The following is a 288,358-nucleotide window of genomic DNA, read 5'->3' as shown; positions in this document are numbered from 1 at the left end:
GGATTACTGTTTCCTATTTGACCACAGATAAAGATCAGAGACTAGAGAGCAGATTTACTCATCCAGGGAGGGAAAGCCTGCCTCTCCAAACACCATATCACCACCATCCCCCCGAAGGTAACTGTTTAGTCTTAAAGATGTCTGAAGCCTGAAACATCAAGGAAGAATTTGGAGAGATTAGGAACAAGCCCTCCCGCCCCCACCCCACCATGGCCCAAGACTAGAGCAGCTGCAAGAGCCAACCTGTACTTTGTCCTTCTCTAATGAGGAAAGGAAAAAAAAAACATTAAGCCCTTACTAATATCTCATTTAATCCTTACAACAAATCCTGGGAGATGGATGCTAATATTGTCCCCATTTTAAAATTAAGGAAATTTAGCTAGAGATTTAGTGACTTGCAAGGTCACATATACAGTAAGTGTCTGAGGTTGGATTCGAATTCAGGTCTTCCTGCCTCCTAGACTAGCATTCCATCAGCCACACCACTTAGTCATTATAAGTAAGTTGCTAAGGTCTTTGATTAATTTGTGATACAGTAAATGAAATTGTTGACACATGATAGTCATTCTCTTTTTACTTTTACTTCTGTCTCATAGAATCTCTAATTTCCTTCAAAGCTCAAACTTCCTCCAGGAAGAATACCAAACTCAAATAGAAATGGATCCCTGATGAATCACATTGACTTAAAAAAAAAAAAAAAAAAAAGGCATTATTTGTGTTGGTTTGTATTTTTATTTATTTTGGTAAACATTTCCCAATGAAATTTTAAACTAATTCAGCTCCATGTGGGAATTTGGAAATTTGATACCTTTGTCCTGCATTGGAAGCCTTTCTTAAACCTTCCCCAACTGTTAGTATTCTCTTACTTTTGACATTACTTTTTATTTGCTTCTCTGAGCATGTTGCATTTTTTCCCCCAATAGAACCTAATCTTCTCAAAGTTAACTGTAATGAGGAGTCTAGTGCAAATACCTGGGTTGGTGTCTTGCCCCATGAAGAGGCTGGAGAAGCTTGCTTCTAAGATCTTCATTATGATCAATCAAGTAATCAATTAATAAACATTTATTAAGCACCTACTATGTGCCAGGTACTGGTGATAAAAATACAGGGAGAAAAAAGTACTTGCCCTCAAGAAACTTACAACTTAATAGGAAAGACAAGATATAATTGGACACTAAAAATGGGATAAGAGAAGACAAGGTCCATAACAGGGGATATGGTGGAAAAGTCAGAGAAGACCCAAAGTAGTACAGCCAGATAAGAAGTGAAATGTTCTGAGATGAGTTCACTCTTTAAATGGATGTTTGTGGCTCATAGTCAAAGAGGCAGAAGATGGAATGATCAGGTAGAGTCTTAAGGCTAATCTTAATGGAATCTTGCAAGATGATGACATTATCCCAACAATGAACTACCTGGGGCTGGGTGAAGAAATTAGAGAAGAACACAGGCTTATGAGAAATGATATGTATTGGAAGTACTTTGAAGAAATATGGTGCTTATGTAGTAGACCTTCTGTGACTGGTTCACTCAACTATGTGGTAGATAGGAGGGTCTTTGACTGGTCTGTCAACTTCAGCCACTTCCTCTGTGATTTTTTAGATGGACTCACCTTAAAGGGAGCACTTAGGGCCTTCTCTCCTCTCAAACCATGTAACCCTAAGAAGTAGTCCTCATTGTTTAGCTTCATTTTGTTCTTTTCCTTTCCAGGAGAAGGAAGTAGAATCTTTACTCTTGATAATTAGAAAGATCAAGAAAATAAACAAGAACAAGGGAATCAAGAATCCTGGCCATGTTTTTGGTAGCCAGCTCAGATGGCCTGAGGAACAATATTTGGTAGAGAACTTGAGCAGTTTAGTGTAAGCTAAGATAAGGAGTGATTTATCTGTCATGCTTTTTCTGGATGAGGACTAGTTGGGACCCATGCTATGAAGGAATTGAGCTAAACTGAGCCTACTCTTTCATTCCAAGCCGAGACTGGGAAAGTATTAAGCAGAATATCTCTTTGAGGTGTGTATGCCCAAGAGATGATGCCCAAGTATGAGGGATGTGGAGTCATTGTACCTTTGTAAAGATCTAATTAGTAAGCTAGATGGCACAGTGGATAGTGCTAGATTTGGGGTCAAATATGGTCTCAGATACTTAGTAGATGTGTGATCCTGGACAACTCACTTCACACTGTTTGCCTCAGTTTTCTCATCTGCAAAATGAACTGGAGAAGGAAATGGCTAATGACTCCAGTATCTCTTCCAAGCAAACCCCAAATGAGGATCATGAAGAGTCAGACACAAATGAAAACAACTGAACAACAAACTCTGTCCTCCAATGTTCAATTACTGTTACAAAATCAAGGCACAGGAACCACAAATCACAGGAAAGAAGAGTGCTATCACGCAGAAGTAGTAGGCTAAAAAAGAGAAAAAATATTCATTCCAGTTTTTAAGAAATAATGATCATTGTATAAAGTAACAGCAATGTTGATCATGAGTAACTGTGAAGTACTTAGCTACTCTGATCAGTCCCATAATGATCCAAGACAATTTGAAATGATTTATGATGAAAAATGCTATCCACCTCCAGAGAGAGAACTGATGAACAGAGTACACATTAAAGTATAGTATTTTTACTTTTTTTTTTTTTAAGTTTTCTTCCTTTTTTTTTTTTTTGTGAAATGGCTACCATGGAAATACGTTTTGCATGATTTTACATGTATAATTTGCATATTGCTTGCTTTCTCAATGAGTGAAAGATGGGTGGGGAAGAGGGAGAAAATTTGGAGTTCAGAATTTTTTTTAAAGAATTCTTAAAAATAAATAATAAATGTAAACTTTAAAAAAAGAATAATGATCTTCAGTTACAAACTTCTGAGAAGTAAAAAACTCCTAAAGAATAATGATAATTGATGACCAAAGAAAGGATATAAAGCTGCATATTCTTTGACTCAGCAATATCACTACAATATCTGTATACCAAAGAGATTTAAAAAAAAAAAAGGGGGGGGAAGAGGAAAAAGATCTATATGTATAAAAGTATTTATAGCAGCTCTTTTAGTGGTGGTAGAGAACTGGAAATTCTAGGATTGCCCATAAATTGGGGAATAGCTGAAAAAATTGTGGTATATGATTGTGAGGAAATACTACTGTGCAATAAGAAATGATGAGCAGGATGATTTCAGGAAGCCCTAGAAAGACTTGCAGGAATTGATGCAAAGTAAAGTGAGCAGAACCAAGAGAACAATGTATACAGTTACAGCAACATTGTAGGATGATCAATTGTGAATGACTTAACTATTCTCAGCCAAACAATGATTCAAGACAATTCTAAAGGAATTACATAAAAAATTCTAAACACCTCCAGAGAAACAACTGATGGAATATGAATGCAAATTGAACTAATTTTTTTTTATTTTTCTTAGTTTTTTTAATCTTGTTATGAGTTTTCTTTCACAACATGACTAATATGGAAATATATCTTGCATGACTATATGCATATAACCTATATCAAATTTCTTAACTTCTCAATAAGGAGAAAGAATGCTGAAGAGGAAGAGAGAATTTGGAACTCAAAAAAAAGTGAACATTAAAAATTGTTATACATATAATTAGAAAAATATTTTTTAAAAAGAATGACGCTAGTTTAAAACCCTGCAAATGTGAAATACTACACTAGAATAGTTTAGCAAATAATAGCTACTTGATGAGAGAATTATTATTTACTTTGAAAATATTTATTAAACGTGCAAAATAACTGCATTAGATGTTGTGGATAAAAAGATATGACAGACCCTGCTTCCAAAGATTTTACAATTTAATAGAATAGAAAAGCTTACATATAAGAAATTGTGCTGCATTTAATAAGTACAAAAGAGAGTTTTTAGGAGAGTTTGAGGAAAATTTTAATAGGGAAAGTAATCTTTATCTATAAGGTGGTACTTGAGTTGAGTTTTAGGAGAAAGAAAGGACTTCAACAGATGTTGGGATAGTCCATTGGAGGGACAGAATGAAAAATTGAAGAAATAGGCAAAAGGAATTAAGAATGGATTAGAGAGTAGAACAAGATTTTTTTCCCAAGTGGCCTTTCTATCTAAGAAAGTATTTTTAGTGATGGTAACCTATTTGCATTTATGTTTGAGTGATGGTGAATGTTGTAGTCAATTTTAAAGTCTATATTCATAACTTGGTTCATTTCTAAATTCACAAATTGATAGTTTTAACCTCCCCAAGAAAAGCTTGATTTAGTACTTATAAAAATTAATTTTCAAAAATATTCCTACTGAATTAAGTAATGTCAAGTGGTTCAAAAAAACAAAACATTACTAGTGTTTAAAATTAAAGTTTTTTAAATCGATTTCATTTCATCAATCAATCCAAAAGCATTTATTAAGTGCTTACTATTGGCTAGGAATTATAGACACAGATCTAAAAAATGAAGCAATTTCTATGTTCAGGGAATTTTATCTGGGAAGACTGAATTTACATAGAAAAATATATACAGAATAAATACAAAAGAAATAAAAGGAGAGAAGGAAATTAGCATTCATATGGTACCTATTATGTGCCAGGCACTAAGTACTCTTTACTGATATGATCTCATTTAACACAGGGCACTTAGGGAGAAAGGGAGGACACTAATATTTGGGGAGGAGGGGATCAGAAGAGGCTTCATGTAGAAGATGGTACTTAAGAAGGTAGTTAAATGAAAGATTTGGCATCTAACTAGATGTAGGGGGGTGAGGGAGAGAAAAGGTAATCCACTAAGCATACAAATCTTGGAGCTTGGAAAAATGACAATGCCTTTAACAGAAAAAGGGAAGTTTGGAAAAGGGATAGGCTTGAGGAAAGGAGAGGGGGTAAAGATAATGAAGTCTGTTTTGAATATGTTGCATTTGATATTTCCTTGATTTAAGCTGTTTTGTTAATTATGCAAAGTATTTTTCTTTTAAAGGCCTAAAACTTTTCTCTGAATCCAGGCAGTCTCCATATATGATTTTCTTTGGGGGGGGGGGGGCGGGGACAAGCTGATCCATCTTTAAACTGGCCATTTTCTGCAAACAAGCCTTAACAAAGAAACAACCATAATTTATAGAAATCTAGGTAATTAAAGTCTTGCATGACTAAAGTCTTTCATCACATAGGAAAAGAACAAATGGAAGAGGGTGATCCTTAAGTATTTCATGAGCGTCATAAACTTCCCTATGTCTGAAAGGTTAGAAACTCCCATAATTATATAGAAATAAAGAAAGATTATTTCTTGTGTCCAACTCTTTCTTGAATTTTAATGTCACTATTCCAATTTAGATCCTAATCATCTCTTACCTGAATAGCCTTTTGCCATATCTATTCCACTCTCCCTCAACTACTCTCATCCATTCTACCAGATTCTACACAATTCTGAATATATCAAAGCTTAAAGACTTTTGACTCATAATGAAAAGAAATATAAATTCATTAGTCCATTACTAGTGCTGGACTTGATCAGTAAAACCTAGCTTCAAATTCTACCTCTGAGACTATGTGGTCTTCAACAAGTCATTCAATATCTCTGAACCTCAATTTCTTTATCAGTAAAATAAAAATGTTATTATCTACAGATAACTAACTGAGAGAAGATGTTCTTAAATACTCCTAAAATTCTCTCTAGAAATAATTAAAGGTAGAACAAAAGGCAAGGTTCACCTCCCTATCTATATTCCTGTCTTTCTTTTGTATATCAGTCAGTTTGGGTGCTTTGGTGGTGTACTTTGTCCAACAACAACAACAAAAAAAAATTCAGTCATCTTCCTCATAGTACCTACATTATGCATTTATTTTGAAGATCAGGTAAAACAATACCAATAATAATAACTAATATTTATATCATACTTGCCATGTGCCAGATACTGTGCTAAGTGCTTTACAGTTATTTCATTTGATCATAACAATCACAAGAGGTAGTATCAATTTTTGTTCTTCAGCTATTTTGGCCATGTCCTTCTCTTCATGACCCCATTTGGGGTTTTCTTGACAAAGATATTGAAGGGTTTGCCATTTTCTTTACCTGTTCATTTTACAGATGAGAAAACTGAGGCAAACTGGGTGAAGTGACTTGCCCAGGATCACCTAGCCATTAAGTGTCTGAGACTGGATTTGAACCCATCTTCCTGACTCCTGATCCATTGTTCTATCCATCTAGTATACCACTAAATGCTATTATTATTCTCATTTTACAGATAAGAAAACTGAAGCAAACAGATGTTGCATAACTTGCCCAGGATCATCTAATTAGTAAATGATATGAGTGATATGAGATGATATAAATATTGCAATATGATACAAGGAATATGAGATAATAAAAGTAAAGTTCTTTGTAAAATTTAGAGTTTTATGCAAATTTTTGTAACAGCTCTTCATATTCTGGCTCTAACCTATTTTTACAACCTTTCCCCACAAACAATCTTTATTCAAAACAAACTGGACTACTTGGAGTCTCCCAAACATGTCTTATGGTTGGCCATCTCTATATCATTGTGCCATTCCTGTTCCTAGAGTGCCTTACCATATCTCTATTTCTTAACATCCTACCTTTAAGGCTAAATTCAAAACCATGTTCTTCCAAGAAATTTTTTCTAAGTCCTTAAGCTAGAAGTGAGCTCTCCATTGTCTGGGTAAAAACAGTGAGACAGATGATATTGTGAATAAAACAATCAACTAAATGTCTATTCAAATGGATTCAAATTCTGTTTCAGATAGTTGTTTGGCTCTGTGTGGGTCATTGCACTTTTTTCATTTGTTAATGAGAAGTTGGATTCAATGTTCTCTAAGGTACATTTCAACTATTTATCTAAAATCTGATTTTATTGCAATTAGTGTTTCTCTCCTGTACTTACAATATTCAGAACCCTGGAAACTGTTCTATGTCTGTTTCTAACCAACCCCATTTGCTGTCTCTGTACTGAAGGATGCAGGTGCTTTAAGATGATAAAGCAATCCTATTATTGATCCCTTAATCCCATGACAACAGTAAGAGGAACAGCTTCATCAGTATAGTCTTATTATCATATTTTATAAAAAGAGAGAGCGCTTCTGTCTTATAATTTTCATTTCTGTCTCTAGAATATGTGACAAATAGTTCTTTTCCTTCTGGATTTTCTGTAAGAGTCAAAGAGGACACCAAATCTGCCAATCTGGCTGACTGGCTGAGCGGCAATGCCTTGATGCAAAGAAGTAAATTTAGAAGAGGGAAGGGTTTATGAGGAAAGAGAAATGGCTCTGTTTTGGTTGCACTAGCTATGAAATACCATTGGGAATGCAGTTTTAAAATACCCAATAGATAGTTGATGATTTAGGACTGAAGCTTCTGAAAGATGCTAGGGCTAGATTTAGAGAGCTGACAGTCATCTACATGGAGATAATAAATAAAAGCATGGGATCTGAAGAGGCCATCAAAATGTGAGAATATAACCTAGGACAGAGCCTTGGGGTATGAAATGTTTGTTGCAGTTGCTGAAGAATGAATAATATAATTATTATGTGAGTCCCAGATTGGAGATTTGTGCCTGACATATTCATGTGAATACTCACCTGGAAATTGGGAAACTTGGGTTCTAATCTTGACTCTGGTGCTGTGTTGGGCAAATCAAGTCAATAACTCAAATCAATAACATTTATTTGGCACTTATTAGTAACAGAAACTGGGACAAAAAGAAAAGCAAGTAATAGGCCTGATCTCAAGAAGTTTCAGTATAAATCATTCCTCTTTCTAGGCCTCTGCTTCTTCATCTGTAAAAAAGATTGGATTGGGCCAGATCTCTATGATCCCTCCCAGCTTTAGTATTTTTTGAATCTGTATACCAGCTAGACAAAGGTGATTTCTTGATTTTTCAGACAGGATATAGATGATTGAATTAATGACATTTATCTTCTTGATATAAAATTAATAATAAGATTTTATTCTTTAGAGACAAAAGAACACCATATAATCAGTGAGAATGAGATTGAAAGTCAAGGTTAACAGTCAAGAATAATGTCCAGCTTTCAAAGCACTACCATTCAGAAGAACGGGACTTTGAAGGTGACATAAATTAAGCCAGTTTTTCAAATAAGAAAAGACTAATTCTGTAATTTGAAATGTATATGTGCCTTTTTAAAAAATGGCATACCATGTCTAAGAAGTTCACTTAATTTTTTCCAACTGAGAAGTCTAATAATTTGATAAAACACATTGCTAGCATATGACATGAGTATACTACCATTTCAGAAGGCATTGGATTCCAAAAGAAATGCCAGACATTTCAAAGTGATTCAGAATTCCCTCAAAAGAAGATTGCTTTGTAAAGGCAAAAAAACCCAAAACAAACCAAACAAACAAACAAAAACAAAAAAACAAAAAAAAAAAAAAAACAGTATTTTGTTCCCAGATAATGCAGCTTTTGAAATTCAAGTATAATTCTGACATAATTCCTTTAGTCTACAATTCAAAGCTTCTTCTATCAGTCCCACCCCCAAGAATTATGAGATATATTTTTATGTCCAAAATGAAGAGTACTATATTACATTATTAGATTAGCTTTGTTTTTATCTTTAAATAAAACCATAAAGATTGAAAAAAGCTAGAACAAGAAAAACATTATAGTCAATGACTATAATTACAAATAAAATTATAACAATGAATAAAAAAGATACTTAATGAAAGCCATACACATTAATGATAATGACCCCAAAAAAATCCAAAACATCAAAAACCCAGGAAAGATAATGAACCATACACCTCCTTTCAGTGGAGAGGTGGGAGAATATGAGTGCAAAAATTGCATATGGTATCAGATGTAGGTACAAAGTTACTTGGTTACAGGGAAGATTAAAATTTGTTTATAGGGAAACTATATGAGAGTGATATCACATGAAAAAGGCATCAATAAAAAATTAAAATATTGAACATAAAATACATTTTCATGGATCATTCAATCTATTCTAGAGTTAAGAGTAATGTTAAAATATCTAGATTATCTGACTTCACTGGTTCATAGTCAATAAATACTGCAGAATGTATTCTCTTAATAGTAAATGCCTTCAGATAATATCTAGCACTGGAACTAGAGTCAAGATTCAGTTCAAATTCAGCTTCAGATTTTTAATAGATGTATGACCTTGAGCAATTTATTTAGTTTCCATTTGCCTCAGTTTCCTCATTTTTAAAATGAAGATAATAATAGTACCTACCTCCTTGGGTTAGGGGGACCATCAAATGAGATAATAATTATTAAATGTTTAGCACGGTGCTTCATACATAGTAAGCACTATCTAAATGCTAGTTATAATGATTATCATTGTCATCATTATTATTTCCCCTTAAAATTATTTGACAGGGAAGAGTAGACTGACTCAAAGAAAAATTCTGGCATAGATACGGCTTGTTCCACAGTAACTCTCTCATCTCTCATTTCCTATCTCCCCAGATATGGAAGATTCCCATTTCTAGGTGCCTAAGGTCTTAATGATGGATGCATTATCGCTCTCAGAGAAAGTACCTGCTAAACTAAGCCATTACAAAACATCAGTGCCAATATGTAACATTTCCTATGGATATCTGTCTTTTGAAAGGGGGGAAGAGAAAGGAATGATTATGCACTAATGGAATTCCAGGCATTTCCACTTGGATGGAGGGAATGTTTTTGAGCAAGAAAGTCTCACAGACTTTCAAAGCATACTACATAGATGACTAGCTATTCCATTCTACATAAATAAGACTGATACTTGGAGGAAGTAAAAAAGAACAGATAGATTTGAGTATGAAAATTATAAGGGGTATAGAGATGAAATGAACAAAACTATTTGTCATTGTCATTGTCTGTGACAATGGCCACAGAACCTCAAAATTCATCCAAACTTTACCTGAACAAGAATCTCAATGTACTCATTGAGTGACCATCGAATCTCTGCCTAAAAACCTCAAGGGAACCCAATAACACTCAAAGCAATCAATCACCATTAATTGATTAACTGATCATCATTAATTCTGAATCTGCCTCTTTGCAAATTCAGCCCATTTGCTCCTATTTCTGCCTTCTGGGTCCAGGTAGATGTCTTATCTCTTCCTCAAATAATATTTTTTTCAAATACTCAAAATCACCTCTTATGTTCCACCAAGTCTTTCCTTCTCCAAATTAAACATTCCCAGACCCTCCTTTGTATGATGATATTGTTACCTCATTATCCTCATTGTTCTCCTCTGTCTATTCTCCCATATGTTCATATCATTTGCAAAGTGTGGTGCCCAGAAATAAATGAAATTCTCTAAATATGATTTAGGAAGAATACCAGATCTGCATAGGAAAGAAAAAACCTTTTCCCTTCCTCCCTTCTATGCCTCTTGTTCCTTCCCTTCCTTCCTCCCTTCTCCCTCTTTCTCTCTTCTTTTATTCTTTCTCACTTTTCTTTCTTCCTTCTTTCCTTCTTCTTACAAATAAATAAAAATAAAAAAATTTTGTGGTAGCAAAGAACTAGAAACTAAGGAGCCCATCAATTAGGGAATAGTTGAACACATTATTGAATCTTAATATAATTGAATAGTATTGTGCTCTAAAAAATAATGAAAGAAATAGTCTCAGAGAAATCTAGGAACACTTATATGAACTGATACATAGTGAAATGAATAGAACCACTAAAACAATTTATACTATAAAGGTGCAAAAATTAACAATTTGGAAAGAAATGCTGTAATCAGCCATGATCCCAGAGTAGTAATGATGAAGAATGCTACTCAACTCCTGAGAAAGGAATGATAGATTAATGTGGAATAGGATGTAAATTTTTGGATTTTGATAATTCAGGTAGTTATTGTGTTTGACTATGCTTATTTGTTATAAGGGTTGTGGTTTGTTTGTTTGTGATCAGTAAAAGGAGTGGGGGGAGAGAGAAAAATAAATAAATATCTGACAATTGAAAAAATTTAAACACATTAAATAATTCTTGTAGAAGTTATTGAAAATCCTTTAGGATAATTTACCAGGTCAAAAGAACCAAGATTTCATCCAAAAAGATGAAAAGAATACCATGAAAAAAATGTATCAGGGAAACATGTACAAACACAAGTATATACAATAAATATACAAAATAAATGCATGATAAAAATAAGGAGATACTAGTAGCTAATGGGAAAGGAGATAGAATAAGGAAAAGTTTTGTGTAGAAGATGACCTCCATACAGGAACCATAAATTAAATAACAAAATATTTAATCTGTGTAGAATTGTAAAATGAATAGCAGGACCTTATATTACAGTTTGAAAACTTCTGTCTTTAGACAGCTTTATTTTGTCTTTTAGAAACCTTTCTCAAGGTCTCCTGAATGCTTTCTTATTCATGCATTTATCTTGCTTTGCTCTATGGCATCCTCTAAAGGCTCCTGAGATTCTTGATTTGATTAGTACTATGAGTCTTACTTAGTCACACTGCCCATTGTCCTCGCTCATCTCTCTTTCCCATTCAGATTCCTGTCATCTAAAAAAAAAAAAAAAAAAAAAAAAAAAAAAAAAAAAAAAAAAAAAGTCTTCACCTTATGGTGTATTTACCCTGCATCCACATATATAACTTCATAGTGAAAGTAGTTCTGAGAATTTTGTCCAATAAATGATGCTCTTTAGATCTAAGTATCTTGAAAAATTAAAATCTGAGCACTTCTCCCTTGACTATTACTAATACATCTTTAACCCATTGTTACTTCTCTGAAGAATCTGGGTTAAAGACTGATGGGATATGGGGAAGTGGAGAAAGAAGAAATTGGAAAAACAGAACACTGAAGTTTGAAACAGCAGGGAAAGACAGAAAAGGTAGGAACAGATGTGAAGTGGCTGGTAATTCGATTGAATTTTGCTTGAAAATCTCAGAAACAACAGCTTTTGTTTGTCTTAAGGCTTTGGTATAAATCTGCTAATTGCCAGTCAAAAGCAGCTTTTGACAAGGAAAAAAGCTAACAAGGTAAGCTAACAAGGAAAAAGCTGAGAAGACCTCTACAAATAAATAAAGCTTTAGTCAAGAACCTTAGCAATTGATTGTCCTTCTTGTCCTCTAACTCCTACAATTTGGTGAATAGGCACACTTAGAATGGTAATTTGTTATAACAGTTCACCATAGGAGTTAGTCACAAGTCAAATCAACAAGCATTTATTAAATGCCAACTATGTGCCAAGCACTGTGGTAAGCACTAGAACTAGAAATCAGAACAATGGGACTGGGTAGGTTGCTTCCAGGAGTAGGCATAAAATCTACAGGGAATTTTGAAAAGACATATGAGTGTACTGTATTTGTATTACAGTTATCAACAAGTAATAGCTATGTATAATAAAAGTGTAGGTTGGCCTCCTTAGTCGAAAAGAAAATAAAAGTTTTAGAAGAGTGTTATCTGGGAAAATGGGATATTCCTTGAAATAAAGGGGGGGAGTACTTCAAAGAAAAAATAAAGAAGAATCTGAAGAGGTAAGTAAAAATCCTAACTGAGTCAAGAGATTGGAGAATGAAAAAAATATATCAGAAACGGAAGGAAAGAAGGATTACTAAACATTTGGAGCTATTTAAGATGAACATCTTCCTACAGATGCTGGAACTGGACCTTCTGAAGATATAAAGACACAATGCTCCAAAAAAAAATTCATACTCCAAAACAATTCCAATGCACCTATGATGAAAAGTGTCATTTACATCTAGAGAAAGAACTATGGAGACTGAAGTGGATTTTCACTTTTATCGTTTGTTATGTTTGTTTGCTTTTTTATTTCTCATATTTTTTTCCTTTTGATCTGATTATTCTTGTGCAGTATGACAACTATGAAAATATGTTTGGAAGAACTGTATATATTTAAACCTATATGAGATTGCTTGCTCTCTTGGGGAGTGGAGAGGGAAGGAAAGAGGGAGAAAAATTCAGAACACAAAGTTTTACAAACTTGAATGTTGAAAACTATATTTGCATGTATTTGGAAAAATAAAATACTATTTTAAAAAGTAAAAACAAGAAAACAAAGAAAAAGTCATGTTATGGACCCACAGGTGCACTGAGAGATCATCCAATAATAGTAGGATAACCCCAAAATCTCTTAAATAGGCACACTTTCAGTAGTCAGCCTCTGTTCTTGAAATCAAATATATTCCCCATTTTTGCCCAATGCCCTCTTTTACTGGATATTTTCTAGAAACTTTAATACCCCATGATGCTTGGTCAATACCTAATATCTCTCTGATTGTGATGTCAGAAAGGACAACAAAAGGAATTTTTAAAAAGCTTTGTTGAACTGTAAATACCATTAAAAAAGGAAAAGGACCCGCATGTGTGAATTGTGAATACCCTTTGATTTAGCAGTTTCTCTATTGGGCCTGTACCCAAAGAGATCATTAAAAAAGGAAAAGGACCCACAAATGAAAAAATTATTTGTAGCAGCCCTTTTTGTAGTGGCAAGGAACCGGAAACTGAGTGGATGCCCATCAGTTGGAGAATGGCTAAAAAGATTATGAAATATGAATGTTATAGAATATTATTGTTCTAAAAGGAATGATTAGCAAGATGATTTCAGAAAGGCCTGGAAAGACTTGCATGAATTGATGCTGAGTGAAGTGAGTAGAACCAAGAGAACATTTTGCACAGCAACAAAATTATATAATGATCAACTGTGATGAACATTGCTCTTTTCATCAATGAGATGATTCAAGCCAATTCCAATAGACTTGTGATGGAGAGAACCATCTGCACCCAGAGAGAGGGCTGTGGGGACTGAATATGGATTACAACATAGTATTTTCACCTTTCTTGTTTGCTTATTTTTTATTTTCTTTATCTTTTTTTCCTTTTTGATCTGATTTTTTCTTGTGCAGCATGATAATTGTGGAAATATGTACAGAAGAATTGTACACATTTAATGTATATTGGATTACTTGCTGTCTTGGGGAAAGGGTAGGGGAAGGGGGGGAGGGAAAATTTGGAACACAGGGTTTTCCAAGGGTGAAGGTTAAAAACTATCTTTATATATATTTTCAAAATAAAAAGCTATTATTAAAAAGAAATAAAAATTTTTTTCTGGAGAAAAAATGTAGGGCAAAAAGGATATCAAACTGCTATTCAAGAGGGATAAGACAGTGGTTACAAATGTTGGAAAAATGGTAAAATTACTTAATTCTTATGTTTCTTCTGTTTTTCCTCCAAGAAGAATCATCTTTGGATGGTTAGAAAATAGGGGTGGAAATTGGTACCACAAAGATGAAGTCCCAAAACATAAAGAAACTATAAGAAAATTTCAATTTGTTCTTTATGAATTCAAGTGTCTAGACTCAGAGCAATTGCTTCCTGGGATAATAAAAAAGCTGATAAACAATATTGTTGCACTGCTTTTTTGGAATTAAAAAAAAATAAAGAAAGAATTAAAGAAGATGGGAGACAAATTTTGTCCAGATTTTCAAAAAAGAGAAGAGAGCAAAATCTTCCAGTTATAGGCTAGGGAGCTTGACTTTGATTCCTCGCAAATTTCTACAACATATTATTAAAGGGATGGTTTATGAGCATTTAGAAAATTAAGCAGTGATCACAAAGATCCAGTATGGCTCCATGCAGAACAGGTCAAACCAGACTAGCTTCATTCCATTTTTGAAAGCACTACTAGACGGGTAGATCAAACCAGACTGGTCAATAGACATAGTATAACTGGATTTCAACAAAGTGATCTCTTTCTAGTAGATTAGATAGAGAAAACTATTCAGGACATTAAGATGGATTCAAACATTGTTCAGTGAATGGACCCAAAGAGTAAGATTGTTGATGTCGATGTAAAAGGTGGTTTCTAGTAGAGTGGTATCTGCGATTGGTTCTGTATTATTCAACATTTCCAGTGGTAAATTGTATAGAGCACTTGAGATGAGTTAAGAAAATCTGAGTTCAAAATCACGTCAGACAGTTACTAGCTATATGAACCTTTGGGAGTCGCTTCATTTCCCCAGACCCCAGATTATTCATCTTTATCAGCAGAGTTGGACTCTGACCTCTGGGTTCCCCTAACAGAATGTAAACTTGACAACAGAGCATGTTTCACATTTCTCTTTATATCTCCAGTGCCTATCACATAGTAGGCATTTAATAAGTAATTAGTGATTGTTTGGTATCATTCTTATCAAATATATAAATGATAAAAAAACTACAAAAGATAGTTAAAGCTTTGGATAACAGAGTCAGGATCTAAAATGATCTGGACTGATAAGAATGATGAACCAAATCTTATCATATGAAATATAAACTTCTCCATTTGAATTAAAAGAATAAATGTCACAAGTATAAGGGAACAAACCAAGATATTGGTTTGGTATAAAAACAAACAAAAAAGTTAGAATGAGTTAGCAATATGACATATCAACCAAAAAAAAAAAAAAAAGAAAAAAGAAAAAGAAAAGAAAGAAAAAGAAAAAAAAAAAGGAAAAGAGAAAAGGAAAAAGGAAAAAAAGATAAACGTTTTCTTTAGGTTATTATCCAGATAGTTCTACTGTACTCTGCTATGGCCAAACAACATCTCTTAATATTGTGTTTAGTTCTGTAAGTCAGGAGGGATATTGACAAAGCAGAGCATATCCAGCAGAGGATAAGGAAGATGTTGAAGGACAGAGCCATAGTTAACAATTCTGTTTTTTGTTAATTTATTTAGTATTATATTTTCCCCCAGTCAATGTGTAAAAACAATTTTTAATATTTGTTTTAAAAATTTTTAGTTCCAAATGCTCTCTTCCTCTGTCTCTATCACCACCACCCCAATAAAGCAATTTGATATAGGTTATACATGTGTAATCATTTTCATATTATTCCCATTGTGAAAGAAAAAAAGACAAAAAAATTAAAAAAATAAAAAAAGTAAAAGAAGTATGCTTCAATCTGTATTCAGGCACCATCAGTTTTTTCTCTGGGAATGGACAGAATTTTTCATCGTAAGTCTTTCAGAGGGTGGAGGAGTCTGGGAAGGTGATGAAGTAGGTAAGAAAATTCCAAACTCTCCAGATTTTTTCCACAAACAAAAAACAAAAGTGCATCTCAGGGCAAACATAGACCAAGGAAAAATTAATAAGACCTGGGACAGAACAGGGGTCTTCCTAGGATAATCTTAAGAAGACCAGAAAACCTGAGGACTAGGGTTTAACCAGTGTGAAGTGTAAACATGTCCAAGCTAGCTCCACAGAAACAGCAAGTTTGGAGGGAACCTCAGCCAAACTATAGGAACTTTCACCTCCAGGATTATGCAGAAAATCTGGGGTCTAAATTCAGGAGGATTGAGAAAACCTCTACTGCTTAGGAATATCAGGCCCAGCTGTGCTGCAAAGATACAGCCCTAGATAAGAAGGAACCAGCATCCAGTGTGTGCAGAGACAGGAATGGGGGGTGGGCAGGGATGTTGCAATCTGTGGACATTGTAAATGGGTAGAGCTCTTGGTTTGGGATACAGGTCAGAGAGGAGAGCTGAAGTGAAACAAGAGGCATCATCCCCCCCCCACCAAACCAGACTTAGAGGAGCTTACATTAATAGTTCTCATTTTTAAAAATGAACAAAGAAGAAAGAACCCAACCATAAAAACATGCTGCTGGCATAGGGAAGACTGGGGTTCATGATCAGATGAGAACTGTGAAATAAAAAAAAAGCCTCTTCTACCCTGAAAGAGTAACATAAAATGGCTACCTGCCCAGAAAAAACTTATAAAAGAACTCAAAAAGGATTTTAAAAATCAAATGAAAGAGATTGAGGTAAAATGGGGGGGGGGGTTGAAACCATTCAAGAAAAACAAGATTATGAAAAAAATTTAACCAACATAAAAAGGAGATATAGAGTCTTAAAGAAAAAAAATAATTCTTTGAAAATTAAAATTGGACAAGAGGAAGCCAGTGAAGCTATAAGAGATCAAGAAATTACAAAATAAAACATAAAGAATGAAAAAATAAAACAGAATGTATTAACAACAGATCTGGAGAACACATCAAGAAGAGAAAATATACAAATAATTGGATTACCTGCAAGTTGTGACCAAAAAAAGAACTTGATACAATAATGCAATACATAATCAAGGAAAATTATCTTGGGGTAATAGAATATGAGGGGAAGAAATCCACTGATTACAAGGAGCAATATTATTGCTAAATTTCAAAAACTCCAGATCAAAGAGAAAATTCTACTAGAAAAAAATTCAAATATAATAGAGTCACAATTAGTAGTTATGATAAAAAAACTATAAGTGATGGAATAATATATCTCAACAATCTAAAGAACCGTGCCTGAAGCCAAACATATCATAGCCATCATATCCACTTAAAGTAATCATAATATTGAATGAAAAAATGAATATTCAATAAATTTGCAGATTTTCAGAACTTTGTATCAGCCAAACATGAGCTCAATAGAAAATTTAATGTTATAAAAAGCAATAAAAAAAGATTAATTTCAAGGTACTCAACAAAGAAAATTATTTATGTTTTTTACATGAAAATGCAAACCATATGTTTAAGATTGACATCAGAAATTGGGTAATTCAAAAGAAAGATTGGGGCAGAGCTGAGGATGCTAAAAAGCGAAAGCATCTAGAAAAAGGTAAAAATAATGATTATGCTTTACAAATGAGTTGCAAAGGAAGAACCAGCACAAAGACATTAGAGGGGGAAGAAGGCTGGTAGTTCCAAAAACCTACTCACATGAAGAATGGATTTAATAGGGAAAAATGTGTGTGTGTGTGTGTGTGTGTGTGTGTGTGTGTGTGTGTGTGTTTGTAGCACCTTCTAAAATCTATAAAGAAATAAGAGGAGAAAGAATAGGATAAGGTAAGGTATAGAAGGGTGAAAAGGATGTGTGTATTTATGGCAGTGGGACAAAGTGTGAAGATTAATAGCAAAGGGGAAAAAAGGGAAGGAAAAGGGTGGGGGACAATATAAGAGGGGTAATTCAACTGTGGGGGAAGGTTAAGTAATAGCAAGACAAGTTAAGGAGTAGAATTAAAGTAGAAGAGTTAGCAGGGATGAGAAATAAGAGATATACACAAACACTAGAAAAAGAATCAGGAATAGAATTTATTAGAAAAAAAGTAGGGTTAGTAATTATTGATATCAAAGTCAAAATTAGGAGAAAAATCCATATTATATGTCAACCATATTAATATTGTTTTATATGAATGTCTACTATGTATAAATGCATATGTATATGTGTATGTATGTCTGTAAGGATTTAAATGTGTATGTGTGTGTATATAGATATATGTATGTCTGTAGTTTGTGAATATAGATGATAGATAGATACATACATACATGTGTGTATGTAAATGTACCCATGCTAAACTGTAGTCTGATTGAGGGACATTTTGAGGAATAAAAGAGGGAAAAATAAATAAATAAAAAGTACACAGCAGAGAACAAAAGAATAACCTACAAGGAAGTAAAGAAGAGATAGGCAGTCATGAATGTAATTTCTTCTATTATTATATATGATTTCTTGAAATGGAAATTTATTGTTACATATTTTAATACTCCCTGTTATTCTGTTGGGTACATGACAATGTTTTGTTTTGTTTTAATTTTCCTTTTCTTTTTTCTTTTTTTCTTATTTTATAGTTCATTTTAAATAAATAAATATTTTAAAAGAACACATTTAAAAAAAAATAGGTCCTTCAGAGTTGTCTTGAATCACTGTATTGCTGAGAATCACTGTCTTTTTTTTTTTCTTTTGCTAAGGCAATTAGGATTAAGTGACTTATCCAGGATCACATAGCCAGGAAGTGTTAAGTGTCTGAGAATCATATTTGAACAGGTCCTCCTGACTTAAAGACTGGTGCTCTATCCATTGTACCACCTAGCTGCCCCTATAGCTAAGTCTTTTACAACTGATCATCTTACAAATATTGCTATTACTTTGTACAGAGTACATTTTACTTCACATCAGTTCATGTAAGTCTTTTCAGATTTTTCTGAGAGCATTCAACTCATCATTAATTATGATAATTAATAGTTATTAATAGTATTCCATAGTAATCACAAACCCACAATTTGTTCAGCCATTCCCCCGTTGATGGGCATTCTGTTGCTTTTTTATTCTTTGCCACCAGAAAAGAGCTGCTATATTTTCTTATGTTTTTATTTTCATTTAGTCCCTTTTTAAAATAGTATTTTATTCTTCCCAATTATATGGCAACACAATTTTTAGAATCCAGTTTCACAAAATTTTGCCTCTTCCTAAAAGGATAGACCTAAAAGGGTTGATACAGGCTATACATGTGCTATCATGTAAAACATATTTCCATAATAGTTACAGTTGTGAAAGAAGAAACATCAAAATTGGGGGGGGACAAAAAAAAAGAATAAAGTAAATGAAAAAAGTATGTTTTGATCTTCAATCAGAGTGATCAGTTCTTTATTTGAATGTGAATAGTATTTTCCTTCCTGAGTCCTTTGTACTTGTTTTTGATCATGATATTAGCTGAGTCATTTGTGGCTCTCTTCAACAATAAATTAATTCAAACCAGTTTTAATTGTTCAGTAATGAAAAGAGCCATCTACACCCAGGGAGAGAGGACTGTGGGAATTGAATGTGGACCACAACATAGCATTTTCACTCTTTTGTTTTCCTTTTCAGGTTTTTTTTTTTCTTTCTAGATCCTATTTTTCTTGTGCAGAAAGATAACTGTATGGATATGTATACATATATTGGATTTAACATATATTTTAACATGTATTAGAAAGCCTGCCATCTAGGGGAGGGGGGAAGGGGAAGGAGGGGAAAATTTGGAACAGAAGATTTTGCAAGGATCAGCGTTGAAAAATTACCCATGCATATGTTTTGTAAATAAAAAGCTATAATAAAAAATAATAAAATCAAAAAAATAAAAAAAATAAAAGATGAGTCATTCATAGTTGATCTTCACACAGTGTTGCTGAAAATGTGGACAATTTTTTTTCCTGCTTCTGATCATTTCACTTTGTATCAGTTCAAATAAGACTTTCCAGGTTTTTTCTGAAATCGGCCTGTCATCATTTCTTTTGTATATAAATATTTCAGGACATATATTTATTTTTCTTTTCAGTTTCTTATCTTTTTTGATATTTAGATACAAAGAAGATATTGCTAAAACAAAGGGTATGCGTGGTTTTATAGCACTTTGGACATACTTCCAAATTCCTCTCAAGAATGATTGAATAAGTTCACAACTCTATTAATAATGTTTTAATGTCACATTTCTCCCATATCCTCTCCAATATTAATCATTTTCCTTTTCTGTTCAATAATCTAATCTAATTAGATATGAGATAGTCCTTCAGAATGTTTTAATTTGTATTTCTCTTATTAAGAGTGAGTTAGAGCATTTTTTTCATATAACTACAAATAGCTTTGATAACAATCTAAACACTGTTCATATATTTTTATCATTTATCAGTTGGGGATTGACTCTTGTTTTTATAAATTTGACTCTATTTTCCATACGTTTGAGAAATAACACTTTTATCAGAACTTGCTTCAAAATTTTTTTTCCCCAGTTACTATTGCTAAATATATTTCCCTCTATCCTATTTCCTCTCCTATTTATCCTATTCTCTCTTCTTTCATCCTGTCCCTCCTCAAAAATGTTTTGGTTCTTGACAGTTATCAAAATCATTTGGGGCAGCTAGGTGGTGCAGTGGTTAGAGCACTGGCCCTGAATTTAGAAGAATCTGAGTTCAAATCTGGTCTCAGACACTTAACACTTCCTAGCTGTTGTGTGACCCTGGGCAAGTCACTTAACCCCATTGCCTCAGCAAAAAAAAAAAAAAAAAAATAGTGGTTCAGTAGATTAGGTTAAGTACACAAGACACAACAGTCAATGCCTTTGACTCTGACAAAAATTGCTGGGGGAATTTAGAAAATTATGGCAGAAACCAGGCAGAAACCAACATTTCACACCCTATACCAAGATAAGATCAAAAGGGGTTCATGCTTTAGATGTAAAGGTTGACACTCTAAGCAAATTAGGAAAGCAAAGGATAGTCTGTCAGATCTTTGGAGAAGAAAGGACAACTAGAGATTATAAAATGCAAAATAGATAATTGTGATTACAATAAATTAAAAAGGGTTTGCACAAATAAAATCAATGCAGCCAAAATAAGAAGAGAAGCTGAAAGTTGGGGGAAAATTTTATAATAAGTATTTGGAAGAAAGATCTTATTTTTAAAATATGTAGAGAACTGAGTCAAATGCATAAGAATACAAGTCATTCCTCAATTGATAATGGTCAAAGGATATGAATAGACAATTTTCAGATAAAGAAATTAAAGTCATTTATAGTCATGAAAAAATGCTCTTAATCACTATCAGAGAAATGTAGATGAAGACAACTCTGAGGTACCTCTTCACATCCATCTGATTGGCTAAAATGACAGGAAAAGATAATGATAAGTGTTGAAGGAAATGGGGGGAAACTAGGGCACTAATGCATTGTTGTGGAGTTGTGAAATGATACAACCACTCTGGAGAGCAATTTAGAAGTATGCCCAAAGGGCTTTCAAACTGTGCATACCCTTTGATCCAGCAGCATCCCTATTGGGTCTGTATCCCAAAAAGATCACAAAAGAGGGAAAGGACCCACATGTGCAAAAATGTATATAGTAGCTCTTGTGGTGGTGGCAAAGAATTGAAAATTGAATGGATACCCATCTATGGAGGAATGACTAAATAAATTATTGTATATGAAGTAAAGAAATATTATTGATCTCTAAAAAATGATGAGCAGACTGATTTGAGAAAATCCTGAAAAGATATGTATATGAACTGATGCTGAGTGAAGTGAGCAGAACCAGGAAAGCATGGTACACAGTAAGAGCAAGATTAAGTGATAATCAACTATGAAAGACTTAGCTCTTCTCAGCAATATAATGATTCAAGACAATTCTAATAGACTTGGGATGGAAAATGCCATCCACATCCAGAGAGAGAACTATAAAGAGTGAATGTGGATCAAAGCATGGTTGGTATTTTTGTGTTTTATTATTGTTGTTGCTGTTTGTCTGCTTTTTCTTTCCCATGGTTCTTCCCCCTTTTGGTCTGGTTTTTCTTCCACAACATAACAAATATGGAAACATGTTTAAAAGTATTACACACATATAATCTATGTCAGATTGCTTGTTGTCTTGAATAGGGGGAGATAAGAGAGGGAGGGAAAAAATTTGGAACACAAAACCTTATAAAATGAATGTTGAAAACTATATTTATTTAGGAAAAATAAAATACTATTGAGAAAAAATGAATATTGAAAACTATCTTTAAAAAGTTTTGCTTCTGACTACCCCCTCTCCTAATCTGCCCTTCTTTCTGTCACCACCACCACCCTTTCTCTTCTCGCCTTCTCCTCCTACTTTCCTGTTGGGTAAGACAGATTTCCATATCCAATTTAGCATGTATTTTATTTCTTCTTTGAGCCAATTCTGATGAGAATGAGGTTCACTCATTTCCCCTTATCTTTACCCCTTTACTGTAAAAGCTCTTGCCTCTTTTATGAAAGATAATCTATCCCCTTTTACTTTTCCCTTTTCCTTTGTCCTAGTACATTCTTTTCTTACCACTTAGTTTTGTTTTTGATTATCATTTCTTCATATTCAATGAAAACCTATGCCCTCTGTCTTTCTAATACTTTTTCTAATTCCCTTAATAATAAGAAAGTTCTTATGACTTACAAACATCATCTTCAAATGTAGAAGTGTAAACAGTTCAACCTTATTAAGAGTCTTATGAATTCCCTTTCCTGTTTACCTTTTCATGCTTTTCTTGAGTCTTGCATTTGAAAATTAAGTATTCTATTCAGCTCTGGTTTTCTCATCAAAAAAGGTTTGAAAGTCCTTTATTTCCTTGAATATTCTTTTTTTTACCCTGAAGGATTATACTCAGTTTTTCTTGATAGGTGATTCTTGGTTGTAATCCTAGCTTCTTTGCCTTCTGGAATATTATATTCCAAGCCCTCCTTTAATGTAGAAGTTGTTGAATCTTGTGTTATCCTAAGTATGATTCCATAATATTTGATAAGTTTCTTTCTAATTGCTTGCAATATTTTCTTCTTGGCCAAGGTGGCTGGAATTTGACTATAATATTCCTTGGAGTTTTCATTTTGAGATTTTAGAAGGTGACCAATGGATTCTTTAAATTTCTATTTTACCCTCTGGTTCTAGAATATCAGGGCAGTTTTCCTTGATAATTTCTTGAAAGATGATGTCTAAGCTCATTTTTTGACCATGGCCTTCAGACAGTTCAATAATTTTAAAATTATGTCTCATGTATCTGTTTTCCGTGTCAGTTGTTTTTCCAATGAGAGAGTTGACACTGTATTCTAATTTTTAAAAATTATTTTGGTTTTGTTTCATTGTTTCTTGATTTTTCATAAAGTCACTAGCTTCCATTTGCTCAATTCTAATTTTTTTTAAAATTTTTTCTTTAGTTAGGAAAATTGGCTATTTGGCCAAATCTACTTTTTTTCCTTCAGTGAATATTTGTGGTTCCTTTTTCATTTGGTCAATTATGCTTTTTAAAGCATTCTTCTCTTCATTGACTTTTTGCATCTCTTTTACCATTTGACCTGGTCTGTTTTCTTAAAGTTTTACTTTCTTCAATACTTTTAGTGTTTCCTTTACCAAGCTGGTTACTAGTTTTTCATGATTTTCTTGCATAGATTTCATTTCTCTTACCAATTTTTCCTTTACCTCCCATATTTGATTTTTAACATCCTTTTTTGAGCTCTTCAATGACCTGAGACCAATTTGTATCTTTCTTGGAAGCTTTGGCTATAGGGCCTTTGACTTTGTTATCTTCTTCTGAGTATGTATTTTGGTTTTCCTTGTCACATAGCAACTTTCTATAGTCAGAATGTTTTGCTGTTGTTTGCTCATTTTCCCAACCTATTTCTTGACTCCTAACATTTTGTTTAAAGTAGGACTCTACTTCTAGATTGGAGAGTTCACTGTCTCAAACTTCAGGGCATTTATGCAGCTATTTTCAGAGATAGTTCTAGGGACCTGTAAATTTTCAGGTCCTCCAAGGTGGTATGATTTAAGGAAAGATGTGTTTATTATTCTCTTGGCCTGTGCTCTGGTCTCTGAGCAACCACTAGCACTCTTTTCTGCCCTACAATGCAACAAGAGTCCTTGCTCCACTGCAGGTACAATCTCTGGTGATTAGTGCTCCTCCTAAACCTGGGACTGCTACCCAGGACTTTGAACCAGATATGAGATCTGCTTCATTGCTAGCAAAGTGACCCCTGCAATCTCCTTCTAACCAATTGTTCAACTTCCATGTTTTATGGTATTATTTAGGGGTTTCTGGAGGAACTTAGGTGAGTTTTATTGCCTTTTCTCAGCCATCTTGGTTCTGCCACACATATTTAAAATTCTGATGAGAGGACCATGGCATACTATATAAGGTTTAGTTGGAAAAAAATGTACATGTTACCTAAAGAAGCAATAATTGGGCAGCTAAGTGGTACAAAGGAAAGAGTGACAGGCCTGGAGTTAAAATCTGGTCTCATATACAAGCTGTGTGAACCTGGACAAGTCACCTAATTCCGTTGGCCTCAATAGCTTCATCTGTAAAATGAACTGGAAAAGGAATTGGCAACTCACTCTTGTGTCTTTGCCAAGAAAATCCTAAATAGGATCATGAAGAGTCAGAAACAACAAACTGACAACAATAGCAAACATACATGACAGCTACATTTGATAACTGCCTTTAAAAAAAGATTAGTTAATTTAGTTCTGCTGCGATCAATAGTTCTAGGGCCAATGGGTAGTAATTGGATCAATAGAAAAGAAAATATTCCTAACAATCAGAGCAGACCTAAAGTAGAGTATACTGACTACCTCATATAAGAATAGAGTTTTTTACTGGAAGTTTTCGATGTAGGTTGAATGACTATTTCTTTGGGTTAAAGTTCAGGGTGATTTCTGAGATCCTTTCTAAATCCAAACCTTATGATTCTGTGATTTTGAGATTTTGGAAAAAGAACTCTTTTACATAGTGAGTATAAGAGATATCCATGCAGGTGGATGGCTGAAGTTGTTGTTCATCCTTCATTCTTGAAGAGGTCCAAAGATATCAGGAGGGTGCTTTCTTAATTTTCAAATGAATTGGATTTAAGTGAGGCTGAGGTGAAGAAAGTCATAAGTCTTGCTCTCTCCCCCAGAATCATCAGACATAAGTCAAGATGACTCTGAATCATCACAGTGAGAGACATTGGCCTTCTTAAGCTAAGGTCTTTCCCAGGCCTCAGTTTGTCTGAAGCAAAGCCCATTCTTTAATTAAAGGTTAAGTAAGAATTGAGACTAAAGAGGAGTTAAGATGAAAGCTATTAAAATTAAATCTGCTGAGGAACTAGGAAGACAAGGTATCAGATGTGTCATTATTGTAAAAGTTGAAGTCACTAAGAAACATGACAGGAAATAGGTTGAAACCAAAAACATTGGACAGATATTCAGATTTATTAAGAAAGGTGGAATTATGTTGTGGAAGAAATAGTAGATAATGTCAAGAATTGATTGTGTGGACTTCAAAAAATAAAGTAGAATGCCATCTTGACATTTTTATTATAGCAATGTGGCTCAATAAAACCTTTGCTACTTATAAGTTCTAGAATTCCAGCTCTTTTATTAGAAAATTTCTCTTCATCTTAGAGCTCTTTCTCTCATGCTCCTCCCCTAATGGAGACCTATTTTCCTCTTGAAAATAAGATATCCCATGCCACCTTTTCCCATACTGAGTGAACCTTATTTCACACACCAGTTTTAAGGGGGAGGCAGTTTATAACTATTATTACTTCCAGCCCCTTCCTCTATTTCCATCAACTAGCAATGTCTCTTCTGAGCTTTATTCTATCTACATATATCATCCAAATTAGATCTTAGAGACAGGTATCTAATGTCTGTCCCTCACCCAAGTTACTCTTTCTTTCTTTTCAAAGACTTTAATATTTGTCTTACAATGAAGGCCATATTTTCACTTTCCACCCTTAACACTCATCTTTAACATATACATTGATATTCCCTCAAACACCCTGACTTCCCAGTTCTTCAATATCTTCAAATCTCATGATTTGTTTCATTACTCTTCATTCCACCTTAGTCACACACAAAAAGAGCCATATCCTTCATCCCATCATCATTCCCTCGTCTGATACTTTCATGATTAAGAATTATGAAATTCACTTAACTGACTGCAACTTCCTAAAAAGCCATCTCTCCTTATCATTCACCCTTAAAGACTTATTTTTCATGCTTATCTGGACCTCCAATCCCTCTACCACCCTGATCTCTACTCAGGCCTCTTCCTCACTCTAGCTTCATTCTTCTCCCTGTCCAATCTTTACCTTATGGGAGAAAAAAGGGAAAGGAATAAGAATTTATATACTATTAACAGTGCACTTTGCTATATGTGATTTTTTAAAAAATGCATCTCATTTGAGATTCACAACAATTCTGGGAGGTAAATGCTGTTATTAACACCACTTTACAGTTGAAGAAACTGGGACAAATATGGATAAAAATGATTTGCTCAGGGTCACATAGAGAGAAAGGGAATAAGAAAAGGAAGGACTGGCATTTATAGAAGAAAGGAAAGATTTATGGAATTAAAAGTCAGAAGCAAAATACTTTTGAGAATGAACAGGGTGAAAATAGAAAGATATTAGGATAAACAGAAGGGAAATAGGATGGAGAGAAATAAGTGATAATCATTACTGTGGGGAAAATTTTTTATAGTAAATTTCTCTGATAAAGACTTCATTTTTCAAATATGTGGAAAATGAAATCAAATTTATAAAAATAAGAGTCGTTTCTCAATTGATAAATGGTCAAAGGATATGAACAGTTTTTAGACAAAGTTATCAAAACTATCTATAGTCATATGAAAACATTCTCTAAAACACTACAGATTAAAGAAATGCACATTTAAACAACTCTGAACAACTACCACACAGCTATCAGATTGGTTAACATGACAAAAAATGAAAATAGCAAATGTTAGAAGGGATATGGGAAAATTAAAACACCAATGCTTTGTTGGTACAGTAGTATACAGATTCAACCTTCTGGAAAACAATTCATATCTCTACCCAATAGGCTATAAAACCACTTATGTCCTTTGACCAGAATCCTTAGACTTTATTCTTATCCTTAGACCACTAGCAGGTCTGTATTTCAAAGGGATTTTTTTTTAAAAGAAAAAGGACCTATATTTATATATTTATAGTTACTCTTTTAGCTGTGGCAAAGAATTTGATATTGAACAAATGTCCATAGATTGAGGAATGGCTGAACAAGTTGTATATAATTGTGATGGAATTCTTTTATATAAGAAATGATAAGCAAGATGATTCATTTCTCAGAAAAAAGCTGGAGAGACTTACATGAACTGATAAAAAGTGAAATGAGCAGAACCAGAACAGTGTACTCAATAAAAGTAAGGTTGCATGATGATCTACTACAAATGTCTTCATCATTCAATGGTCAATGACTTTGCATGACTGCACATGTTAACCTATATTGAATTGTTTGTCTTCTCAATGAGAGGAGAGGGAAGAAAAGAATTTGGAATTCAAAATTTTAAAAAAAGAATGTTGAAATTATTTTTGCATGTAACTGAGAATAATTAAAAGAAAAAGAGAAAAAAGAAAGAAAATAGAGGCCATATGTTATGAGCATTTTTGAGTGGTAAATCAGTGATTCAGTAGTGATATCTCAGGCTTAGATACTGAAGCAACAATTCCATAATGTAATCTTAATTCATCTATTAAATCCATCTGTTTCATCATCTTTAACTATGCAGTTGATTCAGTGACTGATTCACATTCAAACTTTTCCCTTTTGGTTCCCCCAAAAAGAGCCAAGACAAATAAGGTGCCTCCTCATGAAAAGATCATAGATTCAGAACTAGAAGACACCTTAAAAGTCATCAACTTTGACCTTATTATTTTATAGAAAGGAAACTCAGGCACAGAGCAGATTTGACCAGAGTCATATATCTTGAAAGTCTCTATAGCAGAATTTGAAATCAAGTTTTCTTGACTCTGCCTCTAGCATTCTATTCACTATTTAGCACTGCCTTGTGGCAATAGGAAAGAGAAAGAAAACTTATCTACTTTGGACACAGCTGACTAAGCTAGTGAGACATGGGATGGAAAGTTTTAATGGGATAAAATTGTTCCCTCCTCACCTTACAAGGATATCAGGGTCTTTGTATGGTCCCTATTGTGGCAAATAAAACAAACCCTTGCCCTTGAATCAGATATCTTTTTCTTGAGAGAGAGGAAGTAGACTACCCAAATAAAGTTCATATGTCTGGTTTAGAAGAATGTAAATACTGAGAAGAGCCAATATGTCAATGTCTTATTTAGAGACCAAAGCCAACCTACTCATCCAAGGAATAAAGAAAATTATCTTTAAAATGAGGATTCAAGCTAAAAAAAGTTAAAGAACATAGCAGACTATATCATTCTCTTTTCAAAACACTGAATTCCCTTATTCCCTCCCACCCCTCAAAGAATCTCATATCCTGTAATAATTGCCAATTTGGAGGAAAGGCAAACCATTTTGGAAGGAAAAAAATAGCAGCAGCGTTCAAAGCCTTTTGAGTGTTTGGCTAGGATTGTTAAGTTGTTTTTCATTTCATCTTGCTCTCTGCCAGCCTGCCAGGAGAGAGAAACGTTCATGGTTTCCGTTGGCTTAGCCACAGTTCAATAAAGACCATTCCTCAGTTGTTTTGTATTCCTAAAATTCCTGAAGTTCCTCATTCCTTAATTTGAGAAGTGAAGTTGAAAAATTTAATAATAATTTTTTTTTTCGAAGACCACAGATTGCCTTATTTTTTTTTTTTTGTCCCTATGGTCACATGACTTTCTTGCCTAGCAAGATTTGTCAATTCCTTAGAGCCAGAACAGAGAGAAGCAGTTCTGTTTTGGTGGGTAGGTGGTGGACTCTTTGGAGCAGCAGTAGAACTGTTTGTCTTTTGAAAAGATCCCAGCAGGCACAAAGGCTGTCTCAATTCTTTTTATAAAGGAGGGAAAATTAGACTATTGTGAACATTAACACCAGTAACCATGAGGCAAGCAATCTGTAAGCTCTACTCAGATCTCTTAGGGAGGGCATTCTTCACCCTTTTGGGGTCATGGACTCCTTTATCAGTCTGGTGAAACCCAGTGACTCTTATATGGAATATTTTTAAATGCATAAAATAAAATATGCAAGAGTACAGAGGAAACCAATTACATTAAAATGTAGTTTGCCCCCAAAATTTTTAATGGTCTTCAGGTTAAGAACCTCTGGCTTAAAGAAAGAGGTTAGAAAAGTTTGGGTTATCTAGCTTTTCCTCTACTTGATTATTGTGTAGTTCACTTCCTTTCTACTTTCCTATAGAATACTTTAGGCTTTTTCTTGCTCATTCTCCTCTTATTTTTTTCCAGACCTAAATTTCTTTCACCTTTCCCCCTTTTAATGGTTTGCTCATTTCTCCTTTGTAAACACCATCGGAAACTGAACAGGATGAGGGAGCTGGTGAAAAAGTGAAGAATGACTCATGGAAAGATTTTTTTTTTCTACTTTATATTTGCACAGCTCTCAGACTAATAGCATATAGGTGCTTTATGTTATGAAGCCAGACATTTCCTCTTTGTTAATTTTTTCCCTTTCTATGACCCTAGCTGTCATACTCAGCCCCTGATGATGCATATGCTGATTTGGATACATTTTAAATCCTAAACTGCTCTTTATTCCCCCTCTAGAATTCTTTCAAGTTGCCAGTTTCAACTGTTCTGCAGGGGTTGCCAATTCTTTTCTGTTCCTATGAGCTTGGAGTACAGACCAGCAAACTAAGGCCTTCAGACCAAATCCAGCCAGCAGCCTGTTTTTTGCATGACCTGGAGCTAAAAATGATTTTTACATTTAAAAATAAAGTTTTATCATGCATAAAAATGTGAAAATCATTCTTAATGTAAGAGCTCTACAAAAACAAGTTGTAAAGCAGGGTTTTATTCCTGGACCTAAAGTAAAACATGTTGTGTCCTGCTTTCTAGAGCTCCCAAGTTGGGGTGACAGAAAGCACCATTGCTTCCTAGCGCCCCCATGCCAGGGTGATGAAAATATATCTTCCCAGTGGAGAAGTGATGAGATAGGACTCCTGAGGATGGTGGGAAAATGGAGTCTGTTTATTTCAAAGGCTTTCCCCTTTATAAAAAAAAGTAACAAAAACAATGCACATGGGACCACATAAACAACTTGCTATGTAAGTAGCATGCCACCTGCTTCGACAGTCATGTGATGCTATACAAATTTCAGTAAATTTATTCCATTATATAATTATTTGTTGCTTTTCTTCCAATATCTTTTGTGACTGTTCCTGGGATGATCTGGATCATTTGGGTCTCACTGGAGGCTTTCTGTATGCTTATTTTCCCCTCTACCACTTTGGCCTATTTTGTTAAGCAGAACTATGTAGAGTGTCCTATTATCCTCTTCCATATTATTTTTTACATTGAAATTAAACTTTAAATCATTGTTGTCCCTGGATTCCATGTCTCTCTGCTTGAGTGAATTGAGTTTACTCAGAGGTTTTCTCTGTTAGTATTCTATGGATTCTAGGCATTCGGTCTCTATCCTCTGTTTCTAATTTAGCTTTCTTGCATTATTTCTTAAAACATGGCATTCCATCATCTAATTCTATTACTTCAGTTTAAAGTCTTGATTTTGGCTATGTGATACTATACAAGTCACTTAACCTCTATCTGCCTCAGTTTTCTCATCTATAAAGTGAAGACAATAATAGCACTTCACTCCAAGGGTTGTTGTGAATGTCAAATGAGATAAAATATCTCGAAAACCTTAAAGAACTTTATAAATGCTAATTATAGTTATTGACTTTTTTATATTTATTGATATCAATTGAGGAACAAAATAAAGATATATATGCTTATTTGAAATTATGCCCAATAGGCTATAAAACTGTGTACACTTTTTGTTCCAGCAGTGCCACTAATGGGTCAGTGTCTCAAAGAAATCATAAAAGAGAGGAGAGGATCCACACATGCAAAAATGTTTGCAGCAGTTCTTTTTGTGGTGTCAAAATGTTGGGAAATGAATAGATGGCCATTGATTGGAGAATGGCTGAATAAATTATGATTTATGAAAATAATAGAATATTATTGTTCTATTAAAAAATGATAAACAAGCTAATTTTAGAAAGGCCTGGATTTACATGAACTGATGCTGAATAAAGCAAGCAGAACCAAGAGAACACTGTACATAGAAACAACAGGATTGTACTGTGATCAACTATGATAGATTTGGTTCTCAGCAGTTTAGTGTTCCAGAGCAAATCCAATAAACTTTAGATATAAAACATCATCCACATCCAGAGAGACAAGTATGGAAACTGAATATAGATCAACACATACTATTTTCACCTTTTTTTTCCCCCCTTGTGGTTTTTCTCTTTTGTCTGATTTTTCTCTCTCAATATGATTCAAGTGGGAACACATAAAAAAATGAATGTACATGTATAAAAAAGTTTTAGATGTAATTGGGGAAAATAAAAATAATTTTTAAAATATATATCTGCTTGCCATTATCAGTGTCATGGAGGATATTTTGAGACACATTCAAATGGAAGAGGGATTTCCTATAGATAATGAGGTTCTTCAGCATATCAAACAAATCTTGGCCAAATAAAAAGTATTTAGCCAATTTTTTCATTCTCTTTTAATAGAAACTCCTCTCCCTTTTGTTACTGTTTTCTTCATCTCTTCTGTTTGTTGTTCTGAGAAGAGAGACATATACAAGATGAGTAGGAAATAATTTAAAGAGAGAAAGCACTGGAATGAAAAGACTTCCTATAGAAAGTTTAGATTTTAATTGGAACTTAAAGTCAGGGACTTAGTCTAACATAATAGTAAGACAAGAGGAGGGAGAATGTTCCAGATATGGGAGACAGCCAGAGAAAATGCCCAGAATCAAGAGACAAAGTGTATTATTCATGAAACAGCCAGAAAGGTAATATCACCGAATTGAAGAAGACATTTTGGGGAGTACTGAGTAAGAAGACTAGAAAAGAAATCAGAGTTTAGGTTATGAAGGGCTCTGAACACCAAAAAGATGATTTTTATTTGATCATGGAGGTAATAGGAAGTCATTGAAGTTTATTGATTTGGGAGTATGACATGTTTAGATCTTACTTCAGGAAAATTAATTTGACAACAAGGGTAGAATGGACTAGAATGAGGGAAAACCCAAGACAGGGAGACCAAAGAGCAGGTGATAGTAATGACACTGTTAGAGGAGCAACCAATAGACAAGGGGAGATTAAAGGTTAGTGAGAAATTTAGAATAAATTGGGGCCAATCTGCTGGATCAGTTTTGCAGGTATAAGAATTTGTATTGATATGGAAAAGGGTTACCTCTCATGTGAGAAAGGGGTGAAGAAAGTCATAAAGATGTGAGATGAGGAGAAAGAATACAGTAGAGGGAGTTCTCCATGAATGTCCTCAATTTTTTTAACTTTTGAGGCAAGATTCTCATCTGGGAAGTGAGGGAAGAGAAAGCCATTCATTTAAGGAATGAAAAAGTTGAGAAAAAACACTCTGGAGAATGGGATAGAGAGTTAATTAGAGAGATATAGAAGGATTACCTTGTCAGAGTAAGGACCCAGTTGAGATCATGTAAAATAAATTTGTAGTGAATTCAGTCAACTTGGTTTTGTGGTTTTCTCTGCAAGTAGAAGCAAAGGCACGAGATGGTGGGAATTATCCAAGGCAGAGGTTTGGCAAGGCAAAATCAATGGTAGAATAATAGAGGTAAGGAACTTGAGAAAAGAGGATCGTGTCAAGTTAAGCTGATTCACCAAGTGGGTCAAGATGAGAAGGGGAGAATGTAGTTAACTGCAAAAGTGATAGCATGGGAAAAAGCTTAAGGGTTGAGAGATTGAAAGTCATGTGGAAGAGGAAAAAAGAGGGAACCACTTCAATTTCAAGGAAAATGAAGAAGTGAGATGACAAGAGACCATGATCAGATAAGGAAATATCAGAGTTCATGAACATGGATGGATGTGGGATATGTGGGCCATGATAAGATCAAAGATGTGATTATTTTTGTGTACAGCAGAGATATGGTGGGGGAGGTTAGATTAAATGACTAAGTGAAAAGAGATCAGGTTTATAAGAACTGAGATTTTGAATTCTAATGTGGAACTTTACATATATTTTAAATACATTTTACCTTATTGGATTTAGTTATTCCACTGTTATTAATAGTCACTTTAAAGGAGAGGCATCTTTATGGATTGTAGTAAAATCAAGTTAAAAAATGAGAGAAAGGAGCTATAGGATACTCCATATCCAGTAGCAGCAGTGTTCAGGGGCCACTCTCTGGAGGGGAAAATAGGTTTGTTGTCGTCTTTTTCATAAAGATGACCAAATCTACAAGTATGAGAAAGTGTCTTCTTCTATTCTAAACCAGCCCTAGCTGGTCTGTACTAAATGGTAATGGTAGCAATGGCGACCAACCTGAGCCCCAAAGCAGAGAGATATAGAATTGAGCTATGTTGCCTGGTTACTTCATTTAAAAAATGAACTTCTCAACCAAATAAGGAAACATTCTAAAAACAAACAAACAAACAAACAAAAAAAAAGCTTTGCTTCAGTAATAACATGGAAACTGTGGCAACACTGGATTTCTTTTTACTAAGAAGCATCCTGGTTGAAACTGAATTCATTTATCCATTCATCTTTAAAGACCTTAAGTTTTGCTTACTGGTTTCAGAATCATGGCAACAACAAAAAAAAGAAGAAACCAGAAGCAGAAACCACAAATCACAGATTCCACCTTTTTCACAATCAATCAGAGGAAGCTTGCACCTGTGAAATTGAGCTATGCATTAAAATTCAGACTAGCAAGGCACACCAAAGCTGCATCTTCATTAAAATTTAGTCCAATTCGAAATTAGTTAGCAAGTCCTTCTGCAAATTAGATAATTAAAATTTGGGGAATAGATGATGAAATTTTTAAGAAAATATTATCTGAGCACAAATTTAAAATCTCAAATGGTGCCTGGTCATCATCGGATTTTAATCATCTTGTCTAAGAATAAAAATTTTAACATAGGGGGTATTAACCTGATGAAATGTCTAAAAAATCCTGAAGGCCCACTCATTACATCTTTTGCTACAATTTCAAGTCCTAATTAGACATCATTGTTTTAGATTTTTTTTTTTTGATGAAAGTTTAAAGACACAGGATATGAAAACAAAAAGTGCCTCAAGACTTTAACTACTCATTCTGACCCAGTTTCACCTGTTCATTTTAATCAAGATGGATCATTGATAATGACAAGTAGTTATGATGTTATCTGCTGAATCTGGGATACAGCATCAGGTCAATGTTTAAAAATACTTATTGATAATAATGCTTCTGGATCTTTTGTGAAACTCTCCAAATAGTAAATATATTTGTGCTGCAACTTTGCACAACATTTTTAGGCTATGGGACTACAATAAACAGAAGTGCCTAATGATATATACTGGCTATGAGAATGAAAAACTGCATTTTTGTTCATTTTTCAGTCATTGATGAAAGTAGACTGCATCTGAGTCAGAAGATAACCAGCCTGATTAGCATTTGAAATCTTCAGATGAAAGAGATTGTATAGAAATTACAAGGTCATACCAGTGTCATGATTTCAACAACCCGTCAAGCCACAGAAAACATGACTACATAAGCTGCATTAAAACAAGATAAAACAAATTTGGAGGAGGGACTGGCAAGCTTTTTGGATATCATGTTAGAGACCGTATCAAGAAGAATTAAATCTGTGAGACACAAACTAAAATCTTTGAGAATGCAATTTCTTGGTTTTTTTTCTTCCCTTTTCTTCCCCTAATGGGTAACCTGATGAAAAGAGACAGCATCTATTTTATTCTACCAATGAATACCTGTCTCCTCCCTTCCTTCCTTCCTTTCCCCTTCTTTCTTTTTTCCCTTTATTTCTTTCTTGTCCTTTCTCCCTTCCTTCCTCTCTCTCCCTTTTTCTCTCTCCCTCCCTCCCTTCCTTCCTTCCTTCCTTCCTTCCTTCCTTCCTTCCTTCCTTCCTTCCTTCCTTCCTTCCTTCCTTCCTTCCTTCCTTCCTCCCTTCCTCCTCCCTCCCTCCCTTCCTCCTTCCTTCCTTCCTTCCTTCCTTCCTTCCTTCCTTCCTTCCTTCCTTCCTTCCTTCCTTCCTTCCTTCCTTCCTTCCTTCCTTCCTTCCTTCCTTCCTTCCTTCCTTCCTTCTTCTTTCCTTCCTTCCTTCCTTCCTTCCTTCCTTCCTTCCTTCCTTCCTTCCTTCCTTCCTTCCTTCCTTCCTTCCTTCTTCTTTCCTTCCTTCTTTCCTCCCTCCCTCCCTCCTTTGTTCCCTTCCTCCCTCCCTCCTTCCTTCCTTCCTTCTTTCCTTCCTTCTTTTCTTTCTTTTTTGTTAAGAGGAAAATTTTGCTTATATTACTAGAAAATCCCAAAAGATTTAAATAATGTTCCCTACCAGTTCTTCTGATGTGATCAAAAAAAGTTTCAATTTATACTGTATATAATTTGAGTCAAGAAATGCATAAATTCTTGGTTTTTTATTATAAAAATTAGATTCCATCATATCATGAATTTTTCCTTAACTAAACACTCCAAATCTTTCTAAAAGATGCCACCTACACACCCACTTTTAAAATCACCTAAATTTCTGGCTTTCTATCCCCCAATTTCACTGGTCTTGTGGTAGAATATCTTCTAATCTTCTGTTTTGTTAATTACCTCTAGTTATATGTGTTTAATAGATACTGTTATATCACTAATTATCCACTTTTCCTCTCCATATCATTATTTCCTGCTTCTGGTAGTTTGCAGTACATTTTGAAGTCTTCCTGAAAGAGTGGGGGATGAGGAAATATCCCAGTATATTGGAAAGTTTTTCAATATAAATGCAACTTTGCAAGGAACTGTGAATGACATGGCTGTACACTTTAGTCTCCATAATTTCCTGTATGCCATTACTGTTTACAATTTGACAGTACTTAAAGCTTTTATTTTAAAGGTGGAATTTCATGCTTTTTTTTTTTTTTAAAGACCTGAGGGTCTTTTCTTAAACTTAAAACTCAAAGTGTGAAAATAACTTGAACAACTTAAAACTCAAAATGAAGTGAGAGAAGAATTTGACAGGCAAAGAAGTAAATGCTATCCTAAACTAAATTAAAAATCACAGAACCTCAGGGACCATCTAATCCAACCTATACTTGAAAAAAAAAATCTACTCTAAAACATAGCCAAATTGTCATCTAGAGTTTGCTTGAAGTCCTAATGAGAGGGAACTGAGTGTTTTCCCAGACAACCCATTCCATTTATGGAGACTTCTAATTATTAGGAAGTTTGCCCTAAGATCAAGTCTAAATTTGCCTCTTTGAAAATTCCAGTTATTATTTCTAAGTCTTCTCTCCTGGGCCAAGCAGAACAAATCTATTTTCTCTTAGCCATGGCAGTCCTTTCAATAATCAAATTGTTTTCTCCTAAATCTTCTCTTCTGGAGCAGTAATCTCCAAATTTTTTTTTGATTGCACATTCCTATCAATTAAAAAAATTAATCTGCATGCCTGTACATTTTTTATTGGCAGGAGAAAAGACGTAGGCCTCCAATACATTGACTTACCCTTTATGGGGAGCTTATGAGAGGGCATAAACAAGAATAAGTAAGAATAGCCAAGTATGAATGGCTTGTAATCTTCACTATTGATGGGAATTTACTAATTGATGAAATCTCAGATTCACTGGTGTATTTAAGTATATAAATACTACTGAATTCATATATTATATGCATTATAAAATAGAAAATAGACATCTAAAAATACAAAATAAACAATGTTTTTAAAGTAATTTATTTTATTTATTCATAGTATAATTTTTTTTTGTTTTGTTTTGCTCACTAAAAAATTACTTAGTAACATTTTTAGTGAGACAAATGTGATTCATCGTTTTTAAAATCTTGGTTTAACATTTTGTGATATAGTAAGTTCCATGCTTATTTTGATAGTTTGAATAACTATCAGAGCTGAAAAAGATACTTTTCAAAGATACATATATCCATAAGGAAAAAATGTATCATTTTTTATTCTTACTATACCATGCTATTCATTTCAACTCTGGACTGTTAATTATGCAAAGGATATTATTGAAATTTGACTAGTAAATTCTCATCTTTTCTGATCAGTTGTTCTTACAAACTGCTAGGAAGCTGTTGCAATTATCAGTCAATAAGCATTTAAATGTCTAAAAAGTACAAGGCACTGTATTAGTCATAGTGGTAGCCTTGTGGAGATAAATGTAGCCTATATAAACTCTGGGGACCTCTTTCCCAATTCCCACTCTCACAGCTAAGTCTTTTTGAGCTGTCTCAAATCCCAGGGCAAGACGACTCTTAGAGTTTTCTGGATATCCTTGAGGAGTCAAGTATGAATTTTCTAATGCCATCATTTCACCCCATCAGCATGCACATATTCAAGATTATCAGTTGAGAATCCTTTTAGTCAGCCCTAGACTTAAGAAATATTTTTAAAAGGATATTTACTAATATCCCCTTTTGATTAGAATTAATTTAATAATTATTATTCAATATTCACAAGAATATAAACATTTATGATTTTTTAATGTTGAGCATACATTAAATAATGTTACAATTTGAATAAATATTTATTAATACCCTTTTTACTTGTGTTATCTAATTTAATAATATTAATAGGAATACAAACATTCATTAGTATTCAATAATAAGTTTGTTAAATAATTTTATGTATTGAATATTTACTAATAATTTCTATTACTAATATTAACTAATTTAATGATTAGTATTAAATATAAATAAAATATCATTCACAATGATTAAATATCAATAGTTTATTGAATGAATATTACATACCTAATAAATACTAATACTAGTATATTATTATTAAATATATTAATAAAATGTCAAATTCATGATTATTAAATGTTTATAACATCAAGTAATTTAATTCAGTTAGTAATTATTTACTAACACTATTTTTATTTAGTATTAACTAATTTAATAAAGGGATAATTACATCATATTACATTACATAATTACACTAAGAATAGTTCATATAAAAAAGGCTCCTGAAAGTCTGTGACATATTCTTAAACAGATATATACAGACTTCAAGGGTAAATGGGTTCTCCTCTATTTCTCATCTGATTGTCATGCCATGTCATGGTGCCTCTATTGATTCTTTATCTTAGGTAAACCTGTAACTGGAAAAAAGTGACAAAATTATGACTTTGTGAACTTTGGTTGGATGAAGTATCTTATCACAGAACTACCATAAGTAAGGGAGACAGTAACAGAATTCACCAGAGGCAATAACAGTAGCTGACAATAGAAAAACAACCTGCAGATGGAGATGTAAAGCTAGTCACCCAAGAATTGTGGTAGCGTCAGGAGTTCTCTGCCAAAAAGAACTGACCTATGGACTCTAGAAAGTCACTAAGCCAAGAATTACACCTAAAGGTCCTCCTTATAAGAATTCCACAAAATTAGAAAAGCACTCTCAAAGTCAGGAGTCTCAGATTATCCCTTGGTTCCACATTTTTGCTGCATATATATCATTGGCTTTGTACTTTGTCTAAATCTACTTTTCTCAGGGATCTTGTACCTCTAATGTGAGATAATGACTTGTTTGTAACTACTGTTTCTGCTATTCCTTCTTAGTAACTGTCTTGCTAAAAACTAAGAGAGCTTTATTGGTTAACACATGGGATGGGGGCCTATAAATAGTCTCAGAACTCAGTGTTCTGAGTGAGCCCTCAGAGTTACCTGTAGAATGCTAGGAAGAAAAATAATATTCTCTCCTCTGACAACCCAACAAGCCAGTGCAATGTGAGTTGAGCTGGTAGACCTAGTGTGGGTGCTGCATACTCGTCAAATTTTTATATTTGATTTCAAGAGGCAACCTGAAACAACTTATCATAGTTGTAGTGGTCCAGCTGTTTTAGTCTTGTCCAACTCTTCATGATCCCATTTGAGATTTTCTTAACAAAGATACTAAAGTAGTTTGCTATTTCCTTCTCCAGTTCATTTTACAGATGAGTCAGACTGGGTTACATGAGTTCCCTAGGGTCATACAGATAGAAATCTGAAATCAGGAAGATGAGTCTGTCCAATTCCAAGCTGAACACTTTGTAAACTGAAACAGTGGATAGAGTTCTCTTTAAAGTACAGAAGATCTCCAGAGGTGGTGGTTTCAAGTCTGTTGCTGATGTATCTCAGTGACCATAAGTAAGTCTTAAATTCTGAACATTCCAAGCAATTCTAGGCAACTATGAGTTATATATAAGTGCCTAACTGTATCTGTGGAGAGTTTTCACACTTGGAGTTCTCTTGAACATATGAAATCCCACGTCTGGACAACCCCAACATCAGCTTATCTCAGAACATAATACTACCCTTGGATCTGATAAAGAGGAATATTTTTTATTTTAGCTTATTCATGGGGTCATTAGATTCAGAGCTAGTCAATCCTCAGGAACTATCTAGTATAGATAGTTCATTTTAAGATGAAGAATATTTATTTTGTTTTATTTAAAAGAAAACTAACAGGAGCAGTTAGGTGGCACAATAGGTAGAAAATGGGTCCTGGAGTTAGGAGGAGTTCAAATCCTGCCTCAGACCCTTATTAACTATGAGGTCCTAGGCAAGTCATTCATCCTCAATTGCCTAAAAACAAACAAACAAACAAAAAAACAAAAAAAAACAGAAGGAGAAAGAAAAGGAGCAAGAAGAAAGAACGGGGAAAAGCAAGAGAAGAAAAGTGGTAAGATATAAAAAAATTGAAAAGGTAAAAAGTGTACAAGTTGTATAAGGCTATAAAAGCCAAAAAGTTTTGCTAATTAAACTTGAAAGCAATAGGGAGCCTGTTTATTAAATAGAGGATGACATGGTCATGCCTATGCTTTCAGAATATCACTTTGATTTACATGAATTGATACTGAGTGAAGTGAGCAAAACCAGGAGAACTTTGTACATAGTGACAGAAAGATTATGTGATGATCAAATTAGTTCTTCTCATCAATTCAATGATCCAAGACAATTCCAAGGGACTCATGATGGAAAATGCCATCTATATCCAGAGATGAACTGTGGAGTCTGAATGCAGATCGAAGCATACTATTTTCACCTTTTGTTTTTGTTTTTTTTTCTTGTGGTTTTCCCCTTTTGTTTTGATTTTTTGTACAATATAACTAATATGGAAATATGTTTTAAATGATTGTGTGTATATATGTATATATACACATATATATATACATATATATAATAACCTCTATCAGATTGCTTGCTGTCTTATGAAGGGGGAAGAGAGAAAAGAAGGAAGGGAATTTTTTTTTTCTGAGGCTGGGGTTAAGTGACTTGCCCAGGGTCACACAGCTAGGAAGTGTTAAGTGTCTGAGGTAAGATTTGAACTCGGTTCCTCTTGAATTCAGGGCTGGTGCTCTATCCACTGTGCCACCTAGCTGCCCCCAGGAGAGAAAATTTTAAACTCAAAATCTTACAAAAATGAATGTTGAAAGCTATCTTTACATCTAATCAGAAAAAATAAAATTAAGTTGGAGGAGAATAAAATATATTGAACATTTTATTGAAAAAAAAAAGAATATTATTTTAGCAGCTAAGGATAGACTGTAGTAGTGAAATATTTAAAGCAGAAAGACCAAGAAGAGGGCAATCAAAATAGTCCAGGTGTGAGGTGAAAATAGCCTGCACTGTATAGGGGCTATTGCAGCAAAAGGGAGAGAAATTGTTACCCCTCTCCCTTTCCAATCTTTTTACATCTGTCTTACATCCATGAACTATGTAGTCCAATGATTGACCTCCTTGCTGATCCTTGCACAGACACTTTATCTCTTGGCTGAGCATTTTAATTCATCTCTGGAATTCTCTCCCTTCTTATCTATCTCCTCCTCCTCTTAACTTCCCTAGTTTTCTTCAAGTCTTGGCTTAAGTCCCTCTATTTGCAAGAAGCTTTTCTTGATCCTGCATAATGCCTTCTCTCTGAGATAATTTCCAGTTTTTTTTCGGCATAGAGCTTGGTTGTATATAATTATCTTCATGTTCTCTGCCCATGAAACCAGGAAGTCCTCAAGAGCAGATACCTTTTTTTGTTTGTTTTTTCTTTGTATCCCCACCTACCACACACAAAATAAGTGATAGTTGATTGACTAATTGTATGTGTTAACTTTAAGATGATCATGGTTACTAGATATTTATCCTCTAAATGATTTCCAAAGTAGAATATGCAAAATTATTTTTGGGAGAAACAATGACATATTAAAACAGTTACTTATTAAACTTAAAAATAAAAAAATTAATAAATTGATTAATATTAGCACTCTCATTTGGTCTACATATGAAGTAGTTAGTGCTTCCCATCCTCCTGGATAGAAAAACTAGGAGAAATGACATAATAAAATGGAATGTTTTGGGAACTTATACAGGGACTGAACATATTTCAAAGGTAGGGCAAGTTTATGCTGTAAGCAGAAAAGCTTTCATGCTAACAGACAGATTTCTTATGAAGGAGGACAAGCAACTAGCACACTACAGATAGTTCAGGTAAGTTAGCTCTATGAATGACCCTGCCCCCTTGGGGAAAAATGAGAGATGATTGTCTCTCCACAGTCCCAGCTGACCTCAGTCTTAGGCTTCGAGCTCAATATTCCTCTTTCTTCTGATTACTATTCTACCACTCCCCAGCACAGCACCCTGGGCCAGATAGTTGAGTCTACTGGAGTATTCTTAGCTGGTTTGGACTGGATGTGACCTAAATTAACTACAGTACACTAAGCAGCTACATGCATTTAGTTCCACAAAGCCCAGAGAGGAAGCCACAGTAAATACTTTGGCTAAAGAATTATCTTATTCAAGTGTGAAAAAGAGATACTTGTGAGAATTCTGGATGTAAACTAGAATGTGTATGTCTCCTTTGTATTTTCTGGTTTCATTTTCCAGTGATCATCAATCATTTCCTTCATTACCCTCCTTGCTTATCCTTCCTATCCCTCCATACTATCCACTCTAATAAGCAGTACAATTGTTCCTTTCACATACATCTCTGACCAATAAAGTCAGGAAGATGATGTCTTGATCTGCAAGTGAATTAGATCTGAGTGAGGTAGAGTTGTGCAAAGTCATCAGCCTCACTCTCTCCTCCACAGTCATCTGAGTCCAGTGGCAAAATATCCATCAAGACAACTGGTGAAGGCCCCAGTGGGCTTCATCAAATTTCATAAAAGAAGTAACATAAGTCAGATCCAAATGTATAAGTAATTATTCTATTTCTTGACTGAAAGTCAATAGCCTATTATAGAGGAAAGAGGAGAATCTGTTGCTTACTACCTGTGTGACTATGAACAACTCACTTTCCCAAACCTGGGTCTCAATTTCCTCATTTGTAAAAGGAACAGATTGGATAGGGTCAGAGATTTTCAAACTTTTTAGATTTGGGATCCCTTTCTATACATAAAAATTATTGAGAATTCCCCCAAGGAGCTTTTATTTATATGGGGTTATAGATATTAATATTTTCTGTATTAGACTTAAAATAGTATTATTATAAAAATAGTTTTGACCTTGAAAACCCTCTGAAAGAGTCTCAGGTCCCCAAGGGTTCCCAAATTACACTTTGAGATCAGTGAACTAAATGATCTGTATATAATCTCAGAGACCTTTAATTACAACTGTCTCATTTTCCTAGACTATAAAATCCATGAGGGCAATGAAGGTATCATAAGAATCCTTTTAATTCCTCCAGTATATAGCACAGAATTTTGTCATTAATAGTTACCAAGTAAATGAAAGAATCTTATAAATGAGACCAAGTGGGATACAGAATTGGTGAATGACTTATCCAAGGTCAAAGAGCTACTCATTGTCAGAAAGAGAAAGTGCTACCTGAAATACTCCATATTTCCTTTCCCAAGTTCCATTAAGAGTATTTTACACTGAGCAACTACATCACCAACTACTTCTCTCCTGATTTCTAAGTGGAACAATTTTCTATACTTTCACCTGAGCTACCATCCCCAACCATAGAAAGGAAACAATTGTTTATGTATATGTTAGTAGTATTCTGAAAAGGTAAACAATTTATTAAATTTATTTGCAATATTGTGAAAACAATTGCTATTGTTTTCTTAAGAAATGACCAACAGGATGATTTCAGAAAGGCTTGGAGAGACCTACATGACCTGATACTAAATGAAATGAGCAGATGCAGGAGATCATTATACACAGCAATAAGACTATACAACAATCAATTCTGATGGATGTGGTTCTCTTTAACAATGAGATGATTCAAACCAGTGACTTATTTAGTGAGGAACTGAGCCATCTACACCCAGAGAGAGGACTGTGGAACTGAGTGTGGAACACAACATAGCTCTTGCTTGCATTTTGTTTTCTTTCTTAGTTTTTCTTTTTCTTCCTTCTTGATCTGATTTTTCTTGTGCAACAAAATAACTGTATAAATATGTATACATATATTAGATCTAATATGTATTTCAACATATTTTTTAAATTAAAAAAAAAAAGAAAACATTGTATTGGTTATTAAGTATCTTCCCTCCTGCAGGGTCTTTAACACTTAATCATTCAGAGGCTGATTATCCAGTTTGTGAAATATCCAAACTCTTCATTTCTCCACTTTCCTTCTGCTGCCTGACTTTTGGTCATTTCACAGCTCATTACCATTCTCTCCCCAGGGAAATAAAAGCAAATGTAGCTCAAACCAGTAAATTTTTCAAATGGCTATAGTAGAAATAGATAAAGTTATAATTATTAACTAAACTAAAGCTTTAGTTAGACATCTGTTATTTTCTGCAAGGATATCGTGAGCTTGTACCAGGTGCTCTGGAAGTCTGAGAGATTCAAATTAATATAAGAAATAGTCCCTGCCCTTGAAGATCCTATCATCTAGACAAGCATGTACATAGGAAACAATACAATAACTACTCAAGACAGCACAAAATCAAGTTCTAAAAGGTTTTAATCTAAAGGAGAGATCTCTATGTCTTGATTATCTGAAAAGGCTTTATGGAAAAGGCAAAATGAGCTAACCTGTGAAGTATGGATAGAAATGAATAGGCAGAGAAAAGGAATATAGACATTTCAGGTGGGTAGAAAAGCATAGGTAGAGATGGGAAAATGAAAAGAAAAAAAAAAAAAAAGCAAAGCCAGTTCAAGGAGTAGATAGGCAAGAGTATATGAGCATTTATATACAAGCATGAATACCAAGTATAATAATAACAACAATAGCTAATATTTGTGGTTGAAGCTTTGCAAAGGTATATATATTTTATGGGTTTTTTGATAGCTTCTATTTTTTGTTGTTATTGAATTGTTTTTCAGTTGTGTTTGACTCTTTATGATTTGGGGTTTTCTTGGCAAGGGTACTAGAATAGTTGGCCATTTCTTTCTTCAGCTCATTTTTCAGATGAAGAAACTGAGGCAATCAAAGTTAAGTGACTTGCCCAAGGGTCATACAGTTAGTCTGAGGCCAGATTTATAAATATATATGTATATGTGTATTTATCTATATTACATATATATATGTATATATATAGTATGTATATGTATGTGTATGTAAATGTATATATTTGCAAACTTTCAACCACAAATGCTATTATTATTATTATTAAACAATCTAATAAAATCTGATTCTCATAACAACCATATAAGGTACTTGCTTTTATTATCACCATTTTACAGATGAAAAAGCTGAAGTAAATAGGGTTAGTTGACTTTCTCAGGGTCACACAGCTAGTAAGTGTTTGAGATCAGATATATAAATATACATGTATATGTACATATATATATGTATATATATATATGTACACACAAATCTTTGACCACAAATGCTAACTATTATTATTATTATTATACTTAGTAAAATTTGATCCTCATAATAACCATGTGAGATATTTGCTATTATTATCCCCATTTTATAGATGAGAATACTAAGGCTGAAAGAAGTATATGAAGTGGATTTCAAAGAAGGTCTTCCCAATTCCAAATCCATACTCTATTCATGCTTTATTCTATCGACACTGTCAAAAACATTTGGTTGGCCAAGTGCTCTTTATGTTTTTATTTTTTCTTTCTGACTGCTAAATGGGCCATACTAAGTTAAGTCCTAGGCAATCTGCTTTTCTTGCTCTATACTCTCTCTCAGATAAACATGTTCTAATGGCTTCAACTAGCACATCCCCATAAATGACTATCAGATCTTTAGCTCTTTAGCCTTTCCTTCCATTTTTTTGAGTTCTAGCCCTTTAACTCTACTAGACATTGTCATCTTAATGCCCTACCATCAATTCTGATTATCGCTGGATCAGGCAGCTTGGTATAGTAGAATAAGTGTTTGTTGGGATTGGGATTATAGGACCTTGGACACATAATCAATCAGAAGATAAATTTCATTGTGCCTCCCTCAACAGCCTCCTACATGTCTGTACCCTTATTCTAACTCTTACAGCTACAAATTTAGTTCAGACTCTCATTGCCTCTTGCTAAATTATTGCCACAGGAATTGGTTCTCTTGTTTCTAGACTGTTCCCTAATCCAATCTTCATACTGCTACCAAAGTAATTTTTCTTAAGCATGTTACACCCTTACTGTATTCAGTAGCTCTCAATTGCTTCTAATTTAAAATATAAATCCCCCCTTATTTTTTAAAATCCTTTACAATCTGGGTCCAGCCTATCTTTCTGGCTTCATTGAATATTAGCTCTCTTCTAGCAGTCTGTGATCTATGAAAACTTGCTTTTTCTTTGTCCTTTATACATGACACTATCTCTCTGTGTTTCTTTGAAAACCCCCCCCATGTCTAGAATGCACTGCTTTCTCTTTTCATCTCATAGAATTTCTCTTTGTTCAAAACATCATAAAGTCTACAAGATGTCTTCCATGAGCTTCCCAACTGTTCACACCTTTCCTCCAAAACTTTCTTGTGTTTCTTTATATTTATTCTCTCTCTCTCTCTCTCTCTCTCTCTCTCTCTCTCTATATATATATATATATATATATATATATATATATATATACACACACACACATATGTATATATAAAATACATATATATATATTATTCTCTTTATTTATTTATATATATATATATATATATATATATATATATATATATATATATAGTTGTAGTTACTTATCTCCACCATTAGAATGTAAGTAGAATTGTTTCATTCCTTGTATTTTATTTTAATCCTTAATTCACAATCCATTGCCTTATGAGTAGTAGGCACTTAAATGATTGTTGACCGATTAATTTGTAAATGATCGATTTGTAAAATGGAGAGGTGGTCTAGAGAGAGGCAGCATGACATAGTGGATAGAATACCAGGCTAGAGTAAGAAGATCTTAGTTTAAATATGTTCTTAGTTATTTGTAGGTTATGTAGCCCTGGACAAGTCAATGGGCCTCAATTTCCTCATTTGTAAAATGAGAGAATTGGACTGAATAGCCCATAAGATTTCTTATAGCTCTAAATCTATGATCCTATCCAAAGTATCTTCCAGAGTATTATGTTCTTGATTTAAAAGTTAAAAGGCATCTTAGATAGAGGCAACTAAGTGGCTCAGTAAGTAGAGCATTGGACTTGGAGTCAGAAAGACCTGAATTCAAACCAGACCTTAGATATTTATTAGCTGTGTTACACTAGACAAGTCATTTAACCTCTGTTTGCCTTAATCCACTACAGAAAGAAATGACAAACCTCTCCACTATCTTTCCCCAGAAAAACTCCATGGACTTTATGGGTATTTTATGGTCCATGGGGTTACAAAGCATCAGAAATGACTGAACAACAAGGCACTCTGGGTATAATTTTGTCCAAATTAAATTGAATGTAGATAAATGCAGCTCATTTTCTTCTTAATCTTTCTCCCTTTCTATATTTCAATTTTTTTGCCAATGATATTAATGAAATTGGTTTTTTTAGAAAGATGAATTTGTTTACTAAGTGTAAGATATAGTAATAAGGAAAGAAACTAGGAGCACAGACACTGAATAAGATGGTCTAAACAGTCATCTAGGTTTACTTTGAACTTAGGAGAGACTTAATAAATGTTTATTAAATTGAAATAAGAATTTTAAAAAGACATCAGAATAGTGTGAAGGCACTAAAAGAAATGGAAGAGAATAGATTACGAAGGAAGATTGGATGGGACTGGCTATAACTATACATCAATTGGGGAAGAATTAGGGTTGAAAAATGGTACCAAGGTTTCCAATATGGGTGAGAGATGGAGCTTACAAAAATAGTAAATTTAGCTAGGAAAAGTCAGTTTGGGATTAAAGTTTTGAACAGGTTGAATTTGAAGTATGTGAGAAATCCAAGTACTAGTCAATTTACATAGAAGTAATAATACCTGAAACAACAGGGAAACAATTCAGTAATCCACAGAGTTGAGACTCCTAGAATCTTGGAATTTGAAAGGATCTTGAAGATCACCTTGTCTAATCCATATTCAAAGTTAGAAGTAGGAATTTTTGTATTAAGGCAAGAACCTGTAAAGATGCCTTCTGTAAATTATTTGGTTGTTTTCAAATAAAAAAAAGAAAAGTTAAGTATCTCTTATTTGTAGTATACTATATATTTATGGAATAAAAAATAAAATGAACAATAGCTCCTGCTTTCAAGGAGCTAACATAGGGAGGATATACCATATAAGGAGATAAGCATATACATGATAATTTTAGGAGGAAGAAACCATGAGCAACTAGGAGATCAGGAAATGCTTCCTTTATGAAGTATCCTGTAAGCTGAGCCTTTAAAGGAAGAGGTGGAAGTAAGAACGGAGTGTATTCTTGGCATGGAAGACAACTTCTGCAAAGGAACAGAGGCAAGAAATAGAATGCCAAGATCATGAAAAAGCAAGGAGGCTGCTTTGGCTGGAGCATAAAATTCAGGAAGGGGCAATATGGCAACTAAATGGTACTGCAGAAGGAAACTAAAACTCATTGCCAATGATGACAAAATCTTGGGCAAGAAACTGAAGACCACAGGGGCATAGATTATATTTTCCTCATTGGCACCCATTGAAAACAAGGGATACAAAAGAGAAAAAAAATGGATCTGAGAAAAACAGCTGGCTATGAAAAGTGATGTTTGAGAATGAGAGCTGTTCTTATAGACTAGAGTTTAAAATATAAGGATGGCAAATTCCTGATCAGATATAGAATGCACCAAAAAGACTGGTTAAGTATGTATATGTTGGATATACTGCTCACTTCATCCTCAGTTCAACTCATACTCTGGATGGTTCCATGTCTCTACCAGCAGCCTTGCCTTCCCTATCTACTCACTAACCCACCTGTTTCCTCTTCTTTCCAGTTTCCCTTAATGTTTTATACTCTCTTATTAGAACATAAGCTCCTTGCAAGTAGGAATTATTTTGTATTCTTATATTTATAACCATCACTTCTAAGCATTGGGTCTGTTATATAAGTAAGTGTTTAATTGCAAATCTGGTCAAAAGGACTTTTTAAACTAAAAAGGATAGGGGAGGGAGACAATTGTCTTATGCATTAGCATGTCTGTGGACTTAGAGTTATGCTGACCATCTGGTAGTTGAGGATCAGCACGAACTCAGCCAGACTCTTCCCATGAAACATATTGTGAAGGAACAGGACATTATAGTGGGAAAAAATAGAGATAGAGAAAGTAGCCTGATTATACCTTGAATGAGATTATGAGAAACAGACTAAAGTCAGGAGCTATGGTCACATTGAAGTCCCTAAGATTTAAAGATGAAAGAAATAAAAGGAACAGTAAAACAATCTGATTCATTTTTTGTTGAGGGTGAATATAGAATGTGAATTTGAGTGGTTTTTTTGTTTTTTTGTTTGTTTGTTTTTGGTTGTTGTTGTTGTTTTGCTGAGGCAATTGGGATTAAGTGACTTAGCCAGGGTTATACAGGTTGTATAAGTGTCTGAGACCAGATTTGAACCTGGGTTCTTCAGGGCTGGTGCTCTATCCACTGTGCCATCTAGCTGCCCCTTGTTTTGTTTTTTAAATCACAAACGAGAGCTATCAGCAAAAGTTGAGTTCAAAGATACTAGAATCAATGAAAAAAAAAAATCAAGTTGCTAGAAACCAGATTATAACAACTGGCTGGGCTTCCCAAAAAGTACTTTGTTCTGCTTCTGTCAAGTGAACTTTAATCTGATTCCCACTTCCCAAACTTAGGGGAACCAATTGGAACTCAACTCCTCAATTCACTATTAGACATAGTACTTTATAATAATAGATACTAAACTTCAGCAGTTGGCCTCAATGCCTCATATAGAACATACTCTTAATGAGTTTCTGAACTTGAATTGAAAGAGGAAGCATGGAGCACCAGCCTTGAATTCAGGAGGACCTGAGTTCAAATCTGGTCTCAGACACTTAACACTTCTAGCTGTGTGACCCTGGGCAAGACACTTAACCCCAGCCTCAGGGGGGAAAAAAAAAAAGAAAGAGGAGGCATGTAGAGAGAAGAACATAGGATTTAGGACTGATTCTTGAGGAATGCCTACACACAGGGTCTTATTTTATTTTATTTTTTAAAAATAGCTTTTTATTTTCAAAGAAAATGTTTAAAGCAGAGAAAAGTAAAGAAATGATCAGAAAAATAGAAGCAGAATAGTATAAGATCAATGAAGGCCGAGAGATTTTCATGATTGAAAAAAAAAGTTAAAAAATTAAATTTATTCTATCCAATTTAAAAAAACCAAACAAGACTATGTTCTCTGTCCCACATTCCCACTTCTGTACTGAGAAGATAAATACTTGTAATAAATTTTCACATATAAGCAAAATAAATTCTTATATTGTCCACATCCAAAAAGATGTATGTTGCGATCTATATCCTGAATCTATCAGCTTCTATGTCAGATGATGGACAACATGTTTCATCACCAGTCCTTTGGAATCCTGTTTTGTTATTGTGTTGATCAGAGTTCTTTAAAAGTTGTTTTTCTTTATAATTTTTTTAAAAATAAATTGATTTCTTGGTTTGGCTCACTTCACTATCAATTCATAAAGTTTTCCCAGTTTTTTTTCTGAAGTTATTTCCTTCATCATTTCTGATAGTATAATAAAATTCTATCATATTCATATTCATATTCATATTTGTTTATGCATCCCCCAATTTGTGGGCATTCCCTTAGTTTCCAGTTCTTTGGTACCATTTTTTTAAAATGCTGTAAATACTTTTATTCATGTTAAGTACTTTCTCACTTTCTTTTATCTCTTCAGAAAAGAGGTATAGCAATGGTATTGCTGGATCAAAGATTATGTACAGTTTAGTAAAAAAAAATTTTAGCATAGTTACAAATTACTTTTCAGAACCCAAACCACAGTTCTACCAAGCGAGTATAATGTGCCTTTCTTTTCCCTGTCCCTCAAGTATTTGTTGTTTTTTTTTTTGGTCAACTTTGTCAATCTGATGGGTCTATGGAACCTCAGATTTGCTTTAATTTGCATTTCTCTAATTACTAATGATTTGGAATATTTTTGCTTTCTTTTTTTTTTTTTTTTTTGCATATGGTTTTTGCTACTTGGCAGGAAAGCTTTTGATAAAGTTAGCGTACTAGCTTTATGAATAAGACGGTAAAAAGTGATCTGGATTTCATTCTTTTACTGTATAGATGGAGATACAAAGGCAAAATCAACATAGATTCCGCCCTCAAAGAGCTCACATTCACCTGGGAGAAAAACACTGCACATTGATAACATCCAGATTGCAGAAGAAAGTTATTATTAAAATCAATTTGAAAGGTTTTCTAGTGGATTATTTTAGAACTTGGTTCTTGCCCTTGTCCTTTTCAACCTTTTTAAATCAGTGTCTCTGGGGAAGACAAAGAAAGTCATCAACACTGAAGAGGAAAGAAAGCTGAGAGAAAGAGTTATGATAGAATAAAATGTTTTTAAAAAGTAAAATTTTTGAAGGGCTGCTATGTAGTAGAGAATTTATTTTTGTTCATTATTATTCCAGCAGGAGGGCTAGGACAAATGGGTGGAAGTTTTCAGAATATGGAAGCAGTTTTTTTTCTTTTTTTTTTTATAATAGTTTTTATTTACCAGATATATGCATGGGTAATTTTACAACATTGACAAGTGCCAAACCTTTTGTTCTAATTTTTCCCCTTCTTTCCTCCCCCCAGATGGCAGGTTGACCAATATATGTTTTTTGTTTTTTCCTTGAGGCTAGGGTTAAGTGACTTGCCCAGGGTCACACAGCTAGGAAGTGTTAAGTGTCTGAGACCATATTTGAACTTAGGTACTCCTGAATTCAGGGCTAATGCTCTATCCACTGTGCCACCTAGCTGCCCCCCAATACATGTTAAATATGTTAAAGTATAAATTAAATACAATATATGTATACATGTCCAAAAAGTCGTTTTGCTGTACAAAAAGACTTGGACTTTGAAATAGTGTACAATTAGCCTGTGAAGGAAATCCAAAATGCAGGTGGACATAAATAGAAAGATTGGAAATTCTATGTAGTGGTTCATAGTCAACTCCCAGAATTCTTTCCCTGGGTGTAGCTGGTTCAGTTCATTACTGCTCTATTGGAATTGATTTGGTTCATCTCATTTTTGAAAATGGCCACATCCATCAGAATTGATCATCGTATAGTATTGTTGTTGAAGTATACAACGATCTCCTGGTCCTGCTCATTTCACTCAGCATCAGTTCATCTAAGTCCCTCCAGGCTTTTCTGAAATCATCCTTTTGGTCATTTCCTACAGAACAATAATATTCCATAATATTTATATACCATAATTTATTCAGCCATTCTCCAATTGATGGGCATCCACTCAGTTTCCAGTTTATGGCCACTAAAAAGAGGGCTGCCACGAACATTCTTGCACATACAGGTCCCTTTCCCATTTTTAAGATCTCTTTGGGATATAAGCCCAGTAGTAATACTGCTGGGTCAAAGGGCATGCACAGTTGAAAACTTTTTTAGCATAGTTCCAAATTGCTCCCCAGAATGGCTGGATATATTCACAATTCCACCAACAATGCATCAGTATCCCAGTTTTCCCACATCCCCTCCAGCATTCTTCATTATCTTTCCCTGTCTTTCTAACTAATCTGACAAGTGTATAGTGGTATCTCAGAGTTGTCTTAATTTGCATTTCTCTGATTAATAATGACTTGGAGCATTTTTTCATATGGCTAGAAATAGTTTCAATTTCTTCATCTGAGAATTGTCTGTTCATATCCTTTGACCATTTATCAATTGGAGAATGGCTTGATTTATTATAGAGTCAATTCTCTATATATTTTGGAAATTAGGTCTTTATCAGAACCTTTGACTGTAAAAATGTTTTCCCAGTTTATTGTTAACCTTCTAATCTTATCTGCATTAGTTTTGCTTGTACAAAAACTTTTCAATTTGATATAATCAAAGTTTTCTACTTTGTGATCAATAATGATCTCTAGTTCTTCTTTGGACATAAATTCATTCCTCTTCCACAGGTCTGAGAGGTAAACTATCCTATGTTCATCTAATTTATTTATAATCTCATTCTTTATGCCTAAGTCATGAACCCATTTTGACCTGATTTTGGTGTACGGTGTTAAGGATGGGTCATTGCCTAGTTTCTGCCATATTAATTTCCAATTTGGAAGCAGTTTTCAAAACAATTATTTGCCCCAAAATAGAAGAGAATATCTTTATGTTAGTGAGTTCCCCATTACTGGGAGCATTCAAGCTGAGGCTAGATGAACTTTTTTAGAGATGCTGAAGAAGAAATATCTGGATTGGATTGGAAGTTTGTATTAGGTGACCTCTAAAAGTCTTTTTCAATTCTGAGATTTATTATTCTAACTATGGAGTGGTGGTATGTGTATCTCCAGCACTGCCACTAAATTCCTTTGTGACCTTGGAATAATTTGTTTACTGTTCTTGACTTCAAGAAGGGTAATTTCAAGCATTGAGTGTGCATGTTTAATGAATTCACTCATATCAACTTCTCCCCAAAGAAGGAGTTTTCTGCTATCTTTGAATATGAGTTGTATGTTTTAGCTTATTAAAACAGTTTAAAAGTCGATTTAGATATTAAAAAGTTTGATGTTGAAAGATTCTAGAACTGAGTTCCAGAGGCAAAAGTATTGCTTAGGGGTAAAGTAGGAGAAGGCAGCTTGTGAATCAAAGCAACCAAAAAAAGTTCATTGGGAATTGAAAATTAATCTTACATTATCTATTAATTTTTTTAAATATCAAGTTATTAACAATAGTTGGATAATATATCACAACAATTTAGTTTTTGTAATAATTTCTACATAGGAAATTTATTCATAGCCTGAATTTAAGATAGAAAAAAAAAATCCTAGCTTAAACTTTTTTCCAGATCATAGATTTAGGGCTGGAAGAGAGAATTTAGGGATTCAATTGCCCTCGTTTTGTGCATGAAGAAACTGAGACCCAAAGAATATAATGGTGGAGTTGGAGTTAGGAAGAGTAGGGTTGGAAACTCTCTTCAGGAACTTTACTAGCTTATAAGTCATTTAACCTTTCTCAGTTTCTTCTTCTGTAAAATGGGGATAATGAGAAGGCCTCTCCAGGATTTCTGTGAGGAACAAATGAGATCACATATATGAATCATTTTAACATTTAAAACATGTAAGAGTGTTACATCATATTTTATTATTGATTTGCTCAAGGTAGTAAGTGGGAGACCCAAGACTGAAACCTAACTCTGAATGCAAATTCAAGATTTTTCCCTTATAGCTCATCAGCCTAATTGCATTATAAATAGCGGAATGGATCATTTCTATGCCTCAACTGCTGGATTTTCTTACCAACCCCTCCTTACATAGTTAAATGTGCCCTGCTTCCCTAGTCTCATCATTTCACATTATTTTAGAGCCAGAATAAGTCTCATAAATTATCTTGTAACCAACATTTAACTAGTAATCATCCTAGGACATTCAGGAATAATCATCAGCCTGCCTCAGTCCGTGAACAGGGTTTTGTTTTTGTTTTTTGTCAAATGAACCCAAATCTCTCTGCATCTTCTGTCTTGTGGGGCCAGAAAGAATAAATCTATCATTTCCTCTTCTTATGTGGCAGTCCTTTAAATAGAACACAATTCTATGAGGACCTGAAGAAAAATCAGGGTACAAGTTCTCTGTCTCCCCTGTCTTCTTTGGGAGAGGTAATCTGGGTGAGACAAGGTATTCCTATCTACGTTGGGCTTCTCTTCCGTGCCCTCAGTTCCTGGGCAGGATAGCAACAGGACATAAGGCTTATATTGAGGATGGAGCAGCTTTTACTTTGCTCTGTTCAAGCACACTGTGAAAGCCTTGCAAAAACATGCACAAGGCTGTATCCAATTTGTCCATCTGTAAATTCTCCTAAATTGTTTCTAACATGGTATTCGTGAACTTAAATTTTTAAAAAACTATTTCAATATAAATTTTACTTTGTAATCTTATATATGTTCTTCTATGCATTTACAAACTTTATTTTGAGGAGGGTTTCATGGGCACATCAGCCTGCCAAGAGGCTCTTTGTGCACGCCCTCTTAAACACTTAAATTCTCATAGGTTGAAAAGATTAAGAACCACCGCCCTAAATAAACAGGACTCCGGAGCTTGGCAAAGAAGGCTGTCATTGCTACTGTCTCACATGGCAAGTTACAGTAATATTGTTAAACCGGTGGTTGGGCCACCTGAGCCAGATGAGAAGATCCCGTGCACTTTGCTGGAGCCCGCTTGAGAGGCCATTGTGAAACTGGACTATTTCAATGTGTGTATTTACACCTCCGAAATCAGCAAATGCTATAAATCAGGTCTCGGTTGTTTTGAAAGTCTGGCAGAAAGAAGAAAATGTTAAAAATGCAAGCTTAATAACTTAAAAAAAGCAGGTCCGTCGCACATCGCCCCACCCACCCGAACGTTAAACATTTACCAGCATACCCTAGCCTCAAAGTGTATATTCCCTTCTCTCTCCACAGATCCGGTTAATATGCATTTATTTAGCGCTTGACTATGTTAGTTCAATAAGCATTTATCTAGTGCCTAGTACATGCCAGGCGCTAAAGCTCTGGAGATAAAAAGAAAGGCAAAAGACTGCGCGTGCTCTCAAGGAGCTCACAGACCCACTACAATTTCCTCAGCAAAATTAGGTAGCTCCAGTCTCCCTCCCCAGAGACACTAGGCTGATCCAGAGCCTAGGGAAGGGCAAGTGGTCCGGTGGGCCCCCCCAGCAGGCATGCGCGAGAAGAAAGAGGTTGGGGGGAAGGGAGAGGAGGCATCCAGAGCGCGCAGACGCGTGAACGAATCGGGCTCGCGGATCGGGCTCGCTCCCTTCCACAGCGGCGGCGGCTGCGCCGTGGCTCCAAGTTGGGAAAAGAGGGAGGAGGGAGGGAGGATGAGTCGGAGCCTAGGGAGGGGGGCGGGGGGAAGAGGAGGAGGAGGAGGAGGAGGAGGAGGGGAAGCGGAAGCCATGTTGGAGTTTCTGCCGGGGCTTGGGGTTGCGAGCGTCCTTCTCTCCCTGCGAGGGTACTGGGCTTGAGGCGGGGCGGGGCCGGGCGGGGAGGGGAGAGGAGGTCGCCGACGGTTGGCCGAGATCGGCGGTGGGGCGAGAGCGGACAGCGCGGCGGCGGCGGCGGCGGCGGGCCCCGCGTGGAGCTGGGGCGATTGTGACTGCCCGCCCCAGGAGCGGCGGAGGCAGAGGCGGCGGCGGCGGCCGCAGAGGCGCCGGGCACAGAGCGGCGTCCACTCTCCCTGTGTCCCCGGAGCGGCCCCCTCCTCCCCGGCCCCGGGAGGGAGGCGGGGGACCCCTCGGACCCGCCATGAATCCCGGCTTCGACTTGTCCCGCCGGAACCCGCAGGAAGACTTTGAGCTGATCCAGCGCATCGGCAGCGGCACCTACGGGGACGTGTACAAGGTAAACGGCGGCGGCCGCCCCCTCCCCTCCCCCGCCAGCCCCTCCCCATCTTGCGCCCAACCGGGTGTGCTCTTTCTGAGCCCCCAACCAGGGAAGTAGAGGGGTAGGCGCGGGCCCCCAGGCTCGTAGGAAACAAAGAACCCCCGGGAGGGACTGTCCAAAGTCCGTGACCTGGCCTTTTTCCGCCCGGGGCTGCTGCGGTGGCGGTTTGGGGGATATCCTTCCCCGCACTCCCCAGCTGGGATCCCCAAAGAAGAGCTGAACTTGGGGAGGGGGCGGGCCCTAGGCGTCTGCCAGCTGGCAGCGGCGTTTCCTGGGCATTTGTTGCAGTGGTGGGTGTCTGTTGTTCAAGTCCCCACTAGTGCGCCTTGTGTCAAACCTGCGCCGGAGACCGACCGGCGTGTGGTTATGTCCCTTGTGGGAAAAGGCGGCGGCGGCGGCGGCTGGGAGACTGCAGCCGGCCGGGCCTGGGATAGTTACACTCTGAAAACCTTCCGTGTACCGTAGTAACCACCCCCGCACCCGCTCTCCCCGTGCCCCTCCGCTCCTTGGAGCTCACGTTTTGTCTTCATTGTTTCTGGACACGATTCTCTCACGATGCCTTTCTTACCTACCTTAAAAGTGGCTGACCTGAGAAAACAGTAACTTCAGTGTTTTTCTTAGGTGGAATCAGATTAATGCCTTACAAAACTTGTCTTTGTTAATGACCCAGGAATCGGGTTTTCTTTCTTTTATTTTCTTCCCCACTCCCTTAAAAAAAAAAAAAAAAAACATTTATGAAAAATCCTGGTTTGACAAGGTTAGAACCCGGCGTGCATTGATTATGTAGCATTCCTGTTTAAGAGGGACCACTTCTAATAGGAGAGTATAAATCATCCTTCACGCAGCCAACTTCGCTCTTGGCCGATACTTAGACTGCCAAGAAGGAACAGAGAGAGTAGTGCCAAATGTGACAGCGGTTTTGATTTAGTTGTGTATCTTCTTACCAGTAACTCAAGCTGCTCTTCTCTTATTTCATGTAACACCTAAGGAAACGGTCAACAAAAACTTAAATCTTATGTTTGTCTGATTTCTTGTTTATTCTCAGTTTATTGTTTGAAATATTGGTTAAAAATGTGGGCATTAAATATTTACTATCACTTTATCATAGATTCATTTGAGAACTTAGGATGTCAGTGTGGCCAGTACATATCAAATGTGTTTTAAGTGTTACATATGAAGTGTTTATAAAGCATATAAATAAGTAGGTAAAATTGAGGAAAATTTAAAAATAAGTGTATGATTTTTCAATTAATTTTGCTCCTTCCCATCACTTTTAATTTGCTTATTGCCTTTTTCAATGCTTAGTTATATCAGTTCTTGCTGAAACTGGAAATATCTATAAATATACAGTGCTTACACTGGCAATAGTTGTCCTCTTTAAATGTTACACACACACACACAATTTTCAAATATATTAAGATTTTTGCAAAGAAATTCTGAGACCTTTAATGAAGTACAAATAGTCACACCTTAATGCATTTGTTTTTCAAGTTTATGTTAAGAGGATGGGAGGGAAAGAAAAGATTATTTGAAACACTGAAAATGGAAAGATGGGAAAGGAGAATCCTAGTTTGAATAGCAGAGTGAAGCAAATTTTTAATGAGTGTTTATCCAAAACACTATCAAGTACTTTGAAAGTTGTGCAAAGGTAAAAGTTACCAGCAAGAGTTGTTAGGATATACTACAAATCTTTAAAAATGATTTGCAATTTTTTGTCTTAAAATTTTCATTTAAAACACATAGTAATACTGTACTCAGAAACCAAAAGTGCTTTAAAGTTTCTTTTCCCTTCAAGACTGAAACAGATAGATATAATAATCTGATTTAAATTGGGGAAACAAAAGACGAGTTTTGAGTGACTTTGGCTTTCTTTGGCACCTTGCTGAGTTAATTCAGAGCTTTAAATAGAAATGGAGATACCTGACTCTTGCTGTACAGATAGATCACACTTTTTTTTTTTTTTTTTAAAAACAGACTTGCCAAACAACTATCTGGTTGTAGATTTTTTTAAATTTCATCTATATAAGCTAAGCTTGGACCAGAAATCAAAAGGAAAGAAATTCCTACCTGTTGTGTTAAACTTTTGAATCATTTAGTTTACCTCCTGCCTGCTAAAATAACCAGAAGTTATACTACTATATTTTTTCATCTTCAAGCAAATGCCTGCTAGTCATACACAATTCTGTTAGTTAAAAGTCTCTCTTTTAAGTTTTAAACTCTTGATTAAAAAAGTATCTTGCTCTGATTGAAGACAATCTTCCAAGAAGTTTATTTAAAAACAAAAAAACAAGCAATTAAATAGTTTCTCTGTTTCTTCATGTCAGCATATATTAAACATACAAAAGGTCATAAACTTAAGACATAACAGTCATGTCCTAGAAAGATGATGTGCCAAGGCATAGAACTTTCAGGAATAATATCCTATATTACATATGGTTATACTTAGTATCATGGTAGCCCTTTTTAGCTTGGTGTTCTATGAAGAACTCTTACTTTCTCACAAAGAAGCTTTTTTTTTTTCCTTTATAGTCCTTATAGAATATTTTTAGATTTAAGAAATTTTGCTTTATAACTGCTTGCCAGTAAATATATATTCAGTTCATAAGCTTCTTATGACTTACATAACTTTTGTAACAGCCCTGAAGTATCACACTTAATCCTAGAAAAGAATAAAGAGCAGCATTTGAGTTGAATAGTTCTCTAATAACTGACTTCATTTGGTAAGTAAAAGGACAGAAAATCAGTAGGTTCATAAGTTGTAAGGAACCCTAGATGTTTAGTCCAAACCTTTTTCCTCTACTATTTTTTACACATAGAAGAAAACTTGAGATCCTACTTCTAATAGTGTCACCAACTACAGTTTAAGAAGCTGGGAATTATATCACAGAAGGAACAGAAAAGTCCCCTCACTTAGAATAAGTAGCCCTGGGTTCAAATCCTGGCTTTTAACACTTAGATTATGTGATTCCTGTCAACCACTTTTACTGTATGACTCTCAGTTCTTTTCTGAACAATATACCCCTTTTGGCTACTTTTTTGGAATGAGACTTGTTAACTTTTAAGAGCTATATAACCTTAGTTGGTGACACTATATATCTTATAACATAACTGTGGGGATCCTGAAATTATAATTTATTATAAGTAAATGTTTTATGTGTATGCCTATAAACCCAGGATCACCCAAAGATTTCTTAGGGGAAAAGGGGCTGCAAGTGCAAAAAGTTTAAGAAGCCCTAATATAATATATTATCTGATTGGAATAGGAGCGAATGAAGTCCAAGAGTCTTTTTCTATATGAGGAAACTTAGGTGTAGAGGTATAGTAGCTTTTCCAAGGCAGCATAGACAGCAAATAACCAGACTAGTGTTTGAACATGAATCCTCTTGCTCTTATTATAATATACTGCATTGGTATCTTCAGAATGGTTTTCTTGCCATATCTGCCAGGATGAATTGTTCACACCTCAAACTCAATATATCCAAAATATTCCAGTTCAAGATGACATAATAATTTTCAAGTAATCCTTGGAATCTTCTCCACTTTTCTTTAGTTCCTTTGTGTCCCTTTTCCTTCATATAAGTAATTTGGAACATTTTTAGTAGTGATTATAAAATAATGTAGAAAAAGTCAAGAAATAACTTGTTAGAGGTAGCAGTCATATAATTTTAACTTAAAAATTGATTAGAGATAACAGTTAATGTACAAACTATATCAAAATTAAATGTGGATACTCTACAACCTCTTAAATGTGGATGTGGATAATCTACAACCTTTTTGAATTTCCTCTCTGTTTGTGATACTGTCATTTTCATAGTAACCCACACTTGAAGCCCTGGGATCATTTTAATTATCCTGTTACACCACAGACTCCTGTTGATTCTACTATCTTTCAAACTTATTCCGGCCTTTCTTTTTAATAGTTGAGTTCTTAATACTTTCTCCAAAATATTGTAATAATCTCTTTAGTAGTCTCGCTACTTCCAATCTATTTGCCCCTCCATTTCATCTGATAAACTACTGTCACATTAATTTTCCCAAGTCTAACTTTTCCAATACAGTCTATCTTATACCCTTCATGTATCCTGTGCTTCAGCCAAACAGCTATTTGCTGCTTCCAGAACAGTACTTTCCCCTCCCTCATGCTCTAATTTCTTTACCTGAAATGCTCCTGCATACCTTTGATCTTCAAATCTCTGCTTAAATGTCACTGTTTTGAAATCTTCTGAAAGAAACTTTTTCTCTTCCAGATTTCTGTGCACAACAGCATATGTGTGAATTATTGAAGTCAGATATTGATGTACATTTATGTGCCCTTTCCCTCCTCTTATAATTTTGTAGTTATGGCATTTACTCTTTGTCTTAAAATTATTTGTCTAATTTTTTCACTTGCTAAATTATAAATTTGTCATAGGTATTAGCCTAGTATGAAGAAAAAAGGAGACTTTTCCTTCTAATTAGTGAAGGAAGTGACAGTGACCGAAAAGAAAAGGAAATAGCATCTTTGACCAGCAGTGTCAGAGTTTTTGACTTGTGAGGCCAGAAATATTTTACAATGCTGGATAGGTAATAGGCAGATTTCTTGATGATTTTTTTAGCCAGTAATTGTCAGATCATTTCTTTGTTGGACTTCATTATTTAAGACATGAAGAACATAAAGAAGGTTAAAAAGACAAGAACAAAGACAAAATAAAAGTTTGCAGTCACAATAGATCATCAACTCTGCTGGGAGTGAGAAGATTGGCCTTCTGATTTCATGTCTTAGTTCTGTGACTTTAGGCAGGCCACTTAACTTTCTCTGAGTTTGTTTTCCCATGTCCAAAATGCCCCAGATGTTGTTGTCCTTCCTTCATTCCCAAAGAGGACCAAAATGCATCACTATATTAGTCTTGTTAGTGTGTCCATCTGTGGCTGATTAGACCAATATGAACTTAGACTGCTTTGCCACAGGTTGGACACAAATAGTTGCGTACTTTGGAATGGATTGCCTAACTGGATCTTTTGTTTCTTCTGAGCTAATTAAATTCTACTTTGCTCATAGAGCACAGCATCTTCTCTGATGAGGACACACTATGATGGTCATCATCTACCTTTAACACATAGCAATTTTTGTGCAGATGAGGCAAGGAGATAAGATTATTTCACTTGGGGAAAAAAGTGTTGAAGGATAAATGAACACATCTCAAGATTTATGAAGAGATTAGAGGCAGCATAGTGTAGTGCATCAGTGTAAAACCGAGAGCCAGAACCTTCCAAGTGTGATCTGAACCAGATTATTTATAACTGAATCTTCATATCCTTCTTTTCTGTTTGAGTTTGATGTGTAGTGGGCAGACACAGGAAGGATGGGAGTCCTGCATCAGACTCTTATTAGTTGTGCCACCATAGGAAAATCACCTGACCTCTCTGAGCTTCACTTTTTCCATCTGTCAAATGGGGATAAACACTGGTAGTAAATTCCTCATACCTGACAGGTTTATTGAGGTTCAAATGAGATGTTCATAAATTTGAGGATGCTAAATAAATGTCAGCAATTATTTAAAAAAAAAAAATGCCAGGGCTGGGGCAGCTAAGAGTAGCTCAATGGATAGATCACCATCCTTGGAGTCAGGAGGACCCGAGTGCAAATCCATCCTCAGACACTTAATTACTCACTAGCTGTATGACCTTGGACAAATCACTTAATCCTAATTGCCCCCTTTTCCCCCAAAAAATAATAATAAAAACAAAAATAAATGATGGGGGCAAAAGGATTGGTCACTAAGCTCATCTTGTGGAGAGCAGAACTTGAGAAAAAGAATCTAAGCTTCAGCAAGAGGGCTTTAAATAAAAATGTCTTATCAATTGCCATGTCCAAGCAATTATGGGATCTTTCTCTGGAAAGCTCATTGGAAAGGTCAGATTTCACACCATTTTTTAGTCTAATTATGATTCTATTGCAAGACAGAGAGATAGTCTTTTTGGTTATATAAGTGGTAATTATTTATCTTCTGTAAAAGCATGTCAAACGTTTTAATTTGGAGGATGATTTGTGGTTCTTTTGTGACATGTTTTTTCTAAATACTTTGATGAAATTGTAACATTACTAAATGTTTAACTATTTTTCTTCACTTTCTTTATGAATTATTTATTAATACATCATACTAATGAGAGGAAGATAGGAGAATAAGTGAAAAAGTTGTTGAAAAAAAAGTTATCTTAGAACAGAGATCTAAAAACTGCTCATTAAATGTTCAAGTTGATAATAACCCAAGCTTCCTTGATTTTTCTCTTTGAGCTTCTAATGTGAAAAAAAAAACAATTTTAAATTTTATTTATAGTAATAATATTCCAGGACTTGATAAAAAGGCTTGTGCATTTTTAAGTATTGATGCTATTTAATGGCAGCTTTTTGCAAATCTTGTATTTAATGTGCATGGATTTAATGCAAGTGATACTTTAATTTTGGTCAGCCTTCTCATTTTACAATTGAGGAAACTAAAGACCTGAAGGTTAAATGACTTGCTTGCCTGACGTCCCTACAGGTAATTAGGGTCAGTTTAGTTTTGATTTAGAAATTTAACAACTTAGCATGTATCTGTTAAAATATTGTTTACAAAATTGTGTTTCTAAGTTTTGAGTTGTTGTTTAGTTGGTTCAGTAGTCTTGGACTTTTCATGACCCCATTTCGAGTTTTTTTGGCAGATATTGGAGTGGTTTGCCTTTTCCTTCTCCAACTCAATTTACAGAAGAGCAAACTGAGGCAAATAAGTGGGTTGCACAGTATCACAGTAAATGTCAGAGAGTGGATTTGAGATTGGATCTTCCTGACTTCAAGCCTGGTCTGGATCCACTGTGACACCCTGAACTGAGGTGTCAGAAGCCCTGGGTTGAAATCTGATCTCTGATGCTATTCATACTTGTAGAAGATATGGATGGGGCCTTTAAACTTCTGTAAGCCCCACTGTCCTCTCTAAAATGAGGGAGTCAGACAAGGTCTTAAAAATAATATTTTATTCTAAAATATATGCTCTAGCAATTAAATTCATTGAGTTCATATATTCAGTAATTAAGTACCTACCATACAAAATGTTTTGTTGGGTACTGGGGATACAAAGGTGAACGGTGAAATTCTCTTTTCTCACAGAGCTTGTTATCCTTGGTAGAGATGTTGAAGGAAGAGGCCCTTTGGCCAGCCAGGACTGCATTCAAGGACCGCTTTGACACATTGGCTGTGTGATCAAGATGCTTGATTTCTCAGTGTCCTCAGAGCATAGCTCTCTAAAAGTATAAGGTGAAGAATAGTTACTCTCTCACCAAATAGATTTATTTAAGGCATGCTGCTAGGTGTTAAGAATACTAAAGTTTAAAAAAAAAAATGATAGTTCTTGTCCTCAAGAAAATTTTTTGTTTCCAGTAAGGATGTTGAGACTACTTGTATCAGGAAATTTCGTGTTTTGAGTTTAAATATTTTTGGTTTTGCATTAAATCAAAGATAACAGATTACCTTCTAATAGGTGACCAGTGATGCTAAGTCATGTTAAATATTGGTTCTGAAATCAAGGACATTTCAAATCCACAATAAAAATGTTCTATTTAGAACTCTTAAAATTCCTTTATTAGAGACCTAGAGAATAACACCTCAAGCACTGTATATAGAATACATAATAATTCTTCAATTATTTAGAGGCCACTTTCAAACAACTTCAATTGGCCTAGAATATTTTTTTAAAAAACAACCTTTTATAGGAAGCAAAATAATGCAGTCTGCAATTCTATCAAACCCATGCATCACTAAGCCTTATCTTGTCTTTAATGATTGCTGAGCTTCCAGATAGAACTGTTGCTGCTAGGCAACTAAATTACTCAGCAGGCTGCTGGCTAGAGTCTGGAAGATGTGTATTCAAATCCAGCTTCTGATCCTCTCACTAGTTATGTGACCCTAGGCAAGTCATCTAATCTCTGTTTGCCTTAATTCTCTGCTGAAGGATATGGCAAATCCCTTCTGTATCTTTGTCAAGAAAACCCTTTGGGCAGTATGTCCTAACTACCACAGGATTGAGAAGTTGGACATGACTAAATACCAAGAAAAAGAATAGAGCTGCCTGACACTTTTTCAGAATCTAGGTTTATTCTTATTTTACGTGAGCAGAAGCTGTTTTCAAGTCATATTTTATGCTTCACATCATTCATTGCATTTTTTATTTTTATAAATCATGTTAGTATTTGAAACTTTTTGAAAATTGCCTAATCTATTCTTATCCTTCTCCAGTTTTAGTTAGATAAAATATACATGATGTTTTAAACTACTTTAGTATTTTAGATTATCTTCAGTTTCCATTAGTATATAACATTTGATATTTGTCCATCCTTTAAAAAATATGGGCCAGTGGATTTGTTGGCAGAATGATGGGTTCAAATCCAGCTTTAGAATCTTACTATGTAACCCTAGGGAAGCTGTTTCCTTGTCTGTAAAATGAGGGTTGGACTCAAATACTTCTAAGGGCTTTTCAGTTCTGAATCCATGATCTTGTGAAGTTTCTGAACTTAAGCTGATCATTGATAGACCAGGTATTACCTGCCTGTAGTTAAAACATTACTGGCTTGATGGAAGACATGATCAAACTTGTTCTTTGCTGGTAAAACCAAGGGTTACCTTCCCAATCATGGCAGAGAGAAAATTAGATTGTAAATTAGACCATTTCTAATCCTTATAATTTAAAAATAAAATTTATTACTTTTGGAAGTGGTACAATTTAGTTCAAACTTTTTTCATCTTTTACTGATTTTTAACTCTTTAGCAAAAGGAAATCTGAAAATATTCTTATTTATATAACATTGATTTACAATCAAAATATCTTAAAAACTAAAAATAGTCATTATAACAGTCAAGTATTTGGTAACTGTAATAATGTATGTTTGTTGTTTGCTCTTCATTCTCAAAGAGGACCGTGACAGTAGGAAAATGATGCCATGACATGCAAGTGAATTGGATTTAAGTGAGGGAAGCCTGGGTAAGGTCACCTGTCTCACTTTTTCCTCCAGAGTCATCTAGGTTCTGTGGCCAAATACAATCAGCATGACTAGAGATGGCCCCTTGCTGTAGGAGATTTGGGCCTTTTTTAAGCTAAAGTTTTTAACAGGTTTCAGCTTGACTGAGGCCACACCCATTCAGTGATTAAGGCTAGGTATCTATTGAGGTAAAGAATGTCTTTTTTTCACCTAGTCAAAATAAAGTAAATCTGAAAGGGGAAGACCCTCAGAGTTTTTGGCCAAAACAGAAATGATTGCTATTTATAGTCACTCTGACTGCAGATGCTCTTTATTTTTATTTATTTTGGTCACTGAACCCTCCCAAGATATCTGGGGTTTACTGGCTAGATTTCTTTCTTAAGAACCATACCTTAAATTCAAACAAGCCGACTCCATTGATTGGCCAACAATAGGTCCCAGGCCAAGACCAAATAATGTAGGTAGGTAATGCTATATGTCTGTAAATAATAGTTTCCCATCTCAGCTGCCTCTCCCTCTCCTCAGCTTCCTTTTGATTTTTTTTCTCTCTTAAATTGTAATCTCTTTGAGGTCTTTATTTGTATCCCCATACTTAGTCCAGCATTTATTTGGTGCTTCATAAATGTTTATTGAGTTAAATGCCAAAAGAGGAACAAATGCTTGAGGGGCTCTGATGAGTAATGACATATAATAGGTTATAGTGATACTGGTCTGTGACATCAGTTTAGGTTATATTATTTTTGCTTTCTTCATGTAAGTTAATATTCAATGAAACAGGTCAAATAATACATTATAATTTAGAAGCTTACATACTGAATTTGAATGATTCAGATTTATTTTTGAAAATATTTCATTTAACTTGAATTTCAAATAATAATAGCTTATGTGTCTATGTATACACACACACACACACACACACACACACACACACACACACACACACACACACACACACTATGAGCCTCGCACTATGCTAAGTGCTTTACAATTATTATTTCATTTGAAGCTTACATAACCCTAGTGAGGTGAGTATTATCCTTATCCTCAGTTATAATTGAGGAAACCAAGACAAAGGGCAGTTAAATGACTTTTCCAGGGTTATACGACTCATAAGTATCTGAAGTTATATTTAAACAAAGGTTTTCCTGACTTCAGGCTTGGCACTCCATTCTTTTTATCACTTTGAAGCCTACCCCAAACATCTCCTTTTCTTTATCATTTAAATTCCTAAGATTTGAGAAATGAAAATCAATCATTTAACATGCCATCTGCCTTAGAACCTCCTACCTAGTGACATTTAAACTTTGAAACCATAGATTAAAAAAAAAAACAAAAACAAAACAAAACTGTTGAGGGAATTTGGTCTCTAAATGGTATTGTTTCCATAAAAAAACAAAAAACTGCTGCATTTAAGTACCAAATAAAATTTTGTACTTCTTAAATTCATATACCATTTCAACACAGTGATATGAGTATTATAGCTGTTCTCTGAATCCCATTATTTAAGAGAGAAGACCAAAAGCCCAGAAAGCTTACCTCTTATTTACATTGTATATAGCTTGAATATTTTCAATTAAACATTTATGAAGCATCTACTAAGTTCCAGTCACTGTTTTAAATACTAGAGATACCAATAAGAAAAAGACAAGCCTTACCCTCAAGTAGCTTAACAATCTAATGGAGGAGGATAAGATAAAAAAAAAATGAAAAGAAGGGAAAGGAGAGCACTAGAAGGTTACCCAGTTGGGGCATGATGTTTCATGGAATCAAAACTAGGCAGAGAGATAATGGAAAATGGAATTGCCTGGTAATTTCCCATCTAAGCCCTCTCTGAGGGAAGGCTTTGGGGAGTAATTTATGACTTCACATTCCAGCTCTCCTTTCAGAGAGGAGAGGCAATGAAAGAGTTGTAAAGGTATTGAACATTAGAATCTGAGTCATTCTCATGATGAGATTTTTGGTGATCAGCTGAGGCCTTGTGTTTTGGAGTCAAACCTAGTGGATAGAAAAAGAGTTGATTAAATCTTTTTGGGGGAAAGGGATTTCTTTGTATCATATTTGTATATTTTGCACAATGCCTGACTCACTGTAAACTCAACAAATGCTTATGATTAAATGACTTGTGCCTGAGATGCTATAAATAGCATTTGAAGTGAGATTTACATGCAGGCTTCCCTTGACTTTTGAGTCCAGCATTCTTTTCTGCGTACTGGACTGCCTCTGATAAAGTATGTACACAAATAATGATGATACAAATTAGAATGCAATTTAGTGCTTAGCTAACCATCAAACTGAAGCATGAGAATTTCTAGGAGGACAAGGCCACTTCTGATTGGGATGAGAAAATGCTTCCTGGAAGAAACCTGCAGTCTATCATTAAATATTAATTGAGAACCTGCAATGTTCTAAGCACTAGGGATAGAAAGAAAGGCAAAAGGCAGCAAACAACTGTGTACAAATAAGATACATAGAGGTTGAATGAAATAATCAAGAGGCAAGGCCAGTAGCATTAAGAGGTTCCAGAAAGGTTTCATGTAGAAGGGAAGATTTTAGTTGAGCTGAAGAAAAGCCGGCAAAGCTAAGAAGCAGAGAACAAGAGGAAGAAATTTCTAGGCATGGGAGACAGCGAAAAGTTGGGAAATGTGGTATCTTGTGGGAGGAACAAGGAAGTCAGTGTCACTGGATCTCAGATTCTAGGAGGGGGAGGTATAAGAAGTCAGAAAATGGGCAGGGGTGGGGAAGTGGAGGGTGGGTCTTAAAGGACTTTCAAAACTAAATACTATAGATTTTATATTTGATCCAAAGGTGAGAGGAAACCACTGACATTTGTAAAAAAGTTGACGAGGAGAATGGTCTGTGACAGGTTGAGACCTGAGCTTTAGGAAGACAAATCCAGTGGAAATAAACTAGAGTGGGGAGAGACTTGTGGCAGCATGATATTGTAGTAGTATTAGGATAATGATAAAGACCTGTCTCAGGGTAGTAGTGGTATCAGAGGAAAGCAGACTAGGGGTGGGAGAGTCTGTGTGAGAAATGTGATAGAGATAAAAGTAGCGCATTTGGACCAGAGATTGTATGGAAGAAGTGAGAGTGAGACATTGACAATGACATTTGGGTTGTGCCCTGAGCATGCATATGTTGTTAGCATTATAAAAACCCAGTGACAAGAACCAGAGAAAAAATTTGGTTTGGCTTTTCTAGAACCTAAGAATATGAGAAGTGAAATAATATGGAAAGGTAAGTTAGAGGCAGATCATGAAGAACCTTGAATTCCTTTATTTCTCCCCTGCATCCAAACATTTATCAAACTAGCAAGACATTGTACTAGTTTTGTAAGACACAAAGATATGGTTATATTTATGTATATGTTTATATATACATGTATACACTTGTGAGTATGTAACAGGTCTTGTTCTCAAGGAACTTACAGTTCAGCAGGGTAAGGGAATTAATTATAGATCCTAGTAAATATTACACAAAAGGAGGGAGAGAAATTAAAAAGGAAGCTTCAGTGCTTTGAGATGAGGGGGGAATCACTTGAAGGGTTGAAAGAAAGTAAAGGCTATCAAAGGTAGTTTCATGAAAGATTTCAATCACTGAGTTTTACCTTGAAGCAGGAAGATTTAAACAAATAGAGACTAGGGGATGGCATGGAGATGAGAAAGGATTAGACTAGAGCAGGAGATGGTGAGCAGTTCATTTTGGCTGGAATGTAGTATGAGATAAGGCTGATATAAGGGAGGTCAAAGCCATGCTGTGGTACATCTTAAATACTTTAACAAGAGTTTATGATTTCTATTTCTCACAAGAGATGTGTGTTTTTGTTTTTTAATCTGAAGGGAAGTAGGGAGGCTAACTCTTGACAGCTCTCCTTCCCTGCCAAAATAAAAGTTGGAAATAACTCGGATTACTCCCTAAATTTTCAAAATAATGGAGCATATTTTATTATAATGCCCTCACTAAAAATATTATTACTAATAACTCCAGAATGAAAGTTTTTGCCTAAGGTCACATAGTTAATAAAATGTCTGCAGCAGAATTTGAATTCTTCCCTGTAGGCCCTGTGCTCTAGCCACTATATCTAAACTCTGTGGTTTAGAAGTACAGTAGAAGTTCAAAGTAAGTGAGGTCAGGAGAGAGGAAAAGTTATTTGAAACGGAAGAATTGTATATTAAGAAATTTGTTCATTCCTGTTTGGCCATCACCAAACTCCTCTCTCAAGTCTATTCTAATTTTTATTTTCTCATCCTTCTCCTTTTCCCAGAAATTTAGCACCTTGTTTACTATTTTTTCCCTCTACCTTAATCCCTCATATTTCCTCTCAGATATGAGGTTTTCAACATACATATTTATATCACCTTGAAATTTCTAGTTTTCATTTTAGCAACCTCTTCAATTCCTATAAACTATCTTCATTACACTTTGCACGCAGTAATGATCAGCCTTTATTTGACCATCATCCTTAAGCATTCTACTTTTGTGATTTATAACCCTGAGATTCCTTTTTTCCAACTACAACATCCTGTCCTCCAGTCTTTCCTACATCATCCCTCCTAAATCTGTTCTCAGTCCTTACTGTGGCCTCCAGTCCCTCCATCTCTCCCTTTTCTAATCTATTACACTTGCTCTGGAACTTTCTTTTCTCTTTTCATAGCTTTATTTTTAATTCTTACAGTTGAGTTGTTTAGTGATGCACTGTCAAGCATTGTCAACTTTGGGTAGTATTCCTCTTTTTGCCAAAGGGACTGTAAGGTCAGTCCAGGGGCTCAGATTTGCAACTTAGACTTCTTCCTCAATTTCTCAATTCCTGCCCATAATTCCAAGAGAAGCTGCAAAAGAATATAGGGAGAGAAATAAGATAGAAAAGAGTTTTTTGGTATTTATATCCTGGTATCCAGTTAAACTGTGCTTAACTCTGATTCTTTAAGAACCATGGAAAGTACTTTTCAGTACTGTAAAGTTAGATACCAGGAAAAATTAACCTTCCCTGTAATTGACTGAGGAATAATAGTATTAATATTAGCAATTACTAAGGTTTGCATAGTTATTTTCTTTTTTGAGCCTCACAATAAGTTTGTAAGTTAGGTACTGTTATTCTTATTCTATGGATGAGGAAACAGGAATTGTCTGGATGAATCTGATGTTAAACATTTTAAACTCACCATATCCAAAACATTCTCTTTCCTCCAAACCCGGCTTTGTTCCTAACTTCCCTATCTCTCAGTACCCCAGATTCACAACTTGGCCTCGGCACCTCACTTTCTTACTCCCCACATCCAATTAATTTTCAAGTTCTGTTGCATCTGCTTTAGTAACATGGAAGACCAGAATTAAAATCTGACCTTAGACGAATCACTAGATGAATCACTGTGGACAAATCCTGTATCCTCTGTTTGCCTCGGTTTCCTTATCTTTAAAAAAAGAATAATAGCACCTTCCTTTCAGGTAAGTTACTTTGAAAAGTGATTTGTAAACCTAAAAGAAGATATATATAAAAACTTATTATCAAGTTAGATGATAATAGAATACCTGGCACTTAGTAGGCAATATGTAAATGCTTAATCCCTTTTCTTTCCCTTTCTGGCTTTCAAGTCTTTTGAATCTCTACCTTCTATACTAGTAACAGCATTAAGCTTTGCCATTTTGGAAATTAAAAAAAAATTTAAAAATATGTTTTTATAAATCTGTAGCTAATAATTAATAATGTCTTAAAAAATTAAACAATGAGAAAGAGAAAGGAATAATTAAGGGAAAAGTATTCTATTTGGCCAGTCCTGAGTACATCATAACCAGACTTCTTGTTTATAACATTGTGGCAATTAATCTTTACTGCCTCAAGAAACATTGTAACATGGTATTTCATAGACCCAATTAAAGATGTTATGTCTATTGCAGGTACAGAGAAAATGCAGACCCAGATTTGTTGGCTTAAACTAGCCTTCAAGGCTTTTTTATTCATTTTAAATCTTTGTGCACATAACAACTGTTGTCCTCTAACAATTTTAAGGGACTTTTCAGGAAGAAGATAGCCTGGTGCTGGGCTAGAGAGTTGGCCTCTGAACCAGAGTCACCTGTGTTCAAGTTCTGTCTTTGTCACCTTCTGGCTACAAGATGAGCAAGTCACTTCACATTTGAATGTTCTGAAGTTGCAGGAAAGACACTTGGCAGAGGAAGCTTCTTATTGGGAAGTTCCCCTCCACAACTCCAGGTTGAGCCCTTTCTCCCTCTTCTGTTCCTGTACTTCTGAATAGTATCATATAAGCACATTATATTGCATTTAGAGTAGAGGGGCTAAAATATTTTAGCCATATTGGAAGAAGAGCAGTAATGGTTCAGAGGGTATGGGCATATTGACATAGATCCAGAAGAGGAAAGTACCTTTTCTCACCCTTAACCGTTTCATTTTATGGCTAAAAAAATTCAGTCTCAGAGGGATATAAAGGGCAGAAACGAGATCTGGACCTGGTTCCTCTGATAATTAAATCCAGCATTTTTTCCACTCACTCACTACAAGTGAGTTTTAAACTTTATTTGATTTAATCTTTTTTTCCCCAAAAAAACTGAATATAATTCTATTAAAACAAATTTGGGGACTGAAAGAAAAATGAATGGTTTAAGAAAATCAGTTTGAAACTCTTGCTTTAGAAGCCCGCCTTAAATATATAGTTAGGATAGTGAAGCATCTTACTGAGTTTTACCTTAATTGATTGCGTCAAGAAATTGCACAGTGCAGATGAGTGTATTTCAGTAATTCACTGATGATTTATTAAATGTCTGTACCCAACACTCAACTAGGAATATAGGGAATGTAAAAAGAGAAGAATACAGTCTGTATTTTATATAATCTGGATAAATAAGTTTGTCTTTGTGATTGCAAGATACTTATATATGCACACATCTTTAATTCTCATAATCTTACATTACAAGTATTACAAATATTTTTCCAGGTTAAGAAATTGTGCAGTAAGTTAGTTGACTTAGTCATAGACTGCACATAATTATCATACATTGTAGAAGGATATTTGGGAAAAGTCATTGGACCTCTCTTCCTTCATTTTCTCATTTCTTCAACAATTGAGTTGGAATGACTGATTGCCAGACTCTGATAGTCTTCTTATATATGAGAATTTACTAGGGGTTAAAGAAGTTTAGAGAAAGGAAAAAAATTTCTTTTTTTTCAGGGAGAATCAGTTCCTTTGGTTAGTATAATAGAAAAGTTGTCTTTAAGCTGTATCTTAAAATCAATTTTGACAGGTAGAGGCAGAGATCAATATGAAGACATTCTAAGAGAAGAAAAATTTGTTTAAAACATGGAGTTGAGAAGGTACAAGTTGCATTTGAGGAACCACTGAGTAATCTTGTTTGATTGGAGCCTAATTATAATTAGAAATAGAAAATTAGGTTTGAACTGGAGTTGGGAGGGTTCTGTTTTTGCACTTAATTGTATTTTATTCTTTACCCATTACATGTAAAGATAGTTATTCATGAAGGTTCTTAGGGAGCAAATGAAATATTGTTAAGTGCTTAGCACAGTGCCTGGCACATAGCAGGTATTTTATAAATTCTTATTACTTTTCCTCTTTCCTTTCCTTGAGTGCCGTGCTAAGGATTTCAGACTTAATATATTGTATATATTGGAAAGAGTTGATAAATCAGGACTATGGAGAGTTATTCTGGCATTAGTTTGTAGGATTAGTTGAACAGGGAGAATATAAAGTTAAAATGCTAGAAGTTAAAGGTAAAGGAGGTTTAAAATAGGGAATAGTCAAGTCAGCCAATGGACCTAGAGGATTCATTAGATTTAGAAGGAGAGAGAGAAGACATTCAGAGGGGGAAGAGCAATATGAATAAAGATAGGCAGTTTTATTTGAGATATTGAGGAGAGAAAGACTTAATTAGAGTAGACACTTTTATTTTGGAGAATGGTAGGAAATTATGCTTAGCTGGGGAAGGTCATGAGTTAGCTTTTGGACCTGTTCATTTTGAGGTGGTGGTAAAACTTTCGAATAGAAAGAACATCTGAAAATATACAAAATAGGTACAAAATAGACATGTTTTTGAAGGTAGAGGGGACAGAGACAGTGAAGAGAGAGAGAAAAGTTGGAAGAGGACATTAGAGGCTATATTCCTTCTTTGGTACAAAAGTTAGGATCAAGTATAGAGGGAGGAACAGCTTCTTTGGATTGTATAGGAAAGAAGTACAGATAGGCTTAAATGATGATGATGGTGACAGCTATCCTTTGTATGTCTCTTTAAGGTTTTCAAAATGCTTTATATACATTATTTCATTTTATATTCTGAGCAACCCTGGGAAGAGGGTAAGTATGGCTACTTGCTTCAGGGTGTGAATCATAACCCATTCATACTTTCTCATCTTATGATTCTTCATGTTGTCTCATAAGTCTTCCATAGGGCTCTACCCCACTTACTGGAAATCTTTTTATAGTTCTCCTGACAATATGAAGTGTGTATGGAGGAGGGGGAATAGCCATGTAATAAGATATCCTTTTCTAATTGTAATACATCAATTTCTTTGATATTTTTTGTGCCACTAATATGTTATAAACAATGTATATATATATATTGAAAGAAAAAGGAAGCTATTGGGCTTTATGGTCACATCTTTTCAAAAGATAATTGAATTGTGTTTGGTGGAAATGCATGCAGCATTTAAGGTATGAAGAGGTTTTACAAAGTGCTTGTATGTCATTCAGACTTTTTTTTTTTTTTTTTTTTTTGGATGTCATGTTCAAGTCAGTCCTGTGGAAGTAACAATATTCTAGCTATTGTTTTCTCTTTCTTGTTTTTTATCTCTACCCTATCTCATGCAAAGATTTATAGATTCCTTCCTTTCCCTTTTTTCAATTTGAATTCCTTGGAGATAGTAGAATAGATGAGGAATGAATAGAAGGTACAGAGGCTGCAAACTTAGGGTAGACCTTGAGTTTCTCACTCATCCAGCTTTCTGGGTATTTATTCTTGTCAGCTTTAGGGCTTCTACCCCCTTCAGCAAAGAACATGATGCCTTTCACAAGAACAGACCGGCCATATACACTATTTAATGTTTACTTTTTGACAGCCACTCAGCTTGAACAGTAATAAGTTAGTCACTGGTATGTTTTGTTTCATGGTGTTATTTCTAGTTTAAGTCATTTTCTTGCCATTCTTTTGGTTTTCATAATTTGTTAATGCTGTTAGATTAATTTGTTAACACAGCTGGAACCTATCTGTTAAAAATGTCGTTTTTTGTTGTTTTTTTTCAACCACAGAATTTCCCTAATAACTTGTTGCATGATATTTTGTAAACTCCCGACCCCTCCAAATCCCCAAATTGGAGCTCTTTATTAATTACTGGACATGGCTGCCATTTTTTGCATCAAGATTATATATTTCTTTGCATTTTCTTTAGCTGATTCTTTCAGATTGTATAGTATTTAGGTATTTGAGTAAAAAATGAAAAGGTAGCTTTAAGATACCTCAAATTTATTAGTATAAAAAAACATATAATAAATACTTGGAGCTTAAATTATAACCAGTTTTATAGAACCTGATAGTGGTGGGTTTTTTTTTTTTTAATAGTATAATTCTTTTGGTGGGTAAAAAGGGTGGGGGGGGGCGGCAAAATGTTATTTTTTTCTTTCTTTCTTTTTTTTTTTTCCTGAGGCTAGGGTTAAGTGACTTGCCCAGGGTCACACAGCTAGGAAGTGTTAAGTGTCTTGAGACCAGATTTGAACTCCGGTCCTCCTGAATTCAAGGCTGGTGCTCTATCCACTGTGCCACTGAGCTGCCCCCAAAATGTTATTTTAATATAGTGATTAAGGTATATATGTGTTGAGTTGTTTTAAAATAAAAAGACTTCAGGTTTTTCTGTCTAGGAAGTAGAGAAAAACATTTTATCAAGTGCATTGATTTCTTAAGTTTTTCTTTAAATTTACTTTTCTTTTCAAAGGTAGTAATGTCGATTTTAATTTTGATAGGAAAATACAGGGGGAGGTCTTGGTATTTTTAATGTTGCTCTGTAATGTTTACAGTGTATATCTTCATTAGTAAGTTAAGAGTTGAAAATGGTCCAGTTATAGAATAAGCAAAGGAAAAATATGCTAAGTATGCTCCTAGAAGTGATGGGATTCATGTAGATAAAAGTAACAGAATATCGCATTTAGAAGAACCAGGCCATCATCCATCTAGCATAACTATATTCATCATAATTCACATTGACCTTTCACTTCCTTGAAACCTTTGAATTATTTTCACACAAGTTCTTGTTGAGTATTTCATTGTTTTTTGTGAGGTTAAATTTTGGAACTTAGGTGTAGTTGTTTAACATCATTTAATTTTGTCTTTTTAAGTTTAGTCTTTTATTCCGGTCTGTCAAAATCTTTGACCTGACCCTTCCATCTAACATATTAGGTATTTCTTCTAATTTTATGTCATATTATGCATAATTGATGATTGTATAATCTACACCTTTAGCTAGGTTCCTAATAAAAATGTTTCATATCTCTGGTGTTCACTACTAGAGATCTGTCTCAAAGGTGACATCATTTGTTAATTATTGTTCTTGGGTCCTACCTTTGAACCAGCTCTAAAGCTTTTCTATCGTTTAGACCACATTTTTCCTCATAAGTGCCCCAGTAATAGACTTTGTCTGATTCCTTGTTGAAATCCAAGTCTATAACATTTTCTTGATAATCTAAATTCCGTCATAAAAAGAAATTGAGTTTAATATATGAATTATTCATGATGAAGCCATGCTGTCTCCTAAGTGCTAATAATCTATCTTTTTCCTGTTGTTTCCTTTTCCTTAAGGGAGCAAAACTGAACAAAGTTGCATTTCATACTTTTACTAGGAAAGGAAAAAAGACTTAAGTCAGTCAACAAACAATTTAAATGCTTAATATGTGCTGGAAATAAATACCAAGAAAGACAAAAACATGATCCCTCTCCTTAAGAAGTTTACATTTCACTGGAGAAAAAAACATGTAAGAAAAATGGTGCATACAGAATGAGTACATGCAGTTTTAATCTCTGAGATTACTTTGTTACCTTGTTATTCATCTTTCATTCTCAAAGAGAACCACTGATACCATGAGGGTAATTTAAGTGAGCCAAAGCTGTGCATCATCAGCCTCTTTTTGTGTCTAGAATCATTGAAGGCCCCAGCCTCCTTTTCTCATCCAGAGTCATTGAAGGCCAGTGGTAAGATATAGGTTAAGACTGACTGGTGATGGCCCAGACCCAGGATGCACTGGGTGACCTTGCCCTTTCTAAGTAAAGATCTTTCCCAGGCCTCAGTTTGTCTGAGGCACTGCTTGGTACAAATCAAAACAAAAGATGACCTAATTTATTGTAACATTATTCTGGAAGAGGAAGAACCTTGAAGTTTCTGACCCATAACTGTGGAATACACTGGTCATCCTTCTATGATGGAGAAGAGTGCTTGAAGTAGTTCACAGTCCAGAGCATTGGCCAGAAGCATGGTTGACTATACCTCTCCTTGGATTATGCCAGTTTGGAAGGGGGAAAGCATTCACATTAGAGGGAATGAGGAAGCTGGAAAATGCCTCTTTTGCTATTTAAGTTGAATCATGAAGGAAGCAGGGGAAATTGAGGAGAAAATAGAGCATTCCAGCCAGTAAAAAGTTATGGAGTTGGGAATGGAAGTGTTTTTATGTTGAACAATAAGAAAGCAGTGTGTCAGTTGGATCTTGCAGTAAGTGGTGAAGACTGTAAAGGAAGAAAGAGGCAAGGTTGTGAGGGGGAGCATAGTGGGTAGAGTGCTAGGTCTGGACTTAGGAAGACTCCTTATCCTGAGTTCAAATTTGGCCTCAGACATTTATCAGCTGTGTGACCCTGGGCAAATTACTTTGACTCTTTGTCTTAATTTCCTCATTTATAAAATGAGCTGGAGAAGGAAATACAAAATACAAAGCATTCTAGTATCTCTACCAAGAAAACTCCAGATGGGATCCAGATATGACTGAAATAATTGAACCAACAAAAAAATTAAGAGCCAGAGATTTAGCTCTCTTTTCCAAGTGTTTGATAAAGAGAACAATATATTTTTGAAAGCAATTAGTTTTGAAAATGTATTAGAATAAGATGCAACTTCTCCATTCTGTTCTCTGCCTTCTGCCCTTATCCTTCTCTTTTTTTTTTTGTCCCCCCATCCCACCCTCCAACTCCAATGTGCACACTCAGCTGACTGCTGATCAAAAATAGAACTAAACCATGTAGAGAGTTTTCTTCACTCCAGATGTATCTATTTGGCTTCTCTTTATCCTCTTCATGCTTTTTCTTTCCTTTGCTTTCATTGATAGGGCCTATAAGTCAGCACTTAAATTCATTATTTTCTCTACTTTTCTTCCTTAGACATGATATATAAAAGTATTTTCAAGGCTAATAATGAAGGGAATATCTTACTTTTTGTACTTACGTTATACTTATTTGTTTCCTATTTTTGCTTTCAACCAAGTTTGATAGGTAACTATTATTACCATCATCATTATCATTATAGTCCGAGTTTCCACAATTCCTTACAGTTTTTTGTATGTTACTTATAACATCCTACCAAGATAGGTAGCATATCACAACTTCAAAGACAAAGAGTCTGGTAATTGGAGAAACCATTTCCCCTATAGTAATAAGTGTTAGTGCATGTGAATCCATGTCATCCAAATTCAGAACTTTTTCTCATCCACTAACAACAAAGATTAGAGAGAGCTAGAATCCATAAAAGTAACTAACATGTAGGCTAGTATGCTTTCTTGGGGAAAGATTTAAATATTATATTGTCTTCTATTATCCCATCTTCCTGTACATTCTTACCCTGATCATCCACCATCCTCATCTTCTTTTATACCTCTTAATCCTGTATACCAGTTTTAATCCAGTAACATAAGAAAAGCAATGTAATATGGGAGAGTAGTCCTCTGAGAGTCAAAGGCAAGGTACCTAACCTCTCCACACCTAGCAACCAGTCTATATTGGTAGTAATCGCTTCCTCTCTAGGAATTCCTCAAACCTATGAAATCAGAAATCCAGAACAAAAAACATAAAGTTAAATAATTACAAATGAAAAAACTCCTCTGTAAGTACATGACTTGGAGAAGAGAACCTCCTTTCCCCTCTTTCCCAAATTGTCATTGGCTTAACATGAAGGGTTATAAATGTCAAGGTCTTTATGACATGGTAGAAGATACCAAAACTATTCACTTAGTAGGTCAATTGGTTTTTAAATAAAATAGGAAGTGAGAGTGTTATTCTGAAACCTGATTTGTTTTGCCACAGTTCAAGAAAATGAAACCTATACTTTAAATGCTGTTAGAGAAATATGACTTTTAAACAGTAGTTTCTTTCCTAGAAAAATTTCAAGGTGTTTGGGCCTTAGTACTGGCTGTCATTTCATAGAGAGGAATATTTAGAGATAGATGGACCTTAGAGATCATTGAATCCAACTCCTTCATTTTACAGAAGAGGAAGCTCCCCCCAAAAGTTGTGACTCATTCAGCATCACAAAGGGTCTGAAGTAGTATTTGAACCCAGTTTTTCCTGTGCTTTATCCACTAGCACATAACTTCTGAAATACTCTAAATTTGTTTGTAAAGAAATTGTAAACACCTAATGGATGGCTAAGAATTTAACTAAAAACCTTCTAAGCTAAGCTTTTACATCTTCAAGAATTTCTTTTAATAATGTAAAAGGATTAGAAGACTTTTTAAAAAGTCTTCCTGTCTTTAGTCATTAAAATTTCTACCTATTGTGGACAAGTAGTACAATGTAATTGTTTAATTAGAATGTGAGCATAACGCAGTTGTTTAATTAATGTGAGTTCCTTAAAAGTTGGGACTATCTTTTTCTGATTGTATCCCTGGTACTTGCATTATAAAAAGCAAGAGCTTAATGAATTTTCTATTTATTCTTTCAAATTTAAGACAAGTTTATGGTATGACTTCATGGACTCCCCCCACCGCAATCCTCTCCTCTCCTCTCCCTCCCTTGCTATTTTCATAAGAAAAGAGAAAGGGATTAATAGTCTACTCTATGGCTTCTTAGGGATTTTGTCAATTGTTAGAGATCTTTTCATGACTAGACCTTAAAGGCCCTTAAGTGGAGATCAGCAATGTTTTATACTTAATCTATATATACTTAGTAAATGTTTAGATTGAATAGACTAGTATTTAAGTAGTATTCAAGCTAGTTGAAGGAGACCAAAGAAATTGTTAGTATATCTTTAAGAGCCAAATATAATATGGCAGAATTCTGGGCTGATAGTTTGGAGTCTTTCTGAGATGCTTTTTTCCCCCTATGGTGTTGGGGAGAGAATATAGGGAATTGGTGGAGGAAATCAGAAGATGAAAAGTTTGTTTCTTGTTGGAATTGCTTTGGCTCTTTTATGGAGAAACATTACAAACAATTCTATGAAGATTCCGTAAAGAATTTGAAATTTACTATTTAATTCTGAAAGGATTGTTACTTGTTATGGCTATAGAAAGGTGCAAGAAAAGAGACAACAATATCTGAGATTGTTTTTATAGAGAAATGTGAAGAGAATTCTTCATTTTTATCAGTATTCTAAGTGAACTAAATGGTAATTTTGCCCACACGTTTTAAAAAAAATGCTGCTGTTATAGTACATATCTGAGGTATCTGTGGCTGTGATCTTATTCATAGTTAAAATATTGTAAATAATTTATGCATGTCTTTTATTGTTGTTGATAATTGTGTATTCAGTGAGAAGAAATAAAAGATGTACATTGCCTATATCTGCCTATATGCATAACCTAAAGGTGTAACTTAATGAGAAAAAAGGCAAGATCTGGTCTAATCCCAGTAGAGAGTTTTCAGTTGTGAAGATTGTCATATTAGGCTCTCATTTTGAATCATCTCAACAACTCTTATGGCTAGCTTCTCTATTCTATTTCAGCCACACACCAACATGCTCATGCCATATGCTTTTCTATCTTATAAAACGTCTCACCACTTTTAGGGTGCTAAACTTTGTATAAATGAATAAAAAGCATTCAGCATTCACTCAGAAAAACTCTGCACTGAACACTTGAGATACAAATGGAAAAGAACAATTCCAATTTTAGGGGTTCTCATTCTAATGGGTGGAGAGCAGACATACAACATATGTGGGAGGTTTCACATGCAAGTCAGATGAAAAATCCACTATTGATGCTTATAATGCAGATGTTAATACATTAATGTACATTATCATTGGCAAATAAAATTACATCTTTTTTTGACATTGAACCATTTATAATAGCAAGAATTTTGGTGGTGAGATTTTTTTCTCCTGATCTTTAGAAACTGTGGCTGCTGAGGGAGGTGGGTTTGAAACACTTACAGAGACAGTTGGTTGCCAGATCATATCTCCAAGAGATAGCTCCCCTTGGTAATCCTGGTAGGGCTGGACTAGAAGCAGTGTAGGAGACATGGGGGAAGGGGAAAAACAATCACTAAAATGCTTACCTCATAGATGAGGAAGAATAGCATTCCAGGCATGAGAGAGAGCATTTGGAAGATGGAGAATCATGTTTAAGTCATATCAGGGAGACCATTGTCACTGGATTGAAGATTATATATGTGTGGAGACAGGATGGGGGTATGCAAGGTGTAAGAAGTGTGGCATATTGTGAAAGGCTTTGACCAACAAAGAAGAATTTATATTTGATCTTGGAGACCAATGGGAACTATTGGAATTTATTGAGTAGGAGTGATATGGTCAGATCTGCATTTTAGGAAAATCAATTTAATAGCAGAGTAAGAGGATGACTTGGAGTAAGGAGAGACTTGAGGGAGGGAGACCAGTCAACGAGCTATTAAAGTAGCCCAACCATGCAGTGAGGGTTGTACCAGGCTGCTTGCAGTAACCTGAGAGAAGGAAATGTAATCTGAAAGATATTATGGAAGTACAAATGACAGAATTTGACAGGGATTGTGGAGGATGAGAGAGAGTGAGATGACACGGAGGTTGTTAGTGTGGGTAATTAGGAAGAGGATCTTATACTCATTATCCTTGATAGTAATGGGGAAGCTAAAAAGGGAGGGAGGTGGGTTTGTGATTTCATCATTGTGGTTACTTTCTCTACCAATACAGATTTCAAACCTTTTAGTGCCTCATGAGATATCCCTCACTAGTTACTGTTTTCTTCTGCCTCCCAGGTTATCTCCTATGACTGAAGTGTCTCTTGTCACTTCTGCCTTTTAGACTCTAGATTTCTTCTAGGCTTAGCTCAAGCACCATTACCAGATAGTAACCTTTCTCAACTCTGATTTTCTCTACTCCTGCCATATGTATGTCTTTACTTTGTAGATATTTTATATTAACTTATGTTTGTGTTGATTTCCACACTCCACACCCAATAGAATGGCAGCCTTTTGAGGGCAGGGTTGTTGTTTTTTTGTTTGTTTTTGCCTTTGTACCCCCAGCATCTAGTGGATATAATGTTTTTGTTGTTATGACCCCATTGGGATTTTCTTGGCAAACATATGATAGGGGTTTGCTGGTTTTTTTCTCCATTTTATTTTATAGATGAGAACTGGGAGACAAACAGGATGAAGTGACTTCCCAGGATCTCATAGCTAGTGTCTGAAGCCAGATTTGAACTCAAGAAGATGAGTCTGACTTTAGACTTTTAGGTGTTCTGTAGTGCTACAGGCTACTGTATGTCATAGTAATAGTAAAGTGCACAAAACTGTGGTGCTTTTGGGAATAATCATCTTGTTATATGAAATAATCATTTCTTACCTTTAAAAATATTTTTACATTCATACAAATTTTTTCATTGTTTCCCTCTTTGATAGGCACCACTTTAGATTCTAGGTCTTCCCCCCCCCCCTTTTTAATTGCTCTTTTCAGCAAGCTTGGTATTTGGTAGTTTGGGGGGACTTAGAAGGGGTACTATTCCTACTTAGGTTATTATTTTTTTTTCTTTTTACCTGTTCTGCAATCCACTTATTTCCTGTTGAATCAATGTATTTCGGTGGCAAACATATTTTCAACCCACTTTTGTGTTTCAGCTAAGAAAAGTTATCTGCTCCCTGCTTTTCCTATCCATTCTCCATGTGTTAGTAGATATTCTTCTCCATTTATGAAACATAGAGTATATGTTTTGACCATTCATGTCCACATGAATTGCTTAATGAAGTTTCTGAGGGAGTACTGGTAGAAATGCTGTTGTTTTGGCCACTCCTGTCAGGAGACTGATGGATTCCTGTAGGGTTCAAAGGAATGAGGCTCTCTCATTTCTCGCCTGAGAGGAGTTACCAGACTAGAATTCTATCTACCATATCAACCATATGCTGGTCTAGGGGAACTATTTTTAGGTTCAAATACTTTCCTCAGTATCATTTAAAGAGGAAGCGCTAACCTCTAAATTACACCCACAAGCTTGATTCTCCTTCCCACCAACTACTGGTTATACCGATGAACATTAAGTAATGAAGGAGTGGACTTGTAATTATTCAAGAAAATAGTGAACAGAAATCAGAGAGAATCTGCAGATTAGAATACATAAGAAAGTACACAAAGTGAATGAACTCTCCTACTGGGAATGAGGTCTCAAGTCAATTGAGATACCCATTTTTACCCAGGAGGGAATTCTCTGAAATTTTTTTCAGAGGCAAACTGGAAATAAAGAACTTGTTGAAGCACCAGTTCTTCAACATACCTTCCACTTCTCAAAGGCTCTTCTTTCTCTCCCTGGAGTTAGTCTTTAGGAGAGTTGGAGATGTGTGGACCAGCTCTTAAAGCAAAATAAAAAACAAACAAACAAACAAACAAAAACTCCTCCAATACTCTCATGTAAAAAACTACTCTTCACAAAGGCATGTAGCCAAGTAATCATTCTCTCTACTAAACTGAACAAGGGGCTAACAGAAGAATTAGTGAGTTTTCACCTCCCTGCACTAATATGTGCCTTTTATCTTCTCTTCTTTTTCTACCCTGAAGTGATTTTTTTTTAACTTTCTGTTACCTTTGAAGCCATGGAGATTCTGAGGAAACAACTATTTTTTCTCTTATTAAAATGTCAGCACTATAGTCAACAAACTCCAACTAAAATCCCGTCGTCTACAGGAAGTCTTTCCCTATCTTTTTTAGTTATAGGGCCTTTCCTCCTTTGATTATTTCCTAATTATCCTGAATATAGCTTATTTGTGCATATTTTTTTGCCTCCTGTCTCCCAAATAGATTTTTTTTTTAACATTCTCAATACTTAGGACAGTGGTTGGCATGTAGTAGGCACTTAATAAATGCTTAATGACTGACTGTTTTTTTGAAGAATTAATTGTCTAAATCTGGGAAAGAATGTCCAGATTCTGTGGGCACAGAATCAGTAGTAATACCAGAGGTTGATTTTAGATTTTAGAATTTAAAAACAACAACAAAGAAGCTCTCTTTTTTCATCATGTTTTCTAAGTTAGCCACATTAGTTAATATTCCACAAAAACTTTAATTTTTTCCCTTATGTTGTTAAGGGAACATAGATTATTAAAATTTATGATTTAAACCCTTTAAATTTCAAATATTTGTATCATAGCCTGCTGCTCAGTATTTTATTGATCAATTTATTGGTGTAAACTCTCTGAGCCACTAAAAATCCCACTTCCCTGAAAGTTTGATGACCCTGCATTTTCAGGCAGTCTTTTTAGGGAGGATTTTTACTATGTTTGGTGACATATACCCCTCTAATAATCTGATGAAATTTTTAGACATTTTATCAGATAGCAGTGTTTTGTTGTTGTTTTTTTATTATTGACCTGTTAAAATTACTGTTAGATGTTAGTAAAAATCAAGATGTAATTTTTTTCTGCCCAAATTCATGAATCCTCTTGTAAGGGATGTAAGGATGTTGGATTAAAAACACCTTCCACCAAGCTGGAAAAGGTAGGTTAAGCGCTTTTATATTAGATAATATTTCTTGGCTGAGAACCAGTCTACCTAAGTTCAGAAAACTTTATCTTTAGATTGACTTCATAATGATGGGTTTTATTTGCGCTCACAGTAACTTTCCAAGAGTATCTATGACCTTAAAGGAATCATGATCCTGCATTAGTGAAGAGGATGTAGCGTGAGTACCATTTAACTGGAATCACAGATCTTAAACTATATTAAAAGTTGAATTTTTTAAAATTATAGCTTTTTTAGTGACAGAATATACGCATGGATAATTTTTACAACATTGTCCCTTGCACTCACTTCTGTTCCAACTTTCCCCTTCTCTCCCTCCACCCCCTCCCCTAGATGGCAGTCTCATACATGTTAAAGTATATCTTAGATACATTATATATGTGCAGATCTGTACAGTTCTCTTGTTGCACAAGAAAAATCGGATTCAGAAGGTAAAAATAACCTGGGAAGAAAAACAAAAATGCAAACAGTCCACACTCATTTCCCATTAGCTCTTCTCTTTGTGGAAGATATCCACTTCTTATCTTCAACATAGAGAAGATCTAATCCAGTTCCAATTGATCAATGATGAACAGAATCAGCTACACCCAGAGAAGGAACACTGGGAAATGAGTGTAATCTGTTAGCATTTTTTGTTTTTCTCCCCAGGTTATTTTTACCTTCTGAATCCAATTCTTCCTTTGCAACAACAACAACAACAAAATTTGGTTCTGCGTGTGTGTGTGTGTGTGTGAGTGTGAGTGTGAGTGTGTGTGTGAATATATAATAACATTTAATATGTATGGGAATGCCTGCCATCTAGGAAGGGAAGGGGGGGGAGGAAGGAAAGAAGGAGGGGAAAATTCGGAACAGAAGGGAGTACAAGGGATAATGTTGTAAAAAATTATCTATGTTATGTACTGTCAAAAATGTTATAATTATAAAATTAATAAAATTTAAAAAGAAAAAGAAGATAACCACTTCCATCAGAATACATTCTCATATAGTATTGTTGTTGAAGTGTATAATGATCTCCTGGTCCTGCTCATTTCACTCAGCATCAGTTCATCTAAGTCTCTCCAGGCCTTTCTGAAATCATCCTGCTGGTCATTTCTTACAGAGCAATAATATTCCATAATATTCATATACCACAATTTATTCAGCCAATCTCCAATTGATGGGCATCCACATAGTTTCCAGTTTATGGCCACCACAAAGAGGGCTGCCACAAACATTCTTGCACATACAGGTCCCTTTCCCTTCTTTAAGATCTCTTTGGGATATAAGCCCAGTAGTAGCACTGCTGAATCAAAGGGTATGCACAGTTTGATAACATTTTGAGCATAGTTCCAAATTGTTCTTCAGAATGGCTGGATCCGTTCACAACTCCATCAACAATGCATCAATGTATCAGTTTTCCCTTATTCCCTCCAACATTCGTCACTATCTTTTCCTGTCATCTTAGCCAATCTGACAGGTGTGTAGTGGTATCTCAGAGTTGTCTTAATTTATATTTCTCTGATTAATAGTGATTTGGAACACCCTTTCATATGAGTAGAAATAGTTTCATCAGCTAAAATTGTCTGTTCTTATCTTTTAACCATTTATCAATTGGAGAATGGCTTGATAAAAGTTGAATAACTTTTTTTTTTTTTAATTGAACACTTGGCTTTGGATTTGGGTTAAGTCACTTAATCTGTGAATTTTTTTTTTTTTTTTTTTTTTTTTGCTTAGACAGTTGGAGTTAAGTGACTTGCTAGGAAGTATTTAAGTATAAGGTATCTGAAGTCAAATTTGAACTCAGGTTCTCCTGACTTCAGTGCTGGTGCTCTATCCACTGCGCCTCCTAGCTGCCCCTTCTAGGCAACTCTTATTAAGTTATACATTGCAGAGAAGGGAGTTCCTGTTAGAGTTGAAATCACAGATCTAGGTCCCTATCACTCATTGAAGAAAACTTCATTTATAAATTATATATAAATAATTTATATTATATATAATTTATATATATTATATATATAAATATATATCATGTTATATATATATATATATATTTATAATATATATTATAATATATATTATATATAAATTATAAATTCATTTATTTTACTTTATTTGGATTTCAGAGTTCAAAATATATCTACTTTCATCTTGGTATTAAAAAATAATTAACACAGAAAATAAACATTTAAAGGTAAGCTGGAATGGAGTGGCAGTTTAGAACAACTCTCCTTTTTTCCAAAATAAATATACGTTGCATATTTTAGTCAAATAATATAATTTCATTTGGGAAATTTTCTAATAATTAATATATTACTTTTCTGGTTGTGCCAGCAAGACAGTCTTTAAAATTAATGTTTGATGTACATTCAGGAAATATTTATTGAGCATAATTATGGACTATAATATTTAGATGTCTAAAGCATGATTATTGTACTGGGAAAGATTTACAATCTTTGGTTCATGAGGCAAAGGTTTCTTATATATCTTCTCCCTCTCTCCTTTTTTCCCTCTCTCCCTCTCCCCTGAGGCAATTGGGGTTAACTGATTTGCCCAGGATCTGACACAGCTGGGAAGTATTAAGTGTCTGAGATCAAATTTGAACTCAGGTTCTCCTGACTTCAGGGCTGGTGCTCTATCCACTGCGCCACCTGTATCTTTTTTTCTGACCCATGTATCTTTTTTCTCAGTGTTCTGATGACCATTACTGGTATACTGTTTACTACTCTTGAAAATCACTATTGACTGTGATTTGTGCCAGTGTACCCTCTTGCAACAGCTAGGTGGTACAGAGGGCATAGAGCCCGGTCTAGAATCAGGAAAACTCACCTTTCCGAATTTGTTTGTCCTTAGACATTTTACTAGCAGTTAAATGAAATGGACAAGTCACTTCACCCTGTAAAATGAGTTGGAGAAGGAAATGGCAAATCACACCAGTGCCTTTGCCAAATGGGGTCATATCTGAACAACACCCTTCTTTACTCCCTCCCCCCATAAGGAGAAAGTTCAAAACTCTGGGATGTAGTTTTTTTACTTCATTATTAAAAATAACATTTTATTCATTCCCTTTATTATACTGCAATCATTTCTGGATATACTAAAACCCTACCTCCATCTTCATCCAGTTAGCTTTCTCTCATAAAAATGAAAACCAGTTAAAGCCAGTTTTCACTAAAATCATTTCTGACAAATTCTTGAGTAATTTATAAGGCAAAGTTCCAAGCTGAGAATGTAAGGGAGTTTGAGGAGGGATGAAAAGGTTTGGAAAAGCTGCTGTATAAGATAACTTTCCATTATTGTCAAGATTACCACCATATTGGTATTATCTTCAGCTCCTCCCTGAGGGGAGTTCATCCCATTTATCCATTGCATTGCCAGATTTTGACATTTCTACCTTTACAAAAATCTCATTTAACATAGCCACAACTGTAGTACAGGCCCTTATCACTTCTTTCTAGGACTATTCCAGTAGCCTTCTAATTATTCTCCTTTCATCTTGCTTGCATGTATTACATTACATCCTCCACTTTGCTGCCAGAGTTCTTCAATGTAGAAGTTTGACGGTGTCAACTCAGGACTTCTTAGGTGACTTCCTATTACCTCCAGAATAAAACATAACCTCCTCTGTCAGTTAAAGGTCTTCATAATTTCACACCTTCCTACTTTTCTATTCTTATTCTTGTCTCCCTTTACAGACACTATAATCCAGTTATTATAATCCAGACACTAGAATCCAGTTGGTCTTCAAGTTACTTAAAAAATATTATCTCCAATCTCCATATATTTGTATTGGCTGTAATGTCTCAGAAAGGTATGATAGACAACTAAGTAAAGATTGCTCCTTTTCAAGGCAGAGAAAGTGAGATATTTTAAAATGTCTTGTCAGCTCTTTTATGAGGTTGTCTGTTCCTTGTTCCCATTGATCTATTTACCTTGTGACTGATTTTAGTAGGCTAGATGTATTATTAAGAGCCATTTCTATCTCAAAATTTCATTCATGAGGATTTAATAAGTACTCTCGTCAATTGTCCCCTGTTGGTGGGTTGACAGTTCATCAGCACCACTACATGAATAGTTTGTGATACCAGTTTAGTCTTCTAACCATTTAATGAACTACTATCCAAACAGGACTACAAACCAATATTTCGAATGTATTCTTCACTGTATACTAAATTCTACCATTTACAATTATTGTTAAACATCACTGCATAAAAAGATGCATCTGGTTAACTGCTTTCTTTGATACTTAAGTAATTGATAGAATAATTAATATGAGCAAAGAGTAAAACAAAAGCTTTTTAGGAGAAATTAATATAGACTGTTGCTGAAATAGTCCTTGTAGCATTTCTAACATAGTACAACTTGTGCTCCACAGGCAAAATATTCAAGAATTTAGGGTTGCCTGTGAATCAGCAATAGGGCATCAGAAATAAAAATTTGTAGGGCAGAGAAGATAGAAGTAAAATGAGAATTAAGTAGCTTTACTTTGAATTTATTTTATCCTCTCCCTCCTGAAATAATACTTTGGTTATTATCTTCCCCCTCAGTTCTGGTAATACTTTTAACATTAAAAAAAAAAAGTCTATTCATATCTTTTGTTTTAATGTCACCTCTATTTCCTAATGGATGCCTTATCATAATAGGTTATACCTTATAATAAGAGGGAGAAGTGACAGTTTAGTAAAGCAGTCCAAAAAATAAAAAATCCTTAATTTAAAGGGTAAAATGATTTATCTTTTCTTTGGAATGAAACAACACAACATTATTTCCCAACATTCATTTTTTAGGTTTTATGTCATCGTTCTTTCTTTTTGCATAATTTTATTAGATATGTCTGGTCTTCCGTTCCCCTCTCCCCCCCAAGTTCTCTTCAGTTCATAAAACTCTTCCTATGCTTTTCTTTATTCATTGTTTCTTTCCTTGAAGTGATTTTCTGTTACATTCACGTGTAACAACTTGTTCATCAGTAGGATGTTTTTCTGATTCTTTACTATTAAACCAATGCTGTCTTATTTTGGCTTTAACAGGGATACATGGAATTGACCACTGTATGTCTAGTAGCAGGATATCTGGATTAGTGGAGAGATCTTATTACTTTCCTGAATTGTTGAATAAATTCATAGCTTTGCAGTGATGCTTGAATTTGGCTATTTTTTCTCTGCAAACTCTCCAAAAGTGACTATTCCTCTGTCAACTTTGCTAATTTGTTTGGTCAAGTGAAGTTCCAGCCTTGTCTTGATGTGCATTTATTTCTGATTTGGAAGTGTTTCCTGTAAGTTGTTAGTAAGTTGTAATTTTTAAAAAGAACTATTCCTTTTTTGGACCACTTATCTAGTGGAATGTTCCTTTATAGTTTAGATATCTCTTATCTAATCTTATTATTATTTTTTATTATTATATTTTTATTATTATATTTTTATTTTATTTATTTATATTTATTTATTTATTTATTTTATTTATATTTTTATTATTTATTATATTTTATTATTATTATTTTTTTAGATATCTCTTTATCTAATAGTAAAAAAAAAATAAAAGAAATATCTAAAAGTTTAAGATATCTCTTATCTAATCTTATTATTTTTTTTGCTAAGGCAATTGGGGTTAAGTGACTTGCCCAGGGTCACACAACTAGGAAGTGTTAAATGTCTGAAGCCATATTTGAACTCAGATCCTCTTGATTTTAGGACTGGTGCTCTATCCACTGTGCCACCTAGCTGCCCCCTGAAATATTTGATAGAAGTTTTTCCTACACTACTCTCCCATGTTAATTGCATCTTCTCTTATCCTACTTTCATTAATTCCTTTAATTCATTAATTCCTTCTTTGTAAATGTTTTTAATTTAATGTAATCAGAATAATAGTTATCATGAATAAAATTTCCCTTTCTATTATTTCTTGCTGAATATTATTGCTATATACAAGTGTTATGAATGTTTGTGTTTTTATTTTATATTTTGCATCTTTACTGAAATTATTAGTTATCTCAATTTGGGTTTTTTTGAGGCTGATTCTCTTGAGTTTTCTGAGGAAACTCATTTTATCAGCAAATAGAGAAGGGTAGTTGTTCATTAGTTGTCTATTCATTAGAGTCTATTCATTAGTTGTGTTTATCTTCCAACTGTCCTGCACTGTTTAATATTAGGGATACCCATTATTAATTTGTTCCAATTTTAGGTCATTTTATAAGGATTGAAAGTAATGATGAAAAACATTTGATTATTTATAGAATGAAAAAAATTACGTGCCAAGTTGAGATAATAGTGATTGCCAATTTTCCACTTTGTAATTATTGTTATCTTCAATTTTTTTTCTTTTATAATATTTTTCTTTTTTTTATAATTTTTTATTATAATAGTTTTCTTTTTTTATAATTTTTTATTTTTCTTTATAATATTTTTCTTTTATCAGAATAGTAGGCTGCTTTTCTCATGAAAATAAAGTCAACAGAACTTTGTACCCTTCATTGAAAAATATTAGGGTTTCTCATAGTTTCATACTCGATTATTTTCTAATGGGATATTTCCTTCTTTGAATTTAAGATTTGTCCTATTTGGCTGAAGTTGCTAGTAGCAAACTAGCTGGCTTTTTTTTTTTTTTTTTAATACTTTAAAGTTTATTAAGGGTTTTATTTTTTATTATTTCATTTGGCCCTCATAATAATCTTGTGCTTCTGCAATCTTAAGTACCTTTCTATCTCAAAACTCAAAATGTTTCTTTATATATTATTTCCCCTCTGTTAAAATATGTGTTCTTTGAGAACCAAGATATTACTCCCATTTTATAGATGAAGATATCAAGACTGGAAAAAGATTAAGTAACTTGTCCTAAGTCACACAACTAGTAAAAGTCTGAAACAAGATTCAAAGTCAAATCTTCCCAATTCCTAGTACAATAACCGTCTAGTATTCAGTGAAGTTGTGGAGAAGGAAGAATGCAGAACTGGTTGTGCAAAGGCTTGGGAACAGGAAATGGGATCTTGGTTTGGTAAACTGGTTTGGCCAAAATGTAAAGGAAATGAAGGGATGTGTATCCATCTCTTTCACTTCTGGGACCTGAGAGGTTAACAAAAGAATAAGACCAGCCGGTAATTGCTTGAAAAATAGTGCATCTTTATTTTGGTAACTTTTAAATCATAGATGAGAAAGTCTAAGGAGCTATCTGGAGGCAGAAATAAAAAGCTGAATGCTTCCTACACTTGGTTATGATAGATACTTCCAATTTATGGCATCAGGCAGACCTCCAAACCAAAGGAAGAAAGGGGGAACTCAAACCTTCTCACCAATATTAGAACACTTATTGAGAAAATACAATTTTGTACATTAATATTTTGATACCTATTAAAGACAATTTTGTTAGAGTTCATTCAGAATAAACTTTTTTGTAAACATAACATCTTGTGGTCAAAACAGAATAACTTGTTAACACTATATATAAACAAAATTATCTTCTTTTTTTCTTCTCAGAAATTTAGTTCAGTAGCGTATAAGAAATTACTTTTCTTATCATCCTTCTGCTTGGCATGTCTGTCTCTGTCCTGTGCCAGCCAGTGAGTGACTCAGCTTTCCTCAGGCCAAACTCCTTAGGATTAGCAAGATCACTTTTCATTTGCCAATTGAGTAGTTACATTTTCCAAAATGAGTTGTCTTTATACTGAAACTGCTGACTCACCTGTCTCTTTTTTTGGAGAACTAAGAGTTAAGTTAAACCAATAAGAAAAGTAAAATGGACCCAAACATGACAGGTTTCCTTCTTTTCTACTGTTTCTAGTGTCTCTTTTTTTCCTATCAGAGAGTAGGCATTCTATTAAGTAATGCATGTTCCCTTGGGATTTCGCTTTGAGTCTTTTATTTCTTTCTCCCTTCTCTGTGATTTGGGTTAACATTTTACGTTTGTTGTTTCTAGCAGCTCTTTTTGTGGTGGCAAAGAACTGGAAAATGACTAGATTCTCGTCAGTTGGGGAATGACTAAATAAATTGTGGTATATGAAAGTAATGGAATATTATTGTTCTGTACAAAAATGATGTACATTCATTTTAGAAAGATGTGAAAAGATTTACATGGAGCGATACTGAGTGAAACATGCAGAACCAGGAGTATATTATACACAGTAACAGCAAGATTATGTGATCTACTGAAAGACTTAGATCTTCTCAGCAGTTCAGTGATCGAAGGCAATCCCAGTAAACTAAAATACCATCTACATCCAGTGAGAGAACTATGGAGACTGAATATAAATCAACATATGCTCTATTCACTTATTTTTCTTTTTCTCCAGTTTTTTCCCCTTCTTAGGTTTTTCCCTTTTGTTCTGATTTCCTCTCCCAACATGATCATAAGGAAATGTTTTTTTGGTTTGTTTTTTGTCTTGTTTTGTTTTGTTTTTTTCCCTGAGGCTGGGGTTAAGTGACTTGCCCAGGGTCACACAGCTAGGAAGTGTTAAGTGTCTGAGATCTGATTTAAACTGGGGTCCTCCTGAATTCAAGGCTGGTGCCCTATCCATTGCGCCACCTAGCTGCCCTGGTTGTTGTTGTTTTTTTTTTTTTTTTTTTTTTTTTTTTTTTTTTTAATGAATATACATGTATAACCAGAAAAAAATAATTTTAATAAAATATTTTACATTTTCTTTATTACCCCAGGTCTGCAAATTTTAGCTAATCCCACTTGAAACTCTCTTGCTCTGAATTCATTTATCAAGTACCTTATCTGCAGAGGCTTATAAGATTTGCTGCCTGGAAATGATACGTTTTAGACATAGAAATAGATTGTAGAGCCAGGAATAGTTACATCTGAAATGATCCTTAAAAGATCAGCTAACCTCCAATCTCAAACATGATTTAGTAGAAGAACACAAATTCTAAGAACATCATGTGATTTTTCCCAAAGTCACATAATAGCAAGGTTAGGAACTTAAATTCAAGACTTTTGCTTGTCTTTTCCTTCAAGACATACTATGTATTATACTCATACATCCATTTACATTAACTAGTAGGTATCCTGAGGCAGAGGAGGCTGGACATTCACTGTATGAGATCCTTCTTAATAGAAAGAAAATTGTATTCTAACACATATACCCTATAGTATATGGACGTATGTAACTGTACGTGTATTGGGAAGCAAAATAGACTGAGCACTCATTTTTGGAGAACCCCAATAGAAGAAGGAAGAAGAGTTAAATCCTTTCAGAATACATTTTTCTCTTTCTGTTGGGTTGGCTCCATGACAGCCTTTCTCACTTCCTTCTCCCCCTATCCCCTCACCTCCCCCCCCCCCGAAAAAAATATAACAAAAAAAAAAATCCCAATGGAATTTGATTGAGGCTCCTGAAAATTAAGCAATTATACCTGGTTGTAATATTTTAATTTGTTTTAGACTTGGAACATATTACATATTAACCATTCTCTGTTAGGGCAAGATATTTTTGTATAAGACTAAAAATGTTAATAAAATTATAACAACTCAGAATTCCCAGTTATTTTTAAAAAAGTTTTCCCATTCAGACAGTATTTAGATACTTGGCCTAGTTACATTTTGTGTGTTTGGCTTCTTACATTCCTTTTGTTCACTATGGATATATGCATACCTGTGTGTGTGTACATGTGCATATAATACATATGCGGATATATATAAGCCTTCATGATTGATCATTGAGTTTTTTTTTTTAAAGCTGAAACAAAAACTAGGCCAAAGAAACAGCTTAAATTTCTTTTAACTAATTTAATTAATTTTTACAAAAATTGTATAGGTAATTTTCCAGCATTGACAATTGTAAAACCTTTTGTTTCAACTTTTCCCCTCCTTCCCCCTACCCCTTCCCTCAGATGGCAGGTTGACCAATACATGTTAAATATGTTAAAGTATAAGTTAAATACAATATATGTATACATGTCCAAACAGTTATTTTGAACACACACACACACACACACACACACACACACACACACACACACACACACACACAGTGTCTTATATTTAAATTGGGATGGGGAAGGGAAGTAAGGGTTCCTTTAGAGTAAAACTTAATGTCTTGTAGAATTTTTTTAATTCTATTCTTCAGAGACTTGATATTTGCCTCTCCATGTTCTCTTGTTGGTGGACTTTTGTCATTTTTACACAGTGTGTACTGCTGTCCTCTCACAAGCTTTCACAGGCAGAAAATATATTGCCATTTTTCTTCCATCTGTCTCAGACTATCCCCTTTTAAAAATTATTGAGCTCAGAGACCGGGTGGGGGGGGAGTTCAGCAAGCATCTATTAAGCATCTATCATATACAGAGGTACTATGCTAAGTATTCAGGATATAAAGAAGTGTTAAAAACAATTCTGGCCCTCAAGGAACTAAAAATCTGATAATTGGGGAAGAAAATGTGCAGTAACTAGATACAAACAAGATATACATAGGATAAATTGGAGATGACATTTCAGAGACAAGACATTAACATTAAGGAAAACCAAGAAAAGCTTTTTTGCAAAAGGTAGTATTTTAGATGAAACTTGGAGGAAGCCAGAGAAGCTAGGAGATAAGAGTAAGGAGGAAGAGAATTTCAAGTATGGGAGACAGGGAATGTAAATGGTGGAGTTTGGAGATGAAGTAAGAGCCTTGTGTGAAGATAACATGGAAAAGGCCAGTCACTAGATCCATCTGGAAAGTGCTTTGTAAAGCACTTTAAATGGCCAAACAGAATTTTCTGTTGGATCCTGGAAGTTGTAAGGGAGCCAATAGAATTTATTAAATTGATGGGAGGTGATAAGATCAGACCTGCCTTTGTCTACATGATATCTGAGTGAAGGAAGGATTAAAGGAGGAAGAGCTTTGAGATGGGAAGCCCAACAAGAAGGTGATTATATTAAGTTTAGTTATTAAGTGATGAAAGTCTAGACCTAAGTGATATCAGTGTCAGAAGAAAGAAGAGAGCATCGAATGAGAGGTGCTCTAAAAGGAGAATCAAGAATACTTGGCAACAGATTGGTTAGAAAAAGTTGAGCATAACACCCAGGTTGTCAGCTTGGTGAGTTTGGATTGGGATGATGGTGGTGCCCTCAACAATAATAGAAACATTAGGAACAGTGATGAATTTTCAAATGAGATAGTACAATCTTTTAATAGAAGAAATGTTATTTATTTAAGGACTAAATTAAATTGTTTTGTGTCCTGTGAAGTTTTGAATTGTCAAAATAAGAATAACAATAAAATCTTCTATTGGGTTGTTGTACAGAAAATACAAACCTTAATTTGCTTTCAGAAATAATGTAGTGATGTTTTTTAAGTGAACTCTTATTCTAATTAATGAAAAATATAATTATGAAGCTGTTGTGTGGTAATAGGTAATAACTTATAGATCATAGACTGAAATGTAGAAGGAACCTTGGAAGTCAGTTAGTCCTCTACCACCTTTACTGTTTCTTCCCATTTGCTTAAATAAAAATCTTCCTTTGCTGTCTCACAGCCAGTGTCTTCAGGTGAGCTCACCACACAATAGTTCTTCAGGCCTTCCATTTCCTGTTGGACACAAGAGTGTCCTGAGGAAGGGTTACAGGGGCCAGGCTGGCCTTCTTCCATCTAAAGATCATCTGTAAAGATAAAGTACTGGACCCTGAAGGCAGCTCTCTCAAACCGATCTGCCAGACACTCAAACTCTAGGGCTGCTAGTGTGGCTCCAAATGCCCAAAGCACAATCACTTAGAAAACTGTTTTGTGTAGGACTCTGACAAACAAGCGCTCGGATTGTGTCCCAAAAAGGGATACAAGGATTCTCTGAACTTGAATGTCCTTTATGAGATAGAGGAACCACTGGGAATTAGAGAACGTGTACTTCAGGAGTGTAAAGGAACAGGAGTTGAGTAGACCCAGAGAGGTCTTTCTTCCAGGTCTTTTAATGGGCTACTTGTGCCTAACTGGTGGTAGTCTTCCATCAGCCATAGCCAAACACTCTAAACCCCAACTTCTACCCTGTGCTGTCATTGGTCCTTTTTGAAAATAAAGAATAAACAACAACATGCCTTCATATCTCAGTGACTAAATTCCTGAAGATCCTCATCCAGTTCTCATTATCATCCTTTCTTATTTCTAGATTTCTTGTAGTTTCTCATTTATTCAGATTTTAAACACATTCCATCAGGACTGCTTTATTTTTTTGTTTCATATTTACTAATCAGGACTCTTATCTTTTCTCAACTTGGGGGAGTAGAGGTAGAGCTCAACTCTATTTCTTCCCACTAGTGTACCATCTTGACTGGCCACTCTAGGAAATACTTTTAAAAGGAATTTATAATGCACCTTCTGTTCCCCTCAAAAAAAAAAAAAACTTGCTTTATTAAATGGAAAGAAGAATATTTCAGATATATTGTTTAGTTTTTATTTGTAGTATAATTTGCGAACAACCATCACAGTAAATCACATTTGAATTTTTAGATGCTTTGTAGAAATGGGAGAGAAACAAGGGATTTATACATTTTGCACACTTTATTGACCCAGTAATTTTTAGTAAGCAAGACCTTATTTTAGTGATAAAAATGGTAGAAAATTAGGATCATTTGAATAACTTCACATTTGTGAAATTTCTAGTCGTAACAAGACAAAGACAAGCAATGAGCCAATAGATTTTATAGCATAATTCAGCTCCTCACCTGCGAATTTTTGTATCGCCTTCAGTACCACACAGATCATACTGAGACAAGAAGCATTGATGAAAAGCATAAAAGGATAATAAAAAAAAAATTTTTTAATGGCATGATTAGAATTATTCTTTGGTTGTCTTGGATTTATAGAGCTGTGATCTAGAGTATCTGGAATTCATAGTAGCACTGTTTGATATTGATGTTTGTACTTAATGCTATTTTGTGATAATCAGGTGGTATGTTTCCAGTGATCTAATTAGATTTTCAGTTAAGTAAACTTGAGTTCAACAAACCAATTTGGAAAGTAGCAACATTCTATGCCTTAATGAAATGTGACCTTAGGCATAGAATTAAAGCACAGACTATATATTAAATATCGATTTACTGTAAAACTCCTTTACCTTTTGGCAGTTATATTTTATGCATGATTGTTAAAAGAGAAGTTGAATTTATTTTTAGCGAATCTTAACTACAGAAACCCTTTTGAGACAATTTAATCATTTTTGTGACTAGCAGATTGTGCCCTCCTGTGGTCAGCTATGCTTTAGCTCTAAAATTTTGTATGTATAATCTTTCTATTTGTGAACTATTTAAGTCACACATACTCTATTACCACTTGTGCTGTGAATACTTTTTACTATCAAAAAACACTATGGCAGGATCTCATTGCACTTTTGAAGGGCTCAGCATAAAATCTTGCTTTATTCCAAGCAGATTTTAGACACAATATTTTCTTAAGGCAGGAGTTCTTAACCTGAGTTCTTTAGCCTTTTTTTTTTTTTTTAAATTGTTGTGTTGATAACTATTTCAAAATATTCATATTCACTTCTTTCCCCTGATACCACCATCACCCCAAACGAAAGGCCTCATCTCCTCCCATCTGTTCTATTCTAGTAATCTTTTGTTTGGCTTTTTGGTCTGTAGTCTTCCCCCCTTCTCAAACTTCTTCCAGAAGCATAAGTCTAATGCCATTAACATACAGAATAAATTCAGTAACTACCTAGTGCCTCCAGATCAAGTATGCAATCCTTTGACCCCTTCCACTTTTCCAGTCTTCTTATATTCCTTATTCCTTTCTACAGACTCCATGATTCAGTAACTATGCCCTCCTTGCTTTCCCTCACACAAGACACTCATCTTCTGACTGGAATTTTTCATTGCTTGTCCTCAGTGCCTGGAATCCTTTCTTTTCCTCCTCACTTTTGCTTTTTGGCTTCTCTGACCTATTTTATTTCTCAGTTAAAAATCAGACCTCCCGCAAGAAGCCTTTTCTGGTTCCCTTCAATATTAGTGTTTTTCCTTTTTGATTATTTCAAATTTATCCCCTCAATCTTTTGTGTACATATTGTTTGTCTCTCATTAGACTCTGAACTCTTGAGAACAGGGACTGTTTTTTGAATTTTCTTGGTATTTCCAGTGGTTAGCACAGTGTCTGCTATATAATGGATGATTAATAAATCCTCATACTTTGAAAATAAACTTTCTAGGTAATTGCTAGAATATGTAGTGATTTAACATTCATTCAACAGTTAGTCACTTTCTTGGACGCTTTTTTCTTTTAAAAAAAAAATTACTTTTGTTTTTACATCATATTTATTTTCAGATATAGCTCTTTCATCCTACCCAGCAAAAACATGCTAAAATATTCACCATATGCATATTATGCATATTCCATACCCACACATAGTATACCTTTGCGGTGAAGGGAGTCATTATAATCACACATCATTCAGTTTCTTTTTGTTGTAATTGTACTTTCTCTTCACCTGGTCATGTGATTGTTATTTTCCTGGTTCTGCTTATTACAGTTTGTATCTGTTGGTTTCAGTCATCTATCTGATTATCATATTTACCTTCTGGTATGCTAATATTCCATCACACTTTTTAATGCTGAATTTCATTTTGTTCTTCCATAGTGTGCTTATTGCATATGTGTCAGTTTCTCTCCCTAGATTTTTCTGAATTCTTATCCATTATTTTTCATATGAAAGTAGCACTTTGCCACGTTTGTATGCCATAATTTGCTTAGCTATTCCCCATTAATATAAACGCCTACTTTGTTTTTAAAATTTTTTTGGTATTCAGCACTGTAATAAATATTTTCATACATATATGAGAATTTTTAAAGTGTAAATTATAATATGCCTTATATTGTTAAAGAATCAACTGTTAACCCAACATATCCTTAAAATAAAATTTTAAAATGTTCAAAATAACCTTTAAATAAAACTTTAAAACTTTTTTTTTTTCCTTCTTTCTTAGGCTCGAAATGTTAACACTGGTGAACTGGCAGCAATTAAAGTAATAAAATTGGAACCAGGTAAAGTTTCCTATATTCTAGAATTCCATGTTTTTCTGGAGATTGCTGACTATGACTTTGTGAAATTTTTCTACCTCCATATACATTTGCTTTTACTTCAATTAGGTTTATATGAAATCATTATTATATGCTATGTATTAAAAATTTGACTTGCCACATAATTAGGAAATTCTTGGGATGAGGGGATGAACAATTAGTACTCCTTTGGAGTGGATTTTTAATTAAGAGGATATGAAAATGAAAAAGGGAATTGTGGGTGTTCCAAGGACTAGGCCATGGTTATATATCCATTATTATATGCTATATAATAAAAATTTGACTTGCCATATAATTAGGAAATTCTTGGGATGAGGGGATGAATAATTAGTACTCCTTCGGAGTGGATTTTTAATTAATTTTTAATTAAGAGGATGAAAACGAAAAAGGGAATTGTGGGTGTTCCAAGGACTAGGCCATGGCTATATATCCATGTATCTTCATATATCTAGTTTCCCTGAAAAGTTTAAAAGTTCGAGTTTAAAAGATGAGAAAATTCAAAGTTTGAAAGATCATATTGAAGATTAAGAAGCTAGAACACACACAGAAAGATATTTTTGACAGATTTCGAGATACTAGTAGAATTTTTTATGATAGAAGCATATTAATATTCCATCCACTTGAAGTACATTTCCTTTTACTAACCTGGCCTTTCCCATATTGTTGGAAACCTACAAAAGGTCCTTGATTGTCTTCCTAGCTATGAAGACCATGATTTTTGGGGTGCTGTTGGTTGAAGACTAGTACTGGTTCTGGGCTTTATATATTATGGCCTGGCTTCTATGTCCTTTCCTCAGATCTGTATCTCTTCCAGTCTTGAGTTACTTTAATTTTGGTATTGTACATATTGTATTCTCATCCACAAACAGTGATGGTGTGGGGTGTGGATATATTGAGACTGTCGTTGCAAAAATCAGTGATTCACAGAAAGATCAATATGAAATGAGGAAAGTAAACACCTGGTTTGATAAGCAAAAGAATCATTAATCCATTCCTCTTTTCCCCAGTTTTTTCAAAAGTCTTGTGGTGTAAATATTGCAAGTAGGTGCCCAGATTGGCTAAATTTCCCAGGACTTTGCAAGAATATGATAGCATTCAGCCCTCTGTTTGAATGCCACTGCGGATACTTGAAGGGTATATGTGATATATGCTATGAGTCATCATGCTCGTTATTAATGTTAGGAAACGTGATAAACAAGGGAAACTGTGGATCTTAACTATTATTCAAAAGATCCCAACTTTACCACTTGGTACCTAGGTCACCTGAGGAAAATTACTTAACATTTCTTACACTACTTTTACTCATATATAGAAAATGAAAGAGGTTGGAATAGAACTTTTAACTAAAACTGTGATCTTCTGGTCTGATAAGGATATGTGAAATAGGTAGATATAGTTGTTTTAAAACATTTTGTAGTATAAAGTAAGGGAGCCCAGTCTCCTCATGATGACAGAGACCCTATTTCAGTTTATTTCTGTCCATACATTGAATTAGGTATGATGTGATTTGAAAAGGTGACTCTTCATCTAAGTAGATATGAATAGACCAGTCCAAAATGTGAGGTAGACTGACCTCCATTCCAAGGTGATATGTGAGAGATAGATGAGAGACATGGTAGATAGATAGTATCAACTAGAATATAGTTTTGGCCCTTAAGAGGGAAGGAACTATGTTGATTGGGTGATTATCATTACTCAAATATAATTCATTTCTTGGTATAGAACAAATAATGATAAAATGTAATTTTACAATTAAAATACAGTGGGGGTTTTCAAGATATGGAAAAATGTCAAACTAGCATACTGGGTTTATGGCCTTGGCTCACACTTCATGCAACTAAGACATTTCAACTCATGTTATCTCAGGCTGAACCACTAGAAATGATTAGCATCTTTGTATTAAGATCTTGAATAGATCTATCTCTGTCATGGCAGAGAAAGCATAGAATCTTATTAGAAGTAGTATGCCAGAGAGTTCTCTTCAAGATAGAAGCAGAAAATTCCAGCTCTCTTAATAGCTATTCCATCAAAATTAAGAAATAGAATAACAAATTTAGAAATGATTAAGAAATCTAAGAACAAACTCTAATAGATCCAAATTGCCAGTCTAGGTTTCAACAAGGGAAGGTCCCAACCAGGAAACCCTAACCTGGGAGTACAGCACATGGAAGTATTCTAGCATAGACCTGTCAGTCAATACACATTGAATGCCTACTATGTACCAGGCACTGTAGTAAGTGCTGGGAATATAAAAAGAGGCAAAAGAAATGATGAATTTTTCTCGCCATTTAAGTTTATAGACCCTCTGAAGAGTTTATCCATGAGTTTTAGCTTTGTCTTAGAAGAGCCCCTCTTCTGGGAGGAAAGAATAACAGGATAAACAGGTGAGTAGAGATGTGCAAAAATTAACTAAAGTAACAAATTCTTTGAAAATTAGATTGAACTAGATAGAAATCAACATAATGAAAGTGGCATTTGTTGGTGGGAGCTGTGGGGAATACAAGCTCACTGTTAGTGGAGGCATAAAAATACGAGCTCACTGTTGGTGGAGCTGTTAAAATTGGTCAATCTATTCTCAAAAGCAAATTTTGAATTACATGCAAATTTCACTAAATTATTATACCTTTTGACCCAACAATGCTACTACTAGGAAGAGTATTACTTAATCCAAAGAATTAAAGAGAGATTAAAGTAAGAAGGAAATGACTCATGTGTACAAAATATTTATAGTATCACTTTTTGCTGCAGGAGAGAAATGGGGAACAGGTAAAAAAAAGAATGGTATGAATGAAATGGAATGTTACTGTGCCATGAAAGGGATGGTTTCAGAAGAACTTGGCTAGATGTTTATCATTGGAAAACAACTTGGAAAAGCTTTTTAACATTCCAATGAATGCAGTGACCAACTACAACTTTGGAGGAGTGATGCAGTAGCATGTTACATACCTTTTGACATAATGATGAGAGATTCAAAATAAAGAATGAGACACACCATTTTTTCACACAGTAGATGTGTGGATTTGTTTGAATTAACTGTTATAAGAATTGTGTTTTTTTTTTTTGGGGGGGGGGTAGAGGATGGTTTAGAGATTGCCAAGAAAAGAAAGATGATCAGTGATATTTTTCCTTAAGTAGTTTTCTTGGTGGATATGATGCAAAGCAGATCCTTTTTTTAAGATGATATATTCCTTTTCTTACCTGGCATCTAGTGGCACAGTGTATAGCAGTGGTCCTCAAACTTTTTAAATAGGGGGTCAGTTCACTGTCCCTCAGACTGTGGGAGGGCCCGACTACAGTAAAAACAAAAACATACACTCTGTCTCCACCCCTCAGCCCATTTGCCATACATTACCCAGTGGGCCGCATAAACGTCCTCAGCGGGCTGCAGTTTGAGAAGCCCTGGTGTATAGAGTATCTGAAAAATAGTAGCATTTTCTGAAAGGTGATAGAAATAGTAATAACTGCAGCAGCAGCAGTGGTGGTGGTGTCATAGTGTGGGCTCCATTTTTCCTTTTTCTTTTCTAAAGGCATGTCAAAAACTAATCCTTTGTGTATGTTTGGATATATGTCTTAGTTTTATAGATTCTATTAGATTGATCTGTATTAATAGTTTTTGAATTTTTGGCTTCAGACTTCTATACTCTTTAGATTATCAAAGTATAAAATTGGTCTTTCCACAAGCCTTAAAGAAAACAGGACTTTTATAAAATAACCAATTAAAGCCAAGATGTGACTCTTCAAAAGCAATGAATAAAAAAACACTTTAAGGGAAATATACACAAAAGCTCCAGAAATAGAATTGTAAGTTATATAAAGAACACAAATATAAAGATATTCAGAAATCTTTTTTCAGTATATCAGTATCACAGAGAAGATCCTAAAGGAATAGAAAAATGAAATGGTATTAATGTTCGAGAGGGAAAAGGGGAGTGGGAGGTTACAAAGAAAACATTTATTACCAGCCTACATATCTACTTGATATTTACTGAGGTTTTGATGTTCAATTGTTTTTTTTCAGTTGTATCCGACTCTTTGTGACCCTATTTAGGCTTTTCTTAGCAAAGATACTAGAGTGGTTTGCTGGTTTTGTTTTTTTTTTGTTTGTTTGTTTTGTTTTTTTTTCTCCAGTCCATTTTACGATGGGCTTTGGTTGGTTGTTGTCCTTTGTACTCAAAAAGTACCAAAATGAAATCACTGTGTTAGCGTCGAGGTATAGTGCATCTGACTGTGTTTGATCAGACCAACATGAGCTCGGAATGCTCTGCCACAGGTCGGTCACAAATAGTCCCCATGAACATTTGTGGTGGATTCTCTAATTTTATACATCTCACATTTCTTTTGGGCTAATTCAATTCTACTTTGCTCAAAGAGCCCAGAACCTTCTCTAATAAGGGCACACCATGCTGGGAGGTCCTGTGCCAGTGTCTCCCATGTCGTACAATCAATTCAAAAATTCTTAAGGGAGACTTTGAATGTGTTTTTATATTGCTTTTTCTGACCATCTTGTGAAAAAAACAAATGGGGAACTAAGGCAAAGTTAAGTCACACAGCTAGTAAGTATATGAAGCCACATGATTTCGCGCTAATTGTTTTGAGCAACAGTGCACCATAGAGCCACCTCTGTAAGATTCATAACTATACAAAAAGATTATTCTAAAATTCATGAAAAATAAATCAAGTGAACAAAGAATTCACATCGCCTAGTCTATTGAAATAATTAATACTTAATAATTAATATTGAATTAATTAATACTTAGGTACCACAGAACAGAATGAGCTAGAATACATTGGGATAATCACATAGCACTTTCAGTGATCCTAATCTCTACCTCAAACCCTAACCTTTTACTACCAATATTTTCCCAGTGATAACTGGGCAGCTCTGAATCCTGGAATCCCACAATTGCAAGTTATCCAAAACATAATGAAAAGATAACACAAAGGGTGTAAGTAAGCCACAATTATGTTAGTTGTTTTAACTTGGTTTTGGTAATTGCTGTGTTAAATATTAAAAGTATTTATGACCAGAAAAGGAGGTAGGTGAGTCACTATCCATGACAAGAGATGACATATGATGATGTGATTGTTGTAGGGACAGGTTATAGGGACTGGATCAGTGGATTAATTTACATAGAACATTCCCTCTTCCAATGTAGTTGGCACCTTCTCTGTAACAGACTGTTTTAGTCACCTGTAAGCACTGAAAGAGGTTAAGGGACTTGCCCAGAGTCACACAATCATTAGATGTCAGCAGTGGGACTTGAACTCAAGTTGTCCCAGATCTGAGTATGTTCTTTCTCCGTTACGTTACTCTGTCATTCCTATAATGAAATGAAAAGACTTAGAAAAAATGTCTAATATCTTGGGTAGATCTTCTGGAGACTTGATGGAAGGATATGGATAAGCCAATCTCCCTATTGCTAAAATCAAGTGTCACTTGCCTGTAACAAAGTCTGTGTGGTAATACTTCTTCCATTCCTCTTAAGATCACCCTCCCAAATATTAATAATATGTTTTTAGATTGCACATTCTCATGGATACTCCTTAGAACTGGTATATGTTTGTAAGATGATTAGCTCTGGGATAAATAGAAGTTATGAAACAGATGAAATATAATTAACTTATATATAAGGAGTAAATTCTTAACTAGGATGCCCTTTAACAATTTTTTCCAACAAATTTAATCACAAAATGTGTAGCATATTTAGTATCTTATTTTCCCTTAATTACCAGCATTTACTTCCTTCCAGTTCAGTAATTTTTTGAGCTCTTAGACTCTCTATATAGCTGCTAGTTTGGTCAATTTTTTTTTTTCTTTTTAATTTTATGTATTATCCTCTAGATTCATAAATTTGTTTTCCTAAACTTTCCCAGACTAAATTTCATTTCTTTTGAAAGTCCAATTTCTTTTTTTCCCCTTTTTGTAGCTGGATAAAGCATATCTGTGGTAGTTGCCATTTTTAAGGTTTTTACTATCATAATTTGTTCATATAATTAGTTTATCGGCTACACAGTTTTTTGTTTTAATGGAAATTGAAGGTTATGCTTCTATTCAACACATTATTGGTAAACTTTATTAATACCTGGCTCAGAGCTTTAGTATTTGTTAAATTGAGTTGAAAATTGCTTATATGTTAAGAATGGTTTTTAAAAAATAATTAATTGATTGATTAACGGACATCAGAAGGCTTCGCAAAATTTTTTGACTTGAACATCATATTTGGATAGTTTTCAGTTAGCTAAATTCCCACACGTTGACCAAGCATATGTTTTTATTAACATTTTAAATGTTAGAAATTAATCATGTTGTTATAAGGAAAAAAAACTGGTAGAGATCAGTAAGCAATTCTTTTCTCCCTCCCCCCATTTTTGATGAAATAACTCATTACAGAAGTTAAGTGGAAGATAGAGAAAAAATGAAATCAGATATTATGAGAGGGGAAGATTAGATGATTTTCTTTAGGAAAGACAAGAAAATTTTTTTGTGTTTTGAGAAGAGACTAGATTACCATTTTCAATTCCTAGATTTGAATTTTTAGATGCTGCATTGTCTTCTATTCCTTTAGTGTTTTCTGTGAATGATACTGTTTAGGAATTCATTTTTAAAATTGATTATAGATCCTTATGTTTTTTATTATTTTCCACCTAATAAAAGACCAATATTGTCTTTTTCTAAGTAATAGGATAAATTTCTTATTAAAGATTTTTTATTTAGGATATGTTTATTTCATGGCATGTCATGGATATAGAATCAATCATCTAATGTCTAATCTATAAACCTATCTCTTTTTTACATAAGCATATCCTTGGAGAGCAGGTATAAGGGCAGGGATTATATTTAAAATCCTATTGATTCCTTGACAGATGCATCATAGAAATAATTTTCTTTAGCTCTCTTATGACTAGCAACTTCAGGCTAAGCAGAAATAAGGTAACTTGCTCACTTAATATATTTGCCAGAGACAGATCAAGTTGAAGGGTGATCCCTTTTTCTCCTTTCTTTATCTCCCCCCACCCCAGGCATTTGGATTAATTGTTTTGCTCAGGGTCACATGTGCTATTTAGCTGTTCCCATAAGGAATTCCTGATAGATGGTGAGGTTCTTTAGATATTTCTGTTTGTGAATGATGTTATTCTGATTTTATCAACCATAAGAGATACAAAGTCTCCTCAGTGAGATCCTTATCTCCTTAATAAAGGTTGGTTTAATAATTCACACCCCAAAAAATTAAATGGATAAAGGAATGCCTATTTGCAAACTTGATGGGCAATCCTTTAAGTTGATCCATCATTAATAATATCTTTCATAGGCACTGGAATTAGACAATGAGCTAGTCCCAAAATTAAATAGGAGAATGAGATTGGTTTGAATTTCATTTATGAAATTGCATTTACTTTCAGCTATCCTAAATTGCTTCCTGACAGAAAAAGTAACAGTAAAAGGTATCAAATATTCTGCCAAAAGTTAATTCTTTATGTAAAAATAAAGAAGCACATCCATCTCATTATGCAAATTTGTTTTCATCTTTAATGATAAAATTATATATATGTATATATATATATATATAATTTTATCATTAAAGATGAAAACAAATGTATATATATATCAAAGAATTGCTTTAAAATAATTTTTGCGTGTATGCATATATTGGATTTAGCATATATTTCTTCTATGTTTAACATATATGCCATTTAGGACAGGTCATGGGGGACAAGGGGAAAATTTGCAAGGGCTAATGTTGAAGAATTGTACACACATGTTTAAAAAAATAAAAAGCTTTAATTAAAAAAAATTAAAATAATTTTCTTTATAATTTATTAAATCAGTAAATGTTTGATTTGCATACCTATTTTACATACCTATATATCTGGGATGCAAGTATAAAAAAATTAAAGAATCCCTGGAATAGAGCACTGGACAGGAAGACCTCAGTCCAAATTCAGTCTCATATACTTACTAGCTGTGTGTTCCTGGGCAAGTCATTTAACTTCTTGAAGCCTCTTCTTTCTTTCTTTTTTAAAAATTTGCAAAATGGGGATATTATTGTGCTAAATAGCTCCCATCTCTTTGGTATACTGTGAAGATAAAATGAGATCATGTTTGCAAAGCACTTTGCAAATCTTAAAGTGGTATATAAATAAATATGTTGTTTTGTTCATGCCCCTAATTGTTTGGTCCATTTCTCGTTTCTGTTCTACTTATGATCATTTTCTCTTCCATATTTCATGAAATGTGCTCTTAGGATCCATACGCCCTCACGGTTCTGTGTGCCCTCAAAAGCTGATTTTCTTCTTGAAGCAAGAGGCTGGTATCCCTGGGTACTAAATCCTTGCTTGTTAAATTCGTGAGGAGGTTTGTTTTCCTCCACAGTATTTCAGCCCTTACTCTATTGATTAGAGATGGTCCCCCCCCATTCTTTCCTCTAGTTTCTTATCCCTTGTTGCTTCACTCATTTTCCTGGAGCCCCCCTTCCTACTGAAAGACCATAAAAATTATTTTCCTTTCTTTGTTTACCTTGTACTTGACTAGGTTACATCATACATTATACTCTCTTCTTTTAAGCACTTAACTTAAGCATTTAACTCTACAAAATATATTTCTTGAGCAAGGGCAGTAGCTGGGATTATTTCATGTTGATTCATGCCTGCTCTTCTACCCTCCCCTCTTCTGTTTCTTTACATTTTCCTTTCATCTTCATGTCAATGTGGACTCTTAATCTCTTAATGAGCTGTTTGGTTTTTTTTTAACCCTATAAGGGTCTCTTTCTAGTTTATTATTCTTTTGTTTCTTATAATAGTTTCTAGAATATCTAGATATTTTGTTATTTTTTTTTTGTTTAGTAATTATAGTTATATGCCTTTCTCTTTCTAGTAGGTATAAAATAGTTTTGCTGTTATTCAAATTTGTTTTTCTTTGTTTTAAGTCTTTTTCCCCGAATGCTTGCAAAATTTATTGTTTATAATTGGAATTTTAAAATTTAAATACTATGTGCCTTGGAGTTTGAAGCATTATAGGTATATTTTCTTTTGTTTGCTGGAGATGCTTTGTTTATTCTTTTGATTGTTGAAAAGGATTTATATAGTGCCTATTCTGAGCTAGACAGAATGTTGTGCTTTACAAATTCCTCATATGATCCTTAAAATAACTTTGAGAGATAGGTGCTATTATTTCCTCCATTTTACAGCTGAGGAAACTGAGGAAAGAATTAGTTATTTGCCCAGGGGTCACACAGCTGTTAAGTGTCTCATTGCCAATTTGAACTCTTCCATAGCCCAAGCTCAGCATTCTCCTTGTCTGTATGCACAAGTTTAGGCAGTTTTCTTGTATTGAGGTATTGATTGTTGTAATCAGGGTTTTTTTGACTAGTTCTTCTGGGGGTCTTGAGAGGCAATGTATTTGGCTTATATAGAAATCATGTTCTTTGAACATTTTTGTTTTTCCTTTCTCCTCAAGATTGTCCATCATTTCAGCATAATTTATATTTCCAGTCTCTTAGTAGTCTTTATTTTGCTTCTATTTGCCACTGAAAATTCAGGTTTTTTTCTACTGTTCTGACCATAAATTATGTAATTTGTGTTTTCATCAAAATTCTTCTTTCAAGGTTGTAATATGTCTCTTTGAACCATTCTGAAACATCATGCTGTGGTTCCCTGCTATCTTGGGAATCCACAGGGAATCCCCTGCATTTTATCATTTTGGTTTCCTTTGACTTGCAATATTTACAGGCTTTTTATGTCTTATGACTCATCTTTCCACATAATTTTTATATCTTTTCTGTTGATTTGATCTTCTAATGCTCTAGATTTTTTTGACTGAATTTCCTTCTTGGGTTTGTGGGTGATTTTTAGGTTATTTTTTTCCTTTTCAATCAATCAGTAAACATTTAATAAGCACATACTATGTAATATTCTTATTCTGTTAAACACTAATAATAACAAACAAACAATATTATAAAAATAGGAAATAATTAACAGAGGGAAGATGCTCAAATTGAGAGGGATTGCATAGTACGCAGAGATGAAGAGCATAGAAGACAACCTTAGAAAGTGGCTATAGTTGAGACATGGAGTGTCCTTTCTGGGAATGCCCAGAAGCCCAGTATTATGGGTCAAAGAGAATGTGTCAGTAAGTAAGCTATAAGAAGACTGCAAAGTTAGGGGAGGTTAGGTTATGAAGGGCTTTTCTTTTTGGGTGGGGGAGGCAATTGTGGGTTGTGTCACACAGCTAGTAAGTGTCCAAGGTTAGATTTGAACTCGGGTATTTCTGATTCCAGGGTCAGTCTTCTGCCCACTGTGTCACCTCGCTGCCCCTATGAAGGAACTTTAATGCCAAGAAGAGAGTGAAAGGAAGCCACTGGAATTTATCAGGTTACAGAGAGGCATGGTGGCTGAATGGATTGGAGTGGGAGAGACTTGAGGGGGCAGACTCACTAGCTGTCTCTTGCAGTAATTCAGGTGTGAGATGAGAGCTTTATATCAGTGTGCTAGTAGTATCAAGAAAGAAGGGGGCATATTCAAGAAATGTTGCAAAATGGAATTCAAAAGTCTTTGAAAGAGATTGGCTGTGGGATCCTGGGTTGAGAACCTAAGGGATGGGAGTCTGGGATTACCTTCATCAACACTAGGGAAGGCAGGGAGGGGAAAAGAATGTAGGGGAAAGTTCTGTTTTAGATGTGTCTGCTAGACCTTCAGTTCAACATGTGAGATTGGATGTCAACAAAGAAGTTAGGAAAGAAGAGGTAGATTTCAGAATCGTCATAGAGAAGGTAATTAAATCCTTGGGATACCTACAGTTAATGGTGTAATCTAGGAGGGGATCTAGCAAAGAATACTGAGGAGAGGTTATTTAGGTAGAAAGAAAATCTGGAGAGTGATTTCCCCACACTTAGAGAAGAGAGTATAAAGGAGAAGGTGAGCAGCAATATCAGAGGCTGCACAGAATGAAGACTGAAAAAAACACATTTGGTTTGGTAACTAATATATCTCTAATCACTTTGGAGAGAGTATTTTTGGTGGAATGGGAAGGCTCCTTGAAAGCTACTTCTATAGGGTTAGGAGAAGGGAAGAGAAGAAAGAAAGGGAGGGGCTGGAACTGGACAGACCAGGTGTAAACTAAGGGACAGAATGGTAAAAGAGATAGGAGAGGGAGTGTAATGCAGGGAAAAGGGAAAGAGTAGAGATAGAAGGAATTTATAGTATTGTACATAGCTTTTTGAGGCCTTAATCAAATAGAGAGCGATAACAGTGATGAAAGGATCAAGTGGTGGTTTTTTCAGCATGAAGTAATGTAGGCAATAGGGAATGAACCAGCAGAGAGGAAGAGATTGAAATTAAGTGATTACTTACTGTTGATGGTATATTTATTTCCAGGGCTGAACCTTTTAGTCTTTCTTTTTTCTTGCTACTGAACAAGGCATATTTCCACATTCTTTTATTCTCTTTGTTATAGCATTTGTTGATTAAATATGGAGGCTCTTCTCAATGCAGCATAGATTTTTCTGAGGTAGGGAGACTTGGACACTTAAGCCTTGCTTCTGACCTATGCTGATTGGATGAACAGAAAAGAATAACTGAAGCTTTCTGACTCTACTCTCTTCCCTATCCACCCCTCTGTCACATTTGTCTCTTTTCCTCTGTGTGTGGAGGGGTGAAGTTTAATCACCCAGATTTCCCTAGTCAGTGAAATCACAGGTCCTGTTACCGACTTTGTATATCTGGTGGTTCATCCAAAATCGTTGCAACTTTATTACTTTTCAGGTGGTGGTGCAGTGAATAGATTATTGTCTGTAAGATCTTGAGTTGGAATTCTGCATCAGACTCCTATAAAAGAAGAAAGGACACGAATTCCTTCACTTCTCAGACTCATTTTTCTCATCTTTTTTGTTCATTCATTTTCATGCAGGGCGAACTATTTGTAACTTCATTTGAGATTTTCTGGTCAAAGAAATGAGTGGTTTGCCACTTCCTTCTCTATTTCATTTTATAGTTGAAGAAACTGAGGTAGGCAAAGTTAAGAGACTTGCCAGGTTCACAGCTAGTAAGTGAGGGTGGACTCTAGTCTGGCCCTTTATCCATTGTGCCATTTGGCTGCATTTCTTATCTCTAAGAAGTAAATAATAATAGCACCTGTGCCATGGGATTATTCTAAGTGTAAAATGAGAACATGGAAAGAGCTAGCGTTTGCTATGATTATTATTTGGTTAGTTTCAAAGATTTAATAACCATCTAGGATTATTAGATTCTTTTTTTTTCTTTCCTGTGAATTGATTGTGTTATTATTGACAAATTGTGATTATATACACAAATGTTGGGCAACTAGGTGGTGCAGTGGATAGAGCACCAGAACAGTCAGGAGGACCTGAGTTCTAATTTGATCTCAAACCTCCACTTAAACACATCCTAGCTATGTTCCTAAGTAAATCACTTAACCCCAATGTTAAAATGTTTTCTTTTTTCTTTATTGTCTTTTTCATTAGTAGTCAGATATTAGGTTTTTCCCTTTAGAAGCTATATAAGATTAGTTGTAGTTCAAACTACTTCATATTCATAAGTAGGTTATTTGGAATTTTCCATTTGCAATTTTACCAATTTCTAAATTTTCTGTAACCTGTATTATTGCTTTTTTTATATTATAATTTTTTTAATTTAGATTTTTTTTTCACAGTATATATGCATGAGTAATTTTTTTTATAATATTATCCCTTGTATTCATTTTTCCAAATTATCCCCCCCTCCTTCCATTCCCTCCCCCCGATGACAGGCAATCCCATACATTTTACATGTGTTACAATATAACCTAGATACAGTATATGTGTGTAAATACCATTTTCTTGTTGCACATTAATTATTAGCTTCCGAAGGTATAAATAACCTGGGTAGATAGACAGTAGTGCTAACAGTTTACATTCACTTCCCAGTGTTCCTTCTCTGGGTTTAGTTATTTCTGTCCATCATTGATCAACTGGAAGTGAGTTGGATCTTCTTTATGTTGAAGACATCCACCTCCATCAGAATACATCTTCATACAGCATTGAAGTGTACAGCGATCTTCTGGTTCTATTCATTTCACTCAGCATCAGTTGATGTAAGTCTCTCCAGGCCTCTCTGTATTCCTCCTGCTGGTCATTTCTTACAGAGCAGTAATATTCCATAACCTTCATATACCATAATTTACCCAACCATTCTCCAACTGATGGACATCCATTCAACTTCCAGTTTCTAGCTACAACAAAAAGAGCTGCCACAAACATTCTGGCACATACAGGTCCCTTTCCGCTCTTTAGTATTTCTTTGGGATATAATCCCAATAGCAGCAATGCTGGGTCAAAGGATATGCACATTTTGATAACTTTTTGGGCATAGTTCCAAATTGCTCTCCAGAATAGCCAGATTCTTTCACAACTCCACCAACAATGCACTAGTGTCCCAGTTTTCCCACAGCCCCTCCAACATTCATCATTATTTGTTCCTGTCATCTTAGCCAATCTGACAGGTGTGTAGTGGTATCTCAGAGTTGTCTTAATTTGCATTTCTCTGATCAGTAGTGATTTGGAACACTTTCATATGAGTGGAAATAGTTTCAATTTCATCTGAGAATTGTCTGTTCATATCCTTTGACCATTTTTCAATTGGAGAATGGCTTGATTTCTATAATGACTGATTCTTGAGGACATTTGGAGATAAACATAGATGTTTAATATGTTAAGCCCTTGGAACTTGCAATAAAAAAATTAAAAGGAATTTTTGGATTTTTCAGACTTCAGTTTTGTTATTTTCACTGTAATTTTAGTATGATGGCAGTAATATGCCATGATCATGTAGTCCTAAGTAGCATGATATGTTTTTCCTGTTTTTTGTTCTAGAATAGTTCAGAATAGCATGCAGAGATTTAAGTGAAAATGTAAAAGAAATGAGGACCTAAATTAGAGCTACAAAAAAGAGATTAGCGAAAGATCTACTCTATAAAAAAATCTACTCTTTGCCAGTAAATTTCTCCTAAAAAAAGAATTACAGAATGAAAATACAAAAATGCAATGGAAAAAGGAAAAACAATAAACTTATTTTTTTTTTTTAAGTTTATAAGAACATATGAAAGAAGCATGGAGAAGATTCATTGTTCTTAAAGATAGGAAGTGAAGAGATGTGTGTTCCAGAAAATAATAATTTTTAAAAAGTAACCTTAATAGTATCAAGTAATCATACAGAAAAATTTCCCAGCAAAATCAGAAGCAAATAAAATAACAAATTTTATGGGAGTCACAGAACTACAACATATGGCAAACCCAAGTTAATACACCAAGAAACCATGAGGTCACATTTCAGATTTATAAAATAAATTTTATAGGCAAGAAGGAAAAATTTCTTCATATCCAAAGCAGAATAATGTTATTCCATTTTTATGTTAAAAAAATAATTTGGAATGATATTTTAAAAACCAGAGACAATTTTCATCCAATTTGATTTTGCAAAGCTGAGTTTAAGCATAAAAGAAATAATTAGGCTTTCAATATAAATGAAGAATTCAGATTATTCCTCAGAAGAACCTAGCAATTTAACATACCAACTAACAAATCATTAAAAAATTAAATACTTTAGGATACTAATGAAAGACCAAGAAGTAAAACATTTGTTTTCATTTGGCCTAAGACATTTATCTAAATATTGGTAATCTTCAAATTCTTTTACCTTCTTAAAGAAACATAAATCTTATACATTGTTTGAGAGATCACAAGAAGGTAAAGCTTCAGTGGCCAACAAAGGTCACGATCCAAAGGTGTAATAGAGAAAATGAAGAGTATGAATGATTATTTGTGGAGTGTTTGTGATAACAAGGTTTTTAGTATACAAAAGACAAAAATGTGATAGTCCCTTTCCACAAGGAGCTCATATTCTAATAAAAGGAAACTGCACATATAGTGAATGTCATCCAGGAATGTTAAATTTGTCTAATCATAGGAATGGTAAGTGGAGCTATAGAGCAGACTATTGACATATTCTTTCTAGATGCAGTGGTAGTGTAGATTTATTCATTATTTCTAGAATAAAGAGTTGTCAGGTAGGACTGAGATTGTCTGGTTTTAAATTTTAAAGAGATTTGTAAATATAATGACTATGATTCTTGAGAACATTTGGAGACTAACAAATATATATATATATATGTATCAGATGTTTAATATGTCCCAGGTTGTCTGGGTAATGGATGTAAGACAGTATAAAGCCAGCTAATCTCTTAGTTGAGTTACTACTTACTCAATGGCCAAGACCCAAAGTTAGTAGAATAAAATAGATAATGGCGTAACTGGAAGAAATGAATTAATTTCTCAAGGAAAGATGCTCTTATCTCACTATAAATCAATGTTAAAATTGTAAGGTAATACAGAGAAATAGAATGGAGAGGGAAAGGAACGCGAATGATTGTTAAATAGCTGAGAGGAAAGGTACATGTTAAGTTTCTCTTCCTACTTTTGGGGATGATGAGAGAATAAAACTAGAGTATTAAGAGGAAGTTGACAGAGGATTGGGATCTGGGAATAATCAGCAAAAATTAAAGGCAGCATAGTGAAGAGACCTCACAGAGGAGAGAAAGATTAAGATGATTGCTTTAAAAGAAACTGCCCAAGATATTGGAAAGTGGATATTTCAGGAGATCATCTTTAAGAAAGGAATTTGTATCTCCTTTCTTTGCCACTAGGGGAAAGAATTTATTTTGAGTCCCAGAAGGGCAAAGCTCAGAGAGAATTGAATGGAGAGGAAAGAAAAGTCAGAAAAAGGAAGATGAAAACATAGAATGGGATAGAGAGGAAAAAAAGACAATAGGTTTGGATCTCCTGAACCAGGTTTCTCATTAGTTAACATCTTTGGGTGTGTATGTGTCTGTCTGTCTGTCTCTCAATAGGTTTGGATCTCCAGAACCAGGTTTCACATTGGTTAACATCTCTGAATGTATATGTGTCTGTCTATCTGTCTCCTTTAATCTTCCTGGTCTCACATCCCAATTTTGTGTTTACCATACTGTCCTGTTGATGTGGGCGTAGCCCCCTTTAAGATTCCTTTTCTGATCCCCAACCCCCATGACTGTCCTTTGATTTACAAGACCTGGTCAAAACCACCCTTTTGTATTCCAAAGGGAGAGATCCGGATCTGAGCTAACTTGGGCTGTACCCATGCTTTGTATCACAGACTCTCTGTCCGCCACTTATAGTGTATTTTTTTCTCTATCTAATACCTTTTACTAATCAGACTTTACTTCCAAATCCTACAATAAGCCTTTTTTATCAATCTAGGTTTTCAGGCCTGTAAATTCCTTTACAGGGGACTCTTGCACCACCACTAGAACTCATTTAACTTTGTATCCTTGAGCCGAATCCAAAGGGGTTGTAGGGGAGCTCTATTTGACTCCCTGTACCCTGAACCTGCCACTAGACCTCAATTAATCCTAATTTTATTTAGGTATACCTTATCTAGACTTCATCATTTGGTTAGACCTCATCATTGTCTGGGAGGTGAAAGTTCTGTGGGTTGTATCTGAGGTTAATTCCAAACCAAGCTAGCACCACATCTCCCCCATTGCAGTTTCTTCAGAGCTAGCCTGGAAGTGCTCACTTCATCTGTTAAAACCCAGATCTTCTGTTGTCCCAGGAGGACCCCTGTTCTGCACCAAGTCTTACATATTTTACACTGGTTCACCCTAAGACACAATTTTGTTTTTTGGAGGAAATCTGGGGAGGTTGGCGTTTTCTAACCTATTCTGCCATCTTCCCAGAATCCTCCTTTTTCATTTTTTTATTATGTTTGATTTTATTATATCAATCATATATATTTCATATACATCTTTTTTTTATTTTTTAGAAAATATTTTTAGAAAATTGTTTTTATGTCTTCAGTAATTTTTCCATTTATTATTAAACACATTTATTTTTTTTTCTTCTACTTCTCTCCCCTCCCAAAACAAAACAAAACAAAAAATCTTGTTGTAAAATATAAGCATAGTTAAGTAAAATAAATTTGTATATTGGTCATATTCAAAAATGTATCTCATTCTATTTTAAGTTTTTAATAAATATTTACTGTGGGTAGTCTACATTATATTGTATTTATTTATTTGTGTATATTTTATATCATTGTCTATTAGGAAGTAAGCTCTTGCAAGGCAGAGGCAGGTTTTTTTGTTTTTTGTTGTTTTTTTTTTGTTTGTTTGTTTTTGTTTTAATCTTTAAAATCCCATTATCTAGAGTAGTGCCTTAAACACAATAGGTAGGAACTTAATGTTGCTTGAATTGTTGGACTGATTTTTCCATTAGTTATGTGTTTGATGCAGGAAAATAAAGTCAATCTGATGTAAAATCATATCTCATTCTGTTTTAGACTTTCTTTCATAGCCATTCCTAGGAAATAAGACATTTGCTGTCTTTATTTCTCTCTCCTTCCTTCCTAACCTCTTGCTATCTACTTTCTAAAGCAATTCGATCCTGTACCTGAAAATTCCTTCTTCTAAGTTGCCAGTAATTTCATATTTGGCAAGCTTAATGGCTGCTTCTCAGACCATATCCTGCTTATGTGCAGCATTTGATCCTGGTGACCTCCCAAATAGTTCCCTTTTGATTTTGATGACACAGCCTTCTCTTGGTTGTCTTTCTATCTGCTCCATTTCAGTTTGTTGAATGCCATCCAGATTCTGCACCCTCCCTGTGGGGTACCCTAACAATCTTGAGTCACAGTCATTGTAGCATCTCCCATAGGTTTAGTTCTCTCTATGCAAAATGACTCCCAGATTTCTACAGTCTCCAGGATTTTCTCCTGAGTTGTCCCATGTAACCAATTAGCTATTGGATGCTTTTAATTGCAAATGTCATAGTTAACCTCAAATTCAAAATTTCCAAACTAAAATTCATTCTGTACTCTCCTCAACATCTGTTCTCAAATCTACCTTTCTTCTGAACTTCTATGTTAATGTCCAGAGTGCTATCCTTTTTCCATTTATCTGAACCCCAGACTTTTCTTACTTATTGACTCCTGCCCCTTCAATCAGTTGTCAGATTTTATTGATTCTACCTCCAGAACATCTCTTGTATCTTTCCCCTTTACTCACAGAAGCACATTGGGTCCCTTCTTATCCTCACTCTGCTAGGCCATTGTAGGAGTCTGGTCTCCTTCCCTAAAGGCTTCTCCTCCTCAGCATGGAGACCCTTAGTGCCCAGAGTCTGAAGCCTAAAGCCCAGGCCTGACCAGGTCACCCTCTGTTCAGAAAGCTCCAGTGACTCTTGTGTCTTTGGAATGATTTAAAGCCCTCTGTAGTCTTCTGATTGTCCACGACTCTCCTTGACCATTGTTTTACTATGCCTTCCCTTTCACATGATACTCCTACTTCCTAAGTCTGAACCAGAGTGCCCACATCCCCTCTAATCTCTAATTCCAGGGCCAATCCCTACCTTACTTTCCATTTACTTTGTAACACATTACCTGGTATTTCCTTAGAGATAATTAGAGTGGTACAGGAGAAAGAGTGTTCCACTGGTGTTGGGAAGACCTGGGTTCACATTTGGCTTCAGATACTCAAGGGAGCTATATGACCCTGGACAAGTCATTTAACCTTGATCTACCTAAGTTTTCTCAGTGGTAAAGTGGGCATAATAATAGCAACTACCAGGATAATTGTGAGGACATTTTAAAAATACTTATCAAGCCTAGGTGTCATGATTCTTTAAAAATGCCAGACTAGTTTGCCTTGATTTTCTTTTTTAAAAACAAATTTTCATTGATCATTTTGTATTATATGTCTTTTCCCATCAAGAGTATCATCCCTTATTGCAAAGAGGAAAAAAAAAAAGTTGAGGAAAGGTAACCAGCATATCCAAAAATTCTGACATTTACCCTCTTCCACCCCAGGAGGTAGCATTTGCCAGGCTGCCAAACTTCTGTCATCAATCACTTCAACCAATATTTCTTCTAGCATATGATTCTGAGTCCAGAAGCCCTGAGAATAGAAGTGTCCCCTCTGCCCTAAGTTTGCTTCTATCACAGTGTGCCTTATTATTTATTTTCCCAATTTTCCCCAAATATTTTCCAAGGGAACAGCCTTTGTAGAGAAAGTGCCTGCTACCTGTTTACCACCTGCCACTGACAACCCAGAACCTTCCTAAAGACCCTGGGAACACCTATTACCCACAAAAACTCACCACTACCACCACCATATTTGGTCCCCTTGGTCATTGTCCCAAGAATCTTCCCCTATAAAGATGTGATCTGGCAACTATGTTTTAAGTTCTGTAGTTCCTGCCTTTTCCATGGCCACTGCTCCTGAAGACTCAGGGGGGGGAAAAAAGCCTTTGGTACAATCAAATGATTCATTATTAGAAATGGATATGGTTTTATTAATGGAAAGAACACTAAAGAAGATAGATTGCCATCTAGTTTGGTATTATGTCTTAAGAACCAATGGACAGACTAGTAGCTAAAACCCACTTTCTGTGTCATTTTTCCCTTTAAAATATGAGCGAGAACTATCTTCCTCTTCAGTTTGAAGAACTCTGCATAGTGCTTTGCTACATAGTATGTTCTTAACAAATATTTTTTCATTTACTATGACCTGTGAAGATCTTTCTAGTTATATGTTCATGATTTGATGAACTCACTAAATTCTCTGTTCTCCACTCAATATTCCTAATTACTTCAGTTGCTAATCATGTGGCATCGCCATGACTTCACCATCTTGTTTCTCTATCTCTGGATGTTCTCTGTTTTGTCATGTCCTTCCCTCACAGTGGCTCCCAGGACTGTTAAATGAAAAATTTTCATTAAGCTTTAATGAAAGTTACAGTGTTCTGTGGGCTTGCTTTTCCTTCCCAGAGTGGATATTAATCTACCCCAAAACTATTTGCTTGGAAATTGTTTGGGTTGAAGTGAAGAAAATATGGACAGGAGGCTATATTGCTCCTTTCCATTTAAAGAAAAAATCCTGTGGTCCTGGAACAGAGTAAGCTATTATGCTAGGCTAGGGAATAATGTAATCACCTTTCTGAGTAATGATCTCAGAAAGGAAAAGAAGGGATGAATACAAGCTTAATAATAGAAGAACAGAACTTGTTGACCAGATATTTGAGGCATAGGGGAGGGAGGTAGAGTCTAAGGGTATTAATCTGAATAATTTACAAAATGTGGTAACTGGGTATGGGTGTGGATATGGGATATAGGTGTGAGAGAAACAGACAGAGGTGGGGCATGCTAGTTTTGGAAGAAATAGGACAGTTTATTTTAGTTCTAAGTTTGAGCTGAGAACTAAATATCTAAATGAAAAATGACCAGTAGGAATATATATATATATATTTACACACATATCACTGCTTTCTCAACAGTTGTGTTTGATTAACCCAGCACAGCTCTGCAGGCAGCTTGGTCTTTGTTGTGATTGATTGCTTTGTCCTTGAAAGCTATAATCAATCTTTTTCTGGGTTCTAATACATCTTCCTAACCTCTCTTTTCAACTAGGAACATAAGATCAGGACAGTGGATAACTAGCTCTGCTTCGGTCTTGTTATGCTACTGGTGTAGAACTACATGATTGCATGAAGCTCTGTAGCCTTCCTGTCTTTCTATTTTGTTTTGGCTGTTTTTCAGTTATGTCCCACGTTTTGTGACCATTTTAGATGTTTTCTTGGCAGAAATATTGGAATAGTTTGGTTTTCTTCTCTAGCTCCTTTTACAGAAACTGAAGCAAACAGGATTGCCCCCAGGATCACATAGCTAGGAAGTATTTACAGCCAGATTTGAACTCAGGAGAATGAGTCTTCCTGATTCTAAGCCCAGTGCTTTATCCACTGTATCACCTCGCTGCCCAGAAAGAGAGCAGTCTTCATTTTATTTATTTGTTGTTGTTCACTTATGTTCCACTCTATGACCTCTTCCAAAGTCTGCCAGAGCTAATGTTCATTGCTTTCATGACACTATCCAAGTTATCCTCTGCTCTCTCCTTCTTCTTATGCCTTCAGCCTTTCTCAACATCAGGTTCTTTTCCACTGAGTCCCATCTTCTTATGTGGTCAAAGTATTTAAACTTTCAATTAAGGTATTTTTCCTCCCAAAGAGTAGTCTGAATTAATTTCTTTAAGAATTGACTGACTTCCCTATTTTTAAAAATTTATTTTTGTTGTAGTCCACTATTTATTAGTCTTTTTAAAGCTAGAACTTAATCTTTGAGGGCTTTTTGTTTATAAGTATTTATTAGTTACCTATTGTGTACCAGTGCAGGTAAAAGTAAGAAACAGTCAACTCAAAAAAAAATTTTATAACAATTCTTTTCTGATGAAAGTCTTATTCAAATATAAGGAATGAATTCAAATTTGTAAGAACAATTCTCTAGTTGATACGTGGTTAGAGGATATGAATAGGTAGTTCTAAGAAATATTCAGCAGCTCTTCTACATAGGATCCAAAAACTAGAAACAGAGTGTCCCTAATCTCTTAATAGATGTCTAAACAAATTATGCCATGATAGAATATTAAAACAGTATTAGAAATTATTTAGTGGACAGTTTCCAAGGAAATTAGGAAGAAAATCTTTGTGAACTCATACAGTAAAAATCAACAGATCTATACAATGATAACAACTTTGAAAAACTTTAGAACTCAGCAGTTCAGGTCTTCAATTATATAGAATCCATAATAATTAATGCTAGTTCAATAATAGTCTAATTTGACAAGTGTAAGGTAAGATACTTAGTAATATGAAATAAAGATGGAAAGGTAAAATTGGAAGATGGGTTTAACTCCTTGTCGAGAGCCTAGAATGCCAAACAAAAAACACTTTGAAGTTTACTCAGAAAACAGAGGAGGTTTCAGAGCAAAAAGAAGTAAAATCTCATGGTAATGTGATGAACAAATTAAAGGAAGAGATCATGGAAGCAAGACCTGTTAGTTTATCACATGCAAGCAAACAGCAATAATAGAGAGGTCCTGTAGGACTTGGTGACTAACTGAATAGACAAAGTGAGGCAGAGGAAATAGTCAAATATGATCATGGGAAATTAGGTAAAATCGAGTAGATAAAATTAGTCACACATAAAATTTGCACTATTTTAGAATTCAGAAAGCCTCCTAGGTGTTTCCATACATGTTTTATCTCATTAATATGACTGTTCTCCAGTGCATCATAATTTATAACTTCTCAGTGTGATTTTTGTTTGTGTTTTCCCTAAATCCTTCAAAAAGGGGGTCAAACCCAATATTCTGGGAGACATTCTTAGCACTCTTGACATTGCCTAGACAGCAATTAAGTGTGTGGGCTTTTTCTTTCTTGCTTTTGTGTCTCCTGTCTAAAATTACTCACATTTAATCCTTTCTTATATGAATTCCAGTGTTTTTCTCATTTATGTGCTATTAGAATTTGAAGATTTTTCTGGAAACAAAAATAATTGAAGGTTAGTTTGAAGATGGTAGGGATATGATAATAGTTTTAGAACAAATATTTTAAATTGTTTATTGTAATTATATAAACCACATTTCTTATTCTTCAAAATTTAACAGTTGGATTTTGTTTATTTCATTGTACTTTGGCACTTTGAAATAATAATTGAGGTTTGTTTGAGAGAATCACAGCTCTGGGAACTCAGCCATGTATTACTGAATTACTATTAATTCTGTTCATTGTTTCTACAGTAATAATATGGATCTTAGAAATTATTTTGAATGATACCAATGCAAGCAAACTAGTTAAAAGATAAATGACATTTACTTAGCCATTTAATTAAAATAATTTTCTTACTACTATCTACGTGAGATCTCCTATATAGAGAAGGAGCCATAAAGAAGGGTAGATGTGTGACTGCAGTTTCCACAACTCTGAGATGAATAGCCCAACATGTTTTCATAAAATAATTCCAAATGATTCTGGGAAGTATAATTCTGGAGGAAGAGGAAGAAGAAGGAGAGTGGGACAATAGAGGGGAAAAAGGTGGAGGAAGGGGGAGAAGGAAGTGAGAGAAGAGGAAGAACAAAAACAGTAACAATAAACCTTGTAATAAATATGCATAGTCAAGCAAAACATTCCTATAGAGACCATGTCTACATATTTTTTGTCTATTGCCTCACTTTCAGGAGGTAACTTTGTTCATATTCTTAATTATTGATCCTCTAAAATCATATTAGGTTTTTCTGAAAACATCCCCTTTGGTCATTTCATGTAGCACAATATTCAAATACATTCCTCTACTATAATTTGTTCTGTTATTCCTCAATAGATGGGTACCCCCTTTAGTTTCTGATGCTTTGCTTCCCTAAAAGCGCTGCTTTAAATTATCTTTGTATATCTAGGATCTTTAGATTTCTTTGGGATTTAGGCCTAGTAATGGTTTTATTGAATCAAATGCTGTGGACACTTTTCTGAATATAGGGGCATAGTTTGAAATTTCTTTCCAGAGTGGCTGGATCAATTCATATTTCCATGAGTTTTGCATCAATAGGCCTGTTTTCCTGCAGTCTCTCCAGTGTTTGTCATGTGGAGATGGGATTGGAGTAGAGAGTACTTTTCCACTTTAATGGATGTCAAGTAGAACCTCAGAGTTCTGAAATTTGCATTTCTTTAATTATTAGTAATATGGAATATTAAAAATAACAATTTTTTAAGTCTTGAGACACTCCTGTTCATATTTTGACCATTTACCATTTGAAGAATAGTTCTTTTTATAAATTGCAATTCATTCTTTATATAAATGAAATTTTTATTTCCTCAATTAAGTAGTTTCCTATTAGTTGCATTGATTTTGATCAAAAAGTTATTTAATTTTTGTCATCAAATATCAATTTTTGACCTCTGTGATTTTCTGTATCTCTTGTTTCCTCATTAATCCTTCCCTATCCATAGATCTAAATGGTAATTACAGTGTTTGTTACCTTTATGTGAGAACAAGAGTTGGAATGGAATGAGCCAGGCACTAAACTCATTGTATAAATAGAGTGGGTCAGTATATACTAGTTACCAGGTGATAAGGGTGAAAAATCTAGTTTGAATGAAATTCACTTAATTGTTTAGTGGTGGCATTGAGAAGTGGCACTAGGCATAAAGAGCATCATAAGCATCTCCAGGATTAATGAGTGGTGGGGATAGGGTAGAGGGATAGAGATAAAAAAAGATGCAACTAGTATCAGAAAGGATAATTTGGGATATAGTGTCATAGCAGAGGACCTAAATCTTAGTGAGAATGATTATTTGGAATGGAGAATATGTATTGAATACCAGTTGTAAGTTAAGGTAGGTGTCTGAGATCTGCTGCTGCTACATGGTAGTTGTAAGAGACTTGAGAATTGTAAAGGTGAAATGTACAAGACCAGGGTCATTGACTACCTTTAGGGGTAGGGAAAAATAAAAATGGACTAGCATGTTTTTTTAATCTGGGTGACTTTCAGAGACAGTGAAGTTTGGAGGAGGGATAAGTTTGAATAAGAGTATTCTACTTGGGATACGTCATCAAATATTCTCATTTTTTAATGGCCATTAATGACTTAAAATTCTGTTTATTTTTACAACTCTAGTCATCAAAAAATCCCCATCTCTAAACTAGAAATATCTTTCCATATTGACTTGAACCTTGACTATTTTTCTATTTATTTATTTATAGCTTTTTATTTACAAAATATATGCATGGGTAATTTTACAGCACTTGACAATTGCAAAACCTTTTCCAATTTTTCCCCTCCTTCCCCCCCACCTCCACCCCCAGATGGCAGATAGACCAATACATGTTAAATATGTTAAAGTATAAATTGTGAAGTCCGGGCTAGCTCCCTGAAGGGCTTAGAATCAGCCAGAATCAGGATAAACAAAAGTCCTTGCCCCACGTTGGGCGCCAAAATGTAATGTTCTTCTGTTCTCTAAATTGCAAATCGTTTTCTTGGGGACAGATCTCTTGGGAGGCTTCTGGAGTCAGCCTTCCTTTCAGTTCAATAATCCCAAAATATAGCCAGGAGTTAAAGTCCAGATCCTATATTGTGTCCTTCAAAGTCTTGAATCTTTTCCTGTCAGAATGTCTCCAGCCAGCTTCAGTATCTAGCTCCCTTTGAATCCAAAGCCTCCAGCCAGCAGGAAGGTAGATGTGGGAATGAAATCTTGACTCTGAATCTCCTAGAGTGTGGGAATCAGACTTTGCTTCCAAGAGTTGTTTGTGGGATTGTGGGTTTCCCAGAATTGAATACTAGATGTGAATCTCCCGGAAGTCCATGAGCAGACTTTTGAATCTGCTGGACTTGCGAATCCATTGAATCCTCGCTCTGAATCTCTTTAAACTTTCCTGGGGTTCCCCTGGCAAGTCTTCTACTTGATCCAATCCAGACTGACTTTTCCACTCAATGTTGGCTCCTTATATCCTCCCAGAGAATGGGCTTGTGGATACTCCATGGGCTTGTGGGAATTCTTTACAGAACCAATGAGCGAGCTCCTTTAAAGATGTGAACTCTGAACTAGAGAATTGTTAAGTACTGACTTAGCACCTTGTAAGGATCCTAACACAATGTATGTATACATGTCCAAACATTTGTTTTGCTGTACAAAAAGAATTGGACTTTGAAATAGTGTACAATTAGCCTGTGAAGGAAAACAAAAATGCAGGTGGACAAAATTAGAGGGATTGGGAATTCTATGTAGTGGTTCATAGTCATCTCCCAGAGTTCTTTCACTGGGTGTAGCTGGTTCAGTTCATTACTGCTCTATTGGAACTGATTTGGTTCATCTCATTGTTGAAAATGGTCACATCCATCAGAATTGATCATCATATAGTATTGTTGAAGTATACAACGATCTCCTGGTCCTGTTCATTTCACTCAGCATCAGTTCATGTAAGTCTCTCCAGGCCTTCCTGAAATCATCCTTTTGGCCATTTCTTACAGAACAATAATATTCCATAATATTCATATACCACAATTTATTCAGCCATTCTCCAATTGATGGGCATCCACTCAGTTTCCAGTTTCTGGCCACTACAAAAAGAGCTGCCACAAACATTATTGCACATATAGGTCCCTTTCCTGTTTTTAAGATCTCTTTGGGATATAAGCCTAGTAGTAGCACTGCTGGATCAAAGGATATGCACAATTTGATACCTTTTTGAGCATAGTTCCAAACTGCTCTCCAGAATGGCTGGATGTATTCACAATTCCACCAATAATGTATCAGTGTCCCAGTTTTCCCACATCCCATCAGACATTCTGCATTATCTTTCTCTGATTAATAATGACTTGGAGCATCTTTTCATATGGCTACTTTTAAACTCTTAATCACTCAGCATTTTGACATCCATTTAGGTGTACTGTTGTCTTACCTACTTCTCCATATCTTTTCCCAAAACAAACTTAGTACAATCTAAATATATCATATCTAGGTAGGAGTATGATATACCTACAGCCTTCACTCTATCTTACTAGTTTAATGTAACCTTTTCAAAAAGAAAACAAAATTAGTCTGACATGACTTGTTACTTATGAATTTCGCATGGCTTTTTTGTACTCATCACTTTATTTCCCTATATATTCATTGTTTTTTGATAGTGTGTTCAAGTATGTGCACAGAAGAAAAAAACAATTTTGAATATATAAAATTCAAAATCTTTTAAATGAATATAATCAATATAGTTAGAATAAAAAGGGAAAAAATATCAGCTGAGAAAAAATATTCACATTAACTATCTTTGATAAAGTCTGATCCAAAATGTTTAGAGAATTAACACTTAATATAAGTACTACAGACATTCCCCAATAGATTAGTCAAAAAATAAACTATTCTCCAAATTAGAAACTGTTAACTATCTTCTGAATATTGCTCCGAAAACAACAAAAAGAAAAGGAAAGAAAAGAAAAATTTCATACATTAAAATATTCATAGTATATTTTTGTTTTTGTTTTGTTTTGTTTTAAACGTTTTTGGTATCAAAGAACTATAGAAACAAAGCAAATGTTTCCTGAATAGAGAATGGAGAATGACTAGACAAAACAAATTATGCTATGATTATAATATTCCCTCAGATTATGAATAGTAGGAACTCGGAGAACTACAGGAGACTGTATATGAACTGAATAAGCAGAATCAGGAAAATAATATATAAATATCTGATATGTAATTATAATGAAGATAGCCTAGTCCTAGAGAAGAGTTGAATTATTTATTAATTATACTCTCTTTTTTGCAGAGGTTATAGGAACATGTACAATCAAATCCCCACCCCTTTTTGATTTTTAGTGCTGATTTCTGGTAGGGAAAGAAAGACAACAAATATATTTAGAAATGAAGACTTGGGCAGCTAGGTGGTGAAGTGGATAGAGCATCAGCCTTGAATTCAGGAGGACCCCAGTTCAAATGTGGTCTGATACACTTAACACTTCCTACCTGTGTGACCCTGGGCAAGTCACTTAATCCCAGCCTGGGGGGGGGGGGGGGAAGAAAGAAATGAAGACTTGGAAAGCTGAAAGTTATCACTAAAAATAGGGGTTTTTTTTCCTCCTTTTAAATAGCATTTTATTTTTCAAATTACATGTTAAAACATTTTTTTCTCATTTTTATTTTTAAATTTAATTTATTTGAAAAAACAATAAGAAAAGGAATATACAACAAAAGAGAACATTGCTGTGTGCCCAGAAGAATATCAGGGAGGATTCTATATATTTATAAAACAACAAATTGCCAGATTAAGAAAGTGTGTGTGTGTGTGTGTGTGTGTGTGTGTGTGTGTGTGTGTGTGTGTGTGTGTGTGTGATATATATATATATATATATATATATATATATATATATATATATATATATATATATATATATGCAGAAGAACTTATATTCATGAATGCCCCTATTTTCTTTACTTCCTTGTAAATTGTTCTTTGGTTCTCTGCTGCACATCTTACTTTATTCTTTTTTCCCCTTTTTTCATCCATGCCACCACCCCTAAGCAAGCTACAGTTAAGAAAACATATATTTTTGTATACATATGTAGATATATAACACATACACACACATGCCTTTCTTATCTCTGCTGACTCTAATTAAATTTTACTCCATAACTTGCCTTGTTGTTTAACCTCCTCCCACCTAAGGATCCCTTTCTTGTCTTTTTCCCTCAGTTTTTGCTTCCCCTTCCATCCATCCCTCCTCCCTTATTTCTTTATAGATTTTGGAGGGTACTATATCTTTCTTGGTATATATGTAATTGCCTATTGAACCCAATCTCGATATAAGTAGGTTTTCACAACTGTGAGCTCTCCTTCTATTAGTTGATGTGAATGTTAAACATAGTGTGAATTTCCCATTTTAAAAAAATAAACAGTTTGTTCATAGTAAAGTTAGTCCATGTTGAGTTCCTTAAAATTGATCTTTGATATTGGCTCTTATGTTAAACAAATTTTTTATTAAGGTTTGCTTGAAAGTCCTAAAAATCTGCAAGTTTGTTTTTGTTGAAAGTCCATTTTTTCCCTCATACATTCAGAATTAGAGATAATTTAGCTAAATAAGATATTTTTGGTTAGTTATTTTGATTGTTGGTAGATATGATTCCAAAACAGACTTTCATTGTAGTTATTGATAAATCTTGTACAATTCTAATTGTAGTTCCAGCACGTTTGAATTGTTTCTTGTTTCTTGCAAAATTTTCTCTTTGATCCTGGGGATTTTGAAATTTAGCAAGAATTTTTCTGTGTGTTTTTCATGAGGGATTTCTTTGAGGTGGTGATTGGTAGATTTTTTCTGTTTACTTTCTCCTCTTGTTCTATCACTCCAGAACAATTTTTTTAGTCCTATTTTTGGTCACAACTTCATAGCATTTCAATTATTATTATTTTTACTCTTCTTGATCTGTTCTCCTGTTTTTCTTTTAAAATGTTTCACATTGATGAGGTCTAGAATGAAATTAAGGTTAATTGAGGTCTAGTGGCAGGTTCGGGGTACAGGGAGTCAAATAGAGCTTTCCTGCAACCCCTTTGGATTCAGCACAAGGATACAGAGTTAAATGAGGTCTAGTAGAGGAACAAGAGTTCTTTGTAAAGGAATTTACAGACTTGAAAACCTAGATTAATAAAAGAGGTTTATTAAAGGTAGAAAGACGCCAGGGCTGGCACTGGGCAGACAGGAACCCTTAACATGGCTGGCATAAGGATGTCATGTTTGGGGCTCCTGCAAAGAGTGGACTCCAGTTTTGCCCCTTTTTATAATGGGGGGCTTTTGGTAATCTTGAAAGGGGCCCATAGGTGGAGTCTCATATTGGCTCCTGACTGGTTTCAGCCAGGGTTAGAATTTGAATAGAATTCAATGGGTTTTTAGATAAGGAACTGTTTGTGCTGGGGGTGGGAGTTGGGGAAACCTGATCAGATCATTAGAATGGGGGCTGGGAGAGCCCTGGATATCTCCCATTGAAATTCTTAGGGGCTGGAAATTAGAACCCATATCAACATTATCTTCCATTTTCTCATTTTTTATAATCTGTTATGTTATTTCTTGGTCTCACTTCCCCCTTGCCCAATTCTAATTTTCGAAGAATTACTTTCATCTTTGAGACTCTTCTAGTTGGTTAACTTTTTTTCATGATCTTGTTTTTCTTGGATGGTTTTTATTTTTATTTTTTGTTATTGTTGTTTGTTTTTCCTTAGTGTCTCTCATTTGATTTTTTTTTTTTAATTTTTTTTTAGTTCTATAGATTCTTTTGAGGTGGTTAGCCATTTCAGTCTTATTCCTTGGGGTAGAAGCTTTTTTTTTTTTTTTTTAACCAAAGTGTTTTCTAAAGATGAGTTCCTGCCATTCCTGTTCCCATAATATGTTTCAGTGGTGGGGTCCTTTCTTCTTTGCCAGTTCTTAGTGTGTAAGTGTTAGTGTAAGCACCTCTAATCATAGGGGGTGGGAATGACGCCCCAAGCTTCCTTCAGCTCTCCACTCTTATCGGGAACCCCAAACCAAGAGCTCCACCCTCCTGCAGATGCCCACAGCCAACAGTGTCCTTGCTCTTTTGCGTGCTCACTCCCTGGGTGCTGCTTCTTTTTTGCATAGGGCCACATTTGAGTAGCACAGTTAGGCCTGGCATTTCCAATCAGCTGAGGTTCACTTCTCAGCTGAGACTCAAACTCTAACTCTGCAAACTTTCTGCCCACTCCCAGCTAGCCTTAGGGGTCCACTTCTTGTTTCTGCCCTCTGAGGTATTTGTAATTCAGATAAGTTAATCCAGGGTCTTTCTTCAGATCTTCTGAGGGAAGACCTTTGTTCTGTTTCAGTTTTTGATTTTTCACCAGTTTGTTCACTCTGAAGTGCAAATTTGTTCTATTTGTGGGAGAAATTAGGAGAGCTCAAAATTTAACCTACTCTGTTATCTTCCCAGAATCCTCTCTGACCCCTTCCATAAAACAATTTTGACATTAATTTTTAAAATAAAATTTTGAGTTTCAAATTTTCTCTTCTTTTCTTCCCTACCTCCTCCCTAAAGGATTAAACAATTAATGAGTTATATATGTGTAATCATGTAAAAAAACATAACAATTTTTTTTAGAGGACTAAAATCTATTCTAGATTTTTGCCAGAAACCCACATCAAGCATCCTGGCTTTTGAATATTCTATTCTCTTCAATTAAAAAAAGGGGGGGCAGCTAGGTGGCGCAGTGGATAGAGCACCAGCCTTGAATTCAGGAGGACCCCAGTTCAAATCTGGTCTCAGACACTTAACACTTCCTAGCTGTGTGACCCTGGGCAAGTCACTTAACCCCAGCCTCAGGAAAAAAAATTTAAAAAAAAAGAATTTAATCACTCTTCTATAGTTCTATAGAAATTTTCCTTCTCTCCAAGATTTTTCGAAAACATGAAAATAATATAGTGGGCTCATCTAGTATTTCATCTGGGCCCTGACCAACTGTTTCCTTACTTATCTTGATATAGTTTTCTTTTTAGACATTTCTGTCCTAACCCTTTCCATTACAGAAGTCATTTTCTCTGGCATAAAAGAGAAGTAAATTAAGAATTGATCATCTCTGCTTTTATAGTTGATCATTATTTTTTAGTTGATCACTGTTGCTGTTATTATAGTGTTCTCCTGGTTCTGCTCACTTCACTTTCCATCAGTTCATATAAGTCTTCCTAGGCTTTTTCTGCTCATCTTTTCTTATAATATGGTAGTATTGCATCACAATAATATAGTACAACTTCTTCTTTAGGCATCTCTTCAATTTCCAATTCTATGCTACCATTAAAAAACAGGAACTATTGTTGTGCCACAGTTTCATTTTATTGTCCTGCCTCAGTTTCCCTTAATTGTTCTGCCTTAATCCCCTTGGTTACAACCCCCTTTCCTAACCATTAGGACTAGATAATTAGGGCTGTAGAGATCTGACCACTCTGGCATTCCAAAATTTAAAACTCCAGATATCCTATCTCAGATACTTAATTGTTTTCCTCCATCTCTGAGTTCCCTACTTTGTCTCTAATTCCAGTTTATCTAGATTGATGGTCCCTTCTTGGAAATGCCTGCTCTCAGTGTTCTTTCTCCACCCCCTGCCTTTGTCTACCCTGATCACTTAGAGCCACATATATAAAAATCATTGGAATATCACATTCAATTCTGGATTCTTTGAGACTAGAGTCTAATTCAGCCCTGGAGGCAGAATGGTTTCTGCTCTGCCTCCAGACTGTCTCTCCCTCTCAGAAATCCAAATAAAATATTAAAAACGCTCTAATCTCTGTCTTGCCTTAGTTTCTCAGGTGTTATAAGTATTTTTGTACATTTAAGTATTTACCTTTTTTATCTTTTTATTTTTTTGGGATACAGATCTAGAAGTAATTCTGGGTCAAAGGTATACACAATTTTATAGAAGATGTCATTCCAAATCATTCTCCAGAATGGTTAGACTGCTTCATAACTTTATTACTGTTTGTTTTTCCAATCCCCCTCCAGCTTTTGTTGGTTTCTTTTTTTGTCATTTGACTAATCCTGTCAAGGATTCTTACAAGATGCTAAGTCACTGGAATGGATATAATTAAATAATTTAGCATAGTACTTAACAATTCTCTAGTTCAGAGTTCACACCTTTAAGAGAGCATACTTTTAAGGAGCCTCCCACAAGCCCAGGGAGTACCCTCAAGCCCACTCTCAGAGGCAGAGTATGATTCTCACACTCTAGGACTCAAGATTCAGAGTCAAGAAAGAATTCATTCCCACTTCTACCTTCATGCTAGCTGGAGGCTTTGGATTCAGAGGGAGCTAGAGACTGAAGCTGGCTGGAGACATTCTGACAAGAGCTCATCAGGGAACCAAGGAGAGAGATAGACCTCTACTAAAGCCAACCAGGCCCCAGGAAAAGATTCAAGATTTTGAAGGACACAATAAATGATCTGGACTTTAACTCCTGGCTGCATTTTGGGATTGAACAGAACTAAAGCTAAGGCTGCCTCCAGAAGATCCCCAAGAAATCCTGCTCCCAGAGAAGGATTACAACTTAGAGAAAAAGAACATTACATTTTGGCGCCCGAACATGGGATAGACAAGATCCTGATTCCAGTGGAAAAGTCTCTCTGACCCAGAAATAAGGGTGAGTAACAAGGAAACTTTGTTAAAGAGCTAAAGTAGAATTTCAGCAAAATGGGGCAAATTTTTAGAAAACAGCCTTCTGTTTCTGTTCAAGGAAAATGTTTAGAGAGCATTGTCAAAGTTATGAAAAGCCAAGGGTTGATTATAATTTTGGAGGATCACTGAACTTTTAAAAATTGTAGAATACACATCTCCTTGGTTCTCTAAGGAAAAAGAATTGGATCCAGATGAGTGGAAATTAGTAGGAGAGAAACTAGGTGAACACTTAAATTTCAAACCAAACTTAATTTCCAAAGATACACTTCATACATACGATTTAATTCAAGTGGCTTTAAGAAATTATGTGTTAGACTAAAGAAAAAGAAAAAAGAACAGGAGGGGGAGGATCCAACTAAACTAGGTGAACAGGATGAATCAGATAACAATGGAGTTAAGTACAATTCTGAGCAACAGGAGCATTTCCCAATTAACCCTTCATGGATGGAGGAAAAGGCAGTGACACAAATAGAATTGTCTGTGAAGCAGCCTCTGACAAAATTAGAAAAAGTATTGGTTAAGGATAAGAGAAGGACGGGACATAAGTGATTTTATTGATGCATTGTGATTGAAGAGCTTGACTCTTCAGATCAAAAATGGATTTTGATTTGGATTAAAATTAAGTTTTTAAAAAAAGGTTGCACTCTTTATGGGGCTACATCATCTTATGTTAAAATGGTACTAGATAATTTGGCTTATGAAATCCTAGCCCCAATGATTGGAAATCCATAGCAAGGACATGTTTAGAACCTGAACAGAACTTATTGGGGTTTTTGGAGTATCATGAATTATGTGGGATTCAAGTCAGATGCAATAGGGAAACAGGAGTTAACACGCAATTAATTCACTTTTGACCAACTGGCAGGTGAAGGTCAGTATGGAGAGAAATCAGAACAGATTGATTATCCCGTAACAGTGTATGAGCTAATTTCTAAGGCTGCAATAAAAGCTTGGGGTTTCCTCCCCGGGCAGGAAGATTGAGGGGAAGCTTTCACAAAAATAGAGCAAGGTCCCAATGAACCTTTTGTGGATTTTGTGGGACTCTGCAAACTGCTGTCATAAGAACTATTGGAGTGAATGCAGCTACAGAAATAATGACCAGACATTTGGCTATGGAAAATGCCAATGAGTTTTGCAAGAGAATTATATGGGGACTACACAAAGATGTTCCTTTAGAGGAGAGCATAAGACACTGTGCTACAGTGGTAACAAATATTTATTACACTCAGACTATGATCAACATGGAAAGACAAGGTTCTTCTAGAAGCAAGAAGCAAGAAGAAGAAGCAAGGGACTTCTAGAGAAAATCATCAATGTTTTCAGTATGGAAAAGTTGGACATCTAAGAGCTCAATGTAGATGTGGAGATAGAGTGAGAAGACAGGGTGAAAGAAGACCTAAAACCCTATGTGCAAAATGTCACAAGGGCTTCCACTGGGCCTCAGAATGTAGATTGACCCAGAGAAATGAGAGGCAGAGCCCAGCTCCAAGATACCAACCAAAAGATAGGTGGGGTATGATGGCAGCTGAGGTTATACCCAGGGAACCTTTAGAAGGTCAGGATTCTGATCTTATCAACCAACAGAAAAGCAATCAGATAGCAGAAATGGATTACATTTGGGGAGAATACAAGTCTTTTAAACCGACAGGGCAGTGTCCAGTGCAAACAGCTCCAATGTAATTACCAGATGATGAGAAGAGATTTAAAAAGTAGTAAATAGAAGGAAATTAGTTAACTGCCTGGGAGAAAGGGTTTGCTTGTATTTTTACAGACAGAGAAGGAAACAGATGGGTGGCAACAAGTACCTGGAAAGAGACAGAAAAGGAGAAAAATCTGGAAACAAAGGAGAAAACCTAAGAACAAAATCTGCAATAATCATTGGATTCCCTAACACAAGATAAGACTGTTAAAGGACTTGAAAACCAGCAGGGATCATTGGATTCCTTGAGATGAAAAATTGTTGATGAGACTATTGCAGGACTTCAAAACTTGCAGGAATTATTGGGTTCCTGGCAAATGAACTAATACACAATAGATTCCTTTTGGACTATTTCTAGGACTTGTGGACATGTATGAATTCCTCATGTTGATTCTTATTATTTGTTACATCACTTCTAGCCTGTGTTATGTTACTATGTGTTTATGTAATATGTAATTATGTGTAATACCTCCCATATTGATGAATTTATGTATATTTGTTTCAAGGTCATGACCACCTTATGTTCTAAATCAAAAGAAAGGGGAAGATGTTAGGATTCTTACAAGGTGCTAAGTCACTGGAATGGATAAAATTATCTAATTTAGCATGGTACTTAACAATTCTCTAGTTCAGAATTCACACCTTTCACACCTTTAAGAGAGCATATTTTAAAGGAGTTCCTACAAGCCCACTCTCGGAGGCGGAATCTGATTCTCACACTCTAGGAGATTCAGAGTCAAGAATTCCCACATTTACATTCGTGCTGGCTGGAGGCTTTGGATTCAGAGGGAGCTAGAGATTGAAGCTATCTGGAGACATTCTGACAAGAGCTCATCAGGGAACCAAAGAGAGAGATAGGCCTCTACTAAAGCCAACCAAGTCCCGGGAAAAGATTCAGGATTTTGAAGGACACAATAAATGATCTGGACTTTAACTCCTAGCTGCATTTTGGGATTATTGAACTGAACTAAAGCTAAGGCTGCTTCCAGAAGATCCCCAAGGAACCTGCCCTCAAGAGAAGGATTCATGATTTAGAGACAACAGAACTTTATAAAATCTCATGATAGGTGTGAAGTGGTATCTTAGAGTTGTTTTAATTAGCATTCTTTTAATTATTAGTAATTAGAGCTTTTTCAGAATTGACTATTGATAGCTTTGATTTCTTTCTTCTGCCTGTTCAAGTCCTTTGACCGTATATATAAAATCAGAAGAGCTGAACTCTTACAAGATAACTTCTTTTCAAATATAAAATTATATAAGACTCATTAAAAAATATGAGAACAAAGATAATTTAATTAATAATCATGTGATTACTAATATCAAGTAAGACATTCTAATATTTAACTTAGACATTATTTGCCCTACTGTTAAGGATTTATATTTGGGCTTAATATTTAAAAAACAAAACTACTTGCTAACAATTAGAGCTGTGTAAAAGTGGAATAGGATGCTTCAGCAAGAGTAGATTCCTTCTCACTTGAAGTCTTCAAGTAAGAGCTAGGTAGCTTCTTTTTGTGTATCTTGAATAGAAGAGTCTGAGTCAGATGTGATTTGAAGTAGAGGTCCTATGAGATCCCTTCCAAATCTGAGTGTCTTATGTTTTGTGGTTTAAAGGGATAGCAGTAAAAGATATGAAGGATGTTGTAATGTGACTTTTTCCAAGTACTGACACTTCTAGCTGTGCCGAAGGGTGCAGGCATCTGGAAATCTTTAGAAATGGGCATAGAAACCATAAGGGATATTGACTCAATTAACATTTTGTTCTCTTGAGCAATGAGGGATATATTATCTCCAACTAGTTAACCTTCAAAGAACTTATTTAGAATCCCTATATTAGGCAGAGAGTAAGTGTAGCTTTCTGGAGGTCCTTGGGTCCAGTCTTGATCTTAGTGCAGGGAGTGCAGGAGGCAGGAGAGCCATCAGGTGGCTGGTCAAAGATAGAATGTCTCATTTCCAGTCCTCCTTAGTTCCTTATGTACCTTATTGTAATTACATTATTACAGCATATATGTGTGAACTTAGAGAACCATTACATCACCATGCTAAGAGAACCATCATCTCATCAATTCCACTGAGTTAACATCTTATTTCAAGTATACTTCTTCAAAGTTCTGGCTCTCTCAAGCAAGAACTTGAGATATTATGCTCATTTCATTCTATTCCTTATAACAGGTATTTATGGCACCTCAAAGGGAGACTTTCCCCATTGTACATATTCCTTATCCCCTTTTCCCCCAGTCCTGCCTTCCATATTAGGTAGCCCTGCCTACCATGTTAGGTAGACTCAGATACTGGTTTGTAGAATATAATTGCATTACTCCAATTTGTAGTACTATACATAGCAAGAAGTAGCCAAAGCTAAATAGACCTTTCATCCTGAATACAGACCTAGTAATTAATGGTTTGAGTATTTCTTTGAGAAGTTGAAACTTAGGGTCTCTTTTTTTCCCCTACTATTAATTTCAACTATTTAATTTCTACTATTAATAATACTAATGATTTCTATACATATTTAATCAAGCTACTTAAAAGAGCTTTTAAAATCAATAAAACTACTCCATTTAGGGTGGATTCCATGTTTTCCTATCCTTTAAAGTACTGTATAACTGTACACAATTACATTCTCCTCAGTTTTCTTTCTCTCATTACAAGTGTTCATTCAGGAGCTACAGCATGTGATGCTGCTATATGATTGCCTGATTTTATTGTAGAGAATACAAGGCATAATTAGGCATGAGGGAGTAGGGAGAAGAGACTGAGTATTGACAAAATGAGACTCGAGATACTGGACTGTTTTGCATCCCAGCCCAATTGAAACAAAGACAAGGCACTGAAATACAAGCCAACTCTGTATGCTCAAGCTATCTGACAACCCTTCTCCACAAGTTTAGTCTTCTTAATTTCGTATAGACCCTGAAGAGGTATAACTTATGCTACTTCGCTAGCAAAAAATTGTTATATCTCATCTTTTAAGAGACCATTATTTATTGTCATAAAATTGTCCATGCCCAGTGTTATCTGTAAGGTGGAATGATTATCATAATTCAGATTCAGAGCTTCCTTTGGCACATACTAGTTTCCTTATGTAACTTATGTAGTCATGATTGTACCATGACTGATAATTATCATGACTAACCTGTCATTGTAAAAAAATAAAAGGAACATGTTATAGAAGTTGATAGAAATTTAAAACTTATTTTGATGAAGTACTGAATATTCATCTTTTTCTTTTTCAGGAGAAGACTTTGCAGTCGTGCAGCAAGAAATTATTATGATGAAAGACTGTAAACACCCGAACATTGTTGCTTATTTTGGCAGCTATCTCAGGTATAACATTTGTTTTCAAATATTTTTTAAAATGTTATATTAGGTGAAAAGTAGAAAAAAATGTATCACTGTAGGATTGTTATAATAAACTATGTAATCATTATTTTTGAGCATAATTGCTTTTTTTCTTCTCCCACACAGAAAGCCATTCTTTTTTTTAAATAGTCTATTGTGTTTTTATTTATTTTATTAAATATTTCCCAATTACATTTTTTGGTTTTGCTAAAAAGTATTTTTTTCCCCAAATACATGTAAAAATAGTTTTCAACATTTGATTTTATAAGACTTTGTATTCAAAATTTTTCTCCCTCCCTCCCTTACTAAGACAACAAGCAATCTGATAACAGGTTAAATATGTGCAATCTTTTTAAACACATTTCCATTTTTTACATGTTGTACAAGAAAAGTCAGACCAAAAAGGAAAAAAAAAAAATGAGAAGGAAAAAGTAATCAAACAGAAAAAGTGAAAATGCTATACTTCAATTCATATTTCGTCTCCCATCGTTCTCTCTCTGGATGGCAGATGCCATTTACCATACCAAGTATATTGGAATTGTCTTGAATCACCACATTGCTGAGAAGAGCCAAGTGCATCACAGTTGATCATCACATAATCTTGCTGATACAATGTATAATGTTCTCCTGGTTCTGCTCACTTCACTCAGCAATTAGCTCATGTAAGTCTTTTGAGGCTTTCCTGAAATGAGCCTGGTCATCATTTCTTATAGAACAATGATATCCCATTACATTCATATGTTATATATAATTTATTCAGCCATCCCCAACTAATGGGCATTCACTTAATTTCTAGTTCCTTAGGACTATAAGAAGAACTACTACAACATTTTTGTACATGTGGATTTTTTTCCCTCTTTTATGATCTCTTTGGGAGATAAACCCAGTAATGGTATTGCTGGATTAAAGGATATTTATAATTTTATAGCCTTTTGGACATAGTTCAAATTGCTCTCCATTATGGTGGGATAATATCACAACTCTTTATTAGAGTCTCAATTTTCCCACATCCCCTCCCAACAATATAGCAATATCTTTTCCTGTCAATTTAGCCTATCTGAGAGGTGTGAAGTGATACCTCAGAGTTATCTTAGCTTGCATTACACAAGGCCATTCTTTAAAAGGGGGGGGGGGTTGGGAGCAATCAGTCAGTAGACAAAACTAATTAGCATATAATCAAATTCAACAGTATATGCAGGATTCTGTTTCTATAGCTCTTCAAAGAAAGGAAGGTGTCTCTCTCTCTCTTTTTTTTTTTTTTTTTTTTTCTGGACCAAACTTAGTAATTATAACATTTCAGCTTCCCGTTTGATAAGAGGGTTTAAAAAAAAAAATTATATTCTTAAATTGTTCATATTTTCCTCAGCTTCCACGTATTCATGTTTGTTGTTTTTTTTCCCTTACAGTGAAATAATACTTTGTTATATTCCTTACCACATTGTTGAATTGTATTCCATTAGATGGACATCTGTTTTTTTTTTTTTTTTTTTTTCTTTCCATTCTTTTCTGAATTTTGTTTTCTATTTCATATCCTACATCCTAACGTGTTTGTTTATTTTCTCCCAAGTTAAAATTATGGGTTAAAATTCATCATACCTTTCTCTCCTGTATGTTAGTCTTGGAGAAATAATTTCTGTAGATCATAATGTCTGATAAAAGCAGTGCTACAGGATGGCCACATGAGGCGCAGCCATAAACCCTTTGTACCTCTTGGACATGCTCCTAAGTTGTCCTCATATTTAAATGTTGGACAGATGGAAGTTTTTGTTACCTAAGATTACAGGTGAATCATTGTAATGAAATGGTTATACATGTTACCAAACTGTTTATACCGTGGTCCTCAAACTTTTTAAATAGGAGGCCAGTTCACTGTCCCTCAGACTGTTAGAGTGCCGGACTATAGTAAAAATAAAAACTCAAACTCCATCTCTGCCCCTCAGCCCATTTGCCATAACCTGATGGGCCACATCTGGCCTGTGGGCCATAGTTTGAGAACCCCTGGTTTATACCCTTGACCCAATGATATCACTCTTAGCATACCAAGGAATTAATGTATCTGTAGAAACAAAGCATCAGGAATCAATCTCAAGGAAAACGTTTGAAATAGAGAAAAGTTAGACATTGGACAGCCTAGGTCAACCCAGAAACAGTTATTGATAATAGTGCTCAGAAAATCTGAAAGTAGTCTGGGGGGAAAGTAGGCTTAGTGCAAATCTTACACCATATGCCTTGATAAGGTCCACGTGGATAAATGGTCTAAATATAAAAATTCATATTTATTGAAGACTATAAGAGATCATGTTTCACAAGTATTATGGCTGGGGGAATAATTATTTAAAAAGAGAATGCTGATAATCATAAGTAAAATGGACAAGGTCATTTATTTATCAAATTGGCAAAGAAATTGCAAATATTAAAAGAAGTATAAGAGCACAGGTCATTAATGCATTGTTAATAGAAATGATTTTTAATTAATATTTGAAAGTCACTAAAAAGCATATTCTTCTTGACTTTCATCTATGCCTGCTATTGGGTATCAAAGAAATCAAAGATTTCTAGAGGGAAAAGATGTATTTGTATAAAAATATTTATAGCAGCTATTTTTGGGTAGCAAAGAATAGGAAACAAAGTATGTAACCACTAGTTGAGAAATATCTAAGGAAATTATGTTACATGAATGTAATGTAATGTTTGTGCTCTCTGAAAAGTAAAGGGGATGTGGAAAAATTGGGACATCAGTTTATTGTTGATGGAGTTGTGAACTTATCCATTCATTTTGGAGAGCAATTTTAAATTATGCCCATAACTAAACTGCCTAAACACTTTGACCCAGCAATACCACATGTAGTTTTTTTTTTTTTTTTTTTTTTTTTTTTTTTTTTTTTTGCAAAGATGATTGGGGAAAAAAAAAAAAAGAAAAGAACATGTATTTTATAAAATATTTACAGTAGTAGTGGCAAAGAGTTGGAAATGCCCATTGCAGGGATACCCATCAATTGAGGGATGACCAAAGAAGTTGTGATAGATGATTGTGAATAATACTGCTTTGCAGTAAGAAATAATGAGCTCGGTGATCTCAGAAAAACAGAGACTTATTAGTAGAGCCAAGAGAAAGTTATATATTGTAGCAGCAATGCTGTGTTTTTTTTTTGTTTGTTTGTTTTGTTTTCCTGAGGCTGGGGTTCAGTGACTTGCCCAGGGTCACACAGCTAGGAAGTGTTAAGTGTCTGAGACCACATTTGAACTCGGGTCCTCCTGAATTCAGGGCTGGTGCTCTATCCACTGTGCCGCCTAGTTGCCCCCGAAGCAATACTGTTTTAAAAACAACTTTGAGCAAATAAGTCATTTTGACATACTCTTGTGTGTGTGTAATAGTAGCCATTTCTAGGGTGCAAGGAGGGAAGGAAAAAAAAAGAAATTTGCATGATAATTCTATTATATCTTTAAAAAGGAATAGCAAGTTCCAAATAATCCATTTGTAGTTTCATGGACAGTCATCTTTTTTTTTTTTTTAATTATACTCTAGGGGGCAGCTAGGTGGCGCAGTGGATAGAGCACCAGCCTTGAATTCAGGAGGACCCCGAGTTCAAATCTAGTCTCAGACACTTAACACTTCCTAGCTGTGTGACCCTGGGCAAGTCACTTAACCTCAGCCTCAAAATAAATAAATAAATAAATAAATAATGCTCTATAATGGAAATCTATTTTATTCCACACACTGAAAATAAAGTAATTATTATTTTAAAAAGAAGTAAATATGAAAAATTCAGAGAGAGTTGGGGAGGATTTTTGGGAATTGATACAGAACAAAATTACCAGAAGAACAATTTTCATGGTGATTACAGTAATGTAGAGGAAAACAACATTGTTAGACTTCAAAGGTTCTGCTGATAATGAAATTTACATTCTGCTTCTGCAGGGGTGATGAACAAGAGATATGGAAAGAGACATATTTTTAGACATGGGCAATGTAATAACTTATTTTATTTCACTCTTGATTTTTACATACATTTTTTATGTATATATGGGGGATGACACATTTTTAAAAAGCAGATCAATAAAACAAAAACCAGGAATTTTAGGAAATGTAGAAATAAATTGAATGTAACAGAAATATATCCTTTTTATTGCCATCACTTTTTTTGTTCTTTGTTTTGAATTTTACGTTTTGTTTGTTATGCATATTTATTCATGTTAAAAATGAGGGAAAGTTAATTTATATTAACCTAGAAATGATGGCTGCAAAGTAAAGTTAACACATTATGTTTGAAGCAAATTCTAGATTAGAAATCAACAACCTACTATTAATTTCCCTGGCCACTGGTTTTCTGAAATGCAAGCTTAGGGATTCTAGCATCCATACTTTATGGGACCTTCTGGCTCTTTTTGATAACCTTACTCATAAAAGGATATGTTCTACATATATGTACACAAAAGTCTTGAGTAAGTCTTTGCTAGCAAATTTCCTATTATACTCTTGCCCTGATTTTGGGTAAGAATGGAACTGAGTATAGAAATTTTGCTTAGAAATGACCACATAAATAGTAAACATTTTAAACACTGTTTGTGAAAAAGGTATTTTGAGTGTCACAGGATTATTATTATTCCAATTTAGATCTACCAGATGAAGTAATTTTTTTTTTTTTTTCTGACTTACTACTTGATGGGTTTTCTCCCATAGATGACAGGCTTTTTCATCCCTATTATTTACATCTTCCTTAAAATGATGACCATTCTGTTATTTAAGAAATTGGTAATATTGTTGATTAGGATGCTCCTTCCATGGATGAAGATTACAAGATTACCTTCTAAAATTCTAGGGGGCCCAGACTACAACCTTATGATGATGCTTTTGCAAAGTTAGTCATTTTCTTTAGAATCTGGAAATACTTGACATGCTTTGAAGATTATTGTCTACTGTCAGACAAATGAGTGAGTGGGGTACTTACATGTAAAACTTTATGTAATGAAAGGGGAACCTCCATTTTCTTAGAGAAGTTAATGACAGCTTTTTAAAATTACTCCAAATGTTTCTTCCTAAAATAACATTAAGTCAAAGATAGCACAGTAGGGTGATGGCAAAAGGCAAGAAAATATGTTGGTTTGGCTTTTTACATCTAAAAAGTTAAGGCTTTTATTTTTATTTTTAAAATTGATTTATTTAGGTAGCATAGTGGATAGAGCACCAGCCCTGAAGTCAGGAGGACCTGAGTTCAAATGTGACCTCAGACACTTAACATTTCCTAGCTGTGTGATCCCGGGCAAGTTACTTAACCTCACTTGCCTCAGGGGGAAATTTTTTTTTTTTTTTTATCCATAGTAAAGTTATTTTCTTGTTTTGAATTATACATACATCATTACAAGTAAGTCATTACATTCTAGACATTAAATGACAGTTTTAATATAGATTGCATTTTATTGTAAAATAATTAAGATATCTTTTACCTTACCATAGATAAATATAGCCATAAGAAAATTAATTAATGCATGCTTTTTCACTAACAGGCGAGATAAACTATGGATTTGCATGGAGTTTTGTGGAGGTGGTTCTTTGCAGGACATATATCATGGTAAGTAGAATTCATATATATATTTTTAAAGGTGAATAGACTTTTATTTATAATGTCATTGCAATGAAAGTAATTTGGAAAGAAAAAGTTGCTTTATGTTACTTCCATAGGTTACTATTTAAATGTTTGTGAACTATTCATAGATTAATAATATAAACCTTTATATTAGGGCACAACAAATCCCCAGTGCCAGGTTGTCATGTTTCATAGTACTTTAGAAAAAACATAAGATTAAAAATTTATTCTCTTTCTCCTGTGCAAGTAAGTACTACCTAGCTTCAAAGGGATGACATCTGTTTGACAGTGAGAAATAGAAAGTTTGGGGGATTGTCTCTGCCTCTGATTTTGTCGAAGACATGTTAAATATAACTCCTTTTTGCCACCTTAACAGACAATAGAGTATAATAGAAAGATGGTATAGTATAATAGGGCACTGGCTCTCAGAAAACCCAAGTTTCTTTCTTAGCCTCACCATTTAGTAGGTAAAACAATTTCACCTGCCTATGCCTCATTGTTCACATTAATGCTCACAGTACTTCCTATCAATAAACAAGTTGGGTGAAGTATGGTATATGTGAAAATTGCTGACTTAGAGATTATATGAGAGGAGCAATATAAAATGAAGGTGAGAGAAAGATAGGGATACTATATAATTGAGGGCCTGAAAAATAAGTTCAGATTTGTTAAAAATCTGTATTATTACTTTCAATAAAATGTGTGCTTCAGTTAATCTCTTTGCTTAAGCTCCAGTCTTTTTAAAAGTGAATATTGTAATATTTACCTGAGTATATCAGAATATTTAATTAGTTTTGTTGCTGATCCAGAATGCCAACAAATATTGAGGATTATTAATTCATTATGAGCTAGTGTTATACCAACAAAAGCTGTCACATCAAAAATGCTGAGTTTTTCCCTCTATTATCTCACTTAAAAAGTCCATTTTTTAAGCTTGAAATATGGGTGGTTCTAAATTCGCAGAAATTAGTTTAGTTTGTTTTTAAACCTATAAATCTTTTCCTATCCTAAATGGATTAAATGGAGTAGATAGTTTTCTTTCACTGGGCTGAAATGCTGCAAATAACCTTATTTAAAATTTTGTAACATATGACAATTGAAGTAGATGTTGGCTGGTTATTTATAGACCAGCTCTCATTTGCTCCAAATAATAAATTGATTAAAAACTCCTCCAATTCCCCTCTCAATATATAATCCTCTCTATTCCATATTTAATGAAACCAACTAGAAAATTGAAGGGAAAAAAAGAAAACCATATCAGCAAACTATAAAATTGGGAATCTTGAAAAGGTAGCTGGCTGTCAAGTGTGATTTGATTGTTTATTGATTTAAACTTGTAAGATTTTGACACTTTTTTCTCCCCCATTTCAGTGACTGGACCTCTATCAGAACAGCAGATTGCCTATGTTAGCAGAGAAACACTACAGGTAGTTGAAATATTGATTTTAAAGAATTCCGTATTTTTTCACAAAAAGGAGTAGCATCTGATTTATATTGTTGGAGTTTGCTAAATTAGTAAAATACCAGTTAAATATACTTTGGTTTTCCATAGTACAATTAAATGTATCCTTTGTGAGGGAACATCTTTTTTTCCAATAAAAATATAACAATTCAAATGTAACTAGAACCACACTGTTTAGGTTCCTATTTTTGTCATTATACATATTATGTTTAACCTAACCTTCTTTTGCATTCAAATAGAAAACTTGCCAATTATCATAGTGGGAAATAATATATCAATACTATTTATTTCTTAACTATTTTGAGAAATTGCTTTCTTGGTTATTGTATTTTTCTCTGCTAGGTGAATTTATTAGGATTCTGAATTTATCATTTCTTTGATTCTGCCTTTAAAATAAATTCAGAGGATCATCTTGTAGATTTTACCTAATCTTGTAACATTATAAGTAATGTATAGTACTTTTAAATCTGAGTATCAGATTTGCTTTCTGATATAAATTTCTTTTTTCTTTGAACCTTCAGGGATTGTATTACCTACACAGTAAAGGAAAAATGCATCGAGATATAAAGGTGTGTATGTTTCTTTAGAATTTTGTCTTAAGTCTTCTCTATTAAAAAAAAAAAAAAGAAAGAAAAAAGAAAAAAGAAAGAAAAGTTTTTCTCTTGGTAAAACTTGTTATGCAGAGCTGTCTGGTATTTTCCTGTTTTGCCATTGAAAAAGAACTGTTACTGGTAAAAAAATTTATTTTGTATGAGTAATATCCATCACTTAACTAATTAATGATGTTGCTATGGTTGAGTTTATCTATACTTGTTTCTGGTGAATAGTCTCTGAGTTAGTTTTTCTTCGTTCATAGTCTAAGATTCTTATGTCCTTAAAATTAGGCCTTATGAAATTTTCATATCTTTACATTAAAGAAAACTTAATACATTAATGAAGTTCTAATGATAGAGCATCAAAATGAGTGATTTGAGGCTTTACCCAGATGACCATTTTCTAATGGCTTTCATTTGACTTAATGACAAATTGTCCTTTAGTTACTTTGCTTTTGTGGTCAGCAGTCTATGGTCTGGATCTTATTTTTTGACTTCTCAGATAATTTTTACTGTTATACTATCTCTCTCATCCTGATACATCTTTTCCCCTTATATTTGTGTGTTAGTTTTTTTTTTTTTTTCCTCTTACTATTTTCTTGGTTTCTTTTCCTTTTTTTTTTTTTCTTGCTTTTTTCTTTCCCCTAAATCTGACAGAATGCTTGGCACAAAGTAGGTGCCAAATAAGCTATTTTTACTTGAATGCAATTCTTAGGTCTGCATTAATACCAATGGGCCCTCACCTGGAAAGAATCCTGTTAGAGAGCCTTCTTTTTACCTCCAACTTTCTCTTCTTACTGCTAACAGGTTTTATATAAATCCTATAAAATAACTGCCTATAATTCTGTAGTACTCGTTTTTTAAAAAATAGTATATCTCATCTTCATGGAGGAACAAACAAGCAAAGGTAAATCATATCAACAGGGGAAGCAAAATGTCCTTGTTGGTACCCACTGCTTATGTGTCTTCTTGCTGAGGCTCCATCAAGTAAACACATTTTATTTGGGTTACTTTGCTAGGTAGGAAGGTGAGTTCACCACAGCAATGATTCAAGTAATCTTCTATTGGATATTAGTGGAAGACTTTCATTAATAGAAAAATGATAATATCCAAAATTAATAAAAGACTTGAATATTAACATATACTAATATCAGTTTTTTTAAAGTGCTGAAGAAAGTAGAATCTCTTGTAAAAAAAATGAGACCATATGAAAGGTAAAATTTGGCTATAAACTTACTACTGATTCATAATGAATTCTGCATAATTAAAAATTTGAGCACAGAGACTTTTTGAGACTTACATGTCAGCATTTTAAATATATTTTTAAAAATTTAACCATTAGTGCATTTGTTAATAAAGTGAGTACAAGTTGCATAATTTTAACTAACATTTTCTCACTTTGAAGGGAGCAAATATTCTATTAACAGATAATGGCCATGTGAAGTTAGGTAAGTAATTTGAAATTTTGTGCATTTGTAGATTCTATATCAGAATGTAATGGGTTTTTTGTAAGATTAGACTTTTTTTTTTTTTACACATAAAACAATATTTAATATTAGTAAAATCCCATTTTACCTAATTAGACTGAAGAGTTCTTCATAGTGATGCTATTTTATGTCTTATAATATTAATGTTTTAATTTAATTATGATTTCAATTATTTTCTACTGTGGAAACGCTTTAATTTCATAGAGAAAGAAGATAGTGAGGAAAGAAGACATGAAGAGAGTTTTAAATAACTCATTTTACTATGAAAAGATGTTAAATTTCTACTTAAGCTTAGAAATTTGAGAAAGTAGAAATAAAGATACGTCATTAATATTATAGTGAAAAAATACTAAGATGTCTGGATTCTTTGAATACCAAAGCAAATCAGCAATAAGTTCTCCTTATTTCTCCATCTTTAAATGTGTGTGATATCACCTTATCTACCTTTCCAGGTTGTTGTAAGGATCCATGTAGACATTATATGTGAAGTGCTAATATTGAGCATCTCTAAAGGCATGCTAGTCACTCAGTAGATATTTAGGATTTATTTCATAGAGTTAGGGCTAAAAAGAACCCTAGCAATCATCAAGTCCAGCTCTTCATTTTACAGATTAAGAAACTGAGGCACTAAGAGGAAGGATTTTTTAGGGCCCGTGTCTGCCAGGTTTTCCTGATTCACTATACCATGTTGTTGGATTATTATAAATATGATATTAACCTTGTTTTCTTCCTCAATTCAATTGCACTTCATAATCTGCTTATTTACTTCTGAGATCTGTGATGACTTGTTCCTTACTTTGAGGATATTGTTTTTAGCAATATTTTGAGAGGAGTACTCCACTTTATACCCAACCTCTATCTCCCAAAACAAACAACAGTAGATATTCCTTATGTTGAATGTTTCAACCTATTAATTGTGTTGACTTAGTTTAAAAGTGCTTATAAGATGGTGATTTCATGAATTTCATTTTATAAGTTATATAAGGGAATTAACAATCTGAATTGCATCATTTACAAATGGAATCTGAAATGGAATTATCAATATAATAACAATGTGATTTTAAATAATACTAATAATAAGCCAGATATCGTTATTTCAGATAAGATGGATATATATTTACAAGTAAAGTTAGAATAAAGAAAAAAATCAGACAGTATTCAACCAATTCATGTTACTTGTTCTATAAAGTTAGTTGTGATTAATTAGTAATGTACATATTTTATTATCATTAAAATTTTTATGAATAGATGCATCTGGTGGATCATGGCAACATGTTATATGTAATTTTGTTTTTCTTATTATGGAAATAAGCAACATACATCCTAGAACTCAAAATTATGGTTTGAAAAATAAAATCTTACATACCTAATAATAGTACTGGGTTATATTGTGAGATTTTCTACTCTCCTTGGGCAGCTTACTTGTGTTTTTTATTGTTATTTATTTATTATTATTGTGTCCCTGGTGACTTACTTGGTTCTGCCTAAAGCTAGGGAGAACTTGGGGGAAAGGATCTAGTATATAACTTTAAGGTTATGTTTCCAGGATTCTTGGATCCTTTTATTTAGAAAATTTTAATTTCTACTAAAAATGCTATAAAAGAATTTTTTTCCCAGTAACAATCTAATGGAATAATACATTATATGATAACTTCCCAACTTGTTTTTACTTATGTATGTGGAATTCCCTTCAATATCATAATGAAGTCAATCTCCATAGAAATTTAGTTCATGTGAGATTAAATGACAAATTCTCTATCATATGTAGTATAAGTTTAGCCTACCAGATTCAAAATTGTTCTTTTTTATTTGCATTTATATTTATATTTTGCATTTTAAAAATTTAAATTTTCCATGGAAAACCAATTCCATTTTATTAACAATTTTTCTCCCCCTTTTAAAAATAGCTGATTTTGGAGTCTCTGCACAGATAACAGCTACAATTGCCAAACGGAAATCTTTCATTGGCACACCATATTGGTAATTTTGTTTTAATTGAATTTTGATATTAGAATTATATTTGAGGTTGATTTACAATACATTGTCTTGCTGGATCAGAAAAAGTGAACATATGACTTTTTTTTATTCTCTAAGCATGTGATGCAAAAATACTCCCCACAATTGACAAATAATAGGCATTGAAGTTTTATTAATTCATAAAAAGGAACTCTAGAAAAATGTTTCTGTTACTAGAAATATTCTGTCAGAATTTGATCATTTCTCATCTGGTACTTCCTTTACAATCCCATGCTATTCCTAATCAACTCTGGGCCCTCATCACATCATATCTATGTCTCTAATCTGCTCTTTCACCCTCTATCGAATTATAATTTTTCTTCTGAGTACATTTTATTTTCTATTGAAATCTAACTTCCAAATCATTAAATTGAAAATTTTGGTCCTCCTTAGTATTTTCAGCCTTATCCTCCAGTATTCTAATCTGAGAACTATCCTCTTCAACTAAACTAGCATGTTCATTATTTCCAGAATGCATTTTTCCCCCGGGACTTCCCTAAAGAACCCTCTCCTTTACCATGCCTCATTGCCCTGCCATAGATATTCTACTTAAGCTTTGTACTTTTTATGAGACCATCCCCAACCCCCATCTCTGGCAGAAACCACTCCCAGAGTTGCTATTCCCTCCTGCCATTTTCTCTTCTCTAAGCTCTTGTAGGTCTTGGTGTCTATACACCTCATGTAGGCCAAGTGAGAGAAGAGAAGAACATTGGAGTTGGGATCAGGAACGACCCAAGGTCAAGTGTCCACTTAGATACTAATTGTATACAATTGACTTTTATCTATTTAAGCTCCTTTTGTCATCTGTAAAAATGAAGGTGATAATTGTAATGTTGATTTCACTGGATTCTTGTAAAGGTCTAAGGAGATATTGTTTGAAAAGGTCCAACAGGTAGTGCCATCATAAATTAGGCATTCATTACATTATCATTATTGGGGAATGGGTGATAACTCTTTATATACTGTCTCTCCAATTAAATTATAAATTGAAAGCTTTCCCATTCTTGTGTCCATGTCCCAAGGATAGTATCCTGCAAAAGTCTAGCAGCATAATAAATGCTGTTTGTAGATAATGTTGGTCTCTTTGTTGATTTAACTATGTTAACATTATCAACATTTGTTGATAATGTTAGACTGCTTGTCAAAGGTTCCCCTGACTTCAGGAATGAAGTAATTGCACTTGTTCTTAAATTTAATTAATCATAGGATTTAGAATTGTAAGGGAGTTGAGAATATTGTTCAAACTCCATTATTCTTATCTGAACTTATTAAATTATAATAAGGTAGTTTGTTCTTTTTAATTTGCCTTCTTAAAACCTTTTTCTCTTGACAAAGGAGATTTTCCCCCCCACTCTTCAGGAATGCTTTTTAACTTTTACAGTAATTCATCTAGGCCAAATTAAAATTACAGAATTAAATTTTGGTATATTTTAAGTAAGGGCCACTAGGTGGTACAGTAGATAGATGGGAATCAGGAAGACTCATTTTTGTGAGTTCAAATCCTGCCTCAGACACTTTCACCTGTAAAATGAATTAGAAAAAGAATGTGGCAAACGACTCTAGTATCTTTAATAAGAAAATCCTAATCACAACTGAACAGGGTTGCCACAATTGAACAAACAAGTACATAGTTTTAAGTCATATACATACAGTCATAAATTTACATCAGTTAACTGGATTAACTTCAGGTAAAAGCATAAATTGTTAGAAGTTTGTTTTTGTTAATCTTACAGACTTTTACTTTTAGTTCCCTTCTTCTCCATGCCAGGGATTATTGTTTTCCCTTCTTTTCTCTCCTCTTAGCTACATTATGTTTTAGAAACGAATTCCTTATGAAGTTGTTAATTTGTTTTGACGTTAAAATGTTTTCCCTCCCAGGATAGAATATTTGTCTTTAGATTCTTTTGTTCTTCAATCCATCAATCAACAACCATTTGTTTAGTGCCTATTTGGTACTTTTTTTCATTTTATTTATTTTTATTATGCATGTTGCTTTATAAATCATATTGGAACAGAAAAAAAATAAAAGGGAAAAAACTGTGGGAGAGATTTTAAAAAAAAAGAACTAAACATAGCATGTATCTTTTTGGTATTTTAAAAGATCTTTTGTAAATAATAGAATCACATGCTTAATTAGTAGGGTTTTGGGGATATTTTTATTCCCTCCAAAGTGGAAAAGAGTGAATTTCTGATGGTGGACTTTCTGTCACCATACAAATAGTATGATTGATTTGATACAGCATCATACAAGTAGGAAAAATCTCTTTAGGGAAGCATGATTTCTAAAGATCCTTAAAATTAAATTATTTAGATTATAAGACCACCCACCCTATTTAAAATGCCACTTTGAAGTTGGAAAGTTGTAAGAATAGAAATTTCATTTTTTGTTATAAAATTGGTGACTGAGCAACTTTTTGTCTGTAAAGAAGTACCTAAATTTGTTTGTGATCAGATAAATTTTTTAATTCAATTTTTCATTTCTGGTTGCCAGTTCTATCCTCTAACCTGCCATTAAGAAGGGGAAAAAAATACCATTAATATAAATGGATGAAAACATATATGAGTGTGTGTATAGTTATGAAAAACAAATAGAGGTATAGTTAAAACAAAATTGTATCAAACTTGAAAGGAACGAACTTACTCTAATTTAAATAAATCATATTATGGGGCAGCTAGGTGATACAATGGATAGAGCACCAGCTCTGAAGTCAAGAGGATCTGAGTTCAAATGTGGCCTCAGATACTTAACACTTCCTAGCTGTGTAATCCTGGTAAATCACTTAACCCCAATTGCCTCAGCAAAAAAAAGAAAGAAAAAATAAACCATATTAAAACTTAACAACAATTAAACTATAAATTATGTATATATATATGTGTATATATGTATGCTATATTATATATGTGTGTATATATATATGTATATATATAATTATAAACTATAATTAAACTATATGCAGGTGATTTATCTAAATCATTGTCTTCAGCTGTGCCTGGTTAATAATTCCAGTGGTTAATAATGGAAACATTTAATCATTCAACTGTGGGTTGTCTTGATGCCAAACAGAATAAGTAAATTTTTCTTTAAGGTGATCTAATAAATTATAATTTGGGCATCAGGTAAATTCAGATTGAATATAGAAATTAGATCTGTAAAACAAAGTATATCAAATTTAAAGAGAAAAAAATTCAAAAAGATATTAAGTGATTTTTTTTTTTTTTAATCTGGGGAAGAAAATATGATGTAAACATTTATTGTTATTTATTCCACAGGATGGCTCCTGAAGTAGCTGCAGTGGAAAGAAAAGGTGGATACAATCAGCTATGTGACCTGTGGGCAGTGGGAATAACTGCAATAGAGCTTGCAGAACTCCAGCCTCCCATGTTTGATTTGCATCCAATGAGGTTAATCATCTTCTTCCCTCTCTTTTTCCCTCCCTCTCTCCTTTCCTTCCTTCCTTTTAAATGAGAATTGCAAAAGTATTTATAATTCACAGATTATTTCTGTAACCTTGGTTTTCCCAAATTGTAAATAATTAAAACTGCAATTTTCATAGCCAATTCATATAACAATATGAAATATATTAAAAATAATTTAAATTATTGGCTAATAATTTATTAGTGATTTTTTTTTTTTAAAGAGCATTGTTCTTAATGACAAAAAGCAACTTTCAGCCACCGAAGCTAAAGGACAAAATGAAATGGTAAGCATTTTCTTGATAGTCAACTAAATGTTTAAGCAACTTTTAACTATAAATGCTCATAATGTTGTTTAATTTATTAGGTCAAATAGTTTTCATCATTTTGTGAAAATGGCACTTACCAAAAATCCAAAAAAAAGGCCAACAGCTGAAAAGTTGCTGCAGGTATCTTCTTTTCTGAATATTTATATCTTTAGGTAAAAACATCATCCATTTACCTTTTTAATATATTTTTATCCTATTTCTTTTTATTCTATAGCACCCCTTTGTAACACAACCTTTAACCCGATCATTGGCTATTGAACTTTTGGACAAAGTTAATAATCCAGATCATACCACTTACCATGACTTTGATGATGATGATCCTGAGGTAAGATTGTTTTACTCCCCACTCAGTATTCATTCAGTCTTTCCACCCAACCCCTCTCATAAAAGAAGTATTTTTTCCTTCATTAAAAATTACTTATATTTAAAACAATTTTTTTGCATGTATAGTTCATTTGTAAGTAATAATTTATATGCTTATTCAAAATTAGGCTGAGGTAATCAATAAATAAAACAGTGAATAAAAAGATTATCAGGGGGCAGCTAGATGGCACAGTGGATAGAACACCAGCCTTGAATTCAGGAGGACCCAAGTTCAAATCTGGTCTCAGACACTTAACATTGCCTAGCTGTGTGACCTTGGGCAAGTCCCTTAACCCCAGCCTCAGGGGGGGAAAAATAAATAAAAAGATTATCAGTTTTAGGATTTAGTCTAAATAAATTACTCTTAGAGAATACTAGATAACCCATTAATATTGCTTCTCTAAGGGGAAGCTTACTGAGAGTCACTGAAGCAAATATTTAAAAAAAAAAAAAAAAAAAGTACTGTTTTTAGACTCAGATTCCCTGATTGAAATCCTGCCCTTGCTACCTATTACTTTCTTTGGACAAGTCTCCTAATTGTATTGAACCTCAGTTACCTTAGCTATAAATAAGACAGACTTGTATACCACTACCATTCCCTTGGAAGTCCATGATGATTCAGTAAAATCATTATTTTTTTTTGCTAAAGCAATGATGATTTACATGAAGAAACCAAATTAGAAATCCTTTTTTTTTTTTTTTTTTTTTAAGAGCCAAATCACATGTGTTCCTGTCAGACTTGGAAATAGACTTTACACTTTTCTTTTGCAAAAAAAATCTCATTCTCCCATTTCTAGTTTACTTCTTAAAGTACTTGGGAAGCTTCATTCTTTGGGGTAGGAGGAGCAGTAACTAAAATTCATTGCTCAAGATGGAAGAACACAAGATCCTCACTGGGCTTATATAGAATGTGGAATGTCCATGTATTAGAGAAGTTCAGAGCTTAGAGAAAACTTCACAGCCAACACTCCTAGTAACAATGATACTGAAAATAACAATGATACTGAAAATAATTGCCTATTTTCTATCATGACCCAGGTCAGAGTAATTGTCAGCTATAGCAGTTGATGCAATTGATAGAAACCATAAGACAGGTATCTGTTTTAAGCAACAATAAACTAAAGGAAGCCAGTAGCTTCATAGACCATGCTAGAGGACATTCAGTTTTTTTGATAGTGACAATACTTGCTATAGTACCCTCCCCAGTTCTCCAGAATGTTTCCTATGTGCAGATGAACTATATTATTCCTTGTTTGGACAATGACATCTAGTGGGGAAAAAACTTTCTTTGGTCAAAAGACTTGGGATCCAGTCCTGACTTGAATGCTCACCACCAATGTGACTTCGGGCAAGTCAGTGAGCCTCTCTGGGCCTCAGTATTCAGACAGATAAAAGGAGGTATCTGGACCAGGTGTCCTTTCAAAATCTCTTCAAATTTGAGACAGCCTCTAATTTGGGGTTTGCTTGAGATGATCATAGTGAGAGAAAAACTCTGTTTTTGAGACTTTTCCATAGTAATCTGTTAAATTATTTTTCAGTGGAACTTTCATTTTTACTACTTAAAATTAATTATTTTAAGATCTGTTTTTTTTTTTTTTTAACAAAGGAGAAAAGTAAATTGAATTTGGCAAATTTCTATTAACGAAGAAATATATTTAAACTTCCTTAGTTAGGATAGAAATTATTTTATCCTCTTATCAGTCTAGAACTTTACAATTCTAGATTGTATAATAACCACAAGTAATGTTTGTAAGAACTGAAATTTGCCTAAAGAAAAATAGCTTTCTCAATCAAAGCTTGAGCAGCTAGATAGTACAGTGGATAGAGTGCTAGGTCTCATTCAAACTTTATATTCTTAAGTATTTCTATTTAGAATTATATTCTGTCTTCTGTAAGATTTTACAAGCAAATTTCTGACCGAGGGGCCCTCTTGTTCTCCTTGTTTTGACAGTGGATTTGCAGTGGATGAATTTGGCTATACAATTATTAGAATCTATGTCAATGCAGTCCATACCTCACCTCCTTCCAAACTTAACTACTTGGGTTAAGAGCATTGCAGTCATCCATATTCACAATCTTAGTTTTTTATTCAACTTCACGTTTACTTTCACTTAACAAATTCAATCATTTGCTGTATCTTGTCATTTTCACTATGGGGGAGCTAATTAAGCTAATTATACCAGTGAGCTACTTACATACAGGTCTTTAAATAGCTAGGTGGCCTAAAGTCAGAAATACCCGAGATTCAGATTTGGCCACGAATTTAGGGTTGGGTGTATAATAGACAAGTCATTTAACCTTTGTCTCAATTTCCTCAAGTATAAGATGCAGATACAGTTCTCAGAATTGTCATGGGGATCAAATGACATATTTGTAAAATTTTAATTAGCACAGTGCCTAGCACTCAGTATGTTTGATATAAATACTTATTCTTCTTCCTTTATTCCCCTCCTTAACCATTCTGTTGAGCATGGAAGATATAAAACATAACCTGCCCTTAACAAGCTAATGATCTAAGGGGGAAGAAAACAACCATACACGTTTGTACAAACAAGTTATGTACAGGATAGAGAAAGGAAATTATAACTGGTAGTAGGGATTTCAGTAAGTGCAAATGAAGACAAGAGCACCCTAAGCATTAGAAATAGCCAGAAAAAAGTGGGATGCCTTAGTTATTAAAGACCAATAACAAAAAAACTTAAAAAGAATTTACAGGTATTGGAGGTAGGAAAGGAATTAAATTACTAAAGACTTGGAACACCAAATAAGATTTTGTAATTGATTTTGGAGGTTCTGGGGAACCCCCGGGATTTATGGATTGAAGAGAGGGTGACATGGTCACACCTTCACTTTGGAAATATCACTTTGGTAGCTGAGTGGGGAATGGATTATTTTGGGAGGGAGTTGAGGCCGGCAGATCCACCAGCAAGCTATTATTGCAAGAGTCCAAGCATGAAGTGATGAGAGCCTACACTTAAAGAGTAGCCAGTATCGATAGAAAGAAGATAGCATATTTGGGAGAAATTAATAGGCAACATAATATGGGAAAGGAAGTTTAGTCAAGGATAACATTGCAAAAAGTTGCAAGCCTGAGGTCTTGGAGGAGGATGATGTGTGCCTCTCTACAATAACAAAGGTAGGAGGAAAGAACTGTTTGGGTTGGGAAAGGTAATGAGTTCAGTTTTGGATATGTTGAACTTAAAATATCTACATTACATTTAATTTGAGATGTATAAAAGAGGATTAGAAGTACAAGACTGGCAGTTAGCAGAGAAATTGGGACAGAATAGGTAGATTTAAGAAGCATCAGCATAGAAATGGTAATTAAATACATAGGAACTAATGTCTTTAGAAAATGAAATTGTATAGAATAAGAGAAAAGGACCCTGAAAAGACACTTATAGAATACATATGATTAATATGACAATTGAAGATCCATCAAAGAGGATTAAGAAAGAGTAGATTTGATAAATAGAAGAACCAGGAGAAAGTGGTGTCTTGAAACCAAGAGAGTATGGATAAGATCAACAGCTACAGAGAGGTCAAAAAAAATGAAGATTGAGAAAAGGTCATTGGATTTGGGAATCAGATCATTGCTAACTTTGGAAAGAGCAATTTTTGTAGAATGGTAAAGCCATATGCTAGATTGTAGGGAGAGTAAGAAGAAAGGAAGTGTTCAGAACCTATTTTAGACTACTTTTTCAAAAAGTTTGGCCACAAGAGGCAGAAGAGATATAAGATAATAGTTGCTTAAGAGGAAATGATCAAATGAAGGGGCGAGATGGTAGGGGTGGTGGTGATTTTTGGAGGATGGAGGAGACATGAACCATGTTTTTAGGTAGCAAGGAGAGTCAGTAGACAAAGAGTTGCACAGTGATGATAATGGAAAGAACAATCTGTTGCATTTGGATGATGATGTAAGGTATTTAAAATCTCAAATGTGTAGAGTGTGACAGACCATGTGTGAATGTTAATCATGGAGGGGGAAGTACTATTCCTTTTCTCAAAGGAGGCTGGAGATCTGGTAGGACAATAGTAGCAGGAGATAGAAACTCCAACCCCAGATAAGAAGTTCCATTTCACTAATTTTGTCTTGGAAACCGGGACATTAAGACTTCCAGTCTTAAAAGGTTACCTTGAAGATAAAATGAAATGATAAAAAGTTCTTTGTAAATTCTATTATATAAATGGTACAAATTATTATTATCCATTATATTACATTCCAATTGTACTTCTTGGTTATCTTCTTGAATTCAACACTAGAAGATCCTAAATTAATATCTAATTTTTCATCTTTCCTATAGGAAGTATTTAATCTCTTAAAGTTGTATGTATATAAAGTATGTGTGTGTGTATATATGCATATGTATAAATGGGCATATATGTGCAAAATATACTATGTTATTTATTTTAATATTAATTTTAAACAACTTGAAAAAACATCATTTTCTATTTAAAGCAACTGATGATTTAAGCCATCTAAATATTAAGAATTGTGATTTTTGTGTTTCCTACACATAAATTGATGGGTTATATATTTTAAACATTTACTAAAGTTTACATAACTGTCATCTGTATTTTCACTTCGAATGAAGAATTATTCCAAATTTAGGAAAATGTGTATAGATTAGTCTGTATTGCTTGTTATCAAAAGCTCTATTTTTGTTCATTTATTTTCTTCTTTCCTAGCCTCTGGTTGTTGTGCCTCACAGAATACATTCAACAAGTAGAAATGTGAGAGAAGAAAAGACACGCTCTGAGATAAACTGTAAGCATTTATAACACAATAGTATAACCACAGGAAAGAAAAATTCAAGTATTGAAATTTAGACTGATATTTGTTTTTATGTTTTTCTCTACTTGTTTTTTCTTCCCAGCTTATTTACTATGAATTTGGAAAGAAAAAATGCTATTTATATGAGTTTTTTTCTCCCACTGAGCATTTAACATTTTCAAAATACTGATATTTAAGTTCATTTAATTGATTTCAACAAATGTTAAGCAGTAATTATAAACAAGGCATCCAGGATACAAAAGATAAAAGTCATTGATAGTTATTAGGCTCAAGGAGTTTACATCCTAACTGATTTAAGTAAAAGTGTAAAAATAAAAATTTATTACTTTATTACAGCCTTCCTGAATGTTGTGTTTTGCTGTTTTGGGCTGAGAGACTGGGGGATAAAAAGCCTTTTTTACTAGAGTATGTGATAGCATCTACCACTATTATCAATCTATTATCACTGCTTGAAATCATTTCTTGACAATGATAGCTTTTAAAACAACAGCAAAGGAGTAGTAATTGTTGTTTCTATTGTACCTTTTATTTGTATAAAGTTCCCTTACTCTACTGCCTCTGTATCTAATCTATTTTCAAGACCTGTTTGTTTCCCTTTGTAATTTTCTCAAATAGATGTTCTTTTCTCCTCTGACACCATTGTCATCCTAGTGCAAGCCCCCATCACCTCAGGTCTGCACCGTTGCAATAGTTGGCTAGTGGATCTACCCTCAGGTCTCTCTGTACCAATATTTTCCCCTCTCAAAAGTGACTTTATAATGCTGGGGTCTCACCCTATCACCTCTCTCCTAGTAAAATGCAGTGACTCCCTGTCGCTTCCAGGAACAAAGATAAACTCCTGTTTGGTGTTCAAAGCCTTTCATCACCTGATTTCTCTTTCTCCATTTCCATACCTCTTAACTTTTATAGCCTCATGTACTCTCTGATTCAGTGACACTGGCTGCTGCTTCATCATTGCTTGTACAAGGCATTCTAACTTTTAATTTTAAAGGGCATTTTCATTGCGGTCTCCCAAGCTTGAATTCTCTCCTGCTTTATTTTTGCTTCCTGATTTCCCTGACTCCTTAAGTCCCAGATAAAATTTCACTTTCTACTTGAAGCCTTTCCTGATCCCTTTGAATACTAACAGCTTGTCTTTGTTGCTTATTCAACTTATTTATCCATCATAGAACTTGTTTGTATAGAGTTGCTTGCATATTGCTTCTGCCATTATCTCAGATGAAATATTTGTAAAGCGCTTAGCATAATACAAGCACTATTTCAGTAAAATGGATTTCATTGGTAATGCTATGGATTTGTTTTATGTATTTATAAACATTCTGCAAAAGGATCCCTCCTTTTCTCATGAAACTAACAAAGGAATTCATGAAACAAAAAAGGCTAAGAACCTTTGCCATTGATGATGAAATTCTCCAGATACTCTTGCTTGTTGATAACATTGTATTATTTCCAACCTTGAAAGGATACAGATATGCCTAAATGGGATACATTGTCATTCAAAAGAGTTTAATCTAACTGGTCACCCAGGAAAATCCAAAGAAATGAAAATTGCCTCTTGTCTAGACTATATTTGGACTTCATCTTCTCTCTACCTAACTTACTCTTCTATATCTGGTACTCAGCACAATGAGAGAAAGTCACACAATTATGATAACCTTATATACTATAAATTTATATTAATCTGATCTAAAATGCTTTCATTCTAGTCATGCCTTTTCTTCTCAAGCCTCCTAGACCTCACTGCCTATGTTACCAAGAAACTTACATGCAAGCCCTCATGAACTCCCCTATCATACTTTTAAGCTGCTCAGTGTTGTTCCCTTCTCTCCTCTTCTGTCCAGTCTTGGAGGAAGAAAAGGCCATACTCATCTGGACCTACCTCTCTTTGCCTTTGCTTCCTTCCCTTTCTCTCTCCCCAGCAAAGTTTGCCCCTTCGTCTCTTACATTTTTCTGTTTCCAGATCTTTCTCCCCATTTGAAAATCTTCAGTTCTCTTTTAAAGGAAAACTCCTGCAAAAAATTTTTTTTGCTCTTTGACTGTGATTTTCCTACTTTTTGCTACCTTGTAGTCTTTCAACCTTGTCATTTATCTGAAAATTATTCCCAATAAATCACTAAAATTATGACATCTTATTCCCTTTCTTGATATGTTTGGTATTGATGGTCACTTTTTACAGTACACTTGTTTCTCATGAATCTCCTCCCTATGCCACCATTTGTTCTCAATAAACTTTGCTGCATCACAATTTAGGTCATTTTCGTTTATCTGTGATGGTCCTATAAGGTATGTCCTTAGCCCTTTCTTTGTAGTAGTACTTTTGTTTATCTTATCAATTACCATAAATTCATTTATCTTTGAAGATAACTTCCAGATCTGTAGAAATAACGATTTCTCTATCTTATGTTACTATTCCCCCTTAACAATTGTGTATTGGATGACTCTTTAACTAGATATTCCTTTAGTTTTCTATGTATAGACATGTCTAAAAGCAAACTCCTGGTTATCTTGTCACCTAAAACCTAACCTTCCTCCAAATTTGCCTATTTCTGTTGGGGAGCAAAAGTCATTCCAGTCATCCATGTTTACCTAATAAGTAATTATTTAGCCCCTTCTAAGGTTCTGAAGAGACAGAGACTAATAACAAAATAGGCTTTTACAAGGAACTTTTACACACATACCCACATGCACATACCCTAAATAGAAAATGATGGAGAAAGGAGTGGAAAAGGCATTGACAATTGAAAGAATTATGGACAGCTTCATAGAGTAAGTGAAAACATGGAAAAGCACACCTGCTTATTTTTTGCAATTTTTCTTACCTCAGCCTCAAATTCAGTCATTTGCCAAGTCTTGCTAAAATCCAGGATGGCGAGATTACTCTTTCCCTTGTTACTGACATACTACATGAATCTTTTCTGTACTTTTGTTCTCCTCTTTCCAAGATAGATTTCTCCTACTCTCTTAAAGACTTTTTAATGTATCATTCAAAGCACTTCAGATCTCACATGCCCCTTTTTTAATTGAGACTTTTTGGATCTTTTCCTCTATTGACCTTTCTTCCTCCAGTTAACAATATTCTATCCTCTTTTCACCATAACAATTTGTCTTGTAGAGCAGCTAGGTGGCGCAGTGGATAGAGCACCAGCCCTGAATTCTGGAGGATCCAAGTTCAAATGTGGTCTCAGACACTTAACACTTCCTAGCTGTTTGACCCTGGGCAAGTCACTTAACACCAGCCTCAGGGGGAAAAAAAAAAGAAGGAGGGAACCTAACTTACCTGTCCACCATATTAAAAAATAATAATAATAATAATTTTGTCTTGTAACTCCCAATTACTGATCTTATGACGTGTAGTATAGTCAGTATATCTATATTTTTGTTTTATCATTCTTCTAAGTTTCTTAATGGCAGAGACTATAGTTGTTCATATAAATTTTCTGTATCCCCTACCACCCAGTGTGGTTCTCTCTTATATGTATGGCCCATCTTAATAAATGTTTTATAACATTTAAACATAGGCTTTATTCCTGTACTAGCTATGAACAATATTGGAAGATAAACAAGTAGTTTTTTCTTTCTTGTCTTTGTCTTTTCTCCCCAAAATGCCATCCCTCCCAGCTCATAAAAATGAAAGAAATAAAACTGTACAGCATCAGATCTGTTGGCTCTGATATCAGATCAAAAGGAGAAGCCCAGACAGGCCAAGTGGAAACTGTTTCTCAACAAATCCTGTTTTCTTCTATGTTCTTAGACATGAGTGTGATTGTTTTCTTGTTCTCATCACAAGTTCATTTAACTGTATATTTGCATTCCTGAAGAACTGCTTCAGTTTAATAACCCTTAATGTTTTTCCCTATCTTTGACTACAGATCTTATTTTCAAAGATCTGCCTCTACATATTATACATATTTTGCATTACATCTACATTACTACTTTTATCACTGTATATTAGCAACTGTTCTGCAAAAGTAAGTCTTAAATAGTTACCTCATTGATCATTGAGACAATATATTATCATTGGTGGGACTCAAACCCAAGTCTTCCTGACTTTGAAACAGGTTCTACAGTGCTACAGATGCCTTTCTGTAGAGTAGGATAGAAAAAAGGGGAGATGCCTCACCAAGGAGGAAAAATTTGAGGAGGAATTTTAATCAACCTAGTGAGGAGACTTTTATTAAAGCCTTGACATATATCAATCACTGTGCTGTGGACTGGAGTTAGAAAAAAGACTGTTCCTGCTTTTAAGGAGCTCACAGTTTAAAGGGAGTGGACCACAAGCAAACAGGTACAAATAATTTAAACAAGAAATAATTAAAAGAGGAAAGGCACTAGAAGCAAGAGGGGTTTGGAAAGGCTTCCTTATAGAAGATGGAATTTTAAGGAAACCAGTATGCAGAGATGAGTAAGGAAAACTTTCCAGGCCTGGGAGACAGCCAAAGGGCTCCAAAGTGAAGGGTCTTGAATGTCTTACTGGTGAAATGGCAGAGAGACCATTCATTGCCACTGGAGAGAAGAGGATTTATTGGAATAAGATATAAGTGAACTGGAAAAGAAGAAAGGAGATAGTTTATAAAAGGCTTTTGAATGTCATGCAGAGGATTTATCTTGCAAGTGATAGAAAACAGCAAACAGCCACTAAAGTTCATTGACAAGTTTGGGCCTGCACTTTAGGAAAATCACATGGGTGACTGAATGGAGGCTGAATTGGAGTGGATAAAGATTTGAGGCAGGAAGCCTACTAACAGGTTATTGCAGTAATCCAGGCATGAGATGACAAGAATTTGTTCCAGAGTGGTGACAGTGATTGAGGAGAGAAGGAAACATAGTTGAGAGATATGTTGCAAAGGTAAAATCAACAGATTGGATATGAAAGGTGAGAATTTCTGAGTAGTTGGGGAGAACATCTAAGTTTCAAGTTTGAGGCCCTAGGAAAATGGTATTACCCTTTATATAATAATAGAGAAGTAAGAGATGATGGGGAGGTACAGTTTTGGTCAAAGAGAATGAGTTTGGGTTTGAACATGTTCAGCTTAAGATGTCTAAAAGGCAGTTGGATATGGGAAGTCGGCAAAGAACTTAGGGAAAGATAGATAGATTTGAGATTCATCAGCAAAGAAATGTACCTAAATCTGTGAAAAGTGATGAAATTCCAAGTGAAGTAGTATAAAAGGAGAAGTGAACATCTTAAAATAACCAACCTTTGGGGCAGTTAGGTGGCATAGATCACCAGCTCTGTCAAAAGGACCTGAGTTCAAATCTGGTCTCAGACACTTAACACTTCCTAGCTGTATGACCCTGGGCAAGTACTTAACCCCAATTGCCTCAGCAAAAAAAAAAAAAAAAATGAACCAACCATTCTAGATTCAAACAAGATCAGAAAACCTATTATCTAGTTGGCTGCATGGTGATGAGTTTTTTGGTAACAGCACCTCTAAACAAGTACTTAATTACAGTAGCATAGTTTTTTGTGTGTGTGTTTGGTAGCAAATTATCTCTACCTACAAAAATTCCCTAATGAATTTATTAGAGAATATGAGACAGACTTTTTTTTCCTCTCCCAAATGTCCAGTGTCTATTTTCTACCTTGAAAACAATATGGTTGTAATGAAGTGTTTATTTAATTTAATCTTGATTCTTATGCTATGCTTATGTCACCACTTCTGTTCCATTGTCTTGAATATTTTAAAGGAGTGTTAAAACACTTCTTTAAAAACAAATTACATTACTTAAAAGAAATTTTTCCATCTGGATGTAAAATCAGCATCTTATATGCAACGTGTTCAAAACTGAAGTTATCTTTTCCTCAAAATCTTCTTTTCTTCTTGACTTCCCTAATTATATTAATGGTACCATCATCTCTTAGTTTTCTAAACAGTTTTCTAAGGTTTGCAAAATCCTTCACAGTATTTCATTTGTTTCTTGCAATATTCTTTCTTGGTGACTTCATTAGTTCCAATGAATTTAATTATCATCTCTATATACATGACATATTTAAATAAAACATATTTAAATATGTTTTTTCACTATTTATCCATTGTTTTTTCTGGTTCCATTCTACATTGCCAACTGAAAATCTGACATTTCAAATTTAGTATCCTGTCAATATCTCAGATTCAGTATAAACAACTCATCTTTTCCTCCAAACCTATCTCGACTAAACTTTCCCATTTCTATTGAGAATGCCACCTAGTCACCCAGGTTCATAACCTTGGTATTATAACCTCACTTCCTGACTAATAATTAGTAAATCTTGTGAATCTTCTACTTACAAATAAGTAAAAGATAGCCCCTGCCCTCTAACACTGGTATGGCTACAGACTGAGAGATGGTACAAGGTAGTAGACAGAGGGCCACAGTGCAGTCCAGAAGAACCAGGAGTTTACCTCTGATGCATCCATGCAGTAGACAACAGTCAAATCGTGCAACCTGTCACTGGGCCCACTTTATTTCTCTAGGTCTTTGCCCAGATCATTCCCCTTGTCTAGAATATAACTCCTTTTTTACCCTTTATCTTCTAGAATTGAAATACAACCAAGATGCTACTACTATGGAAAGCCTTTCTTGATCCCCACACTTGTCTTCACTTGGTGGATCATCATCTCTGGATCATAGATTTAGAGCTGGAAGGGACTGAAAGCCTATCTAGTCTAACCTCATTTTACAGATCAGTTATCTGAGGACCCGGTAGGTTAAGTGATGGGTCTAAGGTCACTCAATCAAGTGCCTACTGGGTGCCAGAATGTGTATCAGAATACACAATAAGGCAAAAGGCAGGGAGCTTACTCAAAGGACATGAAAGCAAACATATGTTAGCAGCTTGCTTTATATAGCAAGATAAATAGGAAATACTTTAAAGATGGAATGCTTTGAATTTAAGAGGGATTGGAGGTTTCTGGTAAAAAGTGAGACTTTAGTTAGGACTTAAAAAAGAAATCATTAAGCAGAGCATTACAGGAAGACTGCCAGAGAAAATGTGGAGAATCAAGTGTCTTGTTTGTGGAACAGCCAGGAGTCACTATGTCAAAGAGTATGTGTGTTAAGGAGTAAGGTGTAAGAAGATTGGAAAGAGGAGGGGGGGGCTAATATATGAAGAGAGCACTTATATTTGCTCTAGGGAGCCATGGGAGTTTTTTCAGTAGGGATAACATGGTCAAAGACGACCTTAAATAGCTGAACTTTACTACTTCTGTCCTGAGAATTGAAATTGGGATTTGAATCCATGTCCTCAAATTCCAGAACTGGTTTTCTTTCAGTATACACTAATCCCTCTTGAAATTACTTTGGATATACTAGATGTACTCTATATATGTGTTGTATATCATTGGTGGAATGTAAACTCCTTAAGGGCCCATGATTATTTTTGTGACTGTCTTTGCATTTCCTGTGCTAATACAATGCCTTATATTAAGATTTAGTCATTTAAATGTTAGGTGAATTGAATAGATGAACTCTGCTCTGTACTTTGTCCTACCTAAAGCCAAAATTAAGATGTATTGGGTGATTGTGTTGCCTGGGTTGCTAATAGTGAGAAAGAGCTATGATGAAGATGCAATTGACATCCTGGCTTTAAAGAGTACTGTAGTTATTTATCATTTTAAAAAATTGTCAGTTCTGGAAAGGAAATTTATAAGATCTACAGAAATGGCAATTAAGTTTTGTTTATAAGAAAATTTTGTTTTTTTAAACATTAAGCTTGTAGTACATTATCAGAAATCTTTTATCACTGAGTACCAAAACTAAAACTATCATTTTGGGGGGAAGTGACTTCTTCTGGGGTTACACAGCTAGCAAGTCCATCCAATTTCTCATAAGATTTTTTTTAGCAAGTTTTTTTTTTTTTCTTCTTTTGATAGTTGGTCAAGTAAAATTTGATCCACCCTTAAGGAAGGAGACTGAGCCACATCATGAGCTGGTAAGTAATATAAGCTTTTATTCTTAACTGAGAAACACATATATATATATATTTGTTTGTTTAACCTTTGTGACATCAATACTATTTAGCAAGAGAGAAAAGTGTTGATAATAATTTTTAAAGCATTTGGGAAGTGTAAGGTAAGCAGTTTTGAAAATTGTCAAATCTGTTAATGAGATTGATTATCAATTATTATAGGTCATCTGGACTCATACATCACTAATAAACTAGTGGAATAACTTTAATGGTAATTTTAATATTCTTTGTTTAAACTTTTTTTAAGTTTTTAAGTTGACCCTTTTATTTTTTTCCTGTTTATGTTTCAATTTTTTGTGGCTGGATTTTTTTTGTTGTATGTACATTAAGGTATATTTTTTCTCACTTCTCAAGGGTTTAAATTAGAATGTTGTCCCAGTAAAGAACACATTTTAAATATAATCATAGCTCATAGGTCACTTTAATAAAGTACAATATATGATCAGAGTACTAAACTTAACTGTTCTTAAAACAAATTTAATGACTGATTTTTCTCATCTCTACTCTGATGTACTGGCTCTGTGACCATGTGCTATTCACTTAACTTTAGTGCCTCCACTTAGTTTTTAAATTACAAGTGTTAGTGGCAGGCCAGTTGCTGATTTTTGAAGAGTTTCTTTAACAATAGTTTCCTATACTTATGAAAATAGAGGTCCTGTTGATCAAAAAAGTCTGCCTTTCTTAAAGTATTTAGTAATACTAGATACATTCTTGATAGGGAAATTGCTTAAAATAATTCAGATGATTTTAGTCTCTTAAGGGGGGGGGTGTGTTAAAACTTTACTTTTTAAAAATTATAATTCCTTTAAAAATATCACTACTTCCAGTAAAGCTTTATATTGTCCAGCTTTGAAATTTAGCTTCAATCTAATTAATTTAAGGAATCATAAAGACCAAGAGGGCAAATCTCTTATAATTAAACCTACTTGGTCAGTTTTTTTAAACTAATGGAAGGAATTGTTAATTTTCTCATGGAAATTATCAGATTCAGGACTATATAGGAAGGAAGATAAAAGGAAAATTGTTTTATGATACCTAGGAAGAATAAGTAGAGGTGGGAGATAATGAGAAAATTGAAATGAAATTGACAAATGCTAATTGTGTTTTGTTAAGGCAGCTTTTGTTCATTTTGCTTTTCCCTACCTACCCTTAAGTTGTCATTATGTGTATTCAAACCCTAAACTAAAATTTAATATTATCATGCAAAGTTTATTGTAGATGCTTTTTCTTAAGCTTTTTTATATAATATAACTTTGCATTTGCCTTAACAAAATTATGTTGGCAGGACTTATCCAAGTTGTGAAAATTTCCCTTTGTGTATTTGTGGCTTTTTGTTCTAAGTGTAAATAACCTGGGTTTCTTGGTCTCTGTCTGCTAAACAGCCCGACAGTGACGATTTTTTGGACAGTTCAGAAGAAATATACTACACTGCAAGATCTAATCTGGTATTTCTCATCTTCTGATTTTCTTTGTCAGCGTTGGTTTTGTCTTATATTTTCTTTTACAAAGCACTTACATTTTGTCCAGTTGCACCATGTTAATTATTTTCGTTAGTTTATTTTATTTAGCATTAGCAAACTACCATATAATTAAAGACAAGTAATTTTTGTTTAACCAGAAATAATTTTTTCTCTGGATAAATTGTTACTATTTTTATGAAATGATTCAGTATTTACCCTAATATTTATCATTTGTACTCAGATAGAAAAGTTAATATGGGAATTCATATATATTCTTTTTGGATATCTCGTCTCTGTTTTACAAATACAAAACATTTTTCATGTAGTTTAAAGAATTATATATATATATATATAAATTTTTAAAATTAATCACTGTGGTTTTTTTTTTTTTTTTTAATTTTTTTTTTTTTTTTTTTAAGAAGAATTATTGGGCCATGCATAGTTTTCTTAGGCCCACACTGTATTATCCTACAGTTGTCATCATTGAAGCCATTGGTAGTAAGAGCGTCTGAACATTTAAAGGAAACATTTAAAAATCGAATGTGACAAATATGATGGCATCATATTAAGTGTAAAGCCTTTTCTCTCTATCCTTGACCCTCCTGTTAAAAAAGTGTCTCATTTCAAGATCCCATTTTAGTATCTTATATGTTTCTGTCTTTTGGACCTAAAATACAGTTTTTATTAATTCAGTTCAATTTAACAGGAATCTATCAAGTACTTTATATAAGCTTTGACTTTGCTAGATATTGTAAGAAATGCAAAGTCCTGTAGGAGAAATAGGTCTTAAATCTATGAATATAGCACAAGAGAAAAGTGAAATACCACACTGTGTTATACAGACAGCCAGCAGTAGAGAAGTCAGAAAGGAAAGTGAGGGTGGGCCAGAAATGCAGGGGGTAACATCTTGAAAGACTTAAAACTTGATTCAGATATCTAATTTTAGTGATTTCATAGAATTTCACAATGGAAGGGATAGTAAAGATTATCTAAGCTATACCTATTCTTTTGAGGTTTAGGAAACTGTGAAAAGTTTTAGCTTTTTTAAAAAATAAAAAAGATCATAATTAATCAAGACACAATCATGTATGAAAAGAAAGAGCATGAAAACTGGTGCAATGTGTATACCTGTGGATCTTCCACCTCTACAAAGGGGTTTATTAAAGTATCCTCTCATACTTTTCCTGATCTGCATCCTACTTGATCTTTATAATTTTGTTATAATTACTTCTGATGTTTTTTAATATGAAGTTGTTTATTTTCTATTTACATTGTTGTAGTTATCTTGTGTATTATTTGTGCATATTTATATGCTAATATAACAGAATACAAAAGAGGTAGAGGATTATCTTCAAAATTATAAGATACCAAAACTATCAAAAGATCAGATAGAGATCTTAAATGACTCAGTCTCAGAAAAGGAAATAGATAAAGCTCTAAATAAATTATTAAAGAAAAAAGCCAGAATTCTATAAATGTTTAGAATTTTTAAAAATTCTATCAGAGTTTTAAAGAACAGGTAGTATTTATATTTTACGTTATTCTCAAAAATGAAGAAAGCACCTTGCAGAGTCCTTTTATCCATATTTAAATTGATGTCACCATACCTTGTTCCAAATTTTTTTGGTGTTTATCTAGTATGATAATATATAATTAATCATTTCCACATAGAAGACTTCCTACATGACAGTTTATTCTTCGAAATTATTGAAGAATGCAAATTTAATTTTACTTTTATTTGGGGCATGTTGTTATAAAATTAATATAAGATAATCTTTTATGCCTTCTTATTAAGAAAAAACTAATTTTGAAGTTTCAAAGAATGTTCTGAATTTTTTTTTTAATTTTATGAAACATTTAACCTGCTAAATTTCATTTTTTGTTGTTCTTGTTATTTTTGCTGAGACAATTGGGGTTAAGTGACTTGTCCAGGGTCACATAGCTAGGAAGTGTTAAGTGTCGGCCAGATTTGGGCTTAGGTTCTCCTGACTTCAGGGCTGGTGCTCTATCCTTTGTGCCACCTAGCTGCCCCTAAATTTCATTTTTAAAGATAGAAATAGGAAATCCTTCCCATATGCTAATGGTTAAAAGCTTGATTAGTTCATCTTTGGCTTCACATTGTTAAAAATTCAGTTTTTCACATAATTCAACGTTTAGGTAGGTTCATTTTTAGCAGTCTATGATTCAAGTTGTTTTTTACCTATTTGCTTCATATAATAAATCTTTCACTTGTTTTTCTGTCAAATTGAATGTTTATCTTTTCTTTGACTATCCTGAGAAATTCTTTATTCAAGCTACAATCTTCTCAAATATTATAGCAAAACATTTTTTAGCCTTCCTACTGTTTTCCTTTCATGGTGAACTATTTTTGCTAAGGTATTTTTTGGGGAAAGGGAGAGAGTCAATTGGGGTTAAATGACTTTCCCAGGATTACACAGCTAGTAGATGATAAAGATCTGAGTTCTGGATTTAAACTCAGGTCTTAATGACCAATGCTCTACTACACCATCTAGCTGCTCCTTTGTTAAGAATATTTGCTTCATATTTTTAGACTATTTTACGTTACTGCATTTAGACTTTACATCATTCTGGAAGATTTCTACTAATGTCTAGCTACTTTGATGGAACGCATACTCTTTCAATTATCCCATTGCAAATATCTTTCTTTTTTGTTCCAATTCTTTTCTTTAAATTTACTACCTCATTTTTCTTTCATGTGTTTCCCTAGTTTGGGAAATTATCTGTCAAATGAACCATTTAACTTTTGACCTTCTGTTCCTTTTAAAATGGATCTTTTTATACTTTTCTAAGATTAGGTAAATTTTAGGCCAATAATGTCTTCCTGTCCCCCCGTTTGCTAATTTATTTTAATTCTTAATGTAGGAAAAGTAGACGCTCATTAGCAAATTATAACCACATCTAGCTAATTTTGTCAGTATTCCTGGCCCATATGACATTAGGAGGTACTCTACCAGATAGTTGGGGGGGGGGAGGTGAAGCTCCAGAAGCTCAAATGATTGTCACTTAATGCATAGACTTTGTGCTATGCATGGTAGAGGAAATATAAGTACCAATTAGATTACAAATCCTTGACATTATTTAAATGAATTGTTATTTTCTTCAAGAATTTCAAGGTAGCAATAAGACACTTCCTAGTTGTGTGACCCTGGGCAAGTCACTTAACCCCAATTGCCTCAGCAAAAAAAGAAAAGAAAAGAAAAACATTAGTATTATTACCATTAAGGGCTATTTCTACCCTCATTTCACTCTGTCATGTTTATTGTTTCTTTATTGTGTCTGTGAAGTGCTATCTGAATGAAAAGACAAGCTAGTCTTAATATAATATTTCATCTATAGCTTGCTTAACATTTGGCCCATTTTGTAGATTTCTCTGTATCTAAAGACCTGACATAAAATTTCTTCACTGGCATATGCATCTTTCTATTCATTCCAAATTCTGCTTAATTAATTAATTGAAGTCCCACTTAAATGATTTCAAGTCTACTTTTTTCCCTCAAAGGTCACTAACCCCTTTTGACAAATTTTTTTCATTGCTATCAAATTTTTGTTATTAACATAATCAGATGATCTTATACCTCTCTTAGAAATATTGGCTCAATTGGTACTAATGCACAAGAAATTATTGCTTGTTTCTGTGTAGTTTTTGTTTATTTCTGTCATGTGAAAAGAATATAGTCTTGGGATTATGATGACTAGCTGAGCTAGAAATAAAAATCTTTATGGAATTTTACAGTTTTTTTCATATTATCTCACTAGGTAGGTCTGCTATATTTAGAAAAAAGTATCTAGGGTTAGAATTGTATCCATCAGGGCTTCTTGTAATAATAATATTAATATAAAATATTTTTTAAAAGGAAATTACAGTAACTAGTAAATAAACAGTATTAAAAAATAAAGGGCTAAGGAAAAGTTAACCTACGGAATTTTGAATACTATATGCACTTAATATTATTTTTGTAATTGTTTGCATGCACTGGGATAACATTTTGATTTTATCCTTTTAAGAAATATCATTAGAATTAAAATGGGGCTTGTTTTTCATTTGAATTTCATATGAACTTTTAACTATGGAATGTCTTATTTTCTTTTATTTTTTCTCTGGTTGCTGTATTATGGAGAGTACCCTCTCATTCTCCCTCCCAAAAAAGAAAAGGAAAGAAAATAAATTTAAGCTTTGCTCTAAAGCAGTATTTTTGTTTTCAGTTTCACTAAAAGCTTTTTGATATTTCAGAAAACAAATTTTATAGAGATTTTTCACTTCTGTGAAATGTAAAAATAAATTATTCTAGCTATCTTCATGGACTGAGTATTTATGAGAGGGAATTATATTTATGTATCCTTCTAGGCCAAAGTAATAAAATGTATTGAACAGGAAAGATAATGTAGACAATTTATATCATATTGAATTGGAACTAAATTCATTAAAAAAAAAAAAAAAAAACACTACAAATGCAAAATGTCCTGAGGAAATTAAAAGGTTAAATATTCAGCTCTGCGCTACAACATTTTTTTAAACTATAGTATAGAGAGAAGCTATAGGTTTATCTGTGAAAAAAGGCATCTTTTGATATGCCTTCCATTGTTATTAAAAAAAACCCATATTTTAGTTCATTAATGTCAGGCATAAATCTTTTGAGCACTAATAAGATGTCTCTACTATATATTTAGTTTTATAGTTAATGTCAACATAACTTCTGATTTAAAATTATGGAATGTTTTCAGAATAATTGAAAAGCTCTTTAGTATTCAGTTGTAATTACTAATCATTTATCCATTAAGAAATTAGTTTGCTTCTATAAAATACTGAAAAACTAAACATTTTATAGGCTTTAGTCTTGTTTAAGTTTATTTTTTTTAAATAATAGCTTTTTATTTTCTAAATACATGCAAAGGTAATTTTCATCATTCATTCCTGCAAAAACTCCATATTCCAAACTTCTCCTTCCATTCCCCCACCTCCTCCCCTAGACAGTAACTCAAATTCAATATGTGTTAAACATGTACAATTCTTCTAGCATGTGTTAAGTTTAAATTTTAAAAGGTGCACCTTTATTTAATTTGATTTTTTTTTAACCCAAGGGAAATAAAGGAAAGTTAATACAAAAGTGCATCTATGTTTTGTTTTATCTTTCAAACCAAACCAAAACTGTTTGCCATTACTGTGCCTAATTGTAAGCTAATTGTAACTTAGTCATAAATGAAGTTTTTAAAACAATTTCATTTTTTATTATTTTAATGATCAAATTTAGACATGGAATTTTATTTAAATGGCAGGCAGAATTCAGAAGTTCTTTTACTATGTCTTTGAAAATAATACAACTTTAAAAACATAAGCAATAAAGATTTCTTTTATCTACGATTTCATTATTTGAGATAATGTATAATTATATAATTGATTCCTGGTTCTTGCTGTTGCTTTTTCATTTTACCAAATATTTTACTTTGTAAAATTAGGATCTTCAGCTGGAATATGGACAAGGACACCAAAGCAGTTATTTTTTAGGTGGAAATAAGTAAGTAAAGTTTTTATTAACTCAAAATTGAGGATTATTTAAATTATTTTTGTTATTATCATCAAAACAAAGTTATAGTTTTATAGATTTATATTGTGCTAATAATAATGACAATTTTTATATGTAGGTAGATAAATTCAATATTTTAGAAGAAAAAGTATTTAGAAAATTGCCAGCTTTTAACTATTATAAAGTAAAATATAAAACTCTATTATAAACATACAGTTCTTTTTTCCTGAACAGTCTTTGGACTGTGACAATTTTTATTTCATTAGTGAGCTGAAGCATATAACTTGAATTATTTCCCTAAAAAATAGAATTTTATTAGGATATTACTTGTATAATATAAGCCAGAGGAAAAAAGTGTGATGGTGAAATTATATTTCACCTAATAACTGCCTTAAACAGATTCTAGATTATACCATGTTTCAAACCATAAAGTAGCATGGGTAACAAGTGTTGCTTAAATTTTTATCTATACCAGTCAAAAAATGTTATATTATTAAACTCTAGAAACTGAGGACTCAAAATCTTTATAAATACTAAAGATTTTCAATAATATGATTTTGGAAATATTTTTTAAACTAATTGACTCCATTCTTTTAACAGATACTGTTAATTCTTGATATTTTCATTATGTTCATTACTTAGGTAATATGCATATTTTAATTTAAAATTATATTTGGTTCATCCCTGTTTATAGTCTATTTCAGAATCTAACAAATTACTCTACAAAAGTTTTTTGTTTTTGTTTTTTGGCTAGTCAGATTTCTGTTTTATATGTACATTTTCCTATTTCTGTCCTGTAACATTTTTCCCTTTAAAATGTCTTCTACCAATGGTATCTTGAAACAGTTTAAAGAGCATTTTATAATCATTTGCTTTACCATTACTCCTTTGATTTCCAGAAGGCAACACATTATTTTAAGGGGTAGGGAAGGAGAATATGGCCTTAGAAATAAAAGATTTGGGTTTGATTTCCAATTCTGAAACTTAGTAGTTTTGTAATACCAAGGCAAGAACCTCTTAGAAATTAAAATATTTGGACTGTCTACCCCCAGGGTCAGCCCAAGAAGTGCTTCTCAAATCTTAAATCTCTAATTACATTTTTTATTCTTATACTTATGCATAAACATCAGGTATGTGGTTGGATTCATTGTTTTCTAAAGCAACAAGAAATATTCCATCCAGCCTTTGGAAAGGTTTTCTCTAAAAGGAATAGTTAATATTTTCAAGTATATTGTGTTTTTCAAATATAAGTGTGTTTTTAGCCAATTTAATGTTTTTCTTTGATTGTTTTAATTTCTGGTTCCAAGTTTTATATCACAAACTATAATTTCCTAGTTAGTATAATTTATAAATTATAAATATTCATATTTCATGAATGTGAATCATATTTAAATACTTAAGATTTCAGTTGTCCATTTATTTCATCAATCTTTAGATTATGTTAGAACTCAAAATAATTTAAATTTTTAAAAAATTATTTAATACTTATTTCATATTCATGATTTCTCCTATTCCTGTGTTTTAAAATAGTTAGAAAGTAGCTTCTGAATACTAATGGCTTTATCTGGGCTCTAACTAAAAATCATGCCTTGATTGAAGATCATTTAATTATATCAGACTTGTCATCCTTCCCAATGTAGACTTGAGTTCTCTGGAACATAAACTTTAATGCCTGTAATATAGCTGCCATCTTAATTTTTATTTAAACAAAATTATTTTGTAAAGATATTTCTTAAATTAGCAAATATATAAAAAGTCCATTATGTGAAAATAGAATGCAATTATTATTTCCAGTTGTTTGAAGTCAGAAAAGTTCTATTTCGTATCATATATATAAAATCCAAGTGTCATATGGTTTAGTCTGAACTTGAGATTATCCTTTTGATCAACTCTAAAGAAATATCAATTGAAGACAAATAATTTTATAAAATTGTTTAGTTCATTTTTTTGTTTTAATGAATAACTTGAAAAATAATAAAAACTCTCAGAAGTACAGAAAAATGCAATATCAACAAATGACTTATATTGCCTTTAAATAAGGTGTGACTTTCCAGTCTGATTGTGATAATTAAAATTATTTACAGAGTAATTTATTTTGACTAGACAAAAAAGTTAATAATTTTTACAACCTTCATTTTTTGATTAATTGGATCACTGCTTAAGGAATTGTACTCTATATAACGATTCACTGGCAAGGTAGGTTGGCCAAAAGTTGTGTCTTTTGGCTATGTTTTGTGTACAAGCATATTCCATACATGTGACATGAGCATGGATGTAGCACTTCTCTTTATTGTATTTACTTGTGTCTGCTTTGTTCTTGTGACTGGGCAGTGTTTTAAAACTCAAAAATATTTCCTGTTCTCTCCATAGGTATTCAGGCAGACAGATTTCCACTTGTGGATATTATTTAGTGTAGACCAGGCAGGAAGTACCTAATAAGAACTACAGTGCAGTTATTTTTGGTTCTGTTTTTCCCAGAGAAAACAGAAGTTCTCTCAACTTCTTAGAAGTTATTAGGATGTTCTTTCCAAGCATCTTACTTTGGCATTTTATTTCTGAAGTGGATGATAGGATTAACTTCCTCTGGCTACTTAATGGAAAGTTATTCTTGCTAACTTCATTTTAAGAGAAAAAAAAAGGTGTTGTTATATCTGATAATTATCTTAAAAAACTCTTTTCTATTACTGGGAACACAGTTAACCTGAAGTCCTCTTAGGTGATTGAAAGGACCATGGTTATTTTGACACTGGGTTAGGGTTGAAGTATATTTCAAGAATTGGTGCTCTTGGGTTCCAGGCTCCAGTCATCAGGGCCACAATTTCTCTTCTTGTTTACTTAAAATAAGGGATGGGATGCCAATTAGGGGAAATGGACTTTTTTTTCTGTCAACATTGTTTGGGCTATTTATAACATCATTCATGGGCCACATAAAATTATCAATTTACAGAACTCAGTTCTATAACTGAGATGGTTGTTGTGCTTAGCTTTCATTTCATCATCACCTGCTGTTGCCTTAGCAAAAGATTTCAGAGGCCTTATATGGCTCTTAAACCAGTTATTGCCCACCCCTACTTTAAGTATTATAGTATTTAATTACTTGCCTGTTTTGCTTTTGTTTCAAAATTCTAGAATCAGCTTTCTAAATAAAAACCATGTATCCCAAATAAGTGAAATTTTTTTGGAATTTTATTTGGAAAAGAATCTTAAATATTTCCTGGTTATTTCTGTTAACCTGTTATTCCTCATGTTCACAAATTATATTCCCAAAATCATATTCACAAAATATGGAATATGCCAGCAAATAGTTTTATTAATTTTGGCATTGGAACACTCATAGACTTTTTAAAAATCAGTCATTCACTCAACAAGCAGTCAATAAATACTTACTACACATCAGGAATGTGCTAAGTGCTAAGGATTTGAAGACAGGTAAAAGACAATCCCTACTCTTGACTTAATGAAATCAAGAAATTGTAACTTCCACAACCCAGTGAAGAAAAGTGGTCCAAGCCTTAACATTTTTAAAAAGAACATTTTGTAAGATTTCAAATAACTAGCTGATTTATTTTTCTACTTCTCAAGGGACTAGTAACATAAGAGAAGGTCATAGTACTCTAGGTCCTCGGTTGTCTTCTATCCTCAGTCTTATGTACTAGCTGGTGGAAAAAGCCTATATTTTTTATTTTCCTTTTTATTATTTCAAGATTCTAGGATTAAAGTCCTCTGCTAACTAGCTCTTGTCTGAAATTCCATCGTAGGCATATTAATTAATGACCCCAGAACAAATTTTTGTTCTATTTATAAGTGGTCAGATTAGGACTGTTTAGTGGATGAGGTGCTGGACTTGAAATCAGAAAGACAAGTTAAATTACCACTTCATATGCTTTAGTAACAATGTAAATCTGCACATGTCTCTTAATTCTATATGTGTTACTCTCCTCCTAATTTCTTAGCTGAGTTGCTTTGTACTTGAAGGAGGAAATGTCCAGACTGGGAATTACCCATACTGACAGTATTATAGTTTTTTTGTATATTAACCTATAGATTTCAGTGACCAAATACTTTAAATACTCCGTCATGGTTACTAACTTTGTATTAGCCTATTGTATTAGCTATAATATTGAAGAGCATTGTGAATTACGAAATTCTGTTTAATTTCAGTGTCTCAGTTTATTCTCTTACAAACTAAAATAACTAGGGCTCAAAATTAATACTTTATCTATTGAAAATATAAGTTAACTGCTACTTTGGTTTACTAATCTCTAAAAGAGTTAGGAATATATGATCTCAAAGGTGTCTCCAAACAATATCCTCTTCCACTGACTTTTATAAACTCTGTCATTTAATTTTCAACAATTTTGAGAGAGTTCACTAAACACATAAAACAAAAGTTTACTAAAATAATATTGTCCTTTGCAACCTGCCTGCAATATCTTTCCAGTTTGATTATATACATTAACCTGCACACACTCAAAGTTCCAGTACTATTGGCTTGTTTTTTGTCCTTCCTTTCCTATGACATGACTTTTTCCCATCTTCCACGGCTACATTGTATTCCCATCTCACTTTTACTTCTTTTAACTTCTCCCAATACCTTTCAGAGCTCTGCTCAAGTTCCACCTTGTACATCAAAAATCTTTTCTGACTGGACTTTTTCTCCCTATCCAAAAAAAAAAAAAAAAAAAAAAATTACCTTGTTTCTCTTATAAGTATATTTTATATAATGTCTCTTGATGCAATGTAAATTCCATGAGGGCAGAGACTGCTTTATTTTTGTCTACCTACAGTGTTTAGTATATAGTAGGAATTTGTTTAATCCTTTAGAGAAAATACAGTATGTTTGTCATAATTTTCTTATCTAGCAAATCAGAAAATAAATTCTTATTGGTTTCTGTCCCTTCTATTTTAGAAAGCATATCTGGGTTGTTATAGAAGTAATGGGTTATTTACTCATTTCATTATAGTAAGGGTCTTTTTATGTCATGGACCCCTTTGGCTAATCAGGTGAAACCTGTGAAGGCACTCTCAGAATTCTGTTTTTAAATTAATGAAAGTAAATCTATAGAACTACAAAGGAAAGTGGTAATGAAATAAAGTTATAAATTTAAAAAATAATTTCAAGGACTTAGGTTAAGAATCCTTGTAATAAAGGATCTTGCATTGAGGAGTAATGAATGGTCTTTGGAAGGCTTTGGTTTTCCTGTTCCTCTCCTGACAACAAAAAAATCTTTGAAATGGGCCTAAATGTAGTATCCTTCCATTTGGTCTAATTCAGGCTCAAACTTCCCAAAGTGTAAATTTGTTTGCCAGTACACCCCTGGAGAACAGTTTCTACAGGTAAGTAACTTTGTCTTCTGTGAAAGCAAAGTGCTGCTACATTCATGTATTCACATCACATGCATGCATGCTTTTGCAGAGAGGTCCAACATGTTTCATTTTATAGGATTGTCTGGGAGCATGACTTTTGAAAAATGTTATATTCCTTATTTTGAAAAAGAGAAAATATGAATTAGATTAATTTTTTTCTCAGTATCAGGCTTGAACATTTCTGAATATAAGCCTGAAATTATTTTCTGTCATTCTTACTGTGACTTTGCTCATTAAATGTCTTCTCCTTAAAAAATTTTTTCATTGAGTATGAAAATCTCTTTTTTAAATCATCTTTATGATGTATAAAGTAGCTAGCTAGGAATATTATTGGTAATCCATCATTACATGTGCTTAAAGAGGAAAAATGCATATAACTTTGTAATATATTGTTGGAACTGTTTAAATATAAATTGATACTATTTTTGTACATATCAAATGATAAATGATAAAGTTTTATTCTTCTGATTGTATATATTTCCTAAATATTTTTGTTTCAATTTTTCAAAGGAGTCTTTTGAAGTCTGTTGAAGAAGAATTACATCAGAGGTAATTTTTATCTACTATTTTTTAAATTTTTATATACTTTTCCATGCTGCATTAGCAGTTTTAAGTTTGCATCGCTGTTATCTCTCCCCCTCCTCCAACCTCACCTATACTCCCCCCCCCAAAAAAAAAAAAAAAGAAAAGAAAAACATTTTTCTTAGCCCAAGGCTAATAAGCTAAAAAGGGTAAAATTCTTAACAGAAGTAGCCTTTACGGTATATTAGAGACTTCTCATCAATGAAATACTTTCAACTTTCACTTTATTTTTCTGATTCTTTAGGGGACATGTAGCACATTTAGAAGATGAAGAAGGAGATGATGATGAATCTAAACAGTAAGTCCTTAGAATTTATCTTGTATGCCATTCATAGGGGGGGAGGGAATTTTTCATGTTGATTAAATATTGTTTATAATAAGTGTAATTTTCAAAATAGTCATTGTTCTCAGACTACACCATAGTTTTGGTTTTTTTTCCATAATTGTTCATTGCCCACATTTTAAAGAAAAGTTTTCTATTAAATTGTCTTATTAATTTCAGTTGTTGATTTGATAGCTTTATTCTCTTAAGATAAAAGTTTAAGTTTTGTTATTAAACATGATTCAGTTGAACAGACATCTGGTAAGGGCCTACTTTATGTAGAGAGAAAGTGAGAGAAGAGAATGCAAGCACTTGAAAAAGGCAACTTGATATTACAAGCCCTGTGTTTGCTAACTGTATTATCACACATAGGTAATTTAACTTCTTAACTGCATTACAGGTTATAAACAAGTTGTGCCAGTCTTCATTTTTAGAAAGAGTTTCCACACTGGCAGTTATGAAATTATTGGTTTCAACAATATGTGGAAGTATTTAAAATAAAGGATATATCCATATTTTATACCCATACACATTCATATTTATACATCTTCAATGCCTTAAAGCTACACAGAGCCTTTTGGGAAACCTTATTTTATGCATATGTGAGGAAATGGGGAAAAAAATTTATTTTAAGATATTTCAGTATACTTCAAGAATCTCTTCATTTCAATGTTCCTTCCATTGTCTGAGATCATATCATAAACTTATTTAGTAGATGCTTTTGAAGAATCTGCTATGGTCAAAACATTCATCATGTTCCATTCATTATAGTGATAGCCCTCTCCAAACTAATCTGTGCTTGATTCTTGGATATCAGACATTATTCACAGCTAGTCCCAAATTCACAGCCTTTCCACTTTGATAGATCTTTTGACAACCCTTGAAGAACCAGGGCAGCATGCTTTATGCCAGACGAAGGCATTAAATCAGGGTTTTGGTGAGGATCATTATTGAATTGGGTGGATAATCTTCTAAGGTCCCTTCTCACTTTAAAATTCCATAGAATTCAATATTTTTTTTTTATTTAAATATCTTTAAGTGCAAGTGCTTCAGATGAATCCAGATAAAATTTTTATAATTTCTTCAGCCTTGTTATTTCATGCTAGAAGTAATAGAAACTGATTTTATAATATAACATTCTCTAAAATATCATGTTGCTATACTTACCTAGATCTCTTTCAAATTTTTTGCTTAATATTTTATATTGCCTATCCTTTAACTGTTATTTAGGAAGTATAATAATTTTGTTTTCCAATTTTAATTCCAAAAATAATGAAAGCTTATCTTCTCCATAGATTTCAAACTGACATTTCGCTCAGAAAGAGTTATAAAAATCTTAAGGATCTGACAAAGTATTCATCACTTTTTTGTACTGGTTTAAAAATGAAAAACTTGAACTATTCCTTTAAGCTTGAAAAAAATATGTGTCTAATAATATTTCACTTCCAAAACTTTCTATGAGAGTTCTAATTTTACGATTTATTATTTTTTAGTTCAACTATGAAAGCAAAAATTCCACCTCCTTTACCACCAAAGGTAAGAAAATTTATTTTCCTGATTAAATTTTTGAGATATACAAAAAAGTTTTGTTCTTTTAAAATGTTTAGTTCTAATTTATTTTTCTCCAATAATATGTAAAAACATTTTTAATATTCTCCTTAAAAATTTTTTTGAGTTCCAAATTTTCTCCTTTCCTTTTCCTTCTCATCTTGTCAAAAAGGCAAGTAGAAATTATGCATATGTAATCATGCAAAACATATTTCCGTGTTAGTTAGTTATAAAAGAAAATAGACTTTTTTTTTTTTTTTTTTTTTTTTTTTTTTTTTAGCATGCTTCAATCTGCACATCCCACCAGTTTTTTGTTTGTTTTTTTCCTGAAGATAGCATTTTTTGTTCTAAGTCCTTCATGTCTTGGGTCATTGTGTTGCTAAAATAGCAAAGTCATTTAGTTAAAGTCAGAGTAAATGAGTAGTCATCTTATATTTTTATTCTTTTGGTTCTGCTCATTTTATTTTGCATCAGTTTATATATCTTTACAGTTTTTTTCTGAGAGCATTCTGCTTATCATTATAACACAGTAATATTCTATTAGTCATATAAGAGTTGTTCAACCATTTCTCAATTGATGGACATGCCCTCAATTTTTAGTTCTTCCATTAAAAGAGATACTATTTTTGTAGACATAGGTCCTTTTCCTTTTTATTTTGTTAACTCTTTGGTTTGCAGACTTCCTAGTAGTATTGATTGGTCAAAGGATATGCATGGTATTATAGTCCTTTGGACATGGTTCTAAATTGTTCTACAAATGTTTGAGTCAGTAAACAAGTTTGCTGATAATACATTAGTTGTCTTAGTTTTCCTACATCCTCTTCAGCATTTGTCATGTTCCTTTTCTGTTATATTAGTTAGTCTAACAGGTGTGAGGAAATAATAACCAAGAGTTGTTTTAATTTGCATTTTCTAAAAAAATTGTTATTTAAAGCATTTTTTTCATGACTATAGATAGCTTTGAATATTTTAAATACTTAATCTGAAAACAGCCTATTCACATCCTTTGGCAATTTATCAGTTGAGGAATGACTTATTTCCACAAATTTGATTCCTTTCCCTTTATGCTTGAAAAATCGGTCTTTCTCAGAGAAACTTGATGTAAAATTATGTATTTCCCTTCATTCTATTTTCCTTGTTTATCTTTCTCCTTTCAACCTGTCCATTCTAGTGTTTTGTTCCTGACTTTAACTCCCCCAATCTGCCCTGCCTTCTATTAAACCATTTCCCATCCCCTTCTCTTCTTACTTTCCCTATATGATAAGAAATTTCTATATACTGTTGAGTATTTTGTTATTCCCTTTTTGAGCCTATTTCAAGTGTAACTGGCCTTACCTCCCTCATCTTCTCCACTGTAAAAGGTCTATCATGTCAAAATCAAATCATATAATCAAATAAAATAATACTCCATTCTAACTCTCCCTTTCCCTTCTTCCAGTGCATTCCTCTTTCTCACTTCTTACTTTTATTTTTTTAGATAATCATCCCATCATACTGAACTCAGACCTGTCCTTTTAACTAACCTAATTACAATAATGTTTTTTAAAAGTTGCAGGTATCATTTTTTTCATGCAGGAATATGTATGAACAGTTTAACTTTATTGAGAATCTTTATGATTTCTCTTTCCTGTTTACCTTTTTTATTCTTCTCTTGAGTCTTATATTTGAAAGTCAGATTTTCTATGTAGCTTTGTTTTGTACATCAGAAATGTTGAAAAGTCTTCTATTTCATTGAATATTCATTTTTCCCCTGAAGGATTTATACTCACTTTTCCTGAGTAGATGATTTTTAGGTAATCCTACCTCTTTTACCCTCTAAAACTATCACATCCCAAACTTTCTGATCCTTTAATGTAGGAACTACTAAATCTTATGTTATCCTCATTGTGACTCCATGGTATTTGACTATAGACTATAATTTTCTTAACTTGGTATTCATTTATTTGGTTTTTTTTAAGACATTTTTAAATTTTGTGAATGTGTCATTAGCATTGCTTTCCTTTGTCTCACCCTGTGTGTTTTGTTTAAAGCATAAATGTTTGTTTTAAGAAGTCATGCATGGGCCTCACCTGACTGCAAAAGGCAGATCCATGATGCAAATGTGGACAATAATTAAATTTTAAAAGATATTCTACCATTTATTTATAAAAATGATACTATTGACTTTAAATTGAATGACTTTTATCAAGCATAGCACTCTAAAATTATCAAAAATACATTTGCTTTTTTGCTTAGCATAGTACTGTTTATGTGATTTATCCAAGAACTTGAATAGGAAAATTTAAACTTGCTTTTATCCCATTTTTAATTATTTTAGCTGATTTAGTTTCTGATATCAATAAGGAATGATGATTTGTCTTCACAGAGTGTTTAGCTTTCAAAAGACATGTTTTATTAGATAAGTTAAATGAAGCTCTTTCCTTCAGGGAAATGATTTTATTTAACTGCTGTATCCTTACAACTTTTATGTATCCTTTCAGCCTAAATCCATCTACATACCACAGGAAAATCCTTCCACTGAGGATGATAATCAAGGAACAATCAAGCGATGTCCTGTGCCTGAGAGTCCAGCAAAGCCATCACAAGTTCCACCCAGGCCACCACCTCCCCGGTTACCCCCACAGAAGCCTTCTGCTTTAGGTATTATGGGAAAAAGCTAAGTAAAATCTAGCAACATTGAACATATGACTTGGGAAAAGGAAAAAAATATATCTTAACTATTGAGAAATTGAATATCATTTAGGGGTAAGGGCTGGGAATGGTGTATCCATCTTTCCTGCTTTTTCTCACACAAATAGTAGCATTTTATTGAAAATGTCCACAATTAAAATTCTCAGTTTGGAGGGGTTCATCTTAAAGATTTCTTTCTGTAACATTTTAAAATTAGTGAATAATTTTCATTTATCTACTTTAAATGTTATTCTATAAGAAAATGTTAAGGAAATATGAAAAGGAAAAAATGAATTTTCATTTCAAAAAAACTCATTTCTTCGCAATATGAAAAAGCACCTTTTAAAAAAATTAGAAATTCCTTAATGTATATCAATACTTATAAATATGCAGTATGTTGTAATTAAACATATCTTATTAAGGTAATGGACTGAACTCCTTCCAGCTGAATGGTGAGCGAACTGGTTCATTATACCAGCAGCAGAATGAAAATAAAGGCACAAACCCTTCAAGGAAAGAAAAGAAAGATGTACCAGTAGGTATTATTTGTAAATTCTATTTGTACACTATTAACGGTAATGCTGAGATATGAAGTAACTCAACTTTAATTAATATTTGATTATACTAGAAAACATTCCCAAATTTGAGCTTCTCAGTATATAGGACTACTTTTTTTATTTAAGTACAACTTTTTTTTATTAGTACCCATCAGTGTCAGTAAAAAGTGACTACCAAAGGCCCTACCCTATACCCCCCCATTAAGGATAAAGCAAGCTACAGTATTTCCCCCAGTGCACTTAACTGGACTAATACAGTTTCTAATATACTATAATATATTCTAATTATCCTGGATTGCCCAATACAGAGTTAGTGGCATTGATGTTAATCTTAAGAGAAAATCTGAGTGAACAAGGAAATATGAAGATAAATGTTTCTATCTTAGGTCACTTGGGGAACAGCTGAAAGCAAACTGTTACCTATTTATATTTGTGTGTTAAAATGCTCTTATAGTATATTTTTGTCATGTCCTGTAAATATAAAAAGTTTTTAATATTTGGAAAGAAAATCCCAGCTACATATTGATATCCATCAGTTTGCTGAGGGGAAAAATAAATTATTACTTCTTATAGAGAAGATCCCAATGAGATTAAATGAAGAAAAGATTGCATTTAATTTTGTATATATTATTTAAAGTGTTATTTTTATCATATTGGGAACATTTTCATCAGTAAGCAACACAAGTTGTGCAATTATACTTAAGTCCTTCCTTTTTAAAAAGAAAAGAGATGTTATGAAATCATTAGTTCTCATTATTCTCTGCTTTAATCTGAGTAAGAAATCTTATTGGTCTTCCAGTTTGAAAACAATATATTATTATGAATTCTTTTTATATCATTCTAAGTCTTAACCAGTTTTTAAAGATTGGAGATCTGTTCAACTCAGGCTGGCCTGCTCTCAAAGTGATTAATTCAAAATTAAGTGGTTACAAATAGAGAAAGGAAGAAATCCTTGATTAATTTGATTATTAATTCTCATATAATTCTAATAATATCTCTTGAGTTCACTTTTGAGCAGAGATTGAATGATTGTAGGCAAAATAATTCTCTAGGTTGTACTTAACTTTTTCAGATACTTCATTTCAAGTAGATAAGTCAGAAACTATTTCCTAAATTCATTCTCACTTAGTCTTTTTTTTTTCACCTTTAATATTAGAAATGTATATTTAGCCTAAAGGGTGGGGAGGGAGAGATGGGGATAGAAAAAGGGGGAGGGAGACAGACAAGAGCCTGGAGTAGGGGGATGGGAAGAGCATTTTCCACAGACTTTTAATCTAAAATGTATGATAGCATGTCTTTTTTTTTTTTTTTTTTTTTTCCTGAGGCTATTGGGGTTAAGTGACTTGCCCAGGTCACACAGCTAGGAGAGGAGGAGACGATAAGTGTTTTGCCAGATTTGAAGTGGGGTCCTCTTGACCTCAGGGCTGGTGCTCCAACCACTGAGCCACCTAGATGCCCCTTATAGTTTTTTTCCTAAGCAAATTGTCACTGTATTATCAAACACTGTAACATTTAAGAGAGCTTTTAGAATGTTTTTTTAATTTGAATATTGTGTATTGTATGTATAGTTTTATACAGTATGCACATTTACAGGGAAGAATTTAAAATATACTAGACTTGTTCTATCATTAACAATTCATCTTTTTATATTCAAAAATGATGTGGTTTTCCTAATTGAGTATCATGCATCTTTTAGTTATTTATGAATTCCCTCCCTCAAAAAAAGCTGTAGGTTAAAAGTCCAGTGTAAATAAAAAAGAGAATCTATAACAACAAGAAAAAATTATTCTCTACTTGTAACATTCTTTAATTAGATTACACTGGTTGTAACTGCTATACATTTTGAGAAACACATAACTTAAAATTTTAGTTACACAAAATAGACACTATAATACAATATACTATTTTAAAGAAAACAGTTCGTTGCATAATGGTAATAGAGAACTATTGTCAGGAGTTGACAGTAATACCAATTAAGAACATACATGAAGGAATTTATCTTTAAAATCTTTATCTTTATCTATTTATCTTTAAATATTTTCTTTATTAATTATCTAAAAAGTAAAAAAAATTTTCAGGCTAGTATATGAAAAATATGTCAAAGAATTGTTTTATATTAGTTAATACTTAGTCTACAGTTTATTCTTTTTATGTGGCCTTACTCTGATTCTACCTTTTAGATTTCAGTTTATTGGGATTACCCCCATCCCAAGTATTTTCTAATTACAGTACAGTTTTTAATTCTCTTCCTTTGTGTTTATTCATATTTTTTTACTTTAACTTAGAAATTAAGATAACTCTTTTATAAAGTCTATAATTATAATTTGCCCGATGCATTTTTTTTTTTTTTTTTTTTTTAGAAACCTATTAGCAATGGTCTTCCTCCAACACCTAAAGTGCATGTAAGTACTAAATGATAAAAAGGTAAGTTATTCAACAAAACAGGAAAATGAGATCATTGATACTCATTTGATCATTGGGTATATTATTTGCATGTTTGAAAAATATTTCTGTAACCACAGTGTAAAAAATTAGAAATTCAGAATTAGCAAAATTTGTATTAAATCTATAAACACATCAGTGCCTTTTCCCTTCTAGCTTTTGTTAACCCCCCTCATTCTCCAGAAATTCCTTGTTCTTTTTAATTATTTAATTATAGCTTTTTATTTACAAGATATATGCATGGGTAATTTTTCAGGTTGACCCTTGCAAAACCCTCTGTTCCAACTTTTCCCCTCCTTCCTTCTCTAGATGGCAAATAGACCAATACATGTTAAATATGTTAAAGTATATGAATAATCTGTAGTTTAAAACATTAGTTTGAGTATAACTTGTACATAGCTTTTCAAAATGTTACAAACACTATACCCATAGGTTTTTTTCTGTATCTGTTATTCACCATTCTACTATCTGCAGCCTCTATTCATTTTTGAGAAGTAGACTTGGAATGAGAGACCCAGCATTCAAATCCCATCTCTATTAATTGTTATTAACAATATGACATTATTCAAATTACTTAACTTTTCTGGCCCTCATTTTCCCCATTTACAAAAGCAAAGGAATCCTTTCTAACTGGAAATCCTGTTATAAACTGTAGAATCTTTCATGCTTCAAAGAGACTAGTCACAGTTTGCTGTTTTGCTTCCCAATACCATAGTCTCAGTATATTTATAGAAATCCAAAGAATTAATTGCTCTCTTAGCAAAATACCTTACATAAATGCATAAATACATGCACACTGAAACACATTTAAGGATGAATAATGTGCTATTAAGATGACCAGAAATATAACTAGTATAGACAAATCTTTTAAGCACCCCATATTTAATCCTGATACAGTTAACCAAATAAGATAAATGCTGATCTAAGCATGTATTTAGCATGTCTAAAGACGTGTAATTAGGATATTCATCTATTTCAAGTCATGTTTGTATGACATAGCACTAATTACTTTAATTCAGAGCTAGCATTTTTTTTTTAGCTATTGCTTTTTATTTTTACATTCAATTTTTAAATATGCCATATATATTTATTTAATCTTCAAGGATAAATGTTGCTTTATTATTTTTTCTAATTATTTTTTTCAGTTATCTTAGCAAGAGCCAACCTTATGGAATAGATAGAAAGCTAGTGTGATGGTTAGGAAGACCTATGGTCAGTTTTTGCTGACACATACTGGCTGTGGGGCACTGGACAAGTCTTTCAGCTTCTTGAACTGTGAATTACAAAGGAAGTGCTGACCTACACCCTTAGAATTTCCTTTACCAGTGAAGTCTTAGGTCTTTCCCTTCACTATCATAAAATAATTAGTTATTGAAATTATGTGATTTCTACAACATAGCAAAAGTTTCTCCTTTTTAAAATTGATTTCCTTCTACCACTTTGTAATAATTATAAATTATGTATTATAAATTTTAAAGATCTTGGAAATATTGTTTATTAGTTGTATGTGAGTAAAGTGAAATTTTAGTTAAACTATTTCAAGTATTTAGCTGGAGCAAAATCATTCATTTAGTTACTAGTATTGAAGAAAAGTATTTGTCCTCTCTTGGGTGTCTCATCTTATTTACTTGCCTTGATATAGCAGTATGATAACTAGTATGTCAGAAGTTATTCTTTCAACTTAGTATAACTTTGGAAAAAAGAGTTTATCTGATCAAATATAATTTTACAACTCTACCCACATTCTTAGCAGTTATTATGAGAAATTAAATTGAGAAATGGTCTGTAAAATAAATGTTGATTGCTATAAAAATAGAACTTTTCAGTTGATGTTTTATTGGATTCTTGACTAACATAAAGCAAAATTTAAATCACAAAAATTGTGTTGGATATTTTTTAGGACTCACAAAGTTTGAAGAACTTTAATCTCATGTAAATTCTATGAAATGTTCTCAGGGAAGCTTTCTAGAAAGAAAAAAATGTAGGCTATATTATGTACAGGAAAACTGTTAAAAAGACACATTTCTCATGAAACTCTGGGAGAAAAATTATTTTCAGTTTTATTGCTTTTCATTTTTCTAACATTTTTAGCTATCAAAATAACTTTACAAGCAAAATAGAAAAAAAGTTTTACCTTTGTGACTTTTCCAAATATCTTAGAATATTATAGTACTTTTCATATTTGTTATTGAGTTAATAAAATACATAAACAAATTATCAGAAGGGAAAAGCTCCTTTAGTCATATTTATTCAGAAAGTCAGAAGAAATAAATATTTCATCATTTGCTTTTTTCTTTCCTCGTTTTCTAACATATTTAAATTTTCAGCCACTAAAACATTTTATGTATTGGCCTTACAATTCGAAAGATTGTCTTATTTGAAGAATTACCAAAAATTCTGGGTGCCTTTTTTAAAAAATAAAAATTAACCATGTTAACCTTTTGCTTAGTTCTTTAAGCATACTGGCTCTATTTTACTTTTTCAGATGGGTGCTTGTTTTTCAAAAGTTTTTAATGGGTGCCCCTTGAAAATTCACTGTGCAACATCATGGATAAACCCAGACACAAGAGGTAAATACTATGTGTATTTGTCATACGGTGATAACATTTTAGTTGAGACATATGAAGCCATTCAGTTTTATTCATCTACTCAATGTATGACCAAAGATAAAAAGTCTTGTTAATATTGCCTTTCATTCAAATTAAGATAATGAAGATCAATTTATGTTAAAATTATAAATTATATGTATCAGTTGTTATTACTACTTTTTCTTATACTATGTAGCCATCTCAGTAGACACTGCGACCACACTCTTAAGGTTTGTGTCCTCGCAGGCATCTAATTTTTAGTTAGTATATTAATGGTCGTAGTCAAATACATTTATTGTTTTGCTTGGCAACTTAAAATAGCCCACATGTTATTTTGAATTGTTTTCCACATTTCGTATTTTATATTCTTTATAATAATACAGCAAAAGATATAAAACAAGTGTGACAACAATATTTTTCAAATTTATTATTTATTTTTAGCCTTTTTTTCTTTAAAAATTTTGAGTTTAAAATTTTCTTCTTCCAACCACTCACCCATACACTAAGAAAGCAAACAATGTGATAACAATTATTCATGTGAAATCATGCAAAACTTGTTTCTATCTAGCGCCATATTTCCCCAAAAAGCAAGAAAAATAAAGGGAGAAGATTGTACTTTGGTTTGTACTCAGAGTTCGGATTGTTTCTGGAGGTGAATAGCATTTTTTCATCATGAGTCATTTGGAATTGTCTTGTGTCATTGAATTAATCACAGCAACTAAGTCTTTCATAGGTGATAATCCTTACGCCATTGTCGTTACTGTCTGTGCACAATTAATCTCCCAGTTCACTTTGCATCAATTCATATAGGTTTTGCCATATTATTCTGAAAGACTCCTCTTGCATTTATTACTTCTGAACACTGCCTTCTTAATATAGGTCCTTTAACCATTTATCATAAATTTGACTCAGTTCTATAGTCAGTATATTATTTTGAGAAGTAAGGACTTTATCAGGTAAACTTGTTATAAAAATCCTAATTTCTATAGTATCTTTTAATAAAACAGCTTCTCTGATTATCCCTTTTAATTAGGTCTACTTTTATTTTTGCTTTCTCTGAGATCATTGATTGATACCCAGCCTTTTTTCTTTTTAATTTCTGAAACATATTAAATTCTATTCCAGTTTTATTTTAACTCTGTGTGTGTCAAGGATGTCTCTTGTAAAGACATATTGTTGGATTCTGGTTTCTAATTGATTCTGCTATCCACTTCCATTTTATGGGTGAGCTCAACTCATTTATCTTCATAGTGTTCTTACAGTCCCATTTTCTTCCATTTCTTTCTTTTTATCCCTGTCCTTCGTAAAAAGTCTATTTTGTTTCTAACTGCTGCCTCCCTTATTCTACTTTCCCTTTTATCTTCTTCTCATACTTCCATTCTTCTCTTATCCTCTTCCTCTCCTCTTTTCCTATTAAGCTATATACAATTATACATAATTGAATGTTTATATATATTCTTCCCTCTCTGAACCAATTTTCATAAGAATGAGGTTCAAGCATTGACTACTCCTCTATCATTCCCTCCCACATAAAAGCTTTTTTTTTTTTTAATATTTTTTTAATGAGAAAAAAATTTTCTCTATTTTACTCCCTTCTTCAAATGCATTCCTGTTTTTCATCCCTTCTTTTTTTTGGGGGGGGGGGAGATCATTCCAAGATAATCAGCTTATATCCATGCCGTTTGTCTTTGTAAACCACTTTGTAAATTAACTTCCTTAATAAAGAAAAAGTTCAGGTTTGCTAAATGGCACAGTGGATAAAGCACCAGTCCTGTAGTCAGGAGGACCTAAGTTCAAATCTAGCCTCAGACACTTAACACACATCTTAGTTGTGTGACCTTGAGCAAGTCATTTACCCCCAATTGCCTCAGCCAAAAAAAACAACATGTCTTATCTTCCCATGTAGGAATGTAAACAGTTTAACTTTATTGAGGCTCTTGGGGTTATTCTTTCATGTTTATCTTTTTATGCTTATGCTTCTCTTGAGTCCTGTGTTTAAGTGCCAAATTTTTTACTCAGCTGTGATCTTTTCATCAGGAACTTTTGAAAGTCGCCTGTTTTTTAATGTCCATTTTTTCCCCTGAAGGATTTATACCCAGTTTTGCTAGATAAGTTCTTCTTAACTGTAATCCTAGTTCCTTTGCCTTCTAGAATATCATTCCAAGGCCTCTGCTCTTTTAATGTGGAAGCTGTTAAATCTTGTGTGGTCCTAATTGTAGCTTCATGATATTTGAGATGGTTTTTTGTTTTTTATGGATGTTTGCAATATTTTCTCCTTGACCTGGGAAGTGTGGAGTTTTGCTTTAATATTCCAAAGAATTTTCATTTAGTGATCTTTTTCAGAAGAATATAAGTGCATTGTTTCAATTTCTGTTTTGCTATCAGGCAGTTTGCCTTGATAATTTTTTGAAGTATAATGTCTAGTTTTTCTTTGATCAGGGTTTTCAGGTAGTCCAATGATTATTTATTTATCTCTCCTCATTACATTTTTCAGGTCTATTGTTTCTCCAATGAAATATTTCACATTCTCTCATGGAGTAATTAATTAGCTTCCTTCTTTTCTGAATTTTTTCCATTATGGCAATTCTATTTTTTATGGAGTTATTTTCTTAAGTATTTTGCATGTGTGTGTATGTGTGTGTGTTTGTCAAGGTGTTAATTCTGTTTTTACAGTTTTCTTGTATCACTCTCATTTCCCTCCTGCTCCATTTTTTCCTCTATCACTCCCCTCCATCCCCAGAGGCAGTTGGGGTCACACAGCTAGAAAGTGTTAAGTGTCTGAGGTCAGGTTTGAATTCAGGTCCTTCTGACTTCAGTGCTGTTGTTCTATCCACTATACCAACTAGCCTTCCTTGGCCCTTCCTGTCACTTTTTTAAAGACAGGTAATAAAAAAGTGATAGGAAGGGCCACTGCTCCCTTGTGGCCAATCCCCAGAACTCCTCCACTCTAGAACTGAGCCCCAGAACTCGGTATGAGCAGTAGAGTTGCCTCACCCAGTGCCAACAAAGTGTCCCCAGTGAGTTCTCTCTGATCAGTTGTCTAATCCCCTTGTTTTGGCTGAGATCTCCCAAAATTGCTGCAGCCATTGTTGCTACTATCACATGTGTAAGTTCCAGATAAGTTTCCACTGGAAATGTCAAAAGCCTGGTATGTTTTCTGAGGGTGGAACAATATGATCCTAACTTTTTGTTGACTCTGCTAGTCCAAAGTTTGATTTGAGGCATTATTTTACAGTTGTTGGAAGAGGGTGGAGTTGTTGATAAAGTTTAACTGTTTTTAATCAGCAATCTTGACTCCACAAAAATGTATTTTTTTATTCAAGCTTATTAGAAAGTCATAAAATAGTTGCAAAAAGCAAACAGAAATTGCTTATATACCATATGGAAAGATAGACCTCCACAGATGATGTAATGAAAGCATTGTTATTTAAAATATTTTAGCATCATAGACCAAATTGTCTTATCTTTCTTTAAATCTTCATGCAATGTGCTGATAGATATAGAGACCTTCTTTGGGTGAATTGTGTTTCATTATTGTCACATAGTGAACCAAGTATAGTTAGATAACCTGGGATGTTAAATAGGATCTTGTTGTCCTTACACTGTTTGTCAATAGTTGGTCTAAAATAACTTAAAAACTAGTCTTTAGAAGCAGTTTTAATCACTAATCTGTCATTATTTGATTACTAAAGAACTGACAGCATTAAGTGGAGCATAGGAATTTTGAGACCTATAGATAATTATTAGTTTTAATTTAGAGGACCCTTCTGTATTACTTCTCAATACTTTCTCAAAAAGTATTGTGCAATCCTTAGACACGTGAAATCCAAACTGAGTTCTGAAAGGCATCCTTTACCAGAATAAGTTTGTTTCATCCACATTAAAAATTTGATCAGTGTATATAGTTACCTTGATTATTTTCTTCAAAACATCATAATATTTATTGGCTGCAACTTTACCCTCACTGGCCAATTTTCTGATAATTTTAATATTATACACTTGAACTTGATTTTTGAAGCTATCAAAGCAACTTTTGCAGCAAATGTATTTACTTCATTGCTGTATCTACGGCAATGTCTACTTCATTTCTATTTTCTTTCACTTGCCTTAAATAAATTTGAAGCTTTTATGTGAATAGCTGTTTTCCAAAGAAGAAGACATTTTTTATAGCAGTCTTCAATCCATGTGGTAAAGACACTCCATTTCTGTCACTTATCACACTTCTGTTCTTTGTAGTTGTTTGAAAACCACAGAAAGCTGGTGCAACTTCATGTTTTTACTGTATTTTGCTTGTGTGTTTTGTAATATTCCATACTGAAGATTCAGACAGCCAATATTTCATCCTATTTCAGAGTTACTGTGACCATCTTTGTACCGTTCAGTTTTGTCTTATTTTTATAAGTATATTTTAGAGGTTGGGATTGTTCTCAATACTGAAGTATTCTTCCATGTATCTATTTTAATTTTTTTTAATTACATATACAACTCTTATAATATGGTATGCACATGTGATGATAGTCAAATATAGATCAATGACATAATTGTTAAAAATCCTCAACTAACCCTCAGTATATCGCATTAACTAAGTTTTGGCTTTCCTTAAATATGATCTTGTATCATTTCATAGTTCTCATTAAATTAATTGTGACCTAGCTGTATAATAAAATCTGTCATCTCCCACCCCACCCCCACTTAATTTTCTCTTCAGTAAGAATCTGTGAGTTACCCTTTAATTTAGCTGCAGTTAGATTTTTTCTTCCCCTTTAATTTATGGCAAGAATGTCAGAATTGATAAAAATTCTGTTCATCCTTCTTGGACAAGAATCTAACATTTAGAGTACTGACAAATGAGTTAATGTTTACAGACAATTTAAAAACACTTGATTTTTTTTTTAGCATCTACTGTCTCCTTAGGTGATCCTCTGCCACTGAATTACAGAACTATAAAGAAAAGTGGCAGAAGATTAAAAGCTGGTCTGTATCTTACATTTCCTGGATTGCCTTGGCAAAAGAATTTAGTTCCAATTGACCAACTTAATAATGGTGAACCTGGTCATCAGAATATAGCTATCAAGACCATAATAGAATTTGTTAGAGCTGATTAAAATCACTTTTGTGCATTGCTGGAAGGAGTTTGGTTCGGTCTGTATCACTCTTGTATTCTCACTCCTCTTCCTTTTGCTGCAGCCCCACTCCCTTCAGGACCTTATATCTTAAATAGCTCTAGAAAGCACATCAGACCAAATTCTGAGAACTACAAAAAAATCACAGTGACCATGTTTCCATAATGGGTCTATTTGCAGAAAGAGGGAGTTCTACAGACACTGCCCATGGGATCTGGTCAGAAATGTGCCCCTGAAAGCATTCCAATATTTAGAGGGGCTGTGCACCAGAGCAAGAAGTGGTGGTAGATTCTAGAAAGACCTAAACTTTGCAGAAACAGCTGCATTTCACAGATCCAGGGTTGACATGGTGTTATGTTTTCCAGGGTAAAAACCAGTTTGTGGTACCTAGGTTCTGTAATATATCAAGGAATAAGTTAAGAATATAGCTCTAACAAAGTACAGTCAGGAAGTAAGTTTTTTTTAAATGAGCAAACAAAAAAAGAATCTTATCATGAATAATTTTTTCAATGAAAAGGAAACACAATGGGTGGACATGGAATAGTGATACCAGTAATGGTAAGTATGGGCCATAATGACTGCTGTGGGGATGAGAATCAGAGCACAAGAGGTGTTCTGACTATGAAAATGAATGTTACCGCCCCCTGAGATGACACGGAAAGATAAAGCATCATACGTTCCACAATGAGCTCCATGCGGCACCTGAAGAGCACTCTGTGCTGTTCACAGAAACTTCTCAGGGCCAAGCAGAAAAAAAGTGGCGCGGATTAAGTTTGAGATTAACAGTACCCAGCCATGGATGTGGCTGTCCACACTGTGCTGTCCCGTCATTGGCCTCTGGTCATACCACTGGTATTGTAATGAACTCTGGTTGTGGCTGAGTCCCATCTAAGGAGGTTACACCCCTCCTCACGCCACGTTCTGACAGACTAGCTTGGGAAAGTCGTAACCAAGAGAGGGTATAGTTTCACTGTCGGAGCTCAGAAGAAAACACATGACATTAAAGAGAAGTTGAGACATAGCCCTAGACTTTAGAGAAGGAAAATGCCCATGACTGTTTTCTGAAAAGGGAAGAAAAGCTATGATAGGTGACTCTTTTCTAGCAATCTGAAGCATAGAATCCTGCATAATCTATGAAACTAATAATTCAATCATGAAATGAGGTGCTGACATCCATAAGCATTTGTGTCCCCAGGCATTGGTGACTACATGCAGATGGAGATTAGAGTCCTAGCCCCAAGCATAGTGAAAATTGCTGTTACTGCCCCTCGGAGGGCAGATACACTACCCTGTCTCTACAGAAAGTTCCATCCTGGCCCCTCTCCAGCTTCCAGCAGATGGGGATCCACAAATCTGGGGCCCTCCATTGTCCAAATGGACTGCTTATGTCTTTTTTTCTTTGTCCAAGAGTATAGGTGATAATTGCCCAAAAAAGAGAGGGAGATTGGCGGGACCATATTTGGTGGGGATTATGTTTGTTTTTTGGCATTTGACTCAGGATTTAAAAACTGAAATAGTGAAGTTGATAAGCAGTGCAAGTTCAAAGGAAACATCCCTAAAGTTCTACAGTATATGTTCAGGACTCTTGACTATACATTTTTCAAAATAGTCATTTCAAATACATTGTTGCAGAAAGTTACTTCCCTATGTAAAGGCTGCCCTACACAAAGGAGTTAAAATCCAGACAGAGGGGGGAGGATGGGATTTAGGGATGCTTAGAAGTAAAAATAGCCCTTCCAAAAAAATAGTTTTTTAGTGTCTTCACCTTAATAGTGTTCCTTTTTTTAAATTGTCAGAACCACAGAAACTCCCTACTTTCCCTTCCTCCAAAATGGATGTGAATGAAGGCTTTTTACGGTCTTTTGATATTTCCATGAGATTGGTGCCAGTATTTCAGGAGGAGCTTAAAAGTTATACTCTATAAATGTGATGTGATACTCTTGTGCTTAAAAGAAAATGATTAGAAAAGTTCAGAAAAATGTGAAAAGACTTGAGTGAATTAATTTATGAAATACAGTGAGCAGATCCAGAACAGTTTATACAATGACAACAATATTGTGAAAGCAAATAAATTTGAAATATTTAACAGTGCTCATCAGGGTAATGATCAAATATGATTCCAGAGGACTTATAATTGAAACATACTATCCACTTTCTAATAAGAGAAGAGGAGGGCAGAGTACAGAATAAAACTTTTTTTCTTTTTGATGGTGGCCAATGCAGGAATTTGTTTTGCTTAAGTATATATGCTTGTAACAAATGTTTGTCTGTTGGTGGGTTTGGAAGGGTAGGAGGGAGAGATGGTAGATTTCTGATGAATGAAAATTTTTTTTAAAGAAACAAGTAATTCCATATTATTTTGAGTTATAATGGAATTTAATAAAAAATTTTTATTTACTTAATTTCTTTGTTTTTTTGTTTTGTTTTTTTTGAAACTTGTCATAAGGGTGAAATACAATTAGAAAATGAAGCTATTTGATTCAAGCAGTTTTAAAATACAGGTTTATAAACATCTCTATTGGAACGTAAATTCTAGTTTGAGTTAAAATCAAACAGTGGATTTATTGAATGTAAATCACTACTAATTAATAATAATACTCATGTTTTCACCCAAAAAATAGGGGAAACAAAAAAGTGGTGTTGGCTTATTTCAGTTTTTAGTATGTAGACATCTTTAAAAAGAGTTTTGTATTTATATAAATTGATCTCTGTAGCAGATTATTTTTGTTTTTCTATCTTATTGCAGATCAGTATTTGATATTTGGTGCTGAGGAAGGGATATATACCTTGAACCTTAATGAGCTACATGAGACATCAATGGAACAGGTTAGTCATTTTGTTTTACCTCACTTGAAAAAAGTATTGAGCACCTACGTGTCAAGCTTTGCATTAGGTGCTGGAGACTCAGAGAGGAAAACAAAACAGTCTTTGCTATCAAGGAATTCTTCCCATAGCTTGATAGGACTTGTCAGCGTTTCAGCTCTGTTGGTGCATTCTTAAAAGACCACAGAGTTACCTCCCTACTGTGAGGCAGCAGCAGAGTAGAACCGGAGCAGTGGAGAGTGTTTTCTGAAAAAGGGAGAAGGATAATCAAGGTAACAAGTTCACAGGAAAATTGAGTAGACTGAGGCAACATAATGAATACTTCTTTACTGTTTGCCTACTCATCTGATAGAATTATCTTATTTATCATGACATTGCTTTTTCCTCTATTACTGAAGTTTCTAATTTATATTTCAAGGAATTGATAAGAGCAGTTGCTACTTTACATTTTAGTACATTTCTTAAACTATCTAAGTAAAGTTATTATACTCTGAAAAGCAATTCTTGTGATAATTGTTTCCTTTGTACAGTTTTTTAAAAATCTCTTGATATATCCATTATTTTTACATTATTTTCATTTCTCAGTCTATCTCCCTTCTGTTATTCTCAGAGCTGTCACTTAAAGAATTAAAAAATAAAGAAAAGATAGTTGATCAAAACTAACAAATTTGCTGAGCCTCACAGTATTTACTACCCATACTCCCCAACTTCTGTAAAGAAAATTTTCTCCCCTCTTCTTTGGGTTAAAATATGGTCATAATTTACACAGCATTCCATAACTTTATTGTTGTTGTTCTTTAGATTGATACTGTTGTCATTGTATTGATTGTTTTCATGGTTCTCCTTATTATCTGCTCCATGTAGGAGGTAATGCCTAGAATCATTTCTTATTTGCGTTTTGAAACAGGCTTTTATATGGCTATTAAGAATTTGCTCTTCTTTTGAGAGCAATTTCAATCACGTCCACTGGAAATGGATAGTGAACCTATATATTTTTATCTATTACCTGCGGCATCTTGGATTTCAAATCTTTATCAGTGCTAGTTGTCATTTTCTCAACTTGTGTTATCCTAATTTCATTTTGTTCATGCAAAAGCTTTTCAATTTCAAAATCAAAATTAATCTATTTTATGTTTTGTTGTCATCTATTTTAAGGATTCTCTTCATTATTTCTCAGGAAGTACCTGATCTGGTTCCTTTCCCTCTCCATACTGCTTCCTCCTCCAACTTCTTCTTGCCTGCCTTTCTAAGCAGGTATATGATCCAGAGGGTAGATATAGTACTGGATCTAGTCATGGAGACCCGAGTTCAAATCTGGCATCAAACACTTTTTTAGTCCTAGGCAGGTCACCTGTCAGCCTTAATTTCTTTAAATATAAAATAAATGGTGATCATAGTGGCCCTTATAACGGCATGTTCTTTCACCTTCTTTTCTTTCTCTTCCTCTTTAATATTCAGGTCACATTTTCATTTCCAACTTATCATGAAATACAGCATGATCTAAACTGAATTTCTGCCAGTCTGCTCAAATTTATTCACCAGTTCTTGTCAAGTAATAGATTCTTTACTTATGATCTTGATCAAGACACCAGGAGACAAAAATGAGGAAGGAGACTATTCTAGACATGGGAGTCAGCAAGAAAAAATGGGCAGAGTAAGATATGGGAGTGTCTTAGTCATTTATCTACCAGAAGCCCAATGTCATTGACAGTAACACTAGAAAGATGGAGGGGGCAAGGTCATGAAGACTTTGAATGTCAGACAGCATTTCGTTTGCTCCTAGAGGCAATAGGAAGCCATTGGTGATGAAATCACTGGGTGACATGATCTGAACTGGCTTTTGGGAAAATCCATTCACTGACTGAATGGATAATCCTTGGAGTAGTCAGACCCAGAAGCAGGCTTCTGCAATAGCATACAGGGTGTCCTGAGGGCCTGCCATAGCATAGTGGTACTGCCAGAGAGATGGGGGCATGTTTGGAAAATATTGAAAAAATAAAACCAATAGGCCTTGGTCTCAGCTTGGGTGTGAGAGGTAAAAAGTAGTAAAGAATCCAGGATGATTCCTAGGTTGCAAGTCTAAGGGACTCAAAAAAGTGATGTTGTCCTCTATAGCAATAGGAAAGGTTTGGGAGCAAAGATAATGAGTTTTTTTTTGAACATAATGTGTTTAAGATGCTTATTAAAAATCCAGTTGGAGATCTGAAAGGCAATTGGAGATGTGAAATTCTCAGTCAACAGATAAATTGGGGCAAGATGAGTATATGTGAAAAATCATCAGCATAGCAATGATAATTAAATATATGGAAGCTGTTCAGATCACTAGGTGGAAGTAGAAGAAAAGGACAGAACCCTTAGGATTCTGTACCCTATATCAAGTAGCAGCTAGATGGCTCAGTGGAAATCAGGAGGTCCTGAGTTATTGAGGGTTTTACTTTTCCTCTTTTACTCTGTTATCCAACCAAACTAGCCTCTCATTTCAGTGCTTTGACCCTGTCTGGTTTTCTCCCCCCTACCTGGAATGTGCTCCCTTAACTCCACCTCTGAGTTTCCCTCTTCCTTTAAGATGCTGCTCAGGCACTTTCTTTGGCAGGAATCCTTTCTTGCTGTCCTAAAATGCTAGTGCCTTCTCCACAATTACCTTGTATTTAAGTATATTTATATATATATTTGTATTCATTAGCTTTCTTTTATGCCATAATTAGAATGTAAGTGTCCCTAAAGGTAGAGTTTTTTTTTAATTCTGTATACTTAAGTCCCTGGTGCTTAATCTAGCATCTGGCACTTTACATTGATGGACTGATGTCCCCAACATACCTGCTCTTCATCCAGACATACATTTCCATAGAGGGTCCCACTATCGTTATGGATACCACCCACAAAGATATAGGAATTAAAGCATTATCAAGTGAGCACAACCAGGAAAACAATATGGACAATTGCAGCTGTGTAAAATGGGAACAACATAACACAGGGTGTTCCAAAATTGTCCTGAAAAGAAAAAGGGAAGAAAAAGGGAAGGCACTGCCCTTTTATTTTCTTTTCAGAGTGAAGAGAAAATTTAAATATGTTGATTTTTCTAGACAATTTCTAGACATAATAGTTTCCCTGCTACTTTCATACATTCCATGTTTACCACAGCATTCTTAGATCTTGATAATGAATTATTACTGGAAATTGATTTTGATTCCATGTGTAGTTGATCAGCAAAAGTTTTTAATTTCATTTTTGATTAAGACAAGTATAATTTTCTGATATAACTTTGATGTACATTAATGTTTAATTTTTTAGTTATCATATTAACTTTATGCCTCTCTGTTTAATTTGTAAAGTCATATACAACTTGTCCCCAAACTATCTAACCTCCCCTTTTTTTCATTTTGTCATACAGCCAGACTAGCTGTTTTTCTATCTTTAAGACACCATTTTCCTTCTCCATACCTTTGTCTTTGCTATTCCACTTGCTTGGAAGGGGCTCTTTTCTTACTTCCCTCATAGAACTTCCCTTAAGTTCAGGTGCCATCTATATCAAATCTTTCCTGATTCCCTTGAAATTTTAATACTTTACTTCCTATATTACCACGTATTTGGCTGTTTTGTATGTAATTGTACTTAAAAACTTGTTGGTTTTGCTTTATGTTTTTATATGTACTAATCTCTCTATTAGAGTATAAATAAATAGGTTTTGTTTCCTTCTTTGTACCTGTATCCCCATTTCCTGGCACAGGGTATTTAATAAGTACTTATTGATTGATTGAGCACTATTTTCCCCTGGATCTGTATTAACTAATCTCAGTAATTCAAAAATTAATTGGATATAAATGTAAGTCATAGGTTATACCTTTTAAAAATTTTTTGAAGTTGTCTCATTGATTTGAAAAAGCTATGTGTATGTGTGTGTGTGTGTGTGTGTATGTATATATATATATATATATATATATATATATATATATGTAATTTTATATTAATAAAATGTATTTTTAAAATGTTATCTGTATAGCTCTTTGTAAAATCCATTCATTTTTCTTACCAGCTATTTCCCCGAAGATGTACATGGTTATATGTAATGAATAATTGCTTACTATCAATATCTGGTAAGTTTTTATATTTTAAAGTGTTTGTTGTTAAAAATATTAGAGAAAATGGTATTCATTTTTGAATCTGAAGCTTTATTTTACATGTACCTTTTTTTTCTTCAGGTAAAGCATCTCAGCTTTATTCCCATAATTTACCAGGACTTTTTGATTATGCAAGACAAATGCAAAAGTTACCCGTTGCTATTCCAGCACACAAACTCCCTGACCGAATATTACCCAGGTGAGTGGATAACAAGAATTCATGTGCTTGTTTAGACATAGACATAATACGTTATTAATCCTTTTAGATTGGTCTCTGCATAAGGTGGCCCAATACTAAAGCATCAGCCTTGTACTCAAAAACTCTGATTTCTACTGATTGATCAGTAGAAACTTTTGTATTCTGTTTCTCCTTTCCCAGTTTCCCTACACTGACTTGGACTCATTCTCTTTTTTGATTTTATTTCTGTTTTTCCTTTTCTATTTTTTTGTTTTGTACAAGTCATTTTTCTCTCTCCTCTCTCTTTTTTTTTTTTTTTTTTTTTTTTTAAGGTTTAAAGGTTTTCTATCTTATTAGTAGTTTTCCTTTTTTTTTTAATCAAAGGAAAATAAAGTACTTTATTAACCAGTAATTTATGGGGATTTATCATTTTTATTTTTAAAATTAATATTGCTTATTCTTAACAATTTTATTTTTATGCAGAACCTTTATGCCAGCAGAAAACACAACCTGTCTCATACAATTCTCAGGAATTCCAAGGGTCAAAAAATTCCTTACCCTTTTGCCAACTTGGTCATGAGCTTTTCCAAATTCAACTTAATAGGAATTTAATAACCAAAATGTAAGGTGTGGGGTCAGGTGCTAGAAATGCAAAAGAAAAATATTGTATCTAGTTTCAAGAATCTTCTCTTTGGAAAGGGGGTAGAAGTGTAAGAAAATGACTGTACATAAATAAGCAAATACAAAATATACTCAAGTAATTTTCTACCTAGAATGAGGGAGACACTAAACTACTGGAGTAAGGGAAAGATGAGGAATTCTTGAAAGAGGAAACTAGATAGGTAGAGATGAAAAGAGAAAATGTATCAGTAATGAGAGATCATCTTTGGAAAGATACTAATGCAGATGAAAAGTCACATGGAATAGTAAATAAGTAAGCATGACTTTAGTGAAAGAGAAAACACTATAATATAAAAGGAGACAAAATCTGCTTGATTCTGATTGTCTCATGTTTAAGAAGCTAAATGGAATTCCTTTTCTCCTAAAAGTAAAGTGAGCCTGTTGAGCAAGGATTGATATGGTAAAAACTGCTTTTAGAAATCAAAATCTAGCAATCATGTGAAGGTTGGATTGGAGAGAGAAGAGATGTGGGGCAGGGAGACCAATTTTGAGGCCACTGGAAAGATGATGAAGCCCAGAACTAAGGTGATCATCATGTTGCTAGATAAGGGGATGAAGGCACCAACCTTAGGACTTAATTGGAAATAAGGATAAGGAAGAGACAGAAAGATGTAAAAATGCAAGCTTAGGCAACTGAAAGTAGAATGGTGTGTCCTAGAGAGAAATCAGGAAGTGGAAAAGGAGGTTGGATTTTAAAGGAACTATATTCCAAACTTTTTGGGGCATGGTGACTTTTCCACTACTCTTGAGAGCTCATATGACCAACAAGAAGCTAGAAATGTTATACATATTTTTTTTTTTTTCTCCACCAGCATCTCAAATTGCAAAACATCAAAAGAATTATGTACTAGATCTAAAGGAATTGCAGCTTAATTCATCAAAAGAATACAAAACCCTCAATAAAATAAAAAGGATATAAATTAATGACATGGAATTTTAATATGTAAAGGTCCCAGGAATTGCTCAGGAAGCCCAAGAAACAGAAAAGCTTGTGACTCTGGATACAAGAATTCCCCCCATGTCAGTGGCTCAGTCTGAATCTCTCCATCCCCAAAAGCGATAGCAGTCATTGATTCTGACCAGCCATTTGACAGAAAGGAACAGTGTATAGGAATGAGTGGCTTCAAGGAGTCTAAAAGTGAATACTACAAGAAAATGAACATCAGGCCTAAGAAATAGGATACTGGAGATTTCAGTGTTATTTAGAAAATGAATCCAACCCCAGCTGACACATACCATATCATGAGAATTCTGGGGCCACCCAGCAATTTAGACTTAGAAGACTCTGTGTAGCAATAAAAAGGATTGGGAAGGATCCCAAAGGCAAATAATGGGGCATATGAAATGTAGTTTGAATGAATAAAAGCCTAATTGTCAAGCAAATAATATCCAACAGAAAATATTATTTGAAAAAAATAGTAAAACTTCAAAAATAGAAATTGAAGTTATATATGGTATAGTATAGGAATTGGCACACTGTGACCCAAGGGCCAGATTCAGTCTACTGCACTTTTTTGTGCCGATTTGACCCATACACTGTAGTTTACTAATACCCAATGTAGTACACCTTCAAGACCTGGCCTTAAAGCCAGAAAAACATAGCTTCAAATCCCACCTATAACACATATTGGGTTCTGAATCTGAGCATCTCACTTACTCTATTAGTGCGTTTGACAACATTTAAGATGAAAAATTTCAGAGAAAATAATAGACCCTATATTAATAATAGAGATTCTTTACCTGGGATTCCCCTGTACCAGTAGTCCCTTCTCTAACTATTCTAATATGAAGGAAAATAAACCAGTGTTATCTGATAAAAATATTCAATAAAAATTAAGTAATTTTTAAACAAGAAAGTTTGAATGAATTCAAGTTGAAAGTCAGCAAAATGAGTATAGAATTGCAAAACACAAGCAATAGGATAAGAAAAATTGAATGTCTGATATAGATATGTATCTAAAGAAAGAAATTCTAGGAAAGAAAATATAGAATTTTAAAATGTTGAAGTAGAGAAACTTCATTAGAAACATTAGAAATTGCACATGAATTCTGTATAAACAACATGACTGATCTTGAAGATAGGATGCAGACAGATAACTTGAGCATCATAGAGCTCTCAGAAAAATGAGAGATCAAAACTTTTCAAACTCGTGTAAAATATTACAAAGAATGGCATAAGGAAAATTTATTTTTGGATGTAAGCAATAAAGTATTCATTGAGAGAATCTGTGGATCATATCCATTGAAAAACCCAAAGTTAAAACTAGAAAAAATTTTAGCAGTTAATGTTAATAATTTGAATAACAAACAACTTTGCAAGCAGACAGGAGAAAAGTCTTCAAATGTAAAGCAGAAGCAGATTTGAATAATAAAACATTCTTCCAGATTTGTGAGAAAAGAGAATTCACTAACAGTACAAAATACAAAGGAACTACAATCTAGAATTCATACATTCCACAAACCTGAGCCTAATCATTAAATAAATAAAATCACTGTTCAATTAAAAAAGAAACATTTTAGTCATTCCTTGACAAAATAGAAATGAATAGATTATTCATTTTACAAATATCCCCAGCAATCGAACTTAATTAAGGTAAGTAACTATGTGCAGTTATTATTAAAAGAATAAATATTGAGATTATTTCCCTGAAATCTGTGCTCTTCTTTTTGACAAGGAGTTACAGAATAATGGGAAATCATTAAAGGATGAAAAGAGGAATTTTAAAAAGAAGAAGGGAAGATAAAAGAATTGAAACAGTTCCATGGACTGAATCTACCCTTATTTTCTATAGTTGTATCAATCTGTTTTATGTAAAAAAAATAACAGAATAGAAAGTTGGATAAATGAAGGGTGTTAAGAATCAGAGGGGAGCAAATGATACAAAAATAACATAGTAATTTATAACAAAAATAAGATAGTAATACATTTCATCTATCCAAAAACAAACCAAAAAAAGCAATGTGCTTCAAATTCTAATTTAACAAATACATGATTTTGTGACCCTGGGTACTCATATAATCTTATCAGTAAGAAGAGTATTGTAGGAGAAAAGAATGAAATCATTATAGAGATGTGACTAAGATTGGATGTAGAAGTCAGAAGGAGGATCAATCTTTCCCCATAAAGTGAAAGAAAAAGGTACTATTAAAGAAACATTACTATTTTAAGAGGTGAGTGTCTGGAGTATTTTTTTTTCCTGGATAACATCCTAATCCGAGAGGTAAGATGTGTCACCTAGCACCTAGAGTAGCAGAACTACAAAAAGAATGAGAACTGATCATTGTAAGAGCAAAGGGCAGGACTGGGATATTTTTCAGGAGAAATAATAAATCCTGTTAGGCAGCACTACATCCGTCTAACATTAGTACCCTCATCCATTGGTATTTTTGAAATTGAGGAATTTCTTAAAGGGTTGAGAAAAACAATAATGCACCAATTTATCATCATTCCTCTGCAAATGAGAGAGCAAATAAAATTAAACAGTAGTTTTAGTTTATTAGAGGCTACTACTTACTTTCTTAAAGCATAGATATGATCATCTGAAACCTGGGAGTATCAGTGATTTCTCCAAGGGAGAGAAAATGTAGAAAAGGGATGAAATAAAAGAGGAACCAAGAGAGAGGCCTGAGAGTAAACCATCCACAGTCAAGAGGTTGAGTGTGATGATGCCTTCAAAGGACATTGAGACAGTGAAAGCCAGGAGACAGAAGAAACACTATGAAAGCTGAGTGTGAAGTGAATTTCCTGTAAGGAAGGGATGGTTTGTAAGGTTAAACCCAATTGTCTATTGACAAATTTATGTTAAGTGCCTACTGTGTGCCAAACACAGTATTTATCATAGGGATACAAAGAAAGGCAAAAGATATTCCTACTTTCACGGACTAATGGAGATGATATGATACAATTACATATATAAACAAGATATATAACAGAATAAATTGGAACTAATAGAGGGAAGACACTAGTATTAATGGGAATAGGAAAAGTCTTATGTATAGAGGGTGAGATTTTGGCTGGAACTTGAAGTAATACAGGAAAGCCAAGAACAGAACTGAGAAGAGAGAACATTCTTGGTTTGGGGAACAGCCAGTAAAAATTCCCAAGGCCAGGGGGATGGGATGTCTTATTCATGAGGCACAAGGAAACCAAAGTCAGTAGATCGAAGAGTTTGTGCCAAGGAGTAAGGCATAAGGAGACTAGAAAGGTAGATGGGGACTTAGTTAAGGACTCCAAATGCCAAAAACATTTTGCATTTGATCCTGGAGACAATAAGGAGCTGCTGGAGTCTGATGAAGAGTCATCAGCCCTTGTGTTAGGAAGAACTGAAGGCAAGGTGGGATGGAGTAGGGAGAGACCAACCAGGATCCTATTGTGGTAGTTCAAGTGTGAGGGATTAAAGACACCACCAGCTTGGTGGCAGTCTGGTGAAGGATAGCATGGGGCAAATCTGAGAGATGCTATGAAGGGGAAAAAAAACCCAGCTTGATAGCTTCTTGGAAGTGGAGAGTGAGAAGACAAGGATAACACGTTAGATACTGGAAAGCATTGAGAATACCAAAAGAGGCAGAAGACAGTCCCTGCCCTCAAAGATCTCACAATCTGAGGGATGATTGAATCCTTAATAGTATTAGGGATAATAGCAAGAGGAGAGGGTGTGGGAGAACAGAAACCGAGTTCAGTTTTAAACATGTGTTTAAGATGTCTCTGAGATACCCTATCTGAAAGCAGCTAGTAATGCTAGACTACAAGTCTGCAGAGAAGTTAGGAGATTTGGGAGTCATCAGCATAATGAAATCATTAAAATCATGGGAGCCGATAATAAATAACATCAAGCAAAATAGGATTATATCTTAAATCTGAGAGGGGAGAGAAACATGTATATTGAAAAGAGACAAGGACCAACAAAGCCCTGTGCAATCCCCCTCCTCCCCAATTAGCAGGCATGCCCTGGATGAAGATCCAGCAAAGGAGAATGAAAAGGAATAGACAGATGGATAGAAAGAGAACATAGAAAAAGCAATGTCATGAAACCCTAGAGAAGAGAGTATCACAGGGAAGAGGATAACAGGATCAGAGGCTGCAGAGAGGTCAGAACAATTGAGAAAAATGGCTCATTCATTTTGGAAAGAGCAGTTTGGTTAATTGGTAGGTAGAAACCAGATTGTAGCGTTAAGACAGAAGAAAGGAAGTGGAAGTACTTGTTGTAAATATTGTTCCCAAAGAGTTTAGCAACAAAAACAAGGAGAAATATCAGGAGGCAACTAATGGGAATGAGCAAAAAAATCAAGGTAGTGGAGAACTAAGAAAAATCCAATGGATTTCTTAATAGTCATTAATAGCCTTAAGGAGGATAGTTTCAGTGGGATAAGAAGCTCACGGACAAAGGCCAATGGCACATAACAAATTAAACAGTAATTATTATTAGTCTCTCAATTGCACACTAGATAGCTTTAATTCTTTAAAGCATTCCCATTATCACTAGCTTTTAACATTATTTATCAATGATTTTTATGCCAGTTTAGTTTCTTCTCCAAAACTTATTTACAGAACCGTGACATTCTCAACTGTTGGCCCACATAGGTCTTGTTCACCAAACATTGGATTAGATACAAAGTATAGATAAGTTTGCATCTATTCCTTTATTAAATTTACCATTAGCTTGAGAAATAATGTAGCAAAATCTATTATCCATAATTCAGAGCATTACATATGTGTATGACAGATACAAGGAGGCTGAAGTATATGAAGTGCTTTTCTTGCTGTTTTTCCACTCATGATGCTTCATGTCCCTTCCTCACTGCATGCTGTCCCTTCCTCCTTTTTTTTTTTTCCTCCCTCTTCCTGAAAGGCCTTTGCACTCCCTTCTCATCAAAACTTCTGATTTTTCCCTTCTGGCTCCTGAGTGAAGAAGCCTTTCCTGCTATCCTTCATCTGTGAGAGCTTTCTTGTTGCCCCTGCCCAGATCACCTTGCATTATTTAACCCATTTGTCTTAGTTTCCTCAAGGACAAAATGGGGAGTCCATGAATACTTATTCTAAAAGGCTACTCTGAGGATCAAATAAAATACTGGGTCCTAGAGTATATACACATGAAGTAAGCCTCAGAAAGGTAGGTAGAGGCCAGATTGTAAAGTCCTGTAAGTGCCACCCCCCTCTCAAAAAGAGGTAGGCCTATAAATTAATAGGAATTACTGGGATGATGTAATCGAACTTGCCAGGTTAGAATAATGACTTGGATAGCTATGTGGAGCATGGATTGTATTAGCCACTTCTGTTTTTCTTTTAGGAAATTTGCTGTATCTGCAAAAATTCCTGAAACCAAGTGGTGTCAGAAATGTTGCGTAGGTAAGTACTAAAACCACTGGAGTAAGGCCATTCTATTTTGTCAAGCTGACTAGAGAATTCTGAGTTTCATTTTTTATCCTTATCTGGGGCAATCCTTGCCCCCAGACAGTTCACTGTAAAAGTTTAGTTGTCCCCTTCAGGACCACCAAAAGATGAAATGTGTGTGAAGAAAAGAGAAAAGCGTTTAAAACTGAAACCTGAAGTATATCAATTGTTAGGAGGTTTGACACAAAGGATGATTCAGCAAAAGAAAAAGAAAAGTATTAGTCAAGAAAAGAATAGGAGAGAGCAACATCATGAAGATTTGGGAATAAGATTGTATTTAGGAGAGTGGCCAATAGTATCAGTTGAAGAAAGAGCTACCACTGAGAAAAGGCTACTTTTTTTGATTGTTGGTTACCTAGGAGAGAATTTTATATGTACATGATAAATGTGACTTCAATTTTCTTAGTAAAGGAATGCTTTGTAACATAATTTTCCTTCATTTTAAAAAGGTATTTGTATATGGAATGTGTTGAACTAAATAACTTTCATTGTTTTCCTCACTTTTTTTTTCTTGTTTTTTGGCAAGGCAGTTAATATTAAATGACTTGCTTGGAGTTGCACAGCTAATAAGTGTTGTATCTGAAGTCAGATTAGAACCCACGTCCTCCTGACTACACTGCGAGTGTTCTATATACTATGCCACCTAACTGCCTCTTGAATCAGATAACTTCTAAGGGCCCCTTCTAACTAATACAAGAAAATGATGGGAGGAAATGGTCCTCAATATTGTTCAGTCATTTTGCCATCCCCTTTTTTCTTTTGCTTTTTCCCAAATCCTATCTTCTTCTCATGTGGCTAAAGCTTCATCTTCAATACTTGATCTTCACTGTGGTCCTTTCTGTTTGTTTGTGAATACTTGAAGTTCTTACCAAATTTCTAATAAAAAATTTTATTGGCAAGTAACTTTTAATTTTACTTTTAAGGCTTGGATTAAGGTAATTTACAGTGAACTTTATATTTATTTAACTCCATATATAAACAGTAACAAATTATTTGTAACTTTTGTCTCAACAGTGAGAAATCCTTACACTGGCCATAAATACCTTTGTGGGGCACTTCAGTCTAGCATTGTTCTGTTAGAATGGGTTGAACCAATGCAGAAGTTTATGTTAATTAAGGTAAGCATAAAAGACTAACCTGTATAATTCATAGTACAAAAAGAATAATAATTCAATTTTTATTAAATTTATATCATAAAATCCACAACATATCTCTTCCTTGTTATCTTGTGCTATTTGATTATTTTAAATGGTGTGCAGATTGATGAAAACCTTTCTGGTTTTGGAAATTCAATTGTCCTAATGAAGAATATTCTTAGACTAGAGAAATTTTATGTGAAAGTTTTAAAAGGTGATGAAAAAAGCAAAAATGAGTTGTAGTTACAACTATTGAAGTGTGAGAACAAATTCAGAAAACAGCTGGTTTTTATGTGACTCAGGCCATCATAATAGAGTCCCTTGCAGATTTGTCCTTTACCCAAAATAATAGAAATCATCTTGAGGGGAGGGGCAGCTAAATGGCTCAATGAATGGAGAGCCAGCCTTGAAGTCAAGAAAATTTGAGTTCAAATCTGGCCTCAGACACTTAACATTTCCTAGCTGTATAACCCTGGGCAAGTCACTTAACCCCAATTGCCACAGCCAAAAAAAAAAAAAAAAGAAAAGAAAAGAATGTTTATTTGCCATGGAACAATCCACAAATTGTCCTAAAAAAATTAGTCTGAGTTTTCTACATCTTTTAAGTACTGAATATTCTTTAGTACATTTTATCATATACATCCTTGTTTAATAATTGGATGATTAAGTATTCACAATGTTAAGAGTATGAATTGTTCATGTTGATGCCAAATGAAATAGTCATTGAAATTTCCAAAATATACTATAATAATATTTTAATAATTATTTCCTTATTGTTTTATATCTTGGTCTTTATGTCTCAGATTTGAAATGAGTTCTTTATAACACAATTTCACATGGTCTTAAGATACTAAAAATCTTCTTCAGTTGTGTCTGAAGCTTGGATCATGACACACTAATTAATACATTTAAGTCTTTCTTGGCAAAGAGACTGGAATAGTTTTCCATTTCCTTCAACCCTGGATTTAGGCAAATTGAGATTAAGTGATTTGCCTAGAGCCACTCAGCTAGTAACTATCTAAGGCTAGGGTTGTGCCAGGTCTTTCTAACTCCTGGCCTAACACTCTAGCCACAGAGCCAACTAGTTGCCTTCTAGGCAAACTGATGTTAAGGATTTGCTCCAAGTCTTGCAACTAAGTGTCTGAAATTAGATTTGAATTCAGGTCTTCCTGACTGCAGTTTTAGTAGTCATTCCATTGAACATTCTAGCTTCTTCTGTTTAAAGTGTTACCTTACCCTTGTTTTCAATCTTATAAAATGCTTGAGGTTTTTATTTCTTATTGTCATGAAACAGTTGATTATTAACCTTGAGATGAATTGTGGAAAGGAGAAAGCAGTTTTATAAATTTTAAATCCATTATTATATACAACAGCACTTCTCTTGGATTGGAATTTCTTTATAATGAAATCTAAGGATTTTTTAATAGAAAATTTTTCATATTACACAAAACTGCTCTTGACATTTATAATTATATGTAAGAAAAATTTCTCATAGGACAGCTTCTTTTTGTCCCTTCCCAGCTGAAGATATATAAACCCTTCCCTAGACCAGATTATAAATTATAGGAAGGAAGCCTTAAAGTTGTACAGAACTTTGTCATTTTCAAGGCACTTGAATGTGCATTAGCTCTTTTTTCCTCACAACAATCAATTTCTATATTCTTGGCAAATAATATTACCTTCATTTTACAAAGAAACTTGAGACCTGGAAAGGTGAAGTAGCTTGCCTGGGGGTAACAGCTAGGAAACCAGTGCCTGAACCCAGTCTCAGTCCCTGGTCCAGTGTTCTTTCCAACTTCCCCTGGTGTGTGTTGTCTACCTTTACTGGTATCATGTTCATTTCCATTATATTTAAAGATGGCACTGTTGGCAAAGTGACTTGAGGGCATGGGTAAAGGCAGGTGTGGAGTTGAACTTATAGCATGAACCTTCTGTCTTCAAAAACATTTGAAAAGATAACTCTGGGAATACCATTTTACCTTATTTTATCTCAGCAACAAAGTTTTCTTATTTGTGACTAATGAGAATATTTTCTGTTATATAAAATTATGTTGTTTCTTTTTATTGTGTTTAACAGTACTTTTGTTTTTTCCTTTAGCACATAGATTTTCCTATACCTTGTCCACTTAGAATGTTTGAAATGCTGGTAGTGCCTGAACAGGAATACCCTCTAGTTTGTGTTGGTGTTAGTAGAGGAAGAGATTTCAACCAGGTGGTTCGGTTTGAGACTGTCAACCCAAATTCTACCTCTTCATGGTTTACAGAATCAGGTTGGTACATTTATTTTTTTTATTAATTTGCTTCTTTCTGATAGATTTGTAATATGTATCTGTTATATATTTTACACAAATTATGCAAAAAAGAAAATGTAGATTTAAGTAACAGCTAAATTGCAAAGTGTTAATCTTTTTCTCCCCATTTAAACAGATCATCCACTGGCCAAAACAAAATAAATAAATATGTGTATCTATCTATCTATCTATCTATCTATCTATATAATTCCCCCCTCCCCCCAGGCAATTGGGGTTTAGTGGTTTGCCCAGGGGTCACACAGTCAGGAAGTATTAAGTGTCTGAGGTAGAATTTAAACTCAGATCCTCCTGACTTCAGGGCTTGTGCTCTATCCACTACACCATCTAGCTGCCCTACAATATAATACTTTTAAAGTGCTTCTGATGAATTTAAATAGAAATTTTATCTTCTTTTCTATATAATTTTTATGAATACTTTTTACATAAAATGAGTACAACTATTCTAGTATAGTCAATAAGAAAAATGATGTTTTTAAAAACACAGCAATTAAATATAACATATCAGTTTTTTTATCCTCCAAGTATATGCATAATATTTTACTTCCATGTTAGAGAATATTTTCTGTTTTTCCTTTTAAAAACATTCATGCCTTTAAAATTCTGTTTTGAATGGTATTCGTTGATGTTAATATAATCCTATGAAAGAAGATTGGTATCTGAAAGAGTACCTTTAATAATACCAAATTTTATCAACAATGACTCAAAACTATTATGATATAATGGGAAAAAAAACACAAAAAAAGAACATGCCTTTACCTAGGGAGCTCCAGTTGACTTAGCCATCCTGATCATCATTCCATCTCAAGAACTTTGGCTTATTTTCTGTTTTATCTTCTAAGGTCTCTAAGTATATTACACAAGAGGACTGTTTTAAAATCCTGTGTATATCTCAGTCTTGGACTAATTAATTGGCTAGTCTGAATTACCAGAACAGAATTTTTTAAAATGTAATTTGTTGTTTGAAATGTATATTGTAATTGAAACTAGACTCTAAAGATAATATAGCATAGAATTCCTTAGAGAAATTACTTTTATGGAATGGAATTTTATTTGTGATAAATTTATAAATTATGAGTAAATGAGGACTTACGAAGTACTTTGAAAGTATGTTGGGGTTTTTTTTTTTATTTTGTTTTGTTTTTGCTGGGACAGTTGGGGTTAAGTAACTGGATTACACAGATAGGAAGTGTTAAATATCTAAGGCCAGATTTGAACTCAGGTCCTCCTGACTTCAGGAGTGGTGGTCTATTCACTATGCCACCTAGCTTCCCCACTTTGAAATTTTTTAAAAAACAGGATGTTTTTATCTAGTTCTAATACTTCTTAGAAATATCCTTGGTGAGATTAATTTCTTAGAACCCTTTCTTAGTGAAGTTGATAAATTTTATCCCACTTCATGACCACATTTGCCAACTTGAAATTAATTAAATTTTAATTAAACTTTAAAGTAATGGAATCTTTATGTTGCTGAACTTATTGTGCTTTGTATGTTATAGGCAACAAGAATTTGTTGATAAATCAAGCATTTAAACTAAAATCTTATACTTTAAAAATTGGTTTTTATAGCCTTTTAAAGCACTGTTTCATTGCAACTGAATAGCCCATTTCTAATTTCTGCAAATAACTACCTTTGTTCACTTTATTACCATTTTTTCACTTTTCTAAATTAGTTCTCTTGTGAAATAAGGATATAGAACTTGAGAGGTTAGCCCCCTCATTTAACAAATGTTAAAAAAAAAAAAAAAAAAAAAAAAAAAGGCCCAAAAAAGGAAGAGGTGTGCCTTGCCTCAGTCAGGTCATACAGGCAACAAAAGACTCTAATGGAACTAGAAATCTAGGTCCTCTGATCACACTTTTCCAGGAGTGCCTGATGAGGAGAGGACTCCATTCCATAATTGTGAATTTTGATTATGTACTCCTACTCTGTGCAGGAAGACTTTGGGATCTTTTCCCTACCACAAAGAATGTTCATTCAAATAGAACATAAAATAAATACTAAAATTAACTAAAATAAGGCATATAATGTAGAAAGAGCTATATGAGAAAGTTGGATTTGTATTTGCAAGAAATTGCTTCTAATTAGAAGAAGCAGAAAAAAACTTCAGGAAGAAGATGTCATTGAGATGGCTCTTGGGGTGAAGAAGTCAGAAAGAAGAAAAGTCATGAGCAAAAGGACTGAATCAAGAAAATAATGTATTTTGAGATAACAAAGTAATTCCTTTTCCTTGCAGTTATAATCAATGAAAAGAAATAATGAGAAATAGGGATATATTCTCCCAGAAATGATCATCTTCCAAGAACAAGTGAGAAAGTAAATAGTACTTTTTTCTAAAGGGGAAGCAGAAAGGTTAAAATAACCATCCATCACCTCTGGAGGTAGAAATCTTAGCCAAAATCTTTGAGCACAACATGGAACATATTAATGATAAAAAGGATCCTTTAGATAATCTTACAGACATCTGCTTTAAGTGAATATCAGAAGATAGAGGAAAATGAATCTAACCTGATGAGGGAGAGGACCCTATGATTCCCCCAAAAGCATGGAACCATAGCTGAACTTTCCTAAATGGTTTAATAGAGATAAAGGTCTAGAAAGATATGTTGTAACTCTATTTTAGAGTTCTAGACAGAAGAGTCTAGGCTTCATGTGATAGACAGCAAGAGCCACTGAAGACTTTTGAGCAAGGTAGGGATATTTTTTTTCCATTCACTAAAAATCTCTTTGAAATCCAGGTAAAAACATTTTCAGCCCTTTTTTACCAAATCTTTATTAAATGCCTACAGTGTACTAGAAACTGTGTATAAAAACAAAAGATTCCCTGCCCTAAAGGAATCTATATTCTACTCAAATATACACAAGTAAATAAATATAAACTACTTTGAAGAAGAGAGGACTACCAACTCGGGAGTTTACAGATAGAGTTTTCATATTCACAACCGTTATTGCCATAGTAATATTCAAATATTAGATGAAGTTAATCCACTCCAAGAATAACAGAATGTTTAAAAAAAAATTTATATATATATTTAGACTTTATTGTACTTTTTTTTTTTTTTTTTTTTTTTTTTTTTACTAATTCAGCATGCAACTCTAGCTCGGTATACAAGGCTCTGGTAGCTGCTCTATTACATTTAAACTGCTTTTTTCCCTGTTCTGAAAGCCATATGTTAACTTGATAAGAACTGTTACATGGGGTTATAATTTACCAAGAGTGCTTACTATAAACAAGTATACCTTGATTAGCTTAATAATAAAAACTGTAAATATTTGGAACACATGAACAATCTGTATTATTTGTCTGAAAATAGGAATTCTTTTTAATAATTCCTGAAGATTCCTAAATATTCTAAAAATTTATAATGTGCATAATTTGGGGGGGTAATTTTAAGAAAGAAAAATTGCTTTCATTAACATGACAGGTCTGGGGGCAGAGAGTGCAGGGCAGAATCAAGGAAAGCTTCATGAACAGGTAGGCTCTGAATTAAGAAAATTATGGAAAGAAGGAATTTTCAAAAGATGAAGATGATGATGAAGAAGATGTATGTCCAAGCAAAGAAAATAAGAGAAAGCAGAATTGAGAACATGAAGCAATGGGTACTCTGGGTAAGCTGGAGAATGGAATGCATTGAAGAATAGTGTGAGGTAAAACTGGAAAGAAACTAGAATCATGAGACCTTGAATGCCAAACTGAAGAGGCTGTATTTTATTTGACTTGCATTAGAGAACCACTGAAGGGTTTTGAGCAAAGGAATACCATGATCAGACCCAGTACCTCAAGATTATGCCTTCATATACACCAAAATAATGGCAATAGCAAACTTTTTGTTGCAACAGATAACTTGAAATAACTCATAAGTTGAGAAATAGTTAGTTAGACAAACTGCATAGATGCATTAGATGTAATGCATCAATGTAATGTAATATTGTTATGCTGGGAGAAAAAGATGACCATGATGACTACAGAGAAGTATGGGACGTCCTCCATGGATTTGATGATACAAAGCAAAATAAACAAACCCAAGAAAACTGAACACAATGGCAACTAAAATATAAATATATAGCAACTACTATAAAACTTAATGTTACAAATTAAAATAAGAAATGGATGCTTCAGAATTACAAAGCACAACCTTGGCAAAATGTGTGTGTGTGTGTGTGTGTGTGTGTGTGTGTGTGTGTGTGTGTGTGTGTGTGTATGTGTGTGTGTACATAGAAATATTTATATCTCAAAAAATATGAGAAAATTTCCTGCAGCAGTGGATCCGTGAGTGGAGTATTGCATATAATGTCGTGTTTTTTTTGTTTGTTTGTTTGTTTGTTTGTTTTTTGTTTTGTTTTGTTTTTGTTTTTGTTTTTTTCATTGTAGTCAGTTTTTTGTTTGTTTTTTGTTTTTTTTATCTCTGGGAGGAAAGGAGGTAAAGAAAGAGGAGCACATTTTATTATTAGGTTCTTACTAGGTGCTAAGTCAGTACTTAACAATTCAATAGCTCAGGGTTCACACCTTTAGTTCACACCTTTAAAAGGAGCAAGTTCATTGGGAGGATAAAAGAGGAGGGCAGTCGGGAAGGAAGCAGTCTAGATTGGGATAAGGACAAGACTTCCCAGGAGAACTTCAGGGAAGATGGAAGAGATTCAGAGCCAGGATTCAGGAAGAGATTCTACCTTTGCTCTGGCTGGAGGCTTAAGAAGACTCACAAGGAAAAGGGTTAACAGAAAAGAGAGCTCCTCCCAGAGAACAATCCACAATTTCTAGAGAAGACAGGACACAACATTTTGGCTCCCAATGTGAGGCAAGGACTTATTCTGAGCCCTTCAGAAGAGCTAGGCCAGACATGACATTTTGTAACAAAAAACAATATCAATGCATATTTATTTTTATAAAGATTACTCAGGATGATAGTCTAAAGAATTAATTAGATGATAGAGACTAGAGCAAGATGATTTATTTAGACTGTCATAATAACCTGAGTCAAAAGGAATGAGGATATGAATTAAGAGTCTTGGCAATAGAAGGGAAATGGTTGTGAGATATATTGTGGAGAAAGAATTAAGGGGAACTGGAACATTATTAGGTTTAAAATGGTGAAGAAAATGGAAAAATCAAAACTTGGGTAACAAGAAAGATGATGTCATCAACCGAAATAAAAGTTTAAAGGAAAGACAAGTTATATGGGAGTAGTTAAGTTTATTTTTGGAATCAATGAAATTTCAAACCAAAAATATCAATTACTCGGAAATACAGAACTGGAGTTCTAGGAAGAGAGTAGGAGAATGACATATTGGCATCTGCGTAGAAATTATTATGGAAATCATGGAATAGATGAAATTGCTAACAGGAGAGACAATAGAGAAGAGAGCAAAAAAGACTGCCTTTTGAAACATGTATTTAAGGAATAGAATGAGGGCAGTAGTTCTCAGAGAGAGCAGATAAACTGCTAATAGGTGATAGTGTCACACAAACCAGGGGAAGAAGAAAACAGCATTCACAGAGCAGGAAAATATTGTATTACATTGTGTAAATAATTTTTATTTTAAAACCTTTATATAATAGAGATTCGCAGTTTCATGGACAGTCCTCTTTTTCTGATGTCCTTTATATGGAACATGTTTATGTTTGTTACATTTATGATAGTAAAAGAAAAAATAGAGGACAAAGGAAAACGAAAAATCAAAAAGGTTGGGAGGTGATCAGTTTTGTTAAGACTCTAAAGTGGGGCAGCTAGGTGGCACAGTGGATAGAGCACCAGCCCTGAATTCAGGAGGACTCGAGTTCAAATCTGGTCTCAGACACTTAACACTTCCTAGCTGTGTGACCCTGGGCAAGTCACTTAACCCCAGCCTGGGGGCGGGGGGGGGGGGAGAAACTCTGAAGAAACCAGAAAAAAATGAAGATTAAAGACAGGCCATTGAATTTGACTGTAAATAAATTACTAGGGACTAGAAGAGAGTAGTATGAATAAACTGGACTGTTGAGAACAAAAACTCATTTGTTCTTCACATCATCCTATTTGGCACTTTACAAAAATCAGAAGTAGGAAGTGATAGTCAAAGTTTAGAAATTGAATTCTCTGACACCCAATTTCACATTGGCTCTTTTAAGCTATGCATATTTCAAGTAAGCTGTTAAAATGAGGATAATCTCTAAAGTACTGAGTTTTCAAAAGTGAATGAATATTTCCTTGATTTAAAAATTAATTTAAGTAAATCTCTTCTTTTATTGTAGATACACCACAGACAAGTGTTATACATGTAACCCAACTTGAGAGAGATACCATTCTTGTATGCTTGGATTGTGAGTGATTTTTTTTTGTTTCATTTTTAAGCGATTCATTTTAAACTTTCTATTTTAATAGTACTGTTTATTTATCTCAATATTAAGTCAACTTCTTTTTCCCTAGGTTGCATTAAAATAGTAAATCTACAAGGCAGATTAAAATCTAGCAGAAAGTTGTCATCAGAACTCACCTTTGATTTCCAGATTGAGTCAATAGGTAAGCAAAAATTATTTTTCATGCTATAATTTAGAATAGGAAATAATTTCAAATATGTTCAAATAACCACTGCCAGTACAGCCAAGCATAATAGGTAAAGGACTTACCTTTATGTCAGGGAGATATGGGATTAAGACCTGCCTTGGACCCATACTGGTTGTGTGACCTTGGGCAAGTAGCTTAAGACATCTGCATCAATGGAGAAAGTTTCCATAACTGAAGTTCTCTATACTGCTAAAAACACAGATCTATCTTCTACACCTAAAAAATGCTCTCATTATTAACATTTCACAGTAATTGTTAGATGTAACTAAGGGCTTAGTGAACAAACTGTTACAACAAGATGTAGAAGAGAGGTCAATACAGAACTCTTTATAAGTAACTAATTTGTTTAGATCATTTTTCATAGAGTTATAACTAGTCAAATTAGTGGATTCTATAGAATTTGATTATGTCGTGTTAAAATATATCTTAAACTTTTTCCTAATAATCACATAGAGGATTTTTGCGTGGTAGTGAAGCTAAGGAGTGAAAGTACCTAGATTCTGTTCCCACCTCTGACACTTGACAGGTCTTAGTCTCTTCATCTGTGTTAAATGGAAAGTATAAAGTAAATAGCCTCATTTGATGATCCTTTGGTGATTGATCCTAAATTTGGAATTCTTAAACAACTTTATGTCTGTCACTATTCAGAAAGAATTACAAATATTGAACTTAATAATTCCGATGGCCATCTATGAAAAATTTCCCCCTAAAATATTAGATTTATTAGAAAATCTCATATTGGAATGGATCTAATCATCTTATTAGAAATACCCTTCCAAAATTCCTGTTTAATTTACTAAGTGTATTTCATTTATCTTTTCAAAATAGCATCTCTCATTTATCTGGCTTAGATTTTAAATAGACCAAAGCGTTTATGATAAAAATTATTATAAACTGCTGTATCCAGTAAGCTTATTTCAGATTTTCTTTTTTTTTTTTTTTCTCTTTTTTTTTTCTAATTGCTGATTTCTTTATCCTTTTGTTTATAGAAATATCCATAGATGTTTTTAACTTCAAGAGATAGTAAAGGACAAAAACTTCAAAGATAGGCTAATATTGGAAAGTAGACCTAAAACTTGTTATTTATATGATATTTTGTTTGACTGTCTTATGTCAGAAAAAACAAAGGCAACTTTTAGGAGTTGCACAGCAATTGCATTCTTTGCATACTCTTTATGTTCTTCTCTCATCTCTTCCCCATGAATAATTATGACAGAAAGATTTAAGGGTATACAACCTTTCTTTACATATTTAAATGATTTATTTTCTCCTATTACTAAAATACTTATACCAGTTAATAAAATGCTGCAAATAAGGAGAAAAAAAATAGAAATATGCTTATCAATTGAACCTTTGTACCAATGCCATTAATTAGCTGTTCTTGCCTATTAGTTTGCCTACAAGACAGTGTGCTAGCTTTCTGGAAACATGGAATGCAAGGAAGAAGTTTTAGATCAAATGAGGTAAGTAACATTTCAGTTTGGGGCTGTAACGTACGATTGTCATAAAAAGGTTATCAAATTTAAAATAATCTTACCTAATTTTTTCAAGGAAGGAAAGCCTACTTCTGATTTTTTTTTTTAAACATTTCATATATTTGAGGAAATGTGACTTTATATGCAAACAAAGAAAAGAGATAACATTTAAGCAAATATATATTAAGACCTTTTGTTTATTGTGAATCGAGAACTAGAGATACAAAGTGAAATCGTCCATCCAGACATTCAAGAAATTTACATTGCTCTGGAAAGAGTAGACAAATTGTGATTTCTAGAGCAGCAGATGACACCTAGACACAATTGGAGTAATTTATAGATAGTAGTACCTGAACTGTATTTAGAATAAAGGAAGTTGGTTGTTCTCAAAGGCTAAGGGTGAGGAGGAAATGCATCTAAGAGTTGAATGCTAGGACAAGGTCCTACTTAATGGACAAAAAAGAATTTTTGTATCTATAAGGAAGTTAACATAGGTCTACCTATAATATATAATATAATAGTCAAATTATGGAGAATCTTAAATGCTCATATTTTTGTTTTAAAATTTTTTCTAATTTTCTCTTTGTTTAATTTGAGCAAAAAAAAAACAATAAAAATAAGCAATAAAATCAATAAAAAGTACTTCTTTTCTTGAGTGAAGCCTTTTAATATGACATACTCACTGGCCTACTTTGAGTTGTGATGAATTACATGCCTACGAGCCAGGTTAAATTTAAGGATTACACAATTTTTATCAGGCCAGCAAATTTAAGGGACAGCAAGTTAACATATTCTTGACTTTGGGGTTTTAATTTGATTTGGTTTGTTTTCATTCTTGGGCATCTGTTTTCTTAGATAAGTAACTAATGGGCCCCCCATCCAGACTAACTAGCATTGATCATAAAGACTTTGGTAGTAATTTTGTTATTAAAAATTGCTTTAAGGTAATATTTAGGGAATTATAAATTTTTCAAGAAACATTTTCTTCTTTAGCTTTTCTTAGTTATAGCATATATTTAACTTATAATCAACGTGCTGTAGCTAAGCTGAGTTTGAAGTATTGTACCTAAACTTTTTTTTAATTTGTTTATTTCCTTTATTTTATCTGCCAGTGTACTGTGATTGGGCATGTTAAGAGAGACTGTCTTTAGATCTCCTATTCAAAAAATAAATAGCTTTTCATATTCCAATATTATAAACGTAGTTCATATTGTCTTTGGGAAATTACAGAATTCTTAATGATCCCAGACTTTTCCCATTAATATCACTGTAACAACAATATTTCACTCATATTGAATGTTATTGTCTCTATTGTTACTAAAAATTACAGTGCAAAATGGAAGGTAGGGATGAGTAGGTTGGAACACATAATAATAAAATATGAAAAAGAACCAGAGAAGAGAATAAAAGAAATACATGATTGAAAAAACTTAGCTGGTCATATAGTAAGAGCGAGTGAGAGGACCATCAGAGAGTCAGATACCCCCTGGACATTTTTCCTTGCTATGTCAAAGGAAAGCAAACAGAACCCCAGCATGCTGGAGTAAGCCCCATGAACTGGTCTGCCTGACTGAGGGTTGTAGCCATACCATTTAAAGAATACACACGTAAGTAAAATCACAAATCCCTCTGAATAGGAAGAACTGGCCCAAGTTCATACTTAATTCACAGAATTGTAAGATGAGCTCTTTGTTAACTATAGCAGTTATGGAAGATATCACATATATCGCCTGTTCTTCCCAGCCTAATACTTACCCATGCTGACTTAGTAAACCTGACAATCAACCAGGGACACTTTTAATTCTTGGGAATAATAATTTTATTTTTTCTTACAAGTTATAAATGGAATGATCACTTTGAATTTTGTTAACTTGAATTTAAAATACCATTCTCTATTTTAATTGTACAGATAACACAAGAAATTTCAGATAGTACAAGGATTTTCAGGCTTCTTGGATCTGACAGGTATGAAAAATTAATGTGTTGTATGTTTTCTCAAATGTTTAAGTGATGTGCTAATCAAGACTTTGCTAAGCTTTGTATCACACTCTAAAAGTTGTCAGCTGTTAAAATGAGATGGAAATGGTCATATTCTGAATTATAGAAAGATGACTATCTTTTCAGTGGGCAGTTTATACAAAACAAAGATAAACCCACAACACACACACACAAAAGAAGACATCATTGACTTGACAAAAATGCTGCGATAAGAGCTGCTTCCTAGAAAAGGGAATTGTCTCTTTAATAACTGCTTTTATAATTTCTGCTCACAGACAGCAAGTGTTAATTGTAGTAAAAGAGCCTTCCCCCTGATTTCTGCTTTCAAAAATAACTTCTTGTTTTGTTTTCATTACTTTATAGGGTCGTGGTTTTGGAAAGTAGGCCAACTGATAATCCTACAGCCAATAGCAATTTATACATCCTGGCGGGTCATGAGAACAGTTACTGAGAAATTTTGTGCATGACACTTACCCATAGAGAGAGAACACTACTGCTGCAACATTCGTGGATGCTTGAAGCTATACAAAAGCTACAGTAACCTAGCTTCAGTTACTCTGTAATTTATTGTGGCGTGGGACAATGAGGAGGAGCAATGTTGTTTTAAGTGGTATGGTGTATTTAGCAGATTGTACCACACCAGTGCTTCATTCACTATTATGTAATCTTTGTACATAGAGGCAATATTTTTCAGTGAAACTTGATAGTCCTGATGATATACACTAAGAATTGATGTAGATAATGGTCCTTTTATGATGTACAAGTGTCTTATCTGTACAGATGTAAAGGCTGATGCAAAAATGCAACTGGGGGTACTATTTTAAGAACTCCTCTTTGGGTGTGGTAATATTATAAAATAGGATCCTGGCAATGAACACATCTAACAACACTATTGTATTTTTATTATGTAATTTAGTAATACAACTATAAATCTTGTAACTTTTAAAATTATAACCAATGCTGAAATCATTTTATAATCTTGTTTTTTATTTTCATGCAAGTACACTGGTGTTTATATTTGCACAAAGTATTGATATGTGATGTATTGAGTCACAAAAGTAAGCTGTGACATTGTCATTATGCATTGGGCTTCGAAATACCTTTTAAAAATTTATTTGGTTGTTTTCTTTGAAACAAACCAATCAACCACCTGTTGGTAGTAACTGTCTTTTTTATATTTAAGCAAAATTCTTTAAGATTGCTTCTCTGCTTAAAAAACAATACCTTCCGGAATGAGTTTGAGTCACAGAATAGCGGTACCAAGATATAACACTGCAATCATTGTTTGAATTATAGTCTACACAATGATCAAATTAGCATTATTGAAAAGAGTCCACACTAAACATTTCATATAATCACACTGAAGAACTATAACATTCCATAGAGTGAAGTGGTTCAAATTTCCTGTTATATTTTTAATTCTTTTGGCCTTATGATCATTTTCATATTTGTTTTGATTTAGTGTTAACACATGGCCAAAATAATTTAGTTACTACCTCATACAAATAATGGTTACTACACATCACAGGAATTTAGTTTTGGTCAAAGTTATCTTTGATTGCTATTTTCCAATGGAATATGTATATACCAAGTTTTAGTAAAATGCACACTTTGACTCTTTTTTTGTATATGTTCTTTATACTTTAATGTGACTATATACACTAAGATCAAACTAAATTGTGATTTATTGTCTTCATTAATGTGATTGGTAATGCTTTTGAATATGTTCCTTATTGTACATATTGTAAAATAAAAATGTTTTTTAACATGCTGTTGTATAGTAACTTGTCATCAGCATTAATTTTTATAAAGCACCATCAGCAAACATTCATCAAATGTCTGCTATGTATTAGATACTTATTCAAGGCATTGAATGATAAAAACAAATACCTATCTTCAAGGAGCTTATGGCAGGGAGACCACATATAAATATGGAAATATGTAGAAGGTATGTGATATTTTATAGAAAATATACAGGGTGATCTAGGAGGAGGACTGACAAGGAGATGAAAAGTTATGTGGAAGAAGTAGGCCTTGAGCTGAGTTTTGAAGAAAAATAGGAATTCAGCCACTGTAAGACAAAAATGAGATGGAATATAATGTGATGGTCCTGTCATCTCTAAGATTATAACTTAATCTTATAAATTTAAGATTATTGACAAGTATGAAAAAATTAATGCGTTGTATGTTTTCTCAAATTTTTAAGTGATGTGCTGATCAAGACTTTGCTAAGCTTTGTATCACACTCTAAAAGTTGTCAGCTGTTAAAATGAGATGGAAATGGTCATGTTCTGAATTATAGAAAGATGACTATCTTTTCAGTGGACAGTTTATACACACACAAAAGAAAATATCATTGACTTGACAAAAATGCTGATATAAGAGCTGCTTCCTAGAAAAGGAAGGGATTTTCTGGGACGAGATCTCTTTTCTGTAAAATCTTTTCCTCTGTGCCATCTAAACTCAATCCCACACTAGACTCTTCTCCAAGGTCAATGTTGCCTCTTTTATCCTCGCAAAGAATGGGCTAGTGAGAACTCAACGGGGCCTGGGGAAATACTTCAACCAATGAACTTGCTTCTCTTAAAGGTGCAAACTTCTTTTAAACATGTAAACTTTACCTCAGAAGATCAAAGGTGTAAACTCCCTTCAAAGGCCCGAACCAAAGGTGTGAATTCTGAGCTAGAGAACTGTTTAGACAACCTGAGTTCTCACCTTGTAATCCTAACAATGTCACGGGTAGGATGATAATTAAATGACTGGTTTGGGTGGGCCAGAATCTGGGGGAAAGAAAAGTAATGTCCAAGGAGACAGAAAAAGGCACAACTTGGAAGGACTTTGAATGGCAGAGTTTTTGATTATTAAAAAGGAATAAGAATTTGAGTAGAAAAGTGACATCTGTGGTTAAGACTGGACTTTAGGAAAACTATTTTGGCAAAAGATACTGCATTGAGAGATTGGAGACCAGGATATCAGTTAGGAAATTGTTGCAAAAGTTCAGGTAAGGTGATAGTAAGAGCTTAAACTATGGTGGTCGCTAGAAGGACTACCTGGAATAGCAGATAAAATACAGAAGACCAGAAGTCTGAGATTAGATAGAGTAGCTGATAAAGGGAAAAAGAGATGGGAAGATAGCTCCAGCAGGCATAGAGGGCTAAATTTGGATTTAGGAATACCTGAATTCAAATCCTCCTTCAGGCACTTAGATATTGTATAAATGGGAAAACTAACTCTCTCAGCCTCAGATTCTTTTGTTCCATGTAAATAAGAATACTGGTGCCTCTTTGGAAAAATCAGGTATACATAAATCTACACTCAGGATTTAGAGAGCATTTTTCAAGGATAGGGAAGATTTGTGTCTTTTTAGTAATAAAGCTTTTTATTTTCAAAATACATGCATAATTTTCAACATTCACCTTTGCAAAATCTTTTGTTCCAACTTTTTTTTTTCCTCTCTTCCTTCCCACCATTCCCTCTCCTAGCGGGCAGGTAATCCAATATATGTTAAATGTGTGCAACTGTTCTATACATATTTCCACAATTTTCATGCTGCACAAGAAAAATCAGATCAAAAAGTTAAAAAAAAGCAAACAAAAACAAAAAGTGAAAAATGCTATATTGTGATCCACACTTAGTCCCCTTTTTCTCTCTGGATGCAGATGGCTATCACAAGACTATTGGACGTGGCTCTTTACAATAGCAAAGCCAATTACAATAGCAATTCAAGCCAATTCCATCAGAATTTATCATTGTATAATCTTGCTGTTGCCATATACAATGATCTGGTTCTGCTCACTTCACTTAGCATCAGTTTGTGTAAGTTTCTCCAAGCTTCTCTGAAATCATCTTGCTTATCGATCCTTATAGAATAGTATTCCATGACATTCATATACATATTCATATACCATAACTTATTCAGCCATTCTCCAACCACTCAGTTTCCAGTTCCTTACCACTACAAAAAGAACTGCTACAAACATTTTTGCATATGTGGGTCCTTTTCCTGTTTTTAATGATATATATATATATATATATATATCATAATTTGTTCAGCCACTTCCCATTTAATGGCCAGTTCTTTGCCACCACAAAAGGAGCCTCTGCAAATATTTTTTGTATCCAGAATTGTTTCCTCTTGCTTTGATCTCTTTGGACTCAAGTGAAATAGATTGAAGATTATGTACAGTTTAGTAACTTTAGGGGCATGATTCCAAATTGCTTTCCAGAGTCACTATACCAATTCACAACTGCACTACCAGTTTATTAATGTTTATATTTTTCCACATTCCCTCCAAAATGGTCAGTTTCTTTTTAATCAGCTTTGCAAATCTGATGTACGCAAAGTGGTAGCATAACTCATTTTTTTTTGTTTTTATTAGTATTCACAGCATCCTCCCGCCTTCCCCCTCCCCCCAAGTGACTATTGATATGTTATAGATTTCTTAGAAAACTGCTTGTTTTCTAAATTTGTAAATTGGAGAATAGGTCTTATTCTTATAAATTTTAATCCACTTCTTATTTTTAGCTGCATGGATTTTGTTTAAAACCTTTGTAATTTTATATAATCAAAATTGTCCATTTTATCATCTGTGATCCATCATTTTTTGAAAGGTAATTTCTTCCTTGTTCTTCTGTTTATGATGTCATCCTTTATGTGCATTTAGAGCTCCATTTGGAGCTTATCTAGGTATACAGTGTAAGATTTTTTTCTGAACCTCGTTTTTATCAGCCTACTTTCCAATTTTTACAATTATTCACACTTGTCATAGTTCTTATGTCACTAGCTGGTAATGCCTTTCAGTTTATCAAAACTTCACTACTGTGCTTATTTCTTTCTGCATGTTGTATACCTAAACATTCTCTCTGTCCCAATATTCTTTTGTACTGATAATAGTATTTCCATTTTTGTTTTATGAAAGAAAATTGACAGGTTTTTTTTTTTTTAAACCTGATTTTCTCTTCCTTTTTTTTTTTTTTTTTTTTTTTTTTTAATTCTGGACAAAATGAATTCACATCAATTGAGTATCATTTACTGAGCTTCTCCTCCTGCAAAGCATAGCTGGTTGGCTTCACTGATCCCTTTTCTGTGCCTTTTAGTCTCATGGTAAAATGAGAATTGATTTGCCTTTAGCCTCTGAACTACATAGAAGAAAAAATACTATCTCCAAATCATTTTTATAATTTATGTGAATAGAACATAGATAGGCTTAGAAAAAAACTTCAGTTAGGTAGAAATAAAATCTTTCCTTCACCAAGTATTAATTACATCACTCTACAGTATGAGTACCCTGGGTAATAAAGGTGATGAATAAACTCTACCTTCAAGTAGCTTATAAGCTAATTGGAAAAATTAATTGTTCCTTGTAGGTCAATTTTGAGATTACAGGAAAATTAAAGAGAATAAAAGTAGATATACTAAGTGCTAAGAAATGCAAAGCAAGGAAATAATATTTATCTTCATGAAAATTTAAGTCATCTATAAAATTAGTTCATCTGATTAAGAACATGCCATTGTCCTCTATATGAAATCATTTCCATGACCACAGGCTAAGACCAATAATATACTTCTTGTAAATGTATCATTGATTGAAATCTGGCAATCCCTTAACAAAATCATAGTCAAAGATTGCTGATGATGAGTCAGTAATGCCATCAGTCTTGAAACACCCACAATGTTCTGAAGCTTTACAAACTGGAACAATTATTACTGCCCTCTAGAATTGTTCTTATCTCTTTTCCCTTTAAACTAAATCTCCATCTCCACTAAGGATGTGCCCTCAGATCTGGATGCACATATGCAAGTGGACCAGCTTCAGTTGTAAGAGCCAGATTACCTAAGAGAAGTTTCTGGGGTTTTTTCCTCACTTCTTTGAAATGTTCCACCCAGGAGGCCCAAGGAAAAAAAAGATAACTCAATGCTTAGATTTTGGAGTATGTCTAGGATCTTCCTAAAGTTGAGAAAGAAAATAGAACAGTACTCAGTGCACATTATAATCAATTATAGGACAGCTCTTTACAGAATTTTTTTTAAACATAACCCACAAATATGCATTGACTGAAAAAATTTTAACAGCAGTGACATAACTATTATATTCCCAAGAAATTGATACTTAAAACATCAAGATATTATGATTAAGTTTTCAATATTCTTATATACTTTACATTTCATTCTGCATTGTTCTAAATAATTCCCTCCAGGTCCATGTTTTCTAGCAACCCAGGCCAGAGAATGAGTTCATCCTCTACATGGTGATCATTTCTAAGAAGCATTGGAATGGATGTAGATATTATGCTTTCTCAAGTGCAGCCAGAACCAACTGAAGACCAGAATGTCCCAATCTTCCAAACTCATGAGGTAGCCTCCAAGCCTAATATATCCATCTTGAGATCACTACTACACCATCTAGAAGCAAGCAAAGAATCGCATTAGCAGAGGGGGCAGATAAGATTCTGATATTCACGCTCTGGTTCATCCAGGAAGATAGGCCAGATTGATAGGCGCTTTTGTTAATATTTGCTAGCAGCTACCATGCTGCTGGGATAGATGAGTTTCCCACCTCTCCTATTTGTCCAGGAAGAAGATCAGCTAGTTCTGACCTCGTGTGCTTAGGGGAAGAGTTGAGGACAGTTTTTGTTTTTTTTTTTTAAGACCTATTGCGCCTGTGGCTTTTCTTGCTTAGTTGGCAATCAGGAGATTGTTTCTTCATCTCAGAGTGCAAGACTCTTGGTGTGAGATGCCTATTTCCTTGTGTAGATGCCATATGCACACAGTGGTGAGTGTGTTTTCTCCCCTTTAGAATGTGAAATCCTTGACAGACACAATCATGGTTTTTGCTATTCTATGTTGTCTTTTATTCTCAACAGTGACATCAGTGAGGTGATGCCGTGATGTGCAAATGGATGGGATTTAGTGAGGGATGGCTGGACAGTGTCACCAACTTCACTTTCCCCTCCAGAGCCATCTGGGTCCAGTGGCAAGATACAGATCAGGAAGGCTAGAGATGGCATGCAAAGGGAGACCTTGACTTTTAAAGATAAGGTTTTTAGAAAGTCTCAGTTTGACTGATGTAATATCCAATCTGTGATTGAGACGAGGTAGGGGCAGCTAGATGGCACAGTAGACAGAGCACAGGCCCTGGAGTCAAATCCAGCCCTTAAAACACTTAATACTTCCTAGGTGGTGACCCTAGGCAAGTTAGGACAGTTGACCCTAACTGCCTCACCAAAAAAATTTAAAAAAAAAACAACCCTGGGTAAATTTTCTAAATTGTAATCGTTTTCTTGGGGAGCTTCTGGAGGCAGCTTTCCTTTCAGTTCAGTTCAATAATCCCAAAATGCAGCCAGTCCTTTACTGTCTCCTTCCAAATCTTATTTCCAGATCCATTATTTTCTCCTTCAAGTCTTGTCTCCTTCACTTGGGGCTCAGCTAGCTTTGGAGGCCTTCCTCTCTCTTTGGTTCCCAAGAGCTCTTGTCAGAATGTCTCCAGCCAGCACCATGGTCGAATCTCGAATGAACTCGACTCTGAATCTCCTTGGGCTTGTGAGAGCTCCTTAAAAGTATGCTCTCTTAAAGGTGTGAATTTCATTAATACATTACTGAACTAGAGAGTTGTTAAATACCATTAGATAATTATATCCATTCCAGTGATTTAGAACCTTGTTAGAATCCTAACAGCAATGAAGTTGAGAATGTCCTCTCTTACCTAGTGCAAAAACCCAACAAAAACCTGAGAACTGAAAATCCTCACGGTTTCTGGCCAAAACAGAAACAATTGCTTTTTATATTCATTCTGAGCCAATCCAGGCTTAAACCATGATCAAGTGGGGCTTGGCCTGGGAATCTGTTGTTGGCCAATCAATGTAAAGCCTGAGTGATTTGAGTTTAAGGCTTGGCCCTTAAGAAATCCAACCCATAAATCCCAAGGTATCTTGGGAGGTTTCCCTGATTAAAATTACATTCCTTTGAGCAGAGCACCCTATGTGGACAGAGGGAAGGAAAGAAAAAAGAAAAAAGGAGCTGTTGCCCAACTGTTCGGCTCCTCACTGGACAGCTCCTACTACTCACAGAGGTGGTTGTTTGTCCTTTCTTCTGAAAGAGGACCATGATATCAAATGATGGGCATGACATTTGAATGAATTGGATTTGAGAGAGAGAAGGCTTTGCAAAGTTATCAGCCTCACTTTCTCTTCCAGAACCATCTGGTCCAGTGGCAAGATAGGGATTATGATGACTGGGCTTTTCTTTGTATCCCTTGCTCTTAGTAAAGCACCTGGCACATACTTAGAGCTTAATATATGTTTCTTGACTGCGTCTCCAGAAGTTTCCAATGGAGTTCTGGCATATAGGTCAAGGGAAGTATTTAAAGGTCGAATACTCCATTTCCTGACCCACAAACATAAATTGGTATTAAAGGCGGGAGAGGGGAGAGAATGTGCACTAACTAGCATCACTTTAGCAAATCCAAAAAGGCTTTAAAATAGGAAAATGTAAAAAGCTCAGTCTATCAGCTTGACATACTAAATATTGCTAGATACAGAGATGTTTCAAAGCAGGTACACATCTTTTAACAGAAATTCTAGCATTTAATTATCTATGCAGATGACTCTCATGGATTTGCCTGTATCTGGTTAAGTCATATGTATCTTGTCAGTGCCTTGCACAGCTCTGTAATACGAAATTACACATTCGATGTTTAAGTACATCAGCGGAGGTAGTTCACTCCCGGGGAGTTCCCTGTCCTCACCGCCACCCCCTTCCAAAGAAATACGGTGACTCCAGTAAGCTGACTCTCTTTAATGGGCTAGTCCCAAAGCAACTGAGCTTATTAAAAATAAAAAATAAAGGACTTCTGAGCCCTCATTAGCCGTGGCCTCTACGCCCGAGCTGTGCCCGAGCGGCCCCCCAAGGGGCGTGGGATGGGGGGACGAAGGGAGAAAGAAGGGGAGAGAAGCAAGATCTGGGAGGAGCCCGACTAGCAGGGCAGACGCACAGCCAGCCCGGACTCCCCTAGTAACCTGAACCGGTAGAGGAGGCGGCCCCGCCCCTGCTGAAGCGTCCCTGTTGTCCTAGAAACCATGGCTGTCCTTTCCCCAGAGCATGAGTGAATTCCCCCCTCCCCTAGGGCTGGCACAACGAGTACCAGATTAGCCATCAGAATCTAGCTGAGACTGGGGAGGGGGGAGAAACTTCAGAATTACGTCACAATCTCCTCGATTTACGCAGTAAGTGACCCTACGAACAGACCCCGGAACCAAGGCAGGGGACCTGCTCCGGCAGAGAAACCAACGATGACGTCAGCATGAGCTAGAGAGATGAGGTGGGATGGCTGGGAGCCCCGAGGGCCAAAGAGACTGCATTGTCCGGAATAGGGGTTATCTCTTTGCAACAGGCTGAAGCTTTCATTTCAAAGAGGGGAGAGGTTGGGGGGAGGGGGTCCGAAATTTTAACCGCCTCTTTTTCCCCCCAGCAAATATTAAGCGCCTACTATGTGCAAGGCACCGATCTGGGCGCTGAGCATCATAGACATAGAAATAGCCCAGGATAAAGAAAGCCTGGCCCAGCTGCTGCCCAGCCTAGCAGTCCAGTTGGTACAGAGGGCTGCGGGCGCTGGAGGTGCCATTCCTTTAAGCCAGGGCAGCCGGCGTGTGTCAAAGAGACAAGATCCATGCTATGCAGGAAAAGCGTGAGAGGGGGAGATTGTGGTAGAAGGTGGTTGAGAAGATGGAAAGAGCAAATGATTCTCCCTTTGGTTCCGTGTTTTTCGAACAACAGGTTAGAGAAAGCTTGGGTGTGGCCTGAGGATGTGTAATAGGAACCCAGCCTGTTTTGGAGGGCTGAGAAGAAGCGGTAATGTTAGGAAATATAGCTGTATACAGAGGTACCACTGGAAAAGGGCTTTTTTCAAATGTATTGGTTTGTAAGTAATGTGGTAATCTTGCTATAAATGGATGCTCTAGCCCAGCTGTCGCCAAGGTAACACTATCTGTGCACAACACAGGCCTGGGAAGTTCATAGGCTCATAGATTTCAAGCTGAAGGGCCCTTGGAGGTGATTTCTGAAGTAATTCGTTGTGAAGCCAGCTAAAAACAGTTCTCAAATGCAAAATCTTGAAGGCTGGAGGCTTGTGTTTAGGACAAAGGTCCTTCAATAAATTTCTTTGGAAAATGACAGTAATAGTTGCATTCATTACCAACAAAAACTGTAATTCATTAATATTAAGCTCTTTTGTCCAAGTACAATAAATTAATCAAACAAGAATTTATTGTGTCAAGAAACTATGCTAGGCTGTTAGAGATTGAAAAAAAATCCTGTTAATAAGCTTACATTGTATTAGAAGAATCAAGATATGAACATATATGAAGATCCACAATGAATGAATATAAATAAAGTAGTTTTGGAGTGAAGGGAGATACTGGAGGCTCCAGAAAGGTTTCAAGTAGAAGATTGTACTTCAGCTGATTTTACAGTATTGTTTAGAATCTCAACTCCAAAGGGCAGGAACTAATTTCATTTTTGTATCCACAGTGCCCAGAAGAGGGCTTGCCACATGGCAGGTATTTAATGAATGCTTCTTGATCTATTCTGCTAAGAAGAAGCAGAAGTAAAGAGGAAATACATTCTAGACACAGGGGATGACTCTGCAGAGATATCAATTATAGACTGTCCTGGGTGTGGTACCAAGCATAGAGTTGTTGAGTTGGAGCAAAGAGTAGATGAAGGGCATGGATTTTTCCATGCCTGGAATTCTCTCCCTTCAGCTCTGCCTTCTGGTTGTGCAAGTCCCAGCCAAAATACTACTTTTGTAGAGAAGTCTTTTCAGATCTCCTTCTGTGCTAGTGACTTCTCTCTCTGGATTCTCAACAATTTACCCTGTAGAAATAGCTTGTTTGTACATTGTTGTTTGCATATTATCTCCCTCATTAAAATGGGTACTCCTTGAGAGCAGAGATTAGTTTTTGCCTCATTTATTTAATTTTTTGGGATCTCCAGAGCTTGGCATAGTGCCTGGCACTTAATAAAATATTAATTGACTGATTAAAGAAGAATAATTATAATCAAGCTAGAAGGGTAGGTTGGAGCCATGTTGAGAAGGCTTAAACTGAAGAGTCTGTATTTGAACCTATAAGAATAAGGGACCACTGGTACTTCTTGAGCAGGGGAATATTATGGTTAGATCCGTACTTTAGGAATATGTCACTTTGGCATCTTTTCGAAGGCTTTTTTCCATTCGATTGTAAGCTCTCTTCAGGCTGGGCTGGCTTATGCCTCTTAAAGCTTTAGCACACTGGCTGACATATCATAGATACTTAGTAAAGGTTTAATAATTAACCAAATAAAGATAGATTGGGGAGGTAAGAGATTTGATATAGAAAGACCAATTAAGAAGGTTTCACATTAGTCCAGGTGAGAATGAAGGCCTGAACTATAAGAGTGGCTAGTTGAATAGAGAGATGGATGGAAATCATAGTAAGTTAGAAGGCATTTCATAAGTACTTGCAATATTCTGAGTACTGTGTCATGTATTAGGAATAAAAAAGACAAAACACAATCCCTGTTTTTGAGGAGTGTATGTTCTAATGGGGAGGATAACATGTAAATATCTTGGAATATTCAAGATATATATAGTATATGAATATAACCTGAAAGGGGGAAGTGTTAGCAACTTGATTCTAAGTCTTGATGAAAGCCAGAGAAATGAAGAGGCTAAGGAGAAAAGCATTACAAGCATGGCAGACAGCCCATACAAAGACATCGAGATGAGAGATGGAGTTTCGTGTTCCAAGGACGGAGTTAAACTGAGATGGGAGTTGTGGGGGAGGTTGAGAATAAGGCAGAAGAAGGCTTGGAAAAGGTAAGAATGGTCCAGTTTATTAACAGCTTTGGAAGATAGATGATTCTGCAGATAATAGCACTGAAGCTCCTTGAGCAGGATGATATAAGGTCAGTCCTATATTTAGACAGTCAATAAGCACTTATTAAGCAGCTACTATATGACAGGTACGGTGCTAAGGACTGGGGCTACAAAAAGTGGCAAAAAAAAAATTCCTGTCCTCCAGGAGTTTAGCTAAATGTTCAATGAATTAGATGTTCCATAAATGGAGACAGATGAATCAGGGAGATCACTTGCTATTAGAGTAGTTCAGTAGAGAAATGATAAAGAACTGAACTAAAGTTGTGGCTTTATGAGTAGAGAGAAAGGAGCATATAGAAGATGTTTTGTGAAGGTACAAATGACAAAACTTGATGGTGAATTAGATTCATTGGATAAGTGAGCATAAGCATTGACTGGAAGAATGATAGTATCCTTGAGGGTTTTAGATTTGGAAGAAAAGATGAGTTATGTTTGGGGCATGTTAAGTTTGAAATGTCTGCAGGATATCCAAGTAGGTATGTGTGTCCAAAATGCAGTTGGAGATAAGTGACTGTAAATCAAAACAGAGAATAAGAATGGAGATAATTATATGTGTGTATGTATATATATATATATATATATATATATATATATATATATATATATATATATATGTGTGTGTGTGTGTGTGTGTGTGTGTGTGTGTGTGTGTGTGTGTAGTGTGTGTATATATGTGTGTATGTATATATAATATATAGACACCCCCAAATGGTAGATGTGGCATAAATGAATAAACAAAGGAGACTGAGAAGGAGCAATCAGAAAGGTAGAAGGAGAACCAGGAGATTACAGATTTCAGAGGTTTTAGAAACAAATAAGAGGAAATGGAGACAGCTAGTATAGATGAGGAGTTCTCAAGGGACTTAGCTGATAGAAGGAAAATCAAATGAGGACTTTTTAAAGTTGGGGCAAAGATGAGCATACTGATGCATGTCCATAAAGAATCTTTTTAGAAAAGTTAGTAATTTATTTTCATGTCTACAAAATTTTATGATATTGCAACTTGCTTTCTAGTGACAAATCCAGGTCTCCCTCCTCTATCCCTACCCTCTGTGTCACTAGAGTAAAGAAAACAAATGTGTCATTACCTGAGTATCCTTCAGACCACTTAAACACACAAATGTCCCATGAATATATACTATAAGAGAATATTACAAAATAGCTGTTCAAGAATAGTCTATGAGTTACTTGAGTGATTGGAAACCACATGAGGACAAGGATAGAGATTTATCTTTATCTGTTTTTATTTATATTTATCATATGATTTTCTTATTTGATAAAGCCTAGTGACTCCCTATAGCCTTGGGACCAAATATTAAATACTCTGACTGGCATTCAGAGGTCTTCATAATGTAGCCCTCTCCCTCAATTTCCAGTCTTCTTATACCTTATTCCCAGACATGCCAGTGACACTGGACTTCTGGATGTTCCTATAAGATCCTCCATCTCTCATCTCTAGGCATTTTCTCTGGTTGCCCACCTATCCCTGTAATGTTCTCGCTCTTTATTTCTGCCTGCCTTCATTTTTGGCTTCTTTGGGCTTCCTCCAAGTTCCAGTTCAAATCCTGTCTTCCACAACCTTTCCCATTCCCAATCTCTCTTAATTCTAGTACTTTTGATTATTTCCTATTTTCTCTATATGTAACTTGTTTATATGTATTTGTTTGACTTTTATTTTCCCATTGGAATTTGAGCTCCTTGAGAGCATGGGCTGTCTTTTAAAGCCGTTGTGTCCAAAGCCCTTAGCACAGTGCCTAGCACTTAGTAAATATCTATCGACTAACTTTGCATCATCTTCTCCATTGCTTACTAATTGATAAGTTTTCCATGTAATTTGTCTTCCACATGTTCTTTAAATTGTTTCAAAATACTAGTTTTACAAAAATGTGTCAATTTCTAAAAATTTTGTATTTTCTTCCATTAAACAGCCATAATAGTGTACTTAATAAACAAATGAGTGGCTGAATGAATAGAAACTTGATTAAAGTTTATTTAATTGATTTATTGCCAAAGAAAAAGTTTCATAAAATTTTTTGATAGCAATCAAGATTGTGGATTTAAGGGATTTTTTTCATAGAAAATATTGGAGTATTATTACAGAGAAAATTTTTCCTATTTACTTTTGAAATACCAGAAATCAGGGGGAAATGTGTTTTTTGGATCTGAGGGGTCTTTTTCTTTATTGAAGTAGCTCATACACAGAAAAGATTTGAGTATTACTATAGTAAAGCTTTGCTTTTGAAATACCAAAAATCAGAAAAAAAAATACTTTGAATTTATTAGTTTGGTTTTTTTTTAATTCTTTTAATCAGTCATAAAATGTTTAGTAAACTAAGCACTAGCTGTTCTTTATTAAAGGTTTAAGACTTCTTAAATTATATAGATTTTAATTTTCTTTAATGCCAGGACTGGTTACTTTCATTATGTATATATGTATTCATTTTGCATGATTTGTATAATGATTTTTGAAAAGCATGTAATTCAGTAACTACAAAATTTACAGAATTGATGTTAGGGGACAGAAGAATTAAACTCTTATGGTCATTTAAGATACTATGGTTGTAAAAATGGTTAATAATAATTAGAGAAAACTACCACTAATCTCTCTTGATCTTTTTAAATTTTCTTTCATCAGAGATGATAATTTAAACATACTCACCAAAAGAAAGAACAATTATATTAATAGATAATGTCTTAAATATATATTTTTAGATGGGAGATAATCATTCAGTCATACAAATGTTCTTTCCTCTTCTCTACCAGATAGAACTCTAGGACTTTACCTGCCTCTGTTTTTTTTTGGGGGGGTTGTTTGTTTTTTTTTGGGGGGGTTGTTTGTTTTTTTTTTTTAATCCTCTGTTTTTGTCTTATTTGGTTCAGCCTAACTATACAGGAAAATAATAGATGCCTTACTCAAGGGTCTCTCTCAAGTATCCCTCCTCCCCTCCCCAACTTTATTTCTTTTTCTCCTTTCTTTAGTTAATTTAACCCAATATTTACTAAATGCCTCTTATTTAAAAGACACTCTTCTTACCTTAGAGGTATAAAAAAATAAGACAGAGTCCTTGCCTTCATGGGGATTAAAATTTATTAGAGGGGAAGAAGGGAAAAGTTGTTGAGTTGTGTCTGGTTGTGGTATTTAAAGTTTTCCTGACAAAGATCCTGGAGTAGTTTGCCATTTCCCTCTTCAGTTTATTTTGCAGATGATTTTTCATTTTAAAATGTAATTTTTAAGGTCCAAATTGGTTATAAAGTATTTCTGCCTTTTAAAGTACTTTATAGCCACTGGGGAGACTGAGAAGCAAATACTTTATTTTGCTTCTAAATAATGACTTCCAAATAATTAAGGTTGCCCCCATATAGAAAGATGAGCTTATTTTACAGGTTTGCTGTGAATGGAGGCAAAAAGTTTAAGTGACTTGTCTAGGGTCACACATCTAGTTAGAAAGGACCTGATGCCACATTTGAACTCGTTAGTTCCTGACTCTAGACATGGCACTCTCTGCACTGTGCCACCTAGTTGCCTTACAGAAAGAGACATAGTAACAATTGTTTTGGTAAAGTAAAGATTTAAAGTTTATAAAAGGTATAAAATATTCACAGAATAGAGAAATTAAGACTATTCTTAGGGAAGTTATGGTGAGAAATATACAGTATCAAGGAAGCAAAAGTACATTTGGAAAGATAATATATTTTATAATTATTTATATTATTATTTAAAAGTACTTTAATATAGAGAAGGTACTATTTTCAACTAAATTTGGAAAGTAGGTAGGATAAAATTAAGAAAATAAAGCCCTTTGTAAATAACATAGAACATTTAGAAGCTTTTGACTTTTTTAATCTCAGTACTCAAAAATGATCAATTATGAACTGATAATATAAACAAATAAGACTTGTAGATGAAAAGAGCAAAGCTCTTCTCCAAAAGGGATTTTATATACATACATACATATATATATATATACAATTATATATAAATAATAATTAATTTAAATAATTAGATGAAACATTCTTTGGCATTTAAAGAATTGCATGAAATCATTGAAAAGCCTTCAACAGATATTTTTGAGACCATGAAGGTACCTTTTCCCATTCAGAATTCATTTTAGCCTTTGCCAACATCATAAAAATGAAATCTCTGCCATGCTATATGTATATTTTATATTATATATATATGTAGATATGTGTGAATATATATGATATATTTATATTATAAAATTATATATATATATATATATATATATATATATATATATATTTTTTTTTTTTTTTTTGCTAAGGCCAAGTGGGGTTAAGTGACTTGCCTAGGGTCACACAGGAAGTATTAAGTGTCTGAGACCAAATTTGAACTCAGGTCCTCCTGACTCCAGGGCTGGTGCTCTATCCACTGCATCATCTAGCTGCCCCTACCATGCTATTTTTAAAATATCTGTAACAACTATACTCAGTTAGATGGTACAGTGGATAGAATGCAATGGAGTTAGGAAGATCCAAGTATAATTCTGGTACTTACTAGCTATCTGATACTGGGCACTTAATCTCTATTTGCCTCAGTTTCCTCTACTATGGAATAGACATAATTACAATACCTCCCTTCATAGGTTGTTGCAAAGACTAAATAAGATAAAAAATGAAGAATGGATTAGTGCAGTGCTGTCATGTAGGAGGTACTATATGTTTGTTTCCCCCCTTTCTATCTCAGATGAACTTTAGAGTGATTCATCTAATGTAGTTTAAACCCAAAGCCTAAGAAAATTCTAAAGCATATTTTAAAATGTAAAAATAGTTCTGCCCTTTTTAAGCACTCTATAACCACTGGGGAGACAGAGAAGCAAATACTTTACTTTTCTTCCAAATAATTAAAGCTGTCCCCAAATAGAAACGACTGCCTGCCACTAGTTCCTGTTGCTAAAGATCTTTAAATGAAAATGTCATTGCCATATTTCTCTGAGGTTGCAAAAAGGATTCCCATTGTAACTGAGTTTGTGTAAATTGGCAAGTCAATGGATTTACTTTTTAAATGGCAGACCAGCTAGTTTGGGGGTGTTTAATGGTCTCTGGTTTCTTAATCCTTACAATATGGTGTTTGAACGAGGTGATCATCCAACTCTCCCTGTTCTCTAGGATTCCCTTTCTATGATTCATAGCCTAAAGTCAGTGGGATTTGTCTTGATTTTCATAATACATTTAATGTAATTTTGATTGCTTATTGTACTTACAGTATAATCATTTTAAAAAATACCTGGGGGAAATATGGTTTGAGTCATACTTCTCTTAGATGAGAACAAACACAGCAAATCAGTGGGTACACAAAGAAAAGATTGTAATGAGACAAATGACACTATCATTTGCCAGATACTTCATCAACCAATCCAGAGAATGGTCTGAAACTTGAGTCTATCCTAGATAAAGCCAAGAGTGAGAGGAACCCAGGAGATCCACTGGAATCTAGAAATGCTCCTGAATCCTTTATTTTAATCATTCCCAAGCAAAAGGATCTTAAAAGGGATTTCAGTCCCAAGTCCAGTGGATCCACTTGGTCTGGGCCATTCCAGGTTCATCTACATCATTCCAGATCAGTCATAAAGTTGGGTCCCTTATTGTAGGTCTTCAAATTAGGGATGACCCAAACCAGAGTAATGACCAATATCAAGGTAGGTATGAAAGGGAACACAATAGTAATAATAGTAATTAACAACATTTATGTATTGCTTACTACATATCAGGAAGTAGATGTAGGTATAGCACTGGATTTGGAGTCAGGAATACTTAACTTCATGAGTTTAAATCTGACTTCCGACACCTACTAGTTGTGTGTCTATGGGTGTTATTTAACTCTCTTTGCCTCATTTTACTCATCTGTAAAATAAGCTGGAGAAGAAAATAACACAGCATTCCAATATTTTCACCAAGAAAACCCCAAATAGGGTCACAAACAGTTGACTATGATTGAAATGACCGAATAACAACCAGTAATGTCAAGCACTGTTCTAATCACTTTACTGATATTACTTGGCTTGATCCTCACAAGAATCCTAGGAAATAGTTGCTATTATTATCCCTGTTTTACAGATGATGAAACAGGTAAGCAGAGCTTAAGTAACTTGATCAAGTTCACATAGCCATTGCTTGCTGATACAGAAATTAGAGTAGTCAGGACCCCCCACCACAATAGTGAATAAGATGACAATGTGAAGTAATTTTCTCAATTAGGAGAAATAAAAAAGGACAATGACATGAAGTTTTTATCAACTAAACTTCAAGACAGATGGGGAAATACAAAACAAAATATGGGGAAGGATGGATCTTTGTGTAAGGCTGGCAGAAAAATGTTTTCTTCATTTCATTAACAGTAACATATTATATATTTAGTATTGTATTCAATTCTGTGAAGATACAGTTTAAAGCCCAATTTGTGCCTGTGAGTAGTCTAGTTGGAGAAGCAGGACATACATATATGTGGGAAGTGAAATAGCAATTTAAGGTAATAAAGGCACTTGTAAAAAGTGATATTTATTGAAAGGAACAATCAATTCCTGCCAGATTATAGTTCCAGGGAAAAAATAATTTTTTTCTGCTGAATTTTAATGATTTCAGTTGTCAAAAAAGGAAACCTATACAGCTAAATGTTTTTCTTCTTGCTTTAGAAACTAGAATTCCTATTTTGGTCTCGGGTTTTAATTTTCTGAAATCTATTGTCTAAAAGCACTTATCCTTTCAGATCTCTTTAACTAAACTAAATTTTATTTTATGTTATTAATGCTTTCTTGTACCTTGCATTGTATTTAAATCTACAAGTAAGTTAAAATCCTTTTGGAAGTCAGTAGATCATACATATGTTAAACTATATACTTCCAATTTAATTTTAAAAGATCAGAAGGAATAAGTACTTTTCCTCACCAGATTTTAGCAAATCAAACCCCTCAAGCAATAATTTTCTAACTGCTAAGACTAGGAGAAAAACATATAATTACTTTAATTTTCATTTTCTACCAATATCAAACATATAATATCAACAAAAAGCTTTCTTTAGCTCTAAACTCAAACATGAATTAATTGTTCCATATATTTATGTGTATATATATATATATATGTATTTATGTAATAATTCATTTGTTTGTAAATATATAATATCTAATATCTTGGACTTTATAGTGTTGCCTATCTGCTTAGACATTACTCCTTGTATGGAACACCATATTTATAATATACACTTGGTATCCATATGCATAAATTAAATGCCATACAGGAAGGAAATATCTTGTATGGGCTGGTATGTTAGAAAGTTCCAAGAAAAGACCGATTTCTATATTTGACCTTAAGGAATGGGTAAAGTTCCAGGAAAAGGGCAAAAAGGACATTCTATTGGGGAAAGTAATTTGATAAAAAGCAAATAATTTTAAGAGTACAGAATATTTGGGAAACAGTAAAGATGGTAGCCATGATAGGTTGGAGCAACTGTTAGGAAACAATGAGAACTAAGGTTGGAAAAATAAATTAAAGTCATACTATGTCTTCTTACACTTTGTTCCCCTTCTCACATTCTATGATTCAGTTCCACTAACCAATTAGCTGGGGTTTTTTTGTTTTTATATACAAACATCTGTCAATATCCTGACTCCCTCTATTTGCACTTTTCCCTCCTCACCCCTAACTCTTATTTTCTTCAAAAGTCAGTTCAAAACCCATCTCCTATAGAAAAGGAGGTCTTTCCCAGTCATCTCCTCCCCCACCCAGGGAAGGAATTCTTCCCTCTAATATTACCTCTCATTTGCATTGTACATCTCTGTATTAATGATTTAAATGATTTACATTTCCCTGATTTGAAGGTAATTTCCTTGAGGGAAGGGACTATGTGTGTGCCTTTTTTTTATATTCCTAGTGATTAATAAGTACAGTGTCTGTAATGTTGCTCAGTCATTCAATCATGTCTGACACTGTAACCCCTTGGAGCATAATACACCAGGCCCTATACAGTAAGAATTTAATAAATGTTTGTCGAATAACTAATTATGGAAGAACTAGCAGATTGAATTTGAACTATAGCTAACAGAATTACTGAACATTTTTGAGAATGGGATGGCTTAACATGAAGAAAGTAATGTTGCAGTGCAATATAATCCTGGCAGCTCTGTCCTGGTATCAGTCAGAATCAGGAGTCATCGGCAGGCTTATGACTTATTCACTAGCTGTGGGCACAGAACAAGGAGTATGAAGCAGGACAGAAGCAAAATCTCTTGTGCCACGAGGTCAGAAAAGACCTTTTCTTAGTGAATGTCCACTCTTTAGCGCTCTGATTCTGTCTGTTTGCCCAGACTTTTAGGAATACTTAATACTCTTAAGAATTATCTGCCATAGACTTTCATATATGTACATACAAGCCTATCCCCAGTTGATTTCCATAAGCTAGCATAATTATCTGGCAGATTAATGCAGAATGATTGGAAAAACTTGATAAGAGTAAGACCAGTTTGGATGCTGTTGCTGTTTTCCAGGCAGAAAGAGATGTGGGTCTCAACTAGAAAGGCTGCTATAAGAGCATATAGGAAGGGTTAGATTCAAGTGATAGATTCAATAGAAGAATGAAACAATATTTATATATATATATATTTATATATATATATATATAATACCATATATTATACTATATATTATAATATACAAATATATTATATATTATAATATACAAATATATAATATATCCTATGTACTAATAGGATATATTATATTATTATATATAATATTATCTATAACATAGTATAATATATATACTAATATATAATAGTATATATTATACTATATTAGTGACTTAGGAGAAATAAGAGAGAGATAGAGAAACAGAGACAGACACTGAGAGAAACAGAGACAGAAGGGGGAAGAGAGATAAAGGGAAAGGGAGATAGGAGATCAACAGGGAGAGGGAGGAATATGAAGAGGGAAAGAGAGACAAACAAATAGCAAGAGGGAAAGAGAAAAAAAGAAAGAGAAAAGAGGAGTAATAGAGGAAGGGTGGGACAGACAGTGAAAGAGAACAATCAAAGGTGCCTGAGAGGTTCATTACAATCCTTATGTCTTCAATAAAGTTTTTCTCCAAGGGTGTCTCCTTCATCTTGTATTTTCTCTGAGTGATTTCCCTGGGTAATCTCATTTATTCTCACAGTTTCATAATCAATGAATCTAAATTTATGACTCTGGTTCTAACCACTTTCCTGAACCCACAGCCTTAATCTCCTACTTCTTACTACCTTTCCAGAGTGGGTACACTTACTCTTTCCTAAACACTCCAGGACCTCTCTCTGTGGTCCACACAGACCATCCCCTGTGCCTAGAATATTATTCTTTTTTATCTCCACCTCTTATTTTTCCCTGTCTTTAAATCCTTACTTCTTCAGGGGACTTTTCCTGTGCCCCCATCTGCTAGTGCCTTTTTCTTGCATATTACCTATATCTACTCTGTCTATATTTTGTGTATACTTGGTTATTTTCATATTGTCTCCCTTAAGAGACTGTAAATTCTCTGAGGGCAGGGTTTTGTTTTTTGTTTTTGTTTTTGTTTTGGCTTTTTTTTTCCTTTTTATCCCCAGCACCCAGCCCAGCACATAATAAGGGATTAATAAATACTTGCTGACCTACTTACATGACACCTCCACTCGCATGTCCCACTGGTACTTCAAATTGAAGGAGCACAAAATTTAGCTCAGCATTTTCTCCAGTGTTTCCTTTATTTTCCATTTTTTACATTTCTATCTGTAGTACTTTAACTCATCCTGTTTTTCTTGTTACTTTGTTCTATTATTTGCTCCTTTGTAACATTTCTCCCCTCCTTTCTACTCCCACTATTATGTCCATAATTTGGGTCCTCAATAGTGCTCCTCCATCTCAGAATCGATTGAACTAGTTTACCTATATATTTTCTCATTTCTCTTCTGTTCATATTCCTATAGTTGCTTCTTAAGGTTGCTAGAATATTATTTCTTATGGGTAGGAATAGTCATGTCATTCAATGACAAAATCCTTGGTACCTTCCCTAATACCTCAGTGCATCAGTTAATATTTATTAATCATCTACTATGGGCTAGCCATGATAGACACTTCCAAAATAAAATGCAAACTCCTTCATTCTTGAACACTTAAACAGTGATGGGGAATTCAATGCTTCAAAAACTAGCCTGTTGCATAGCCAGTTCTTCAAAATTTCTCCCTTTTGTTCTTTTTTATTCTACCTCTCTAAGTTCTCCTTTGTCTTTTTCTTACACTAATCTTCTATGGCAGTTCACCATCAGAGTTAACAAGAGATCTACCAACCAGAATGACAAAGGACTGAGAAGCTCATATCTAACAAAGATGGAGGAGAAAGAGGACCTTGCAGTGACCAACAAAGAAGAGGTAAAGGTATGTGTTTTGCCAGTGGTGTGTAACGACTTGTTAGTCTGGAAAATCTAGAAAAAGACATACACAAAAAGTACAGAAGGAATTATAGAAAGAAAGAGGGTGTTTTTGTTGCTCTCTTTTAAACTTATATAAATTTTAAGATAACTTTTAAATAAGAAGTTTATGCTTTCTTTTTTTAATTGTTCTTGTTTGTGTATTTGAATATGTGTAATTAAAAGTTGCATATGTCCAAAGTTCAGGCTAGTCTTCCTTGTGAAGAGGAAGATAAAAAGTCTAGAAGAAAGATGTATACTCTTCTTGTTATCCAATAAAGTGAAATAAAAAAATTCCTTGAAAGAATAGAAGAGATTCAAGGAAAAAACACAGAAAAAGAAGAAAAAAAGAGAAGCTAGGTAAGGAATGTGGAAGAATGTGACAAATAAAGAAGGAAGGGTAGGAAGGAAGGAAAAATAGGAAGGAAGAGAAGGAAAAAGGAAATGGGCCATTGAATACTTGGAGCCATGCAACAAGGATGAGGTTCATCCGAGGGAGGGGTGGAACTAGTTATCTTAACTTTTTGGATTTTCAAAGAATGCTGATGAGGATTCCCAGGGAATACCAAGAGAAAGATTATCCAATAGAATAGGAGGGACAAGTGGAACTGGCAGGTTATTGCCTGTTGAGGAATGCCTAGGCAACTTTTTGCCAATCTAATATAATCAACAGATAATTCTATAGCTTTCCTTGAAGTTATATATCCAAGTTATGACAGAAAATCTGCTGAAATGACTTAAACCTGAGAGGACTATTTCTCACTTATAGTGATTCATGATATAGACAAATGATATCATTGAAAGAAAGCAAGAAAGTAATACTAGAGATTTTAGAGGCCTGAATGAGAAACAGGAACTATTAGGGATACAAGTTTAGGGTGCTATTTGATTTTAATCATTTCTATTGATTGGCAGTAGAGCTTTTAGAAGGGGAAAAAAAAAAAGATGAGAGCTGGTGTCTGAGTATAGATGGTGTCTAAGTATAGGATCTACATTTTTGGCTCACCACTTAAAATGTCATTCTTGGCTAGTGATAGAGCACATTTCACAAGATCTGGTAAAAATATATTTATCTTGCAAATTTTATCAAGAAATTTTTAACTGAAAATATAAGAGGAAAGAAAACTACCCATAAATATCTGCTAAAACAGTTATCATAAAGGATAGCAGTTATATCCTAGGAAGTCTTATCAATGAATCACAGGAAATGCTAACCAGAGAGACCCAACAATAAAACTCATGGCTTCAGATATAGTCACACAACTGTGATTTTCGTGCTATCTTCCCCATCAGATCCCACTCAATGGTTAGGAGCCCGTAAGGATAACTCTGAGCTCCTGGAACTCTCTGGGCATATACTGCTAAAACTCTAACTCGTAGGTCTTCACCACCATTTCTACTTTTCAGCAGCCATACAGGGAACACAATTAATTCAAAGCAAAGGCATTTACTGAATGCCATAGTTTCAATTTTTTAAAGTAGCAAGAAATCATTCCCTATAAACTGTGGGCGTATTCTTTCACAGATATGCAGAGTATATATGGGATGAGTAGACATAGATTATAAATCAAGGAATACATGTAGGAAACAAGAGCAACCAGGGTACCCATGAGAAGAGACAGCTTGGGTCTCTGATGCTACAGGACTACTCTTGATGACATTTGTCTTATGGTCTGTACCAGACACTATTTCCCTGGATGTTGCTCTATTGATTGTTGGTTAACTTTGCTTGACTAGAGTCCCCAGTAGTTTTAATCTCTGACTTAGTTCACATCTTCACCTAGGGTATGACTGGTCTCTTTAAATAAGCTCATTTTAAAAAATAAATAAATAAAGCTGCTATCCTACATAGGAACATCAAAAGCCTCACTACTTCTGTTTCCTTAGATTCTGGACTAAAGTCCCCTCTCTGCATCTATGAAGGCAGGAGATTCTTAGCTCCTAGTGCCAAATTATCTGGAATGAACAGGAAGGTCACTGCAAGTTGTTCCTTTTAGCTTAACCTTTTCTTTTGACATATCCTCTACAATTAGAAACTTCACCTAAGCTCATGCTGATTATGGACAATTTCCAAATCTGCATCTCTGCAGATTAGGCCAGGCTATGGCCGTTTACTCAATAATTACCCAACAGTCCCAAGGGTCAAGGTTGTACAGTTTTTGAACTCTGGATTTCCCTAATTCACTTATATACATAGGAAGACTGAAAAACAATTTATGTGGTGTATGGGAAGAGGGGCAGAGAAGGAATGGGAATGCTGGTCTGCCTCTGTTGACTGCTCTGCCCCATTCTCAATCTTTTCATATGCAAATGTGGCAAATTGTAAATAGAACCACTCAGATAAAGGCATCAAACTTGGAAAATTAATAAGGTAAATCAATAAGTATTAGTATTTCTATAGTCTTTAACAAATATTATCTCATTTTATTTCTTTACACAACAATCATGGGAGTTAGATGCCATTATTATGCCCACTTTACAGATAAAGAAACTGAAACAGATTTGTCCAGGATCACATAGCTAGAAGCTAGATTTGATCTCATGTCTTTCTGACTATCCACTGAATGCAAGAAAGCAAATTCATAGGAATTATTGAGCAAACTTCTGACTAAGATGTAGTTTCTTCAAAAGATACAAAAGAACAAGTAAAACAACCATAAATAGTCAGAAGAGATATACTCAGGGGAGGAAATCTAGGAACTGGAGTCAGGAAGCATGATAGAGAGGATTTGAATAAGGATTAAATTGGGATGCTGTTATGGGAATATCTTGCATTTCACCTAGACAGAGTGGAAGAAAAAAGGCCATTTGGGGAAGCAGATCTTCAACCTGGCAGAAACATACTATAGTGAAGGATGGAGAGCCTTAATTATTCAGACATCTGCTCGATTTCCCCCACTGCCAAAAACAAAGTAGCTGATAAATGCTTAGCTGTCTTAAGTATCATTTCAGTCTTCAAACTTGGAATGAGTAATTAAGAGAGCACGCTATTGGAAATAATTTTGACCAATAAAGATCTGGTTGATAAAGTAGATATTATGGAAGCAAGTTTTGGGAGAATGAGATCACTCCAAGTAATTAAATAGAGGACAGGAATAAAGTTCAGCAATAGAGATTTGGGAACAGTAAAAGTACTGAGATTTAGTGAACTACAATTTTGTAATGGAAGGAAACTTTAAAGAATGAAATTCTAATAAAACAAACTCATACACTTCCAATGATGATAAAAAGAGATCAAGAGGGAGATGAAATGAAACTAATAAAACATAATACAACTTAGATTTTAATTTCAATAAACATTCATTAAATGTCTATTATGTGAAAGAGGTGGTATACAGTTTAAATATACAAAGACAATATAAAAATTTCCCACTAAGGGGCTATCTACTATTTAGGAATAAAACATGTATACAAATAAGCAGATACTAGACATTTGGAGGAGGCAACAGGCACCAACATCTGAGGAGAATCAGGGAAGGAAGGTTTCATAAAAATGGTGGCAAAATACAAGTTTACATTCTTCTAAGTCTCTCCTACCTCCCAAACTCTTATATCTTCCCTCTGGTACCTGGAGTTTTTTCACATGACAATGATGGTGAATGTACTCCAGCAAAAAACCATGTCCCTGGTAGCAACCCAGGATCGAAATGGGCTCCAGGGAGGAACAAGCTGACCTTGTAGAATTATTTTGTACAGACAGAGCTATCCTAAACTGATCCCCACTATTATCTTATCCAATCTGGAGGTTGTTATAGACATCAATTCCTAAGGCTATCTTGTATAAACTGGATAACTATGTCCACCAGGAGATTTACTGACATACACGATTAGTATAGTTAGTATACCTTGTTCTGCATCCTTTCTCAATAAAAGGACCCATCTTTTCCCTTGTAAATTGCAAGTTCACTAGGAACTTTGGCCCTTTGTTAAAACATCATAATAAAGTGTTGTCCCTTGACCTGGAAGATGGTTTGAGTCTGTAAATTCATTGCAAATGACTTCCCACCTTCCTGACCTGTAGCTTATCATGACTATCATCAACTTATCATCAACTATATATCCTCTTAATATACAAGGAGTATATTAGATGTATCATAGAACTTGGGAGTTAGGAAAAATCAGGTTTAAATCTAACCTCAGATATGATGTTAGCTGTGTGACATAATAAATCTTTTAACCCCTCTATGCCCCTGATTCCTCATCTGTAAAATGAGAGGGGTGGACCTGATGGCTTCCACGAGTCTTCCAGTGCTAAAAACTATGATTCCTACTTTTTTTGGTTCTTAAATATTTTTATTTTTCTCAATTACATTTTAAACAATTTTTGAATTTGTTTTTAAAACTCTGAATTCCAAATTCTCTGTCTTCTTCCTGTCCCCATTCCCAACCCCATTAAGAAAGCATATATGAAATTATAGAAAATATTTTCATAAGTCATCTTGTGAAAGAAAACATAGATTAGCCCCACACACACTAAAAATCCTCAAGAAAAGTAAAGGGGAGAGAGAGAGATAGAGAGACAGAAAGAGAGAGAGACAGAGACAGAGACAGAGAGAGACAGAGAGAGACAGAGACAGAGACAGAGAGAGAGAGGGGGGGGTGCGGAGAGGGGGAGAGAGAGAGAGAATGCTTCAAAGTGTTGTATTCAGACACAATCAATTCTTTCTTTGGGTGTGGACAGAAATTCCCTGTTTTGCAGATGAGGACTCTGAGGCTAATTTACCCAGGATTGACCAGTTTCTAAGAGTATAAGGCAAGAACCAAATTCAAGTCTTCCTGAAACTAAGTTCCATACTCTAACCACTATACTATCTAGTATTTTGTGTGTGTGTGAGTGTGTGTGTGTGTGTGTGTCCTTGTAGCTCCCAGTACAATTTTTTCCCCCTTTAATGAAGAAAAAATATTTAGGTTGGCATTTCTGTCCTCACACTGATTTTGGAGATTTTAAATTATTTAAAATCTCTAGCATACTTCTTACCCTAACTCTTCACTCTCAATAGTTCAGGGAACCAGACTCAAGATGGAGGGAAGTAGAATTGGGAAGAATAGGAGATGTTCAATTTTTAGGTTAAAAGGTTTTAAAGGATAAGGACATTTCTGTGGAAATACAACTGGGCAAAAAGTAAAAATAACTATATACTATAAATTTCTTTTCTTTTAAAAATTTTTATAATAGTTTTTTATTTTTTAAAATACATGTAAATATAGTTTTCAATATTCACCCTCGCAAAATCCTGTGTTCCAAATTTTTCTCCCTCTTTCCCTTCCTTTCGCTAGACACCAAGTAATCCAGTTTAGGTTAAACATGTGCAGTTCTTCTAAACATATTTCCACATTTATCATTCCATACAAGAAAAAATCAAATCAAAAGGGGAAAAATGAGAAAGAAAAAACAAGCAAATAATATCAACAACAACAAAGGTGAAAATATTAAGTTGTGATCCACATTCAGTTTCCATGGTTTTCTTCCTTGGGTGGATGGCTCTTTCTATCACAAGTCTATTAGAATTGCCTTGTATCATCTCATTGTTGAAAAGAGCCAAGTCCATCTCAGTTAATCATCACATAATCTTGCTTTTGCCATGTATAATGATCTCCTGGTTCTGCTCATTTCATTTAGCATTAGTTCTTGGTAAGTCTCTCCAAGCCTTTCTAAAATCATCCTGCAGATCGTTTCTTATAGAACAATAGTATTTCATTACATTTATATAAAGCACACCTTATTCAGCCATTGATGGGCATCCATTCAGTTTCCAGTTCCTTCCCAATACAAAAAGAGCTGCTACAAACATTTTTGCACATGTGGGTCCTTTTCCATTTTTTATGATATGTTTGGGTACAGTACAGACACCGCTGGATCAAAGGATATACACAGTTTGATAGATCTTTGGTTATAGTTTAAATTGCTCTCCAGAATGATTGGATGAGTCACAACACCGCCAACAATGTATTAATGTTTCAGCTTTTCCTCATACCCTCTAATATTTATCATCATCTTTTCCTATAACTTGGCCAATATGATGGGTGAGGAATGGTACCTAATGTCTTAATTTGCCTTTTTCTAATCAATAGTGATTTAGAGCATTTTTTTCATATAACTAGGAAATTATTTTAATTTCTTCATCTGAAAATTGTCCATATCCTTTGTGTGTATTATTAATTTTTAAAAAATGCAATGCAAGTACAAATCTATAGGGATAAACTTCAAAATAAAGCTGCAAATGTTTTAAAATGAATAGATTGGGGTAATTCTTTGACATTGGTATTCAGCTTATGTAAAAATTGTGAAAATATTGTCACATAAAACTAAATTTTAAAGAAAATATTAAAATTTATTTTTTAGGTGCAGCATAATCCACCAACACGTACTACATTAGTTCATAATTCAAATATAATGGAAAAGTATGAAAAACTTGGTAAAATTGGAGAAGGATCTTATGGTGTTGTATTCAAGTGCAGAAATAAAAACTCCGGACAAGTTGTGGCCATTAAAAAATTTGTGGAATCTGAGGATGATCCCATTGTTAAGAAGATAGCATTAAGAGAAATACGTTTACTGAAGGTAAGCAACTAGATTAAGTGTTCCAAAATGTCATGAAATTTCAGTGCAGTTTACATGCACAGTGTAGTAAGTTGTTGAGTCTTTGGAAATCCTTCTGTTATCCATATATATATAAAGAGAGAGAGAGAGAGAGAGAGAGAGAGAGAGAGAGAGAGAGAGAGAGAGAGAGAGAGAGAGAATATACATATACATTTGTTCTAATGGGATTTAACTTCTTTGGATTCATATAATTTAGAACTACTGAACATAAACTTTTAAAAATTTGATCATTCAGTTTTAGAATGGGAAAGAGCCCTAGAGATAACCTAATCCAACTTTTTTATTTATAGATGAGGAAACTGAGGCCCAGAGAAATGAGATGATTTTTGCATGGTTATACTGCTGGGACTAGAACACCTTTTTTTTTTTTTTTTTTTCTCAATCTCAAGGCAGTACCCTTTCTATTATACATTGCTTCTCTGGTCCAATCTATACATGTTATGAAGTAGGATACTTTGTCATTAACCAGATCTTTAGCTTCTGGGTCAACAATAACTATTAAATTGTGGAAATATGTATAGAAGAATTGCACATATTTAATATATTGGATTACTTGCCGTCTAAGGGAGGGAGTGGGGGAATGAAGAAGAAAAAAAAATTGGAGCACAAGGTTTTGCAAGGGTGAATGTTGAAAATTAACTATGCATATGTTTTGAAAATGAAAAGCTTTATAAAAACAATAACTATTAAATATGCTAATATGACTACTAAATTAAAGAATTAAACAACTTTGCTGGTTTTTAAAAACTAAACTCATAAAACAGTGTTATTAATCACATTCCTTAAGGATTCTTCTCTTCTTAAACGATTCAGTCCCAGCAGGTTCTATTGAATATACTGAGTTAATATTTAAAATATTCATTTTAATTTTATATTTAATATTTAAACATTTATTTTAATTTTAAAATTTAATATTTTGATATCAAATATTTAAATATTACATATTTAAAATAAGATTTTATTTGCACATAATTTTTAGCTAAGAAGTCTATTTGTAAAACACCGTACAGTGGTGTTATAGTTAATTTTGGTACTTAATTTTAAAAATTATACAGTGGTACCACTTGGTGCACAGCTTCCTATAGTTCCCTTGAAAGATGTTCTTCGGCTTTGATCCCTTCTAGGGGTGTGGAATGAGGCCTTCTGATTCCAGTTCTGTGCTTATTACCATTGTCATTAATTCAAAGTGAGCTCCCACAGCACCCTATCCATTAAAGATCTATCCTGGAGCTTCCAAAAGGAAGAGATGGCAAAGAAATGGCTGGATTCTTGCTGTCTGTAGTCACCTTAACTTTGTGCCATGCGTTTGGATTCTGCAGATTTTTCTGGATCCCCAAGTCTGAATGAGCTACTTCTTCCTAGAATTGGAAACTATTTAAATTATCTAATTATTGTATTCTTTATATCTAGTACTTTTCTATCAGTTTTTTTTAATCTCTTCTGTTGTCTATCTCCTTTAGTCAGGAGCCTTCTAGATAGTCATCAAGCACACTCACATGTCCCAGGATGTTTTTAGCCTTTGATATTAAAAAAATGATTCCTACATTAGGTGAAAAATTAGTCCCAATACCTTTTCAGATTCCTTTTAACTCCAAGGGTCTCTGAATCTTATTTAGAGAAGGCTGTATAGAAACTGTTGTATCTCAATGATTGGGAGAGTCAGAAAATGTTTAACAAGATGGGTCCATATAGGAAATAATGTGCTCTGAATAAACCGCCAGATAATGATTTTGGTTCTTTTTCAGCAACTAAAGCATGCTAACCTTGTGAACCTCATTGAAGTGTTCCGAAGAAAGAGGAAAATGCACTTGGTTTTTGAATACTGTGATCATACACTTTTGAATGAGCTGGAGAGAAATCCAAATGGGTGAGTTACTTGCAAGCTTAAAATCTACAGGGCCAGATTTCTTTAATTGAATGTTGATTGAAGATGGATTTCCTCTTCTTCATCCTGTGCCTCCTCTTCCAATCACAAGGAAGAGCCTCAAAGAATAAAAATTAGAGGATAGAAAACTGACCCTAGAACTAGGAAAATTTGGATTTAAGCCCCACCTATGACACATGCTACATAACTTTAGGCATATGCTAGGTGATTTTTAAAGAGTCAAATTGTAGACAAGGATGTCTAACTCTCATTGACAAAGGAAATGCCTTACCAAGAGCTCCCTCCTCAATGAATTTACAGGTCCAGTCCTCCACTCTATCCTTTACATGTAGGAAAACAAATATGCTTATGAGAAAAATCATATTATGCATAATAAAGCTAGATATAAATATTTTTGGGTTGTCAACATCTTGCCTTCCACTACTAAAGAGGGTTATTACAATAATTATTTATATGGAACAGCTGGGTAGCTTAATGGATAGATAATGGATTTCCTGGCTTTGGACACTTAATAGTAGTGTGACACTGAACAAATCATATAACCCTATTTGCCTCAGTTTCCTCATTTATCAAATGAGCTGGAGAAAGAAAAGGCAAACTACTCCTGTATCTTTGCCAAGAAAAGCCCAAATGGAGTCACAAAGAGTCAGACATGACCAAAATGACTGAACAAACAATATTTACTTTGTGCCAGATATTATGCTAAGCAGTTTATAATTATTATCTCATTTGCTCTTCACAATCTTGGGAATTAGATGTATTATTATCCCCATTTTACAGATGAGAAAACTGAGACAGACAAAAGTTAAGTGACTTACCCAGCATCACACAGCTAGTAAGTATCTCAGGTTGAATTTGAATTCAGTTTTTTATGATCACAGACTTAGTACTCTAGTTACTACTGTACCACTGAACTGCCTCTTAATAATAATAATATTATTTTAAAAGAATTCATATATAACTTAAAATAGCTTAACATTATGGATCTATATCAACTCTTTCATAGTTCTTGAGTCCTTATCAATGTATTTATCTTTTCCAGTCAGCCAGAAAACACAATTAATTTAAAGCAAAGCATAGTAAGAAAAGTAGTAAAGAAAGATCTCAATTCTTCCCCACCCAAGTCCAGATACCTTGTCTAGAAATATATGTCATCATTGGGAAGAATGACACATGGTGGGAATGTGTGGAGAGGCACATATGTAGTGAACATTTGTGATCCAGGAACATGTATGAAGGGGAAACTCACACTTCCAGCATTATGAGGCACCTGCCTTCTTGCTGTTGTGCAGTTTCATCTTGCCTGTGATCTCTGCCAAATGATGCATAGCTTCTGCTGGACATTTTTCACTGCTGATCTCATACTGCAATCACTGCCAATCTCAAATGGGTAGGTGTGGGTAGAGTTCTTCCCTGCTTCCCTCTTTTCAAATCAGGTGCTAATTCATTGGAAGAGTGGATTCTGCTATAGTGCATTTGAAATCCCAAAATTTTCTTGCTAAGGTTCCTTAGGAGAAAATAGAAAGGAGAAACTTTAACATACTCAATCATCTCACTGGAGAACAAAGGAGTTTCTGGAGAATGGGGAAGAAGGGAATACTTTCCAGTTTTTATGTTTTTTCTATTTCTGAGCCTTGCTTGGAATGGACATTTCTCTTGCAGAAGGAAAAAATACCAAAATCTTATTGCAGATAAGTTGAATCCTCAAGTTTAAGTCTATTATTCAGTGCCATGATTCCCCACCACTACAATTTAAAGATTAAGATTGATGTAAGGATTACATCAGGTACTACATGAAGTGCTTTGTAAATCTTAAAGTGTTATGTCAATGGCATTGACATAACACGCTAGTCTCTCGTTATTATTTGAAGTTGAATTAAGAAGTATTACTGTAATTAATAATAGTCATGGCACTGGATGATGTTTTCCTTCTGCAGTGTTATGTTGGTAAACTTAAAACAACTAACTCTTCTAAATGCATAACTACCAGATCTTTAAAAAAATGCACAAAATACACATGCTCACTTTTAAGTTTAATCTACATTTTAACATTTTCATCACTTTCTTAAATTTAGATAGTCAACAGAACAATAAATCAGGCTCTGAGTTATTGTGTTTGCTGATTTCAGAGGTGTAAGATGCTCATACTGAAAATTTAATAGTTGGCTCTCAAGAGCTAATGTGAGATGTGTACAGCAGACCTCTATCCTTTTGGCAATAAACCTTACCCTGAAGGATCTTAATGAAGGAGAGAATGGTGTAATGATAGAAACACAAGCCTGGGAGATCTGAATCTGACTTTGCTTAACTGTGTGACTTAGGGCAAACTGTTGGGAACCTCGGTTTCCTCAGCCAAGAAGGGAAAATGAGGGAAGTGATTGTTGTTTGGTCACTCAGTAAAATATGACTCTTCCTGACCTTATGGATCATATGGATGCTATGGATCATAGCATGCCAGGCCCTTCCATACTCCACTATCTATCTCTCAAAGTCTATCCAAGTTCATGTTCATTATTTCCATGACACTATCATTCATCTCATCCTCTGCCAACTGCTTTCCTTTTTGCCTTCAGTCTTGCCTAATATCAGGTGATTTTTATATTGAGTCCTGTCTTCTCATCATGTGGCCAATGTATTTAAACTTTAGAATATCTAAATTCATGTCTTTATATGTTTTCTGATCTGATCTCCTTGCTGTGGACAAGACTCTCAAAAGTATTTTCTCATAACAGAATTCAAAAGCATCAATTCTGCGGCACTCAGCTTTCCTCATAGTTCAGCTCTCACAACCATTCCTACTGTAAAACCACAGATTTGACTATAAGGAATTTTGTTGGCAAGATGATGTTCCTGCTTTTTGGTATACTGTCCAGATTTTTCCTGGCTTTCTTTCCAAGGAACAAGTGCCTTTTAATTTCATGGCTGCAATGACTATCTGTAGTGATCTTTGAGTCCAAGAATATAAAATCTGACAGTTTCCATGACTATTAGTCCCTTACAAATTCTTAGCATTTTCTGATTCTATGAATATATTGGTAACATTCCTGTTCCTACTAAAAGCTATCAAAGAATCACTAACCAGCTTCTCCCAAAGACAAGAGACAGGCTCAAAGGGCCTTTCCATGCAAGGACTTAATCTAAATTCACTTTTTATTGTTTCTTGAGCTTCTTCACCTAGTAGATCTTTAAATACCTCTTCTGCCCTACCTTCTATTAGTTTCCCTCTTTCCCTTTTTACCTTCTACTACTCTATAAGGTGAAACAAATTTCTATACTAAACTAAGTATATATGTTATTCCTTCTTGAGCCAAGTCTGATGAGATTAAGGTTCAAAATGCTCATCCTACTCCCTTCTTTCCCTCAAGTATAATATATAGGTTTGGTGTGCCTCTTCACATGGTGTAATTTACCTCATTTTACCTTCTTCTTCAAGTACAAACCCTTTCCACCCCAATTTCTTTTTTTATATCATCACATTAAAGTCAAATTATAACTTCATTCTCTTAAGTTTACTCCTTCTAACTGTTCTGCCAAAGATACAGTTCTCATGAGTTATACATATCTCCTTCCCATATAGGGATGTAAACATTTTAAACTTTAAAAACATGTTTATTTTTCTTCCGTTTACCGTTTTTATGCTTCTCCTGAGTCTTATATTTGGAGATCAAATTTTCTATTCAGCTCTGGTCTTTTCATCAGAATGATTGAAAATCCTCTATTTCATTGAATATCCATCTTTCCCCTTTAATCCTGCTGGATAGTTGACTCTTAGATATAATACAAGCACCTTTGCCTTCCGGAATATCATATCCCAGGCCCTCCAATCCTTTTATTTGCTAGGTCTTAGGTAGTCCTGATTGTGATTCCTTGATATTTGAACTGTTTCTTTCTGGTTGCTTGCAACATTTTCTCCTTGATCTGATAATTCTGGAATTTAGCTACAATATTCCTTGGTAAACTCTCATCATGGAAGAAAAGCACTGATAGAATTAATATTCATAAACTAAATACAAATGGAATTATAAGCAGGTTGTCATCTGTCTTTTGAATTTTCATATCAATGGACAGCCAGTATTAAGAAAATGGACACTTGGGGCAGTTAGTTGGTGCAATGGATCCAGCATCAGCCCTGAATTCAGGAGAACCCGAGTTCAAATTTGGTCTCAGACACTTAATACTTCCTTTCTGTGTGACCCTGGGCAAGTCACTTAAATCCAATTGCCTCAGAAAAAAAAAAAGCAAAGAAATGGACACTTGCATAGAAAGTTACAATCAATGTTTAGTAAATAATATTTTCCTGTATTAATTTTTTTCTTATTTTCCTTTTATTTTTAAGAGTTGCTGACCGTATGCTCAAAAGTGTTTTGTGGCAAACACTCCAAGCTCTCAGTTTCTGCCACAAACATAATGTAAGTTATTTATTAATTTTTTGTGAATTATTATCTTAATAGTTAATGACACTGCTACATATTTTATATAGTCATTGGGTTGCTGTTAAGATGATTCTCAAATTAGTTTGGCAGATTTGTTCGGGAAGTTCTTCATGTAATCAAATGTTGCTCTCCTTTTTAACCCCTTTTGACCTTTGCAGTTGATGCTAAGACAACAATAAAACTCAGAGTGTGGTCAGTTTGGGGCCTTATGGAAAGTGACTGTCTAGAGAGAGACTCTAGAGAGAGTAATAGCCTCAAATCTCTGAAGTTTCTGAGTGAATGGAGTACTAAATTTCTGTGGAATCAAAAGGGCTTCTCCTAAAAATAGTGATATTTTTGGCCATACAAACCTGTAACCTTTATTTTATATTAATAAAATATATGGGGAATTTTGTTCACAAAATCCATGATTGTGTTCTTTCTTAATACCTAGACTTACATCCTTAGACACTACTCTACAAAAGATGACACTGAATTGAATTAACACCTCTTTTCCTTCTAATAAGCAGATATCGCTATTTATTATATGCAGCTGGAGTTTAATGGCCAATTAAACAATTCTTTTAATATTGTGGTTTTCACAGTTATGCATGTTTTCTCATTAAATAAGGAGACACCTCATTGCTGAGTCACCTGAATATGACCCTGTTGGGACAGAATATCTGAACCTAGAAAGAATTCCAGTGGAACTGGCATCATTTCTTTGCTCTAAGCAACTTCTGTTTGCGCAGATTAATTTTTTTTAAGTCTTGGGTTTGAAAACACTTAATTTCATACCTCCTTCTAAAAATGGATAATTTTTCAGACATTCTTCCTTCTTCCAAGATCACTCCTGAATTCTCATTTTCCAGTGCTCCAATGCTATGGTAAGATTTTGTATATTTTGTAAAATATTTTATAGTCATTTTATTAGTTAGCCTATATATATATATACATATAAAATAGATAAAATAGTGTCTAAACCATTATAATACTGACATAAGCTTTAGCTCTTTGAACAGAAATTCTAAAATCTTTTTGTTCTCTTTGTTTTCAAGTGAGCCGGCAATCCTGTTATTCTCAGAGGACAGAGCCACTGCTGAACTGATCCAGTGGCCTTGATGAAGATTTCAACAGCAGCTGGAATCCTCTATGACAACCCTTACATCTCCAGTATCTGGGTCTTAGCTAAAGCTGTGAGGGTCAATATATGGTCACACAAATCCACACTGACTTGACGCTAACATGAGAAGAAAGAAAATGTCTTGCTGATGCTATTTTCTCAAAAATACACTGAGATTTCTGCATCATTAGGGAACAAAGTAGTTTGACATATGGATAAAAAAGATATTCTTTCCCCAGTTATAAATATATATATATATATGTATATATATATATATATACATATATATATATATATATATATATATATATTTATTTATTTATTTATTTATTTACTTTGGAACTGGTCCTTGATAATGAGAATTAGGTTAAAGATGAACCAAACACCTCCTTGATTCCTGTGATTTTATAAAAATGTGATTTTATAGAAGCCCCCATAATCTGACATCAATGGTGTTAAAAAAAACTTTTGTATCAAATGAAAGTTTATTAAAATGCTTTTGCTACATTTATCCCTGTGTTTTTTATTCTTCAGTAGAAAATAAACTAGCTGTTGAGTGAGAGAAGCACCGCATAAAAAGAGTTTGCTTTGTTTGTGGAATTGAGTATATGTTTAAATATTTCAATATTAAGGGCAGCTGGGGCAGCTAGGTGGCACAGTGGATGGAGCACTGGGTTCTGGAGTCAGGAGAACCTGAGTTCAAATCCAGCCTCAAACACTTGACACTTACCTAACTTTGTGACATTGGGTACATCACCTAACCCCAATTGCCTCGACCCCTCCCCCAAAAATATATATATACACCTATATAAAACATATAAATATATAGTAAGGGCAGCTAGGTGGTGGAGTGGATAGAATGTTGGGTTTGGAGTCAGAAAGACTCATCTTCCTGAGTTCAAATCTGGCCGCAGATACCTTACAAACTGTGTGACCCTGACCAAGTCATATAATTCTGTTTGCCTCAGTTTCCTCATCTATAAAATGAACTGGAGAAGGAAATGACAAACCACTCCAGTATCTTTGCCAAGAAAACCCCAAATGGGGTCATCATGAAATGAATGAGCAACAATAACATCAGTTTAAACAGTGATCCAACTGTGTTTGTGTTCTGCTTTCTCTAGTTCTCTCAAACCATCTTGGTCCTACTGCAGTCTTACCTCTTTTTATTATTTCCCTACTGTTCTGCCTTATAATTTATCTCCACTATCAAACATATCTGGATATTTCTGTGAATAATAATAATGCACTTATCATAGTACTTAATAGTACTTTAAGGTTACAAAGTATTTTCATATATTATCTAATTTGATTTTCTCAATCTCATAAGGTAGTTAATTATTATTATTATAGTTATTTCATTTTATAGCTTGGAAAATGAAGGTTCTTAGAGGTAAAAATGGCTTATCCAAGGTCACATAGCAACCAGTTCTCCCCACCCTGACCCCTTGATGCTAAACCACTGCCTTTCCATAGGGTCACACAGCTTGTAATACTCTGATGACTATTAACATTAGAAAGATAGGAATTTAAGAATACCTCAAAGGACAAAGTGTCATCATTAGATGATGTACGTTAACTTAATCCATAAGACAAAGAAAACACAGATAGGATGGAAATGTTTATTTCAAAATTCAGATTTTTTTACATCCTTTTGCACATTGGTAGCAACATCAGTAGTTTACTTACATGCATATTATAGTTTAAATAGGTTTTAAATTTTTTTCTAATGCTTTTGCATTAGATTTTGGAAGATGGGGATGCAAAGCTTTTTGAACAAACCAATGTCTGTTAAATATGTTTATTTGCCTATTGATGCTATATGTTAGGGCATATAGCCTTTCAAATATGATTTCAGATTTGTGCAAAATATAACATTGTTCTAATTTGAATATACCATGTAATCAGTACTAGGTCATATAGTAGGTAGAGTGTTGGATCTGGAGTCAGGAACACCTGAATTCAGATCCAACGTCAGATACTTTAGTTGCATGAGTATAGATAAGACATTTTAGCCTCTATCTGCCTCAGTTTCCTCATCTATAAAACTATAATAACATTTACCTCCTAGGTTTGCTTTGAAAATCAGATGAAATTGTGTTTGTAAAGCTCTTTGCAAATCTTGAAGTATTATATAAATCTTGAAGTATAAATGCCAGCTATTAACATTTTTGTTATTGTCATTATTGCTATTATTATTATTATCCAGGTTCTATTTCTTTACTTATCCATCTGAAGGTTACATGAAAAAGGTATTTCTGCATAAAATAATCATCTGTATTCCTTCATGATTTAATAATGCAATTTTACAAATATTAATAGATGGAATTCTCTTTTCTCCCCCTTGGGTCTTCAGAGTTAAAAAGAGCTTGGCAGTGCTTGCTGTTTAATTAAAATAAGAGCTTCTATTATTATTAACACTTCTTATGATCAAAAATAAATGACAAGGTTGGGAAGATGATTTTTTTCCTTTCACTCCAGGATGACTATTAGAGAAAAAAAAAGCAAAATACTTTCAGGAAGAAAAATTATCTCCCTTGGAGATTATTTAAAGGGGACAATAGAATTATAAAGTAAAAGAATAACTAATTTCTATTAAACTGCATCATTTGAACCTCAAATTTTGTCATGTCTATACAAAGATATAACATACACCTCATAAGGCTATTATGAACTTAAATGAGATAATCCATGTTATAGTGTTTTGAAAATTATAAATACAAATGTAAGGGGTTTTGTGATATTTTTACATCTGGCTCTTACTTGATGCACTTAACCTGGTGATTTGAATATCACAAATATAATCTTTTTTGAATGATGAATAAATGCATGGAAAACAAAATGGAAAGGTAATCTGAAGAAGGGATTTGTACTTATTCCTTTCCTATCCCTTTCCCCACAGTGCTTATTCACTAAATGCTGATTGACTATTGACCCCACAGAGTACTTCATTCAGAGTATTGCAAAGCAAGTAGCTGCTCTTCAGAAGATAGGCCCATAATAGGATGAGAAAGTATGGCCCACTTCTCCCAGAATAAATTTCTATATTGCTATAGGAGACTCCTACTTTTGCTGTTCTGGTTATTTTATCTATTAGATTATAAATTCTTTGAGGGCAGACTATCTTGGCTTTTTTTTTAATCCCCAGTGCAAAGCACATATTAGATGCTTAATAAATGTTGATTAATTGATTAATTGATATATCACCTGATAAAGCCAGGTAGCCACTGAGTTTTGTGTTATAAGTATATTTTTTGTGATGTAGATATTTTTCCAAATTACTTTGGCCAAATCAGAAACATGTGTTGTATTCACCCTATGCCAAAAGAGAAGTTCAATTTTTAAGTGTACAAGGACTTATCCAGATGGGTAAGTATTTAGTCAGCAAATCACCTTTTATCATATACTTCAGTAAACTTAAGAATAAAAACAAACAGTGCAATGTTCATTTCTTAAGAGTAAAGCTAAGATCACTTTATATAACTAAGATCACAGTTATATAAATCTAAAGATTAACTTTGCTTTCAGCAACCAAGCAGCATTCTGGGTTTTTTCTTCTTGTCAGCAAGGACAAAATAGCCAGGATTATATTTCCTTACGACAAAGGAGTGAAACTTTTCTTTGTTTTTTCCTTCGTTGGACTTGGTTCATCCATTATTGGAAATTCCCAGATGATATTTACCAAGTCCTATTTTAATTCATTCAGAGGATAATGAGATCTCTTCTTACAGTGTATTCACAGGGATGTAAAACCTGAAAACATTCTGATAACAAAACAAGGGATGATCAAGATCTGTGACTTTGGATTTGCTCGACTTCTGAGTAAGTAGTGACATCTTTATATTAAATTATATTCAATCAGTTACATGATAAGATACTAGATAATGCAACATATGCATATATGATATATATAGTATTTGATATATACACATATGTGTGTTTGTTTATATGAATGCATTCATATATATAATATGTAAATGTATATATCCTCATATATGTATGCACATAAGTACTTCATTTTTATATTCATGTGGAATTGTATTCATTTATATAGAGTTTTTACATAATCTTAACATATGAAATGTATTAGGTTAGGAATTGAATGTATATTATAATAAAGAATTTCAATTTTCAAGGAGACAAACATTGGGGGATTAAATATGTACAGATTTAAGTCTATTAAATACTTGCTGAAGAAAGGACTCAAGGGATACAGAGACAGTTTGGTGACATAGTAGGTAAAAAGGACATGGAGTATGAAACCTTTGAGTTCAAATCTCATCTCTAATGCTTACTGACTGTGTGCTTCTGGGCAAGTCAATTAACTGCTGTCTGCCTCAGTTCCCCTGTGTATAAAATGGGGATAATAAAAGCACCTACCTTTCAGGAAAATTGTATGCAGTAAAATAATGGGCTGGTTTAATTCTGAAAATATCCTATACCAGACTGATTCTCTTTTCCTCTCTGATAATTTTCTCTGTGTTAAAGAGGTGCCATCCAAAGTTGGGACATTTAAAAAATAACTCCCCTGAGGTTTTGTGGAACTAGTGAATTAAGTAAATAAACACTTTTAGAATATTATGCTAGGCCAGCTAATAAAACCGTATACTTTGAATTTTATTTTGAATTTGCATTTGATACCTTGTACAGGTCCAGGAGATGCCTATACAGATTATGTTGCTACAAGGTGGTACAGAGCTCCAGAACTTCTGGTAGGAGATACACAATATGGTCCTACAGTAGATGTGTGGGCTGTTGGCTGTGTTTTTGCTGAATTGCTGACTGGCCGGCCCCTCTGGCCTGGAAAATCAGATGTGGACCAACTCTATCTGATCATCAAAACTCTGGGTATGTATAGTATTCTGTGACCTACAGAGATTCTCAAACGTAACTAAAAGAGACAAGATCAAAAAAAAACCTTGCTTTTCTTCCATTACTCTAGTATCTCCAAAGCGTACAATTATTGAGCATAACCATTCAGGATTATAGCCAGAAACCTAAGCTGACTCTTCTCATATGTAGTAATAATTCTTCTCTCCAAGGAATTTCCAGATCACTCTTCAGGTACATCAATTAGTCACAGACCTTAATTTGCAGATACTTCCTGTATCTGGTTGAGATAGGAGCATGGAGATGAATCAACTGGCGAGAAATTGATCTAAGCAAGAAATATCTGATTGGTCAGCAGTTTCTGACCCCTAAATTAAGGCATTTCCTTCCCTCTAACTCCCCACCACCACCACCATTGCCTTAGAGGTTTTTGAGTCTACTTGTATTCGTTGTTCTGTGGTTGCTCCTGAATTCTAAAATAATAACTTGTGATTCAGAGTATGGCTCATCAGAGATTTGCATTATACATAGAAATTGCAAGTTTTTAACTGTAATGTGCACCCCACTGTTTAATCCCATCTTGCTTATTTTTGTGCTGGAGATTATGTCTAAAGACTACTTAGCTTCTTCTGTTACAGCAGGGTCTTAATTGAAAGGTATTACCAAGGGTGTTCTGGAGTCAGCTTGAATGGGCTCCGAGAACTGATTATGAAATTTTCAGTGGGAGCATTTACACCTCAGAAATTGGCAAATGCTACAAGTCTGGGCTTAATTCATTGTTTTGTTGATTATATGAACTTAAGAAAACGATGGAGGAAATGTTTGTTAGTAATGTAAATTATACTTAAATGTGTGTCCTGTGGATGTTTTTCTAGTGAGTTGATTGTTAAACATTTAACAGCCCATTCCTGGGTATTTCTACAAGAGAAATAATATGGCACAGTGAGAATGAATACTACTAGGTACTAAACACTATGCTAAGTACCAAGTTTTGTTGTTAAAGAAATTATCCTCACAATTATCTTATAAGGTAGATGCCATTATTATCTTTATTTTTAAACTTGAAGTTATTGAGACAGAGATTTAGTGTCTAGGATCACACAGCTAGAGAATGTTTGAAGTTGGCTTTGAACTCAGGTCTCTCCTGACACTAAGCTTGATGGTCTATCCACTATACACCAGCTGCTTTTTGTATCTAGAGAGCTAGTCTTTTTTTTTTTTTTGATAATTTATTAATTTTATAATTATAATTTTTGACAGTACATATGCATGGATAATTTTTTTATAACATTATCCCTTGTATTCACTTTTCCAAATTTTCCCCTCCCTTTACTCCCTCCCCTAAATGACAGGCAATCCCATATATATTCAATGTATTACAGTATATCCTAGATACAATATATGTGTGTAAAACCAAATTTCTTATTGTTCGGTAAGAATTGGATTTCGAAGTTATAAGTAACCTGGATAGAAAGACAATAGTGCAAACATTTTACACTTCTTTCTAGAGGGCTAGTCTTGCAGCCAGCAAAATCTGAGTTCATGTCCTGCCGTTTTAACTCTTCGTGACTTCAGCTACATCTCTGAACCTATATAAGTTGCACAGTAGAGAAGACAATCCATACAGTGACTACAGTAATGGAAATGGAAAGAACAAATAACTAAAACTGAATACCATGTAATTACAATAACTGATCTTGACCCCAAGGAAGAGTGAAAAAACATACCTCCTTCCCTTATTTGCAGAGCTGGAACACTGAATATTCTGTCAAAAGATCTCTGATGTATTGATTGGTTTTGCTGAATTGTTTTCCCTCTTTCTTGCCTTTATTCTTTTTACAAGGAATGCTCCCTGGGTAGTGGAGAGGAAATATATCTATTCAGATATGAAAGTGATATGAAAATTAAGCCAACAAACTGGTAGATCCACATGCCTAAGTAATCATAGTTAGGAGCCCCCCTTTCTTCTGCCCCCTCCCTGACAAATGCTGACATAGCAACATAGCACATTTTGCTCCTTAGATTCCTGTTTTCACAGAAGCATCTTTACTATGGGAAGAGCCATATCATTCGAATCTACTGAGATTATATTTGTAAAGTGCTTAGCACGATGTCTGGCACATAGTAGATACTATACAATGGTAACTGTTATCATCATTATTAAAAACCATAGCTATATTAGATACCATTTCTCTCCTATGTATCAAAATCATAGAGGAGAGAATAGGGTTCAGTGGAGGAATTAGGGGAATTTTTATTTCTCTCAAGTTTACTTGCTATCTCATATTACCAAGAGTCCAGTTCTAACCTACAGAGGGTTTTTAAGCCCAGGATTTCCGCTAGACAAGCTTCCTGGATATAGAAGACTTCCCCAAAGTTTCCAGGAGTTGCAGATGGGGCCATATTGAGTAAATAGCACAAAGTGGAATAACTCTTGGGCAGGAGAATTACTTCAGTCTCTTACTGGGGGGGGGGTCTTTCCAGGATGGCCTCTAGAGACTAAGGTACTTGAGGCACACCCATTGTTAGGGTACCTACAGTTTGGAAAATGTGAGGGTGAAACTTATTACAAGCCGTGCTGCTCTGCTCCTTAAGGAGAGAGACAGAGAAACAACAGAGACAGAGTCAGAGGCTTGACGTGTACTTGCCCACACAACTCACACCTGGTTGAGAAATCAGTCCAACATTTCTTTCATATCTGAGCCCTAGGAAGTAAATGTTTAAAACATGCTCTGATTCCTTTACTAATTTTTTTATTCCATTATTAATATTTTGTAGGAAAACTAATTCCGAGACACCAGTCCATCTTTAAAAGCAACCAGTTTTTCCATGGCATAAATCTACCGGAACCAGAAAATATGGTACTGGATCCTATTTGGGGGACTTTATTTTTCATGGGCTTTATCCTTCCATATGTGTATTGTGGAGTGTGTGGCTTTAGGGATGGACAGACACATATCAGCTGTTCTTTGGTTAGATTTTGGGCTCCTGTTTTCCCTATCTCATCAATATGATGACTGACATTTACATACTGACATTAATGCCAGAGAAACTGAGGCAAGATAGAGATTAGAGAGCTTTTAATATTTTATTTGAATTTCTGAGAAGGAGAGATTGTCTGAGGGCAGATAAGAATCCATTTTTCCCTCAGGGCTGAATTGGACTTTCATCTCATAGAATTCAGCATTGAATGTGAGTTTCCAGAGATTCTTTATAGGGAAAGGCAGAGAAGGTGAGGAGGGGTGGTAAAGAGTGTGAAAAGAGGGGTAGTGAGTGGGAATTTCCAAGTATAGACCATCAATCCGATTCTCAAAGGTTTGGGGGTGAGAACCATAAATTCTTGATAACTTAGAAGGATTTAGGAACCAGGATATCCGAAACAGTAGTTCTCCCCCTTATCTGAGATTAAACGTTTATAGTTTATGACCTTAGAGTAGCCAGCCCTAAGTTATATCAGTCCTAATAGTCAGGAAGAGAGGATTGCAAGCAGGGGGATTGAGGCAGAACAATTTAGGGAAACTGAGGCAGAATAAAAAAAGGAAACTGAGGCAGAACAATTTAAGGAAACTGAGGCAGAACAAGAAAAGGAAACTGAGGCAGAACAAGAAAAGGAAATTGTGGCACAACAATGCCAGTTAAAACAGTAAAGAAACCAAAAGAACTTTTATGCAAAAATTCTTGATAGCCCCCTTTTAAACACAATTTGATGTTAAACTAAAACTTGAAAATGCATTTAGCTTTTTAGGGTCAGATAAGCCCTGGACCCCTGTAGTCAGTAAAAGAAAGTATTAGACCAGGATGAAGAGCTGGGTGCTATTGGGATCACAGCTGCTAAATTTAGAGCTGAGAGAGACCCCAGAGGCCTTCTGGTGATCCCCTTTATCTTATAGACCAGCATCTGAGTCTCAAAGGGCTTAAGGGAATTGCCCCAAATCAGTGATGAGCCAGAATCTATACCCAGCGTTTGAGTCCAGACCCAGTACACTTCCCATTGAACTGCATTGCCTTTAGCTATGTGATCTGACATTACCGCCCATCTCCTTCCTATATATGTGTATGTTCATGGTTATTTGTTTTTGGTTCCCCATCAGAATGTGGTCTCTGAGTTTGAAGACCATATTTTTGCCTTTCTTTTTATCTCCAGCACTTAGCATAGTGTCTAGCACGTAATAAGAACTTAAATAAGAACAATCATTTAAGTAATTGACTACCTACTATCTAAGCCTTCTATTTGAATTTTGACTTCAGTTTTTTTATTCAGAAATAATGATACGGCATTTGGGAGGGAGGTATTTAAAGAGGATGAATATGCACAAAACTTTATGGTTAAAATAGGTGAGAAAAATGCTGGAGAAATATTTATATGGCATTGTCATCCAGAAGGCAGGAAGTACTAAAAGAAAGGTTGTGACAAGTAAGCCCAGTTGAGGGCAGTAGAGAACTGTAAGACATTCCTACTTGGGGGCTAACTGAGCTGCAATTAATAGGTATGTACCTGAAAATCTCCATAATACAGGTTTCAAACCATTATTTTCATGTTGTTGCCCTTACATCCAATTTTTTAACATTTAAAATTTTCAATTAATGAAAATCTACCTTTTCTTCCCACCTCTTATCCATGTCCCAATTAAAAAAGAAAGGAAAACAAAACCTTTGTAATAAATGTGTATAATCAAGGAAAAAAAAAGTTCCCTCTTGTTCATTTCTAAATTTGTATTCCGAGTCTACCCCCCACTCTCAAGAGTTTGGTAACATGTTTTCTCATGAGTTTTCTGGAATTGTAGTTGGTCGTTGTACTGATTAGAGTTCTTAAGTCTTACAAAGTTGTTTGCCATGTTGTTGTTATATAAGTTGTTCTCTTGGTTCACTTCACTTTGCATCAGTTCATACAAGTCTTCCCAGGTTTCTCTGAAACTCTTTATCATTTTATAAAAACATAATAGATTTCCATCACAATAATCTCCTATATTTGTTCAACCATTCTCCAATTGGAGGGCACCCTGTTTAGATTACAGTTCTTTGTCACCACACATACAAAAAAGCCTACTACAAATATTTTTGGACATATGAGTAGTTTTCTTCTTTCTTTGATTTCTTTAAAAAGTATTGATACTGATTCTGTAATAATACCATTACCTCAAAATTATATGCTCCTTCATAGTTACATAGTTCTCTCTGTACATAATGCATATGTGTATATATAGATATCTATGTATGTATATATGTGTGTGTGTATTGTATGATTTGAGTTTCACAGCTCATGTAATAAGTCAGGGAGGCATATTAATCAAATATCACATATAAAGAAACTGAGGTTCAAATAAGTTCTCAATTAATTAATATGTTTAAGTTCAAGTATTGAGAACCTATTAAAAAGAAGCTAAGACTTTCCAAGTTGTATCCTTCACCTTTGAGGAAGCCATCAGGGAAAGCCACTCTTCAAGATGGATAATAAACGTGTTCTAACCAGCATGGAAATTTTATACTACATTCTTGCTTTGTACATTTGAAGCAAGAACCAAAGTTGTTTTGACAATCTAATTGGAGGAAAGACTTGTTTATTTGTCTTTTGGTTTTCTCAGGTAATGTGAACAGTTGTTATAACATTGGCAATAGATCTGGCCATAGCTGACACAAAAACCTGGCCAATAAAGGCTCTCTTAAGAACTAAAGTGAGCCCTGTGCAGGCCCTTCAAAAAGTGACTCTGTTGCCAAGGCTTCCATGAGAGTCACTTGCTCTATTGCAGGGCTTTTTAAACTTTTCCACTTATGATTCTTTTGCCTGATAAATTTTTATGTCATCCTAGATATATGAGTTAGGAATGCAAATGAAATATATACTACTTATAAATCATAATTTTGTGACCCCCGCATTTACTTATAGGCTCCATAGAGCTTTTCTAATTCATGACTCAAGCATTGCACCTACTAGCCTTTATTGCCTCTTTTTTTCTATTATACCAGACTCCTCTATGAGAGATTTTTAGAATATAGTTCTTCAACACCTTTTTATTTTTGCATCCAGATAAAAATTTTTTTCCTTTTTAAAAACAAAAAGAAGTGGGAGGGAACTTATTAGAAACTACATGAAACACTTAAAAATAAGTAATCAGAGAAAGCAATGTCTGTGGGGAAAATGTATTGTCCAGGAATGTTTTATTATCTTTAGGGGAAATAAAGCTTTTAACAAGAAAATAAATGTCTTATCCACTATTGGCTTCTTTACTGTGGCAAATGAATGATCATTTAACAAATCACAATTAGTATATTTATCAGACAAGGATTCACAGAGAGCAAGCAAGATTTCTGTTACTCTCATTCATGATGCTGAAGCAAGTACAACATAATAAGCTCTCTTTTTGACATTGATTTTCTATTTTCTTTCAAGTTAAAGTTTGGTGATTGTCTTTAAAGCATTAATGGTCTGGAATTTGCCTGGAGAAAGTACTTTTATTCAGAAGCAGTACATTTGACTAACAGCTTCTGAAACTCTGGGTCAAGACCCTGTGTGGGGTCTTATAACTGAATATGGAGGTTATGAAATTATGATTTGTTATCAGTAAATGTTTGATTTGTATACTTCTTTTATATATCTCTATGCCTGGGGTCGTGTAAAAATTTCTTGGGTGAGAAGGGAATGGAAAAAGTTTAAGAAGTTCTGGACTAGAGTATTCCAGATATAGGAGAATTTCATTCTTTAGGTTTCAGTCTGAAACCCAATGCCAATCTGGTCTAATCACAATCTGGATCAATCACAGCTTTAAAATTATATGCATGAGGCCCTACAATCAGGATGGCCCCAAAATCAAGTCCAGACTCAGACACTGGCTAGCTTTGTGACCTTGAACAAGGCACTTAACCCCAATTGCCTCCAAAAGAAGAGGTTTATTTGAATGAAATTCTAAACAGTAATTATTATAACATATTTCCATAACACAAAAGGCAGCATGTCATAGAGGATAGAAAACTGATCTCTGAATCAAGAAGACTACTTCATTTCCCACCTCTGATATTTACTGACTGTGGATGGAAGACAATACACTCAACCTCTCAGGGCCACAGACAACTCTCTGAGACTATAAATTGTGGAGGAGGTGCCAACTGGTATTGGTAGAGGGAATTTCAGTTCTATAGAACAATGAAAACAGTTAATCCCTATCAAATCAACAACACTGCTTTTTAGTTACAGTGAGTTTTCCTACATCAAAGGGTCGAGGGGAGGAAAGCTCTTTGTAAACTGTAAAGCACTATGTAAATTGACCATGTGATCCTCACAGCAATGTCAGACAGGTGATTTAGATCAATTGCAATAGACTTGTGATGGAGACAGCCATCTACCTTCAGAGAGAATTATGAAGACTGAATGTGGATCACAACATAGTATTTTCATCTTTTTATTGTTATCTGTTTGTTTGTTTTTTTCTTACTTATTTTCCCTCTTTTGACCTGATTTTTTTGTGTAGCATGATAAATATTGAAATATTTATAGAATAATTAGACAGGTTTAACCTATACTGGATTATTTGCTGTCTAGGGCAGGGGATGAGGGGAAGGGAGGGAGAAAATTTTGGAACACAAAATTTTGCAAAGACAAATGCTGAAAGCTACCCTTGAATGTATTTTGAAAATAAAAAGCTATTTTTTTAAAGGAAAATATTATGTTGTGATTCACATTCAGTCCCCATAGCCTCTTTCTGGATGCAGATGGTTCTCTCCATCACAAAATTATTGGGATTGCCTTGAAGGACCTCATTTTGAAAAGAGCCAAGTTCATCACAGTTGATTATCACATAATCTTGTTGCCATATACAATGTTCTCTTGTTTCTACTCACTTTACTTAGCATCAGTTCATGCAAGTCTCTCCAGGCCTTCCTGAAATAATCCTACTGATCATTTTTATAGAAGAATATTCTATTACATTCATATACCATAACTTATTCAGTCATTCCCCAACTGATGAGAATCTACTCAATAAGAATCTTGAATCTTAGAGAAATGAAATGAGTTGCCCAGAGTTACATCTAATAAAGACCTGAACTTGGGTCTTTTGGCTCCAAGTGTTCTTTCCATCATAGCTTGTGACCTCTTTCAGAAATAATCTGAAAATCTAAGTCTTAGTGGGGCCAAGAAATCATCTTTTGTGATAGATGTCCAGACAACGGCCCAAGTTTATGGACACCCAAAATGGATAACCTTTGCTTACTTTGTTCTAATTACTTGAGAAGTAACAAGTGACAGTTTTGTTTATCTTGATAACATATTTCAAATACTTTATTCTGTTTCTCATAAAAATTTCAATTATGTTGGCTTTGAATGTGACATTTAAATGAGAATTTTTCTGAACCTCAGTTTCCCCACTTGTAAAATAGGAATGATATGTCTATTTCACAGAAATGTTGTAAAACTCAAATGAGATATGTATTTAGAGGATTTGATAATGAAGAAGTGCATGATCTAACTGACATTAGTAATAACAATGGCTAGCATTTATTGGTTACCTCTTTAAGGTTTGTAAAGCATTTTTGATCCTCACAACTAAACTTAGGAACTAGGTTCTGGTATTATATTCATTTTGCAGATATGGAAACAGAGGCAAAAAGCAGTTAAGTGGATTGTCCTGGTCTACAACTAGATTTAAATTCAGTATTGGTGTTTCATGCTATAGAATGATTTTAGAGGCAAGGAAAGCCCACATTAATCCAGAATGACTTAATGAGCTAGCAGTATAATTGGTAAACTAGAGAACAGAACTCAAGTTAGAGAAATGCCTTCTACTAGGGACAGCTGGGTGGTATAGTAGATAGAATACTAGCCCTGAAGTCAGGAGGACCTGAGTTCAAATTTGACCTCAGACATTTAATACTTCCTATCTGTGTGACCCTGGTTAAGTCTCTTAACCCCAATTACTTCAGCAAAATAAATAAATAGATAAAAATTAAATGCCTTCTAGTACTGAGTTTTCTAGTATAAACTGAGGTGAATTTTGTAAATCAGATTAAATAAAAGCTATTTGTTATCTGCTGTACTAGTCTCCAGCTATCATGATTTTGTTTATATCATTGACATTTCTTTGTTTTTTCTCTAGGAAACACTTGAGGAAAAATTTCCTCAAACTCCTCCAGTGGCTTTGAACTTCATGAAGGTACTTTAGAGATTCTATTATAGCTATGACTGATAGATTCAATAGCAACTTTTATGAAGCACTACAATGCTTACCTCTTTGCCTCTAAGGCTGACAGATTACAGCATATATGCCAATAAGTAAATTTGGAGTAATCTAGAAGGGTGATGGCGTGTACCAGCAACTGGGAGGAACAGAAAAAAGCCACCTTCTATAAGAGGGGGCAAACAAGCTAAGTGTAAAAAGAAGGGCAGGATTTTTCTAGGAATGGAGAGAATGAGTTCCAGGTATGGTGCAAAGGTATAGAGAAGGTAGGTGGCTTAATTATAAAGAACAGATAGGAGGCCAGTGTGCCTAGAACTCAGAGTGTGTGATGGGGGATATTATGAAATGTTTAGAAAGGTAGGTGGGAGTGGGATGGTGGAGGATTTTAAGTGTCAGTATTTTATCATGAAACCACATTAGATTTTTTTTAAAGGGAGTGATATAATCAGATGTGTGTTTTGGAATATTAATTTGGCAGCTGTGTGGAGGTTGGATTGGAGTAGGGAGAGACTTGAGTAGGGGGACCAATTAGAAGGTTATTTCAATAGTCCAGCAGAGGGACTATGAAGTCTGAGCTTGTATTGTGACAGTCTGAGTGGACAGAAGGAGAAATATAGAAGGGATGATATGAAGATGGTGAGATTTAACAGTGAATTTTTCAGTGGATATAGGGGATGAAACAGAGACAGACAGACGAGAGAGAGGGAAAAAAGGGAGGAAAGAGGGAGAGGAGGAAGGGAGAGGAAAGAGGGAAAGAGAGACAGAGAGAGAGGGGAAGGGGGGGAGGGAGAGAGAAATAAAGAATGATATCAAGGTCATGATCCCAAGTTGTTGCTGCTGCTGCTGCTGCTGCTGTTGTTGTTGTTGTTGTTGTTGTTGTTGTTGTTGTTGTTGTTGTTGTTGTTGTTTGTGCTTTGTTCTCGAAGATGACCCTGACATGCAAGTGAATTGGATTTAAATGAGGGAGGGCTGTGCAAGGTTACCTGCCTCACTTTCCCTTCCAGAGCCATTTGGCTCTAATGGCAAGATACAGATCTTGAGCCACTATACACTTGAGATAGTCCTGAATGAAATGTGAGATTTTGCCCTTTTTAAGCTAAGTCTTCAGCAGGTCTCAATTTGACTGAGGCTGCACTCACACAATGATTAAAGCTAGGTAGCAATTGAGGCAAAGAATATCCTCCTTTTCCTAGTCCCCCCAAAATTCCCCTGGGAGGGGAAGACCTTCAAAGTTTCTGACCAAAGAAAAAATGACTTCTATATATATTCAATCGGAGTCAATCAGGACCCAAACAATGATCCTGGTTTACTGAGAGGATAGTAATACCCATGGCAATAATAGAGAAGTTCAAAAGAAGAGTTTTGGAGAAAAAACAATGAATTGAGTTTGACATCCAATTCGAGATGTCCAAGAGGCAGTTGGAATTATGTGACTGTAGCTCAACAGACAGTCTAGGACTGGGTGTAAAGAGATGATATTGAACCCATAAAAGTTGATGAGATCACAAAGTAATATAATATGAAAAAATAGGCTCCAGGAAAGAGCATATCTGACATAGATGGAGAATCAGAAGACAGAAGGAGTGAACAGAGAGGTAGAAGAAAATCCACCAGGGGAATGTCATGAAAGCCTAGAGAAGAGAAAGTATACTTGAGAAGAACATGATGAATAGTGTCATATGCTGCTGAGAGATCAAAAAGGATCAACACTGATTAAAGTTCATTGGAATTGCCAATTAATAGGTCATTGGTGACTTTAGAGAGATCACTTTCAGCATCACAATGAGACTGAATTTCATCTCAACTTATATTGAGCTTGCAGTTCATTAAAACTTCATTTTAAGACAAACTATTACTGTCTAGCTATACTTGCCATATCTTGTACTAGTGTGATTTTTTTAATCAAGTGTAAGACTTTTCATTTGTCTTTCTAAAATTTTATTTTATTATCTGTGGTCCAGTATTCTAACCTGGGAATTTTTTTTTGAATCTTGATTCTCTTCCATTATATTAGCTATGGCTCCTTGCATTCTGTCATTTACCAGTTTGATAAGTATGCCTTTATCCAAATTACTAATAAAAATATTAAACAGCAAAGGACCATGCACAGATTTCTGGAGCTCTCTACTGGAGCTTTTCTTAAAACTTGACATAGAACTACTATTGACTTTTCTTGGGTTTAGCCATTCAACCAGTTACAAGTCCCACATCTTTTCAAGTTTCCCAATAGAATACTATATCTTTGTCAAATGCTTGACTAAACTCCAGGTCTGATTCTATTCAATTTAAACATTAAGAACCTACCATGTGCAAAGTACTATGTTAAACTATTGGAGATACAAAGGCAAAACAATAAATCTTCCCTTTGGTGCTAATGATTTAATAAATGTCAGAGAAGATTTGGCTTGAATGATGTCTTCTTGAAGTCATAGTGGAAAAAAAAGAAATTATACTGTTTTTTTGTGATTGCAGCTTCCTTTTCTAGATATAAAGTAGCCATCCCTTTAATTATACTTCCTTTATACTATTTTATTTCTTTTGAATAAGATATATATCATTTTTAAAGGCATATCCTCAAGTTGTTGAAAAACTGCTTTATACAATGAAGTTAAGGTGAAAATCAGAATTTTATCAAGAGAAAGCTAAGTCCAGAATCAGTGAGATTAATGTCAATAATAAAAGACTAAATAAGGCATCCAGACTATTATAGTATTTGTTATTTATTACTATTACAGGCAGTTAGATAGCCTAGTAAATAGTAAAATCAAGAGACCTGAACTCAAATCCAGCCTTAATTAAGAACTTACTACGACCCCAAGCAAGTCACTATCTGCCTTAGATTGCTCAACTTTAAAATGAGGATAATAATAGTACCTACTTCCTGAGTTATAGAGAGGATCAACTGAGATATTTTAGCACAGTGCTTGACATACAGTAGGCACTTAATAAATGCCTATTGCTTTCCTTCCACAAATTGAACCATAAGCATCTAGAGAATTAAAAAAAAATCTTTTTGTTATTGTATCTACCCTCAGGATGTAGCAACCCTGTTTTGGGGTCTCATAAAGAATAACTCTAAACCTCTAGAATATCCTGTGAAAAACTGATACAAAATCTTCTATCTGGTGGCCTGGGACAGATGAGAAAATAGGTGATGCTTTTTGACCATCGGGGCGAAATCTAGAATCAACTGGTCAAGTAATGAGGGATTTCTGAGCCTACTACTCTTAGTCCCTCTTTATCGATGATCATCATAGACTGTCATTAACTTACACGATGTGTTCCTACCACTCACTTCTCAGTTTATGACATGCTTTTGAATAACATTTTTTTAGGCTTGGAAGTCAGTCATGTGTCATTCATCCACTACCAACAGACCAATGAGTAAGAAAAGAGGTCAAATCACATCTTGGAATAATATCTTCACTGTTGTGTAACATATTAGCTGGATAATTAAAAAATGTGGACCACCACATTTACATGTAACAGTCTGGTCCAGTCCTTTGAACAAAATAACTTTTCTTTTACTTGTAGTGGTATTTCCCTATCTTTACTTCATTCAAGTCAGTCATTCTATAGCTAAAGAGTAAAGCCCTACCTTTAAAGGAATTCAGCCAAAGCTGCATCCATAAGATCCTATCAAACACTGAAGGATGTGGATGTAGGAGAGCCAGGACCATCCCTATATGCAGTATTTTTGCTTTACCCAACTATTGGAAATTATATAGTTATTTCATTGAGACTTTATCATTACAATATGCAGGATGTGGTCCTCATTTCAGTTAACAAGAAATACCCAGTTTTCAATTATTCCTCCACTTTTAGCTCCTCTAAGCTTGATAATTCATATCTATAAGTGGTCCTTCTCTAACCTCACCTCATCCCTAATTTCACTTATCCTTATTCTATCCAGAAAGACAAAAATGACTTAGAAGTTCAAAAATTCAGGGCAAGTCATTAAATTCTTAAACATTCTAGGTAACTAAAGCTGTAAACTACAGAGAAGGTGAGGACCTGCATTGGTAGAAGGTGTTTTCTCATCTGGAGTTCCCCATCCCAGTGAACTCACAGACTTTGTCTGTCCCTCTTCCTACAGGGCCAAATTTGAAGGGCTTTCATCTCGATGTTTCAAGCTTTGTATTTGTTTAGGTGGAGCATGGTGCATAGAGTGCTCGGTCTTGAGCCAGGAAGATTCATCTTCCTGAGTTCAAATCCAGCCTCAGACATTTAGTAGCTGGATAAGTCACTAAATGAAGAAATGATAAAGTCACTAAATGACTATGATGGTCTGCCTCGGTTTCTTGAACTGTAAAATGGGGATATTAATAGCAGCTACCTCCCAGGATTGTTGTAAGGAATGAGATAATATTTGTAAAAACCCTGGTACCTAGTAAATGTTATAATGTTTATACTCTTCCCTTACCCTAATTTAAAAAAACAACAACAACAACCAACAAAAAACTACTGGGAAAGGCTAGTTGATTCCTTATCAAAAGGAATTAAGTCCATTATCACTAAGTGAGTACCCTTTACTGTAAGCTCCATTTAGAAGATGGAATAAACTAAGTGGCAATAGAATTGCAGAAATAAAAGCCCATGATTATATTTCAGTTTCTGTTAGAATCACTCCTTTTCCATGTGGGCGGGCATAGGGTGATTTCAGCAAGAGCCTAAAGCCTTCTGCATTGGGGCCTGCTGTCTTCATTTGTCTTCAGCTTCTAGCCACCGCCTTTGCCCTTACCTTCTCTGAACCCAACCACCTTAACTGCTGTCCTAGCTGACCTCAGCTGCCTGGGAAAACGAGGAGGAGATTCCCAGACTTCCCAGGAGTGGTTCCTTATCTCCTCCAGCCCCCTCCCATTTTGTGAGGACAGGAGGCATGACAACCTGGGACCATGACAGAAGCAGTTAAAAATTACTGTCTTTTCAAGGGCTTTTTAAAGAAAGTTTTTATTTTCCTTAGAAAATCATTCAAGATCTTCTAGCATACCTTTAAATCTGCTTTATACTTAAATCTATTCCTAAATGTATTTGTGTGGTGTTTTTTCTAATGTGTACTACTGTACTCAAATCCCTAAAAATGTGAAAAAGATAATCTAAATTTGATCTACAGGTCTACAGACTTCCAATGGCTATTGATATATTCCAGAGAGTTTACGAACTTGGAATGGAAACATATTTCATTTTTATTTTCGCTACCCTCAAATTGAAATTTAGCTTTTCCTTTAAGTATTTTAAAACATTTTTCTGAAAAGGGGTCTATTGGCCTCCTCAGACTACCAAAGGGGGATCCATGACAAAAAAAAAAAAAAAAGCTGGGTAAGGAGAGGAGGAAGCAAGTGAGACAAAAGCATGTATTAGGTAAGTGCTATGTCAAGATATAATGTGTTATATAGTGCCAAGATTTAGTGTGGTTGATCCTCTCTATCTGGGATGGAGAGTCTTTTGTTTTTCCTCCTAAGAGGAGGTATTGATTTCAGGAAAATAAATAAAATCATAAACAAAAAGTAACTTTATTTCATTCACTCACCTACCCAGGAATAAATATGATATACTTGATATAAATATAATAATAATAGCTAATATTTATGTAGCACTTACTATATGCCAGGCACTATGCTAAATCTTTTACAATTATTATCTCAATCCTCACAACAACTCTATTAGGGGAATGCTATTATTATTCCCATTTTATAGATGAGGAAACTGAAGGAAGCAAAGCCTAGTGATTTGCTCAGGGTCCCACAATAAGTGTAACTGAGGATGGATTTGAACTTAGGTTTTCTTGACTCTAGGTCCAATGCTCTATCCAAGCATTCCCTACCTACACTTCATATGTGTGTGTGTGTGTGTGTGTGTGTGTGTGTGTGTATGTATACATATGTGTATATATATATATATATATATATATATATATATATATATATATAGTTATAGTTAGGTATTAAAATAATGTATTGCTAAATATTTCCAAAATATTGGAAATACAATGTATAAATATGAATGTCCTTGTGCACTTTAAAAATTAAGAATAGTGAACCTAAAATTCTATTCACTAGATGTAATACAAGATAAAAATATTTCAGATCTGTGACATGATCAGTTTAAAAAAAAAAGAAAGGGAGGAGGGTGGGAGAGGTGATAAGAGAGAAGCAGAGTGAAAGAAACCAAAAGGATGTCAGTGCAGAGATGAGGTGGAGAGTGTGGGAAGTCAGAACACAGGGGGCGTGTGAGCACAGTCCCAAGAAGAGCCTTCACAGCCTTCCCCTGCAATGGGACTGCAATGGGGAATGAAGTCACATCCTTTGTAACACAGAGAAAAAGCCTAGTGAAGGGGGAGTGCATAGAGAGACCTGGCCAGCCTCCTAAGAACTGGTCTGCAGCAGCACCGTGTTGGTGCATGGCTGAGTACTTTCCCTTTGCTCTCTGTGTTTGTGGGGACCCATCTGGATGTCAGTCCTCTGGAAGAAGAGGGCAGATTAGAATGGAGGGCATGTGGACCTCCCCTGGGGGGAAAGATAGAGCCACATTTATGTGGTTGTGCCCTTCATGAGCCCACACACGGGTCATACAAGAAGAGGGAGTTGAGCTAGGATGAGTAATATCTCTGATTCAGTCTCAGAGCTATATCTCTGAATTTGCCAGCTGAATTCATTTTCCTGTTTCCAGAAACAAAAGTGGGATGTAACAGAGAAAGAGAAAAAGACAGAGAAGAGGTCCACATGACTGGGAGCTGAAGCCCTCATATCTATGGGACAAGGGAGCCAAAGGTCACAAAAGCAGGCTTTAGAGAATAGTCATTGTGAGAGTGGGTAGCAGGGACAGCTAGGGGGTGCAGTGGATAGCCCAATGGCCCTGAAGTCAGGAGGACTCAGTTCAAATCTGGCCTCAGCCAGTAGCTGGTGTGATTCTAGTCACGTTGCCCTAATTGCTCCCTCCCCAACCCCCCCTCCCAAACAGTATTGCTGGTATTAGGGAGGTTTGGCAGCAGGTCAAGGAGACTATGGCCCTTCATGACCTACTAGCAGTAAACAGACCCACAGATGTGCATCACATGTGCAGCTCAAGGATAAAACTTTAGTTCGTGAAAAGGCTTGATTGAAGTGATACATAAGTCAAGCTTGTATGAGGTAAGCATCCAAGATGGGAATTCAGACATAGAGCAGGACAAGAAAGGGACCTAGTTACTGGAACTGGGTTACAAGATGGATGAGATCATGGCAGAATAAGACAAGAATACTAGAACCATGGCCCGAGATTATATTGCAATGAGGTGGTACAGTGGATAGGGTGCTATATCTGCAGCCAGGAATACCTGAGCTCAGACAGGGCTTCGAACACTTGGGCTGTCATTGGCTGGTCGGCATCAACTCACACCATGGAGGGTCTTATTGTATTAGGGCCAAACCCACACTTTTTTTTTTTTTTTAAATCATAGGAAGCCTTATCTACAGTAACCTAGACAGACTGAAATCCAAAGCAGTCTCAAATCTAAAGGTTCAACTTTTTCTTTTATCTTCCTGATCCCATATTATAAGCAGAATTTATTGATTGATTCTAGTTTCAAGTTATATGCCTCTCAGAGTTGTTTTTAAGGAAAGTAGTTTGTAAAACTTAAACTGTCCCATAAATGTGAGTTGTTAACTGTTGTTTTGTTAATTACAAGGAAGAAAAATTCCTTAAGGGGGACATAAGATATTTTGGGTCTTGGACTCCTTTGGAAGTCTGTGAAATTAATGTTTTTAAGTAATTGGAGAAAATGTTAAATTTCAGTCAGAGATTAGGAAAAATAAGGATGTAATCCCCATACCACCCCACTAATCCAAAGCCAGAGATTCTCTAAAATCTGACTATAGTGTTAAGAACCCTTTTCTAGAGACTCTTCTCTCTAGACATCTGTGATATTGTTCTCTCTCTATTCTCTTCTTTTCTGTCTCATTTGTTTGCTCTTTATCGAGGTCATGAATCCTAAGCATTAGGGTCCCCCAAAACTCTGTTCAGAGCCATATTACCTTTTCTCTGCATTTTATCTTACCTGATGATCATCAGCTCCCATGGGCTGAGTAAAAACATTGCAAGAACCCCATGCTTTAAACTGTTTGCTTTGGAGGAGTATAGGAAGGAGAATGTAATTATTTCATGAGTTGGTAAAAACGTACTGGATGTTCTTCCTTTGTTAACTCTAAAGTCAACATTTTGAAGTTCTCTAAAGCCTAGTTTTAGTAAGATTGAAAGCTTTACTTCCATTTTATAAATACAGAATAATCCTATAGCCCTGAGCAAAACCCTCCTAATAGATGTTTTGTTCTACCACATGCATGAGCTAATTCCAAGTTTCCTCCTTAATTTTACCTCCTGGCTTCACTGGCTCTCTTTAAGTCCTAACTGAAGTCCCATCTTTTATATAGAGCCTTTCCCATCTTGTATATAGCTTGCTTTGTATATATTTGTTTGCATGTTTTCTCCCCCATTAGACTGTAAGCTCCTTGAAAACAAGACACCTATCTATCTTATAGTTGTTTAATAAATGTTGATTGATTGACTGCAAACAATAACACAACAGAGCTTTCTCTTACCTTTCCTTTTTTTTTTTTTTATTTTCTATTCTTCCAAAGAGTTGCTTGAAGATGAATCCAGATGATAGACTAAATTGTGCACAGCTCTTAGAGAGCCCTTATTTTGAGTCTTTTCGAGAAAGTCAAGTTAAAAGAAAATCACGTAATGAAGGAAAGAACAGAAGACGATCACAAGTACCTACCCAGGTCTGTAAAGATAAAACACTACTTAATTTCTGAATCTTCATTTTCCCTTCCCTTCAAAACAGCATAAATCAGGAATTTTTCTGAATATCACTTTAATGTAGATTCCTAGCTCCATGAGATGATGGTTAAAGGAGTGCTAACCCAGTACCAGCCCCTGAAAAAAGGCTTGCCAAAAGGATGCTTAATTATCTGCTTCCTAATATTGAGTATATGTAATAAACTGGAAGAATTCACTCTTCAAAGACAAAACAGATACCAATTCTAGTTCGAAACACGTACATATAACATAAGAGTATTGTACACCTTTAGATATTCCACAAGTAAGATCATGTCCCCAAAGCTCCTCCATATAGTAACAGCCTGGTGATACAATGGTTGGTTGCTATCCTTCATTCTCAGAGAGGACCAAAATGAAATCACTATGTTATACAGTGTGTTGGACTATGGCTGATGAGACCTGTGTGAGTTGGGAATGCTCTGCCACATGTTGGACACAAATAGTTCCTATGAACATTTAGGACAGTTTCTCTAATTTTGCACATTTCACATTTCTTTTAGATTAATTCAATTCTGCTTTATTCATAGAGCAGAGTACCTTCTCTGATGAAGGTATGGCATGTAAGGGAGTCCTGTGCCAGTGTCTACCATGTCATATAATGGATTCTAAATTTCTTGAGAGATCTTGAGAATGTCCTTGTACTGCTTTTTCTGGCCACCTTATAAATACTTGTCCTGTGTGAGTTCTCCATAAAGTATAGATATATAGAGATAGATAGATAGGTTTGATAAGTGTACATTTGGCATTCAAACAATATGGCCATCCAACTGAGTTGTGCTCTCTGCAGCAGAGTTGGAATGCTTGATACAATAGGGCTGGGTTCAAACCTAAGACCAATAAAAAGGGATGATCCTATACCAGTATAGTTCCAGGAGAGGAAAAGGAAACTCTGTTCTCCCTCTTAGAGATGGCTGGCCCAGAATGCTGGCTTCCCCTAGCTGTACTGTAGAGGCAAGTTCAAATTCTAACTGTATACAAAGAATTCAAATCAATAATAATAAGCTAGCACTTTATAGAGTTTTAAGATATGGAAAGCTCTTTGTACACATTTTGTGTGTAAGGCATTGGAAACTCACTACAATACTGTGAGGTAAGTGCTATCTTCGTTGTACAGATGAGGAACCTGAGGCACTAAGAAGCTAAATGATTTCCCCAGGATCATATGGCTAATAAGGGTCTGAGGCAGGATCTGAACTCAGGTCATCCTGTCCTCTACCTACTGAATCACCCAAAATTATGCCTCTCCAGGTCTAAATCTATTAACTTATGATTCTGTTATATAACAAGAAACGCTAGTAGATATAAAAATTTTGGTCTCATAAGTTTTAAAATTTGCTAAAGAGGATTTTGATCATACAAATATTTCACTGAGAACTGATATTCCAACTGGCATTTGCTTATCTTCCATTATATTATGTGGATTTTGATGATTTCACTTTTCATTCACATGAATACTACAATTAAAAGAGAAGAGAAAGGAAGAGAGCAGATGAATCAATCTGACTTCTTGAAAGTAGCTCTGGGTGTAAAAGTTCAGACTAATGAAGAAAATTATAATTTCACATTATCTACTGATTGTGATCCAAAAGCCATTTCTGGATAGGTAAAAATAAGCTCTTTTAACCTTTTCTATAAAGCTGCCATCCTGGGTTCCACTGGTTTTTGCTCAGTGCCTTTAAGTCAAAAAACAAGAAGTGGATGACTATTTAAAGTCACCTGGAGCCTTACACATAGGCTATATTGTTTTTATATTTTGAGTTCACAGATTCAAATGAATTCAGATTCTTGATCTGTAACTAATACACATAGGTGTGGCTTTGTAAATAATTCACCTGTATGCTTATTTAAGGTGAATAAATCACCTATAGAATTATATATAAAATATATATTAGTTATGTAATATATGTGAACATATTTTATATTGAGCATAATGCAAATACAGTTACTATATTACATGTAATTATGAATTATTAGCAAAGACATTTAAGAGTTTATATGTATGTGCATATGTATAAATATATATATCACTTAGGGTTTTATATATGTGTGCATATATACAAATATGTGTGTATGTATCAGTACTTCATATGTATGTAGATAAGTATAAATATGTGTATATAATATTTATTTATATTTGTATAACAAATGTATATATATATATGTATTTAGAAAAGGCATCTGGTAGATAAAAGAAGCAGACTTGAATTTAGAATGACTTGGGTTTGAAGTCTTGAACACCAGCTATATGATCATGGGAAAATCTTTTAACATCTCGGTGCCCGAGGACATTTTCTTTAAACAATACATTACAGAGTTGTTTATCTATATAATGGGAGGAAATCTTTACATCTAAAATATAGGTCAAGATCAAAGAAGATAGATTTAAAGATAGGGATAGATAGATTAGTTAGCTAGCTAGCTAATCCATAGTTTGATACATACATAGATACATAGATACATAGGCAAATGACAACCTGTAAGTAGCAGATAGCTGATACAGAAAGATACATGATAGTTGATAAATAACTGATAGAGACAGATGACTTGATTGATAGATAAATGGAAGATAGCTGGTAAATAGAAAATAGAGTGAGAAATATTTAAAATACTTTATGAATGCTGGGCTAAAGATTTTATTAAAAGCAAATATTATTGAACTGGAAAAATCTAAAGAAGGTCCTTTGATGATTCTCTCAATAATTTAAAAGGTAACATTTATACAGTACTTTAAGATTTATAAAGCACTTTACACATTTATCCTCACAACAACTCTAGGAAGGAGGTGTTATCAATATCCCCATTTTATACACTGAGGAAACTGAGGCTAAGAAAAGGAAAGTGACCACTCAGGGCCATTCTGCTAATAAATATCTGAGGTTAAACCTGAACTCAGGTTTTTCTGATTCCAGATCTAACCCTCTTTCCACTGTACCATTAGCTGTCTCTAGGAGGTGAAGATACCCACATTTCCAAAGAGTAAAAAGCAAATAGGTGAAATAATTTCTTTCCAAAATGTGTCAGGTATTTTCCTATGTCACTTAGTACCACAAACATTTATTGATTATTTCCTATGTGCAGAGCCTTGTGCTGGGTGCCAAGGGAGACAAAAAAATGATAATTAAGACATGGTCCTTTTCTTTAGGGAAATTATAGTCTTTCATGGGAAATATGTACATCATAGAAAGGTACATCATAGAAAAGAGAGTATTATAAATGCAGAAGAGAGGCACCAACTAACCAAGTACAGTACTCTCAGAGTTCATTCCTATCAGGAGAGGATTCGTGGGAGGAATGGCAGTTGGACCGAGCCTTGAAGGAGGAGTGAGGGTGGGAAGTAGGTTTCAAGAGGTCCAGATGGAAGAGATAACATTTGAAGTGTAATCGTACTGTGAACAAAGACATAGAGAAAACCTGCAACATGTTCTGAGGATGGTCGGGTATTCTGAAATGTGTATAATAAGCTAGATCTTGGTACAAACATACAAAGTGGTCTAAGTAAAAAATCCAAACGGTCTAAATTTCAAAGGTATCAGCTCTTAGCTGTGACTTGGCTTGATTCTGAGCTTCAGGTCTGTTAACACCCTCTCCCCCTGTGCATTCTCTTCTTAGACTTTTAGGCGTATAGTGGTGCAAGTAAAGATTCTTTTTCAATTTCCTGTATTTTTGTCTCATTCTGCTATTAGAATCAGCTGTTGCCTCTCATACCGGGAAGCCACAACACCCCCACACCTGATGGAAGAAGACAGGTCCTCCAATTAAAATTTGATCATCTTCCAAACATTTAAGAAAACTTTCAAGTGAAAAGCAATTTAACATGTACAAAATTCTCTATGCTCTAAAGAGGAATTCTCAGTGTTTCAAATGCAAATAAGCCATGCGAAAATTAAGATGCCTTCTGGGCTTACTCTGATCATTGTTGATTCCTTTCCATTTTTTTTTCCTTCAAATGCCAACTTTTATATTTTCTTTATGTAATAAAGCCTGGTGCTTCACTCCAAAAGGGGCCACTTGCAGAAAGCATCAGAGCAGGCCCTGTCATAGCAATTTATACTGAGAATTTGTGGGAGGTTCCTTTGATTTCTTAAAAGGGTTTATGAATATTATCTCCTTATAATTAGCCACATATTGTCTTTAAAATATCCTAAATCATCTGCTTCAGCAAGGGGTCGTATTAGTTTTGACATTTTATTAATGCATTTGGGTTTTTTTTTAAAAACAACTTTGTCACTTCCCAATGTCTCATCCACATTACTCTACTTTATAAATAGAATAACAACAATCAGTTAAGTAAAATTACCTTACAGAACAGGAAGTCTTAACCTTTTTTTTTTTTTTTCATGCATCCCATAGTCAGTCTAGTGAAGGCTAGACACCATCTCAAAATGATAATTTTATTTATTTATTATTATTATTATTATTTTTTTTTTTTGCTGAGGGTGATTGGATGACTTGCCCAAGGTCACACAGCTAGGAAGTGTTAAGTGTCTGACACCAGATTTGAACTCGGGTCCTTCTGACTTCAGGGCTGGTACTCTATCCACTATGCCACTTAGCTGCCCAAAAATGATCATTTTAAATATATAAAATACATAGGAAAATTCAATAATATTGGATACATTTATCAAAAAAAAATTAATCTAAATCCCCATGTTACTAAGCACCTTGCTATACAGCAACCACAACTGCATGATTATTTAACAGTTCACATCCTAATGCCCACCTCTCTCATGAGAAGATCAAGTATACTCCCCAAGCTGTCCTCTGGAACAGATATTGATCATTGCATTTGACCAGAATTCTTTGATTTTAGTGTTGTTTCATGTTTTGTTATTGTTATTATTAGTAATTTCATTTGTTTTATTATCGTCATTCTGTACATTATTCTCCTAATTCTCATTTCTTTGCTCTGAAGCACGTCCATATTTCCATGATTCCTCCTGTTTGTGATTCCTTATAGAATCGCAATTTTCCACAATATTAATATATTGAAGTTTGTTCAGCCACAGTGGATAGATATTTTCTAACATTGGGATATATACCCAATATTACAATCTATTTTGGGTCAAAGAGGATGAGTAGGTCAGTAACTTTTCTTTAATAATCCCAAATTGTTTCTCATAATTCTTAGACCAATTTAGCTTCATCAGTAAGGTATTAGCATGACTTCTTTCCCACAACCCCTCCTGCAATGACTTTTTTTCCTAATTATTTTATCTTTGCCAATTTAATGAGTATGAGGTAATACTTCAGAAGTGTTTTAATTTACATTTCTCTTATTGGTAGTAATTTGGAGCATGTTTGCACATGACTATTGACACTTTGAGTCCTTGTCTGTTGGGAAATGGATTTATACATATATATGTATAAATTTTCTACAGATTTTGAAAGTCAGACTGATGCAAAGATTCCCCATTCCCCATATGTAGCTTCTCTTCTTATTCTAGATTTTATTCATGTAGAAGCTTAAAAAAAATTTTATCACTGAAATTGTCTCTTTGTATAATCGCTTCCCTCCCTTGTCTGGTTATAAATTCTCCCCCAATTGTGAAATATATAACCTTCTAGTCTCTGTTTTTAAAAATGATGTGACATTTTATTTGAGTACTTGGATGACCATTTATATTTAGATCATTAATTTATTTGGAATTTATTATAACATATGGTATAAATTTCTAGTCTAAACTGCTTTGCAGTTTCTTAAGTAGGGAGTCATTCTTCTAGGACTTAAGCTCTTGGGCTAGTAGTAATAATAACAATAATAATTGCTAGCATTTATATAGTGCCTACAATGCTAAGTGCTTCATAAAGACTATTTAATCCTCACAATAACCCTCAAAGGTAGGTGTTATTATCTTGATTTTGTAGGAGAAAAGATTTAGACTGAGGTGAAGTGACTTGCTTAGAGTCATATAACTAGTAAATGACTAAGGCTACATGTGAACTCACATCTTCTTGACTTCAGGTCCAACTCCTTATACCACTTAGTTTCTATTTAGTGTTTATTGTACATTGAGCTATATGTTCATTTACTCTAAGGTTTTGCTTATTTAGTCTGTTGCACTGATTTATTTTTTTCTATTGTTTATTACTAAATAGTTTTGATGATTACTGCCTTGTGAGATAATTTAACATCTTCTCCTCCTACCCTCTATCTCCATTTCCCTTCAAATATATTTCATTATTTTGTCCAGCTCCATAAAATAGCCCCTTGGTAATTTGCTTGTTGCAGAGCTATTTTTTTATACCTCTCATTTCAGTGATGTAGGAAGCTTCAAGTAAGGAACTTCTAGCAATGCAAATTGGTAACTTTTCAAAAACTGTGAGTCTTAGAATATTCTTGGGGTGCTAGCCAAAATGTAATAAAAGCAGTAATTGAACTCTAGGATTTCCTAACTCACTATCCATGACATCATGCTGCCTCTCATAGAACTAAATATGGAAATTAATTTAGGTAATATCACAATTTTAATTATATTGGCATGTTCCAGCCATTAAAAAAATAAACAACTCAAATTATTCATCTTCCTTTATTTCTGTTGACTCAGTTTGATGACTCTACAGTGTTAATCACATTGTTGTTTTTTCTCCATTTTGGTCATTTTTTTCCCCCCTCTCTACTCCAGTTTCTAATTAGATGTCTTGACTAGTATTTTATGAACAAGTATCATAAAACTGGAAGAAACCCTACAAAATTGTCTAGATTTTCCCTTAATCCCAAATCAAATTATATCTTCACCATCCCATAGAAGAATTTATGCCAGAAGAGTCAATAACAATCATTAGCATATTCTTACATTCTAAGGCTCTCTTGCTCCCATTTAAGGCCATTTTTGTGTTTTATCCTCCAAGGAGAGCAAATATGTCTAGCCATTATCTCTGGATAACATGTACTTGACTCATGACAATAATGGTGATATTTTGGTCTCTTCAAGATAAGTAACCTCAATCTCTTTAGCCTTTCATCATAGGCTATAATTCCGAAATATTTATCTTCATTCTTCAAAACTTTTGTCCTCTATACATTCTTTTATAGACAGATTATTTTAGAGTAAATCTTCTTTCTTCTGAATTTCATTTTTTTTTTTGTCTTTCACTGGGAAAAACTAAATTCAGTGACAATTTTTCTGCAGCTTGTCTCATCCATATCATTTCTGAGAAATTTTTTAGAGTTAAAGTCAACCACATATTTACTTTAGAGGCAGATGGGTAGTAGTTACTGGAGAGAGGAATAACTTAGTATAAATTCAATTTCAGACCTTTGCTCACTGTATGACCCCACATAGGTCACTTAACTGCTGTCTGCCTCTGCTTTCTCATCTATAAAATCCTAGGATTGTTATGAGGATAAAATGAGATTTTATATATATATAGATATTGGCAAGGCAATTGAAGTTAAGTGACTTGCCCAGGATCACACAACTAGTATTAAGTGCCTCAAGTCGTATTTGAACTCAGGTCCTCCTGAATCCAGGGTCTGTATTCTATCCACTGTGTCATCTAGCTGCCTAAATGAGATGATATTTGCTTTGCAAACTTTGCTTCATAAATGCCAACTGTTATTGTTATTAATACTGAAGCATATTTTTATATGTTCTTTTTCTGAAATTCCTTAGCACTGTTACAAAAACTTTGAAAATATTCTTCTGCTGATAACTCAAAGCATTAAATCCTGTAAAACAATAGCAGTAGTAGTCATCTTCTCTCATTGGCAACAACTAAAGCACATACAATTATATTCCCAGCAGCAACTAAAAGCACTTATTTAATTAAGTCCTTATTGCTGTTAGATCTGGCATATTACCTGAATGTTCGTGCCTTTTTCAGACATGTATTATCTCAGAAAATGCTACCATCTGGAATCCAGAAGTTAAGTTTAAATCATTAATAAAGAAATACCTTACTACTCCAGACATCTCCCTGGAGAGGGACATTGCAAAAAAAAGTCTAGGGACATATTCAATCTCTTTTAGTTTTTTGGCAGTGTTCTTTGAGACCGCTGGTAGCATAGTGGATAGAGTGATAAGCCTGGAGTCAGAAAGACCTGAATTCAAATCCAACCCTAGACACTTTCTGTGAGATCCTAAGCAAGTCACTTAAACTCTGTCTTCCTTGGTTTCCTTAACTGTAAAATAGGGATGATAATAATATTCCCTGATGTAAGGGTCAAATGAGACAATGTTTGTAAAAGTGCTGGAACATGCTACAAACTCCATAAACATTAGCTATAATTATCATTATTATTAATTAGGCTGGTGGCTCTATGAGTAGAAAAGACATGCAATAAATGTTGTGGAGGTAAATTTAATGAGGCTAAAAATTTAATGAGCTTTGGCAATGGATTGGATATAGGGCATGAAGGATGACTCTGACATGGCAGAAGGATATTAAAGATCAAATAAGAAAATATTTTTTAAAAATAGTATGTTCCTAGAATGTAGTAAAAGCTCTCTACATGCTTTCCCTTCTCTTCATTTGATAAAAAATTACAACTCTGGATCGGTAATTCTTTGTTCATTTGAAGAATGCCGTCAAGGAGTCATTTATGCCTCTGTACTTTCCAATTCAATGTAGATGGAAGCAAGCTCTGAGGGTCTTTTTTAAAGGATAGGAAATCTGGGACATGAGAAAATGATGTAGTTATTTTCAGCTTCAAGTATGTCCTACAGCTTGAATATAAAGATACCATATGTTAAGAGAAGGAGAAAAATTATAGATCAGGAGATAACTTTGTTAAATGATTTCAACTTGGTTTCCATAGTTGTTTTTTTTTTCATTGAAATTATCTCATTACTAAATCCTATAAACTGACCTTGACTAATAATACACAATGAAAAGCTGCCTATAAATAGTC

At 34.3% G+C, this 288,358-nt stretch overlaps 2 protein-coding genes and 1 pseudogene across 7 annotated transcripts; all 3 read left to right on the top strand.

The window, feature by feature from the left end:
- Positions 1 to 33,777: 33,777 nt before the first annotated feature.
- LOC141552657 (uncharacterized) lies at positions 33,778 to 34,728 on the top strand (annotated as a pseudogene).
- A 20,903-nt stretch (positions 34,729 to 55,631) lies between these two features.
- MAP4K3 (mitogen-activated protein kinase kinase kinase kinase 3) lies at positions 55,632 to 222,114 on the top strand. Of its 4 annotated transcripts, XM_074286652.1 has the most exons (34): positions 55,632 to 55,989; positions 98,795 to 98,852; positions 136,382 to 136,472; positions 141,993 to 142,057; positions 143,444 to 143,499; positions 144,056 to 144,103; positions 145,533 to 145,575; positions 147,522 to 147,594; positions 150,901 to 151,032; positions 151,269 to 151,331; positions 151,412 to 151,493; positions 151,588 to 151,698; positions 156,426 to 156,504; positions 164,385 to 164,443; positions 165,862 to 165,924; positions 171,415 to 171,473; positions 177,360 to 177,398; positions 177,676 to 177,729; positions 179,247 to 179,289; positions 181,782 to 181,941; positions 182,394 to 182,506; positions 184,889 to 184,930; positions 187,456 to 187,540; positions 195,428 to 195,507; positions 199,538 to 199,598; positions 199,704 to 199,821; positions 206,769 to 206,827; positions 207,887 to 207,990; positions 210,107 to 210,278; positions 216,545 to 216,613; positions 216,720 to 216,812; positions 218,250 to 218,320; positions 220,242 to 220,297; positions 220,694 to 222,114. In XM_074286652.1, exons 1-34 carry the CDS (start codon positions 55,894 to 55,896, stop codon positions 220,779 to 220,781), a joined length of 2,685 nt encoding a protein of 894 aa, XP_074142753.1. In that variant the 5' UTR covers positions 55,632 to 55,893; the 3' UTR covers positions 220,782 to 222,114. The 4 variants fall into 4 exon arrangements, with proteins under 4 accessions (XP_074142753.1, XP_074142750.1, XP_074142752.1 ...); XM_074286649.1 differs by lacking the exon at positions 165,862 to 165,924 and having other exon boundaries at positions 55,761 to 55,989; XM_074286651.1 differs by lacking the exons at positions 55,632 to 55,989; positions 98,795 to 98,852 and adding an exon at positions 101,252 to 101,272.
- A 7,284-nt stretch (positions 222,115 to 229,398) lies between these two features.
- On the top strand, positions 229,399 to 283,418 carry CDKL4 (cyclin dependent kinase like 4). 3 transcript variants are annotated; one of them, XR_012485899.1, is made up of 12 exons: positions 229,508 to 229,647; positions 242,518 to 242,637; positions 249,013 to 249,231; positions 251,016 to 251,137; positions 255,492 to 255,564; positions 260,422 to 260,512; positions 261,341 to 261,538; positions 264,299 to 264,381; positions 270,607 to 270,663; positions 278,126 to 278,184; positions 279,303 to 279,449; positions 283,191 to 283,418. XR_012485899.1 is itself a non-coding variant. In XM_074286648.1 (11 exons), the coding sequence occupies exons 2-11, from the start codon at positions 242,590 to 242,592 to the stop codon at positions 283,290 to 283,292; spliced, it is 1,140 nt and encodes a 379-aa protein (XP_074142749.1). In that variant the 5' UTR covers positions 229,399 to 229,552; positions 242,518 to 242,589; the 3' UTR covers positions 283,293 to 283,418. The 3 variants fall into 3 exon arrangements, 2 of the variants coding, with proteins under 2 accessions (XP_074142749.1, XP_074142748.1); XM_074286648.1 differs by lacking the exon at positions 278,126 to 278,184 and having other exon boundaries at positions 229,399 to 229,552; XM_074286647.1 differs by lacking the exon at positions 278,126 to 278,184.
- The last annotated feature ends 4,940 nt before the right edge of the window (positions 283,419 to 288,358 follow it).

The sequence above is a fragment of the Sminthopsis crassicaudata genome, chromosome 2 (genome assembly GCF_048593235.1).
Source record: "Sminthopsis crassicaudata isolate SCR6 chromosome 2, ASM4859323v1, whole genome shotgun sequence".
NCBI classification, from domain to species: Eukaryota; Metazoa; Chordata; class Mammalia; order Dasyuromorphia; family Dasyuridae; genus Sminthopsis; species Sminthopsis crassicaudata.
The sequence above is the reverse complement of the archived record's forward strand: the minus strand, read 5'-3'. Positions and strand labels throughout refer to the sequence as shown.

Excerpts from the sequence above, each read along its gene's own strand:
- MAP4K3 (XM_074286652.1), top strand. The coding sequence starts at position 55,894 with ATGAATCCCGGCTTCGACTTGTCCCGCCGGAACCCGCAGGAAGACTTT. Across the intron at positions 55,990-98,794 it reads CCTACGGGGACGTGTACAAG|GCTCGAAATGTTAACACTGG; the intron begins GTAAACGGCGGC and ends CTTCTTTCTTAG. Across the intron at positions 218,321-220,241 it reads GAAGTTTTAGATCAAATGAG|ATAACACAAGAAATTTCAGA; the intron begins GTAAGTAACATT and ends TTAATTGTACAG.
- CDKL4 (XM_074286648.1), top strand. The coding sequence starts at position 242,590 with ATGGAGGAGAAAGAGGACCTTGCAGTGACCAACAAAGAAGAGGTAAAG. Across the intron at positions 264,382-270,606 it reads TACCGGAACCAGAAAATATG|GAAACACTTGAGGAAAAATT; the intron begins GTACTGGATCCT and ends TTTTTTCTCTAG. Across the intron at positions 270,664-279,302 it reads TGGCTTTGAACTTCATGAAG|AGTTGCTTGAAGATGAATCC; the intron begins GTACTTTAGAGA and ends ATTCTTCCAAAG.